At 41.8% G+C, this 288,358-nt stretch overlaps 2 protein-coding genes and 2 long non-coding RNA genes across 7 annotated transcripts; 1 reads left to right on the top strand and 3 right to left on the bottom strand.

The window, feature by feature from the left end:
* Positions 1-18,207: 18,207 nt before the first annotated feature.
* LOC130593609 (zinc finger protein 184-like) lies at positions 18,208-19,948 on the bottom strand. The gene has a single exon (XM_057398889.1). The coding sequence runs from the start codon at positions 19,930-19,932 to the stop codon at positions 18,247-18,249; it is 1,686 nt and encodes a 561-aa protein (XP_057254872.1). The 5' UTR covers positions 19,933-19,948; the 3' UTR covers positions 18,208-18,246.
* A 261-nt stretch (positions 19,949-20,209) lies between these two features.
* Positions 20,210-22,322, bottom strand: LOC130593611 (uncharacterized). Its single transcript, XR_008970836.1, has 2 exons — positions 22,254-22,322; positions 20,210-20,417 (listed from the first exon to the last, which is right to left on the bottom strand). It is a non-coding gene; the product is annotated as an uncharacterized LOC130593611 (long non-coding RNA).
* A 49,714-nt stretch (positions 22,323-72,036) lies between these two features.
* Positions 72,037-224,512, bottom strand: CRHR2 (corticotropin releasing hormone receptor 2). 3 transcript variants are annotated; one of them, XM_057398949.1, is made up of 13 exons: positions 224,305-224,512; positions 210,119-210,212; positions 175,489-175,608; positions 137,007-137,092; positions 130,669-130,775; positions 113,796-113,913; positions 109,286-109,439; positions 106,898-106,958; positions 99,507-99,579; positions 89,660-89,745; positions 86,422-86,557; positions 84,610-84,651; positions 72,037-73,216 (listed from the first exon to the last, which is right to left on the bottom strand). In XM_057398949.1, exons 1-13 carry the CDS (start codon positions 224,368-224,370, stop codon positions 73,076-73,078), a joined length of 1,284 nt encoding a protein of 427 aa, XP_057254932.1. In that variant the 5' UTR covers positions 224,371-224,512; the 3' UTR covers positions 72,037-73,075. The 3 variants fall into 3 exon arrangements, with proteins under 3 accessions (XP_057254932.1, XP_057254933.1, XP_057254934.1); XM_057398950.1 differs by lacking the exons at positions 210,119-210,212; positions 224,305-224,512 and adding an exon at positions 175,747-176,223; XM_057398951.1 differs by lacking the exons at positions 130,669-130,775; positions 175,489-175,608; positions 210,119-210,212; positions 224,305-224,512.
* Positions 224,513-243,898: 19,386 nt separating this feature from the next.
* Positions 243,899-261,071, top strand: LOC130593635 (uncharacterized). 2 transcript variants are annotated; one of them, XR_008970840.1, is made up of 4 exons: positions 243,899-244,085; positions 248,051-248,147; positions 258,892-259,047; positions 260,810-261,071. It is a non-coding gene; the product is annotated as an uncharacterized LOC130593635 (long non-coding RNA). The 2 variants fall into 2 exon arrangements; XR_008970839.1 differs by having other exon boundaries at positions 243,902-244,085; positions 260,813-261,071.
* Positions 261,072-288,358: the final 27,287 nt, after the last annotated feature.

Genomic DNA, 288,358 nt, shown 5'->3' with positions numbered 1-288,358 from the left:
TCCAGTGTTAGGCAACAATAGCAATGTAAAAAAGCTGACTATACATGTGGATATTTGTTGCCCTGCCACCAACTGCAGCTGGTCCTGGCTGAGGTCCCACACCAGTTTGTGCTCATCCAGCAGGTAATTCCCAATTGCATCATTCTCCGAAGACATAAGAAATGGGTACTGTGCCCCATACCTCTGATCAGGGGCTCCTCAGTAAATTTTTACCATCAGCTAGTAGCTACTGAATAATTGGGTGCTGTGACTTTGATTAGCACTTATCATTCAAGGAGCAATCTTCAAACTCCTTTAAGGGGGTTCCTTAAAGGGGAAAAAAACAGCTCGGAAGAGACTGCCTAATGCCATTCTGCTTAAATGCACTCTGAGAGGGCTCTGCCCTTTTTGGTTGCTGATGCTCAGACAAGGACCTGAGCAGAGTGGCGGTGGTGAGACACTGGCAGAGGTTGACCCAGGGAAGCTGTGACTGCCCCATCCCTGGCAGTGTTCAAGGCCAGGTTGGAGCAGCCTGGTCTAGTGGAAGGTGTTCCTGCCTGTGGCAGGGTGTTGGAACTGGATGCGCTTTAAGGTCCTTTCCAACTCAGACCGTTCTGTGACTGCATGATTTAGCGAGCAGCATCCAGAAGAGGGTGCTGTCAGGCAGGAAATACCAGGCGTAAGGAAGCTATTCACTGAAACCGTATGTATTACTTTTAAGCCTTGCGGCTATTTCAGTTGTTCTGCAGCCCTGGACCTCTAGCGCTGCAGTGCTCTAATGCTCTTTGTTAATTCGCTGGCTGAAAGATGCTGTTGCAGCCTAGATTTTAATGCAAGTGAGGCAACAATCCTAAGAAAGTCTTCAAAATGTAGTTCACAGTAATTCATCTTTAGGGGAGTGCACAGCTGGCATGTAAGAGTGGAGTCTGGATTCCCTTGACAAGAGCTTATGGAGTTATGGTGACCCACCTATTAAATGCAATTATATACAGCATGGATGGTTGCACCCTCTGGGTAGCCTCTGTGACTGGTGGAGTCTGGGGTATGATTTGTCTCACTCATAAATGGGCATTGCAAACAGACATTAGGAGAACACTGGGGTTTGCTCCGCTGATGGAGGGGATGTTGGGAAAGGTAGGACAGCCAACGCCTGAAGGTAGTGGCATGAACCTTACCTAGTCTGTCCATTGCAAAAAATCCCCCTGATAACAAAAAACCCTGAAGGTGACAGGCTTGGCCTAGCGAAGACAGCTCCAACAGATGTACTTTGGAAATTCAGCTTAAAGCTTTTTAATTCCTATCTTTTCTGTGACCTGCAATTCACCTTCTGAGCCAGATAGGCAGAGTTTAGTATTTATAAGCGGGGGCTGCTGAACCTCCTTCTAACTGCATATCCCTCTGCCACACTCATTTCCATGTTCCTATCTGAGCTGATCATGTAACTCTTTGCTTTGTGCTGTAATCTGCAGCTATCTCCTCTGCAAGGGGATGGGAAAACATTGCCCTTTCATTTCATAAAGCTACAAAAAATGAAAAGCACTGGCAAAGCTCATGGGTCTTTTTAAAGTAATATCTCAGCTTGCATCGTTGGGGCTCTAGCTGTGGGTTCAGGCACTATTTAGGATCAACCCCACTTTAAGGAAGTGTGTGAAGATTTTCTTCTCTAGTACAAGAACTGGTGAATAATTGATAAAATTAGCAGGTGACGGCTTTGAAATAGGTCCTCAGAGGAAAGATCACTGTGTGTTTGTGCTGTTCTTCCTCTCTTTGCTTTGCATCTCCTGGTTGCTGTTGGCTGGTCTGTGAGGACTTGGAGGTATGCGAAGAGCCAGAGTCAGAATCACTTATATTCCTAACAGTCAGCACACAAATCAACCCACACAAGCTAAATCCATCTATGCCAGCCTTTAACGGGGGGAGTGCTAAGGGCAGCATTTAAACCGATTGATCTGTAACAGTGTTATACAGCTGCTGCTTCAGACCAGACCTCTACACCTTCATGTATAAATTGATGAGAAATGCAGCTGCTTTGCAGCAAGATAAGTGAGAAACCCTCAGCACCTATCCCCAAAAGCCGAAGCAAAGAAAGCTTATCAGGACTTTCCTTTGGGAGCCAAGCAAAGCTATTCTCTTTCTTCAAAGGGCTTATAGTAGTGAAAGGGGTATTTCTATGAGACACACTGTTACAGTAACTGGACAGGAGTATAAGAATAAGGATTCCTGGTCTCCCAGGTAAATAATTCCATATTTTTGAGCTGTGGTTTCCTCCAGTGTTAGGCAGCAATAGCAGTATTGAAAGTGCCTTTAGGGCTGGTTATACTGATGGATATTTGCTGCCCTCCCACCAACCCCAGCAGGCCCTGGCTGATGTCCCACACCAGTTTGCACTCATCCATCGAGCAATTTCCAATCGCCTCATTCTCAGAAGACTAAGAAATGGGCACAGGTCTCATTCCTCCCATTGCTAACACTCCCCCCTCTCATCAGGAGCCCCTCAGTAATTTTCCAAATCCCACAACCCTCTTTGCAAAAATGTAATGATGAAGAGAAAAGGCCAGGATTGAATTTTCTGCCTCTTAGGGGAAACCAGATATGAAATAATAAATATATATTATATTTTCCAGTCAAAACCCTGCTGGTCACTAATACCTGCAGATTAATTGTACTAATCCAGTGTGATCAAGGGGAGATGGTTGGCTACTTGGCACTATTTTGGTCCCTTGCTTATGAAACTCCATCTCCGTGTTTGAAAGAGAAGTCTTTACATAACCGCAATCACTCAGACGCTCAGATAAGAAAAGGACTAAACTGTCCCAAAACATTTTATCTTCTGCACAGATGCTGCCTATGAATTTTGTCTTGATTAAATAACACGGCAGCATCATATTTTGTTCTGAATAACAGATGTCCCTCTGTACGAGGGAAGGAGGAAGTCTGCTCTCTTGACTGGTTGTTTGGTGCAAACAGAAACGGGGATTGTTGGAGGTTGGAGGATACGGAAACTCACCTGGTCAATGAGAGCTCCTTGGAAAATAGCTAAGGGACACTGGGAAGGAACATTTCGTTATGTCAACGAATGGCCTGTGACACATGTTGGCTCAGAGAGGTCTCCAAATGTGTAGCGTTGGTGCCATCACAAACCACAGAGCAAGATTAAGGTCTGGGTCAAACGGTGGGAAGGGAGCGGGAGCACAGGAGCAGCGTCTTAGCTGAGCACACCAGGGGATCTGTTAAATGAAAGTGGTTTGTACCTCTTGCACCATGTCTGCTTCCTGCCTCTTAAAAAAGGGTGTTCTCCTGCCCCAGGACGCATGGCAGGGCTGGCATGAAGAGTGGTTTTGGGATGCTCATGATGCAAAGTGTGAACGCTAATGAAAGAAGTCTCATTCTCGCTTCCCGCCCTGCTGCTCTTTCCCCATTGATGAGCTCCTGTCTGCAAAACTACGATCACCAGCAAACAGCAATGATCTGAGCAGAAAACCAGGATCCACTGAATGCTTGGAGACAGGATTTCTCACCAGTATTTTGCTTCTGTTTATCACTGATTTTTGCAGACTGATTTACACCAAGATGAGTGAGGAGCTGCATATACTTTCCCAAATGTTGCTAGAGAGACATGGAAAGTTAAGTTCCTTCTCAGGTATTCCTACAGCAAAATCTGGGTCTCACACAACCCCCCTTCAGACCTGCCATGGGATGAAGGGTTGAATCGAGATGAGGATGCTAATGTCCTGGAGCAAGGTGGATGTTTCCATCCCAGGTTCTCACCTCCCCCACCTCCATTTCTCTTGGGGTGATTTGAATACAACAGGAATAAAGAGCAGCTTTTTTTAGTACAGGTTTTTATTAGAAAATAGAGGCAAACTATCAAAGGAAATACAGAAAAAATCCAGGGAAAAGAGATGAACCTCATGGCTGAAGGATCCTACACGACAGAAATATGTTGGGACATGGTACTAAGAAAAAGGACAATTGCAAAACGTAATTCATTTTGCTTTGTAAAAAGAAATGTAGGGAAGAGCAGCAGATAACGTTGGATTGTATGTTAGTATTTCACTGGGTGTTCATGACTCCTGCTAGCTCTCCCATCTCTTGCATGACTAGCTTCTGCCTACCAATAAATAAAAAGTCATGAAAAATAGCTGGAAAATAACCATCTCCTTCTGTGTGGATTATGGCAGCCTTTCCACATCCCTGTCTGCACCAGCTCACTCACTTGGGTGTCTGCACACAGCCAGGACTGTTTGAAGGCAGAGTTTCATCAGTGCAGCCCAGCAGGCAAATTGTTAAGGGCTGGAATGTTTCTGCCTCAGAGGCATCTGCAGTGCTGCCTCTGTGTGCCAATGATGTCTAATAGCTGCTGGCTGTTGCAGCCTGTGTTCCTACAGCTCCTGCTCTTTTCCTGAAGAGGCTGGCTTCTATGAGGTAAAACCACGATGAACTAATAGGGATGTCTCACCTGGAGCCCAGCTCCCCCTTGCAGCCGAGAAGATGAAGCCAGTAGGAGTCCTGGAGTCTCACCCTAGAGCGGACATCTAAATAGGGCAGAAAAATCACTTTCTCCATCTCCCTCTTTCTTTCTTCTGATTTTAAATAGTGGATGACCAGCTCAGATGGTGCAGAGACATGAATTCAGGTGAGATAAAGCCAGCCCCAGAGCATGGTAGACCTGCAACCACTGAGAGACAAATAGATACATTCCTGTTATTACTATTATTATTGTTGTTGTTATTATTTATTATTATTACTATTCTTATTAGACTTTGGGAAGATTTGCAGGTGAGAAACTCTGTTAGACTAAGAATTCACCTTCCTTTACCCCACAGAAGCCAAACTTTTCTAGACAGCCAATGGAAAACTGCTCAACCACATCTTGTAAGTGCAAAGCTTTTCCTGTTCACCAAAGGACGGTCCAACTGGGCTGCACTCATGCTCTACTGTTTGTCTTGGGTCTTACTAGAAAGACGCTTAGGCAAAGCCTTTTCTCCTTGTATCCATGCTCCAGTAACACAGTCTGCGACTCATCTCTCACAATCACCTTGGTTGGAAAAGCAGTCACTTTATCAGTGCAGAAGTCTTGGCATGTCACGTACGTAGCTGCCTTCCGACCACCCCCAACTCAACTTTGTTTCTGTGAGCGGGTCATCATGTGAGTTAAAGAAAACATTCCCAGTTAGAAAAGAGGACCTGGATAATTTATTCCTCACTGTCTTTTAATTCCTGAGAGAAAATCCGCAAACAAGGGACAAGGCTGGGGCAACTGGTGAGGCTGAGCCTGCACACCAGCTCACTGTCTCTTTCGCTTGCAGAAATAGGGCAGAGCTGAGCAAAGATTACTGGAGCAGTAACATCTTGTAGAAAAAAAGCAAGCTTAAAAGGATACAAAGCTTGCAGAAAGCAGCCGTCTTCCACCATGGCCTGTTTTCCAGTGAATGGTTTAATTCCCTGCTTTTCATGTAATAGTTTAGTCTACTATTATCACAGTCTGTTATCAGTCTACATATTTAGGGCTGATGAATTTCATGCTAGCAAAAAAAAAAAAAAAAATGCAGGGAAAAAAGCCCTATGAAAATAATAGAAACGCTGAAGCAAATCTTCAAAATCAAACAGATCTACTGGGGGTAAAAAAAGACTAAAATGAAAATGGCCCTTAACTTTGTGTAAGTATCCATTTGGCTTGTCTGGTGACCACATGGGGTTTGAAGACAAGCTGTCTTAGTTTTTGCAAGCTACCACTGGTTTATTGATTCTTCCTTCGGCTCCTGTCATTTCTTTGTGGCATTAGATGGAGTTCTTTGCCATTGTTAATAGCAGGATAGTAATGTAATGGCCAGGACATAGAGCAGCAGCAGCTGGGGAATGGAGCACAGGGCACATGCTGAATCCATCAATGGTGAGCGCTGCTAAAAGCACAGAGGGAGGAGGATCATTTCGCAGTGGGTAGTTTTGATGAAGCGGCTGGTTGAGCTCCAAAGGCATGGCCAAGTATTGAAAGTCATCATTGTATGGATGCAGTCTCACGTCTCGCCACATTTGTGCAACCTCAAAGGCAAAACCTGGTGGCTAAGGAGGGAGCAGGAGGATAGAGTGCTGCTCTGGGCAAGGAGAGCACCCAGCTCTGGGGAGGGAGTCATGAACCTCCTTTTTGCTGTCACTGAAGCTCTCTTAGTAATGCCCAGGATGCAAAAGCAACTGAACCCCCTGGGCAAGTCTGAAGTGGCACTTTCAGTCAATTGCCCAGCAAAGCCCTTCCTTCTTCTGCCCCCAAATCACTCGAAACAGCAAATTGGCTTGGCCCAGTAGCTTTGGAGGTGCGCCTTGAAGGTAGCCTCCACATTACTAAGCTGGGTCAGAGGGGTCTTATGGGACAACACAGCTCATAGGCCAGAGCCTCCATGTCAGATGTGGGGAGGCTCAATCCATGCTTGTGGTGGAAACGGCCTCTGCAAACTCCCAACTCCACCTGAGCTGGTGAAGCACTGGGATCAACCTAATGCCTCCTTTTCTTGGTAGAACAGTTAAACACACCGTTTGTGTCCCCATCCCCTAGTCCTTTGGCCTTGGCATCTGCAATGGTTGCGAGCCTAGCTGAGAGTTGATTCCCTCTCAAGACTGAGACATAACAAAGGATGTTTTTTGTCCAAGTGTATTCAGTAGAGCATATATGTTTTTGTTCATTGTGACTGTTGGAAGGAGGAGGAAAACATAGGTGTGCAAGTGTTCTATGACCTTCATACTTGGCCATGCTAGGGCACCTGGCCAATGCTCTCAGCATGGACAACAGTGAGATCATAAGAAACAGCCCCAAGAGTAAACAATTACAGATCTGGCATAAACCCAGTTGTTTTTCTAAGGGTATAAGAGCAGGACCCTCTTGGAGCCGAATCTGAATCCTCACCTATGGGTGGATGCACCATGCAGGAATTTTCCCAATTACCTGAGACTCCTGGCATCGGCTGCAGTGGGGCTTCCAAGCTGGAAATGTGGGCCTGGATGGTGATTCAACAGTAATTGGAGATGTATTTCTTCTTAATCTCTGTTCTCTCTATGCAGTAATGATTTGATGCATTGCTAATTTTCCTCTGTACTTTATCTATATAGATCTCTAATTTGCTTCACTGTACTTATTTACTATATATAAATATATACATACCAGTTTCAGGTTAGCATGCTTGTTTGCTTTCATGTGCTTATTTACTCTAGTGTGCTTGTTTAATAAATTGTGCATATTATACAGCTAGTCTGTGGTCACTTTGTTGTGTACCCTGCCTGTCAGCAGAACAGCATCCTCCCTTACCTCTGACTGCAATTTGTCCATGGTAGCAGACCCCTCACTGCCTCACATGACTGCAGGACAGCCAGTGCTGGCATCAGCTGCTGGAAGGCTAGGGACCAACAACTATGGCTTGCTCCTACTCCTGCCAGGAAGTTGACGATGAAAAGCCTTACTATGTTTGGTGAGATTTTTGGTACTTTTCTTTTTTCTTAAAGCTCCAGCTCTTGGAATCACATGAATATATCTGAAATCACAGATTTCATTTACTTATTTTAAAAAACATCTCATCCCTCTTGTCAGCAAAAAAACCCCAACCCAACCCTGTTGAAATGAGGACTCTTATATAAGATATAAAGAAGAAGCCAAAATAAGTATTTATATCTGTCCCTCATCTCCAAGTCTCCCATTGTGTCAGCCAGTTTTGACTGAGGTTTAAGTTCGCTCTGTGCCAAAGTCCAGATCCTCCCAGGTTTTCCACTCCAGGCTCCCACCAGATACTGTGAGATGTTCCCAGGAGAGCAGCTCCACCAGGACCGTGGACTTTGGGGGCAGACACAACATTGCCAAGTGAGCAGGCATCAGTCCTTCTCTTGTTGAGTGCTTAATCCTTTCTATCATGGGACCTGTAGGAGCTCATGATCATCTCACCTGTGTGGATCTCGTGGTGTACAATGAGCTGCAAATTCTGGGTGAGGTTCTTCCCACAGTCCAGGCACTTGTACTTCTGCTGACCCATGTGGATCCTCTGGTGCTCCTTGATTTGGCAATGAACCTTTTGCAGTCAGTGCAGGAGAACGATCTCCCCACGTGTGATTCCAGAGGTGCTTGGTGAGGTCCACCCTCACCTTGAAGCTCTTCCTGCACTCACCACAGGCATGGGGCTTCTTCCTTTTCTCAGGATAACTCTGTGTTGCTGTGCTTGGTAGGGTCTTCCCCACTGGCCTCCCCTCCAGCTCTGATGCCGTCTCAGTCATGCAGCTCTGGAGGCTAGTCATCATCATTCTCGTTCTCACAGCCTTCAGCCTCTATCTCCTTCTTATGGTATCTCTGGTGGGTTGCCAGGGTGCCCTTGTGGTTAAAACTGTCCCCACAACTCATGCAAGTGTACAACTTCTCGCGAGTGCAGCTGAGAAAATCCTCTGCCTCCAAGAGCTCAGCATCATCATGGCTGGGTGTTCCACCACCTACTTCTTCAGGGGTGGGTCCTGGGTGGTGTTCACTAGGACAGGCATTGCTGGGAGTCCTCCTGGCTGTTGCTACCAGCTTTTCCTGCCTGCCAGGGCTGCTGGGAGGTAGCAAACATGGATGGGAAAGCTTCTGCGCTGGTTTGAGTTACTCTTCTTTAGATGAAAGCTTATGTTTTCCTTCATGGAGGCTGAACCTGAGAAGAAACTGAGGCAGGTGTTATTGTCAAGGCCAAGAGGAGAAAAAAACCAACAAACCAACTGCTTTTAGTATAGCAAGCAGACATGGTGAAAAAGAAAATTGTAAATAAAAGCCCAGCCAAGCTTAGTTAATTCTAGTAAAACCAAAGGCCAAGAGACTGTAAAATCTAAGAAGGGATTGAAGGTCATTGCTGGAACTGCCTGGCACAGGGTGGAGGTTCTCCATGTCTCCAAGTACTCACAAGAAGATATTGGTGGTATGGTGGCTCCTCGTGCTGAGCTGATCTCTGAGCAGGAACAAACACCTAAGTCTGTTTCCTTCAGAGAGGTGTTAATGGCTGGTGGTCACAACCATCAGGGACCAGCTCATAGTCATCAGCACTTCCAGAAGTACATCCCCCTTGGTAGCAGGCACACACAGACCCATTTCTGGAGCATTCCTGGAGTCATAAGTCAGGATGACCAGACCAGGACCAGGGGCCAGGGCCAGGAACCCATGCAAAGAGTAGTCACTGAGATCATCTGCTCCTCTTTCAGTGCACTGGTAGAGAGGGACCTTCTGGGATCACAAGGGTAAGCGTTAAGGATGAGCTAACAGCTGCTTGCCTCTGGGATGTCTCATGTTGCACTCCCAGCACTGAAATATCACATCTGTGGAACAGAACTGTCCGAACATTGTCTAAGGCTCATCTGGCTGTGCAAACCCCACGGGGCTCACATCCTCAGCAGGTGCACCTCTATTTCTATAGGGACTTTGTGTCACATCCAACACGGTGATGGGACAATGACATCTGGGTCATGGCTGCAGCCAGGCAGGCTGGAGGCAGAAATGAATCTCACACCAATGTCCTCATTTCTCTGTGCAGCGCCAGGGCAGACACCAGAGGCTGTGCAAGGCTGCTAGGGCTGGTGGCCAGGAAAACAACTGAATGGACACAGATGTCATCCTGGTATCCAGGGCAGCAAGGAATCAACTCCTTCTACTGCCCTCTTTTCTGCAGTTGAGCTGCCAAAGGTCCAGCTTTGCCTTGATGCCAGATTCAATTTGCAGGCTGTCGCATGTGACCCATGAAGGGTGCAGCCACAACACCATCACCAGCATTATTAACCCAATTGCATTAGAAGTCCAGGCTGAAGAAGAACCTATTTGCCATAGACTTTCTTCATAGGAGAAACAGTACCAAGCTGTCCAAGGAACTTACCTGGGGCAGCTCCTGGCTGGGTGGAGTAGCCAACTAAAACTCTTTCCTCCCTTGCTCCTTTTCCCAAGTGCCCCAAGGTGCCTGAGAAGCCTCTGCCCAGCCCCTCACCTGGGCAAAGGGAGCCCTGATCCAGCAGGCTTCCATCCAAGGGCATTTGCAGCACATCTGCTCCTATCTCACCAACAGAAAGGACAGGTATTGGGTGAGATGTTCTTTGTGGACCTTTCAGTTAGGCTGAGAAATGGAGGTTGCTTTTACTCTCTGTGTTCACCAACTTCTCAGGGCCCAGAGATGATTCCAGGCAAACTGTTCTCTCTTGCTGTTCCATGTGCTGGGACATTTTTCCCAGTGATGGCTGCATGTCAGCACAGCTGCTTGAGTTATGCTCGTAAAACACATGAACAGGAGCAGCTCCTCTACTGTTGCTCTGCTCCTTTTACTGGGAATAACACCCCCTCTGCCCAACAGCACACACACAGGCACAGGCAGGCTGTGTATTAACTCATTCCCACCTGTGCCTCCATCACTCCTGAAAGCACTTGTTGCACAGATGTCCCAGAAGCATCAATTTTAGGCAGATTTTAAAGGATGGATGGCCCTTCCCATGTCGTGCTGGTGTTCCTGCTCCCTGTGTTTAGCCAAGCTGCCTGCTCCCGGACTAACCATACCTCCGAGCTCACCGGTCACCTCCATCCAGGGGAACAAGCTAGGTCTCTCAGGCAGGATTCAGGCTGAGAAACACAAGGGAAGCAATTTATCCCACCTGGGGCAGTTTACTCCACCACAGACAACCTTGACAAACACTCTGGCTTTGCAGCAGTGACCCCAACTCCCAGAGGTATCCTACTGCTGCCCTGGGATGCTGTGGGACGCATGCAGACACCGCAAAGGGGTTCAGCCCTCAGCATCCCATCCTGGCCCAGACATCCCAGCTCAGCTATTTACTGACCTGTCTTCCATCTCCCTCAGCAGTATGTAGGTCTGGAAGTATCCAAGTGTCATTGGCCAGATTTTCTTATTTCTACCCACTTTGAGCTCTTCTTCACCTTCAGCTACTTCATTCACATCTGCGGGTGCTGACTCACAGGAAGTCTGTGTCAGCGATGTGAAAACTACCGAGGGGGAGGAGAGACAGAGGAACTGGGTCAGTGAGAGAAGGGGCTTGGGGGTAGGAAACAGCAGCCCTAAAACACCTCAGTTTATGGTTGGGGGGATCCCCAGCCAATGCTGCCTCCCTGCCTGTACTCCTGCCTGGCTGCCCAGCGCCTGGTCCCTCCACAGGCACTGCCTGGGCTGCAGGCTCCTGGGAGCTGTAGTCCTCTGCAGGGATGCTGCTTGCTAGGTTGCTTTGGAGGATTCCTACATTTGGTAGCTCTGGGTTGTTACAGGGAAACACAGTGCCCATGCAGCAGCAGACTGGAAATAGCTTTTGATTTGCACTAGTTCTCTTTTTTAATTGCTATTTTTAGGCAGCTGAACTGCTTTGCATTAGAAGTCCCCCCATAGTTCCAAGCTGTCCATGTGGATGCTTTCACTCTCTGTTTGCGTGGATGACCTCCTTGGAGTTGTGCAAGCAAGTAAAGCCACCCTATTCTCCTCTTCCCTCACCTTTTAGTCTGTGGATCTCGAAACACTTTGCAAATAGGAAATGCAGGGATGTGACTTGAAAGAGAACGTCTGGTGAGGCAGTGGCAGAGCCCAGGTCTGCATCCTCTACTAGACATGGTGGAGGAGTCTCAACCAGTGAGACCAAGAAAACAGTTTTGTCTGTGCGGCTGTGTGTCCCCTTTTAAGTCTCCATCTCCCAGGGGAGGTTGGACTGCCTGTTCCTGGGTGCTTTGTAGCAGGTAGCAAGCTGGAACCAGTTGCCCAGAGAAGCTGTGGCTGCCCCATCGCTGCCAGTGTTCCAGGCCAGGTTTGACGGGACTTGGAACAACCTGGTCTAGTGGAAGGTGTCCCTGCCCATGGCTGGGGGGTGGAATTGGATGAGTTTTAAGGTCCCTTCCAGCCCAAGCCACTCTGTGAGTCTGTGACTATTCAGCTTTGTTGAGAATCTTTGGGTTTTTTTTTTGCTGGGGAAGCTCTCACTTCTCCCTCCTCATTCATATTGGCAAAGCTACACACTGAAGCATGTGGGTAGGGAGGGCATATTCAGGCTGCACAGATGTATAATGATACAATTACATGCCTGCTTTTCAAAATTCCCCTGCAGACTGGGACTAAACCCTAGGAATTGTCTTGCTAAGGGCAGCAGGATGCCTTCTGTCCTCCAACCCAGCATCTGGCTGACCATGCTGGGATGCAACATTAGCCACAGACCTTCACAGCCCTGTGCCACTTTCCATGCTGGGTGCTTGGCAATCAGTTTGTGAAAAGCAAGCAGAGTGGAGTTAAGCAATGTTAGGCTGTGCATTAGTGGCTGAGCTGCTCTGAGCCCCTGGCATCTGAAAGCGATTTCGTGAGTAGAAAGAGGCTCCCTTAATGCTGTGCTAAAGATGGATCAGGCTCATTTTTTGCATGGAGATGTTAAGAAGAAAAGTAGACTTATTTTCTCTGCTACATACTTTGTCCAGTATTTAACAAGAATGTCTTTAGGAGATAAAAGAAATTCTGTTATGACAGACAACTAATGACAGCACATCCTTGTTAATTCAGTCCTGTGAAACACATCTGTGCACAGCATAAAAAGCAAACCGAGTAGTACACTCAAGGAGCATTTGATGCAGGCGGGGAAATACCCCATGGAAATTGCTGGGAATATGCTCTCCTATTGATGAGAAATATTTCCAGGCATCAAAGAATCTCTCCCTCCCCTTTCCCCTCTGCTGAATCCCTGCATCAGTGTAGCAAAGGACAGCCAGTCAGTGAATGTCCCAGCTGTAGGGACAACCTCCCTCCAGCCCCATTTACCTTACATTCACCAAGATTTAGCTGTCTGTTCCTCAGGCAGGCAAGGTCTTGTTAGTGAAGGTAATCCAGGCCTATCTTCCCCAAGAGTGCAGACATCCAGGATTGCCTCTTCCTCAGCTTTATCCTCTATCCTCTGTGGGACTGAAGTGCTGAGACACAGGAAGCCTATATCAAAGGTCTGTAAAAACTATCCTGAAAAAGAGGATAGAAAGTGGCTCAAAGGGAGTCATATACTGCTGCAGGAATTGGGCTCCCAGACAGGCTAGGTGTGACTGTCACCTCTCAGAGCATCCCTCTTCCCCTTGGCCAGAAGACAGAGAAGGGGCTGGGGAAGCAAAGGCTGAACCTCTGCAGGTCCTGCTTGGAACAGGAGCTCCTCATGCTCTATCCCTCTGTAAAGGCAAGCAGTAAGGAACACCTACAGGGTCTGGTGTAATTTCTACCGTACACCACTTTATTGAAATAAGTCTGAGAGAGACTACATGCGCTCAAACTGTGCAGCTAAGATGCTGCTCCCTGCAGAGTGAGCAAAGGGGTGCTGATCTGTGACCTGTTTTCCTGTCTTTCCAGTTCAGTTACATTCATAGGGCTGGGGTAGGGGTGTGCGTTTATGTGTGTATATAAGCTACTCGATTTGGGCTGGTCCATCCCAGGAAATTAGTCACAAGCTCCTTAGTTTCTGATCACACCTGACCCCTTAGCTGGTGACAGAGGGAGGCATGCAGGCCTGGTTGGACGGTTTTGCAACATAAAGATCACCTTGCAGCAATGACTTCATGTGGGCTTGTGCTCAGGAAATGAGCTCTCGTGATTTATCTTTCCTTCTTGCACTTCAGCCCTTGCGCACAAGGATATTCAGCCTAGGAAAACAACAGCAGGTGATGCTTCGAAAAGAGGAGCAAGAACCCACGAAGATGCAGGAACATCCATAAGCTCATTTCTCATTCACCCTACAATGAGCTGCAAATGGAGTCATCCATGGCATCAGCTAACATGGGGCTTTAATGTAGCCTGAAGTCACCGATAGTAAGTCAATACAAACAGGCAAAGCTGTAAGTGAGATCTGATCTGGATCTAACACCTTCCCCCAGGGAAGCCCAGATTTTCATGGTGTTTCCTAGGCTTCACAGCATTTCATCATGTTGTTAGATCTGATCCACAACTCATTTCTGCCATCTGGTCAGAGGCTTTACAGTCTCCTTTTCCATGCTTCACATTTCCCCCTCTTCTCTCTGCTCTTCAACCTACCACAAGCTGGTTAAAGCTATAATAAATTAACTTGATCAAAGTAAGACATTCTTTGTCACAAGAGCTTTTCTGCTTCTTTGCCCATCCACTCTGATGGGGAAGTTTTGGGCCCAGCAATACTGGCTAAATAAGCATGTGCCCTGACTATGCACAATGAGCTGCAGCTCAGTGGTGCAGCAAAAGGGTATTAGCAATCTCTGCCTGCATCCTAAGCCAACACTCTGAGCTGTGACTAGGAATAACCAGTTTTCAGGGTTGCTTAGCTTCTAGCTCACAAGATTTAGTTTCCTAAGTCCTTTTTCCCCTAAGTGAGCTCACAGCAGTGCTGTTCCAAGCTCTCCTGCAGGGACTGGTTTTCTGCTCTGCAGGCATTTCTAATGGAAAGTGAACTTCAGCACAGTATAATGATGGCTTACTCTTGCATGACTTCAAAACCCTGTTACTCTCCTAGCAGAAGTTGTCTTCTACATTCAGACACTCACTGTTCATTCTATTTTGTTTCTCGGAGGCCAGTGCACATGTAGAAATGAGTACAGTTTGTACCTTACTCTATTTTCAAAGCATCTTATCCTGTTTTTCAGATGATGAAAAAGGAGAAAATCTTGTGACTTGGTAGAGTAGGATTTCCAGATCTCTGCTTTTTACTTCTGCCTTTGGTTTACAGTGACTTGGAGGAGGTTGGTGCCCTTTGAAACAGCAGCTCCCCAGGGAAGAGGCCAGACAGAAGCAGAAGAGGCAGAAGTCAGCTTGGGGTGGGAAAAAAGAGTGAGCAGTAGGGCTCTGCAGTGTCCCCCATGGGACAGCAGCCTTTTTACAAAGGATAGCAACCGGCTGTAATCAACTCCTGCAATTAGCGGAGAGCCACTGGCGAGCACTGCCCAACTCATCTACCCCACTGCAGGGGCTGCTCCTGCTTCCAGGCTAACCCTGATCCTAGAAAAGAGATCACAGATTTTATTGACCTTGTTCAGAGTATCTGCAGCTGTGGACTAGTCAGAAGCTTTGGTCCTTTCATGGAGATCTCTCACCTTGGCTTTGTTCCAGCACAAGAAATCACTTTCAAGGGAGAAACTGCTTTTGGTCAGGAGATGGAGGCAATGACTCTAAGCGTGCCTTGGCTACAGGAGGTTCAGCTTGATAACCTGGCCCCGTGTGGTGCTACCTGGTTGCAACACTTTGGCTCGGGATGGGATGAGAGGTAGCTAAGGTGCTGGCGGTAAGTAAGTACTCATAGCCCACAGAGTCTGCCAGTCACAAGTGAACAGATAAAGCCTGTGTAGAAGTATGTGATACTGAGTGTTCTGTTGCTCACCCAGTTTTCATCCTGGTGTTTTTCCTTTTCTCACTCCCCATCTGTAGGGACACTAGGCTCCCTGCAGCCTGGGATTCGTGAAGAAGTTCTCATGGGAACTATCATATTCTCAAAAGGCAAGTAAACATCCCAGGGTGCTTATGCTGGAGCAGATGTTAGTTCTGGCCCCAGAGACCCTCTTGTTCCCACCATACCAGAACATGCTGAGCACCAATCAGCTCCATGCATCCAATCGAAGCATAAAATAAGCACTCTTGCATAAGAGCTCCCATCACAGCCTGTCTCCATCTTTCCTCCAGACAAGCCAGAGACAGAACTGGCGCTGAGATTATGCACACAGATAGTCAATGAGGCAATAAGGTGATCAAAAATAATCCCACAGCCAAATTCCTCCTGAAATCCACAGAAATTATGTGCATGGCTAGAAATAGGACAGCAATTGTCTCAAGACAAGCCTTACCTGACCCACTGTGCAAGATGAGATTTCTTCTTAAAAGTCTAAAACCAGAGAAGAGGCTTGTTTCTTTTTTTTCTTTAAATGTTTTCTTTATTGAGCAGATATTACAAACTACCAGCCCCAATTGTCCCCAGTAGCTAGGACACCCACACTGGCTATGGTCAACAGTGGAAGACCCAGGGACATCCAGGAAAGCTATTGACATTGTCCTGTCTGTGTGCATGGACACAGTAATACAACTGGCAAACCCCTCATACCAGTTCCTCTTCCTGGTAAAAGCCTCTAGAGTCCTACACTATGCTAATGAAAATGAAATAAATGCCATCCATCTGGTGATTAATTTCTCCCCACTGAAGGGCTCTGCTGTACCTCTGCCCCTCAGCAAGCCTAACAGAGGCTGTTTTGCTTCATTAGTTTGGCTCAGCCCAAGGAACATAGTTTCCCAGCCCTGCTATGAAGTATTTACCCACCACATGGCCCAGACCCATTTTTTAACAAGGATGCTCCTTAGTCTCCTCTAGAACATCCTAAACTTGTTTTCTCCCCTATGCATCTGCCTTTTCTGTCCCAGAAATGAATCTACACCAGGTCACAGGGATTTGAAGGGGAGATTTGTATCAATCAGTTTGGCTACACTTTGCAGGTGAGGGGACTGAGGTTGCCTTCTTCAGAGGCTGTCAGAGCTTGCTCTGCTGTTCAAAATCATGTTCTGGGCCTGACTGTATCAAAGGATGAGAGAATCTAAACACAAAAATTACTCTGTGCATTTGGGGCTTGGCAGCTGTTCTCAGCTTTGTGCTTGAGCTTTGGCAGCTGTTCTCAGCTTTGTGCCACAATAAAGTGCCTCAATGCAACACCAGTGTCCAAGTAGCTGGTAAAGGCAAAGCTCAAGAACAGTTTGTCCTGTTCCTTTCCTTCTCTTCATGCCTCAGTTTCCCTGCCTAGAGAGGCAAGCTGCTCCAGAGTGGGCAGTGAGGACATAGACATAACAAGCAGCTTGGGTCTGAAGCATCACAGCAGGTAGTTGCCCAAAGTCATGATGGATGACTTTCAGGGGCCTCTAAGAGGATGCTATCTGCAGCATGTCCTGTGAGAATGAAGTGGTGTGTGCCTTAGGAGTAGGAAGGGGGCTTCTTTTCTTGCACAAAACCAGAGAGGCAGAGCTACTATTTCACCATGGAACAGTCTTCCACTTGCCTCTTGGACTGTACCTATTACAGCAACACAACAAACCTCAGTATGTGTCTTTGCTTGGCAGTGCCCAGCTGGCTATGCAACAGTGCTGCAGAGAAACCCTGGGGAGTTGCTCAGGGTATTGTGGATTCCCTCCACATCTCTGCTCCACCAGGGATTTTCAAGACACAAAGATTCATCTGACTAGGGAACACTCACACGAAATCATCATAAGTGAGCAATGAAGACTGCTGAACTGTACATGCTTTTGAGCAGCTGCACATTCCCCTTTACACCAGGGACAGGAAAGGAAAACACCCTGACAGGGAAGTATTTTCTAGCTCTCTAGTCCTTAAAGACTGAAGGCACTCCCAGCTATTTCTGCTGCTTGAATTCCCTAAATCATGCCCAATAAAGTCAATATCCTACCAAGAGCTTCACAGTAACAGGTAGGGAAGCAGGTGGCTGAGAACCAGCCCTGGTGTTGCTCCAGCTGGTGAAGTCACTGATGCCTCTGAGACTTGGGGTGACAAAGCCACCTGCTCATCAGAGATGAGCACTCAGTGCTAAGAAAAGCCATTCCCATTTACATCCATGCAGTGGGACTGTGGGGGCACAAATCACAATACAATCTGTTGGTCTCTGGGCTAGGTTTGGGAAAACAGTCATTAATTTTGCATTACTTAATTTTATGGACCTGGTTTAAGCCAATCTGGGAGCCTGGTTTGTGGGATTCAGGGCTTAAAACCCCACTCTGGCTGGGAATAGTTTACTCCAGATATGTACACCTGGTTTACTAGGGTCCATCAGCCCAGTAGGATCAAGGTGTGGATCAGAGCTACATGAGAACTGGCCCTTGCTTTAAACCCTTGAGTAGATGGGAGAGATTCCTTCAGCTTCTGAGAAACACAGTATTCTAACAAATATGAATCCTGCCTGGTCCCCCTGGCCAAACATTGCCCACACAAGACAATTCTGACATCCACAACTTTGACACTCTTTAGAAGCACAACCATACCATTACAAAGGATGCCAAGCTTTTATTCCTCCATCTCTTAAGTGTTCTGAGGAAACCTGGCTCTCCAGCCCCATCACTCCCCTGTAAGCAAATGATGCTCTGGGGGTGTCCTCAGAAAAGCTGCAGAGGACTGGTTTCCAGCAGTGCTCTGCCCCGCTGTCCCCACTGGACCCTCAAGTTGACCTCCCAGTGCCCAGATACTGCACACATAAGGCGAGCAGAGTTTGTCTCCATCCCTCCCCTTTCCCAAAGGCCAAGCACCACATCCCCTCAGCTCTCCTCTTTGCTATTCATGGGGTACAACGCTCTGTTTGTTGTGGTGGGGTCCACTGCCGGTCCCTGTGGCCTCCCCCTGTTTTAAGCAGGGAGCAGCTCCTTCCCGTTCATGAATCTTCTGGTGCCTCCTCAGGTACTTCTTCAGCCGATAACGCTTCGCACAGACCCCACAATTGTAGGCCCCACCTCGGGAGTGGAGCAGCTGGTGTTTGATCAGGTGGTGCTTATGGGGGAAGCATTTCCCACACCTGGTGCACTTGCACGGCCCCATGCGGACATGGATGGTTTGGTGACGGAAAAGGTTGGCCTTCTGGTTGAAGGTCTTCTCGCACTCGGGGCACTGGTAGGGCTCCTCCTTGGTGTGAATCCTCTGATGCCGGACCAGATTTGACCGCTGGGTGAAGCTCTTCCCGCACTCGCTGCATTTGAAGGGCTCGCTCATGTGGACTCGCTGGTGGCAGATCAGCTTGCGGTTCATGCGGAAGCTCTCCCCACACTCACTGCACTTGTATGGTCCCTCACTCGTGTGGATCTTCCTGTGTCTGGTCAGGTTTGATTTCTGGTTGAAACTCTTCCCACACTCAGGACAGGGGAAAACCCGTTCACCCCTGGGAGCTCCTTTCACTGAGGGGTCTTTGGACATGGATTTCTCCCGGTTCTCCAGCATCCTCTCTTTGGTGGACAAACAGCTTTTCTTCTGCTTCCTCTCTGGGCTCTGGCTCTCCTGGTGATTGGCCTCCACATGAGGTTCCTCTTTAATTTGGATCCTCTGGATAGCATTGAGGTTTGGCTTCTGCCCATAATGCATCCCAAACTCAATGCTTTCCTGTGGTTCTTCCTTCACATGAAGCACTAGGTTACTGGCTGTGGGGACTTCCGGCTCATGCTGGCCATCAGCATCTTCTTCCTTTTTAAGCAGTCTCTCCTGTAAAGCCATCAGTGGGATCTTTCCATAGTCCAGATTTTCTGGTGGCTCTTCCTTGATGTAAAGTTTCTGGCAGGCTATTGCAGAAATGTTTGCTGTGTCATCAGTGGGTGGTCCTGGATCCTCCTTCACCTGGATTTTCCAAGGAGGACTTTTCGGATTAAATGGGATTCTAGGTATGCTACATCCCTGGGCATCTCCTTCATGGGACATATTTTCCGACACAGTCTCCTCTGACCTGAGGGAAAGATCAGGCTCCTCTTTAATCTGCATGACCTGGAGAGACACACCATTAATATGTCCCTCCAGTGGCTTTTGCTTTTGCTTAGCATGGTTCTTCTGGTGGACACTGAAATATCTCTTGGTGCTCAAGCTCTTCCCACACTCAGTACAAATGAAAGGTCCCCCATGGAGGTGTATCTTCTGGTGGGCCATCAGTGTGGCACTTTGCCCAAAGCGCCTACTGCAGTCGGGGCATTTGAAGGGCTTCTGCCTCTTGTGGATCTCTCTGTGGGTGGTGAGGGTGCCCTTCTTCACAAAGCTCTTCCCACACTTGGTGCAGGCGAACGGCCTCTTCTCCATGTGGGTCCGCATGTGGATACTGAAGTAGCTCTTTGTGCTCAGGCTCTTGCTGCAATAGCTGCAGAGGTACGGACCACCTTTGGTGTGTGTCTTCTGGTGGGCACCCAGGCATATCTCCAGATGGAAGCATCGCCCGTACTCTCCACAGCAGGAAGGTCTCTCTCCTGTGTGGATGCTCTGGTGGGTCATGAGGTGCCCTTGGGTGGTGAAGTGAAGAGCTCCTCTGCTGTGTGGATCTGCTGGTGTCTCTTCAGGTTCCCCTTCTTGCTGACGGATTTGCCGCACTCCTGACACACGTGGGTCTTCAGTGACACACGCTTAACCAAGTCCTTCATGGCAGCAGTGCCATGCACCCAGTGGTGCATGATGGAGCTGCCAAGCAGATGCCAGGTACAAAAAGGCACAGCATTATGGGGATGGACTGCCTGGGAGGCCTACAAAAACGATCAGGACACACACATCAAAGTGTACTTTAATGGATGCACTTTATTCCCTGTAGGGGAAAGGGTGCTGCTGCTGAATGCCAGCTCTGGGGCAACAAGGAGAATGTGGTCTTCCTTTCTCAGCCTCCTTCCAACTCAGCTTGAAGAAGCAATGTTTGTAACTCCATTTCCTGGCTATTCTGATCCCCTGGAGAGGCCTCCCTGTCATTTCTGGAGACTTGGACTAGTGGACTGAAAATATAAAGTGAAAATAGTTAGGTCGTTATTTCTTCTCCACCTCCTGTGTTCCCTATGTAAACACCACAAGCTGCACCTTCATGGTTCCATGGGAGGCTGAACTTGAGACCTTTGAAGCCATGGGCTTGGCTGGACTAGGAAGAGGCTTATTTTCCCTGGCACTGGGGGGGGGGGGGGGGATCTGTGATGAACTTGCTGCTGCAATGAGGTTTTGACTCTCCTATTGGTGCACTAGTGATTTACTCTCAGAATAGTCCTCTGTCCTTTGTCCAAGAAGATTTATAAGTGAATATTTAATTAATGCACATTTTTGATAAGTGACTGTTCACCAAACAAACCCCCCCCAAACCTAAAAGAAAACCAAACTTGGCACCACTTGCAAACCTGAAGTGTTCTGCTTTTTCCTGGCAAACCTCCATGTACAGTGGAAGACAGGTCAGTGGTGTCCTCGGGGGACAGCTGGAGAAGTGAAACATGGAAAGATAAAGTGACTTTGTCCTCCTCAGTAAGGTTCAGTTGACATCAGGGTCTGGGTTCTATGTATTTACATTTACCATGCGGAATAAATAAGTGCCAACAGAGATAGTTTTTATCAAGACTGTGAATTGCAGTAGGGAAAGAGCCAGAAAGACTGAGGGGAGACAGCGGTGCTGAAAATGACTGTCAGCAAGTGTAGGCTTTTACTGATCGTACTGATAGGTGAAGGTGAGGCTGCCAAAATCACCAGTTCTGGGGCTGGCTGCCAGCAAGGACACAAGCTCTCAATGAAACTTGTCCCTGGAGGTCTGGGTGGCTGAGAAGGCTGTGGCTGAGAAGATGAGTCCCTGGGGAGCCTGCCACTGATGTGTAAGGGAAGTGGGGAAGGAGGATGCCATGGGTCAGGGGACAAGCAATGGGAGATGTGGAGTATAAACATTCAAGCACAACTTGCAGAGTGTTACATGCTCCTCAGAGGAGAGAGGTCAGAGTGGTAAATGAAGTGGTCAGCTGATTCAGGAAACAGTTATAATGGGGAAATTTACTTCAGATTTAGTCGTGATGCTTCAGCTAAGCCATCTGTATCCCCACTGATGCAGGGAAGAGCTACCACTGAAGCACAAGAGTGCTAAACTCCCTGTGCTAGTACAGAGGTACCACAGGAAAACAAAACCAACTATTAAAAAGCGCCCCAAAACAAGTACCTGCAAAGTTATACTGAGCCAGGAAGACCAATACACACCCACTTGGAGCACCAACAAGGTTTAATGTTTGCTAGTGCAAGGGGGGACTGTGAGGGGGGGGCAGGACTTCTCCCTGGGTGGGAGAGCAGCTACGTGACATCTACAGCAGGTTTTAATTCAGCAGGCAAAGCCTCAGCTGCAGCCAGGCTGGAAAGAGGACTCAGTAAAGTTCAACAGTGTATTTTTATTGACAGAGGTCAAAACTCCCTTACTGGGGAGTATATTCAGGTGCAGCTGCAGGTGAAGGGGTAGTGGGCTTGCTGCCCTGTCCACAGCCTCTCTCCTCACCACAGATGCTCACACCAGTCCCTTAGAGAAAACATCTCACCAGCAGCAGCATTTCAGTTGCCTCTGGATTTTGGCAATAAGCCACAAATCTCTAAATTCAGGTCAGAGTAAAAGGAGAAATTCCTGCTTACATTATTCCTTTTATTTTATTTTTAAAAAGTATCCAGACCCCACAGATCCAAATCCCGCCTTTATTTCCAGCTCCGCAATCCCCATGGGCTCAGCGATTGAATCCAGGGCAGAACCAGATCCCAGGGGGTTGCTTCGTCTTTTCTTTGGGCTACACAGACCAATGAAGGGCAGTTGGCCGAAAGCATCTTACCTGAGCAGGCCATCAACCTCTGTCTGGCATTGCTCTCCTCCGGGGCAGTCTCAGTGGCACAGCAGTGTTCCTGACTCGGCTGCAAGTCGCGTTGCAGCCCCATCTAGTCTGACCTAAAGGAAGTCTGTGGCCAGCGCAGTGAGAGCTACCGGAGGAAGGGTGAAGCGAAACAAAGACAAAGAGCAAAGGTTGAAGGGGCAGGGGAGATGCTCTCAGCATCTCGTGCCAGCTGGAAGGATTTTCACGCCACTGCCAAGGTGTTAGCGGGAGCGCAGGAAAGAAGAGGAAGAGAATCTCTCCCTGATGTGCCTCTCTTCTGCAGCGCTATATTGGTGGGAAGCTGGAAGGGTCCCCGGCTCGCACTGCCTGCTGGGAATTGTAGTTCTCCCCAGCAGTTCTGGTCCCCCACCCTGCTCTCTCTGCGCTGGCAGACGGTAGGTCAGGACCAGCCCATTTCTGCCTGTGCCAGCTGAGATCGTTTTCTTTTTATTGTTGTGGGCAGGAAAACATCCCACAGTGTTGCAAGCATCCTTCTTCCCTCCCAGGCCGATTGTCTGGGACTTGCTCCAGGAGCAGTCATAAGAGGAAAGATGCATTTCAGGGAATATTTCTGTGTCTGCAGCAGCTTGCAATCCCCCTGAGGGGAGGTAGCAACCAAGGCTGGTGCCTAGATACCGGGAAAGGATCCCTTTTACTGCTCAGTGAAAGCACAAAATTGGTATGCAGATTTGACAAGGGTGGACACTGAGGCATATGGACTTGATTTAGCAGTGATTGAGCACCACCTGGGAGAGGCTGTGTCCCAGCAGGACCTCATAGAGTACAGCAAGAACTTCCTGGATCTGCCCTGTGCAATGAGGCTTAGAGACTCAGCATGAAGCTCTAGCCCAGGATGCTTCTCTGAGGGAGTTTTAGGAGCATGTGCATGGTGGAAAGCTGCTTCTGCATACCTCTTTCCTGGAGCAGGGGTTAGGGCTGTCCCATGCCTCTGAGGTTGGATAATAACACTCATTCCTGCATAAGCCAGAACCTCCTATTGTGTCCTAAATATGGCACAAGGCTGCAAACATAATGTTTTCCTCCACTTTGATTTAGGGAAACTGAGGCAGGAGGTGGTGAGGTACCTGGCTCAAATCATGCAAGGAAGTTCAAGGTTACAGGGTTGCTGGAGTTCAGAGCTAGTTTACACACTGTATCTGCCTTGGATAAAGTCTGCTGATGTATTTCCAGTACAAGCCAGCAGTATGGGGCAGCAGCACCAGCACTGGGGTGCACCTACAGTCCAGCGTGTGTCCCAGCCCAGTGAAAGAAAAAGCCACACAAATCTAACCACTTTTATAGCAGTACATGCACAGCAGAAGATACCCAAGCCTTATTCAGTTTGCCTTACTGAAGGTCTTCTGCTCTGATGCATGAAGATGCCACAGCCCCAGACAGACAGCAGGGACCACAGTGTTAAGCAACAGTAGACCCCAAGCATGCTGAGGGGAGATTCCTCATGTGCAGGATGCCTTTAGGGAACACGTCTCCGCTTTTCCATCCTTCCTATTTCCATAATACCAACACTGCGGTTGGTGCCAGTCAGCAGTTCCATCAGTCAGCCCCATCTTGGTGTGTGGCACCATGGAGGGAGTGGGATTGAGACAGTCATGGATGAAGGACACACACAGAGAAACTGGTGGGGACCATTTGTCTGACTCCTTTTCTGCCAGAGTGATCTGCTGTAAGGTGGCAGGATCATGCCATTTCAGCTGTGTCAGTGTCCGTTTGTCCACTGGGACACAATTTAGCTTATTCTAAAGTGGATGCTTCTAGTAGGGCAGATGACATGTGTTCTCAGAGATCCTGTTTCCCTCCACTGACATCTGCATTTTCGCAGGTGAGTGCCTCCATAGCTCACCCTCTTCTTCAAACAGATCAGATCTGCCTGTTGTCTCTCAGACTCTTATAGAGCCCCAAAGTCCAAGAAAATAAGAGATCAAATATGCCTTGGTATGACCTCAAGGTTTTGCCTGTGCAGTCAAATATAGACTCAGAGTACATTATGCTCATGCCCAAATGGACTTCTTAGACCGAGCTGTCAGGGCAGGGTTAGGCTATGTACAGAAATAGCCTGGCCTCTTCTAAGCCCAGTTTGGAAGTGGTGACCTGCCAGTCTGAACAGCTTCTGCTGTCCCGGGGAAACCCACTTTGGAATTGAAGCTGTGCCATCAGCTGCAGTGACTCTGCAACATACCACTAGATGCCAGTGAAAGCTCTTTCCAGCCTGCTCCTGCTTTGAAAATCTCACACTTTCGGCAATTTAATTTGTTTTATTGTATTTTTTAAAAGGTAATCCTTCACTTTTGATCTAATAAGGCCTCCTTGCCTTGTATAGTATGTGTTTAAACGTTTTGCATACCTCCTCTCTCTCTCTCAGTTTCTCTCTGTTTCTCAAATACAGATGTATTTGCCTTTGATTGCTAGTATTTAGATGAGAACTTTTTCCCAACATCTCCCCAGACCAGAATTTACCCCTAAGCTCCTTTTCTCATCCCACTTCCTATCAAACACTCTAATTCCCCAGGACCTTCACCTCCCAAATCCTCTAGACGTTGCATTGTGACTAGAACTTCTGACATGGACAGTTGGGCCAAGAAACACAGGTGCTGGCATGGAATGTTCAAGACCTGTCCTGCTCTGGGAGATGATTCCTCATATCAGGTCACCAAGAGGCAAGACATAAGTCCAGCTTGTCCAGCTATGGGAATAACAGCCTGCTGGAACAGACCTGCATGGGCAAGGGCAGGGGATTACCGAGTAGAAGCAGGCTAGTGCAGGGGTGCTGAGAATCAGTTTGCATATGTTTGGTATTTAGTGGAAAGGTGAAACGGATGAAACTTGTAGATGCTGCAGTACTAGGAAAGAAACCCTACATGGGAGATGGGTAAAATAGCAAATAAAGCTCACAGTCCTGTACAGCAGCAAGCTCTATGCTGCACTTCCCTGGTGTAGAGATCAGTACAGGACTGAAATGATCTCACATTTTATCTTCTAGCGCCTGGAGCACTGCATGTTGCAGAACAGAATCTGTCCCATGTTACCCACTGATGTTTTCACAAGCTCCAAGTCCTTGAGCAGCCTCCAGGCTTTGCACACACCATTTTTTCCCACGTGTTTGGTCAAAATCCAAGTAGACTGGACTATCTCACAAGCACTCCGAGTGGACACAAAGCCCAGCAGCTACCCAGGCTGCAGGAGGGATGTGTGTCTGTGTGTGTGTCCTTCATGTGCCTGGTGCAGCCACCCTCTCATGGCAGAGGACCACTAGGCTTAGGAACATCTTGCCCTTTGGTGTAGCATTCTCCTCCAGTGCCTGGTGCACCTCTTGCTCTCCTGATGCCGGTTGCCGTTGGAGACAAGATGTTGGACTAGATGGAGTAAAGGTCTGATCCAGGTTGACAATTTCTATGTTGCTTTTTCAGATGAATCTAACTTTATGTTTAAACAGCCAACTGACAAGGCTGCATAGGAGAAGTGAGAACTAAATTTAAGCTGAGCTGTCATATGCTCCAGTGCCTGATTAATTATACAATGAAATAAAAATGGAATTTGGCAAAATAAAGGAGGAGGGGTAAATGAAATTTTCACTGTGCTTTAGAAGGAAATATTGCCACAGGTTTTATTAAAGATGCCACAGTTAATCATATCAGGAGGCTTGAGGGCACGACGTAGCTTGTTGTGCTGGGTGCAGACAATGCTGGAAAGCTGAACAACGTGACATAGAGAGATAAGGGAGCAAGAAGCCCAGTTATTTGTTCAGGTGAGTCTGTGATTGTTTCTGAGGTTTGCAAACATGATAGGTGCCAGCCGAGCCTGAGAGAACCCCTAGCTGCCTTGCTACACTATAGATTGTTTTTATTAATTTAAGAAATAACTTTTACAGTAAGGCAAAGTGATAAAGGAGAATAAAATGTTTAAATGACAACTAACTTTCTATGCTCTTCCAATCCCCCTGATTTTCTTTAATTGCTTTTGTGCATCTGATTAGCAAAGAAAGCTTTCCTTTTTTTCAGCCCATATCTCCTACAGCTTCATTGTGTAGCCCAAGCCTATGGTTTCCTGTCCTGCTGCCATGAACATAATTGCGGTGTCTGTGGCTGTTTCCATATCCACCACACTCATCTGATAAGAGCTTGAAATTAATAGCTGGTTTACACACAAATGGGCCTGTCACTGATTTCCAGCCTTGCCAGATAACAACGATGTGTTTGCTTTTCTGCCCTACAAGCAGCAGGCTTCTCATTCTTGAAGACTCAGTTGTTGTTTGATTTTGTTTTCCTGGGGAGAGCTGCAGTCAGGACTGGTGGCTGCAGGGCTTCTATCAGGAGTGAGAAGGAAGGTTTATGGCTGTAATGTACCCAAATTGGAAACGCCTCCTTGCCCTGCTCTGCCCCAAGGACTGTCAGCATTTTGGGATGGCTCAAACATCACCAGGTCTTCTATTTGGTGAGCAGGGAACCGGAGTGCTACAAGGACCTTGTGACCTAGCCCTGCACTAGTCACCCTTTCATCCCCAGAGTCCCACTCTCTTCACCCTTGGTTGCAACTTTCTTTCCCAAAACGACAACCCCATCATAAGATAACTTAAAGAACCTAGTAAGGTCCAAACGACATGCCCGAGGTTGAACAGCACACCAGCAGTAGAGCAGAGAAGCATCTCAGAAGCTGATGTAAGGCATCACAGCTCTGCTGCTTAATAGAGCACCCTTCCCAGTCCCTTTCTAATACAACAGCTGCTACCCAATGCTCTTACTCTCCTGACCTCATCCCTTCTCCACAGAAAAACACCGTACGTCCTCCCTGCTGTAATCAGTAGACTTGAGTAGTGAGTGCTACTTGCCTTCTAATGTCTTTCATTCCTCACATTCTGCTGAGAGGGAATCCAGACTGTTAGGTGTTTTCCAGGCCCACATGATAAAAGTAAAGTCTGGGCATGAATCTGGCCTCTGCTGGTGCCTCAGTTTCTTTGCTGGAGGGCAGTGTGGTTAAACCGAGCTGTAGGCATTACTGAGAAGGTGAAGTCTTTGCTTTCAAACACCTGCAGCAGAGCTAGGCTCCCTGATAGTGAGCAGAGTTTATATTTAGTGGAGGAATTTCAAGGGCATGATTCATCTGCTCTAATTTAGATACCTGCCTTAGGCTGAGGTGAATCACTCCTGGGCCTCCCTGACTTGGTTTCTTCATGCTACCTAGGAAGCCTGGCTCAAGCACAGATGTGCACATACTGCTGTGTAAATCCTGTTGTCAGTGGCCTGCCAGAGGGACAAAACCTGATATGTTGGCTCCCCTCTCCTCCTGATTCTTGCTCACACTCCTCCTCTCTAGGCTTTGTCAACAGAGACTAAAGGAAAGAGGCAGGTGTGAATTTACACATCAGGAAGCCAAGGAGACGTTATGCCTCCTCTGATGCTGCCCATGTCACAAGATGCAGGGCACAGGGGAACCCCCTGAGCCACATACAGCCCTGAAAGCTGTGAACAGCTGTGGAAGAGCTGCTAATAAATGTAAGATTAAATCCCCTAGGCTGCCCTGCTGCACTGATCTTTCTCTTTCTTTGCCTTTTAGTGTAGAGGATGTTTCCTTCCTCCTTGCATTGCTTCCTAGATACTGAAATGCTCAGTTATTTCTTCTCTCTGCTGCAGTTTGATTTAATCTCCCTGATCCTCTATATCACCCTTCTCAGACTCATTCTCTGTCCTTCACTTGAGAAAGGAGAGTCAGGATTTCTATATGTAAAGTCTACAAGACTTAATAAGGACAGCGAAGTCAGTTTTAGAGGGTAGAAATACAAGTTCAATGTAGTTTTATCTACTGAGGACCAATTATCTGGTGAAGAGAAAAATCCAAGCAAGACCTTCCATCAGCTTTAGTGACTTCCTCAAAGGCCTGGAAAGCCTAGTTCACAAATGTATCTCTTTTAAATGATGTGAAAGGCCAGTGGAATTAAAGTCTTTGTATTCATCCTTCAAATCCTATCCACTCTCATGTTTAGTGTGCTTTTAGCCAACACAGCCAGAAACCCCTTTGAATTAAAACCAAACAGCTCTAAAAGCCAAACTGACAGATGAAGAAACAGGGTCTTGTGGAGTTACAGCAGGATGCGGAAGCCAATATTTTAAGAATACTCTCTGAGAGTCCTCCTGCTCAAGGATGTTTAGGACCAGTAACACTCATGCTCGTAGTGATTCAGTCACCACTCAGAGCATTATTCGTACTTCAGTGTCCCCAGGGCTTCCCAGCATTTTTAGCCATTGTCAGAGACATAGAAAGGAAGGCTCTTGACAGCTGTTTATAAATATTTAGTGTCTTGCCCAGGTGAATAGCCATAGTAAAGATCCCATGTTTGCAGTGTGCAGGAGTTTGCAGCACAAGCTAACAGTAGTCATGAGGATTTGTTGGGTGCCGGCTCAGAAAAGATTTTTGCCATTTAAGGGTTTGTCATTTTGTTTTCTTACACTTCTTTTAGAGGTGGAGAAAATGAGTGGCATCCTGATGCTTGTATTTTATATGCTACTTCAAAGAGAGGATGCTTTTAAAGGTCAGAAAACAAAGCTGGGAATGAAAAAAAGCACTGTTTCCTTGTTAGCCACTCAGCCAGCGTGGGCTATGACATGCTGTCAGGCAGCTGCAGCTCTGCATAGCATTAAATACACCTTCACTCATCTCATGCTCTCCCCATTTTCTTTAGAACAAGCCAAATCCTTTGTTTGAAGGAAAATCCTTGAGCAAGCACTGGCTTTCAAATTAACAAAATGCTGACACTCAGCACTGATTCTTTGTAGGAGCAGAATGGACATGAAAACAACCTGAGTAGCATTGCTCTTTGAATGTGTGATTTTATTCTCTATGCAATTAGTTTGAAGCTCTTGGAATCATCTTGTTTGTAAGCATCAGAGTAGGGCAGGAGGCTTGTTATCAACCTGCACCAGCAAGATAAAAAAATGATTTTTTAGTACTAATCTGCACTGAGATGTCATACATCATAAGCCAAGGGTATGGATGGCTTGGTGTCCAAACAGCAGGTACTGATAATAAGCTACTGATAAGTGCACCAAGGTTCTCCACTAAGTCCTGTATTGTCCAACATGTTCATGGTCTTCAGTTAAGAGGAGGAACAGGCTGTCCTATGAGGTAGTGCAGTGTCTCTCCATGCAGTTTTCAAGATCCAGCTGGATAAAGCCCTGAGCAACCTGCTCTGCCCTCATAGATGAGCTTGCTGTGAGCAGGAGGTTGGGCTATACACCTCCTGAGATGCCTTCCAACCTGAGCTATCTTGTGATCCTAAGATCCCATGACCTAGGTAATGTTGGAGTTACTCTTAGAAAATCATCAGGTAGCATGTAAGTGCCTGGTAGAACTGCAATTTCGAGGGACCTTGGGAAGCCTGCAGAGAAACTGAGGGATCTGAGCTAACCTAGCCAGGTGAAGTGAAGCTGCAACTAACATCTATCTGCAACTGTTCGCAGGGGAGTGACAAAGATGCTGGAGCCGCTCTTCTCAGCAATGGTAGATGTTATAACCAGTGGTGGTGACCACAAACTACAGCTTGTGAAATGTAGGTGAGGTGTTAGGAAAAACCTTTCCTTTAGGGAGGTGATGCACAAGACCTGTTTCCCTGTGCTTGGATCTGCTCTTCTGGATGTTAGAACACAGCAGTGTGATTCTGCAGCTGTGAGTGGTCATTGCTCACTGATAGCAAGCACCGAGGTTATTTCTTCCCTTTCATTTGAAGAGAAGCTTGTAAAGCAGTGCTGCACCTGAGCATATCTCACTTCCCTGGGAGTCTGGTATTGCTCTGGGCTGAGATGGGAATTTGGAGCAAGATTTGTTTTTCTCTCTGTTTAATTTCTTTCATAGGTCATATGTAGGTTTGGTTTGTGTGTCTATATATAAAACCCTGGGGTGTCCATGGTGATATCAGATTTGTTCTCCAGTAAAATCTGAAGTTCAACAGATAGTTTATTCCTGTACTTAAAGGGATTTCACAGAACCACAGGATGGTTGAGATTGGAAGGGAGGTTGGTCTAATTGGTTGGGAGGTTGTGGTTGGTATCTGGTCCAAGCCCCATGACAAGCAGGGCCATCTAAAAGTGATTGCCCAGGACCATGTCCAGATGACTTTTGAATACATAGAATCATAGAATAGTTAGGGTTGGAAAGGACCTTAAGATCATCTAGTTCCAACCCTCCTGCCATGGGCAGGGACACCTCACACTAAACCATCTCACCCAAGGACTTGTCCAACCTGGTTTTGAACACCGCCAGGGATGGAGCATTCACAGCTTCCCTGGGCAACCCATTCCAGTGCCTCACCACCCTAACAGGAAAGAATTTCCTCCTTATATCCAATTTAAACTTCCCCTATTTAAGTTTTAATCCATTACCCCTTGTCCTATCACTACAGTCCCTAATGAAGAGTCCCTCCCCAGCATCCCCTTCAGACACTGGAAGGCTGCTATGAGGTCTCCATGCAGCCTTCTCCTCTCCAGGCTGAACAGCCCCAACTTTCTCAGCCTGTCTTCATACAGGAGGTGCTCCAGTCCCCTGATCATCCTCCTGGCCCTTCTCTGGACTTGTTCCAACAGTTCCATGTCCTTTTTATGTTGAGGACACCAGAACTGCACACAATACTCCAGGTGAGGTCTCACAAGAGCAGAGTAAAGGGGCAGGATCACCGCCTTTGACCTGCTGGTCACACTCCTTTTGATGCAGCCCAGGATACGGTTGGCTTTCTGGGCTGCGAGCGCACACTTCTGGCTCATGTACATTTTCTCATCAACCATCACCCCCAAGTCCTTCTCTGCAGGGCTGCTCTGAATCTCTTCTTTGCCCATACCTTTCAGTTTCAACAGTTATAAGTAAAAAAAATTAATGTTGCAATCTAAGATTTTGTCTCAGCTTTAAAAATCTTGAGAATGAATGCTCTTCAGCTACTCTATTCTGGGGTCCACAGAGGACTTCTCTAACTCCCTAACTGATACATACTAATTGTGTGATACTAAGTCTCATTGAATGTGAAACCAAGCACTTATCTCCTGCTCTGGGGACTGGGCTGAGTTAGCAATCAGTTTTGTGTTTGTGTTGCAGAGCTGAAATTGCGAGGGCTTTCGGCACAAGCACAACGCCTTTGTTGGAAACTAAATCCTTGTTTCTCAGGAGCTCCTTCTGTGAAGTGGGAAGCTGTCAGTCCCTTCCTTCATAGGAGATCCATGATTATATAAAGATGGGCTATGTCCTTGGAGAGCAAAGTGCTGTTAACAAATCAGTGGATGGCTCCCGTGTTGAAAGGAATAGATGGTGCTTATTAGCAGGATAAAGCATCATAAAAAGAAACCTTTGAAGTGCCAGAGCTTTGTTGTTCTACTGTTGAAGTCAATGAGAACTTTAATACTGGCTTCTGCTGGAGTGGATCTAGGCTGTCTCCACTGATTTTGAAGCATATAGTTAGGCAGAAGATCTCTGATCTTCCAGTCTCCCAGGTGTGCTTAGGTCAGAGCTCTTCTGTCATGGTAATTTGTGTGGGTGTCTGTGCTGTGATTCAGGTAGCCTCCAATTGCACAAGTGTCTGCAAAGTGCCAGCCCCATGCTGAGTCCTCCACCGAGCATGGTGTCAGAGGCTGAAGAGGGTTACAGGACATCCACCTTGGGTAGGAGCCTGTTCAGCCTCCAGATCCAGAGATACCTGACCCAAGGACCAACCCCTGGAGTCAGCACAGCACTGGCTGAGTGCTTGTGCCATCCTTGCAACAGGAGTCGGTTCAGTACCCATGTCTGGTCTGCTTGTACAGGACAGTGGCCCAGGAGGGTGAGATCTTGCTGTCACATAAGCCAGAGCTGCTGCATATAGAGGAGCCCTCAGGCATCCCAGCACTGCAGATCAATGGAGTCTGAGAAAACATCCCTGTGGGCTTGCCCTCTTCTCAGTCTTCCTTAGGTAGCCTTAAAGGAGATACTAAAGTGGTGGTACTTCAAACCACTGCAGTCCTCAGTCAGCTTTGAATCCTCTATGAGGCCCTTCCATGGATGTCCCACTCTTGCTGCTCTCTGGCAAAGGATTGGAAAGTTAAGGTCAGTGCCAGTATCTCCAGTTTCACCACTAGGGAAACCAAGGCCCAGATCAATTTTTCTCTGTGTTACTCTGTTATAAAGCACTAATATACCCCTGGAAATTAAGCCCAAGTTTCCATTCACTTTCCTAGGTGAGTGTAGGACATGCAGGCTTTAATTCACTTCAGGAACGATTTTAAAGCACTTTTATGTGTTGACAGTGACCAGTTCTTTCTGAAAGGCTAAATAGAAATCAGTGACTCATCTTGGCCAGGAGCATTCCTCTCTTTTACTTTACCTTGGCATAATCCTACACAGGAAGCACTGACACTACATTTCTTTTGCCTCCAGTTTTTTTTCCCTGAAGATAGCTTTATACAAATGAGCCTATCATCTTTAAATATTTCTTGCATTAAAGGGTCACATTGTTCTGGGTTGTCTAACACTTTCTTAAAAACCTCCAGTGGTGGAGAAGATGCTTCTTTTGTAATTAATCCTGTCCTTCTGATCCTATGGTGTGGTTAGCCACCCAGTGCAGCCCTTTTTCTGTTGCTGCCCCTGATGAAAACAACCTCACGAGCCTCTACAGCATCTCACAGTGTGTGACTTTATTTGTGAGAGTGGCTGGTGTAATCCCACTGAGCAGTGCTCTTCAGACTTTAATGATGTATCAGGGGCTGGGTAATCAATCCCGAAGCAAAGAGGCTGGCAATCACATGCCAGAGACTTTGCTTGGTAATGAGCTCCTAAAGTTTCTCTTTCTGAGGGATGTTGTTATGTCTATTTAGTAGAGTGTGTTTCAGTGTGCTTTTGCGAAGAAGAAACATGGTGTTTCTGAAACAAATGGGGTTGTTTATCCAACAGCAATCCACAGAGGTGGCACAATCCCAGCCATGTGCTTGTAGACTTTTTCCAAGTTTCGCCTCCATGTTTCTCCTTCTTGCTGCCTTGGCTTCTCCTTTCAGCTCTTCTGTGTCTTGCTACAGAGCAGATCCTGCTAACTTTGCTTATGCTGAGCAGCACATTGGGATACAGATCATCTGACCTAACTTCAGACTTCTGAGGCATGCTCGCTTTAATTAATTATCAGGGTTCCTCTGTTGTCTATAGAATCAGAATCATGGAATGGTTTGGGTTAGAAGGGATCTTTAAGATCATCTAGTTCCATCCCCCCTGCCATGGCCAGGGACACCTTCTGCTAGACCAGGTTGCTCAAAGCCCCATCCAACATGGCCAATTTTACAGATGTATTTATTTATTTATTGTTGTCAATAAAAGATATAATGACTTATCGCACCCCAAGATAATGTTTTGAAATAAGCCAGCTGAGAGGACCCTGGACATCTCGCTTAGGTTAGACACCTAGTTCACCAAAGGGAGGTGAAATGAAATCCTAGCTTTGGTCTGCAAAGGGTATCATTGATGTCTGTGAGGCTGGTGTGGAAATGTAGTGTGGCCTTGGCTCAGTGAGTTAAACATAAATATCTAATGACTTTTGAAATGCAGCTTCCAACTTTTGCTCTAGGGAAACACAAGTCTCTAAAGGCTCTGTCTCACCTCTGTGGGAATCCTGAATAACTCAAGGCTGCACAAAAGGTGATAAACACCTACATTGAGACAGCTAATTTGAATCTTCTTTCATATGAGTGAAAGTGTACATGTTGACCTGGTATGCATATACAAAATTTAGGACAATTACTTCCGTGTCATCCAAACGCTCTGACAGTTGGCTGCTTTCACAGGGTCACTCAGGAGGCGTCTCTGCTGACTGATAGAAGAGAACACTTTCGTGGGAAATTGCTGGATGACCCAAGTGAGGACATTGGTTCTGCAGAGAGCCTGACAACCTGGTTCTGTCAGTAGCTTGTAGACTTTGGCCTCTTTATAAAAAAAAAATCAGTCAGGAATGAACATGCTTGTCAGGATTTAGAATTTTTCAGTATATTTTTATCAGTAGGTGGCAACCTTCTTTTTTTCCAAAGCAAAGATAACAGGACCTGTGAAATCAATCAGCTCATGTCAGCTACTCTAGAGATGCTGGTTGATCATGCCAAAGTTTAAAAGCTCAAGTTAAACTTTCTCCTAAAATCATGAAATATGTTACAATAGATTAAAAAGAAAAGAAATTTGAGATCCCCATAATAATGGTTTCTAGTGGGGTAGCAGTGAGTGGAGCGGAATAACCAAGGTTCTCAGGAACATCAGAAGTGTTTAGTCATACTTCATGGAGGAACCAAGTAGTCAAGATAGTGATAAAAATCAAGACTCTAGTGAAATAAAAGCAATATATAAGAAGCAATTGTTCATCCAAATAAAGCCTCCAGCTGAGTTAATCACTGTAGACTCCCTTGTCATCAAAAGAGAATATAGTCACTTTCACATCATGATTCATCTGGCCTATTTTGGCTCATGCCTGAACTGTGCCTCAGGACCCCCTGACCAAATTGACTAGATCTCTGCTGACTCCAGAAGGTCTGAAGGTGGCTAATTCAGATGGAGACAGCTGCTTGCCAGATATATAATTTCAAATGAATATTCCTCCCTCCAGCTGTCCCAGACTTCGTGCATTGGACATTTTGCACAGAAGCCCTGCATGTCTGTTTCTGCATTTGCAAGCCACATTTAACCATGTTTGCAACTGCTTCCTATTTCTTTATCTGACCCACAGTAATTGCAGGAGTGTGGGAGGGGAGCATGATCTTGCCAAGTCTTGGATGGCATTCATGTGCTAACACCGTGCAACAAAATCCATGTCCCATGGTAATGAATGTTCTTCTGAGTTGACAGGGAGAAAAATGTTGTTAATTAGTAGGCTGAAAATACAGTTGGGGGGGTGGGGGTGGGGGTGGGGGTGGGGGGGGTGGTGGTGGTGTTGTGCAGTGCTAATCTTCCCAGAGGAGCTATTCTGGTTATCTGCATTTGTTTGGTGATGAGCAAGAAATGTAACGGTTTTCCCCACTATTTTTGCTGTCTGCTTGGAGGACGTGTGATCAACAAGGAGAACTTAGTAGAAAAGACCTTGCTAAACCATGATCTTTAATTTCCATGATACTAAAAAATTCCTTTAAGAAGCTCCCAAGTATATGACAGCTCAGATCTTCTGTGTTTTAACATTCCACCTGGCCTCCTTTATATACCTAATGTGCTCTCGGAAAGAGAGCTCTATTCAGCTCTGTCCTCACTTCAAATGGCATGTGCCAGCCAGTTTGTATAAGAAAAGGGTGTTTGTTAAAGTTTGTGGGTTCATTGTCTGCCCTCCAAAAAGGTGATGATCACAGCTGACACGCTTAACATAGCATTAGGAGTAAATACTTCCTAATTAGTGCTATACAACACACACACTGACGTTTCCCCTGATGCCAGTCGGGAGCAGCATGTTGTTTTTTTCCCCATCAGCTGACAAGACATCTGATCCTGGAGCAATCTGTCTTCTGGAAAGGTGGCACATCACAGAGCTGGCCCACCCAGAGCCACCAGACGGAGCAAGGTGATGCCACATGCTGCTCTGCCCTGGTGAATCAAGCCTGGACAGTGAGCTAATGGTGCAGACATTACAGTTTATAGGCTCCCCGAGCTCACAGCCAACAAGTCTTCAGAGGTTCTCCCAGAAACTTCCGAGGAAATTCCTCAGCACTAGTGACATAATGTCTGTGGAGAGAGGTCTTTTTAGGGAAAATGTGCTGAACTCTTGCCTCCTCCTTTCTTAAAGTCCAGACAGTGTGAGAGCTAAGGACTGTTCATGACAAGCTTTGCCCATAGTAACTCCAGTGGAGGAGGGTAGCTTCTGGAGGACTCAGTGTGTGCCCTTGCATTGTGTACTGGATATTGAGTATTGGAGTCTCCTGCCAGTGTCCGGCTTTAGGGGCTGTTGAGGGCCTCTGGATCCACTCCTGAAACATTCCACCAGTGCCAGCTCTGCATGACCGATTCCAAGTAGGTAATGGTGTTGTGGTTCCCTTCTCAGAAGAGTCCTACCATTGCCTGCCCCAAAGGCAGCTAGTATTGCTTACTTGGAGCTTTGCCTTTCTGTCCTTCAGAGGGGATGAAGAAGAACCATGAAACAGCTGAATACTTGTTCCTTAGTCCAGTAGAGAGAAGTTCTGCTGTGCCAGAGACATCCTCCTGGAAGGTATTTGGATGTGATTGTCTGTGAGTGTCTAATGGGAGTCTGAGACTTACTAAAAACAGCAATAGCTTTGTTCAAGTTAAAATCTGAAGTCCACCAACCCAGGAGATAACAATGTCATAGCCAGCTCTATGTTACATGCTGCAGGAAGAAGGTAATGCCAAGGTATTTTTCCAGTGGCGATCAGTGATGTGGGAAGACTGAAGTGTTGGGTCCTAATTGCCAGAGGGTGAGCAAGCAGCGGGACCAGGTATGCACAGTAAAAACAAATAGGATGCTCCAAATTTGGCAGCCTTGTCTCTGAATTATGCTCTGACACTTCACTCTTTGCTTTATGCAGCAGTGCAGAGAGAAAAGGGATTTGATCTGTGTAGACAGCACAGTGTAGCCAGCAGGAATCCATTATTTTCTTTGCTGCTCATTGGAGATTAGCATTAATTGACAGTCATTAGCTGAGAAGTGCCTTTAATCGGTCATTTTTTTATCAAGTTTTACACCCATCCATTCTAGAAATCAGTCATCTGCCTTGCCATAGCCCATGGCAGTTACATAAACCAGAGGAAGACATAATCTTCAACTCCTCTTCCCAAGCAATCAAGCCCACATTATTAGCTATCCTTTTTTAGCTAGGTATCTATTGTACTGCATAGGGTCAGTCTCAAGATTTTATGTAAGGTCTTGATAAAATCCTGCTTCAGAATTGTCCCCTTTGAATGCCTAAGAGTGATGCTCAAATTTAAAATTTAATCTGCAAATTTAAGAGATTCAAATTTAACAGATAATTAGCATCAGAAAATCACAGTATGATTTCCGTATAAATGCCTGAAAAATTCCACGTCCCAACCATCCTCTGGCAACAGCAGCTGAAGCACCATGGCCTTGACATCAGCCAAGATATGTGGCCCATAATAGCAGGCACACAATTTACTAGATTTTTACCATTACCAAAGCTCAGGAATCTGGAGCTGAGTTCCCAAGACATGAAGTAGTTATACCGTGTAATAGAGGGGGGTGAAAGCATGGAAGGCAAACCTTGTGGAATCTTGGCATTATGATAAGACAGAATGCTGTTCAGTTTAGCAGGTTTTGTCTGCAAGATCCTCAGGCAGCGAACACAACAGGACCCAATTGACAACTGCAGTTGGTTGCCAGGTTTTGTCTCTCCTGGCAGGAGATATTTGTAGAAAGAATCAATCTTTCCAGCTCAGAAACATAATGAAAGAGTTCAAAGAGTGAATGTATCTGAATGATGGGTATATTTACTGTTGTACGCAGGGTGTAAGAGTCTCCAGTTAAAAGCATCTGTGCTGTTCTCAGGAAAACACCCAATTTATAATTAATATTAGAAGATATTATTTATTGTGGGGATTTGTTAGGGATCTACATCATTTGGGAAACAATTTTCTCTGACTCAGAAAAAAAGATGCTAGTGAGTATAATTTTAGAACTAGCTGCTTAAAGGGAAAGTTAACATGCACTTAGGAGAACAGCAAAACATTAACCAGCTGCTTTCAGAGAAAATTCTCATATTTTGCCTTAAAAGATCGTTCCCATTTCAAGGGATGGATCACTGAGGAAATTTCATCATGACTTATGTGCTTACTTTGGAACAAAGGAGCAGTGTTTTAAGCATGCTTTGCCTGTGATTCCTGGTGAACAGCGACTCCCAGACCAGCAGCACATGGAGTCTTGAGGGGCCCTTTCCTATCTCATGTTTGTCCCCGGTGTTTCCTTATGCATGGACTCTATTCCTTTACTCCCTCGGTATTACTGAAATGCCTCTACGTAGCCAGCAATGACCTTATTTATGTCTCTGACACTCTCTGTTGCTAGAGACCTCTCTAAGTAGAGAAGAACCCTAAGCGCTTCATGGTATGTTCCCAGCTCACCTGCCTCGGCCAGGATTTGTTGTGTGAGGATAGAGATGCTTATGGTAGGTGCCTAAATGACATGTCAGGATGGGAATGAAACATCTACAGAGCACATGTGTGAATACCCTTATAGTGACTGCCCTCAAATATTTCTAGGGCACAATTCCTCTCACCTGAAGGTAGATCTCAAAAAACAGAACACATGCTGTACAAATGCCCATTTATCTCCGTACTATTGTAAAGGTGAGAATAGACAAGTCACTTAATGCTCAGACAAGTACCACAGATGTCCCAAGTTAGTTGAGATGACTTTCTATTTGTGTCTGACTGAAAAGCCTGTTCTTGTGCTGGCCAGCTGCTCTTCTACAGCAGGGGAAACCTGCTGTGGTGTTCCACTAAATCCTTTAAATTAGTGCTTCATCACTATGTGAGAAACCACTGTGTCTGCAGCAGTTTTGGGGGAAGGGAAAACTTCAAGTTTTTGGTTTTGGCAGGCAGTTTCACAGGCTTTCTCCCATTTATCAGCACTTCTTATTCTTACATTAAACAACTGTGACAATAATAGCTGCCTGACAGTAGGAGGAAAAAATTGCTGGGGTGAAAACAGCAAGCTTCTTTAAAAACAATGGTACATCACTTAATATATTTTTACATACAAATGAGATCCACTGCTATAGAATTAATTAAGATGTGAGAGCTGTGGTTTTAGGCAAATGGAAAGTTTTGCTGAAAAACTGAGATATTAAGAAGTGATAGAGAAGAAGGCAGTGGGTGGAATTACTTGGGGAAGGTTTCTGCATTATCCTTTGAGGAGTCTGTGTGCTCAGATAATATGTCAATCTTCTGTGACTTTTTAGCATGCTTTTGTTATTTTTAGTGGCATAAAATGTATAGGCTCCAGCTGAGAGCTAGGACTACCACAGCAAGGGATGCAGACCTCAGTGAGAGAAAACCACTCTCCTCTCAGGAAACACAGCTTGTCTGGGAAGGAAGGGAAGCAAATTAACAGAGAAGGACCCAACAATATAATACTGAAGGCAAGCAAAACCCAGAAGGGCAGCTCCAGTCCCTGGCTCACGTGTTCTCCTTCCCTTACACCTCCAGTTTATGGTGGGGAGCTTAGAGTGCTTTCTAAAGCATCATGTTGAATCCCTTTTTTCACTACCTTGACCTGGTGTTGCCATTCAGCTTACCTCTGAGGCACCTCCTGCATGCAGAAAGAAGCAAGTATGAGTTGGGGGAAACCCTGGCTTGTGACTTACAGGTCTTCTGAGTTAAGAAATACCAAGCCCTGGATAAAAGGTACAAATGAACCCTTCCATTAGAGAAAGAAATCTCAGAAAGGTCTGCCTAAATCATTCATGACAGCTGGAAAAGGGAAGAGAATGTGCAGTTTTCATATAGCTAGAGGCAATGACTCACAAGCTTTTATTTTCTGGATTAGACATTCAGAAGATCTCTCTCATCCAAAACCAGGCTAAATAATTCATGCTCTAGAAGAGCTTATTTTTTTCTGATGACTACAAATGGGAACTGGAGGTGTCTGACTCAGCTGAAGCTGTCTGCGCTTGTGGGAGAGATCAAGAGATTTCAAAGGCCAAATGCAGTTTATTCATTAGTTTAGTGTCAAAGAGCCTGTTATAGCCTCTGGAGCCTGGGGGCTTGATTCAGTCATCTTAATGAAGGAATAAGGTGATGATAAATATTAATAAAGGTGTCTGAAACATTTGTATGAGACTGGCATTCATGACATCTGCCCCTGGGAGACATACGACCTTCTGGATCAGAAGTCAGGCAGGATGCTATAACATCTCAAATAGCACCCTAAACCTATCTTCAGAGAGATGATCCCTAAGCCTCTATGGATAGGAAGGTGAGCCATGGACACTTGGTCCACTGCACTCAGGTGAGGTGAATCCATTTCTAAGGCAATGTTGGTTATGAACCATTCTGTAGACTGTAGACAGTCACAGTCTTGAACTTAAGTCTCACAGAGAATGTGCCATAAATGCTCCAGTGTGCCGAAGGTCTTCAGTCCAGTCATGGCTGTGCTGTTGAAATAATGGTCACTAAAAGTAATCAATAAAGGCTTACCAGTTTCACCAGTTTTCATACACACTTCTGCAGGGAACAAAGGCTGAACATCTCCCAGCATACAATGTCATTGAAACAAATAGCACCTGAATGCTTTTTCTTTGCTCTCTCCTTGGCAATGGCACCTTTGAAATCACACTCTGTCTTGCCAACCTGCTCCTCTCCTGGGCTTCCAAGCAGCTGGTCATGTCAGAAGAGGAAAGCTTAATTGCTTTGACCTTGACAAAAGTATAAATGCACAGGAAGAAAGGGGACAAAAAAGGAGCCATGCTCTTCAGTTGTTAATATCAATTCATAATAGTTCAAATGAACTGAGTAATATGATTACATTTAAAAAGAGATTCTTTTTCGTAATCTCTCTCAATACCTAAATGGTATATATCTTTCTTTTTTCTTCTTTCTTTTCACGTAGATTTCATTGTGACAGCAGGAGGGCAATCTCAGAGCTGGCATATCTTCTGTTCCCATCAAACCTAGGTAATTTTATCCTAAATAGTGACATTGTTAGATTCATCCCTGTTTTCAGCATGGACAGCCTATGAAAAGCATTTCAAAGAATAAGATGTGTGCCATTAGCTAATATTCTATAAGATGACTCAGGTGCATGGCTTAGCACTGAGCTGGAAACTGCTGTTGCCAAGCTAGGTGCCTGCCACCTCTGCCAATGCCAGTAGTGATACTCATTGGTCCTTGGATTAGAGTTTTTTTGGGCTGTCCTGATATTTAGGTGTTCTGAGTGCATATAATAAAAAACAAAAAGAAAAATGAAAAAAACCCTCAAACCAACAGAATAACAAACCAAACATAAAATATATAATGTTGTATGTTCTGGGCATATGTAATAAACTATGTATAGGCATATGTGGTATATAAGAACTAGAGCCAAATTGTCACCACCAATCCATACAACAGTATTTCATCATATTCCTCATCTTGGGTAAGATGTGCCACAGGTGCATGTGTGATCTGCTGTTTTCTCCTCTGAATCACCTGCCCTTTGGCATCAGAGTTTGAACCAGGTGGCTTCCCAGCAGCTCCAGTGCCCTGATCTCTATGCTCGTGAGAGAAGAGAATTTGTGCAAGGTGCATCCCCCACCTGCTCTGTTCTCCTTTTGAGCATGTCCTCCCAGTACAGAGAGGTGGATACCAGGCAAACTCCCTTCCACAGGAGCCTAGAAGTTTCCCTGAATAAGAGTGACATTCTCTTCAGTTCTCTAAAGCAGCTCTGGAAACATGGGAATTTCAGTTCTGCAGGGAGTCTACCAGAAACTTCCCTAAAAGATAATGATCCCAGATCCAAAGCCCTGATGATGTGGTGACTGGAGAGGCAGAGGTTACATTGCTGACCTCCTGAAATATTTTCCTTTCCCCCCTGGAGAAGTTTATACTCAAGTGCTGTATCCTTATTATTTTCCCATCCCGCCTCGTTTATCCACCTACTGCACCTTATCATATCCTGCCTTGTGAGCTCTCTGCCTCTGGGCTCTCCTTGTTCTGCTTTCCTGCATGATGCATAGCACAACACAGTTCTGATCCCAGCACCCTCTGAAGGTGCAATAGAAATAAACAGATCTGGCATTGTCTAGAGCTCTCTCTAGTCCTGCAGGGCTGTGGTCATGTGCATTGCTTTCACATGCTTTCACATCAGAGATAAATACAATGTAAATGTGCAGATAGAAGAGCTTCGTGCACAACCACAGCTCTAAAAAATCATCGTGTAAACTAACAAACACCCTAGATTGTATTGGGTTCACTGGAATTGAGTCACTTGAAGCAATAAGCTTGTGAGAGGAAGTACAAAGGCATTTTTAATGCAGATATCACTAATTACCATACAGAAATGAGTCCCCTTCACTAGAGACTAACCCTTATCACTTGCTGTATCTGATTAAGATGAAGCCTGGTAGATGGAAGCGGAACTGGGAGGTCTGACCCAGATAGCTGATAGGTCTGCTTTAGCCTAATTGCAGATAAAGTGATTAATTGAAAAATTACATTAGGGATTATATTTTACCTTTGGACTTCTGCTTGCCTGCCAGGAGATGTCTCCAGGCCTTGTACGAGCAGGTGAACATGGATTTCTTTTTCCCTGGGGCCTCCTCTAAGGGGAAATCTTTGCAGTCTATAACACAGCAGAACAGCCTGGAAAACACTGTATATCCAGAGGAGAAAAGAGAGAGGCCAGCCAGGTCTGAGTAAGCAAGCTCAGGTCCCAGCAGCAATATGGACTCAGCACTTCCCAGGCTGATTTATCTTTCTTCATGGTTGGGTCTTTCTTGCTCTGGAGCTGGCGTACACAGACATGTCAGAGCAAAGCACTGTGTCAGTTTGCATGGAACTAAAGGTAATGAATCAAGGTCTTCTCAGGGCTCTATGTGTGGTCTCCCAAGGGATAGATTTTGGGCCCAACACTGCATAGTATCTTCTTAAATGGGATCAATGGTACCCTGATGAAGTTGGTTGATGACACCAAACCGAGTGGGGAAGTGGACACTTTGGAAGGGAGAGCCACCCTTCAGGAAGAGCTGGATGGGTTGGAAAAGTGGGCCAACAAGAACCTTATGAAGTTCAATAAGGACAAGTTTAAGGCCTTGCACCTGGAAAAACAAAATCCAGGAGTGCAGCACAGGCTGAGAGACCTGGCTGGGCAGCAGCTCTGTGGAAAGGGACCTGGCATCCTGGTAGGCAGAAGCTCAGTATGAGTGAATAGAGTGTGCTGCTGTGGCAAAGAAAGCCAACAGGAGGCTGGGTTACATCAACAAAGGCATCACCACCAGTCGTAAAGGATTTATCATTCCACTCTACTCAGTGCTTGTCAGGCCATACCTGGAATACTGTGTTCAGTTTTAATTCCAAATATACAAAAAAAAATGTGGATGGCCTGGAGAGGGTCCAGATAAGGGTCACAAGGATGATGCAAGGACTGGGAAGCCATATGAGGAAAGGCCAAGAGAACTAGGTCTGTTCAGCCCTGAGAAAAGAAGGCTCAGGGGAGACCTTCTCACCATGTTCCAGTATTTAAAGTGTGGCTACAAAGAAAATGGAGACTCCCTTTTTACAAGGAGTCACACGGAAAAGATGAGGGGTCATGGGCACAAGTTGCTCCCAGAGAGATTCTGACTGGACACAAGTGAAAAATTTTTCCCAATGAGAACAATCTGTCATTGGAATAATCTCCCCAGGGAAGTGGTGGGTTCCCCAGCACTGGACACTTAAGATTTGGCTGGACAGGGTACCAGGCTATCTAGTGTAGTTCATGCTTTGCCTATAAAGGTTGGACCAGATGATCCTTGAAGTCTCTTCCAACCTGGTATTCCATGATTCTATGATATGTAGGCTGGGATAAGCTGCCCAGTTGTGGGCTTTCTTGTTTTTTCATCATTGGTCTGGGTATGTCTAAGCAGTTCAGCCTTGTGCAGAACCATATGGACATTGCTTTAAACGCCCTGTAGGGGGCTTTTTATCTGCCTTTTCTCTTTTGGTGGCTTCAAAGGAAGATTCTTTAATGCAGCTATTAAAGCTAAGAACTTGTGGGAAAATTTACAATGAAACAAAGTTCAGTCTAAAAATGTCTTCAGTCTAAGTATTTCACCTATGTTTCAATGAACTTTCCCTAGGGCCTTAACTCCAAGCCTTAGGTACTGGAAGCTCTGACTTTCCCAGCCCCATGCTGGTTGGCAGATAGTAGGCCAAGGGCACTGGGCCCTCACAACCTTTAGATGATGAATGAGACCAATGAGCATGCCAGCTTCCTTCAACACCTACAGACACAGGCAATTCCAGGCCACCAGAAAAGCTGATTATGTTTTTGTTTGTTTGCCTAAGTTTCTATTGACTTCCTTCTGAGTCAACACTGACCCCACATAAAAATAAACATGAAACATTTTGCTTTCTCCCTGTCACTCCAACACATCACACTCACAGACATATATACTCCCTTCTCTGGCAAGCATCCTGAATTTCATATGAACTTGGGAAAACAAGGAAACCCTATTTTTCTGCCAGATTTAGCAATTGGTTACAATCTGTGCGATTGCTCAAAGTCATGTTCAGTTTTGAAGGCTGAATAGCAGGTTGAAGGCATCTGCTTAAAGAACAAGCAGCCTGCATACCCAACAGCCTGTCTACTTTCTCTATACACACCAGTTTAATAAAAGATACTGTTTCTACTTACAGCTCCTCTGAACTATGAACTTTATTCATGAGAGTCAGTCTGTGGTTCCAAGTGTTAATATTAGACAATGTTTGTCTATGAAGTATGGGCTGTCCTAACAGAGGTTCAGCCTAGTTCAGGGACCTCTTTGCAGTATCTGAAGGCCAGTCTAGGGTTAGTAGGAAGCTTATTACCTGTACTAACAGGGGATACAAAGCCACAGCTTACAGCCCAGGCAATGTGACTTGCATGCACTTATTACCTCAGGATATGTTTGAAAGCTTTTTTTCGCCAGGGAAATTTGTTTCTTTATATTTTGACTGGCTAAAGAGCACCTATAGCTCCTGGCTTTTCACTGGGGATAAAAAAGAAGGATGGGGTGCACAGGCCCTTAGCTTCATGTCATGAATTTTGCTTAGGCTTTGTGCATTCATCACAAGAACCAGCTCCAAAGCTGTTGCTGTAGCAGGTTTGTGTAATGTAATGGGTACAGGGGAAAGAAAAGCAGACAAAGGGAAATGAAAGAGGGAGGACTTCTGTATTGTTTATTCCTGATAGGATGAGCAAGGTGGAAATGGCTTCAGGAAGGCACTTATTTGTGGTCTTGTGAAGGGAAAACACTTGGGGTTTCTTACAGACTCCAGGATATTTGACAATACACATAAGATGCTAAGACGCTGCTTAGAAGCGTGGACGGTGTGCATGAATAACAGAAGCAGAGGGGCAATAAAGCAGATGCTGGCACCAAGCTGTGGAGCACAAGTGAGGGAAAGCAAAGCTACTGCCCTAAGAGATTAGGATACAGGCTGCACAGCTAGTGATAAAGAAATTCTCCTGTGAAGCCATAGCAGGTGCACCAACTTCAGCCTCATCATAAGTAATCAGGGGTGGGATTACCTCATTGAAAGGTCTATGAGTCTCTCCTGTGCAGCTGTATAACATGGGATTCCTCCAGACATGGAATTCTGAGGACAGCTTTTATCATCACAAGAGAGTGGGGTTTTGACTTTCCCCAGGACATCTGACATTTGGAAGAGACTGGGGGCATGGGTGACAGACCAGCCATTTTGCAACATCCTATCTCAAGTCTGAGTTAAGTTTTTCCAGAATGAAAATACAGGGGAACAGATGTTCTGTATGAGGCATCCTGTTGTGCTGGTGTTTTGCTAAAATTTGAGGTATGTTTGGACAATAGAGGAATGAATACAAAGACACTGCTGAGATTTCTGAGAATTGTATTTGAGAGGCTGCAGGATTTTTCAGTGGGTTGCTCTATTATCAGAGCAACTCCAAGCTGCATGCCTCCTTTGAGTGCACTTCTTGAGGACATTTTATTGCTGTCTGCGGCGTCAGCACGGATGTCACATACAACCAAGAGCTACCAGCGCAAGGATGTGCCCTCTAGGTCTTCCTCAGAAATGTGACAACAGAGAGCATCTTGAATAAGAACCAGGTCTGCTAATGAGTCAGAAACGTGCTGGCAGCCATGGAGGTGAGGCATATCGTCCCCCTTTCCTCCTTGTCTTCTCTAGTGTCAAATGTCTTCCCTATGTGTTACAAAAGACACACTGCAATTACAATGTCAGAGGTGGACTTTTTACCAGCCTCCCTTCCACTGCTGTTGCTACCTTTTTGTTCAGGTCAACCCATGCTGAAAAGTCCAGGGAAGGACATATACAGTTCTCAGTGTCATTTATTTTGGGATGGAGTTACTCAGTAGTATTGCTGCTGAAACAGTGCACTGGGAGAGAAAGCAATAGCCCAGCAGGAAATTATTAGTTGACTTCAGCTGTGTGGGTGTGAGGTATCACTTTGCTACCAACAGCTATCAGGCCCTAGAGACTGGGAAGATAAGTTTAGAGATGATGCTTTATTGCTGCTGACTACTTAGCTGATGGCTTAGTTTTATAGGGCAAGCTGAACTGCCAATATGCTGAAACAATCTAAAAAAACTTGCTGAAAAGAGTTATGAACAACATAAGATTCTATAAAGCAATGAGATATTTTTGAGCATCCTTTTCTGAGATCGTGGGTGAAAGCTACTGCAGGGTTGCGATAACACATTGCACAGCTTGTCAAATTCCCTGTTGATGTCTACTTTGAGTCAGGATGGGGGAGAACAGGGGGCTTAATGTTTGGCTGGGCTTGTTTGCAAACACCTACTTGCGCACTCTGTAATGCAATGAGAAAGAATTGAAAGAATTTTAGGGGGCTGAGAATCCACTGAGCAGCTTTGTGTCTCTTAAACAGAGCAGTGGGAAATTAGTCAGAGGGACATGGTGGCGCCTGTGTGATCATTCTTGGGAAAGCTGCAGATAACTGATTTATGAGTGTGTTTTGACATTGCAAACTCCTTGGAGAGCTTCTCAGGAGACCTTAGAGACATGAAGAAGGAAATAGTTCACTAGAAAGGGAAAAAACTGGAGCCAGCTTGACCTGCAGAGGGTCTGAAGTTAAGAGGAGGGCTTGAAAATGCAGTGGGAGATGCCAGGGTTCATGGTTCCGGGAGCAGGGGCAGAGGCAGCAGAGACATTGTAAACATTCTGGAAGTAGATCAGGGATACCACTTGGAGCTAGGGGACAGACAGGCCCTCGCTCTCTATAAACAGCAGTAGCAGTTAATAAATGGCACAGCAAATGTCCCAGCGCTGGTGCATGGGTAACAACAGTCCCTTAGGAGAGCAGCAGGTGGCTCAAGGAGGTATTTGGTCTGCAAGACGATGTCTGTCCCAAGAGCTGTGCAATATTCCCCTTGGTGCTTTCTTAGTGATCTGGACTCTCCGGTCCCTTCAAGGGCTTTTCAAGGTGTTTTGAGCAAATGCCAAGGATTATCCTTAAGGAGGTCTTACAGCTGTCCTTTTGGACAGGCTAAAAGGGGAGATGTGGAATGGGCCAAGAACAGGAAGACCAGTGCCTGCTTGAACTATTTTGCAGAACTTTGGCTTCCATGCCCTCAAGCAAATAGGGAGACAACAAAAGACTCCAGTCCCCACTGGTCCAATGAAGCTGATGGCTCCTTGAGCACAGATCTTGCAGTATGTTAAATTCTGCAAATCGTACAAGGATTTCAGACTCAGTAATAGAATGAGAGTGGTTTCTCTAAGCTTTCATGGTGTAAACCTCCCCTAGGTAAGATGGATCTTTTCTCAGCTTTGCATTTCCTAGCTTCTTATACCAGGCTACTGTCTCCCAGAAGATATAAGTGGAGTATCAGAAGGAGACAAAGCTGTGGCATTCTGGATGAAACCAGACTGACTGTGGAATCTATGACAGTCCTGCTTTGTTCTGGGGCCTTTGCAATGGTAATTAACAGCTCTTGGATGGCAAGGAGTGAAAAGTGTGACAAATCAAGCTTGGGAAAGTTATGTTTATAGGGGACGTCTTACTGTTTCTGAGGCATTTCTGATGGAACAGAAAAGTGTAGAGAAATGTCTGGTTTTTGTATGTATCTGTAATTTGTGTTTAGCATTTTGCAGTTTTCACTTGGTGCTTAGCAGTTTAATGCATTAATTTTTGTCCTTTAACCTTGATTCCTTTTAGAGACTCGCCAGACTAATTTATGCTCCATTCTGATGTTTTGGTACTTGCTCCAGACAGCTAAATGGGTGATATTTGTCAGCTGTAAAAAACAGAGGAGCCAGTAAGCCTTTCCCTCTTTATTCCCTTCCTATTGTCTCTTAGTAGCTAAGCATCAAGAAAAACTCAGTCCTTAACTTTAATGGATGACTTCATCATATCCCTGATTTCTGTGTGCCTTCCTTGGCACTGACTCCTGGAGACTTCTGAGTAAGCCAGTGTGAATATTCCTGCCAGGGGAATCTTGACCCATCCTTCACTTGTAGTTTCCAGGGAACATCCACGTTCCTGCTGTGGCTTCACAGTCAGGCTAGCTGGTGTCCCAGCTGAGGTTGTTCTAAGAACCTGAAGATAGCACAATTCCTCCATAAACTCCTTGCACAATCTCTCTTTCCTATACTGTTCACATACATGGAATGATAACATAGTTACATGATGTATTTTTATACATCAGAAGAAGGTGTTGGAATAAGCAGGTTTTTTCTGTGCTGTGTTTGAGGTAGTTGCAAGCTACTCAAATGTTACTTTACTACAAAAATGCACTCACATCTTGGACCACTGTGAGTAGGGAGTGAGTTTGCTGATTTTGTTGAGTTGCTTGTTGAAACCAAAATGTTTCTGCTGGGATTGCCAAGGTTTTGCCCTGCAAGCTGTACTGCTGTTTTGTCTTAGGACTGGTGTGCATGTGAGAGTATTGAGTTACATTTATGAAATACTTCCACAAATCTAATTTGGGGCTTCTAATTCCTCCTCCACAGGTAAAATGTCATGGAAAATGCAAACATCAGACATTGTAATGCTGCTGGTGTCAGAAGGTACAATGCTGTCACTACACTGTAGACCTCCCTGTACTGGATGCTGGTGTCAAATAGCTTATTTCAGACAAGTTGGCTCTGGCTTCATCAGCTACCTGATAAACAACTCCTTCTGTTGTGTTGAAGAGCATTGTCAAAGCTATTTATCTCTTATTTTCAAAAAGTGAGTCAGGGAACTGACTCACTAAAGGATGGGGAGCTTGTATTGTGGGTTTACTTTTCTTCCTGAAACATAAAGATTAAGCCAGTGTCTATTGCAGAGCATGGGAACATTGATCCAAGTATAGATTGTAGCATGACTGTCCCCGTTTCTCTTTCTGTAGACGGCTAGCAGGCAGAAACATTGTTAAATGGTGGAGTTAGGGAAATTTCTCTTGCTTTGACTCTGCTAGCGATTTCATATTAAATTCAGAATAGCAATTTGAACATGGATCAAAGTATTATGACAGCTGCCAGCCTTTAGTTTAAAATTTCTGTTTGAAAAAGTAGTGGAAGAAGCACATCTTATACATTGGTGGGTAATGGATTTTAAATTGCACAACCTGTCACACCCAAAGAGACTAGGATTTTTGCTGAGAACTCTTGCTCCCTTTCTTTACACCACACTATGCTGATGCTCCAGGGGAAATGTATTGGGTTTTTTTAGGACCAGTTTCCTGGCTGCATTGAGGGTTTGTTGAACTGAGAGTATTTAATAAGACCTTGAACTGACAAAAAAAAAAGTCTTCAAGACTATTTTTCTTCCTTTACTGCATCCTGAAACCAGCAAAGCATTTCAATGCAAGCAAATTGCTGTTACGTACAGTTTTTTGGCATGCAGTACTTGCATGTTACAGCTATGCAGTTTTAGATTAGGCTATGTCCTACTGGTGTTTGCTGCTGTTATCACAGATTGGTTCTCAGTAAGTGTCTTGGATCCTCAGCGATGTGTGGAGCAGCTCTCATGCAGGCTGCACACAACCACATCAAAAAGACAGATCAGGCATGATTTATCTGACAACCTCAGATGTCTAAAGCTGGAACAGTCTCCTTAAGCTACATTTGTTGCCAACAGAGAGAGCCACTTACAGAGGCCTAAAAAGCTGTTTTGATGCCTCATTTAAAATGAGATAAGTCATGCTCTGGACTCTTGATGTTAACTAGCTCTTTGTTGACCACTGAAGGGGCATAGGTCTATTAACTATAAGAGACTTTTCTACCAAAGGTAAGTGTCAGAAGCTGGATGCTGTGGATGGTTGTGCAGTATTTCATGGCAAAGATAACTTGTCTCTGGAGTGGCAGAAATGACTGACTTTTACCAGAAGCTGGGTTTCCACTTAAAGCCTTCAAGCAACCTTTAGTAATAAATAAAGTCTTGCTGCCAGTTATTCAGTCATCTATAGCTGTTCCACGTGCCACTGCAGAACATAGCTGTCTGTTGGCTATGACTGCAGGGCTGAAAGTGATCACCCAGTAGTAAGGTTCAACTGATGAATAGTCACCTCATGTTCTTACTCTTAACCAACCTGACCTGCAAATGAAAAGCTGTGTTTGACCAGGATAACACTTCATGGGAAAGAGTTGAGGCCAGCAGTGATGTGCTGCTGATTTGTGAGTGACCACAATGCAGGAAAGCTGTGATCACATCCTTTGCTCACCATGGTTTGATCTGTCTTGTCTTCAGCACTGTGTTATTAGTGCTTTCTGATTGTGGGGGTTCCAAGCATTTTTGCATCGGTGCAGATGAAGACAATGCATAGGATGGGATCTAGGCTGCAACCCATCCTAAAGCAGATGTCTAAAATAGCAGATCACACGTGTCAACTTTCTCTTCCATGACCTCTGTTTCGGTAGAAATCACTCCAAGATTAATCTGTCCAAAACATAGACTATTGAGACAATTTATTTCTGCATTTTTAAATATTTTTTAACAGCCTTGAGCACTGTCTATTTATAGACAGAATAGTACCTTTAAACACAAAGTACAGTCTTTAGTGGTGTTATTTAACAATAACCTTTATTAATTAGAGATGAAATACAGGGTCACCTCTTTGTTCTGATTAACTTTATTTAATTTACCTTCACTCCACACACTATTGCTTCTTTATTGAGAAAAAATAACATAAACCTGCTTGAATTGCTACGGTGCTCACTTCAAGCCCAGAAGAAGGTATCGTGCAGACAGGAATTTCTGCAGTGGGACCATTGCGTGTTTAGTTTCAACAGTATTGATGCAATGTTCAGAGCATGGTTACACGGCGGTAATATTGTGTGACTTGAATACCTCGGTCATGCTTTATGCTGACAAAGCTGAGACCACCATCTCCATAGCTTCCCTGTATCCACACACAAGTGGATGAATGCAGAGGCTGACAACCTTTGCATTCGCAGGTTGCCAATGGGTCAGACAACCAGGAAAATCTGCATTTTCTTATGACATCTCTCTGTCCATCCCCTACAGAGGATGCCTATGTGCACTACATTTCTTTGGTGCCTCCGGCAAATTGATACCAAAAAAAAAAAAGCATACAAAAATAAGAGTACAGTATTGCTTTGTATTACTGAAGCATGGGGTTGAAGCAGAAAAAAAGGGCAGAGTGAGCATTATTTGTGCTAGATTTTATTCTGGTCCCATGTTTTCTTTAAATTGGAGCTAATTCCAGAACCAAATTCACCTGTGATTCACACCAGCATGATTTGGAAATAATCCCATGGATTTTCAGATAACATTTTGGGTGTACACTGATAATAAATCAGAGTAGGATGATTCATCAGGATTATAATGGAGTAAAGCTGTATAAAAGACTAGAATATGAGAGTGACAGTTGCCTCCAGTGGGGACTTCCAAATCCCATTGTCACCTGTACAGATCTATTTCACACTGTGAATGGTGCCAAGAACTGTTCAAATGGAAGGACTTCATTTGCTTACCAGCACAAAGGCATCTCCTGCCATTTAAGACCTCCTAAGGTACTCCTCGTGGCCTCTGGCTGCTTCCACTGAAAGTCTACATGCAAGTCCCATGTCATTTCAGTCAGCCAGCCAGGAGTATGTCTCTGATGCTCTGGGGTGTCTCTTATGACAATAGACACCCCTGTTTTGGCAGAAAAAGACAGAAGGAACTGTGTATTTACAGGAATGAACAATGCTTCCTGCTGTAAGCTTTTGTAAAAATGGAATGAAAAAGGACAGTAAATAGTGAGATTTTTTTGAGTATCTTGGATTTTGTTTTCTTTTCACCTAGAGGTTGTTTTACCCCTACTCTTTCATTTAAGGGTAGGATTTCTTTTTCTGTATACTTTTGCCTGTGTGAAATATTTTTATTTCTGTATTACTGAAATTTTAATGTTCAGCTTTGCAAAATCAATTTGTAGTGACAGTCTGATTCAGGAGATGTTTTCCTCTAGAAGGCTAATGATATCATCAGTAGTTTTCTCCTCCCATTTATGCCACTCTGGATCAAAAGGAGCTCCATATAAAACAATAGATGTGATTCACCATTACATTATACTAATATAAAAGCAAAGTGATACATCAGTGAATCAATCCTGGTGGATTTAAGCAGGTTCAGAATATTGGTCATTTCAGTGCATAAAAGATAAATTCACCTTGCTAGTCACTAAGGTTCTCTTTACAGTAAGCAGAGAAGTTGATGGTAGAGTAAGTAGAATAGACTGTGCCTAGGGAAGAGGTCTGTAAGGGGACAGGTGGGTCATAGCCTCAGGGTTCCCATTCCTCTCCACATCCTTGAATGAGCAGCTCAAAGATAGGTTTCTACATTATGGACATCCCACATGAGCTGAGATAAAGCCTTCTATCCAGCATCTTTGTCTACAGTACCTGTAGGATACTTGTTCTCATTGTACCTGCAGTAATTGTTGGAGTTTGTCATCCACAGGGCACAAACACATCCTAAACCAGCACAAAATTGGGCTAAAGTTACTGATTTTAGTTTATCCTATCCTTAAGGGGTGAAAAAGAAAGAGGAAATTGAGGCAATGGGACTTTGGAGGGAACCAAGACTTTTTGCATGAAGGCTGTATGATGTGCAGCACTGGTTCAAGGTTTATCCCCAACTTCCTGGGCTCTGGAAAGATGTCACCATGCTTTGTTTAATTGTTGTGCATTTACCTGGAATCTGCTACTCATCCTCAGAAAGCACAAGATATTTTCCGCCTGCCAAATCTTTAGGAAAGTTTTGTGAGACATCAGGAATGGCTAGAGAAATATTTGAGCTTTGATGAAGGTGCAGCCTTTGCTTTAGCTGAGATAGAAGGATGCATTCCTCCCTGCTTGGATACCCACATCAAGGCACATACCCCTGGAACAGGTCCTTTTGCTGAAAACCAATCAACCAGTAAACTAAATTTTCTAAAAGAAAATAAATATTCACACCCAGAAAACCCAAGATGAAGTGGGAGCATTGGCTAATAAAATCTTAAGAAGCCCACCAATTTGCTGGCAACATAACTTAGAGATTTAAGTGAATTTGAGGTTAGAGAGAGTCTGCTTTTTACATGATTTGAGCCCTGATATTAGTGTGCATTAATTGCCATTTCTTATCCCAGAACAGTAAGAGCTGAATATTTAAGGCATCTGATGTGCATAGAGAAAGGATTACAACAAATACGTGTCTTGGGTTGAGTGAGTAAAACAAACTTATTTAGGGTTTTATTTCAGCATTAACCAGATTCTTCTGGCAAAAGCTTAAATTAAGAAAGGTCCAAATAACAGAGTAACTATGGATTAAAAAGAAGACTTTGAATTTTCTGATCAAACTATTGGTCTCTAGAAAATAACAAGCCATCGAGAAAAAGAGGTGATGTTGGAAGTCATTAGTTTTGAAGATTCTCAAGAGATAAAAGCAATTAATGGCAAAAGATAATTTGTTATGAGATTCCTGACATTGACCATTTTTGCATGATTTTTTCCTCTTGAAAATCTTAGCTCAGAAGTCTGAATTAATATCCATTAAAACAATAGTTTTAGAAGGCTGACATCAAAATTAATTTCTTTTTCCAGCAAGTTCATGACATTTTACAAAATTCTTTTTTCTTTTTTTTTCCTTCCACTTTTTTTATTTCCTTTGAGATGGTCCTAGTCAAGTTCATTTGCATTATGAAGAAATGAGAGAGATCCTGTGAAGTCTTGATAGGTAGATCTGGAATGAAAATCCACCCTATGTAGTAGCATAAATGATGCTGCCATCAACATGGTGAAGGCCTACAGCTTCCCTAGAGCCATAGCAGAAAATAGCCAATGCCACCTTTGTGTTCGATAAATATTTCTCTTAGGCTGGGTTTTCATGGGTTTTATTGTAGAGCTCAGAGAATTATGAAATCAAATTATACCCATATGTCTCTTTAATCTTAGAGGAGGTCAGGTTGTTTGTCTATGGGGGGGTGCGATCGTTGCCAGCCTTTAACTTAAAACCAAACATAAAAGTTGCCCTGGCTTGGTTTGGCTTGCTGCTATTAAAGAGTATGGTTAGGAAAATTAGTGGAATAAGCATATAATAATTGAAAGCAGCAAAGACTTTCCTAAGGGTTGTTTCATATTTGTTATTTGTTCAAGATGCAGCTTACAACAAATCTTCTGTTTGATGTTCAAATATTGAAACTTGACAGCTCGGTTATAAGTTTTTCATGTACTAAGTGCAAAAGGCAGCAAAAAAGAGCTGTTAAAAGAAAAAAAAAAAAGCTTTCCATAAACACAGTCCAGATACCCCCTTCAGATTCTCTGCATGTTTCAAATGTTTATCAATTATTTTCCTTCTCTTTTTCACACCAGCATCCTTTTCTCCAAAGGTAGGACAGAGGATGTGGGCAAACGGGAGACATGCCTATTCAGGGTCTGGATCAGGATATTTCTTAGATCTGAAAGGACTTAGAACAGCATCTACTTTGTCTCTAAATATTATGACCCACCTGTAGATCTGCTGATAGTGCCTTAAACAATTATTTTCTTATTCTTACTGGCCTCCAGACAATTTTACTCTGAGATTTGTGGAGAAATCTGGGTTGGACTCCACAGGGACAAAGACCCTTTGGACCTAAATGAAGTTTCTATCAGCTATTCAGGTCAGAGATGAAATCTCCAGAAAAACTGCAGGTATATTGTTACCTGGCATGCATCTTCCATTGTAAAATAAACAGAGGAAGCCACAGAAAACTATGTCAGTGTAAAGACCTACCAGCTGCATCTGAAATAGATTTAGAAAGAGGTAAGGAAAGACTAAAGGAATGTGTGAGATTTTGGTCAAATAATGCAGCAGGTGCGTCACATTAATTAAAACTAACTTTCAGTTCTTGCTGCAGTTGCTTCAACACTTGAGATGCTCTATACCATCAGACAGATGGATTTGGAACAGCATATGTGATGGGTGTGTTTAGCAACATAAAATGCCTGGACTGCCCTTGACCAGCAGCAGAAAAACCCCAGGTGCCTACACTATGAATGTCCATGCAAGAGGTCTACGTGACCATTACAGGGAATGAAGAGTAACCCAACATAATAAATTCAAGGAACGCTGTCATTGTAAAACACACAACCACAGCTGCTCAGAGGAATGCCAGCTGGATGTTCAATCTGCTTAGTCAGAGGAAGAGGATAAAGGAAGAGCTGTTCATGACCTAGAGAAAAATTTTCAAAACAAAAAACCTCTGATAGTACAGGACTCTCCAGCAAAGTAGACACAAGCAAAGGCAGATCTGCAGCCTGGGAACTGAAGCTAAGTCAGTTCAAACTCCAAAACCAGCATAAAAGCAAGATCATTGTTATTAGTACCAATGCCACTATTTGCGGTAAGTGGAAACAATGCGTCAAGTTTTGATTGTAAGGATTTGGTCTAGTTCAACAACAAAGTGGGGCCTGACCAGGTAAAGGCCTGAAAAAAGCTGTCTTGGAAGGTTAGTAGTCTTTGCCTGGGCCCTGAAGCATCCACATTTCTGATCTCTCAGACCTCGCGCTACAGTTAACTTTTGGCAAAGGAGAACTTTCCATAATAAGAGTAAAGTTTTCTGGAAAAGTAAACACTGGGGGCAGCTAGTTTGAAGCTCTGGGATGAACTTTCTGCAAGAACTAATTGCCTTCACAAGCCTCACCACCTTCTGCCCAGGCTGCTTTCAATCTCAAAGATATGGTGTCGTGGTTTAAACCCAGTCAGGCAACTCGTTCACTCACTTCCCCCCTTTCTTTTCCTCCCCCCTACTCCTGGAGGGACGGAGAGGAGAATCAAAAGAATGCAACTCCCACAGGCTGAGATAAGAACAGTTTAGTAACTAAGGTTTAACACAAATCACTACTGCTACCACCAATAATAATAATGATAAAGGAAATAACAAAGGAAGAGAATACAACACCTCAGCACCAGCCGACCGATAACTCACCTCCCCAGCCTGACCAAGCACCGACCGATACCTCCTCCAACCCTGCAGTCTCCCATCCTTTCCGGGTAACTCTCAGTTACCTCCTGGGCATGACGTGTTGTGGTATGGAATACCTCTTTGGTCAGTTTGGGTCAGGTGTCCTGTCTCTGCTTCCTCCTGGCTTCCCCTCCTCCCTGGCAGAGCATGAGGCTCACAAAGTCCTTGGCCAAACCAAAACATCATTGTTATCAGCTCTGTTCCCAGGCCAAAAGTCAAAACACAGCACTGCACCAGGTACCAAGGAGGGGAAAAATGACTGCTACTGCTGAACCCAGGACATACGGAAGTGCTTACAGTTTACTTAAAAATAACCCACTGTTACCTGCATGCATACACACACCCCCTCTGCCAGGAGCACACACATGAAAGACATTAGTCTGATTAATGCCTGTTTCATTACTAGTTATTATAGTCATGGTCAAGAATGAAATTGAAAAGATATAATGAAATCAAAGTAAACATCATTGTGTCCTTGGACTCTGGTAGTCATGTGCCACACCAAAAATCCATGTCCTTTACTAGGTCCAATCTCATAATCTCATACATATTTTCATTTTTTTAATTTTTTTTTTTTTTTGTCCTGACTTTTGGACATTCAAATCTTTCTATGTTATGGTGAGATTTATGTTTTCAGATTATGGACAGCTGAGGCATGGAGTCTCTGTATCCCTTGCTCTGGTCCACTTCACCAAAGCAAAAACATGTTTTAGCTCTCAGCTGCTGGAGCAATGAATAGACAAATAGACAAAAACAATTAAAGTGGTGGAAAAGTGCACTTCCTGCCACTTGTCACTACCTGCAAAACCTTGTGATGGATCAGTTATATATAGATACATAATAATATATTCTTGATCAGGGAGAAGGGAAAAACATCTGGAAAAGCTGTAGTACTGAGCTGTGAGGATCCTGTATCTTTTCCATCTCATAGCTGGGCACTCACTGATGGCTCCTGACTATGTTATTATTATATTAGACAAGTGGTTTCCAGCAAGATAGTATGGCTGGAGATGGTTAAACAAACTGATTTCTCCAGAGAGCTACAGGTTAAATATGGATGTGTGAAAAAGAGTTTTTTTTTTTTCACTTTCCTGTGTCTGACTCTATAATGGCACTGTCTGTGCATCATATCAAACCTTAAATAACTCCCTTCCAATTTTCTGCTGAGTATTAATATGACTGACTTAATTTTCTTTACTCACAGTGAATTTGTGCTTGAACACCGTGAGCCCGCTGTGTTTAGCTAATACATTCATAAGAGGGGACTGCAGCTAAATCCCATGTTAGGCATAATGTGAATGAAGGCTTTGTGCACCTTCTCGTACATGAAAGAAGCAGAGAAATTCACTGAAGTCAGATGGAGATTGTCATGGCCACTGTCTAGAAACATCTGGATTCTGTGCTGTAATGGGACAAGAGCATCTCAGAGGCTGGCAGTGTAAGGAGAGGCAGTAGTGGCTAAACAGAATGCAAAATAATGAAGGGATGGACAAATGGCAGTTTGCTGTCCTCATCTGAGACCTGATTTTTAAGCTTTCTGCACAAGCAGAGCCTGTTAGTTACTTACTTTTGGAGCCTGGGCTCCACAGACCGTACAAACCAGCATCTACATTCAGGTGAATCCCCCAGTCTATTTAGGAAGAAACTGTAACTTAGACGAGACATAAGCCATTGTACTTTTTCACTAACAGGGCTAAGCATTGAAATATATTACCTGAGCACAAGGGAGATTCTAGCTGTATCCAAAAACATAGTTAGGTGCAGAGGTAGCCCCAGAATGGAAGCCCCAAAGGAGGCTTTGTGCAAACGCTGCTGGTTTCCTGGGCTGGGCAGATGGAGCCATGTCCGAGCTGCATATTGCTTGAACCCACAGGGGGACCACTGCCTTCTCTTGTCTCCATTTTCACAAGGGATACTGTCTTCTAACTTGCCTACCAGGCATATGTCTGATCCAGAGATTGATGCATACAGCCCAAAACCTGAGTTAGATAAAGGCTCAGAGTTGCTTTTAATGCAGTTTTTGCATCAGGTCTCCAGCTGTGGTTTTACAATGGAAAACTGCTCTGTAACTTTAGAACATTTTCCTTGGCCTTGTGTATGAATTATAACTATTTCATAACTTTCATTCTCTTTCTTAAAAAGAATCATACTTACTTTTTCTTAAAAAAATCATACAGCTTAATCATACTGTAAAAGCAGAGGGCACTGAAAGCAAACAGCAAAAAATCCCCACACTCAAGTGGTCACCACTTTCTTTGGCTCTTTCCAAAGAAATATACATATTATTTTTCATTCCTGAGAAATAATTTGATGACAGTGAACCCCAGACAGTGCTATTTTATGTTGCCTGTAGGAGTGCTGAGGGTTGAGGACTGATATCTCAGCTTGTGACTCCTGCTTGTACTACAGAATATGTAACAGCAAGCTCCTCTTTGTCCATCCCTTTGTTACCTCACAGTCATTGTTTTTTGCTGCTGCCTCCTCTCCTTACACTGCCAGTCTCTGAAATGAAGTTCAAGCCAGCTTGTCTTGTTCCAGCACCAAACCTTCATCTATCTTGGTCTGCAAGTGTGCTGGTCTCTGCTGACTGCACTGTGCTGATTCAGTCATCACAGCAGAAAGGGACATTACAACATGGGCTTTCTCTCTTTTTAACTAGTGCTGTCCAATGCTGAGATAAAAGAATAAAATAAATAAAAGTCTTAATTTAGGAAACGGCAAAGAGAAGAAAACTGGGTGACTAATGCACAATAGTCAGAGCGTTTCAACTTCAAATGAAGAGAAGGAGGTACAGGAGAGGTTAAGTAAATGCAAATCAGTTTTCTTTGGCTTGATATAAAATGATAATCATAGAATCATAGAATAGTTAGGGTTGGAAAGGACCTTAAGATCATCTAGTTCCAACCCTCCTGTTATGGGCAGGGACACCTCACACTAGACCATGTCACCCAAGTCTCTGTCCAACCTGGCCTTGAACACTGCCAGGGATGGAGCATTCACAGCTTCCTTGGGAAACCCATTCTAGTGCCTCATCACCCTCACAGTAAAGAGCTTCTTCCTTATATCTGACCTGAACTTCCCCTGTTTAAGTCTGAACATATTTCCCCTTGTCCTGTCACTACAGACCCTAATGAAGAGTCCCTCCCCTGCATCCTTATAGGCACTGATTTTGGTAGGAGAAAGTAGTAGAGAGCTAACAATAATATTCATGCATATGAGCTGCAGGAGGAGAGTCTGTGTAGAATTTATTGACAAACACAAAAGTAATCTGCAATCTGACCATGGTGATGACATTTTTCACTTCAGTACATACATTTCGGACTTCAGCTTCTGGCTTTTGCTTTGCTGGTGCTCTTTCAGTATCACAAAGAAAAGATGCAAGCATGCCCTTGTTTACCTCGTCAAAGCAGTGTGATGTCTTGCTCTGTGTAAGTCTGGAAAGGGCAGTTGTTCTTAGAACAATGAAACTATTAATGTATTGTTGTCAAAGGCACTAAATAGCCTGAGTAGGAGCGGGTTTTCCTCCAACATTTGAGAGGTAATTGATCTGTAATACTGAATGCAGCTTCTTCCAGTGGAAGGAATTTTTCATATTGACATTTTGTTGTAGAGCAGGATAGTTTAGTGACAGAATCCTCAGGTGGAACTATCAAAGGTAAGCACATAAAGTTCATTACAACTTTCCTTTTAAAAACTAAAATATCTGACAGATAAAAAAGTCACTAATCCTAAAATGGTTTCTGCAACAGAACAATTCAGATCCAACACAAATGAAGCTGGTCAACTTTAGTGGGTAAATTAGTCAGTGCTCTAACCAGTATATTAAATCTCTCAGAAAGACATTGTGGTGAATGAGAAGGTAGATAGAAGTAAGTTACAAGCTTAGCTTGGTAGCTTTTTAATAATATGTTCTCATTTAAACAGCAATGTGATGTGGTACTTGTGATACAGAAGATCCCCACACAAGTGATTCACCTGCTGGTGTCTAGCACCTTCAGGACCCAGCCTCATTTGGTTTCTTACCCTGCCACCCCATGTAGGTGTCTCAGGCATCCCAGGCCATTTCAGGTGATACTTGGCAGGTATGTTTAGACAAGTCAGTCAACCAAGTTCTGAGGTTTAGCTCAGGAGATACCTCTTTTTAACCCACAGGAGTCTGTACCAGCCTCCAACCCCTCTCATAGCCTCTGGGAATATTGTTAATACAGCCTGTGGGAGCTATTCGGGTCACCCAAAAGCAAGCACCTACATGTGCACAGGATAAACAACCCTCTGGGCTGTGCTTGCTCCATGGATGAGACTTCTACTACTTCCCACGAGGATAAAGGCACCAGCTGCTTGGACATACCTACATACTGACACCTAAGCCTAGGTGTCTTTCTCGGGGAGGTGAATCCCAGTGGAGAGCTGTGAGCTTGATCTGCCCCCAGAGACAGGAAGGAACCAGGGTGCTTGGTATGCTGCTCCTGCTGTGGACTTGAGGTGTCTCTGTAGGTTGGGACACAGGTGAGCCAGGAAGCTTGCTGCGTTGTCATACAGCAAAAAGATACTTGGGAAATGGCAACCCTTTTGAAAGCCCGTTTTGAATCCCATGTAGTGAATACCCTCTGTATGACAGCAGCTACAGACATTCAGCATGATAAGGTGAGTTGTTCATGTGATTCTGGATATAGATGTTACTCTGGCCCTGGCAAACCAAAGATTGTCATTTCAGTATGGGCCCAGACGGGATATATATAGCATACTCGAGGGGTATACAGACACTCTCATGGCAACAAATTATGTGTAGAGAGTGAAACAACTGTGCTGAGATAGTTTGATTGTTTGGATTGTTGATTCAGATAGGAACAACTAATAAATAACACCATTCAAATTTATGCTGATGAGTAATTGACAGGGAAAAGCATGTAAGTCTTCCTTGCTGAAACAGGGGCCTGGAGGTCTGATGTATTTGTTTTTTAATTGTCTTTGACTGCACAGTTTTTTGGTTTTATGCTGCAGATGGGAGTGCTTGCAATCATTTCACAAGAAGCCCGTCCCATATGAATCATAAATGTCTTGTGGCTAGAAGCTAATATCATTTCAGAAAGTGTGGGAAGGGATGATTTATTGGTGGAGTCACATGATGAGTTTTAGATCTGCACAAGCCTGAGGCTTTCCTTTCAATCCTTAGGAGCACAGAGAGTTGGAGGGGGTGGTAGATTGGATCTGGATATCTGCCTTTATGAGTTCAGCAGGAGAGGGAACTACATGCTTCCTAGAAGAATTATGATGTTGGCAACTTTGAGAAAACATTTTTCTGCAACATTTTATTGCTTTGCAAGCAACTTCCCAATACTTGTCAGTGCTGACCAAAGCAAAAGTGATTTTAAAGCCTGTGCACACCAAGTGGGGGAAAGAAGGGAGCCTGCCAGATATTGTTAACAGGGTGAAGGTTAACCTGAAGAACAGCACAAATGGGAAGACATATTGCTAGTCACAGAACTTTATCAGTGAGCGTGTAGAACATGCAAAGGGAGTAGCTCGAAATGAGAAAATGCAAAGCAGCAAAGCTGAAATAAAACCTTCAAGCAACCTTACTGATTACAACATTGGATATTTGTGTCGTTGTCATGTGCTGCTTATTCAGGCAATGACTTGTGCACAGCATGTCTCACTTTCCTACTCGAACCCCAGGATTGATGGTTTTCCCTGCAGAGTCCTATGCCTTCAAAACATTTAGTCATTGCAGCATGTACCTACTGAGGGTAGCAGGTGATCTATATAGTTTCTGCATCCAGCCCTTGTTTTTTTCTTAACAAGCCTTTCCTCAGATCAACCATCTCTCCCCTCCTCTAGGCAGGTTGTTCACTAGGTTGTCTTACCCAGTAGGTTGGTCCTTGTTGTTCTAACCTCTGAATTGCCGTAGCCCAGAAAGCCAACAACATGCTGGGCTGCATCAAAAGAAACGTGGCCAGCAGGCTGAGGGAGGGGATTCTCTCCCTCTACTCTGCTCTGCTGAGACCCCCCCCTGCAGTCCTGCTTCCAGCTCTGGGGCTCACAACATACAAAGGACATGGAGTTGTTGGAGGGAGTCCAGAGGAGGCCACAAAGATGATCAGGTGGCTGGAGCACCTCTGCTATGAAGGCAGGCTGAGAGAGCTGGGCTTGTGCAACCTGGAGTAGAGAAGTCTCTGGGGAGACCTCAGAGCAGCTTCCAGTGCCTAAAGGGGCCGACAAGAAATCTGGAGAGGAGCTCTCAACAAGGGCAGGTAGCGGTAGGACAAGGGGGAATGGCTTTAAACTGACAGAGGGGAGATTTAGATTAGATATTAGGAAAAAGTTCTTTCCTGTGAGGGTGGTGTGGCCCTGGAAGAGGTTGCCCAGAGAAGCTGCTTCATCCTTGAAGTGTTCAAGACCAGCCTGGAGGTGGCTTTGAGTAACCTGGTCTAGTGGAATATGTCCCTGCCTGTGGCAGGGGGTTGGAAACATACGGTCTTTAAGGTCCCTTCCAACCCAAACCATTCCATGAGTCTAAGATATGAATAACCCATTTTTACAAGCCCATCTTTGCAAGGTGTTCATGGTAGGACTAGAGTCTGTAGACATTTGCAGAAGTACTCTCAGCCTCTTCTGCTGACCCACAAATGCTAGAGAAATTAGGAAAAACAGAAGGAAGCACCATGCAAAGAGCTTCCTGTGATTTGACATAGGAGTTGTTTTGGGGTTTGGATTTTACTTTATTTTATGAAGAATTTGGTCAAAATAAAAATGACAATTTTAAAATATGGGAAATACAGTTCTTAGTCACCAGTAACAGCATTTTGAGCAACCTGTTTTCCTTCAACAAAAATTATTGCCTCATTTAACCCAGTTTTGCAAATATCTTCAGTTCCTGTGAAATTCCCTTTTGGGCTAGAGACATGAATTTGCTATCTATTGGAAAAAACATCATGTTTTGGTTCAGTGACCTAAACTGAGTTGGTGATGTTGCTGAATATAGAAATGATACCACTTGCACGTATTTATCTGCGCAAAATGGAAACGCTCCCTACAAAAAAAAATCTGAGGAGAAAAAAAAGAAGCCCACTCACCTAAATTAAAAAGAGCAAGTGAAAAATAACAGAGGTTTTTCCTCTTTGTATGTTCATCTATACCACCAGAAAAGAAATCTAAAACAGCTTCAAGAAAAGGAGCAGTGCTGTTCCTCCCACTTGTTCTTTTCCCAAGGTATGTGATACTGGGTTCAAAAGCTTGATCTTTTTCTTCTGAGTTCTAAGTAGATCAGATTTAAATCATCAAAACAAAAGAAACCAACTGGTGACTGTAATTAACGTTTTTGCAGTGATGAAACAATGGAGATTTCTGAGTGAATGGGGGACTCATCCCCAGTGGTTGCACTCAGCAGCTGGGCACTGTGTTATCACGGCTGGTTTTGTTCATTGGGATACAGGTGTATCTAGCCAAAGCCTGCTGAGGTCCAGGAGAGCCCACCCATCCAGTTCAAAGGATATTTTCAGAAGACCTGTCAGATGTGTTTCAAAAGAGCACTTATACACTGAAAAATAGATGAGCACCTACAAGGATATTTACTGCAAGTCAATTCACTCTGATATGCATTCAACTCCACCAGAAGTCAATGGGAATTAAGTACTCAATCTATACTAGAATGCCTGAAAATCCCTTTAGGTGTCTATCTGCATGCTTAGAGCCCACTACACATTTGGCCAATAGCATGGAAAATGTACATTGCTACTGGATGACTGTGTTTGTTACCATACCATCTCTAATAGGAGCTTGCTATTCGCACAACAGCTTACAATTCTGATGCCCATGCTACATCGCACACAGATGCACAATATCGACCCATTGTTGAATGGTATGTTTCACACGTGGATTGAGCTGTAAACCTCTATTATTATGGGTTGTTTTTTTTTTGTATTTTAGTGTTGCACATTGAAAAAAAGCCCACACTGTGCTAGATGCTATATGGACAGCCACTAAGAAAAGTCTGTACCCCAGTGGGATTCCAGTCTAAGTGCTCAAGCTAGACAAGAGCAGAGAGAAATTAATACAAGCAGATATGGAAAGAAACTTTCTTGAAGCCACTTGGGAAGTCTACAACAGAAGTGGGAAGAGTGCATAAGGGTCCTACTCCCAATCCAACACTTGATTGGTTGCTGAGTGTTGCTTGGTCTGGGAGTCATGTTTTAGCCATGAGACATCTTCTTAAGTAAACAGAAGGATCGAAAAACCTTGTGTGCTCATATACATGCATGCAAACAAAGAGAAGGCTATTAAAAGCCATCACTAGATATTCAAAGTGAACTTCAGCTTTCACTCGAGTTGTTACTGTGGCAAAACAGCATAGGGTGACTAGATTTGTGGTTGGTTGGCTGGGTTGTTTTTTTTTCCCCAAAAGCTTATACGATACTTTTGTTAAAGAAAGGCTGCCCTACACCTGATGACTTATCTGAAATACTTGCACGCAGGTACCTGCTCACAACTCTGAGCAACCTGATCTAGCTGAAGATGTCCCTATTCATTGTGGGGTGGTTGGACTAGATGACCTTTAAAGGTCCTTTCCAATTCAAACTCTTCTATAATTCTATGATTTACAGAATTGAGGCCAATCTCCATCTGGTTGCTGGGCAAGGAGACTTGCAGAAATCCCTGGGAGATATAAAACCATGGCAATCACCAGATCTCACAAACAAGCAGTTGTGTTGACCTTGTGGCTTGCATTACTTTGATTGCATACTGCTCCTGAGTACAAGGGTGAGGCTTAGATGTTGCTTCACCCTTGTACTAGGGGAAGAAGCAATTTCTGTTTCGGACATCAAAGTGATCAGTCAGGACCCACGAGTTGACCTGGCAGCTGATCAGTTGGCCTCTGGCTGAACTGCTGAGCTGTAAAACAGCTATCAGTAAGCATCCCCAAGGTCAAAATGAGTCAACTGCTACATCATGGACAAGCCAACTGAAGGACATTCAGAATTTCTACTTTCTAAACGTGCTTTCAGGCTGGATGTGACTGGTGAGGGTTGGGATGACCCAGGTTAACCACTATTCCCTGCTCAGTCTGCATTGGGCAGCTCACCGTGCCAATAAACACAATAATGTTGGACCCTGAGGAAAGCATCCCTGCAGGGTCCTGATGCTGTTTCTTATGACTTTGCCAGCAGCTTTATAATTTGTCATTTTTCCACCCCAGAATACTGAATCACTCATTTGACATATGCCAATATCCAGAGTGCAATTAATTGGTTCAGCCTTTGACATGACCCCTTGCAGCCTGGAAGCACAGAGGAAAGATGTGTCAAAAGGGTCAGAGGGTTCATTCCATAGCCTTTGGAGACTGCAGAGCTCACATCGCCTTCTTGGAAGCTGTCTCATTTGTTAGCATCTAGGAAACTCATTAAAGTTTTATGAGTCCTTTTTAAAAACTTTGGCTTCTCATAGCTTAAGGTCACTGTAATGCTGCTCTATGGTAATTAAACTTAGCAGAAATGCTTTCTTTCTATGACACTTATTAGCAAGTGGAGAAACTTAAGAAACCAATGTAGAATCCAACAGGACTACCCAGATGATGCATGTTTTTAACTACATATTTTGCCATCAGTCCACAACTTCAAGATATGGTCTATTTCTTTTACAAAAGTTTCTTCTGAGATGCTTGTTATCTTCCAGCTTGTCGTGGTTTAAACCCAGTCAGGTAATTCGTTCGCTCACTTCCCCCCCTTTCTTTCCCTCCCCCTGCTCTCGGAGGGACGGAGAGGAGAATCGAAAAGAATGCAACTCCCACGGGTTGAGATAAGAACAGTTTAGTAACTAAGGTATAACACAAATCACTTCTGCTACCACCAATGATAATAATGGTAAAGGAAATAACAAGGGAAGAGAATACAACACCTCACCACCAGCCGACCGATAACTCGCCCCCCCCCCCAGCCCGACCAAGCTCCGACCGATACCTCCTCCAACCCTGCAGTCTCCCAGCCCTTCCGGCTAACTCCCAATTACATCCTGGGCATGATGTGCTGTGGTATGGAATAGCTCTTTGGTCAGTTTGGGTCAGGTGTCCTGTCTCTGCTTCCTCCTGGCTTCCCCTCCTCCCTGGCAGAGCATGAGGCTCACAAAGTCCTTGGCCAAACCAAAACATCATTGTTATCAGCTCTGTTCCCGAGCTGAAAGTCAAAACACTGCACTGCACCAGCTACCAAGGAGGAGAAACATGACTGCTACTGCTGAACCCAGGACACAGCTCTATGGCATTAAATGAGAAAGGGAATAAAGTGAACTACTCTATGAACATTTGAAGGATCTATGTGAAACCTTCACACTCATGAACCTACAATATCCTTTCCAAAGAGGGAAATACCATTTTCTGGGCAGCGAACTCAGAGGGTTGTAATCCCAAAAGTGCTTTGTTTCTCCCATGTACTAAAAGGAAAGCCTTGTCACGGCTGTCTGCCGCAGAAGTAGGTACCAACACTGCAGAAAAAGTGAGGCTGACCCAAGACCAGGGTGATCGGAAGCTGTCTACATTCCTTTGCAACTCCTCTCTGCCCATCCTCCTGCCCCACACTTTTCTGAGTGGCTCAGCCCCAGCACCAAAACACGTTTCCAACCCAAGACCCATTTATATGTGTGCACCACCTTACATGGCAGAGCACATTATCAGTGGTGTGATATGTAGCCAAGGTGATGAACACTGCTGGCAGTTGGAGCTCTGTACTACACGCCATATTGTTCAGGGCTGTGCCGTTCCTGTCCTCCAGCCAGCTCTGAGCTCATGTCAGGCAGACTCCTTCAAGGTGCCATGAAGATAGCCATCTTTGTGCACTCTCCTTGGACTCCCTTGAGCTTTTGCCCACACTGGGAAGAGTTTTCCAGTCAACATTGACTATTCGCTGTGTTCCTTCTAGTGACTCTCACCTGAAATTAGACTTTCAGCTGGCCATAAAGTCAGGTTCCATTTTTCTCTCTGGCCCTTAAGCCATACTCTCCTCCAAGCCCTGGAGGCACATCCTCCCTTCTTCCAGTGCATGGGTGCTCTAGGTCTTGTGTCTAGGTCTCATGTCTAGGTCTCTTGCCTCCCTTGTCCAGACCATTGATCAAGACATTAATAGAACTGGTCCCAGTACTGAGCCCTGAGAAACACCACTAACAGGATTTAAATCCAGTCACCACCACCCTTTGGGTTTGGCCATCCAGCCAGTTTTTCACCCAGCAAAGCATAAGCCCACCCAAGCTATGAGCAGCCAGTTTCTCTAGGAGAATGCATTGGGAAACGGTGTCAAAAGCTCTGCTTAAATTGAGGTAAAGACAACATCCACGGCCTCATCCCCTGAGCAGGTCACCTTGTCATAGAAGGAGATCAGGTTAGTCAAGCAGGACCTGCCTTTCATAATCCCCTGATGACTGGGCCTGATCAACTGGTGGTACATGTCATGTGATGGCACCCAAAAATCCCTGAGCTGATATCCCCATATCCAAAGAAATGAAGTTCAGCATCACTGACTCCCACAGGGAGTAGTCAGGATGAGGCAACATGTTGTCTCTGCTGCAAGCTGGGACTGGGGATTTATTGCAAAGGAGGAGTGAGAAAAGATTTTAATTGTGTCAGAAGGAAGCAATTAGTCCAGATCCACAACAAGCTTATACTTGCTCTCAGATGTCAGTTGGCACATGCATTATCTGCAACACTCAGCACTACATTTTCCTGGAAGACCTTTTATGAGTTCTATTTCAAGTACTTAAGTGTTCATAGTTGTTCATTTCCATAATGATTCACTGAACACATGAAGTCTTGTTTTCTTCCTACATAATATGCTACAAATCAGAATGAACTTGACCAGTTTTCTTCACACACAGAGACATACATTCACACATACATAGACAGTTGGATGTGTATGTACATGTGCATACACTGGTACATAAACACACATGCACACAGAGAGAGAGGCTGTCAGTCCATCATACCCACAACCATTTTCCTGGCATAGCTGAGACTTTTCCTGCTGATCCAAAAACTTTTGTTGAAAGGGACATAAGGCTTTAAAAGGTATTAAAATGTAAAGGAGATAGTTTTGTGCAAAGAAATGTGACTTCATCTTTGCATCCCTCCCAGGAGAAACCACATGAAGAAGCCTTTTTTGAAGGTAGGAGGCATGATCATATTTCCATATCATATGCTATGACTGCACACCAAGTTGCTCAGGACTTTATCCAGCTGGGTCTTGCAAAATCTCTGGAGATGAAGATTGAACACCCTCCCTGGAAAACCTGTCCCATTGCTTAACTGTTCTTCTGAGGAAAAACTTTCTCATTACACCTGATTTGGTCCTTTCTTGTTTCAGTCTAAGTCTGTTATCTCTTGTCCTCCTGCCATGCATCATTGTGAAAAGCCTTGGTCTGTCACCTCAGTGATCTCCTTGTAGGTACTGCCAGGCTGTTGTTGGGTCTCCTCCTCCCTGTGCTTAAGCAGTTGCTCTGGCTTTATGTGCACAAGGCAAGTGCTCTAGACCTGAGCCTCTTTGTGGCCTGGGGCTGACACTGCTTTAGTTTATTAATGTCTTCTTGTACTGGGTGACCCAAACTGGGCACAGCATCTAGATATGGCCTAATGAGTGCAAAGCAAGGGGAGTAATCACTTCCCTCAAAACAGCCCAGACTGCTGTTATCCATCTTCGTTGTCAGGCCAGCGGCTGGCTTGCCTTCATTTCAGGATCCACCAAGGTCCCTGGGTTCTCTTCCAGATGACTGCTCCTCAGCCAGTTGGTCCTCACCTGCACCTACCTGGACTTCTGCAAAGCATTTGGCATTGTTCCTCATGACATCCTCATCTCTAAGCTGGAGAGACATGGATTTGATGGATGGCCTTGGTAGATAAGGATTTGGCTGGATAGTCACACTCAAAGAGCTTTGGTCAATGGCTCAATGTCTCTCAATGTCTAGGTGGAGAGCAGTGGCATTCCACAGGGCTTGGTATTAGGACTACTGCTGGAGAGATGTGACTAAGATGACCCCTTCCCTACAGTATTAGCAAAGTGTCATCTGACAAAGGGCAGGCTGAATAGCACAAAGATAATAGTGGGTCACTCTGGCTATGCACTCCAAGGGCAGATGCAGCTTGTGCCCACAAAGTTGTGTTTTGTGTCTCCTGAGAAAAAAAACCAAACTCCACCGCAGGGGAAAGGAACCAGTCCAGTGGAAGTGTTGCTGTACTGCACTTGTACTTCAGGGCTGGGTGCATGCCCACAGCAGTGAGGAAAACTGAGGATGGATCTTAGCTTTTCAGCCCTGAAATGTGAAGGGCAGGTTGTTCTCATTGCTAACGTGAGCTATATTAACTCATAGTTATGGTACTGAGTAGGATCTTACTGCACCTAATAAAACCAAACGAAGGATACAGGCAGACAAGTAAATTTAAGGAAGCAATAAGGTAATATTGGTCACTTGATAGATTGGGGGAAACAGTGTTCAAAGCACTATTTCCTTGGAGACTACTTTCCACTCCGTTTCTATGGCAGCTTTCATCAGAACTTGATTGCTGTAAGGTCTGCGTGGTCCTTGTTGTGGAAGACAGAAAGATAGGAATTGCCTTTTTATCTGGAATGAGAAAGGGACACTGAGAGGGCAAGTGTGAGCCTGACATCTATTTTACTCATACCAGTAAGAGTCTTTCTCAGGACTTCAAAGGTAAGGAATCCTTCCAGGGACTAGAAAACAGGCTGATGGTGACCAACCTGCAAATGAAGAGAGCTCACTGACACGTGCCGCAGCTTGTGACTCCAGAGGGATCAGAACATGAGCTCCAGAACACACATATTTCATTTCTTGTTCTGACCAGAGGGTAGGGTGCCCACTGGTTAGGCAGCCTACAAGCCAGTCCTAGGTTGTCTACAGGGCAGCCATGTGCAGAAAAGCTAGAGTTCTCTCTATATAATATGTCAAGCCTCATGTGTCCAATCTCAGATAGGAAACCCTCAGCTTTTTTTCTTAAATCCTGGCTTTTATGACCCCCCAAGATATGCTGCGTTCAGAATTACACCTGTCTATATCTCTATCATCCACCTATCTGCTCTGCACTCTCTGACAAAAAAGTAAAGCTGCCCTTAAAATAATTTTTTATTGCTTTTTTGGGGATGGTCTGAAATCTTGCTTTTATAAAGCTGATAGTAGAAATTCAAACTTGATTTCTATCACAGTGCCCTAGGAAAAATATGCTGTGGCTGCCAGTACCTCAGGCCTGACAGACTTCAGAAAACTTCCATGGCAAAACAAACAGGGGTAGTGCATGTGTTAGAATGGCAATCACTTCAGCATTAACATAAGCAGTATTTCATTAATGCTCTATGCCCACCATAATGGCTTGAAACAGGGTCCAATCCTGGAAGGACTGCAAATCTCTGCTTTGGACAAATACCAATAGGAAAAAGGACTTTATTTTTTGTGAAATTACACTGCTGGTAGCAACAATAATCTGCAACTTCTGCTGTATTGCAAATCCCTTTTTCATTTCAGACTGACCTAGAGACGGAGCAAATGCAGAGGTACTCAATCCACACATTTCTAACCTGTATATATGCATATCTGCCCCTTCAAACACAAATGCCACGAGACTGTGCATCCCTATGGTGATGCATACAAAATGAATAAAAGCACTGACACAGTCCTCTCTCATCAGGCACTTTTGTTTCCCAGCTGAAGGTTTGCATCACTTTGCAGAACTAAGGGCATTGACAGCAGTGAATGGCATAGGCAGGCACAATTCCAGTCTTAGTTGTTATCTCCGCCACACTGGGATCTATCATGCTAGTTGGCGTGCCACATGCACGCCATTCACTTCTATGTGAAGACTTTTCCCTGCTCCTCCTTGGCAGAGATGATAGGTCTAACTAGACAGAATCTCCAATCTCTTCTCCCTCAGTTACCTCACTGAGGCACATAAATCCAAATGAGAGTTAGGAGGGGCAAACATTACAAAATTTTAATTTGTTTAGGAAGAATGGCTTAGATTGGATTTTTTGAGCTTTGAGCAACGTGGTCTAGTGGAAGGTGTCCCTGCCCATGGCAGGGGGTTGGAACTGGATGAGCTTTAAGGTCCCTTCTAACACAAACCATTCTAGGATCTTATCATTCTATGAAGTTTGCTGTGCATTGTCAATCAGCTCAAAGCTGAATGTGATTGAGCTATTAGGACAGGATGCCTCCAAAATCAGGGCATTAACATCAGTGTTTTCCAAGATATTTTCCAGCCTTACATACTCCTTCTAAAAGCTAGTGAGAAATCAGTTTAGATCTGAAAGTTTAAATCCACCTTGTGCTGCAAAGTCCTCTAAAACATGTGAATAAAATTCAGAATAAGCATGCTAAAGGGGAAAGAGCAAATTACTCCATCACTTGTAAGATACAGGTGATGGAGAGTATATTACACAACTTGGTTTTTTTTTCTGCTGTTGCAAAACCCAATGGAGAGAAGTGGAGCACAGAGGGACAGAGACTCAGTGTAACACCATGAGATGAGAAAGGAGGCATCCCCTCTTGCTCAGATTTTATCATCAAATTGTTCTTGGCTCACTATCACACAGGATTTCTTTCCCTCATCTTAGAAACAAAACCATTCTCAAGATAGGTCTCCTCTTCCTTTCTAGAGTAAAGAAAATGATACCTTATTTTATTGAAACCAACCCAGAGTAGTGTTTATTACTGAAAATATACAGTATTTTTGAACATCACATAAAAAGCCTAGTAGATACATCTGCTCTACTTCAAAATGCTCAATAGATAATCTTGGTGCAGCATGTAGCACTATCCTCATAATGCAAACTTCCTCTCCTCATTATTTTTACAGCGCTTCCCTTTTATATTTTTAAAACCCAGAAAACATGTTCTGTTGTCCTTCCCCACCCCAATCCCCTTAGCTGAAAAAACACAAAGACTATCCAAAGACTGCTTACATTGTGTTGAAAGCACATGGCTAAGAGGAAAAAAATATTTTATAGAGCTAACTAGAGATATTGCTGTCCTTTTTGAAATTCTCTGTATGAATAGAGCATGGTTCTTGCAAGGCAAAGTGCCCTGTGTTAAACAATCCAGTGATGCCCTGGACAACTCCCTGTCTTTCAAAGGGAGAAATGAGGAAGGTAGATAAACTTGGGTTTTTCACACTGCCTTGCAGATGCTCTTTTTCTTGCTGCCACATGTTCTTAAATGACAGTTTTGCAGAGAAGTAATTTTTACAAAGGAACAAGAAAGGCATGGGCTATCTATACACAAAACTGTTGAAATCATTTGGAATACAATGTAGAGGGTGAGATGGGCAGTATTTTAAAAACAGTTCTTGTTCACCACAATACAGAAGGGAAAAACAAACAAACAAACAAACAAAAGGTGAAAAAGAAAGTGTTGTTCCAGCCAGTGTGCTGTTTTAGACTTTGTACTGCAAACTTCCACAAGGTGCAGTCAGTGTTGAATCTCTTTCTTCTTTGAAACTGCTTCGCCACCACTTACTTCAGGAGGCCTTTGCCTGGTTGCCTTAGAGCAGCATCATAAATACAGGAGACGAGAGTCCACAGAAATATGATGGGCACCTCATTGCAAAAGAGATCAGTGAAGAATAAAGGAAGAAAGTTTGAAGAAAGGGGCTTCGGAAGAGTGAAGAAAGAAGAACCCTGAAGGCCACCAGGTGCACGCGTATGTGAGGGCTTATCACACGGCTGCGGTCTGTTTGATGCTATGGAAGCTGATTCGTGTTGGAGAGGTGGGGATAGACATGGCACGTGCCACACGCACTCGGAGGGAGTGATGGTCTTGCCAGCGGTGCCATCTTTTCCTGGCAGCAGAACGGACCTGGTGAAAAAACAAAAGAAAAGAACATGACCACTTAGAATACACAGGGGTTCTCTGTAAAGGGCACTAGACAGCATTGAGACAAATGGTGGTATGTGTAAACACTGAAACATGCAGGGCTTGATTCAGCTGCCTAAAAAAGGGCATTCACTTGATATTCTCTTGGGTACTGCACTCTGGGAACAGCATGGGTTTCCCATATCTCATATGTCTCATATCTCACCTCTTAAATAGTCCAGGGCATTTCAAATGGCAATAAATGTCTAAGCTCATGCAACTGGATCAAGCCCTCAAGATGGATGTACCTGATGGAGGTCTTAGAGTGACCTATCACAGGGACTATAGTTGCCTCTGTGTCCCTTGTATATGAATAATCACATATCATTTAACTAAACATTTGAGTCTACAACACAGACAGACCTGACCTAATCCCTGTGAGCATTTTCTACAGGCAGTGGAGAGCTACTTCTACAGTCAACAGGTTATCCTCAAGCACATGGCTACAAATAGGCCAGATAAATCTTGAAATGCCTTTTTTCTTTTTTTTTTTTTTTCATGGACCATAGAGTGAGGCCAGGAACCCTGGCTCAAATATATATGTATATAAGCAAAAGAAAGGCAAGTGACAGGAATCCTAGCCTACACACAATGCGAGGGAAGGCTTGATATACTCCTAACACAGGCTGTAACCAATTCCTGCCAAATCACTGGCAGAGAAGATTCAAAGTCAGAATCTGGAATGAAACATTTAGAACAATCTCTGGATACCTTTCTTTTTTTTTTTTTTTTTTTGGCAAGATCAATTGAGACCCCTAACCTAGGCAACGAGGTAAGCTTACAAAATCAGTTGAGATGAATCTGGGTCCAGCTTCCTGGACAGCCAATGGGTAATTATACTTATCGCACTTGGAAAGGATGTTGGCATTCTGCTGCCAACCTGGAATCCAATGCACTTTTAAAAAAAAGAGTATTTTTACATGTAACCTGTATATCTAGCCAGATCTCCTTTTCTAAAACCACATTAGAAGGTGGGGTTATAAATAATACAAAATAGACATGATACCTCAGCTACTGACCCACAGCTTCCTGACTTCCTGACCAACAGAGCACCAACCAATATGATTGAAGAGCATGATTCATCTCTTCCTAAAGTAGATGTCCCAGGTAGGCCAGATACTGTGGTCAGATGAAAAATAGCTATTCCCTTTCATTAGTTTTAAAGTGAGTCTAGACAACTAGCTCTGTTTTAGATGTCTGAATTATAAATTTAGCTAAATTTAAACAATATTGATATCTTATCCTGAATGTTTTTCAGTCTTTAATGTACTTATCTTCAGAGCATCCCTCAAAAGTAAAGGAGTGCTCTTATTCCCATTTTACCACCAGCAGGCTAATGCTTGGGTATTAATAGCAGTGATGTTGTTGTAGAGTAGACCTTGATGTGGTTCAGCTACCGTAGCAACTGTACAAGGCCTGGGATGAGCTTACACAGCCTGTGTGAAACATGCTAACACAGCTTCTCAGCTACCAGCACCTGACCGAAGTAGAGCAAAGCCATCCTGGGTGTATATGCAATCACCACCAGGACTGCAGGGAAGATGCTGTTAAATCGAATTGTCTGAAGCTCTACAGCCACTGCTTTTCTCCATTTCTTGTAAAACCTGGTTCTTGTCTTCAGGTGCAGTGTGAGGGCTACTCAAAACATAAGGAACACCCAACCCCACTTCAGAACAGCTCCAACATGCTGTTTAATGGATGCTCAAATGAGTTGATGAGCTCTAGTACAGAGGTATTTCCCACCAAACCACACACACTCAGTATTAGGCGTCCTAGGTGAACAGGAAAATACCCTGATGGTTAAACCACACAACAGTTCACAAGGAGGTCATGGGAAGGGGGGATCTGCACTCCTCTCAGATGGTTTCTATCATCTCAGGTCTTGGTGGGCCTTCAGGGACTTAGACCCATAGTCTGCAGCATAACTACTTAAAACCTCTGAAGTGCTGTGATCTGGCACCAAACAGTGCCCTCTGATTACCAGCTTTGTCCATGAAATACACTCCATACACTGGAAAACAGTTTTGCAATTGCCCTCTTTGGTGCCTTCTCAGGGGAGTCCTAAATGTGGAAATGTGGCTTTTCTATCAATCAGAGCCCTTCTAGAAGGCACAGACTGGGCAAATTGGACCTGAGGATTTCTTTCTTTGATTATTTTCTCAACTACGTGTGATCTGTGCTGCTTGATCTGACATTCAAGACAAGTAGATGCAGATGTTTATAGTAAGGTGAGAAGAGTGCCACATACACTTTCTTTTGATTTTGAATCAATTGTTTCAATATAAAATAGTGATTTTTACATTTCACAGGGGTGAGGCAGACCCTGGTAAAATAAAGTTTATGAGGGAATAGGACTGCTTGCATGGAGAAGGGGAAGAGTGAATATCCAGTGAAAGAGGAATTAAAATTAAAATACAGCACTTCCAGGAGCATAAATGAATTTGAGATAAGGATAAGAATAATTGTAAACAATAGTGCACGGGATTTCTGGAAGAGCTTCTCATTATGAAGTACTAGGTACAAGATGACTCAGTTTATAAAATGAGTTAAATGAGATAGCCACAGTCAGGATGGGCTGACACAGTCATATATGACTACAGTAGAAGCCAGCCTGGAATGTTGACTTTCACTGTCTAATCCAATGACCTCACTGGCTCATTGAACCCTCTTCTTGAAACGTGAGAAACAGTGTAAAGATGTGTCATGGTGTTGCACTTTCCTGGTTGCCCACTATTTTCAAACCCATTATGGTTCTACCTTCAGTGGCAAAGGGATACTTATCATAGAATCACAGAATGGTTAGAGTTGGAAGGGACCTTAAAGATCATCTAGTCCCAACCCCCCTGCCATGGGCAGGGACACCTTCCACCAGATCAGGTTGCTCAAATGGGGCCCCCACAGCTTCTCTGGGCAACCTGTGCCAGTGCCTCATCGCCCTTATAGGAAAGATTTTCTGAGCAACTGGTGTGAACAGATACTTATTCAGCCAGTGAAGCCAGATTAGATTTACCATTTGTGCTTCAAACCAATCAAGTCAGAAACAGTCATCTGGAGATAAAGACGCCAGCCTAAATAAGCAGTTGTCTGAATGGCTTTCATGATATGGTTTGCTTACAAGCTTTGAGAAAGGATAAAAAGTAGTAACAAAAATGCTTGTACTGCTGGAGCCATTCCTAATGTACTGGGAACATGGAAACAGACTGCACTTAAGACAAGGGTGAGTGCAAAGCATTCCTTAATGACAGAATAATTCACTGCAATTAGGATGTGACCAGAGGGCAAGCAGAAAAGGTTAAGCTCAAATTTATCTCTTACAATTGAACTCAGAAATGTTAGCTTAACTAGGTCTATCCATTAAGCATCTGTAGAGTCAGTACTATATCCTAGAGTCAGCATCAGCACGCCTATCACCTGAAATTAACAGCATTTGCCTGTAATAGCCCAAAGATGGTACAGGCTATTGTCAGTGGTAAAAGCTTAACAAAGAGCCTCAGGAATACAAATTATAACCTTCATCTCCATGTAACTTTGGTTGTTGATATGGCAAAGTGCTACTGAGCACAGCACTCAGCTCTCTGCGTTGACCCTTGGCCTGTCTTTTTCTTGCAAAGTTAGCCTCTCAGAATAATTCTTTTTAGCTCTTTGAACTTTGCATACTGTGAATAATCAGTTTCTGAACATGTGGTCAAATCAGATTTACTACAGGCATAGGTCTGCTTTTGATAAAATAGACATCAACTTTGTATTGCTACTACTTATGCTAGGCGCTGGCTGATGGCTAATTTCTTGCAGCCATCAATTAGAAATTAGCTGAAGAAAGAGCCTTTAGCAACATTAAAAAGCAGGTTTTGAAAGAAATGTCATGTCTTATTAGCAGAGAGGAAGAGAGCTTGATTCATTTACACTGTGCTTAGAACAAAGGGGCCCATTCACTTGGGGCTTTTTGACTTAATGCTGAAATATAATACTAGTAATGTAGGTAGAAAGGAAGGGTCTGATAAAAAGAGTAGGATTAAATGAGCTGTCATGGTAATAGAAGCTGGAAGTAGACTACTGGGGCCCTGCCATACTCTGTCCCCAGAGAATCCCTCACAAGAAAATGTTAACAAGTGAGGGGCAAGAGGACAACAGGTACTCTCTGACTACAGAATAATCACAGTGTTCAGTAGACTGTGACTACATAACCCAAATTAAGTTCTTGCTTTGGTCATATGCAACATTTTAGTCCCAGAAAACCTGATCCAAAGGTAAATGAAATAAATGAAAAAGGTTTATATAGATGTCAATGGTCTTTTAAAAGGACTGATTTTTCTGCTATGAAAAGAGGTTTCAGTGATAAATTCATCAGGTTCCAACTACACTTAAGCGCCTTTGTGCTATGTTTCAGATCCTTGGGCTGCAGTTTGCAGGTAAGTGGAAAATAACTTTAAACATCAAGCATCTTTGCTTCTGAACAGCAGTGCAAACTGTAGAAAAGTTGATGAAGATTTATTCTGTCTTATTGTAAGCTACAGATGAGTAAGAGGGACTTTCAAGGAATGTCCAGATCAGCAAAAGGGAACTGGCTATGTGGACTTCAAATATCAAGACACTGTGTCTGACTCTACAGCATAAAACACTTCCATGAAGTTTCTGAAGACCGGATCTCTCTGTATCAGATACATAGGAAAGGCTGTAAGGCATTGGCAGCAGTTCATCAAAAAGAGACAACTAAAATAGGTCATTTGAAATCTACCCATATTTGAGTGAATCACTGCCTATAAATGAAGATGATGAGCTGAACTGTGCATGTGCATGTATTAGATATATAATCCTAGGGAGATAAATCCCATCCATTACATAAAAGAACTTACACCAACATAAGGTGATGCCTTACATGATACCTTGAAAGCTTTCCAAAGGGTTAGGGAGGAACACTAAATGCTCAAGGGAGGAGGAACACTAAATGCTCTGAAGAAGTCCATAGGTCAAGATCCTTGGAAGGCTTAATTGCAGTCCTGAATGGAAGCAAAGAAACAAAACAGCCTAAATACAGAGACCCCTGGACTGACAGACCTGGGGATAGGCAGATTAAAATGCTAATACTCTCAGAGAGACAGGAGTGAATCTTTATTTCTTGTAAACAAAGTACATTGCTGAGCAACTATACATATATCCTACATGACTTCTCACCCTATTGGTATGGATTTACAAGGATCCCAGTAGAGTTAACCTCTCAGGTCAAAGATGGTCATGTTACCATTAGAATAAAAATTGAACCAAGCAATCCCAGGCACAGCTACAGGTTGGGCAGAGAAGAGATTCAGAGCAGCCCTGCAGAGAAGGACTTGGGGGTGCTGGTCGATGAGAAAATGAACATGAGCCAGAAGTGTGCGCTTGCAGCCCAGGAAGCCAACTGTGTCCTGGGCTGCATCAAAAGGAGCGTGACCAGCAGGTCAAAGGAGGTGATCCTGCCCCTCTACTCTGCTCTCATGAGACCTCACCTGGAGTACTGTGTGCAGTTCTGGTGTCCTCAACATAAAAAGGACATGGAACTGTTGGAACAAATCCAGAGAAGGGCCACGAGGATGATCAGGGGACTGGAGCACCTCCTGTATGAAGACAGGCTGAGAAAGTTGGGGCTGTTCAGCCTGGAGAGGAGAAGGCTGCGTGGAGACCTCATAGCAGCCTTCCAGTATCTGAAGGGGATGCTGGGGAGGGACTCTTCATTAGGGACTGTAGTGATAGGACAAGGGGCAAAACTTAAACAGGGGAAGTTTAGATTGGATATAAGGAGGAAATTCTTTCCTGTTAGGGTGGTGAGGCACTGGAATGGGTTGCCCAGGGAAGCTGTGAATGCTCCATCCCTGGCGGTGTTCAAAACCAGGTTGGACAAGTCCTTGGGTGAGATGGTTTAGTGTGAGGTGTCCCTGCCCATGGCAGGGGGGTTGGAACTAGATGATCTTAAGGTCCTTTCCAACCCTAACTATTCTATGATTCTCTATAAAGATGCCAATATCATTGTCTAATCCTCCTAAGGTAGGGAAGGGATGTACTCAAAACAATCTGCAAGGCTCAAGGGAAACAAAAATGAAGCTTGGGTGGATTTTTCCTTTTCCTTATATAGCCTACATTACACCACTATTTTATGTAACATTATTTTCTTTTTCTGCTGGTCTGCAATTAGCCTGCTTAGGGGGTCTGTAATCAATCTGTTTGTTGAAGTCTTTGGCAGCAGTTCCATACCACCTGATAACAGGTTTGCACCACCTGCCAGACTAGGATGTTGAGGTTTGATTTCTGAAATCACGACAGTACAATTCTGTCATCATACACAACTGCTCGAGAGGCTAGAACCAGTTCTGACTGGTTACAAAAATTTGTCACATATCTGCAGTACAAGCAAATGCTGTTGTTTTCCTCTGGGCCACAAATGACCATAACTAACCACTAGAGGAGTTGTGAATGAAATCAGACCACCTCTAACCTCTGTGATTTTGTTGTGGAGTGCTGTGCAGTCACCTCGCAAGAGCAGTGTTTTAGCGAAAAGGAAGATGGGGTAGGGAAGGACTGCCTGACCAGTTGCTGCCTTTCACCATGCCTGGACTTTTCAATTTTCACTCTCCAGCAGGACCCTGGTCTGATGACCTACTGTAGTCACGGCAATGAAGGTAACCTTCTACAGAACACAGGGTGTAGGAGATGGTTACCGAGAGGGGACTCAGTCCTGGAATTAACTGCTGCCTGGTGGTCCCGAAGGGAAGGTTTGACTCTTTCAGTTGACTCTATATTGTCCAGGCATCCTCAGTAGTACTCATACTTCAACTGTTGGGCACCTTTACTCAGAAAGCAATCACTGTGGGAGGTGGAATTCGATTTTAGGCCTCTAGTCCACCCCCATACTCATATTTATTCAGTGATTTGAAGGAGCTCTTAATGGACATCCTTTGGGTTCAGAATGATTAATATGAAATCTGCTTAGATGGATGGTGGATGACCATTTCGGTGATGATTCATAGCCACTTTGAGCTTAATAGATTTTGAGAGACAGTGCCTAGGATCCAAGCAGAAAAAATTAAACACATTTATCCTTGCCTTGCACCTTGTTGTGAGAATAATTTACAGTGCCATCTAACAAAGTAACCTGTTCCATTGCACTCTGTTTATGATTTCTTTCTAAGTCAGCTAATTGGTTTCCATTTTAAATGTTAATTCATACCCAATTATCAATATTGACCAGATAATACTAGAATCTGAGGTCTTCTTGAGGTAGGAATTCATGCTTTGTGGGATGATTTCAGACAGAGTATTATATGAAATTAAATTCAGTCTTGTGATCTGTGAGTTGATATAAAAGATTTTGAGGAGCATCTGTGTTTTTGCAGTCATTGAAAAATAAATTCACAACTTAACATTCATTCTTTTCAAGTGGCATTTAACATAAACACATACTTTTTTTTTATTATACCATTTTTCATAATATCTTAAATTCTCAGAAAACTCTTGTCATCAATTTTCTTGGAAGTCCAGAGATGCTCTTTATCACTCAGATTAAATGAAATTTGCATTAAAACATTTGCAGAAAAACATTAAAAACTGTCAACTTTGTATCTAAACTGCCTCTTCTTATTAGGTTCACTGGAAGAATTTCTGTATAATGTGGTGGCTACTCAAAATCTGAAGCATCCGTATCTCCAGCAGAGAGGCTCAAAATTATATACCTTCTCTCAAGACCTGGCCATCAGCTTAATTCTCCCTGCAGCTGACAAAGCTGGTCCAAGATCAGTGGAAAACATTGTGTGTTGTGGAAATGAGGGAAAGGGATGTGTTTGTATCAAAGAATCAAAGTCATAAGGACACATTTGTCTAAATCAAAAGAGGCTACAAGATGTCACAGAGAAAAAACCTCCTCTCTGTTTCATTTGCCAAACTTCACAGATAGAACACTGACAAAAAGAAACTTTGATTACTTTTATCTGTGATCATAGACTTGAATCACAGAATCATAGAATATCTTGAGTTGGGACCCATATGGATCACTGAGACCAACTCCCTGCTCTCTTATGTAGGCAAACTCTTCTTAGGAACACATTCTGAGCGCTTTTTTTTAAGAAGTTGATTTTGCTCTTTAAACCTAATTTTAGTTGCATAGATGTTTTGAAGTTATACAGACTGAGATGCTCAGACATTGTAGCAACTGGACTGACTGGTATAATATATAGCTATCAAGCTAGTAGAATTTTCTTTATTTTCAGTTCATACAGGTTTGTCATGACACGTGGCTCTGTTTTCTTTGACTCTGTCACCATGCAGCCTTGTGTTATCTTTCTGCCATTTGCTCAAATTCTGGTAACTGCCATTAATGCTACTCTTGTATCCAAATCAAGTAATTCTCACATCAAATTGATTGAGAAATACTCTCGTCACATTTACTAAGTTTCACTGCAATGTATACATGCAATACAGGCACCAAATTAATTTCAACTTTTTCTTTCCCCAAAAATGACTGGGGTTAATTGTAGCTTCTCCTTATTCTGAGAACATTAAAATCTGGCATGCCTATGCAAAGGCTGCATCGAATTACCTTCATCACCACCTCTCTAAGAGCAACTGATGTCAGAATACATATGACATTCTGGTACTTCCATACATCTCATGTGATGCCATTCACATGCACAAAGAAATACAGGCCTTTTAATAGCAGACAATTGAGGAAGACAATGTACTGCAAATCTAACTGAGCAGTAAATGACTTTACTGCTTAGATATGGAAGTTTGCAGTAAGAAAACACACTTTCGCTATGCTAACAAGCAAGGTCTTCATATATGCCTCAGTTGGCAGTGTAGCCTGTACAGACCTCTCACTTCACAAAAAGGAAAAATACAGCATTATTGCCAGCTTTTGCAATGTGATGTGGCCTTCAGGATGCAATCTGGGAAACATAAGCTCTTTTTAGAATGATTTATGAGTATGTGGAGATCTAGGGAGGATAGGCACTAACACAAGGGAGAGCTTTTATAATAGTATAATATAAAATGCATTTTTTTCTTGAAAAATATGATTGCAAACCCAGAAAGCACTGAAAATTCACTGAATCTTGTACTTGCTTCTGAGCTGTGCAAAGCTGAAGCTAAAACAGAGCAGGAAATTTCACCCTTTAAACCTTTATGATACTTCAAAAACATTCCCACAGCAGATTAAGATGAATCCAAAGTCCTTTCACTGTTTTGAAATAGTCAATGCTGCAATATTTGGGGAGTTTAGAATTATATTATACCTCAAAGAAGTATTTAGGGAGTTGCCATGGTTTAGGTACCCAAGTGGAAGTTGCATGTTAGATGTAAACGTATGGCTACGGGGAAGATTTAGCTCACAAATTCAGCTATTTGTAGGTGTCTACAGGTGAGCAGAGTGCCTAGGCATGCATAGCAGTTAATGGAGAGACAGTCCGCACTTTCAGTGAAGTCTAGAGTTGTTCATGTGTGTAAATGGAAGTTTCTATTGTAGGCTAAGCTGACAAGATGATCGTATCCACTGGCTTGAATTAGTAACATAGCCAATTTAGAAGCCACTTGTATCCCTCTTGGCTTCTCACTTCCCAGTCAGAAGGTATGAATCTTCTATAGATCCTATATCATAACTGGTAGAACCATGTGGATGCCTCAGATACTCTATAGCCTCTCAAGTGGTAGCAGATATCTGTGTTCAGGGAAATTAATCAAGATCACCTACATCACCCAAGCTGGGTGTCTTAACCTTGAACTGACTCCCACAGAAGTGCCTATTCCAAGTGTAACAGTAGTGTGGTATCCGGGAAAATCAGTTATGGACATCATTCCAGACCTGCTAGTAGTTTGTTATCAAGGCATAGAAGTACATGGCATGAATCATCCTGCATTTCAACAAACCTGATTATGTCTGAACTCATTTAAGTTGGAAATTGCAAGTTGGCTCATGGCTTTGGACTGAGAACCTTGGAGCGGGGTAGTGAAGGGAGTATTTCTCCCAGTACAAGGCAGCTGAAAGAATCCCAGAACAGCCAAAAGAGTGGAAGCCTGGTATGAACAGCCAACTGGCCCTAGCCCAAGCGCACAAAATGGAAGTGAACTAGGACGATACAAAGTCCTGACTTAGTAAGAAATCATATGGCTTGGGTTCCAGTCCCTGATGAATATGAGAAGTAATACTGAAGGGACATGACAGACTTTTGGTGCCTTCAACCTCATCAGACTGTGCAGCACAGCAGCTCACAAAAATAAAGCATGGTCATGAGCAACTCAGCTATATGGTAAGGTAGTCCCTCAGTTAAGGTGCCTGTACTTCTTGGGGAAGATTTCACCTTGCTATTTATTAAGAGGCAAACAGAGTGGTCAGAATTATTGAAGGCAAGCTGGAAAGAGAACTTAGAACACTCTCCTGCCAGTATGAAAAAGTAGCATGTGCCTAACCTGAGAAAGCATTGTTGCTTCTTGTTAACATCACCTCAGAATTAATGAGGAAGAGGGAAAATGAAGAAGAAAAAAAGCCACCACTAATTTTGGTTCTTCATTGGCTGAAGTGTAGAAAATGCTGCAGAGCAACTGTGTGAGAAGACATGCCCTTCCTTTCTCATAGCCCACAATGAAGTTAAGAAGCAGCACAAATCAAGTACATACCAAATGAAGCAGGAATAACTGAGACATAGCATTAATTTCTGCAGAGACACAAATTTTGACTGGACAAGATGACACAGTTAAATGCAAGTAAATGGGACACTGACAGTGTAAATAGGGAAAACATATAAATCTCTCACACTTTGGGGTGTAAGTAAAACACTGAGGGATATTACTGAAACCTTTCTTGTCTGAGTAGCAGTACTTGAATTCTTAGGAACACCAGTGACCCTGTCCCCAACCCTCTTTTCTGAATGCAATGGGCACTCATCATTCAGAGATAGATATGCTCACAGAAAAACTCACTCAGCTCAGCATGGCCATAATGAAATAAAAATGGATCACCTGCAGAATATCTTTAACAAGAGCCCAGATCAGAAGAAATGCCCAAGTATGCCCAGAAATCATATTTATAATTAATGAGAAACTTCAAAAAAAGCCTTAAAATGAACAACAAAAATCTGAGAAAACTCCTTTTCCTCTGCCAAGTAATAACCTGATTTTGATAAACCTTTGTGAACAAAGGACACCTACAAAAAGAATTGGGAAATTCAGATGCACATTAACAGAAACTTCTGCAAGAGCAACAGACTGAAGAGACTATGACCCCATGTAAAAAACATCTCATGTCTCTACAATCAGGCATCCGAGTAAGTTTCACCTCCCAAGAATTAATTACACTGACAAAAGGGGACTCTACTTACCTCACCATTCAAAAAGCAGTAAAATACTGACACAAAGAAACCCTGTAAAGGATAGAAAACAGTCAGTTATTAAACATGAATTTCAACACACAGAATCAGCGACTGAGCTGGGATCATCCTGAGCAAAAACATAATCTCGTTGAGATCATCCACCTTTAAATAGATGAAATTGGTACTTGTACACCTTGAAGAGAAAATAGTGTCTTTCAGCTCACAGGTGAGACATGAAAGCTAGAATCTAGGCAGCTCTTCTACTAACAGAGGGCATTGCCTCTTCAGCTGTGCTAAGGCATATCTACAGCTTCCAGCTGCCCCCTAAAACAGCACAAACCTCTCACAGGTACTATGGTATGCCTGCCAGATCTATATGGATGTCTCAGACACTTTCAGGGTGGTGCCAAATGACCTGTGATGGTCTTGTGTGGGCAAGCATATCATCAGGTTGCTTAAGTTCATCTGAGCTGAACTGCTCTGTGGAATCTACTGACAGCAGTGACTAGACCCCTGTAATGACTGCAAAGATTGTAATGACTATAACGGAAGCTCAGATGACAACGTGATGATTTCCTCTCTAAACCTGTGAACAGAATCCTACCCATTTTGCTTTCAGAAATTGACTGTAATTATTGTAATCATAAAGGAGAGATTTCCTGTTTTCTTTCTTACATGTTTCTTTATAACACAATAAAATAACAAGTGTAGCATTTTTTAAGACATTGAGTATCAGCAGATAAACAGTACAATTAATTTTAGGGAATGAAAAATGTGGATCAATTAATTAATAAAAAATAAGGTTCCTTTGTTCATAGATAAAAAGGGACATTTCCCATTTTGGATATTCAGTTGTGATTTCTGGTGGGATGTTCTCTTTCAAAACTAAACATGCAATCAGTAAAAACAGTAACCCAAACCTCATAACTTTTGTAATCCATAACCCTAGATTTGGCTTGACAGTGTGTGTGCTGTATATTTGTATTGATATTCTGGGTATCAGAGTGCTTGTTCTTGCCCATATGAGAGAGAAAACATTAATGTCAAACATAATTCCACCCTAGTTCAGTAAGGTCTTTAAGCGGAGGTAAAGCTGTAGGACACATCTACAAATCCAGAAGGCAGATACAATTACTCATGTTCCACTGCCTTTTATCCTGGCAGAATGATTAAATATTATTAAATATTATTAATATTTAATTAAATATTATTAAATATTATTATTTTTGTTAAAATTTAATTTGAATTAATATTATTAAATATTATTAAAATTATTAAATAAGGGGAGGGAGCAGATAGGTATGAGTTCTTAGTTGGTACAGTCTTGATAGCTGAGTTCATGTACCACTGCAGCAGAGCTGGAGTGAGAGACTGAGCGATACAGGTAATGTCTTAACCAAGTTAGCCCAACTGGTAGGAGTTGTTTCCCTTTCCTTTAGCAACACCTACTCTAAGTCTCTGATCACTGTGCGCTTTGCGAAGAGAGAGGTTCCTTGGGAGGCTGATTTCAGGGGCAGTTTAGGATAGAGGCAACATCATCTCTCTCTCTCCATTGGCTTTAGATGGAGCCCAGGTGAAAATCTGTAGCTACAGACTGAATATAGCACTGATATTAAGGGAGATGAATGCCTCCAGGACACACCTGAGAGATGTCCACTCCACATGGCATGCTTATATATCTATTATGTAAGCATGAACAAAGCTGACCTATTTTCAACTAATATTTCTATCCTGGACTTAATTGCCATAAATTTCACAGCTGAAATGCACTGGGGATCCTTTCAGCCGTAACTGATAGCAGCTGTAAACATACTCTCTTACCTGAAAAGATTGCAGGAAGGAATTGAAATAGATGAAAACAATCTGGGAAATGTCATCTTCACCAGGGTTGACAAAGAAAAGCATGTAGGTGATGCCTAGCAGAGGCAGAAGAACTAATGTTGCCTTGACTGCCTTCCTGTGGGCAGGAAACAGAAAACACAAGTGAACACAAGAAAAAACAACTGTGTTACCTGAACCACTGTAGGTTAACCCAATCCAAATAAATCACTCCTTAATGGAGAGAGGGGATGAGTCTCAGAGCAATTCAGAGGAAAGTGAAGTACCTACATTCGCTAGAGAGGGAACTGAGGTGTCTCCTTGAGACAGTTCAGCGCCTGCACATGTCAAACAGGGTGAGAAGAAAACAAAAGGATGGCCTAAGACATGTCAGGGCTATCTGAAATTTATAGTCACAGGAGGAAAGAAGCATTTTAAGAGAGAAATTCATGTCAACTTCTGTCCAGAGTCTGTCACTAGTGAAGAGTTAGGGAACCCAAGTTCTCCCTGTGGGTACCTCCATCTCATGAGGCTTGCTGCTAGAGCGTTTGTTGAGGATGGCAGTGGAAGCCTATATTTGCATAATGGCCGAAAACTTTTGAGTTTTTTTCCCAGGAGGACATCCAATTTTAGACACTTCTTAGTCTGTCTGCACAGGAACAGTTTCAAGATTTGTCACCAGATTATTGTGTAACCCAAAATGAAGGCTTCTTGGGTCCTCAGACAATGAAGAACACCAGCTTCTTAGGGCTTGGGAGAGGATATTTAAGAGGGATGATATGGGATACCATATCTGAAAGGCTGGATAGAGTTTAGAAGAGGACCATGGAAAGAGTGACAGCCTCCACCTTGGGTTGTGAAGATACAGGTGAGTTTGCTAGTTAACACTTTCTGACCAGTGCCTGACCCCTTGGAGAAACATGTTCTGAGAAAGTCTTTGCCTTTAAATCCTGCTGTTTGTCCCCAGACTCTGAACTCCAAGGGACAAATGGGAACCATTTTGTATCCCTCCCTCCCTTTCTTTCTCTTCTTCCTCTAGACAGTTTCTTCTCCATCAATGAGGCTTTAATTTTGCCAAAGCCCTAAGATTCTCTGCAGGTTTGCTGAGCTATTTGTTATACCTCAGGGTGATGTGATAAATGCACAACAAGGCAGGAATGCAGTGCTCATGAGACCTGTTCTATGCCCATCTTTTGATTCTGTCTGGAGTGTAAATGTTTTCTCTCTTTCTGCAACACCTGCACACCCAACTCAATTGCTTAGGGCTGTCTTATAAATAAGCAACAAGCAGGCTGTACACAGTGAAGCACAGTGATTATTAACAGAATTATGAAGGGCTAATCTTTATTGTTGGTGCTATAATAGTGTCTTGGGATATCAGTTGCAGAACAGCACCTCATTGTGCTAGGTGCTGTACACACACAGAAGACTGCAATTTTGCTAAGTCTGTAAAAATCTCTGTATAATGCTGTAACAGGTAGATAAAGACAGGCAGGTAGGAAAGCAGGGGAGCACAGAAACATCACCAGTGTCATGACAGTGAGAGTCTGAACAATATAGCTGCCACACCATTTAATACCTGCTTAACAAATGTTTGTACTACTCAGCTTTAGAGCAGCAAGGCCTGCCCCAGCCTTTCCTGGAACTGTAAGGATTTCTATTTAGGCTGTGAAAAAGAAGTTTCCCTCACAGAGACTGTAGCAAGGATAAGATCACCATCATCTGCTCAAGGATGAAGGAAGTTGCTTTAGATTGCCTCAGAATCTAATATTTCTAATGCTCCTTGCAAACTGTGGAGGGATAAAAAGGTACTGAAATTTGAATAAGGGCTTTTCCATGCTAGTTTTAGTGTAATGGCATAAAGTTTGAGCAAGAAAAATGGGTATTTTCTCCTCTCATTTCTCAGGAAGCGTGCAGAGAAATGTTTGAACAAGAAAATCAGACTTCTGCATTAACTTCACATTTGACTTCAAACCACAGACAGGAGTGAAAAGAAGGAATCAGGTAAAACAACAAAACCCCATTATTGCAGCAGAATTGCCTCCAAAGTCAAGAGCAGGCTAAATTGAGGACACCAGGATTCAAGCATCTGCTTGATACACTGAAATTTTATCTCGAAGTGTTTTAGAGGATAGAGACCAATCTTACTGTGCTATTTCCCAGAGTAAGGACCTGTCTGTCCATAAATGCTCCAAACCTTGCAAGATACTGCAAATGCTAACAGACTGTTTAGACTGATCTAAGCCTACACTGCTGCTGGAAGGCGCCAGGCCACCTTCCTCCTGTTGCCCCGGGCTAAACATTCCTGTCTTCTCCTTTCTGCTATAGTGGTGCTTGTCAGGTTGCACAGCCAGCCAGCTCGGGGAACTGATCTACCTGACAGGCCACCCCATCTGAAGGTAATGATTTGCTGAGGATTAGTTCTGTGATGCAACCCACTGAGTGGTTACACTAATGCTGGCACCAGCTTAGCAGGGGCACAGTTGCCCTTCATTCCCATACCTTACACTTAAAAAGAACATTAAACCCTACTATAAATACCTGGATGCACACAGTAATCATCAGTAATGGTACTGCTATTGATTACAGATATGAGTGTTTTAGCTCAGGCTCTGATCTTCTTTTACTTCTTGCTCTGCTAGGATATTAGTATGAACAAGGATCTTAATATGCATATGCACATGATTTATTGGGCAGTCTTCATATTGTATTGTTCTGCACCTACAAAGCTAGAGAGTGGGACAGAGAAGCAACCAACCCACTAGTGACCACACAGTTTTTCACTGACTTAGCTGCATGAATGGCCTAGTCATCAGTGAAAGAAGTTGTGATATATGCTTGTGTACATACAGAAATTGATAAAGTTCCTTTCCCCACTTGAAATCAAATCCTTCTGATTTCACTGGAAGTGGGAAATTTCATGTGTGCGTTGGCATGTGCACGCCTGATGGAGGTGAAGAGGCTGCTGATGGTGGCGGGGCACATGCCTGTACCTGTAAGCCCAGGCTGTTTGCTTTGCTTGGACATTGGAATGGTGTGGACAGACAAAATGCAGGTACACTTTTATAGGTAGCCTGCAAAAATAAATACTGTGTACTTAACTGTATGAGCTCAAAGGGCAAGAAAGACACCCTCTGAGATCAAGAGTGGCATCTGGAAAGACAAAGATGGGACAAGGGCAAGACAGGCAAGGCAGGTCTTTCTTAACACCAGAAAGAGCAAGAAGCACCAGCTGACTTACCTGTACTGTATTGTCTCTGAAGTGGTTGAAGCTCTCAGCTTTGTCATTAAAATCCTAACTATATTAAATAGAAATACAAAATTTATCTGGAAAAGAAGGAAAAGAGAGGAGAAAATAAGACTGCTGAATCAAGTAATGGCTTAAAGGATGTGATACTCCTTAAAAGGCACATTTTGCAGTTCCAATCTGAAAACAGCCTTTTGGTTTTACCACTGATTTCAACAGACTTGGAAGTTTACTGGCAATATCAGACTATGCAGCAAATATCCAAAGGCTATTAATGTTTTCAAAACAGCAATGAAAATGGAGCCCAAAATTCAAGGTCCCAGCAAGGTACTTATTTTTATTCTCTATTACTCCCTTCCTGGGTGCCACAAAGAACTAAAGGTGGGATTTGTTTGCCTACTCACCTTTGTTTCTGATTGAGCACATCCAAGGCTCCCTGCACAGACCATTTGGCAGCATTGTGCTGCGTTGTTATGACAGGCATTTGAAACCATCTTTCCATTCCACAGGAGGCTGTAATGGTTAGGTAGGGCTTCACAGGCGTGCAGTACAAGGCTGCAGGGATCTGAATGTGAGATAGCCACACCAGACTCCCTTTCTATTCAGTGAAAGCTACACCTTACACTTGCAAGAGACGTTTAAAACAGAGCAGATAAACCATGCCTGAAAAACCCTTATTTATTTTTTTGCAGTCTTTAAAGGTGAGATGATTGTATTTACCACTACCCTTTTTAATCTGCTGAGCTAGGTAATTAGTATTTCTGTTACCATATCACCACTGAGAATTGAGTTTTGCTCTGATTACTGTTGTTGTAGCATTGCTAGCAACCTTGTTACATAAATTTCCTCTCAGTGTAAACACAAAAGAAAGAAACAACAAACAAACAAGCAAGTTTTGGGTTGCTTTCAACACATGAAGTAGGGTAGCTTACAACATACTGATCTGTCTCAAAATTGTTGACAATGTACACTGTCAGAACTACAGAACTGTTATCTCAAGACTGCCGAAGTCACAGCCTACTCTTTTGAGAAGACATTTATCTCACACGCGTTTCCAGAGTGCCAGGATTCCTGGCATTTTGCAGTCTATGAATGGAATGATTCTGTGATTGACCTCCAAGCCTTTATGAAAGCTGTAGCAGAGCTGCAAATTTAAAGGTGTTCTCAAAATAGGCTGCTATTATTTCATGCAGGGTGGCATATTTCAATGATTGCAGTACCTTCGCATCCATCAGATCATCCCCTGCAGTTGCTTTAACACTATTTATAAGAAATGGTACAGTAAGCACCTGAATAGACACTGGGAGAGTGGCAGTGTTGGTAAACATGAACATTAAACACTTATTATGTGAGATAGATACAAAAATGCTGCTCTAGGAGTTAACATGTGACATATTTGAAATTATTTTCTTATCAGAGCAGGGCTTTAGGCAGTATAAGAAATAAATAAAACAGTGCAGTTTGTATTTTTTTGTTAGAATTGTCTTTGTCATACTTAAGAGCTTGAAGTTAAATGGTTCTCTATGTATCAGAGACTAAATCAGCTTCATATCACTGGTTTGACTTGAAACTTTAACTCCTCACATTGATGACTTACACCATTCCTCAATTCAGAAAATGTTCAGGCAGCCTCTACTGACAGGGAGGTGGATGGGGGTGTTTATCCCACAGAAAGAAAACTTCTGCCTCTGAAATTCTGCTAGTAAATCTGGAGGTTCTTTGTCAGCTCAGAGCTAGGTTTGGGTTATTTCTATCAAGGATGCAAAAAGGGCACTGATACAGAGCTTGCCACTTTTGCAATCATAATGGAAGGTGCCAGGTGGAATTACACACTCTTAGGGAAGCGCAAGTTCCAAATATAAGTAGGACTAATCACATGGGGTTAACATGATGAACTGGACAAGAGAAAGCATTTCGAGTTTCATGGGTCCTACTTTGACATGGCAGGAGGGAACTGGAAATTCAAATTGCTGCAGGCTGCATCAGAAAAATTAAGAATTTTGATCTTCTATGAAATTAAATTGCAGAAGTGTGATTCATCAGTCCAGAAGGAGAATTGTTAGCTGAAATGTTTGGGAGTTTCTTCACTAGAAATAGCTCTTTATTCTGTATAAATCAATTTTTCATTCTCCCACTCTTTCCCCTAAGATTCCCCTATTCGAGGGTTGCAGAAAGAAAACACTGATGATATACAGAAAGGACGTATTAATACTTCTCACCTAAATTTTTGTGTATGTTTGTGTTGATCCCTGTGACAGCTGGCTAGCTCATCTTTTTGGCAGCAGTAATACTGACTCTCAGATGAAGCTTGCTTGTGCTGGGTACCACCAAAATCTGAGCATCCCAATGGAGGCCACATTCAGAGAGACAATTCAGCTACCCAAGCACAGACCACAGCAGCATTTGAGGAACTTTTACACAGTGAAGGCCTATGGGTGGCACTGGTCCATGTGACACAGGGCTGGTAAGAGACCACAACCGTCTACAACAGCAACAGGAAGGCAGACAGATCAGTGTTTACTTTTAAGAAGCTGTCCAGTGTCAGGGGAAAGCCTGCTAGGGACATTATTTCTTTAACATTTCCTAGGAGAGAGGCCACTCACCGCAAGTCCTCTTCCTAGTTCATGCATTCAATATTCTTAGTCACCTGGGCAGTGCTCAAGCCTGTGAGACCAAAGGCAGACCACTAAAATCCAGCTGAGGATGTACTGAGCAATCCCAAGTCTTCATTTCAGAGTGACTGTCACCCTGCCTCTTCCATTAATGTTTATAATCATGTACTTGTCAACGAGGTGGATGGTCTTGCAAACATCTTACTATTATACTGTTTTCCTTCTATCTTTGTCCCAAAGTTCTCCTTTGCTGTGCAATCCTTCAAATGCCAAACAGGATGCTATAGGTCTCATGCCCACAATAAAACTCCGTAGCCTTGTAGACAGCCCCAGGGTAGATATCTATCCCTGAGCTAGTTATCACTACCTCTTTTAATAACCTATGAAGAAAAAGAAGTAGTTTTACAATATAATTCCTCCTGTCTATCTGAGATGTTTACTTCAGCATGAGATGGCTCTCCCCACTTTGAAGTGTCTGCTTATGTGATTTGCATAGACGGACCTGTTGGGAAGGCATAAATTAAAGGCCTGTATTACCAGGTTGTGTTTAGTTGCCTAAACACCGTCACTGAGAGCCATTTTTGGTACCATGGTGTATCTTGCTACATTAGCTACCTAGGAGTGAAGTGACTTGGCCTCGCATGTAAAGTGATTCTATCACACAGTAAAAGCGCAAATAGCTGAGTTGGATTGGCATAATTTCATTTTAGATTACTTCTAGGCAGCTGCTTATCCCAGGTTCTACTCACATTCAGTGGAAAGAAACAGGTACCTCTCAACAGTGGTTCACTTGACATATTTTAAATGGGAGTTTTTGGTTAAATAGTGCTTGGACTTGAACCAGTTGCCCAAAGAAATCATCCAGTGATCTTCAGCTTGTCCAGGGGTATCCCATGGGAACTTCAACTGAATGAGTGTGGCTGTATCTACTGAAGATCTGCGACATTATATTATATGGAACCTAGTTCAGGTGACTACCAGATTGATTCTGTTTAACAAGCAAAGAAGATGAAGCCTCTGGTGTTTATTGCTTATGTATGTATGTACAGCAGTGTTTCAAAGTAAGAAAGATCTTACTATTGCAAAGTGAGTGCTCCTAGGAAAGAGATTCTGTACTGTATCTAGCACACAATTATTTGTCAAGGACTTTCTTGTTATTATTGGAGCTCTGTGTCAACAAATTAATTTGTCTCAGAACTAGACAGCTCTAACAAACCCACACATTAGTTCCATAAATGGAAGCTGATGAATGGACATTTAAGAGAAGTAATGATGACAGGCAGTGCATCCTTTTTATTTACCTTTAATCTCATTTGATGTTTTTATTTATTTTTGTTTATACATGTTTTCTGCTTCATAATACAAAATAGAACTCATGATTTTTCCCTTTATATTCATTGATAGGTAAAATGAATCTAAAGGTGAGGTCTTGATGACAAAATAGACCAGCTTATTTCTTATTCTCTTACTTTTATTTACGGTGTGCTAAGAATATCCTTACTGCTGGAATAAAACTGTCTCCAACTACAGATGAGAAAGAAGCAGTTTTCCTGTCTTCCCAGGGCTTTGGAATTTTAGTGTTTCCATTTCTAAATTGAGATTAAAATTCAGAGCGCCAAAATGGAGCTGTAAGCCAGTGATCCAAAAAGCATTTGAACCATCTGTTTTGGCACTCATCAATTATAATCTGAACATACAAACCCAGAAGCTCTTTTGAACCAAAAGAAACTTTTCAGTGAAAGATTTAGGTCATAAAAATTTTCTGTCATAAAATCCAAACTCCAGTTGGGAGGAAATATATCTCTCTTAGAGAGATGAAATAGCCAAAGTATTCAAAGATGTGTAAAAGAGGGAACGATGAATGTGAAGGCTTCTTTAGGGTTTTCCTTAAGCTCAGGAATTTAAATGGGAAGTAATTAAGCTCTTCTTCATCTCTTTTGAGAGTTTAATGAGCAATTAGCATTTATTTTGCTCATTTCTGCTGGGCTTTCTGTTCTATGCTTCACAGAAAGCTTGTACTTCTGTGTTTCCGAGAATGTTTGCTCCTCTTTACTCCCAGGAAATGTAAATATTATTCTGTTTAGACTTCTCATTTTTATGCAACATGATAAAATCCACCCCAGGATCAAGTAACTCAAATTGGCATCAGAGCAGTCATTTTAGCTGGAGCATTATATACCATCACCCTGACCTCAAATGAATAGTCAGACAGTTTATCAACGCCTCGTTTTAATTTTTCTATCATACTGTCCTGACATACACTCAAACAGGGCCTTTTATCATAAAATTTTTCCTTTCAAGAATTACAGGCACCGCAGTGACTCATTTTGGCATATAGCAAAGTGGTGGAAAATACGATCTGATCAGGAATAACAAGTTACGATTAAGAAGAGCGAGGCATAATGTGGCGGATGGTCATGATTAAGGAGACTATGGAAGAGTCTAATGCTTCAGGCAAGCACAGCAGGACTATACCCATCCTGAAGATTGCATGGGATGGTGTGTTTTGGTGAGGAAGGGAGGAAGTGGTAAATGAACACACGTCCTCCTTACCTAATGTGTGTGTTACACATCAGCACACAGGCCCTTCTTTGCCCACACTGTCACCTAAACTCAAGTCCAAACACAACTCCAGTCCTAGCTGGGATCGCACCATTTCCTCACTAGAACCCTGTATCATGCATGAGCATGTCCTCAGCCTCTTTTCCAGTCTTATACCCCCCCTCTTACCACTGTGCTGGTCCTTCTGTCTCTCCTGAAACACCTTGTATTCAAAAAACTTTGTTAAAGAAACACACTGCAGGTAACTCCCCAGTAAAATCAACTACCACATGTGACTCAATAGGGCTTCTCTCCAATTATTTCACCTGAAGCCAGGAACACATTGAATGTTGCAACACCAGAAAAACTACCCCTTGCAAAAATAGCATGCAGAGAGTTCTTGCCTGGAGAGAGAAATAGTCCCTCAATAACCAAGTCATCCACCACTCAACCAGCACATTGAAAATTACCAAGATGACATGAGACCCCAAAACATGGGCAGGCTTCTGTGGACAGTCCACCTGGCAGTTTCACAGGCAGGGCAGGTTCAAGTCATGAGGAAATGAGATGATCCAAGAAAGGAAACAAAAATATTTGGATTTGCTGAGAAAGTGAAAGAAAATAAAACAGAGAACAGGATGCTGCTATAAAAATTGATTTGTGTGGTCACACCTTGAGTACTGGGGCAAGCTTTGATCTTGACACCACAAAAATGGTATGTTGTTAATGATTAGCACGTCATAAAGACTTCAGTACACGTCAGTTGTCTCCTGAGAAAAATTCCACAAGGGAACAAGGAAGAGCCCAACTCATAAGAACACTTAACTCTTCTACAGCACTTACCATCCAGAGATCTCAAAGCGTTTTACAAAGGAAGATAAGTATCATTAAGCTTGCTTTATAGCTGGGGAAACTAAGACCTAGAGCAGCAATCTACCTTGTTCAAAAGTAAACAGCTGATGAAGGAAAGAGATAGAAGTGATCTCCAGGTCTTCCTATCAGCTCATATACCCACTTACACCAGTAGTTAATTGATTGTGGCGAATTATTTTCAATAGGACTCAAAAAGCAGAAGTTATAAAATTATTCAGTTCTCAAGCACAAGGGAAAAAATCTATTAAAAATGAAAGGTTTGAAAAAAAAACCCAAATATTTGACCTGCCTGTTTGAATAACAGAAATTTTAATTTGGTTTTAGCTCTGTGAAATATTGCAGAGCAGTCTACTTCACAACAGTAGCTACTGAGAAAAAAAGTAGCTGCTTCTGGTGTCTATTGGTGCCCCTGTTTGTCCTCTGATCTTGCTGTTTTAATGGTCCACCAGTTCTTTGACAGAGATTGTATTTAGAATTGCACATAAGAAGTTAATTTTTCTTAATAAAATCAGGCTGAAGTTCAGTTCTCTGACATGTATTTCCAACCCTCTGTTCCTTCTTTAAGTTCCGAGAGGGATGTATGATTAAAACTTGGTTATGCCACTCTGAGGAAAGACACCAGAATTAAAAAAACCCACTAATTTCAAGAGAAGATATCTAGCAGAGTGTATCTTTATAGTGTTATTGAACTGCAAAGCATCGAATGTACTGAATGGTTAGATCTCTCCTGGAATACGTTCAAGCCAAAATCCATTCAGAAATGAAGGAAAGAAGGATGGTTACCTACATTTTCTTCCTCACAGTTTTTTGTCAATATACAAGTTTCTTACTCACTGCTTAGGATCAGCATATCAGCGTTTATGCCCAGCTTCCTTTGCCTCTGAAATTGTCTCAGAAATTGTTTCTTGTATTCAGCCTATGTCAGCATTCAGGTTTATTCTAAAGACAAGTAGGAAAGCAATCAAAGAAATCTCTCTACTGCATTGTTCAAAGTTTTTGTTCCCTTAGATATAACAGAAATAATATGATTTAAAGATAGACTTGAGGACTACTGTCATGATCAAAAGGCTTATTTTGGGGCAACCTTTTTTTCCCAGTGAGGCTTAGAACTCCTGCATGACCTTAGAACTCCTGGTGTTATGCTGTCTTCTGCTGCAGCTGTTCAATGCATAGAGGCAATAAAATGAGAAATCAAAACGAGTGGAAATAATTTTTGACAGAATCCTCATATCTTTTAAAGAGACTTGGCATCTTTAGAAGCAGGTTTCATCCTTCTGGAACTAAGAATTTTACCAACAAGAAGACTCAAATCATATTGCCACTGGCTGGTACAATGATGCTCTCAAACACATAATGACGCTACCTTTGTCAAACAAGTAAACAAAACTCAGCTGAGCTGTATGCTAGAAACTTGGCTCTTAGTTAAGTAAAGTGGATGAGACCTATTTTAACTGCCATGGGTTAAGTGGTCACATGTGGATAGGGACTGTAATTTGATGGAGTTTTTAGTGTGAGCTCCCAGTACAGAGGGATAATTCTCTCTTAGAATTGCTATGTTTTTTCTTTCATAAAACATAAACTTCAATTAAAAATTTTTATCTTCATCTGTTCAAATCCAACTCAATAGCTGTGACTGAAAGAGGTCACAGACTTGTATGATTTGTGAAATCTTTGTGTGTTCCATTTCTGGTGACCATTGTTCACTGGAGGGAAGAGGAAAGCAGCATTTTGTCCCCATCTGTGTGAGGCAGAGGAATTGACTGTGTTTGACTGTGTTGCCTGGAGTACATGTCAGAATCAAACTTCAGTGCTCTTAATCCAGCATTTCTCATGGCACCCTTGAAAGGGTCAGTAACTCCTTTAATAATATGTGATGCTTGAGTCATTACATACGATTTGATTTCATTTGCATAAGGATCAAAAAATGACCTTGTCAAGTTGCTTTAACACAGTGTGGAATTATATATGTTAATTATAAACACAAGACTCAACTTCTAGTTTGAAAAGAAAAGGGGGGGGGGGGAGGGCACATTGAAGCAATCAGGAGTGTATTGTAAGAGGAATTTTCAGATTTGCCTTTTAGACTATATTTCCAGAAACCTCCTTTCCTCTCCCAGCAGTGCTTTTTCATGCGAGTAACCATAAGGAGAGGGAAGGAAGGGCTCGTCCTTATGTTACTTTTCAAAATTGTATCAGCTGCTTTCCAACCCACAATGCAATTACTGTTGACATCTCATTAGTGTTTTAATTAGGGCTCAAGCGCAGGCCAGTGTAGAAAGGTTCAATACAGAATGTCAGTTCAGGCCAACAAAGTTACTGGCTCAGCCTAGAGGGGTCTCAAGGCTGCTGTAAATTAGATGTAGACCTGTATATAAAGAGGCAGCCTCCAACCATATCTCTATTTTCTGTGCCTCTTTGGGGTCTATAAAGTGCAGTTCTTGGGAGAATAAAGCTATTTTCAGGTCTCTAAGGTGCCTGTGGTATCTGCCAGAGATGCTACCCAAGGCCTTTACAGATCTTGTTGACTAAAGGCGTTACGATAGATTCACAGACTTCGAGGGAATGATTTGAAATCTAAATGCTGCAGGCATCGCAAGCCTTCTACCTTGTGTTGTCTAAATAGGATTCCTTTGTGAGTTAGTCTCTGTATCTGAGACAATTTACTGTGAGGCTGTTTGTGGGTTTGGGATGTCTCCCTCGGTGACACACAATTATATTGTGCACACCAATTGTATTTCTCTCCTTAGAAAATAAGAGTTTTTAGACAAAACCAGACTCCTACTACATTTTTTCTCTTTTCAGCTACTCACAATATTGCCTGTTTGCTGCATCTTAATGATTACAGAAATTAACTCACGATTTCAGGTTAGGAAACATTCAGATTAGTAGCTAGCTTCCTAGGCAACAGAGGTTTTTTTCATGTTGAATCACATGAAAGGCACAGCATTGACAAGGTGAGAGCACAAGGCTTTGAAAAAGCTGGCAGTGGCTGCCTATTCTGGAGCATTTGAGTGCTGGAGTGGCACTGGTTCCCTGAAAGGCGACCCCAGTGAGCCCTGTGAATTCTCTGTTAAGATATTTGCCTTCTTTCTAGGCGGCTTTTATGGCAAAGGAGTGGAAGAATAGAATAAGCTTTTTCAGCATTGTCCTTTCTAATAGCACTGATCTTTTCCATCCACACCGAGTATTTTCTGAGAAAGCATCACTGTGCTTTAGTTGATGGTCCAAAATTGTTTACGAAGGAGCTTCCTTCTTCCTCTGCCTACTCTTTGCTGGCACAGGAGACAGTGTTGGGTAAACAGATAAACAGCCTGTTAACTGTAGGCGGCACTGAAAGTGAAACTTAACAACAGGAAAGCTAACAAGCAAATATGCAGCAATGATGGGGATGTAGAAGATGGAAACACCTGTACAAGGAGATGCAATTCCTTACCATAATGACTACATTTTCCTAATCTGTGCGTGATGGAATTGCCCTAGTTCTCAAGAGCCTCAAGTGGATGAGCGGATATTGTATGTACCTTCTGGTTTTGAACATTTTTCCTTGCCACATCTCAGAACATTGTACGAAGGCAAAGAGCATTACAGATGGAGAAGGAAAGAATGCCCTGAGGTCAAGGAAACAGTCAAAACTAGATGACTGTAATTCTGACTTGCAACGTTAGCTGCAGTGGCAACTTCAGAGAACAGCTGAAGACGTTTGACCTTGTTTGTATCTTATTTTACATAAAAGTAGACGTGGAACATAACAGATGCCTATCAAATTTCCCCTCAATGGAAGATGGCAGCATGCTTCCACCCACATACATGCTTACCAGAAGAACAAGAATCACTGGCCCTTGATATATGTAGTCGATATATTTCCCTGGTTCTTTTCCAAACCAGCATCTGGAAGGAAAAAAAAACACAAACCAAAAACAAGCAAGTAAGAAAATAATTTATAAAGGGGAATGCACTTCTTTTAGATTGTAATCTCAAGGGCATTGTAGAGAAATGTTCCCTTATTTCCCAAGTTATTTAGTCATATACACAATCAGCAAGTGACTGAGTTTTTTGCTACAAAGCCACGTTTAGTTTGGACACAGACCTGGCCCTGATTTTCCCCTCCCATTAGACCATTCATGTTCCTTCTATGTTTTTTTGCTACTGCCCATGTAAATATTTCCAAGAAATGTGAGAACCTGCTGAAAAAAAGATGCAGAAGATGTGTCCTGCTGGGTCTGAAAAAGGGATGAAAGAAATATTCTTTGTAAAGAAAAAAGAAATCTGTTATTTATTGCAGTGGCCAGAGACATTTCAATTCCACAAATTAAGGGCTGTTACCTAAAGCAAATATGTCTCAAGTTGCATGGAAATGCTGTCTAAATAAGGTACTGGCTTGGCTTTGAACCAAGCTGGTGACTACCAAATCCAGCATATAGTACAGAGACATCATCTGAAGCTAGCAAAAACCAGATCCAACATCACCAAAGGGAAATCAACTAAGGTGAAGTGAAACCACAGGTAACTGAAAGCCCTCAAACTATCAGAGCCTGCATGTGTCATAAGTGACTGAGTGCTGGCTTGGCTTTCACTTCCACTAATGACAGGTGTTTTTCTCCCAGCTGTGTAATACAACAGACTAAACTTATGATATTGCAGCAACCCATTCTGTTGTTCCCTTCATTCTCTTAACTGAGAGTAATAAGTCATACTTAGAACCATAGAATAGTTAGGGCTGGAAAGGACCTTAAGGTCATCTAATTCCAACCCCCCTGCCATGGGCAGGGACACCTCACACTAAACCATCTCACCCAAGGCTCTGTCCAACCTGGGTTTGAACACTGCCAGGGATGGAGCATTCACAACCTCCGTGGGTAACCCCTTCCAGTGCCTCACCACCCTAACAGGAAAGAATTTTCTCCTTATATCCAATCTAAACTTCCCCTGTTTAAGTTTTGCCCCTTGTCCTATCACTACAGTCCCTAATGAAGAGTCCCTCCCCAGCATCCCTATAGGCCCCCTTCAGATACTGGAAGGCTGCTATGAGGTCTCCATGCAGCCTTCTCTTCTCCAGGCTGAACAGCCCCAGCTTTCTTATGTCAGTATACTTATGTCAGTAAATGAATCAGAAACTGGCCTCAGGTCTGAACTCAATCATTCAAACTACTATATTTTTCCTTGGTGCATTTTTGGCCCAGGCCAAGCAATAGCCAACTCTAAAACTATTCCTGGAGAACGAATCTGGAGCTAGCATGAGCCAGAGGACATTCCCAATGGTCCACATACTGCAGCTACCCTGATTTGGAGGCCAAGAGGGTTTAATAATATGTATGGAACTACTCCATGCTATTTGGACTCCAGCCTCAGTAACAATTCCAGGCACAGCTAATTGAATATAAGAGTCATAGCCACATGGCCTGGATCCTGGTTCCACCAAGCAGATACAATTTTGCTATCATAATGCCTTAAGGTTTATGTAGCTGAGCTGCAGATCCTGTAGGAAGTGGAATTTGGAGTTCAAGGATCTGAGAGTTTTTTTCCCTTGTGTGGATACCACATAACAAGTCTACATAGGAAAAGTTATGCTTTCCCTGTGTTCACCTTGTGACAAAAGACAAGCTTAGTGGCATTGGAGACATGAAACCAAGGGTAATTCCTGCACCAAGGAGACCATGGAGACAGGTGCAGATTTACAGTTTTACAAGCATGCAAGAAATAATACTTATTGCCTCAAAGAGATTGCAGTCTGTAAGACATGACCACATGAGTTCAAGGCAAATAAACTGAGATAAGGAAAGCTATGGTTCATGTGGAATTCTTTTGAACCACATAATGCCTTCCTCCAAGGTTGCTTGCTAAAACCAAAAAGAAGCTGTTTGCCCATTGCAAAATGCTCTTACTGCACTGACTATATGGAAATGTCGAGATATGCAGCAAGCATTTAGGAACACAACTCAGTACCACACAGTTGTTTGCCTTTTCTTGGTTCAATTTCTACATCTTTTAAATTCCAAATGAATGAGAGAGCTTTGAATATTTTATGAATATAGACATGTCTGTATTCCCTGGTGCACTGACAGCAAATTAGTGTAAATTGGCAGTTTTGCAACTAATCTTCCAAAATTTCATGATGAGGGCAAGATGGAATAAAGTACTTCCTCCAGCCAAGTTATCATCGAAGAAGAACCCTGAGGGCAGCCTTAAATGAATGAAACTGATTTTTTGTTTTTTTTTTTTTTGTTATGCAGATGGAAAGATATGAAGATGAATGAGTTACAGGATGTGCCAAAGCAGGAAACACAGCTCTCCAGAACTTGCAGGATGTACATTTGAGAGAGGCTTTTGAAGGGCATTTTGGGAGAACTGTTATATAGTGCCTGAAATGCAGAGAACCAAGAGCTATTAGAAGTTTCTGGGAAGCTGGCTGTTCTAGCAGAGGAATCTATCAGAGGGACTAATAAGAAGCAGACCGAGGCATGTGTCAGAATTAGTGGCCTAGAAAATGTCAGCACAGAATTTGGAACTGAGCTGGGAGAGCACACATGATGTTCCAAGGCAAAGGCTACTCACTGCTCTTTGGAATTCAAATATTGTTTAACTGTAAGACAATACTGGAGAGCAAAATGCTGGCATTTATTATCTGATGCTCCGTATTAGACCAAGGTTGCATTGAGTGAAGCATCGTGTATAAACACACAATCTGAAACAACAAGGTTGTGGCCAAAGGCAGACTTCTACAAGTTACCTACTGAGGACCTGGATGCTCCAGATTCCTTTTGTAGTTAGTGGAGAAAAAAGGGCAGCTTTTCTAGGACAGTGTTCAGCTCATTAGGCTATAAAACAGATCTGTTACATTGTAATCTAAATGTTTCTAATAGACCCCTTAAATCAGGTGAGTAAGGGTGGGAGGACCAATATTTGCCACTGACATTACAGACGCCTGCATTTGATTAGCTGTAGTCCATATTTACAATCTAGCTGATCAGCCTGGGACTTTAGTTGAGACACTGCAAAATCTTCTGCCTGTCGTTTTAACTCATACTTTAAATCCAACAGAAGACATTATTTCTGCAATGGAATCAGCCCTGTGTATTTCTCTAAAACCAAAATCCACTGAAAATTACTTAGTGTATCAGAATTTTAATTCAACCTGTGCAAAATAAACACCTTTTTTTTTTCCTTTTTTTTTTACCTCTGAAAGAATAAACAAACACGCCATGAATATTGAAGAGGACAATTAGGAAGACAGTTCTGATTAGATTAAGATACGTAAACACTCCTACTGAAAAGCATTAATTAATATTCTTCATGGTTCTCGGATACTTCTTTATATACAAAAGCCATCACTGGTTTTATCATTAGTGTTAATTAGATCTTACTAATGTTCTTCCCCTTACCAACTGTCCATCAATGAAATTACTACAATAATTTTTAACAATTGAGACGTTACAGTACTGCTTTTTCAGAGTTGTCAGATTTTGTGAAAGAGCTGCAAAACCCAGGGAGGATATTTGCCACAGTACTGATTGTATTTTGCCTCACTATGCAGAACATGGTCTCTAGTAAGGACAAAAATGAAAAATACTAAGAATCTGGTTGAAGCATTTTCTAAACATTCTTCCTGTATACTATTTTGAGTTTTTAAATGACTGCCACTTACATAACTAGAACCCCAGTTCAACCTCCAAACAACTTAAGTTACACTTGAAATGCATACTCAGATGAAGGAGTTTCCCATTTTGTCCCGATTTTTGGGCTGTCCACTAGGATATCCAAACAGTCCTGGAAGGTGCAGGAGAGGGTATGTTTTCTGCATGTGTCCAGTTTGCTAGGTCTAACCTCATGGGGGAATACACGATTTCCACAGTGGCCAAGATAAGTGGAGCTTTAAGATAGGCTGCCTGGGGAGAGCAGCATGTTTTCATGGAACAGCTGAGGTTGGCAGGACCTCTGGAGATTGCCTAGTCAGAGTCACCTGAAGCAGGCTGCTCAGAGCTGTGCCCAGCTGGCTTTGGAGCAGTTCCAAGGATAGAGACCCCAAGAGTTCTCCCAACAACTTCTTCCATCATTCTACCACCCTCACAGTAAAAGGGTCTTTCTTGATGTTCAGATGGAATTTCAAGTATTCCAGTTTGTGCCACCACCTCTTGTCCTGTCACTGGGCACCACTGAGAAGAGTCTGGCTCCACCCTCTTCATATCCTCCTGTAAGCTATTTATAAAATTCATAAGAATATTCTGAGCCTTCTCCTCTCCAGGCTGAACACTCACAACCCTCTCAGCTTCTCCTCAGATGAGAGGTTCTCTAGTATCCTAAGCTATTGCTTCTCAAAGCCAGGGCTCAGTTTTCTCTCATTTGTCTATATTTGCACACTCTTGAAGAATTCAAATTAAAAGCATGATTTCTATATCATCCCAGCACAGAGAAAGTGTTCTGTAAATGCCCCCAAATTTAGTGTAAACTGTCTCAATGGCTGATGGACTTCAGAGGAGAACAGACTGTTAAGTAAATTAAATACACACAGGTGAACATCTCACACACATGTACCAGAAATGTATTCCTACATGTGCTTCAGTTTGAATGTTTAACAGAATCCTCTCCTTTCCTCAGGCCAGGAGTCAGTGAGCAGGGGCTCTCTGATTTATTACATGCTTTAACGCTCAAGAAGATGACTGAATATTTATGACAACTGACAGGCCCTCAACAAATTATTAATTTCTTGTTTTGCTTTGGTTCATTTATTTTACCGAGTCTCCCTTGCATAAAGTATTACTACAAATATGAAAAGCAGAATTCATTTTATAGCCTTTGCCTTACAGCTTAATGCCCCTATTAGCTCTTCTTTTAAAAGAGCTCTGCCTATCTGTCTAGATGCATGTGCTAGATCAAAGGAATTGCACTCCTGAAGCTGTAAGGACTTTCTCAATGCACAATACGTTTAGAGCAGCTATGATATGCAGCGAGGATGCGTGTGAAGATTTCACTCCAAGGCAAACGTCAGCATTAAAGACAGAAAGGTGAAAACACCCCAAGACATCAGGTCTAATTGTCTGATTTTATCAAGAGTAACCTGGCACTTCCTTTATCAGTAAGCATATTAGGCAAATTTTGTGTATGAATTAAGAGTGCATGAGTTTGTCCATGACACGGATTTAAAAGCACAAGCTCCATTTGATAATCCACCCAAGGACGAGAGCTGAGCCTAGAAATTCAACATGAACAGCCTAGATATTCTGCATATGAAATAGGATAATTTTGTCTTTCTTGCCCTGATGACTGTATTTTGTACCCTTCTTTTGTTGTGAAGGGGCTGGGCCAGCTACACCTTTGCTGGTGAGAGGTAGCACATGTACCTACATAAACATATCATGTTTTTCTTCTATGATACATCAAGGTGAGATCCCTTCACATTCACTCTGCAGGTGTACAAAGGTGGTGAAAGAACGCACAGGTACAGATGCTGTAGTGATTTCTCCATCTGGCCATCTTGTGTGCAGTGTGATCACAGAGCGCGTGGTGTCTCTGCCTGTGGCAGGGATGGTTGGAACTTAAGATGATCTTAAGGTCCTTTCCAACCTTAAGTATTCTATGATTTTATGTTGTGGCATGTTTCTGTCAGGGGTCCTAGTTTCCATTATTTCTTCTAGGATTGATGAACAGTCTTCCAAAATCAGGTGTTCAAACCTTGGTGTTGAACACATTCACAACAGGAATGTTTAATGTGCATTGCCATTATTAAAGCATGTGGTGTTTTGCCTCTCCAGTGTTCAAAACACAGGTTTTAGTTATTTTGGTTTGTGCTGCTTAAGCTAATTCCTTCAGCTCTGTTTCTTGAGGTCTAAAGTCCTTCTTCAGCAGAATGAGACAGGTGCCATGCTGCCCTGGCTTGTGCAAGGTAAAAACTACATGGAACCTGACCATGAAGCAGACCCAGAATGCTGTGATTCTTTACCCATCCAGAAACAAGAAGGTCTGTGAGCTCACAAATCAGTAAAATCTGGTGATCTGAGGTCATGTTTCAGGCCTGATTGACTTGGACACCCTTGAAACAAGTTCCAACTGAAGTTTTCCTGGTCATTTTGAAACTATGGTATGAATTCTCCTGCATGATTACTGTAGTGAGGGATGGAATCACGGAAAACTTTTCCTTCAGTGAAGGGAAGCCTCTTTGATTGCCAATATGTATAACTCCTGGGAATTAGATTATCACCTTCAAAGTACCATTAAAACGAGAGAAGAGAGATTGGTCAAGTGTTCAAAAGTTTGTGGGGGTCAGAGAGGAGGAACTTCATAGTGCAGAGTAAAATTCCTCTCATGCCTATACTACAGATGCTCAAAGCTCAGCCTGTCATCCTATCCATCTCCCTTGTAGACAGGAGAAATAGTGCATGTAAGCCTAATCCATCCAACCTACTTTGGACACCTCCTTCCAGATGAGACGAAATGCACCCAGACTGCATTTACTGTTTTCACTGACCATCATTGATTATAAGACACAGCAGACTAGTAGAGATGCAGACACCTACAAGGTAGATGCTTACATTTAATCAGATGTGATACAGACAGACAAACAGTGTGGTCATTTGAAAAACAGGTTCATGGAGAAAAGATATTTTTTTTAATATTAGGGGAGGGAGCTGTAACAGACAACAGGCATTGATCCAGACACTAACTAGCTGAAAAGTAGAAGCTAAGCTTATACTTGGAAAGTACATCTGACCAGTATTGATGTTTGAGGGAAACATTCCCAAAACACAGATGCCTGTTTATCTCCCATATTTTTCAATGTCATGCACTAACTGCTTCTAATTGGAAAAGCCAGAAACAGAAACGTGAAAATTCCAGCCATAAGATTATTCCTGGCAGACTGTCAACTGAATTCTATATACCCAGAAGGCTAAATCCTTAAGCGCTCAACTGTAGTTTTTATCAAGGTCTTATTCAAGCAAAATTCCCATTGAAGGATATTACTATGACTGTTAATCATCTATAGCAGTATGAAATGATAGCTTCAGGGCTTAGATAAGGATATTTGGGGAAGGTATTTTCAGGAGTTGACTCAAGTAGTACTCTGAAATTTGACATGTTCTGGGCTTGAATGGAGGTGATTTGACCTTTCCTCTTGCCTATCAATCAGCCTCATTTCTAAATTACCAGTTCAGCCTGTAGGCATTTCTTAATCCATTTAGAGAGGTACATAAACACAAATGTTAACATCACTTACTGTTCATTTTCATAATATAGCTTGCCAATGGCCCAGGCAATGATGATTGGGCAAGGAATACCTGCAGAAGCAAAAAATCAGGAGTTAATCACATGTATATGGATGGACGGATGGATGGTACCAAAGTAGTTTCAGATTTGTGTGAGGAAATCTTGGTTAAGGCACGTGAAGACTCTAAATACAAGTGATCTTATCTTGGTATCCTTGAGACAACACAATTGCTAAGGCCTCTTAAAAATAAAAAAAGATCATCTCAACATCTGGTAGAGTAAGAACAGTTAATAAAAATATTAAGAAACACACATGTATACCTCTGTAAGAGATCAGAACAATTCTGGTTGACTTTAAGGCAACTGTGGTTCCTTTGGTTTTCTTGCAGTTGCTATAGCAAAACATTAAAGACTACTTGGAGGTTAGATATTTATGTCCCAGGCTGCAAGAAGCTTGTAAACTCATTTGGATCTTTGGAAGAAGCACATTTTCAAAATTTTCAACATTTTTTTTGAGTTGAGTCTTCCCTATGAAACAGGATTTGAGAATGATGATGATTAAAGGATTGTGTACGGGAAGGCAAAAGCAGAGACAGAAAGCACCCAAAAAGGTGAGAGGAAACATATATTCAGCTCACACCACTCCTAAAATTAGCCATCAGAAACCCAGAGGGTTCTGAGAGAGGTATGGAGGGAAAATACTAGGGACCAAACCAGTCAGGGGGTCTCTGAGTACTGTGTGAACAACATTTTCGAGTTTGGTGAGAGAATTGAAAAATATTGGGAAAAAAATTTGATCAATTCCCCACATAAACATTTTCTTTCTTCTACAACTCCTCTTTCATCCTATATGATTCTGGATTAAATGACATACATTGTTTTAAAATAATTTCTGCCTTCAGAACTGCGATTCAATTACTTCTGCTCAGCTCTGAGAGGAGGGGGCATTTCTGAACAAAATAGCATTCTGCTTTTAGAAAAGAAAATATTTGTGACTTTTTTCCATGTTTCTCCGTTCAACAGAAAAGAACTGCCAAATTCACTGGTATTGTTTGACCTCAGATTCAAGCAAAAAAGCTGCCCGCCCAGGGCTTTTCTTGCAAAACCTCTCCTGGCCAAGTTCAAAACACGGACATGTCTGGAAAGACCTCTGAATGTATCCATTCCAATCTCCTGCTCAAAGGAGAACTATCAACACCAGCCCACCTCAGCCAGGGCTTAGTCTTGCTGAATTTTCAACACCTCCAGGGTCAGAGATTCCACAGCTCATAAGTCATCTGTTCCAGTGTTGTACTAGCTTTTGATAAATCTTCTGTTTTCTTAATATTCAATTGGAACCTCCCAACCGGCAATTTGTGGTATTACCAAGAAGAATTTGGCTCCATCATCTTGTAGTTATCTTTCAAATCATTATTGCTACTAACAGATCCCTCCCGAACTTAATCTTTGTGTGACTAAACAAGCTCAGCTCCTTCAGCCTCATTTCACAGGTCATGTCCTCTAGATCCTTGATCATACTGACAGACTTCTACTGGATAATCTCATCCCTTTTGATTTAACAGACCCAAACCTGGCCACACTATTCAAAAGGCAGCCTCAGCAAACCTCAGTAGGAAGTACTAGTAATTTCTCTCAATCTTCTGGCCAGAGTTCTAAGGCAGCCCAGTATGTGTTTTACTGCATTCATGATGAGAAGGCACTGATGATTTATATTCAGCCTGCATCCACTGCAAGCCCTACGTCCTTTTCAGCAGGATAGCAGGGTGGTGCAGGTTATGTTGATGCAGCTAGGGAAAAGGAGCAGCCTTTGCTCTGGCTCAGGCCAACACAGTAGAACTGGTTACAGGGCATGGAATGAGCTATTTTTCTGTCTTTGAGTAGCCACAAGGATTGTACAAAGATTACGCGTGACTTTGTTAAAGGCTGTTTTCTAGGAACAAATTGCTCAGCAGTCCAAAAGACAGCTGTGAAGTTTGACTGGAAGATAATTAGGCTTCTCTTCTAGTCAGCTCCTCACTTAGAAGTGTCTCTTGAGACTGAGTGGTCCACAGGGCACAGACAGTATTTTTCTGTCTCATGCTGTGCTATGATCACTGCTTTGCTGACCAAAATGAAAGGGACATGGTATGAACTATTTCATTCACAAAATGCTGAGCCCTCAGAGCTCTCTTTCTTTAACACCAGGTGCCTGAGGACCTAAATGAAGAAGATAAATCCAGCAATAACCTATTAGCTTAGTGAAGAACTAACTCTGATCTCATGTTGTTCTGGGAAAGTTAGGTCTGAATGTCAGATTTCACCCCAGTTGGATTTTTAAAGTTTATTCTTGCTGCTCTTCTCTTTATTACTTCAATGCCAGGTACCACGTAACACCATTTCAAACACACAAGTCACTTACACCATCCTATGAAGAGAAAGACCCATTTCCGTAGCTTGTCTGTGGAGTAAGTCATCACTATAGCAGTGTGTAAGTAGCAGCCTTCCACAAACATCCAGAAAAAGTTGGTCACCACAAAATAATTGTAGACAGTGGTAATACATCGACACCAGGGCTGGAAAGGAAACACAATATAATATTTTAAAATCATGGTGAGAACATACAGAAGATTCTATACATTGCTATTCCCTTAAAAAAATCAATGGTGGAATTCATTCATGGGATGCAGATTTATACCTGTGACTTGGAATCACAATATCTTAGGTGCTGTCAGAAACTCACAGCTATGTCTGTGACTCTGCTGAGGCTTGTCTTTGACCACAACATGCAGGATCTCCTATACCTAAGCATGTCTGTAAAGACAATGTGCCTTATGGCACTTCCACACCAGAAGTCTGCAAGAAGTTTAAGAAGCAGCTTTTTAGAAAGGAGGAGGCAGGCCATTTGACTACAGATAATCTCTCAGAGAGGTGAAGCCATAACCTAGGGCTGTATCTTGAGATGATGGAAGAGTCTAAGCGTATCTTGGGCAACATAACCCACCTGCTGAGCAATTCAAAGAAACTAGAAGATAGCAGTTAATGTCGGAGTCTTCCTTCATTTCCACTGAAGGGAAGGAGCACCAATGACAATTAGAAAAAAGATATTTTAAATTAAAGATATGCTTTTATCAGCTGCTTTATCCCCTCTATTCCTGTCATTAGTGCTTCAGTCTGTGAGTCACATCACTACACACACCACCTCTGAATTTTGCTGTAACTTCAGAAAGAATTTTTGGTGAGGCTCAATATATCAGTAAAGGCATTTTCTCCTAATGTCTGTGTGCAGTGAGAGCACAGCTGTGGAATACACAAATAGCTGTACAGAAGCAGATGGTAACATCACATCAATAAATCACAAGTAACTGCTGGTGGTAATTTCCATACTGCTACACACAGAAGTCTGGGGAAATTTATTTCTGACCAAGCAGGCATTCAGCATATTCCCTAAAGCATGACATTAATTACCTATGTTAGCTGGTATCATTGATGCCATTTTGGTTTCACCATTCTCCAGCCTTTTAATTAACTCTATTAAAGTATTTGAAACTTTTGACCCTCAGTTAATTTATTTCAGACTTCAATTGCATGAGGTATTGATGATCTCTAGGCAGTCAACAGAGCAGCAGATGCACTATCAAACCCAGGACAATTCTGTGGACTAAGAATTTACTGGACAACAAACACAGTTACAAATTGATAGCCCATTCACAAGTTCTCATCATTTCTGTTTGTGGAGCTGAAATAAACAGAATAAGTCTTTCGGATGTATTAAAGCTTTCATTTCTGTATTATTTCATTAGGATTTGAAATTTAGCTTGGCTTCATCTTTAAGATAGGATTAAAACAAACAAAAAAAGAAGAAGATGAAACATTTTTTTTTCAAAATTTTGTTTAGACCAACTTAATTTATTTTTTTTCTCTTTTCAGCTTTGAGCAAAGGGAAGTAAAGCCACAATCAAAAAAAAAACCACCTCTAGTTTTGGCTAACACTTAACAAATATTTTGGCTCCATTCCTGACTGACTCCCAAACTAGCAAGACTAGGCTTTTCAAAGACTCTAAGTCTCAATTTTTTGAAGGTATAAGCATGAATTAAATCTTTCCCTGCAGCCTCAATCTAGTGTAAATTCTCTGTTATAATGTCTAGACTCTTGTTCCCCTCTCTCCCTCATTTGCAACACTTACTTACACGGTTTTTGTCCTCTCCACAGTGCCCGTTTTCACAAGAATTGTAAAAACTAATTATATCTGAGACTGTTGTTCCTGTGTCAGAACTGAGTGGAACTGGACACTGGATTGGGAAGATACTGGGACAAATACAGGAAGGTACACATAATGGTGGTGAGATTTCCCTCTGCATCGTTTCCGTAGGAAACCAGAACAAAATGAATTTTGAGCAATTCCATTTGGAATTGTGGATTTATTATTATTGAATAATAAACTAAATTAGTAGAACTCATTAATTTATACCTTTTCATTTATTTCACAAAGGATTCTTGATCCCCACATGTATCCACCATTACTCCAGACATATTCAGCAATTCCCCTTCTTGATTTATTATTATAAGCACTATAACTTCATGCAAAATGTTTCTACATTAAGTCCTTGATGCTTCTGTAGCTGTATTATTTAATCTCTGCTGATCAGCACAGAAGAGTTCACATCATTAGCTAGCATAAATGATGTTTCTCCCACTGATTTTGGTGGTGTTACTTTTTTTCTGACGTGAACCACAAGAAGAACATAACAAATTTATCACAAATCTTTTATAAAGCACTTTCCCAAAATGACTGCAGTCTTCTGCAGAGAAAAAATGTGTTAACGAAAATTGAAGCATGTGAGGATCTTTCCTTATACTTCCAGGTTTATATTTTTCTTGGCACTTTGTGACGGTCACGTTTTAAAAGGCATTTGAATGCCTGACTCTAACTGTGGGATTTTTCTTAAATAACTGTAAAAAATTGTATTAAGATTTGCAGTATTGTCATGAGAGTTAATCACACAGCATAAAACTGTCAACAATAAAGCTCATATGCCACCATCTTCTGTGGTCTGAAAATGTCAGAAAGACAAAGTGAACAATGAATTAATAGAAGCTACATCTTCTCAAAGGAGCATCTGATTGAATCATAATACAGAGTTATGCATAGACTTCTTCCTTGTCTGGATACTAATGACTTTTCTATTTGTTTTCCTGAAGTGTGGGATTAAAGTTCAGATGTCAAAATTGAAAAATTAACCAAGGATGACAAGTGCCCAGCCAACATTAAAATGAATGAATATCCTGGCTCCTGGGGTGGTTTTCAATTTCTGCAGGACCAGCTCCTACATGAGTGGAGCCACGACTGATATCAGCTACAGACCCAGCTCATAATCTCTAGGCACTTTAATTGACCTGCTTTCCAAAGACAGCATGAAGGGGGTGCGTGTGTGTATGGATGTGCATGTATGCTTGTAGTGCACTTTCTTCTTGATCATGAAGGTTATTATCAGGAGGTAGCCCTAAAAGGAGAATACTGTGCTATAAGAACATTACAAGGGAAAAAGAACAGAAAAAAACCTTGCCAATGGACTATCAAAAAAGATGACTTGCCAAGGAAATGTGGGTTTATTCACCATGAAAATAAAGAAGAAAAAAGCTTTAAATCCACACCAAAACCCTTGTATTATTGGGGCTGCTGGGAAACAGGGAAAGGCATTAGAGTACTTGCACAGGGACTGATTCAATGTCCTTCCTTAGACAATCATTTGCAATTGGGAGTTACTTGAGTGAACAAGAAATAACACGGAGAGTAAGAGAAATGGGAGTATGGTGACATGCTCACTTTCCCTAGAATACTCAATGCCATGCAAAGAAGACATGCCACTTCTTGCCCCCTTCAGACTTCTATTTTTTTATTGAGCATATCTGTCTGGTCCCTTGAACTGTCTCTCTCAATCAAGCAGCAGAAAGCTGACTTATATAGCTATGCAAGCAGAAAGGTCCTCCTTGCTTTTTTTGTCAGCTAGGTTAGCACTCCATCAGTGTTGTGAATTCAGTCTCTGAGAATTCAGTCCTCCCCAAGGGATGAGCAAAAGGAACAGAGCTAATGCAAAAGAAGCAGCAGGAGCTGGAATGAAGCATTTGGATCTCTGGAGGAATGAGCACTCCCTTTCAGTGACAAGGATTGCTGCTGGATGCAGTCCATAGCACAGAACTTCATCCTCAAGACCAGCACAAAAGTGAAGAAGGGAAATGGAATTTTGTGAAAAAAACCAAACCTTTAAAGATATCAACAAGCAAAAATTGGACTGTTTCAGGCTCTATTTCTTATTTTCTTAGAAGTCCCACTGACTCTAGGCAGTAGGGTGCCCACTGTCATCAAAGTAGCTGACTCAGAGCCAGATCAATTATTTCTGCTCACGGAGATGTTGCCCTCTGGCATTAATGCTTTAACTACACAGGTGTACATCACTGCAAGATGATCTGACAAGAATGTTCAAGAAACACCAAATTTAGTGTCTTGAACAATATTGTGTCTTACAGTACATAAATTTGGAAAGTATCTATGGACAATGAAAATAAGAGTTCCCACTTTGGGGCAGGATTTTTATTAAAAAAAAAACCCAAATCAAACAACCTTTGATATTAATGTAATGATACATATATATAAAATATATATACACACATATATATTAATGTAATGATATATATATTCTATATATGTACACATATATATTAACGTATGAGACAATGTAATGAGGAGATAAATAAAAATTTAGCAAATCTAAGCCTAATTTTCTTCCCTTTTTCTAATTTTTGAAATTACATGAAAGCCAGTCTGAGGATATTCATGTGTGTCCTTTGTAATATTTCTATCAGTTTAATAAATTCAGCATCCCTGCCAGTTCCTAAACTACATGCCAGACATACTACTCCAAGCACTTACTTCATTGCTTTCATGTATGTTGTGATCTATCATTTGAAGCAGAAACCACATCACATTCCTCAAGATGAATGTGGTGATCAAGTTCCAGTGGATAATATTCCGCAGGCATCTGATACTCCTAAACAGGGAAATACATTTAAATCAACATATATAGTCAATATATACACATACACATTAATGACTATATAAAATGAACAAGCTAATTCTGTTCATTTGCAAAATTCCTCATGGTTTATCCCCTTCCACAACTTCCCTTATGCTATGAGACAGGAGGTTCATGGGTCCAATGGGTCATCAGTAACAGTGTTTGAGGTTGTCTGCAGTTATGTCTTTACTAGGCAAGCATATCTGGGTCTGATCCCATTCTCTGGCTCTCAGGATAAATTGCACAGCCAGTGCCAAAGCCAAAGCTTGGATTTTGCAGTGTACTCACAACACAAATAAATGACATAAATATAAAGCAGCAACAGAAGAATGCCCAAATCTGTGCCACTTCTCCTCGCTACATATCTTTCTTACAGAAATCACAGCATAAGTTTTGCAAAAAACCTGCATAAAACAGTTTTTCTTGATAACATGAGGAGCTCCCATTGAAAATACTTAATCAAGTGAAACAGAATGTACTGTAAAGACTCAAATATTCAAATGGTCATTTCATCCTTGGTTATTATTTTTTCTCCTCTCTGCTTCATCCCTAGAACAACTAAAACTGGTAAGACCTTAAACAATCAGACTGGAGTATAGTCTGTTGCATTGCTCACAAAGGAGATTTGGCGATAAATATCCGCACTGGAGTGCTAAAACTGAATTTACATTTGATCAGCCTCTTGAACAGGTTCGCCTGTTTGGACTTCAAAGTTTTCAGACCCGTTAATGCAATAGGAGAGCATGGACTGCCTCGTTTTCAGTCCAGGGCTCAGTTGGTTGTACCAAGCTTTCTTAAATAAGGTAGAGCTGCATATTCTCCTTCACCAGAAAATATCCGTGTCCGGTTTTGATCCCTTCCCAGCCTCCATTCAGATGCAATGTAAAATAAGAACACAATGTAAAATATGACCTACAGTAAGTTGGGACATGCTGCTTTAAAACAAAAGATGGGATATCTTACATAGCACTTGCTGCTGAAAAAAGTTCCAGGAGGCAGCCAGTGCATGGTGCTGATGCCAGCAACCAAAGTCTCAGTGAAGCCAGACAGAGAGTTACTCATTGCAGATCCAGTCATTTAAAGCAAAAACATTTGTCTTCTCATTCTTTGGGAAATGGTAAAAGAAGGCAAACGCCAAGCTGCAGTTTTGCAGTTACAGAGTCTTCAACTAAATGATCTTTTCTCAGCTAAAACATTCCAGCTATTAAAATCACTTCCACAGGGGTTCACGCAGCCAGTGCGTTTTCTGGGATCATCAAGTTAGCATTCTGCATTTTCCATATCAGTCTGTCTCCTTGCAAATTGAGCTGTCAAATAAAATGGGGCAAACATAGAAAATGGTGTTCTCAAACCTGCTCAGCTGTAACTGACTGTAGCTTGTCCCAGTGGCAGCAAAAAGGGAAAGTACAACCCAGCAACCGACTTCACTGTTGCCTCAGGCGTTCTTCATGCCCATCAAACCAGCCTTCTTAATAATAAACACTATTTTGCTATGATGAAACACTTATTTCCCTTTTCCTAGGACTTGATTAGTCAATCTTAGGGACAGAAGCAATTCTGTTATGTCCTTCAGCCTCACAAATCTCTCAAACACTTCACAGCAACTCAGAAAAAAAAACCCAACAAACAAGTAGAAGACCTCCCACATATGAGATACTGCAACTTACAGAAAGATTCTCAGAGATATAACCCTACTAAGTCAATGTTAAATAGCCTCTGTGTTTAACAACCCCAGTTCAAGGTATGAAACTGGCATTTCGTTTTCAGAACCACAGTGACTCATGACTGGAATCAATTTGGAAAACAAATCTTCGACTGCTCAGATCCATTCCCTTTTATTTAAGCCACAAAGACCAAAAGCATTGCTCTCGGTGTGACCTTTGTAACCAGGGAACATGTCAGAGACATGTCTCACTTTCAAAATTTCACTGGTAACAAAAGGCAAAGGTTCACGATTAGTCTGTCAAAGAAACAAGGCAACCGACACCTACAGCCTTTCCTGCTGAACTCCAGGAACCAAGCTGGCTCTAGACAGACTTTGAAACAGGCTATTAAAGTCCGTTCTCTGCTGATCGACTGCGCATAAATGTCCTGTGGCTGCTCTTCATCTACATGTTTTATTCACTCCTTTTAGGTTACGGATTAGCAGATTAAGAAAGGAGTTTGAAACACTGCTTCTACTGGGACAGGGAGGCAAGGGACTAGAAACTGAGGAAATTCAGGTCAAAGTCTAGTTACTGACATGAAATTAATTGCTTCTGAGAGCTCTAACAACAAAACGGATCCAGCACATTTGCTACCTGAATGTATTTCTTAACAGTGAGAAGATAAAAGGGTGGGGAAAAAAAAATCCTTGTTTCATGCCTCCATTTAGACGTAGTTTAATCACCCCGTATGAACATCACTAAATCTGGCTTGAGGAAACCTTGTTCCCTCAAGATTTACAGCAGAACATTGAACTGGCTACAGAGGCAAATAGGATCAAACAAACATGTTTTGGGTTCAGTTCATAAAAAGAGTTTTTCCTTCCAGTAAGATCCTAGTCATCCTGTGCTTGGAATATTGTCCTGGGTTCAGCTCACAAAGTCCTTGGCCAAACCAAAACATCTCTATCAGCTCTGTTCTTATCTCAACCCCTCGTGCCCCACGTTGGGCTCCAGCAGCAGGGTGGGACGGACGTGGCCGTGGACTTGTACCTGGCCGTCCGGCTGCTCTTCACCGTCCTGGCCCTCACCCTACTCTCCATCTTCGTGAGGCTGCGGGGAACTGAGGGGGAGCGGCCCCGGGAGCCGGCGGCAGCCGAACCGGCCCGGGAGAGCGGCCCCGGGCACCAAGCGGCGGCGGGAGCGGGGCCGGAGGCCGCGAGGGGTCGGCTGCCGGTGGAGGAGTTCGGGGCGGTCGAGGAGAGGAAGGAGGCGGCTGCCGAGCAGCGGGAGAAGGAGGCGGAGGAGCCGAGCCCCGCGGAAGAGCCGAGCCCCGCGGAGGAGCCGAGCCCCGCGGAGGAGCCGAGCCCCGCGGAGGAGCCCAGCCCCGCGACGGCCGAGAGCATTTCCCGGAAGCCGCCCGCCGAGCCCCAGGAGGGTGCAGGAGACCATGCAGCACTTCCCAGCAAGGCAGAGGAGGAAGAGCTGGACTCAGGAAAAGAGAAGCCGGTGGTGGGAGAGCCGGCAAGCACAGCAGCTACACCAGCCCCAGTGACAAGTACAGCAGCATCGTTTGAGAGTTCTGAAGGTTTTGAATGGCCTTTGGGTATCCTTGGGACCTGCCTGCTGATTGTGATGGGGATCAGCATGTTGGCACACACACAGACTGTGTGCTACCCACAACCATTTTGTCTGATCTCAAAAGTTAAGCAGAGTCAGGTTTGGGTCTTGTCTGGGGTTAGACGACAATATAGGGGGACCAAGAGGTTTTCTCCAAGGCTGGACAGTCATGAGTGGCAGGGTGTGTGGGACAGTATAGACAAGTATCTAGTCCACTGGGCCCCTCCAGTGCTTTGGAAGCATTGGAGATGGAAGGCAGCTGTATGGAGTCCCCAGCAACAAGCTGCAGAAACTGCTGAAGGGGACAGTGAATTATTTTAAGCCTGGTGGGCCCATGGCACTTCAGGCCATCAGAGCAGAGATGCAACACAGAGATGGACTCATGATCGAGGGGTGGACTTAACAATGGACACTATTGCCCAGGTTATTCACAAGTGTGAACACTGCACACAGTCTCTCCTGCTGAGATGGAGCCTGACATGGACCAGATGGACGCAGCAGCTTTATAGGGACTGGTCCATGCACTAAGATAAGAGTGCACCGAGATAAGAGTGATGGTATATTGAAAATGTGGGATCTGAGCATGACGTGAATGGTATGGAATAAGGGGTGGATAATGTCCTGGGTTCAGCAGTAGCAGTCATGTTTCTCCTCCTTGGTAGCTGGTGCAGTGCAGTGTTTTGACTTTCGGCTCGGGAACAGAGCTGATAGAGATGTTTTGGTTTGGCCAAGGACTTTGTGAGCCTCATGCTCTGCCAGGGGGGAGGCGAAGACAGGAGGAAGCAGAGACAGGACACCTGATCCAAACTGACCAAAGAGCTATTCCATACCACAGCACGTCATGCCCAGGATGTAACTGGGAGTTAGCTGGAAGGGCTGGGAGACTGCAGGGTTGGAGGAGGTATCGGTCGGAGCTTGGTCGGGCTTGGGGAGCGAGTTATCGGTCAGCGGGTGGTGAGGTGTTGTATTCTGTTCCCTTGTTATAAACCACGACAAATATAAAGACAAACTCAGCATCTACTAGCTACATGATCTTTGCCCTCCATACTACTACTTCATTCATACTATTTTGTCTTCTTTGCCCACCAATCTGCATCTAGCCACTGGCTTTTATTTGGATTGCAAAAAGCTTGAGACAGAGACAAACTTTTAGTGATGTTTGTTCAGGACCCAGAGCAAGAAGGTTTGATCTGCGTTGGGAACTCCCAGGCTACACGGATAATTATGATCAAAATTCTCCCTGCTGATGGAAGATGTGTTTCTGGTATAAAAGTAACTAAAGCATAAATGTGATCAGCAGCTGGAATTTACTAAAATGAAGCCTGAAGCCTTGTCAAATGATGCTTTGAGCACGAAACAGGGACGGATGGCTCCCATGTTCCACTACCTTTAGCAAAAGCCATACTTTGACTACCAGCAACCTTGTACCATGGCCTCATTCTCTTTCTGAGACACTCTGTGTGTGGCATGGAGGGTAAGTAGATGCTTTCACCTGCTAAAAAAGCTTCACATCTTTGGGGCTAATAGAGTTGTAGAGCAAGCATTTGCTTTCCTGGCTGCAGTCTCTTCCTAGCCACATTCCCCAAAAAACTGCTGCCCTGGCAAAGCAGCACAAACAGGTGAGGGGCAGGATTTGTTTTTGTGATGGTTGGGCTGCTACTCGGCTGGTGTTAATAGCAGTTAGGGTTTTAATGGAAACATGAGTATAGTCAGGCTGAGAAACACGTCTGAAAGCGCTGTAGAGTTTCTCAATGGCTCAGGCAGTGATGTGACACCAGGCACAGAATGGTTTTAACTTTTGGAGGGGGGAAGGGGTTGGTGGATTGCTTTTTGTCTTTGTTTTCCCTTTCCTTTTCTTTTAGTAAGAGTCCAAACTGGAGACTCTGAGCTTGGTTTTGTTTGTAGAGAGCCCAAAGCACATGGTTTCTGTTTGTTTCTGTCTCCTAAGTGCTACTAGCACAGAAATCACTGTGGCAGTAATGCAATTCATAGCCAAGGGCAGGAAAAGCTTGAGAAATAACTGTGTCAGGTTCATAGCGGAGAGGGAGAAACAGCAGGATTAATATTGTGTGGAGGCTGCAGGGCACAGCAGCGGAGGACTGCAGCTAAGTCAGTTGATGTAACAAGGGAAAGATCTCTTGCCAGTCACCCGAGAAAGCTGTTCTTATCTACAGGCATTGCTGGTGACTGTTATTACCGTTATTTAGCAAGGGCAAAGCATCTAGAGGGGTACTGACTGAGATGAGGGTCCCTTCATTTCAGGCATTATTCACATGAGACTGTTCTGCTGGGCTCAGAACTTACCCTGGGCATCAAGTCTATCTGCGTAGCCAGCCTGAAGTCTGAGGTTGACAGTGGATGAAGGACATGTCCCAGACTGGGTGACAAAGCTAGTGAGTAACAGGAGACCTGCAGCACAGATAATGTCTGGTGAAAGGACAAAGCCAACCTTGTTATACTCACTCATCTCTAGGTGGAAGCTAGGTTAAATTGATCAGCCTTAATTTAGATTTCAGTACTCCCGTTATTTGTGAAAATGACCTGTCCCTTTTTGAAAACTTATAACAGTTTTCTATGACAATGAACTCCACAGTTCCTTTCTCCTTGATGAATAATTGCCTTCACTCTATGGAGTGAAGAAATAAGCAATTCTATGTTTTAGAAACAGCAATAACAGCACTGAAAAGGAATTCGCATCACATTGCAACTGGCAGGAGGTAGAATTTGAAACACATTGAGCTGTATTTTAAGTTAGCGAGTTGAGCTTTCCTACAGTCACAGTGATTGGCATGAGTGCATTCCCTCACAACTCAGAAGCTAAGAAATGAGCTACTCTTACTTTGGTAGGGAGATAATAGCATAATTTGGACAGTGTGGCAGTGACAACATCAGGAAAATGAGAGAGCAGTCAGCAGGGACCTATCTTCTCAAGAGGGCAAAGAGTCGTGAGAGAAGGCAAAAATGGGAGATGAGGGGACTGGGTGGTGAAATGCTACTTCAGACATGATTGCAGCATCGCTAGGAAGACATTGTGAGTTCCAGAGCCATATGAAGCCCCTTAGACTGAAAGATCAGATGATAGAAGGTTTCATATTCTTCTTCTTGTAAGGTAACATTTCTACTTGTTTTATACCCCTTGATGTGAATGAAATGTTGCAAGTGTAGCCCAGCTTCCAAGAACAGCAACACAAGTCACCATCCCAGAGAGCCTGAAGGCTTGCACATCACGAGACACCATGGAATGCAGCTCTGGGCTTCCTTTGAGAAGCCTTTTCCTGTATTTGCTTCCTGCACTGATCTTTTTCAGATTAAAGTGTTGGTCAAGGGCCTGGCTGGACTCTTCTACTAACTCCTCCCTGGTGCATGGGTCCAAGGACGGAAGGAATAATAAAAGAGGCTGTAGCAGTTCAGCCAGAACAGACTTAAAGATTGAGGCCACAACATAAAGACGTAAGAACTTCCATATTCTGTCAGACCAATGAGCCATGTAGGCTGTGACCCAGTCCCCAGTGGTGGTCAGTAAAAGACAGTCTGTAAAACAGTATTGGCAACAGGGGATGTAGACTTTTAGTTGTTTCTTGCCTTTACCTCTTTTCTTCTGGCAGTCAGGGGATTTAAAATATTCCTGATGCATATATTTATGATGCACATAAAATCATATTAAATCACTCCATTGGTGGGCCCAACTTCTCACAGGAGTCACTGAACTCCTTTTGTGGTTTAGGGTCATGGGGGTCAGGCCATGGTGTATTCTACTAAAATGATGGAATGAAGAGCTCATAAGCTGTTAGTCAGGGCAAAATACATTTGTCGATGTTGGTTCTTCTTCTCTGCTTGCCTGTCTCTTCCCAAGGGCTGGATGAGGACACAATTTCCAACAACTACATTCCCTCCTGTCCCTTGGGAATTAAAGGGAGGAGGGACAGAAAGAGCCAAGAACTGGATGGCAGGAAACTGCTAGTCCCATGGGCTGCGGGAGCAAACTGGGAGGAGTGATTGGTAGTGTATCCTTAAGTAGCACAGTTCATTCAGCAATTTCACTTCTGGATGTGCCTGACAGAAGGTCAGGGCCTGAAATAGCCCCCTGAAATACAGCAAGTAGTGTCAGACAGGCACATGCAAGCTGCGCATCTTACACTGAGTATAGGAATGGGCAGAAGGAAAATTATTTCCTTGAAAAGGTGAGAAAAGAAGGACTTTCAATTTCTGACTTGGAGGGAGAAAAGATACTTCCACTGGGAGCATCTGTAAGTGAAAGGGTTTATCGGCTCTTCATGATTTAAGTACCCGTGCTTTGCCTGCTACTGAGTAATCTCCAGACAACTACTTCTAACAAGACAAGAGTTTCGACTGACAGACTGTTGCACAAGAGATCTGCTGCAGTGCCACTCTGCCTAGTTTGGCAGAGGTGTCCTCATGTCCCTGACAACTGGGTAAGGGATCAGGAGCACAAGTAGTGTTCTCCCTGATCCTTTCAGTTGCAGGGAATGATGAGGGAAGAAACAGGAATAACCAGAAGATCAATACCTGGCTCCCAGCCTGGTGCCACCAGCAGAATCTTGTGGGTTTTGATCATGGGGTCACTTTACATGTCACCAGGACTTTTGGTAACAGACAGGGTCTCAAAGGGGTCTTTGCACAGGAGTTCATTGTGAACAGTAAGCACAAAGCTAACTGAAAGAGCTTTAAACTAGATTTCAAGGGGAAAGGGATAAAACAAGGCTCACCAGAGAGAAGTCTGGAGGCAGCATGCCAGTGTTTGAGTGACGATGTGCTAGCAGTCCTTCAGCCTGCTATCCCAGTGGGGGTAGGGGATGGAGATCCATGCAGCAGCAAAGACACAAGTATTAGTACAGTGACTTGCTTCAAGGCTAATGATGTGAGGCTTTGGAAAGAAGAGTGCAGCAAAAGACAGAATATTTTCAGAGACTATGTTATGAAATACCATGTTTTATATATACAGAAATTTGGGGACAATGGTACAGGAAAATGTGTGTGTTCCAGTGAGTTGAGAGTCCCAGAGTATGTCTCTGTGCTGGACAAAACCAGATAAGATGATCTGGGAGCACTCACAGTACACAGAGTGCTCCACAAAAGCACTAGCTTCAGCTCTCTGCAGCAGGTTAGACACAAACAAGTAATTAAGGTGAAAGCAAACATACTTCTCGTCAGCCTTCCTAATTATTAAATCAAAAGCCAGGTGTATGGTGGGAAATTACACATAATGACCTCTTTATTTGATTTGAGAACAGACCATGTTTCAAGCCCAAATGTCATTCCCTGACTCAAAATCACACCACTGACATCCTGAACTGCTTCGTGTGCAGGGTGTCATAACCCAGCTTCCACAGGAACAGTAGCAGCAAATGGAAAAAAACCAACCAACAGAACCCTGCAGCTGGTGACTGCAGCCTGTGTTAGAAGAGGGTAGAAAGAGCTTCTGACTGCTGGTAGAGAAAAGACACTCTGCTAATTATTTTTATCAAATGACCTAAATTGTGTGGTTGGATGCAGAAAGCAGAGAATTAGAAAATCCATTCTTTTGACTTGGGAAATGATGAGATCTGAAAATGCAGAAAATCTTATCAATTATTTCTGTACAGGTGGCCTCACTGATTCAGACATGGAGATTTATAAAAGGGTTTCTAAAATAGCATTGGTAAAACTTTAAGTATCCTTTCTGTTTGGGTTTTTTTTTTTTTCCTTGCTCTATCCATACAGTGGTATTTTTCCAATTTTTCCTCTGGGATATGCAGAGCTATCATTTTCTGATTCAAAGCATGACACAAACAATTAACATTAGCAATCCCAAGAATGTGCAAGTATGGTTGAAAGCTAGATGAATTAGTTGAATCGTTTGCGTGGAAATAACTGCAAAACATATCTTTAATAAAAAAGTTTAGAAACCTTCTATTAGTTCATGTAGTATTCCACCAATAATGATGTTCAATTAAGACTGCTGTCCCAAACTCTGCCTGAAAACAGGTGGCAGGAGAAATCTGAGCACACTTTGCTGGAGTCCTTCCCATTCCATGACTGTTGAAAAAAGCAGGAAGAAGAATCATGGACAATACTTAAAAATGTCTTTTAAAGGGCAGGCAAAGTCCATATACAAGCCATAAATGGCACAGAGTGGGAAGAACACCTAACAACAAGTTGTTTCCCAGGCTTTGTGCCTGTCGAGGCCTATTTGCTTCATTTACATAGAGGCGTCCCCTGAGGTCCTCATGGTTTCCCCTCCATGCTCATGTTCAACCAGTGCACATATTTCGGTATTCCTAATGCTTACAGATGGGAAAACCAGCTGGAGAGGTTGGCAGGGAAAATGAGCCTCTTGGTGGCAGTTGCCTAAGGGAATATAAATATTCTCACAGGAAATGGAAGGGACAGTTGCAGGGTAAGAATGAAAGCCTGGAAAAGAATAACAGCTTTATTACAAGGACAGGTGAAATACCCAGGTGAAGAAGAGAAGCAGCAGCTTCCATTAGAGTTAGGATGTGCATAGACCCTAAAAATAAAACCACTGTGGAAACATCTGTGCCTTTTCAAAAGCTTCTTTCTGCTGCCTTCAAGCCAATCTTTAATCCAGGACACAGGGCATTCTGCCTGCTTTAGACACAAAGGCGCGAAGCGCTGATGCTTCTAGGACTGGAAGCATGCAGCCAGCACAGCACAGAGCAAGACCAGCAGCAGGACAGCCCCAGGGCAGGACCAGACTGAGTGTGCTCACTCTCTGTGCCCAGCACTGCCTGGCTGCGTAGCACAGTGAATAGGGGTCAAAAACGGCTCTCTGCAAACCACCCATGAACAGTGTGAATAACTATAAGGCACTGATCCATCCTGTGCTTCATTCGTAGTCAGTGTACAAAGATAAATATTGCCTCTGAGAAGTACGGGGTTAAATATGGGCTAATTGAAAAGTAGTCACTAGATACTCCAGTCTGAGAACATGGCTCCAACCTTGAGGGTGCAATCAGCTCTTCCATCGGAGAAAATTCCTCTGTTCTTTTCACAGGGACAGCAAAGTCGGATGCAGATTATTTAGTACAGAATGAGATCATGGTTTAGCTGGTTGAAAAAAGATTTAGGAATCTGCTCTAATTTGCTTTACTAAGTAGAGGTCAGCTGTCAGCTATTTCTGAACCAATCAGAACACAGGGCTGTGAAGTTATCTTTTTAGCAGAAGCTACTTTGCATCTCAGGTTTAGTACCACATAACCAACTAACTTCAGAGTAGCAGGGGCATGGTACATGGCTACAGCCCTCTGGGGTTTATCTAAAACATTGCCCTGTTGACAAAGGTTGTAGTTATCAGTCTGGACTGTGGAAGCTGAATGTTTTCTATGAAGTGGTTACTGCAGCTGGATTGTACAAATTAGAGTTAGAACTTCAGAAGCCAGAGACTGAGAGCTGATCTTGGTTGATCTGGGTTGCAGCTACTGTTTGGGAAATGTAAGGATGCACAGCATGTCCTCATTCATAATCCCCTTGAGAAATTATAGGGGATTTTTTGTATCTGAAAGAAAATTAATTTAAATTACCAGCTAGGCAATTCAGAGGTTATGGTTCGCTGTTCTTTTTTTTTTCTCTTAATACAATCATACAATTAGCAATGTTTATTAAATTATCTACATTTACAGATACTGTGTAGATAAACCAAGGAGGAAAGTCTGGGGCACTGATGTCGCTGTTCACACTCTTCTTGGCCTCATTTCCACAAAAACATAGTATGAAATGTTTCATTATTTTTGAGTATTTGACCAGGAATTCAGGAAACGCTATATAGGATCAGTGGATTTGTCATGGGCAACTCTAAACATCTCGGCTTGAAAACATCTTCTCTGATTCTCCTTCCCAGAGATTACACGGGACAAGTTCTATTTTCAAGTAAATTGCACACCTATGCAAGATTCATATATAAACTGTAAAGACCAAACTTTGCTTTCTTCCTTCATCTGAAATGTTGGAAAAATTGCAAGGCTTGCTCCACTGTCCCCAAAGACATTCCATCATAATCAATAGGAGGAAACAGCACAGACAAGTTTTAGCTAGCCAGCCAACATAGATCTAATCTTGCACAGGACAGTTCTATTACCCAAATTAAAACAAGAGAACGTCCATCTCCAAAAACACTGCCTCATGGCTAAAATCTTGGCAATAAAAGAAATTTATATAGGAAAATATTTCAAGCACAGGATAGGAAATGGCCTCCTGATTCTCCAAAACTCAGGTCAAGAAAATAATTGAGTCAAAGCCCTTCATAAATTCCTGAAACTCTAGATTAACTCCAGGTTGAATTTTTTCTCTGTTACATTGCTCCTGGATGCCTCTGCTTTGTGGGTTGGAAATCATCCACTAATATCCACTCACAAGTATATCCGTAGAGCACTTACTTATACCCATTTCCTCCTGCACCGACATTGTCCTTACTGTAAGTAGCTCTTCAGTTTCTAATATTTATCCAACAGTGATGTATTTATAGGTAGCACTAATACTCCTTTTCAGCCTTCATATTGCTAGGCTACAATAGCACTATTTCAGATGAAGCTTATGAGACTTCCCACATTTTAAGAATATAGCTCTTTGGGCACACTTATTACTGATGTCATTTCAGGACTTCATGTGGGCTCTGTTCTTCTCTGCGAGTTTTGCACTGAGATGTGAGATGAGAGGGTAAAGTCAGTGGGAAGCAAAGACATTGGCCTAAGGTTTATCAATAGAAAATGTGTTTCTGTCCTTTATCAGAGTTGGTGAGATGAGACACTTCACATGCTTTCAGGCACTTCAGATGTTTTGTATTCAAAGATAACCATCTCCTTGCATAGGTGCTTCTTTACAGAGCTCCGGTGTTTCCATTCCTGCCTTGCCTTGAGAACTTTACTATGGACTATTTCAGGGTGGGACAGAGTGCTATGTCTAAGCCTGCAGCCATTGCATCCACAAAAAATACGCACTGCAGTTACTGGCGTTTATGATGAAGTTTAAAACATGCCACGTGCCTGAATTATTACCTAACACTGCTATTCCAAGTGGTAGATGGAATAGACTAGGTGGAAAGCCAGAAGATGATGGGAAAAAGGGGAGCACTGACATGAACTGATGAATTTATTTGATGCCGTGGCCTGGGACTTACTCCTTTTACTCTTGCTCCACTACAGGAATTCACATACGGGGAGACTGTGCTTTAGATCTGGACTCTGCTCTGCTTTAATTGCACCAGATACCACATGACCTTTAAGTGCAAACTAGTACTAATTTTGCAAATCACCTACCCAATTGATACATCCTCAGTAGCTAGGTGCTGACAGGCATCAGATCACTTTGCTCTATGAAACCTGCTCTGTATGGATGCTCTACATCTCTTCTGAAAGGATTCTTAAAATCATTTACTCAAACTCTTCAATTCTTACTAACAGAGGCCCTGCAGCAACAGTCTCACCAACTGCATGCCAGACTGAAGATTAAGAGGCAGTTCAAAGGAGTTTGGAACAGGGGAGGAAAAAGGAAAGTAGATCTTCCTCTCTTAAACACTTGGAGATGGTTGGGAGGCTGGGGGAGGGGTGGAGGATAAATTTTAAAGTGCCTATGTTGTTTCAAGAAAAAAACGTTTCAGTCTTTTGGGAGAAAAAAAAATGTGTGATATTCAGGAAATCTGGCTGTAATAACAATAAAGGGGACACTGCCTCAGACCTATGCGGTGGGGAAGAAAGAGGTAAATTTAGATGTTACCAGGAAAGCAAAATTTCCCTTGAAACCTGAATTTGCTTTTGTTACCACCACACAAGTGACAAAAGATGTTATGCAGTGTTTGTGGATTTGTTTCTTTATGAGCTTCCCTTATCCAGCAACCTGCAGAAGGACAAATTATTTTTAATCTTCAGCCTATCTTCCTTTCAGCACCATCCCTTATTGGATACAAAACTCAGCAGGGACTTAAATATTTCTCAGAACAAATACCTGTCTTCCCATACTACTTCTCCAGTCACTACTGCCCCAATAAAACATCTTCTGATTGAATCCAGTCAGGTCACTGCTGTCTATTGCCAGCACATCGTTTAATCACAAGTCAGGAGTTTTATAAAGGACTCTTATTCCACCTCAGAGGCTGGTATAATGGCACACTAACAAAGGAAAACACAGGACAAAGCAATTTGGATTTCTGCATTATCAGCAACAGTAATGGAAAAATATGAGTCAAAAGAAGTTTTTGAATCTTTTTTCTTGGTTTTTTTTTTTCCTCCTTCAGCTTGATTGGCATTACTGATAGGAGGATTCCTCCTCTGGAAAATTTCTTCTTTACTAGTGTGAGAATGTGATTATGTGGGACAATGAGAGCCCTGCCAGCGGGAACCACCTCTGTGCACCTGAGGGATGGCTCAAACCTTTACTAATGAGAACATATAAACTGAGATTCACAGTAGTGTAGATGCATTTAACAATGCCACGTGAAGTCTCTCTAGATCCTGCGTTGGAGATCAACGCAGCTCTACAGCACATTTGGTTTATACACAAATTCTCATTTTTCCTTCTCAACATATTTCTTTCTGTATGCTTGTTTTGTTTCGCATTGTAAAGACAGCATGGCTCTCCCACTTTTAAGACCACCTACATTTTAATCTTGGGGAACTATCCTTGACTTAGATCTTCAGGAGCTATCTCAATGACTCACTGCCATTCAGTCAGCATGCCAACAAAAATCAAGCCCACTCCTGTAAGTCTGGCTTCACTTCTTATTATTCAGGTGCTAAATAAAATGTTTACTGGCTTATTTTTCATTGCACAGCTAAGAAAGAAGGATTGGTTCATATGTGACAGATCTGAAGAAAACAGGTGTGGAACAGGTCTTCACAATAAAAGAAAGTCCCTGGCTGAGCTCTTCTCACTTCCCAGTTATGATGGGGTCTCCTGGCAACACAAGTACAGATGGCAAACGATTTCATTACTTGCTGCTACATCTGAGATTTCTGACCCTCAATTATCTTTTGTTGTATGGCTCCTTAGAGTTTAAGACAGTAAGAACATTTCTAGTGGTGTGGAGGGTGGGTTGTGAATGCAGGACAGAGGTCTGTATAAGGAACTGAGGAAGACAAGAACTGGGGACAAGATAACACAGGATAGATTTGAAAGAACAGGGACTAGATACAGTACTTTCCCCTTCCTACTTCAGCACAGCTGATGTCTAAGCTTCCCACCAACACAGCAGCTATCTGGACTGGGGCAGCTTCCTTCAGACAGGACTGCCTTTGGGACTCCATCTGCACTGACAGAGCAAAGGAAAATCAAGCAGGTGATGAGAGAACCATAAAAATATAGAGAACTTGAGCCTTCCCAGGGGTCTCTTCCATCTTCACCTTCAGCAGGCACTCATGGAATGAGGTAGATGGATGGAGTGGAGCAAGGATAAGGAACTGGATCATTGAATCCTAGATTTTGATAGAGCTGAATCACAGAAACTAGCAGATTTCAAATTTGGGCCAAGACGTGGGACTATCAGGTCTAGCCTTCAGACTCTTCTATTGATTTTTTTAGCCAGAAATTATCTAGGTTCTCATTTCACCCAAATATTAGATGCCTTCTTCCATCCAAACTAAACCAGTTAAAATATCCCAAATAATAGGACTCAATTATCAAAACTGATTTGCTCTTGAGACGCTTAGAAGAAGTAAGTGTGACAAAGATGTGCATAACCTAGAAATTTACACAGTATAAATCTGTAATGCAACATGAATCTGGACTGCCTTAACCGGAGCATCTTTAGATCTTTTGAAAACAGACGTAACACTACAGACACTGAGGTAGCTCATGCTGGTTAAAGCTGGCTGGACACTAGAGGTTTTTTACATGATAGAGTGGGAATTTGAAAAGATGGATTATCTTGCTTCACAGCATGCATAGGGAAGTACTTATTTGCTGCAGTCATTTCTAATGCTTAAGCTGACTGCAAAATTTCTTAAAAGTCAAAGTTGAAATATCAGAACAATTTAAGAGATAACTAGGTTCCTTCCCTGTTAGAAGGTGGATACATTTATATCATAATATCTAATTGCTTTTGTATTATTTATTCAAACATTTATAAAAGATTCAGCCACATAGCAGGGAATAGAGTTACAATGAATAATTTGCATTTTTTTATTCAGGGTAAATTAATTCAGGTCTCCAATCACTATGGGAATTAGCATTATACATACAGTAAAAAGGCTGAAATGCAAGGTTAAAACAATGAACCATAAATGTTCCCACTGAACATGTTAAACTTTTTTTCATTCCTCTTAACATAGATTATTCTGTTTATGGATGCTGGGGTGAAAGAAGATTCCTGTTTCTAATAAGAAAGACCCTCTTGTTCAGAAGGCTCATGAGGAAGACAGCAAAGCAATAGACTTTGTAGGGATGCTTCACACTAGGAAAACTTTGATTCTCTCATTTAGGCCACTGTCAATCATCATGTTGTAATCTGGCGGCGGGGGTGGTGGTGAATAATCCACCTGTTTCTTCTCTGCTACTATATAAACTACTACATACAAGATTTTTTCCCAAGGATTATCCCTGCATAGCACTTAGTGCAGTGGGTTCTAAACTCAAGTTGAAAGCTCCTAGACAAGACAGCACAAATAGCACAGAAATATCAAACAGGTAATCCAACAAATAACACAGAAATATCCAACCAGGCCACTCCTATTAAAATACATTTCCATGACTCGGGCTGTGCACATACAATACATATGATGACTGACGCACATCTACCTATTACATTCCCCTAAGTTTCCTTCCCTCCCACGCTTTCTCTTCTACCTGTAGCCCTAATACTTCTCCAAAGATTTTCTTTCACCGACATATCCATTTGACCTGACAAACTCCCTTCTGTACCACTGAACCAGAGAAGCAAAGTACGTCTTGTGCAGTTTCACTGATTTGCATCCATCATTTCATGGGCACTGCTGGGGATAAAGCTCCTCCAAATATGTTTCTCTTGTTATTTAAGAAAATTTCCAAGTTCTTTCATGGAAGAAAAATTGAAATTAACCCAAAGCTAAATGGAAAGATTTAATTGCATTTCCTTTGGTCTAGATCTGGGCATCATCTGTCAGGGAATGCAAAATGACTTATGCCATCACACACTGCCTTATAAGAAAATGGAACTTACCTCCAAAACTTGCAACTTGACACACACAAATCCCAGCTGCCCTTAACAAAGCACTGTGTGCTTACTGAACTCTTTGCTGAGTCAATAAATCACATACAGTTCTCTTCCTGAATACAAATAGGCATGTCCTATGCACAGAAGCCACCATTACAGCTTATCCAATGTATCAGTCCATGAATCCATGTACATGCTCATGAGTATGAAAGCCAGGATCATTTTTCAAGACCATACATGACCTGGACAGTGTTATTAGAGGGGTTGAGTAACCCAATAAGTGTCACACACCCAACCAAGTTAGAAGCATGCAAAGAGATTACTCACCTCAAGCACAAGAAAAGCATAAAGGCAACTATAAGGGCCCCTACTGATATACAGTGCCCCAGGTAGTTTATGATGAGAGCAATCTTGTAATGGAGCGCATACTTCCTCTGGAGGTAAAGAGATAACATGATTAAATCAGCATGACTCTCTAAGCACTGACATTAAGGAACAGTTAATCAGTTTAGGAAACAGTAATTACTTTTCTTGACTTTAAAATTATATAATAGCTCCAGGGCTGATGCCTATGTATAAGCCAAACATGCTGCCCAGGCACAGAAGTGTAGGCTTGGTTTCATTTCAGTTTGGGATTTGTTCACATTTTGTTACAAATCTCAGCAAAAAAGGGTGTTGTCCCCCCCTTTTTAATCCAATTTCCTCAGGATTTCTTATTTTTATTATTACATTATTTTAAAACTTTATAATTTTAAGGTGACAAAGACATCAAAGACACATCTTCTCACTTTCAAAAGTTATAATAGATTATTTTCTTAGGAAAGTGCATGGTTTTAATGAGCCAAGTAATGCTACTCTCCTACTCAAATGGCTTGGTTTTCAGACAAAAATGAAACAGTTGTCAGTAAGAATAAATACTAAGTGCTTTCCATACTCTGAAGTACATTCCTTGCAAGCTATGATTCTTATCTTTCAAATTGAGGGCAGAATCAATGCAGACTGAAAGACCTGGAATAATCTTGTGGTGTTCTTTCAGTTTTGAGAGAGCCTGACAAACCAGAGATCCTGTTGGTTTTAGCAGCGACCCAAGTATGTGGTGATACTTAATGTATTAGTATCTATTTCCTAGGATGCTCTGGAAATTATTGGTAGGTTCTTGATCCTGTAAACAAAAGATTAAGTACAAAAATGCTCCCACCTAAATCAGTGAATTTAAGTGATGTGACCAAAATTTGACCTTGAAGTAACTGGAACATTCTTTATTGGTGGGCTGCTGCTGGCTTCAGAGAAAAGAGAAGCATCTCCTCTCTTTGCCTGATGGATAGGAAGAAGTAGAAAAACACTATTCAGATAAGTACTGAAGCTGGTCAAAAATTGACAGAGGTTTGCTACTTGAAGAACAAATCCCCCTGAAAAAAAGTTTTTTTTATTTTTAATTAGTTTTAGCATTTCTTTCTTTTCAGGTTAAGCAGATCTTTCCCCACTTTGGGATGTTGTCCTCCTTTAGAAGAATGAGACCTTTGAAAACTAACCACATAAAATTGTGGTTTCTTTTTTTTTCTTTTCCTAATAATTTCCCTTAACATTTTATTCCAGTCAATGGAATTTATCAGTGAATGAATATTTGGATGAAACTACCACCAGCAGCTGTAGTTAATTTGTTCCATTGTTCTGTGAAGATAGCATCTTCCAGCACTTTGCCAGAGAGCAAGCAAGTGCTCTTGGAATAATTTCTGTGATGAAACCCGCCTATATCTTCAGCACATGTGGTAATGGGCTGTTTCTGGACAGAACTCAACTACGCAAGGTATTTTTAAGTCTATTATAAAACCCCCTAAAATAAACTTTCCATGCACAGGCCTATTTTCTGAAGGAAAGAAAACAACCAAAAACCCCAAACAAAACAACAACTAAACCTACAAGATCTGAATTCCCCACTCAGTTCTGTTAAACCTTAAGTCACAGACACATCTAAAGAGGAAGTAAATATGCTTGACCTGATGTGCCTACGTGAAACACAATGTTGTAATGTTCAGCTAGTGCCCTGGCAACCTGCTTTACTTCTTTATTTTCCCATCCAGGTCATAGAATCATAGAACGTCTCAGGTTGGAAGGGACCTACATAAGGAACATCGAGTCGAGTTCCCTGCTTCTCACAGGACTACTAAAACTAAACCATATGACTAAGAGTGTCATCCAGAATTGCTCACATAGTGCCAGAAATCTTCTGGAGGATGACAATGTTTCTCCCAGGCTAAAGAGCCTGCTCTTTGAATCTGACCCTTGAGCTCCCTCCTTTGGCTCCTAACCACTATTTCAACTTCACTCAAATTTTAAGAAGGTATGGTTCACAACACAAGAAAATGAATGGGAAAATAATATAATCAAGCTCCCCTTTGACACACTGATGCTGAAGGAAAAACAGACACAACTTTCATTTTTTCCTTTGCTGGCACTAACAAGGTTTCCTGAAGGCAGACTCAAATACCACAGAAACAAGAACTGCCTCAATGCCTCTGAAAAACTAAGCTGTCAGGGCGGCAAGATCACTTTCCACCAGCCTACGTGCAATCTGCATCTCTGGTAGAACTGGAGACAACACCTTCAGGGCTGAAAAACACATGCCCAGAATCAGTCATGTGGTGGCCAAAGCCCAGTTCATGTAAACTACTTGCATAACTCTGTCTCACCCTCTTGAAGACCAATACATTTGAAATGATAACAAGCTTCTACTGTCACACAATATTACTTTGCTTTCAGGAAGGTGTATCACTTCACTAAAATGTAGGTTTAAATCCTATTCAAGCTTAGGAGGAGGGTCATTACATTAGAAAGCAGATAGAAAAGCAGTAATAACCTTACTCTTGGACCACGGCAGGACACATCACTGAAGTCCTCCTCCATGCATGACAATCGTGTAGTATCAGACAGCACAGAGTTATCTTCCAGCCAGCTTCTACCAGGTAAACTGAGGAAGCCCAGCCTTATGTTTTTACCTGCACCAGCTTTGAAAATCTAAAGCACACTGGGCTCCCTACAGCCAGATTTCAGGCTAATGATGGAGTCAACCTGCCTAGAGGACTTCTTCCCTTTGCTTTGGCTAGGACATGACTGTTCACCTGTCTAAACCTAATCAGCCAGTTATTTGAGCTAATAACCACATAATGACAGCACTCTTAGCTCTCCAGATGACATGGATCTTCCTCCTTTTAACAGAACTTCCTGACAGGTCCTGCCAGTGTTTACAGGTCATGCCTTCCTGTGAGGCTCTGCACTCCATTTCCAGATCAGTCACTTCAGATTAGATTTCTTCCTGTTGTCAGAATGATCTCACCACCAGAAGAGTTTAAAAGCACCATATCTCTCTCCAAAGATTTTCAGAAGCAACTGGGAACTATCTTTGTCACCCAGGATTCCTCTGAGTTCACTGCTTTCCTGCTCCTTGCCAGCTGGAAGCTGGCTATCTGTGGCTAATGTGACTGTGCTCCTAAGTAGGATACATTAACTTAAGCCCAGCGTGGTGCTAACTCAGCTACACAGCTTGAAGCCACCTCAGAGCATTAGGAGAACCAAATTCATATACAGATGCCACAGACCACATAGACAAGACCAAAAAACCTAATTTATAGCTCTTTTTGGAGGCTAAGATACATTTGTTACTGCCTGAGACTTCTCCTTCTAAAAAGAATGCAGATTTGTGCCAGATGCAGTAAAGGCTCCTTTGACACGGGAGCTTGCAGGCTGCATAGAAGCCTTCCATTTGTCATACATTATGCAATCAAACAGCAAGTTGGATTAAAATGATTTCTGTAACTGATTCCAGTACCTGGAGAAGAAGCTAACTGGCTGTTCAGAGGATGGGATTCAGCCTGGCATTAGGACACCTACATTTGGGTATCTACCCAATATCTGAACTAATAGGTGAAGCAAAGGCTAGAAATAGTTACATACACAGAGGCACCTATTGCCCTTTGAAGTGCACTCAGGAGACTGTGCTTCTTAGTTGGTCCTTGTGACTGACCTCCAGTCGCTGCTGCTGCTGAAGGACACAGGTATTCCAGAAGGCCTGTGTCATACCTGCCAGATGCACAGAGACATACACTAGGGCATTTTAAACCACGCTGTCTAGCTACATTCCTAGCCAAAGTCGGAATCTAGGGCGAAAGCAGTCCCAGAGCATGGCTTTATCAGCTACTGCCACAGGTCTTCACCACAAGAAAAGCAATGATGTGCTAATGTAACACAGTGAATGCATGTTACAGGACCTTATGTCCCCCAAGACTGACCCACCACTGAAAACTGAAATTTCCCTTGCTATATTACGTATGCTATGTGATAAACCATGTAGCCTTGGACATGGGGCTGGTCTTGAGAAGTCCTGTTCCTGTCCCAGGTATCAATCACTGCGTTTGAAGTCAAACCATGTAGTTTTTTAGCACTCTGCCTGTGAGTGCTAAAGAACTAAAAGCAGTGCTGTTTTCTGTTAAAAATAAACACAAAACACAGGGCATACCTCCTGGCTGATGCTTAGCATCTGCTAGGAACAGTCAATATATAACAATGGACCCACATGTGTGCTTGCATCTCACCTTTAATCAAAATGAAAGATTAGGAAATCTGGGAGGATTTTTCTTTTTCTGTCTCTTTTTTTTGGATCACAAAACAAGCCAAGTATTCATCCGTAACACCGAGCATTATGTAGAGATTTAAAAAATATTCACAAATATTAATATTTGCAAAGCTTGTTGCAAATCTTTAAACATGTAAGAAATTAGATTTTAAGCTTTTGCAAACAAGGGTGGGGGAACATCTGTACTTTTTACCTGCTTAAGGAACATGATATTTAAAGAGTTTTAAGCTATCACCATAGCTGCAAAGTTTTTAAAAGGAAAACAGAGTAAAGGAACTAATCCTGTCCTCTAGTCACAACGCTTCTCCAGCCTCTTCAAATAAAACTCGTCTGTATTTGCTTGTGCAGAGATAGCAACTGTTCGGGTCGTGCAGACAAACACATAGAGACTGTCATTAAAACACAGTAGCATTTTCCTGAGCTGGTACAGCAGACTGCTACCATCAGGCTCAGGCTTCCCATACCAGTTAAAGCACATGAAAGATTTTCACCCATCTCTGGTCCCCATTCTCTAAATCAGCACTAGCTGCTATGCACACCCCATCTTGCTCATTCTTAAGAGGGTGGTTTCAGAAATGCACACCCATTTCAGTCAGAGATGGTCGGATACTATGGTCTGCTGTTTTGCTCAACCGCAACCATGTTTTCACTCCCCTTGCTTGTGCTGGCGCCAGCACTGCTGCAATAATTCATTAAGATAGCTTAGGGAATGGATACATCTGAAAAATGACCCATCAAAAAGTTTTTAATTCTATGTGGGAAAGAAATGTAAGGAGGGGCTGCACTGGGGTGGTCTCAACTTAGATCAGCTTAAATTGCCATGGGAGCCTCTCCACTATGCTATACCACCTTGAACATGTATCAGCCCCTCTGGATGGCAGTCACGTACTGGTACATTTTTTCTTACTTTCTAGAAGCCTCTAGTAATAGAGGGTGGGAGGTGGCCTACCACCAAATTACCTAGCCAGTGGGCATGAATAGGCCCTCCTCGGCAGCTGGTGTGTAGTTATCTGGTTTTCGATTCGCTTGTCAAAGCCCACATTCAGCAACAACATGGATCTTACAGGATGGATGCTGGGCCACAGCCAAAGCGCATCATTACTGCTTTGAGTACAGAACTAGTTCAGATAGTTCCCAAGTACTAAATCTGGATTAGCTCTGCAAGCAGCCTTCAGCAGGTAAGTCTTCCTCCTCTCCATTTGCAACTGGCATGGTACAACCCCAATGATAGAGTGAGTGTAATGAACCCCACAGCATAAACATGCCTGAGCTGCTGGGCTCCACCCTGGTTCTTAGAGGGGAAAGTCACTCCTGGCAGGGAGGTAGCACAGAGCCCATGTGTGCTTATGTCCCACCACAGCACTCTAAACCGGAGAAAGAGACCATGGCATGAGGGCTTGAAGGGAAGACTAACGTTCATGATGCCTCCAAGAAAAGCTAAGACATTTGACAAGAAAGGGACTTTGCATAATTGTTTCCAGCCTTTCTGAAGTAGCTTAAGCCTATATGCTAATTTAATTCTATAAAAGCCTATATAATGCAAGACTAGCTCAATCTTTTAACAGACATCTAGGACCTGAGCCTGTTTTTTATGTATTTTTCTGCTGCTGTGCTGTTACATATTTGCTGAAGGAAAAATGCTATTGAGATCTGGAGAGGCCAGTTGTTGATGAGACCTCAGAACTGGTACAGAGTGGAATCAGCTTTCAGTGCCAAAGAAGCTTTTGGTCTTATTATTACTAGCATTTACTGTAGCAGCTGTAGGCTTTGAACAAAGATAGGAGGTATCTGCATAAGCACACATCATCAGGGATAGAGTGTAATAAGGCACCATTTTTAAAAAAACATGTGAGTAGCTGATATGGAAAGAGGATAAGTGTTTTGCCTGAATTCACAGGGAGGATTTCTTTGCACAGATAGATAGAAATGGAATCAGCCTCAGAAATCCCAAATTAGTAGGTTAACCTTAAACTTAGCTTTGCATTCATGTATGCTGTGAAATGTCAATAAGAAGAATGAAGAGAAAAATACAGACCTTGTCATCCAGAATAGGCTCGCACTGAGAGTAGTTTATCTTGGAAGCCCATGTCCCATTGCCCAAGCATTCTCTGTAGGCATTTCCTGGTACAGACCAAAATAAAAGAGAGATGAACACTCTGTGCTGATCTTCAAACAGCCTAGCAATTTCATGGATTTAAGAAAATGTTAACAGAACAGATTATTCATGAGGCAAATCAACTTATCCCACCTCTGTGAGGATTAGAATAGCCTTCTGAGGAGAGCAGAAATAAAAGATGTAAACACATCTAGATACAACAAGTATTTAAGATACTTACTGATAATGTTTTCTTACAGCATATGGGTTCAGAAGACAGCAAAGCTGTGAGAATAATTTTGCAAGAGAAAGCTCAATGTGATAGGTTTTAAAAAGCAGTTAAATTTTGTATTAAAAATGAGCAGACATATTTAGGTCTTTAGTGCTCCATGTAGGTGAATGGTATGTGTATGGTAAAGTTACTGCTCTACTCCCCTCTCATTTATAAACTGTAACTATAAGAAACTCTCCTGGAAATACTGATTTTCTAGAGTCTTAATAGGCAACAACATTATGGGTAAAACTTCTGTGAAGAACCTGAAGGAGCAAGATAACCACACTGTCCAGCCCTGGGCAGGCAGGTGGGGAAGGCCACACAAGAATGTCTCTGGAAAGATTTCAGGAACTGATACACCTAGGTTAGGATGTGTTCACCTATTGTCTGTGAAAAACAAATCTCTTCCGATATTCTTCCTATGCGCCAGTTCTCCCAGAATATAAGTTACTTTACAAACTACTGTACTGAAGCAGAGGGATTTCACATCCAATTGCAATGTCATGCTGAGGAACTCTGGGAGCGGCATGTAGAAATACTTGGGGAGAGTATCCCAAGGAACTCAGAGAGAAAACCATGCAGCATTGCTGTACAAACTACCTTCCTGCACTCATCAAAAGTACATCTAATCCCAAGCAATAGGGTTACTTCCATGCTTATTTTGAACTGTATCTTAGAAACAAGAGAATTAAAACAGGAAATTCAGAAAGATCCCCAAAGGACACATACAGGCAACTTCCTAGTGAACTCTTCCTGATGTTCTTGCTGCCCTTTACCCAACTTCTTCTTGGGCCTTTGCCATGGTCATTCAGTGCTAGTTCAGCACCAATCATCAGGAAAATAGGATCCCAAATAAAAGCATCATATTGAATGTTTCTTAAAGTGCTGTTGACAACAACCTTTGAAAAAGGTAAAAGCAGTTTTGAAAAGGTGCTTTGTCTTGGGACACATGAAGGAAAGTCCACATGGAAAGTAACAAGTAACAGTTCACCTAGATGTTCCAGATTATACCATATCCATACAGATTGATGAATTTTATGTTGCTGTTGTCCATTTGCATTTTTTCGTTCTTTCTTTTTGGAGTGACAAGGCCAATATAATAAAATAAAATGACTGGTAACATATCAACTACAGAAACTCATGCTAGATGTTAAGGACTTCAGTCTCCATTTCTGTCACTAGTTTACAAATTCACACATTTCCCTCTCTTTATTACTGGAAAATCAGGTATAAACTGCCATTTCCATGCTATTTTTCTCATGCAATTTTGCCCTGAAGGGTAAGCAGATGACTAGATTTCTTCCCTCATTGTTGTGTTAATTATTATTATTCAATATTTCAAGCTAAATATATGTCAGGACATCTTTTACTCTCTTTCTCTGAGAACAGGTCTGAATGGGATTCAGGTGGTTGGATATGAGCTCCATCCCCAAAAGCCCTTGTATTTGGCCCCTGCTTCTGGCCAGCACTGAAGATCTCTGTGCCAAATGGTTGCTGATTTTGGTCTCTGTAGCATATGTCTGACTCTCCAGACAGAGTGGGAAACTTTGGTGCTTAGTCATATGTTGAATGCCACTTCCAGAATAGTGATTATATGAAACTCTTATTTTATTCATTCTGACTCTTCCTTTCCCTCCCCATATCTTTCCAGCTCGGGTGTGGAGACTATAAACACAGTCAACACTTAAAATGTACAACTGGGACTACACCAGTACCTGAGAGGGAGAGGCGCATTAAATCAAGCACTTAGTTACCCATGTAAAAGGAAAATCACTCTTCTTTTTCTGATTTCTCTCTAGATGAGAAATCGACAGAAAGTAAAAATAGCTTGAAGTTGGGTGAAAGAGAGGGGGAGTGTCAAAACTAGGGAAACAAGACCCATTTGATACCAAAGCTCTCTTCAAAGAATTCTCGTAGTTGAGAAAGAAAGTAAATTTTAGGAGTGCTCCCCCTATCCACACTAACATTTTCCTCTGCTCTTTTCATTATTATGTCTATTTAGTACAGAAATGGAAGCATAACGTGTCCATGACTTCTGGAAAATCACCTGGCAGGACCATGGCAGAGCTGTGAACCATCACAAACCATGTATTTTACCTTATGATGTCCTGGTGCCTCTGTCATCTGCACCACATCTTCCTTGATCATTATAGCCTTCTTTTAAGAAAAAGATGTGCCTCGTGTTTATTACCCAGAACAAGTATTAGACAACAGATCATGATCAAAAAAGCAAGACCAAATTTCACTAATGCTATTCCTTTGCACCTCTATTTTGATATGTAACCTTTCCACTTAGGATACCAAAAGCCATAAAATGTGCCTCTGAGCTCTCCTTCAGGAATCCTATACAATGTGCACATCAAAGCAGTTACTTGAGAAACAGTGATCTGGGTTTACGAGCTGTCCCATCAGATCTCTTACATGGTGAACATGTGAACAAGAGGAGGATAAAAATTAAATTCTAAGTTTCTCTAGTCTAGAGTCTCCTCCAGTATCAGCCACTTCTTGGAAACAAAAGCAGCAAGTAGATCTGAGTTCTGGGAATGTCTCATTCCAAACATTAGTAATCACAAGTAATTTATAACCTAAAGCAAAGGTCTTCTTTCTTCCAAATGCCTCACAGAATTAGTTCTAGCAGCCACTTGGAACCAAGCTTCTGGTCATACTGAATATATTTTCACATATCTATTTTAACATAATACAGATATTTTACACAGTGCTTTAAAGAAGAATAATAGAATCATGATTTAGTGAGAGGGGTAATATCAGAGGGTAAGAGAGTCACTGCAGGCACTTGCAAGAACAGCTCTTGTTCATCCACAGATGAACCCCAAGGCATAGAGTAAGTTTAGCATTTCTTGAGCACATTGGGCCAATCACATATGCACTGGACAGAGGCTCGCTGCATTCAGAGACAGTCACAGAATCACAGAATACCAGGTTGGAAGGGACGTCAAGACACCTGGTCCAACCTTTCTAGGCAAAGCATGACCTAAACTAGATGTCCCTGCACCCTGTCCAGCTGCATCTTAAAAGTGTCCAGTGTTGGGGAACCTACCACTTCCAATGACAGATTGTTCTCAAAGTGAAAAATTTTAGTCTTGAGAAGGACAAGTCGCATCTGATATGTGCTGAACATCCTGTGTGTGGTTGTATATCTCTGCACAGAAGACCCCAGATAAATTAATGGCAACTTCAAATAATTTCCATATCCTTTTTCATAGCAGTGAACAGCTGCTTCATAGCATCCCTACTTACTGTTAAAGCAACACAGAGAAGATGAAGAAATAACAGACTGGACTCAGTGACAGGCTGAGTCATTGGAACATGCAGAGTTGTAGCAGTGATCAAAGCAGCAGAGGGATGCCAAAAAGATGACAGAGACATTGGTTTTATGAAAGACAGCAATAGAAGGTATATGTCCCCCCAGCTTCAGGGTATGTAAAGGAAGAGAAGAGGGAAACCAACAGCTGGTGATCTCACTAAGAGAATTCTATGATCTCTTTTGTGATTGAACATGCTGAAGAATATTCTTTCTCACATGGTTTTCCAATGAGAACAGGGCTTATTGTACTTTGTGTTAGAAGGATTCTTGCCCTTTGCTTTAAAGCACTGTGTGCAGAAAGAAACTGGATCAAGTTCAGCTTTTATTAACGACTGTCATGAAAAACAGAAAATGGAAGAGTCATGATGGAGAACTCCACTGTAGAAACAATGATCACCCAGGAAGAAAAGAACACTTACATGATCTTTCTAGGGCAACAATAGCTAGTAAGAGCTCCTAGCAGTATTTCTTTTCTTCCTAGATAAACAATAAAGAAAAAAAAGGTGACAATTTTCATTTTCTTAGACAAATGGCATACTGAAGAATTTAGTATACTTTCTATTCTTACACTTTCTCCTTCCTTACTGACTTTATTCTAAAGAACAAATATACAAATAGAGATTTTTGGTGGTTGTAACTTGTGGTTGTGCTGTGTGTGCACCTGCACTTGTATAATACAACTGTACCAGCAGATTTAATCTTGATGCAAGTGAACAGTAAGAAGTAGATGACTCATGATGATACAGGCAACACACAGCCATTATATACATAGATTTTGACACATCATCCACACTTCTATGCTTCAGTCTATGGCCTCTTCTTCGACTTTGAAAATGTTGATTCTCTTTTGTTGTAGATTGTTAGCAACATTTATGGCCCTTGACTGCTGCTTAACCATCAGCTCAGGGGACAGGCAAAGAGGTAATAGGGAACTCCCTGAATAGAAAGCAATATGCAGTAGGGCTCAGACTGTCACTCAGGTTGCTAGCTTCCAGAAAATGTATTTCATCCCCTCCAGGCCAGCCAGCATAACATATGCATTTTCGTATTTCCTCTAAGGGCTGATTCAGTCATGCTAATCACAGTCATATGCTATCAATAAAGCAAATGACAGCAATGGCAGTATTCCCAGAGTCAAATGCAGCAATTAAGATCCTCTCAGACAGTGTACTGCACTGCTTTCCACTGCTGTCCCTGCTTCGTAGTGGCAGCTGCTGTGCCAGGTCTTAATTCTACAGCCAACATTTCAGCTCCATACACACAATATAGATGCACGTATACAGAAGTACCAACATTTGCAGTTCTCATGGGCTCTAAAATTATGAAAAAGGGATCTCCCTTTCTAAAAAAAACTTTGTATCACATCACAAAAAGGTAGGTAAAAGATCTGAGCATAACTCTAACAAAGGACTGGCAGGAACAGAACTGTGAAACCCTGTTCCTTACAACCAGCCACCCACAGCAAGAACAGGGACTCTTCGATGTATTAAGCTATTTTAAAAGCAATGCTTCCTGCAAAGCCCTAGTGAACAAGAGCGGTCCAACCCACTTCATAAAGTCTTTGTTATAAATCACTGTTCACTCTTAGCTTAAACAGTCCTTCAGAGTCCCTGCAGTGAGCAGAGAACTTACATCCCTGCAGATTTCACAGGGTCTTCAGAAATGACCTCCTGCTGGTAAGCGTTCAGGAATGAGTGGTGTGGTGAGGATACTGCAGGTAGCAAAACGGTGCCAAATCTCCTCAACTCCAGACTTTGGGAAAGGTGTGCCCAGCTCAGTCCATTTTCTTATGTCTCTTCTCTGAATAAAGCCAGAGAAACAATCAAATAACTATAGAAATGTTTCGCTCATATGTGCTTGTTTATATATACCCACATACATATATATACTACTATATCAAACTTGATCTTTTCTTAGTGGAGTATAATCATTTAAGAACAACTGAGAAAATCCAAGGTGGAGATCAAAAGTTCCTTGAACGGAGAAGAAAAATAGTGTTGCATTTATCTGAAAACTGAGCATGATATCAAAGCTCTGTCTGCTTGTCAGCAAACAAGATTATTAAGAAACCTCAGCATATCTGTTGTTCAGCATATCTGTTGTTTAAAGAAAGAGAAGCTTTATTTAAAAATAAATATTTTAATTATTTAAAAATAAAAAATTAATCTGGGATCGACCCAGATTTAGAATTGTATCCCCAAACACCTCATAAACCAATAATAATGGGTAACAATTTTGATCTGACATGGAAGGACATGAGAGAAGCTTGCAGAGGTTTTTTTGGTTCTTTTTGAAGGACTCTGCACGTTCAGGACAGCCGGTGTTTTATAAAGGGGGAGACATCCAAACTTTGTTTATAGCTTTGTCCATAACCCTCTTGAGCACCCCTGCCACTCAATACTGGTATCACAACACTAGCTCTAGGAAAACTTGCATAGACACAAGCAGTTTTTCACCAATAAGCTCAAGGACCTTTATCCCAGAACAGTAGTATGACTTTTGGCCATCTAAACTCACGCAATATTAATTCCTCCCCAACAAGAGGAGACTCGAGACTCATCTAAAAAGACCTCAGTGTTGTATCTAACCAGCAAATGAAGCAGCAACAGTCAATATTTGTGGTCCCAACTGATTTTTCTGCAACTTAGAACCCACTGAATTTAGATGACTGTGGTAAGCCTTAGTATTAGGTATAATTGACTGCTTCAAAACTGCAAGTGTTTTCATGAAAATTATACTTAAGGTACCAGTAACACCAGACAACAAAAGTACACACTAACACAGAGCAGTTACAAAAGCTGTACTAATAGGTGTACTGAAAACTGGCCAAATGGCAAGGTCCAGAGGGCCTGATGAGGCCACCTCTGAGAACTGTCTCCAGTTCTGGGATCCCCAGTAAAAGAGACACATGGACATACTGGAAAGAGCTTTGACAGATGGCCACATGGTGACTAAGGGACTGAAGCACCTCACATATGGGGAAAGGCTAAGATAGCTGGAAATGTTCAGCCTAGAGAACGAAAGGTTTAGGAGGTAATCTTATTAATGTATATAAATACCTGAAGGGAAAGTGCAAAAAGGATGTATCCACGCTCTTTTCAGTGGTGCCCAGTGACCAGAGGCCACAGGCACAAACTGAAACACAGGAGGTTCCATCTGGACCTCAGGAAACACATTTTTACTATGAAGGTGACAGCACTGGAACAGGTTGTTGAGGTAGGCTGTGGAGTCTCCATCCTTGGAGATATTTAAAAACCATCTGTACAGAATCCTGGGCAAGTGGCTCTAGGTGGCCCTTTCGCAGCAGGAGGCTTGGACTAGATGAACTCCAGCTCTCCCTTCCGACCTCAACCAACCTGCGATCTGTTATTAACAGGACACTATTATCCTCTGGAACAATTTTAAAACACATCTTAGATTCAGTGCTTTACATCAGTATGAGAGGTGAAACCTTGACCTTAATTTCATTTCTAATAGCAGATGATGTTGCATTTCCGAATAGAATATGCGAAGAAGAGTATTTGATGAGTGGTTTTCTTTTTTTTTAGTTTTTTTTAATTTTATTTTATTGACACTGTTGAAGAACATAAAGCCTTCCAGGTAGCGGTAACTCAATCTGTATAGATTGACCTGGTGGCAGGCTTGTGTTTAGTCAGTAAAAGTTCATTAAAAGCATGAAACAAACAAGAGACTGGAGCACAGGGTCAAGGTAAGCGGATGTAATTCTCAGCAGGAAGTTAACCACATCCTTCCAGTCATTAGGGGGTGAAAGATAACTCCAGACACTGCACAGATCTTGTCCTTGACAACTGGAACTAAGCTAGCTTTGAAAAGGATTTTAGTCATCTTGACATGTCTCATGTAGATGATTTTCTGACGAGGTTTACATTTCCAGTTGTCATTAAAATGGAAATCTGCCTTCTCTAACTATACATGCCTTCATCCTGGATCCCACACATAGAATGGCCTATAATCCTGAGACAAGTTCATCTGCTACTGGAGTGAATGGAATAAATAGGCAAACGGAAAATAAATAAAACAGCCTGTTAAGTTCTGAGCTGTGCACAGCTAAGGGTATCTGACTCTTCTGAAAACTTGCTGATCCATGTTAGATGTCAGCCAAGCTGAAAGGAAGGGTCCATCAGTCAGAAAACCAGAACCCCCACTGAACAAACTCCCTAGAAAGCACAGAGTTTTGAAAAGTGCAGTTTGCTGTGACTATGCCAATCTCAGATAATCACAGATGCAGCAAATAACTGAAAGAGCACAGTGGGTCACTGTTGTCCATCTCCCTACCAACCGGATTTGTTCAGTGTAGATTAAAAAGTGTAAGCCCCAGGAATTTCTAGTAATTGCTTTGCAAAACCATTTCAGACAGCCTGTTAAATCTCTCCACTGGGAATGTTTTTGTTGATGTCCTAAATAACTTTTCCTCCCTTTGAAGACATCTATTAAACTCTTTTTGCCTCTGTATTGCCCTCTGACCAAGCTGAATGACTTGTCTTCTTTTCTGGGGTAGGTTAGGCCTGCATATTTACCACAGGAAGAGTTCAACCTTGTAATTTTAAAGTACCAGCCTGTAACAACTCTTGTTCAGCACATCTAACCAAGTCCCTACACTGGCTTCAGGGCACAGCAAAGTGGCTGTGGAGCAGCCAGGAAATGATGCCCAAATCATGGAGGTATTTATGCTAACAGTGGAAAATTTTAGAATAATTCCAAGAACACAGGAGTAAGCCAAAACAAAACAATATATTCCAGCACTGAACACTGTAGCCCATAAGTTAGTCAAGTTCCACCGCTGGACTTCAGGAGGAGCTTGAAACCAGTTCAATGGATTCCTTTCTTTCAGAGTGTCCTAATCACTGCGATATTGTGAGATTCTCCCAGTGGCTCCTCCAAATAATTTTTATTTATTTAATGTTCAAAATAAGACACTTTGCTTCATATTAAACAAAATTTTTTTCTCTTGAGTACTTATCCACCACGATCCCCAGTAAATCCAACAGGAACTTCATGATATGAATTCCTTAGATTGGCTGCTTAGATTTCACCGAATCATAGAATAGTTAGGGTTGGAAAGGACCTTAAGATCATCTCGTTCCAACCCCCCTGCCATGGGCAAGGACATCACACACTAAGCCATGTCAGATCAAATGAGACAGAAAAAAACTGTGTTGCATAAAGGATACATCATTTTACGTGTATGCTATTCTTAGCCATTTTTCAAAGGCTCAGAAAACAGCAAGTCTCTCAAAATAGGGGCTGAATCATGGGGCTATAAATTATTCATGTGCCATCCTTCCCATTTGGTGGGTTTCTTCTGATGTTGCAATGACAAGCTAGAGTTGGGTAGGATTCACAATGCACCAGCACACTGGTTACTATTTCTAGAAACCGTGACAGTGGTATAATTGTAACAGCAGTCAGACATCCATGAGATTGAAACGAAAAGTCTCTCTTCACAAACTTTATTTGTGAATGAGGGGTATTCAGGGAAAAAAAAAAAATAGAGGAAAGAATAGTTATCCAATCAACGCTTATTACTTTGTACATTAAACAACATCATCCTGAAAGCCAAGCTTTCGGCAAAGAGTGATTTTCTTAGATGTCATGGTTGTTTTTTTTCTTGGTTTTGGTGTTTTTTTTCTGCTTTGTAGAATTATAATGCACTTACAGGAGAGTCTTGGAAGGCAGATAAATAATACTTTAGGCAAGAAATACTATCTTAGGAAAAAAAATTCTGACCTCTGCTCTGTCTAGCTCACCAACCTGATGCTTTTTCAGGCTTTCACACACATTAAAAAAAGTTTTTCTCAGCTTTCTATTGTTTTCCTTTGCCAAGAAGTCCTAAAAGGCTTTATAAGAAGCTCAAGCAGTCTCATTATACTCACTTCATGAATTGATTTCCTACCTGCTAAAAACCTCAAGTGATTCACCCAGGTCATATAAGATGTCAAAAACAAAGGCAGGAACAGAACCTTTTAGAAGTTTCTAAGTCCTCTAGACTTCTTCAGTTTAGAAAAACATACCTGGATTTCTATCCAAAGGCATACTCCATTAGGCATACCTATAATCTTGCTCACACCTTTGTGTCCTGTCTTACACAGATCCACTTCTGAACACAACTTTCCTTAGACAAGCTGAGGAGGTTTAATGCTTGCTAGACTTTAGGAGAATAAAAAGGCACCCCAGGTATATAGCTGTGTTTGTCTGTACCTCTTTCTCCCTCTTTCTCCTGTTTTTCACCTAAGTAAGTGATGAGGTTCAGAATCAACCTTTATTAAGTCTTTTCCAGGCAACCCCTGGCTGCCTCCTAAAGGGACTGGATAGGAATCTACCTGATGTGTTGCCCAGTTCACCGCAACCCCTACTGAGACCTGGATGTCACATGCACCTCCTACCTGGGCCAGCCAGCGGTTCCTTTGTTCTCATTTCTGATACGTGCCTCACTGATGAGCTGTCGCTAGACGTTGAGCTGTGCTTTCACCTTCTTACCAATGGCTGATTCCAGGTCTCACAGCCTGGCCTCTGTGCCCCTACCTCTCTTCTCCACACTGCCATGACTAACCTCAGTAATGAGAAGTTTCTGACCCTGATGTATCTCCACTGCACTCAGCAGGTCACTCTTGCCCTAGGCTGGTCTGCCTGGCAGCAAGCATTGCCATTTTAGCACCTTAAGAAAGATCCCATAGACTGTGCAAAGCTGTCAGAAAAGCAGCTCTTTTTCACTTTGTTCAATGAAATATCTGCCAACGTAAAACTATACACAAAAGAAAGTACACATCCTTTCTGAATTTCCAATCCCTTGCAAGTCAAGCCCACACAGTTCACTTCAGGAAATACAAATACCACTCTTCATTGCTCACGGGTTAACAAAAACTGCTCCGTAAAATACGCCTCTTTGATAGTGCATATTCTGTTTCTTTACAGCTTCATTTTGAATTGTGTCAGGACTCAGGTGTGGACTGTGGCAGGCAATCCCCAAAGAGTTTCGTTTTCCCAAAACAATCACTCCTCAGAAGGATGACTGGGAATTATCCTGGAAGCTGCTCTCTTTGTCACACCTCCTTATAGCTCCTGTTGTAACCCTGCTATTAATCATTCAATAAAAGAGGATTATTATTAATTTCTATAATTATTATCCTTTATGCCATTAATTTCCCTGGGAAACTACTTCATAGCTTGCGATTAAGGAGAATCTTGCTCTGAAATTCCAGGCTCATGTTGTTGCTGAAACAACTGAGGGAACACCAAGAAGATGGGGAGAGAGAGACAAGTGAACAGCTCATCTGCATTTGATAACTTCTCACTTAATCCTGCTTTCATAAACATGCAAGTGCACAATTTTCCCTCATACTGATTGACATGACAGAGTTTGGGCCACATTTGTCAAAAGCACTAAGAAAGGGTAAAAAGGAAAATAATCTCTCCTTTTCAGTGTCTATCAAAAAGTGCTGCAGTGCCTGAAATTAAAAGTATATCCTGTCACAGCATGCAAAGTTCATAATTTGGAAAACAAATGGAGGTTACTTTCTTCTGTATGGTGTTACTGTGCTGAACCTGAGATGTGAAGATGCAGGGCTCGCCTGCAACCTCCCAAGGCTGTTTGCACTTTGCAGCTAATTCCTTGAGACAGCACAGATGCAAATGTGAATGCACATAGAACGCAACGGTTTTCAACTCAGACCTGCATGTATTTTTAAGCAGAAAGATACAAGAGGGAGATTAGGAAGCAATCTGTATTGAATTATTCCTCAGATTACCACCTTTTCCCTTCACTTGGTTTTCAGCGCATGAATGAAACAAGCAAACAAAAAAACCCCATTTTCATTCTAGCTGAACAGAAACCAGAGTTCGACTCCCAAAAAGCCTGTTGCAAAGGGCTTAACATTTCCACATATACCTACTCAAATTAATCTTTGTTGAAAGGCCATGTATCACACTAATTTGTCACATTTAACATGCACAGATATCACTTTTAGTTCAGCAAGTCACAGAAACCTGGATTGCTAGAAACCAAAACAGCACCCAAGAGCAGTCTTTCTTCACGCTTACCCTATTCTCATACTCCTTTCTACTGATAAAACTGAGCTCAAGACAAATTCTAGTGTCAAGATGCAGACGCTCATACGTAAGTGAAGGTTATAACGTACGTGCTGCTAAAGACATCTGCTAATATTTGAGATGACCTTTGGTGTCCACTGCATCCACTCAATCCAGGCCACCCAAACATTACTAGATTCCCAAGTTTAAGCAAGTGAATTGACCCCTAGTTATTGTGGCCAGCACAGTCCAGACAGATTCAGCTAATCAGTGGCCATTTACTTTACGGTGCTGAATTGTTCTTCCATTGACTACATCTCTATTGACAACAGGGAGAACTTAACCATCTGGAGCACATAAGCACCTTTGTACAGACAACTACATTTAAGTGTCAGGGTTAAACAAAATACTTGCCTGGATGGGCCAGTATGTGGAACACTCGCTCCTATATGTATTTTAAAGACTTTCCTCACTTGAGTCTGAATGATGCGATTGCTTTAAGAACACAGGCTGCCAACCATAGTGTTCATATGGATCATGGGCAAATTACTAGGGAAAATTCTATGGCCCAGAATTTCCACCTACATAGATACCTAAAAAACACGTGAGTGAGAAAGGCGTAACCTAAGAAAGGGCTCTCACTGCTGGTTAGTCCAACAAGTCACTAATTCTCCCAGTGTTCTGTAGTAGTGAATTTCTGTGAAACACTAAGACTGGAAGATGGAAGTCATTACCCAGGCCTGAAGCACAATTTGATACACTAGGAGGTACACTACACAGAGCTATGAAACTCCCTGGCTAATCCCCTTCTGTCATGGCATAGGCTGATAATGATGTTTGATCTTTATAGTAATTGCCTCTTATTTGAAATTCAGATTTCAATTAGTCACTTGCCATAATTACTGAACATGCAGAGAGATGGCAGTGACAATGAGAGGTGTAACTGTACTTTATTACCTGTAGTAAAGCACAGTGGAATTAAGAAACACTATGATCTGATTAACTGAGTAGTAGGAGACAGAGGAAAGAAGCCCAAGGCTAAAGTTCTAGGACAAATGACTTGAGAAGACAATTTGTGCAACCTGCTGAGGTACATAAGTCCCAGTGTGCATCCTCCCTTTAATTTCTGCTGAGGTAAGTGGGAATGTGGGGAGGCAATGCTCTTCTCACAGAGACTGCACTGCCTGAAATTTATTCAGGAATTTGGTGACCTTATGAAATGTCAGCTGCAATCACATAAGCAAAGCTGCATGAATGGTTCATAACGGAGCACACAGTCAATGTTCACTGAGAATCTTGACCTGGCCCCAAAGCTCTGCAAAAATAATGAGAAAGGTGGTTGAGAAAATAAGGAGGTGGTGGCTAGGGATGGGACTGTATTCCAAAATGCACCTATTCATGTGATATTTGCCTGGTAAGGTTCAAATACCTTTTAACATGGAGTTTGGATGAAACTTCAGCCCAACAGCAGAGGCTGTAAGAGAAAACCAAGAGACAAGGGCCCACAGAAGATAAGAGCAAGCCAGAAACATAAAACATTGCACATGACATAACTCCATTAGGAACCAGAACAGTTGTTTCGATTTACAGTGATTTCTTTTTATTTTCCTCATGTCAAACTCCTGTCCAGATCATAGATCCAGCATTTTCACTGCCTTTTAGAAAACTACAGTCTTACAGGATGATTCAGACAGATCCTGTCACACACACTTGCAGGTCTTAGGATGTCTGGACAAAACCACGACATACGCTATAGTCAGCTATATGCTGTGTTTGGTTGCCAGAAAGCACCGTGTCTTCCTTAAGTCTAAATATACAGCAGGGGAGTGCAGGGAAGAAACAGACTGTCTACAAGACAGAGAAAATAAAAAAAAGGCTGGAAGCACAAGACATGTGACCACATGCCAAAGTCACGCCTGCCAACTAAACCTGGTATAACGGCGTAAAAATTCCAGAAGTTTCCTGGCAGGTATGAGCCCATTTTGCTGAGCCACAATTTTCCTTCTAAAAATGTAACTTCAAAAAGGGAATAAAAATGGGCAAGTTCTACCAATTTATGTGAAGTCAACTTGATTCTTCTTAACACAAAATCCCCCCTAATCATACTGTTTTACAGGATGAGCAAAATATTCTGCCACATCAAGAGCCTGAATTTTGATTGTGGAGATGACTGCTGATGTGACAGGTTATAACTAACTTCTTTAGGCCATCATAGATCAGGTTTGTTTACATGAGAAAGTAAGGTCCCTGCAGATATCGAGAAATACAACAGGAGTTCCAAGTCTTACAGTCGTATTACAGCTAATAGCAACACTACACTTTCTGTTGATTGTCTCTCCCTATAAGTACCCTCCTTCTCCCACTGGGGAGCAGAATAAGTTTAAAAAGAACTTCAGGAAAACACTTGGCAGGAGAAAAGCAACACCCAGCTTGTCTTTCTTACATGGTCGCAATGAGAAAACAGGAAAATTTCGTTAAAGAAATTAAAGAACACTGGGCTTGGGCTCCAGTTTTGCCTCCCTCTCTATCAGTTTTCCCAGCCTTGAAACTAGTGCCAAAAGCTTTACTGAATAAATAACATAAACCACACACAGCAATTCTATGAAGAACACTGTGTCCAAAGATGTTTTATCTGGTCAAAAGGGCAGCAGGCATTAGCTGACTTCACAGGTACGCTGTGTGCTATGTTGATAATGTACCTGCTTGTGAGAGCTTGAATTTGAAATTCCATCAACTGCTTAAGCCACTCAGGGCTCCCCTTCCTATGGTTCTATATAACTACCTCCCTTGCTGTAAACACTGACACACTTGCATGCTTTCCCAAAATGTAACATGAAACATAATTCATATGTAAATCCTTTCCTCTAGGACAGCATGTGTCAAAACGTTAAGCTAGATCAGAAACCTAAGAGAAATAATATTTCATCTAATATATGCTAGCACTGGACAGGTACCAGGAAATCTGGTTTGCAAATGGTATCAAAAAAGGAAGTGAGAAAGTATGAGATTAATGTTGAGAGGGAACTGTGAGGGACCACATTGTTCTGTATGGGTTATTTTCCTGCACACACCACCTTATGAATCAAAAAGGCAGATCAGAGATGTGCATTTGGCACTCTGAGTGCAAGATGGGACTGTCTGCACTGCTTCTTGGTCTCCGTTTCAGTCCAGCTTCCCAGGACGTCTTCCAGCCCACACACAAGTGATCTTTCTCTTCACAAAAAATCCCCTCTGTGCTCAAGGAGTTGAATGATCACTTATTGTCCAGGAAAACCATTAATAATCTGCAAAAACTCAGGCAGGTGGAAAAAAGGAAAAAAGGCTGTTCCCCTGACATAACCTTATTAATACAATGCATCACTCATTTGGAAAACCTGCTGTTATGTGGGAAGGTGCCTTCTTATCACCTGGTAATTATTGTCTCTTGGGGGTTTGAAATGGCACAGAAGGGAGAAAGGGGATTTTAAAATCTCTTCTAATTTTATAGTGTATAATGGGTGCTGTCAGCACATGCTGTGACAGTCTAAGAAAAGCGTTTCATCAGCTTAATTTCTTGGCTAAGCTCTCTGATAAATTTCAAGAGCCTGAGCTCAGTTAAACTAGGAGTGACTAGTAGGCCATCTCTGAACCATTCCACATAGTTTTGGGTTCACTACAGCCTAGCAAACATTGTGCAGCAGCTTCAACATCACTGCATACATCTTTTTAAGACCCATATACATGCGACTTCATTGCTGTCTGTGATGTTCTTCATAAAGCCCTACCCTTAAAAGGATCAGGATTTCAAATCGGGCCAAGAGCTGTCCTTATATAGTTACAGTGCATTCAATCCCCTGAATGCAAACTACCTTCTGGTGGAAGCCTGCCTCAGGGAAAGGCCATGACTACTGTTCAGAGATGTCCTTGTATTTCTCTCCCAGCACTAGTCAAGGTAATAAAGAAGCATCTGGGCAGACTTTTAGTGTCAAAAAGCCACAGAGATTCCATGGCAATGGAAAAATTGCAAACTATTGCAGTAAACAGGGGTATGGATTTGTGTACAGTGAGAACAGAAATCGTGCTCCCAAAACCTGTACTGGAAGAGAAAATGCTCTTTAAAGAAGTGCTGCAGTGGGTCCTTGATCACCACTGGAATTAGCTCAATCCAGCAGAAGAGAACTATGTAATAGGCACAGAAACTTCCCAGAGTCTGCAGGTACTGAAGTGTTTGAAACAGGAAGGCTGGTGATGCTCTAAGTATCACCAAAACTAATGTCCAAACCAAGTTCTAACAACACTGGCAAAGAAGAGTATCCCCTTGATTAATTCACCGCACAGTTCTATGACCATGAGGAAGTGGATGGAAAGCTAAGTCATTTCATGCTGGCACAAAACATTGCACACCATGCAAATGCTGCACACCCAGTTCTCTACAGTTACATGCATGATTTTACATACAGGACATTAATCTTATGTTAATTCTTTAATTTCTCCAGTCCTGCAAGTCTGGAGGATGTATACGAAAAGGGAATATTATAGCCCAGGCTTGTTTGAGCTGTTTTCCAAACAAGAAGTCCCTTCCCCTGGAAGGCTAAAACTCTCCTTCCACTTCTGTGATTATTACAAAGGAGCTTGTTCTAACTAAGGAAGGAAGGTGACTACGTTAATGAGAAAGAAAACCTTCTTTTCCTATATTTCATTTTTTGTTTTTCGTTTTTCTTTTTCTGGAGCTGACTCTGAAGGCTTTCTCTTTAGTTCTAGAACTGAGGCTTTCCAAACCAAAATTGCTTGGTTTCATCAGCCACAGGGTTTAGGTACTAGTTTCCTAGGGAAAATGCTGGCTTCAGGGATTCTGAAGAAGCACTATAAGTTGGCTCCAGATTGAAAATAAACAATAAAAATAGGGCATACGTAGGCTTCGAGGTATTAAGCTTCTTTTTTTCTTTTTGTCTGTTTGCTTTTGCTTTTCTAATCCAGATCAGTCTTCAGAACCTAGTGTGGTTTCCAAAGGAAACATGAATAAGCATGAATGAAGCACCAGGGAAACAAAAGATGGAAAGAAAGAAGCAAGAGGAAAGCGAGGCAGCGTGAGGAACCGTAAGCAAGGATACTGTAGAAAGTTCTCATCATTCAATAGCCGAATTTGCTTGCTCTGTAAATAGTTGCAGATTTCCTGTCAGGCTGACATGGAAGGCAGACACCAAGACTGTTCACAGTGAGAATGCGAGAAGAGTTTTAGAAAATAGAAGAAAAAAAGTGGTTTTAAAAAGATTTACCATTTTCATTCAACAAAGAGAGCAATAAGATCAGGTAAAATATGTTTGAAAGTGCTTATTCACCTAGAAGAAGTGTTCAGTGCTCAGCATTCACTTCCATTTAGATGAGACTCCCATTCAAATACCTACTACCTTCTTTGGCAATAGACTTTCTCATATGAAAAGAAGAACATTACTGAGAACTCACACATTCTTTTCTTACATTGAAGCATTTATACACAGTGCCACTTCCCTTTCAACCACAAAATTAACTCCTTGAGAGCAAATTGAGGGTGCCTTATTTAACCATTGGGTATTCAAGGAATCCATTGAGGACTGCTTAATTCATGTTCTGCTTGGTACCAAACTGTAAAATCTTGAATCCCAAATTTGCCATGAGCAACTGTGCTGTAGAAGAACAAGAAAAAATAAAAAATATAAAAAAAATACATAAAAGTAAAACAAAGACATTAAAAATATATTAAAAAAAAAGTTAGAATAACAAACTTCATTGGACTTCAAATAACCCAAAGTGCATGAAAAGGTGTCTTAAATTTATAATGCTTTTGAAAGCAACACAGATTTGACTTCATCTGCAAAAATAGCAATGAGGTACTGGCTCATATGTGGAATGTAGAAATGGTGAAATGAAGCTTGTTTTCTTTGATAGATTAATTAAAAGGTGGCTTCTGGTTTTTGGTTTTGTTTTGTTTTTTAAGATAGGGAGAAACTTTGAATGCCTTTACAGAGCAGTGAGTTACATTTCATAGCAATACAACCTTCATGTGCACGTACAGAAAAGCTACAGAACATTATTGAAAAGTATGTTAGCTTGACAGTTTGGACCTACTTTTAATTTAATGCAAACATGAAAAAAAATCTGCAGTGCAACATAAAACCTCTGCAGCTGCACAAATGAGCATCCAAATCCTGAAGCCTCTTCAGTAAGGAAAAATAAGAAGTCACTTACAGTTTCCACTGGAAATGTTCATTTTGGACCAGAGCCTCAAGAGACTAAGTAAGTGCTGTTCTGTTGAGCTGTAACACAGTTGGTTTCTATTTTTACTCTATAAATTTTATTTTTAAATACTACAATGGAGAGACCCAGTCCTTCTCCAGCTGCTCTATCGTCTCCCTTTCAGAGTAATTCAAAATGGTAAAGACCTTCTGTTAAGACCTGCAGTTTTTTATTCACTAATGCATTTGCCACCCCTGAAGGCATATAACTTCATGTCTGGGTCAGACATTCTCTCTGGAGAAGGCAGAAAGACACGATTAAAGAAAAGGAACAAAGATTTTAAAAAAGTAACAAAACGTGGTACAAAGATCCACAGTGATAAGTTCTAATTAGCTACTCTCAGCCGGTCTGGCAAGGCTGTCTAACTAGCCATCACAAACTATGCCTAAAGAATTCCACAAGGTTCCTCTTTTGCTTCCATCGCAATGATGGCTCCCAAAGCCCATCTGAGCAGCCTATCACTCTTAAAGCCAAGGTAAAACAGGCTTTCCCCACTAAATTACTTTTAATCATAGAAGCCTAGAATGGTTTGTGTTGGAAGGGACCTTAAAGATCACCCGGTTCCACCCCCACCCGCCACGGGCAGGGACACCTTCCACCATACCAGGTTGCTCCAATCCCTGTCCAATCTGGCCTTGAACACTGCCAGGGATGGGGCAGCCATGGTTTCTCTGGGCAACCTGTGCCAGGGCCTCATCATCCTCACAGGGAAGAACTTCTTCCTAATATCTAATCTAATTCTCCCCTCTGTCAGTTTAAAGCCTTTACCCCTTGTCCTATCCCTGCATCCATTTCCAGCTTTCTTGTTGACCCCGTTAGGCACTGGAAGCTGATCTAAACTCTTCCCAGTCTTCTCTTCTCCAGGCTGAAAAACCCCAACTCTCAGATGTGGAACCTTCTTGAGTTATTACTAAAGAGGGGCATGACCAGAGGGTGATTTAGCTATGCATCTCTTTTTCTGTCAACTAGAAATGGAACTGAGAAGACAGGCTTAGATTAGTCATCATTCAGAGATGGCTAAAATTCATTGAGATAAACCCCACCTTATGCATACAGTCCAAACAAGAATTTATTTTGGGTCTTGAGGTTCAGCAAGTACAATGCTGCAGATTTCTAGCATTGAACCTAGACGAATTCTACAGTAATGAAATATAAACGGAATCGTACATTATTTCAGGAAGGGTGTGATGTGGCAGGGTCACCTTGGGTGCATAGAGACCATGCAGCAAGCCATAGCTACAGGAGATAAATTAATAATTCCTGAATCTGGACTTTGATCCCTCTGTGGTTTTAGCAGGAGTAGTAAAAAATTAATACCCACAAAAGAACAAATTTGAGTCTTCCAAATTAGATTCTTTCTACTGAAGTGGCATCTGGAGGTTTTGTACAGCATAGACTTCAGTTATAGTAGCAGAAGCCTCAGCCAAAGACCCAGGCTCTCACTGTGCTGTAAGATGTACTCATGAAATAGAAAACAGCACCTTTCCTAAGTTTCTACAAGCAAAGGTTATGAAGGAACACTCTAAGAAGAAGAAACTAGGGTGCAGGATCCAAACCAGACAGTGAGAAGACTGCAAATAGCATAACAAAAAACCCAGTCACAGATCACAGGAAATAACACAGTTGTTTGGGACAGACTTGCCATCAGCCTCCATCAAAGCCACACAGCATGGGCCAAATTTGCCATCCCAAAGAACCAATGATCACAGCAAGCACTCCAAGGGAAGGATGGCTTTTATGTAAGTGCTCCTGACACTCATATAAAAGCCAGGCTCAACCCATCCATCACAAAAATGCAGATTTGAGAGTCTGAAGCTGAACCTTAGTTTCACCTGCTGCAACTTGCGGAGACAGATTTGCTGTGTAATGCTTCCCGAATGAAACATTAGTGAGTAAAAGCCAACTTTGCTGTCACTTAGGCAGTTACAACATCCTGGAGTAGTTACCATTAAAGACTTTTCTTTAAAGAAAATCATTATCAAGAATTGTGGTTTGTTTCTTTCTTTTTCTTTTTTTTTTTAAATTCTTATCTATCTGATCTTAATTATGTCATGTAAAATAAGATTATTCAATGCACTACCCTTTAACTGTTCTCCTCTTAAGATAGAATCGAAATCTTTATATAGATAGAAGATTCTTTTTTTTGTAATTACACGAGTGTTTAAGATAAAATGTCTTTTGCTTTCCTGTGAACAGGGGTTTATCTTTGGATCAATCAATAGAAGAAGCTTAGCAGGCTTTCCAATAAGAGTAGAGTGTTAACTATTATTTGTTCTCATTATTTTTAAAACATGAAGGAACTACAATACACATCATGTAACAGTTTCTTCTGGTCATCATCTCTGAAACTCAGTTAATCACTATAATTAGCTGTTACATGATTGTACATCCAGAATATAATAGGAAGAAACATTTAGCTTCAGAGAATTACTCAGGATTTAGTTCTAAGAGAAGGATATAGCTCATTAGCTCTGTTTAAATAGATTTACAGTGCAGTATGCGTATACCAATTATTTCAAGGGCTTCTGTTAACTTAGTATTGAAAATCATTTATGAAAACTATTCACAGGATGCTTCAGACTGCAGTGACTGATAATTGATTGCCTGTGATCAAAGCTAGTTTACAAATCCTCCTTTAAAGCTGTCTACCCTCTTTTACCACTCACTTTCCACTTCCACATTTTTCCATCCTGAAAAACTGTTGTTCATGATCTGTTAAAATAACTGATCTCAGAAATTCAACACTGATAATAAGTGATATCACCAGTAATAATAATATATAACTGATATATATCTATATTACATATAAACATAATTCTATATATTCTATAGCTAATAATACTTTTGTAGAAGGAAGATAGGCTGAGAAAGTTGGGGCTGTCCAGCCTGGAGAAGAGAAGGCTGCGTGGAGACTTCATAGCAGCCTTCCAGTATTTGAAAGGGGCCTATAAGGATGCTGGGGAAAGACTCTTCATTAGAGACTGTAGTGACAGGACAAGGGGTAACGGGTTAAAACTTAGGGGAAATTTAGACTGGATATAAGGAAGAAATTCTTTCCTGTAAGGGTTGTGAGTCACTGGAATGGGTTGCCCAAGGAAGTTGTGAATGCTCCATCCCTGGCGGTGTTCAAGCCAGGTTGACAGAGCCTTGGGTGATATGGTTTAGTGTGAGGTGACCCTGCCCATGGCAGGGGGGTTGGAACTAGATAATCTTAAGGTCCTTTCCAACCCTAACTATTCTGTGATTCTATGATTTTGTGAGCCATGTAGTAGCACTAACACATCCTTAACTGTTGCCGCTTTCTAAACATTTCTTCATTCTGTAATCAGATGAAAAATCTGGCTCAACAGAAGCAAGCAGTTCATGCAATGATATGTCAGTGCTAATTCCCATAGTGACACTCAGAGTGCCTTTACTAGAGCCCAAGTTAAAGAAAAACAAATGCTGAAGACCAAGGGCTTCACCACTTGCCCTTTCCAATATCCTGTGAAATAGCAGTGCGAAAGACAACTTCCCCTGTGGTAACTGTGAGGGAAATGGGTTCAAAAAGCTGATGAAACTGTGGAAACTGAAGTTCCTCGAGATGTGTTGAATAGAGAGCAGTTAGTGAAGGAAAGCTTGGAGGTGTCATGGTAGAGTTCCTTTACAATCAGGTCATGGCACCAGACTGAAAACTGAGCACCTCAACTTTGAGCTATGTTACAGAAGGTATAAAAAGACATTCACTTTTCACAGCCCTGTGAAATTTTAAGGAACATGTTAGACAGGACATGGTATGAAAAACCCAGGAAAGCTTAAAAATATGTGTAGGGAATTAAAATAATTACTACAGATCAATGAGCTTGTTTCAACAAAAGATCAATTTTGGGACTCTTTGAAGGAAGACAACCAACCTAGAATTTCAGGTAAAAATAAGTCAATTTAGTCTGTTGTCTCTATTTTGGGAAAGGACATGTGCTGCAGGCAGAGAGAATTTCTCCGTATGACTTCATTAAGCTATTAAGAGAGAAAAATGTCTTTGAGTCAGAACACTGAATCTTGATTGTTTTCTGAGAATGAAATCCAGTTAGTGTATTTAGCTATAGAACATGTGTTGAATTTAAAACACTTATGCGTGGCTTAAAATACAGCCAGAATTCACTACTGAAACAGCTATATGAGAATCATGACCGCAGGGAGTATTTAGACAAGTAATGGGAACATAACCAAGCCAAACTGGCCCATGAGACTGCAGTAGCATACCCAAGTATTGACATCTCTGCCTTTTAGTCCTAGCTGGGCTAGAGCATCACAAATTGATGGTTGTGCTGTTAGAGCTTTGATGCTAATAATACTAAGTCAAGCTACACAAGGTGCATCTGTAAGTCAGAACTTAAATTGCACCACTGACTGCATAGCAGACCTATCCCTTTGCATGTTTTTTTGAAGAAATAACTGATCTCCTTCCAGATTCAAGGTAGGATATGCCGCTAAAAATTAAGTTACCTGGGGTACACGGGATAGAAATTTCAATCTGCAAATTCCATAAAAATGATCCAGGTTATCTTTCTGGAAGCCCTTCCCTAGGACAGAGCCTGTGCTCTGTAGTGTTCAGTTGCCATAAGCATATGACAAGCTTTTTGACAAGACTAATAATCTGTCAGAATGAATTTTGCTGTATTTGTTTCATATTCTCCTGTGGTGTGTTGACCTTGACTGGCTGCCAGCTGCTCACCAGAACTCCTCTCATTCTCTGCCTCTCTTCATCAGGATGGGGGAATAAAATAAGATGAAAAACTTGTGGGTCAAGATAATGCCAGTTTAATTAAAAAGGAGCTGAAACTAGCTTTGTTCAACATGGGGGCAGCCTCCGTCCTCTTCACACAGAAGCCAGTCTGGCAGCCCTCCTGTTATAGAAACCTTGCTGTGTAAACAGGTACACTTCCTCTCTTCCCTCTCATACTTTCTGGCCTTCTAGAGCCTCCTACTATTTGCCTTGGGCAGCACAGATTTTCCAGAGTTTGTTTAGAGCCCACCAAAACCCAGTCTGGTCCACAGCCACCACAACAATGGAAGTAAAACGAAGGTAACTCTATCAATTATCCTGTCCATACAGTAAGAAGCAAACAAGAAAACACTTCAAGAAACACCACCACCACAACAAACCACAAAATCACAACAAAGAAACAAAAAATATCTTGCCTGATCTTGCAAAAAAAATGAAATCAGTTCTTCTAAAATTGCAAAGCATCATTTACATTTGCGTGCATTCATGAGATTAAACATTCAGGATATCGCTAATACTGGAGCTGAAACCTACTTATTAAAAACCTTTTTTTGTGGGTATATTAGCACTTACAAATGAACAGAAAAATGTCTCGGGATCTTTTTCCCTATCAGTGATCTGACTTTTACTTAAATCTTATATGCAAAGTTTGCCTTGCAAAGCTTCCTGCCAGATTCTTGCAGTCAAAGGCAGCTTTATGTGAGTTGTTATTACATAGCACTACTGCTTCATTACAAAATTACATATATTATGTACAGCAAAATTGCCTAATCTGTGTAATTAGCTCATCTCAGTTACTGCTGGCAATGGAAATAGCTGTGAAGGTTGAACAGAGAGGAAAATTAATGGCATTCATTCTCAAACAAGGATTCCAACTGTAGGACTGACTGGCTCTAGTTGTCCGTCTTACCCCAGAGCACAGAAAGCTGAGATGACCATTAACTAGAGGCACTCAGAAGATACTGATTTATAGCAAATACATGCTGAAAACTGCAGCAAACCAGAGGCAGACACAGAGTTATATTCATATCTGTGAGCTGGGGCATGGGAGGAACACCTAGAGACATTATTCTTAGCTTCTGTATTAGGCTATGTCAGACACACTGATGCATCAAAGCCCTACAATGCACAGTAAAAACTAATCCTCCTCAATTCCTAGTTTTCTTTACTTTTCTCTCCCACCACCACCCAGTCCTGACAATAACTGTTTCACTTTTTACTACTTCCTGAAGTATAAGCCCTGATTCTGATCTTTCTTTAACCTAGGGTTAAGCAACTTGTTTCACTGCCACTCCATTTCTTATGCCTGTGAGCTACCCAGATGCTAATGACACTGTCACACACCTGCACTGTTCACAGACAAATTGCAACTGTATTCATGGGGCTGATCAAATGGGCAATAAGCCTTCCAAAAATCAATACACCGTTACTTCAGTTTTAGCATGAAAAGGCAATGCAGAACCTGTTTTCTTCTAACATACCATATTTCTCACATAAATACCTGAAAGTTTGAATTCCTAATCTTATTTTGTGCTACAATTTTGCATGATGTATTTGAAGTATATTTTCAGAAAAAAAAAAAGTGTGAATAACTAAAGTCAGCTGATGGAAAATGGAGACAATCTCCACTGATAAAGCAGGATAGTTCAATAATTTATCTTCATTGGATCAAGGAATGATGCAAAATCAACTGGGTGGGATACCTGACAACAGAATATGCATTATACTAGCAAATGTAGCCTAGGAAACAACTCTGCATTGCAGATAGGAGCACCGAATAGCTGAATAAACATGATTTTGATAACTAAGCATTTCCTTTGGCACACAGAAAAATTGCAGGTGCTACAGACCAGCAGATCTGCACATAGACAATAAGATGAGAATAAAGATACAGATGAGTTGCGAAAACATCAAGTTAAACACAAAAATACATTGGTAAATGTAGCGTCACTTACACAGATTAAATATCCAAGCTCATGGATATTTTCATAACTCTGAAGATGTTAATTACAATAACGTCAATTTTTCCAGAACATACAAATGGATATTTCCATTTAGCTCATGGGTTTGCACTGAGAATAGAAGATTTTTATTGCTGAAAGAGAGTCCTGGAGACAACAGTATTAATACACTGAAATCCAACTGCCTGCTAAGCACTTTGTAAATCTGAAAGTCTTTGTATGAGAATTCTTAAAGGACTTCAAAACACAGATTCTGTCTTCAAAACTGTCCCTGCTCAGGGACACTTGCTAATGACACTAAGGGACAAAGGTGCTGTATTACCAGAGAACTTCTCACACTCTGAACTAAAAACGGAGAACAGTTTTTATAGAGTTGGAAGGCTTCAGAGCTCCTGATTTGTTTGAGTTACTTTACAAAGGGCAATATCGAAGGACACCAGACTGAAGCAGCTTGCCTGAGGTCAGTTGCAGGGCATGAAATAGGTCTCATTTACTGTCTGTTAGGATAGTTACCAGCTTGATTTGGTGTGAAATTACCTTAGTCCTATCCCTTTCAAACTGGCACAACCACAAACACTGACCCTAGACTGCAGCAGGTTACCAGAACAACCCCACACATTAGTGATGCCCCAGATGGATCAATGCAAGCTGTGGTCAGGCAAGTCTTTGCCTTCACATTGGAAGCTGCTCTTTCAAGGCAACATAGTGAGAACCAAAGTGGTTTCAGTGTGAGGTGATGTTCCTGTCACATGCCTGCCCACCAACTCAGGGGACAAGAAAGCCAAAGGAGAGACAGCAAGAAAAGAACATGAAGGTAACTAGTCTATGGACATCTCTTCCCATAGGAGCATGGAAAGAAAGAAAGCACTTAGACCAAACATGCTAAAAATTAAGCTGCACATCACTTTTTCATTTACAAGCTAGATACGCAGGCTCTGACATTCTCTTCTGTCGAGTTTTAATCAGCTCAAAGACTCTGGTGGCACTGCTGTTGGTAACTGCGTCTGTTATTCTATGCTGCCTGCCTTGGATGCTGTACAGCACATATCACACTTATTCTTTATATCTGGTATTTAACCAACAATTTCCTCCTCTCACCTGCTGTTCTTTGGATTGGCACCTCAGACTTTTTGCTTGTTGTCTCAGAGCTGACAGCCAGCTCGCATGACACTCAAATTCTTCCCCACAAATGCTTTCTGCATGTCTCCTAATGTCTGCCCATCCCTCTATCAGGGTTCATGCACTGCATTCTTTGACAGCACTAATGCCTGAGCCATTCCTCACCTACATTCTGTTATGACATCTTTCCACACAACTTCACAACATTTTGTCCCTAATTGTCTAGGAGCTTCTCTGCACGACCCACCATGCTACACTGCCAGCTCTTACTCCTCCTGCACAATAGCATTTCTGCATTGTAAATCACTTAACCTGTCACTAAAGCCTTTTGCAGAAACTCCACCCTCACCCATTCCCACAGGGACTTTTAACTCCTTCTCCTGCAGGCACAAGGTCTCTTATCTCTCTGTTCACTTCAACCCGTAATCTCCTTTTCCATTCCTAGTCTGTTTGGTTGTTGCTCTGCTCTTCCTCAATCATTTTTAACTCGTACTTCCCCTCTTCCTGCAACCTTCTGTAACTGCAAAAGAGAACTAAATTAGGAGTGGAAACCAGCCAGTCCCAGAGAGATGAAAAATTTTCTAATCCTGAGAACTGTTCTACATATTGCCCAGATGCTCTCAAAGTGTCATCTTTCAGGTGTGGTAGGACTCCTGAGCCAGACATTTAGCTCACTTCTCAGACGCAAACTCCAGGCTTCTCAGAGGGACATCTGAACCAAGTCACTGGTGCTCTCTTTCTTCTGAGATTTAAACAGTAGACTTATTCCTCTTATCTTGAGGTAGAAGAGGATGTGTATGCCAAAGTCAGAGTTCAAGCTTCCAGCAAGCAGTACGCAACACCCAAGACCTAGACATTTGAAACTTCCAGCACTTAAGCTGCTTAACTTCACCTCAAGGAAGCTATTTTTACCCTTCCTTCTACCTTGAGCAGATAGCTCTTCTGAATGAGCCATCAATGAGTCATTGACATTTCAGGATTAAATCAAAGCAATTAGCCCTGCCTTTTCCAGCTGATTTTCATTAAGGTAACATGGCAACTAGACAAAGATCAGTGCCCTGTGAGTTTCACTTCATTCCCCTGTAAGTAAGCAAAGGATGAATGCGTAAAATGGTGAAGAAAAATTACATGCTGTGCATCAATAGGTATTTGGAATCAAAACAACAGACTGAGATAACTATCGCTCTGTTGCATGCCATGTAATACAAATTCTTCATATTCTGATTATAGCTCAAGTGTCCTAGAAATGAAAACACACAACACCACTAAGTGCCATGTCACAGGTGCCCATGGAGAACAGAAGATTTATGACAGAGATCACTGAAGGACCCACTTGAAATCTCTAGAAATGCCACAAAACTCTAGAAATGCCGATTAGAAGGAGTGGTAAGAGTTAATCTGGTGCAACTCAAAGTATGTGATGTTGCCACACCATGTTTATTTTCACCTAGCAAAGCCAGGACTTCTTCAGCTCAATGTTCAAAACCACTAAAAATGCTTCATTTCCAGAAGGTACTGATAAAATCAAAATAAAGCTTTCAAAGCTACCCATGAACCTAATGACTTGAACACATAACCAACCTACCAGAGTGAAATCAATTTGTTTCCCTGAGATTTCTGAAGCTGAATTTTAGCTCAAGTTTACCAGAAGCTGAGCACAGACAGTCAATTTCCTTACACTCCCAGGGCATCAGTAGCTCATTCATGTTTCTTCCCATTCTGGGTACTTTCTGTGACTAGTCAGGTTACGGTGGGGAATGGGGAAACAGGACTGGGGTTTTCATAGAGAGCTTAGAAGAGGTAGTACATTGAAGGCAGACAAGAGGTATGCAGTCAAAGAAGTGATGAGAAAATAACAACACAAATTCTCTTGAGACCCTGTAATTGGAATGAGTGTGGTCTGGTAGGTGTTCCACCTCTGCTTGTCCATGTGCTGATATAATCACAGTAATTCAGTCATGGATCTGCAGCTCAGATCTAACAGAGAATTCATAAAATATGACTCTCTAGGAAATACTTCACGCCCATTTGCTGAAAAATCCAACTATTATTTGTTGTATTTCTAGTTACAGGAGAGCATTTTACATACTCCCATGACATTATAAACTGAAACATGCTACTGTGATGCCTGTGCTCTTTTCACATACTTGCCTCTCCTTATATTCCCCACAGCATTCACTGAAGGAATAAAGCAAAATACTTATGTGAGAATAAAACTTCTATTATTATTTTTGCCAGAATTTATTTTACAGGAGCATACACTGAATACAGTGAGAGATGAAAGGGTACAGTGAATATAGTAGGGATGAAGGGGTTAAGAACAAATTAGGATGAAAAAGACAAAGCCTCTCTCAAAGGCTGAGAATGGGTTTACAGGTGGGTAAGGATGACTTAACTACAAGATAACACCTTTGTGGTGATCTTTTAGCTCTCCCCCAAGAAAGAATAAGAACAGCAGCAAAACTCAGTATTTGTAGTGCTGCAACCTTTCTCCCTGTGACTGGACAATGCACTGCACCACCATTTGGATTCATCCCTGTCCTTTTTTTATTAAGACTTAGGCTTTGAAGCAGAAAGCAGATCCAAACAGAACTTTGTTCCCTCACTTCTCAAACAAAATAATCTGAAAGCCTTATTTTAGTGCTGCAAAGGTTTCCTAAGTCACTCAGCTTTGGCACAGGGCTGCCAGCTGACAGGTGGAAATGTTCATTTTTAGAGACCTAAAGAGAAGGAGACGTTAAATATTGGCAAAGCAATGGGGCAAGTGGGTGAGTTTATACATGAGGTTTATGTGAAGTGGGAAATTCAGAAGATGAGATTAGATAGCCAAAATGAACTTAAAGTTGATCTATGGGATCCTGGCTTTCTTCAGTGGAAAGTGTTAGCAAGAAAGAATGAAGAGATCTCTGCACAGGTCTTGCGAGCTGGTGCAGTCTTACCTGGCTCCCACACAGTCCTACAGCACTCAGAGGACAGGTGCCTTGACTCTGCAAATCCCTGCAACTTCCTACCCAAGATGTCACAATTGATACCTTGAGGAGAGGAGCTCTCAGAACAGGAATATAAGCTCTTGAAGAAAAAGGCTTCTCAAGCCTAGGGGTCTCTCCCTTCCTGTAGCTTCTGGGACAGAAGAAGCTCCTACAATGCAGCAATATACTAGGTGCTTTCTCTGTGGAAGACTAACAATGGGAGGTGGCTCCGAAGTGCACCTCCTTTTCATCATCCCTATCATCCTCTGCCTTTTACTTTATTTTCTTGAACAGTAATAGGGTGTCCATAGATTATGATACCTACAAATCCATTTCCAGCAACTAAACAACTGATTTCCAAGTGAGCTCAAGCATTCAGTGGATCAAGTGTATTAAGATCAGCACAGAAACTAGGATCCTGGAAAATACCTTCCACTTCCAAACTCTGCATTAGCTGCTTTAGTTGAAAAGCAGCAATCACTGTGGCAAGCCTGGAGATTCTGCAAAAAGTTAATGACTGACCATCATGTACTTTGAAATACATACAACAATTAAGTTAAACTAAAATTCTTAGCAGTGAGGAACAGAATCACTAGGAGTTCACATCTAAGTTTAGTTAAAATGGTGATGATGCACTAGCAAAGTAATTTCTTACTTTTTTGTCTAGCTTCCATAACACATTTTCTGGTTTCCAAATCTCTATTTGCTCCCGTGTCTGACTCAGGAGGATAACAAACTCCATTAATTCTCATGTCACTGTATGGTCAGTGCTTTCTGACCACCTGGGGCTTGGGACAATGCAACCACATTGGGAAAGGCTCTTTCTTCTTCCGTTTTCCCAGGGAAAACTCTTCATACGATCTGGGATTTTTAAAAAAAACAGAGTTTCTACTCCTATAATTTGCTTCAATGTATTGTTTCTATCTGCACAAGTCTCATATGGAGCAGGATCTGCCCCTCTGTTAATCCCAGCACTACAGAGAAAGAAGTCAGCATAAAGCAATCTGAGTTTTACTGATTTTGTGAATTTTTTCCCAAGAGCTATCAATTACAAACTCCATGAATATCATCTGAGGGGAATGAAACTGCACTGAAAAAGGAAATTATTTACTAAAAATCCATTCCCCTCAAATTTCCATGGGAAACTATATTTCTCATTGCCTTCTCAAGCAGTAGGTTATTCTAACCTGGATGTCAAGTCAAGCAATGCTGGGGAAACTGAGTAAGTTTCCCTTTCACAGAACAGCAGAGCACAAGCAAAGTCTTGCATGACTTTCGGTCTGAGAACTTTACTCGGACCAGGACACAGCTTACAGTGACATTCTTCCAAGCCACAGAAATTGCAAAGATTCACCATTACATGAATAGCAGAGATAACTCTGTGCCACTGAATAACATAGAGGAAAATACAAAGAATCTAAACCTGGTCAATGAACTTATTGATCTATCTGCAGAGCACTCTTCCCAAGAGGAAAAGGCAAGTTCAGTGGTGGCAGCTGAGAAATGTATTGTCACACTGTTAATGTACGTATTTGTTGGTCTTGATAAGTGGAAGCACCTACAGCATCTGTCAAGTACCTAAAGGTCCACAGGGAGATTCTAACAGTTCCTGCTCTCAGGCAGGAGAAATCAGATTGGTGCAATAGGAAGCAGCACAGCAATGAACGTAGTGTATACAGCAAGGAGGAATCCATGTATCATCTAAATTCAAGTCCTTGCGGACTGCTTAAGCTGCTTTTATAGAGTTGCTTCACACCTTAATGGCTACTTTATGTTTTGCATAGCTCCACATCTTCTCACATAACACACACCTACTTAGGCACAAAGCTTAGCACTTCTCTACCTTTAGACTTTCAGAGCAGCCCTGGTGAAACCACCAGTAGCCACCTACCCTCAGCCAGTGATCTGCTTCCAAGCAAGCGCTCCATAAAAGGCAGGGACAGCAGGGTTCCTGCCAGAACATCCTCCACCTCCTGTGTCCTTGTCCCCACTTCACTTCGGTGTCTTTTCTACCACCCAGCAGGATGGGGAAGCTGCAGAGGCAGCACGGTGCATAATTAGAGGACAAAGTGCAGGACTACTATTCACACCAGTTTTCTTTTACCCCATCCATCTTTTCCACCCCCAAGTGACTCAGTGCATATGCTTGCGGACACTTTACCTGCACTTTAAGTGACACCCTGTGGCTAAGAAGAGGAATTACGGGTGACCATTCCTTCAGGGACGCTCTCTCTAAGGTTTTGTGACATTAAACACTGAGGCTGAAACCTAGTGAGTCGCAGACAGGCGTTAGGTGTTCAGCGACTGGAAAGAACAATCTGATTCCACCTTCTCCAGCAGGGTTTCAGACCTCATCCTCCTGCAGCTTGGCTGGCCCAAAAATGGGTTTTAAGGAAGAATAAAACAAGAAAACCCATTTCCATGAGAAAGTAGCCACACTAGATGAAGCTGGGTGAGATTTTTCCTCTCATTTTGGCACTGTGATATGAGGATTTCCTGCTTGGTCTCCCTTTGTAATGTATTTAATTCTTTCCCTTCCCTGTATATTCTTGAGCCATTCCCTCTTCCACTCCTCCCCTGGCCTCAGAAGCACACGATTTTGCTAGTGTCTAATCCTAACTTGTGGGAAGAAACTGAACCTCAGTCCATCTGTTTGCCAGCTGGTACTTGCTGTCAGCTTAAACAACAACTCACTATCTCATGCATGTTACAGAGAGGTGGATGGGGCAGCTTCCTCAGAGAGAGAGTCACAGAAGCCTCCAAAACAATGTGGGTAACCCTATGTTTGCTGACCCTCCTTGAAGGCCACAGGTTACGAGCCCTCTCCAAGACCCATCATTATTCTCTTGCTTTGACAAGTCACTTTCCCTAGCAATTCTGGGTGATGATTCCTCCGCCAGGAGTTCAGGGTCACCACCCTGGAGGGGTAAAGCCTGGGACTGAGCCTCCTGGTACTGCTGTGAGGTCTGATTAACTTCAGCAGAGGATCAGATAGGCTTGGTGCAGAACGTCAGCAGCAATTCCTGGCTCTGGAAGTCTGCCTCAAAAGTCAAGCCTAAACTTAAGAGAAGCCCAATCAGCTACAATAGGATCATAGCAAACCCATCTCGTAACTTATTAGTGAAGAACAAAAATACTAATCAATGTTTAATTGCCTGGAGAAAAGGTCCCTGAATGTGACTGACGTAACATTAATCATCTTATTTTACTACATGGAATTAACTTGTATTCTGTGCTCAATGAAGAAATCACACATTTCACAGCATGACAGCAGCAGCAGCAAGAAAAATGAGCTCTCTCCATTTCTCCTTTTAAAGATTGTTTTCAACACTCTTCTTCCACACTGCAAAATTAGAGCAATCTCTTACTGCAAATTATGCTTCACAATAGAGAGAAAAAATATAAGAAAAACTTGAGGAAAAAAAATTAAATAAAGCCTCTACCATCTGTGCATACACTGAAATCAAGAGCCTCCCAGTGCTGTATTTGTGGAAGGATTCAGTCTAAACTGGCAAGAGAAAATGAACAAAGATGGTTGAAATCTTAATCGGGATACTACTGGAGTCAAGCTGGCCTAATCAACTGCAGATTTGGTCTCCTCCAAGAGAAGATTTACGAGCTTAAAAATCATATTTTATTTCCTCTCCCAGAATTCCATTTCTGGCCGCCTTTTTCTTGTGCTGTGTTTGTCTGGTTTCTCATCTGACTCCTTAGCTGAAAATGATGTGTTGGTCACCCCAGGATGGCTAAAGCATGGCTTTTTCAAGACTACAGATACTGTTTGAGGTTTTTATTTGTGATTGTTTGCTTATTTCTGTTTCTTCTTGTTTGTTTTTTGTGGCCTTTTTTTTTAAGAAAAAATCTTTTTCCAATGAGTCCATAAATAAAATTGGCTACAAAACATTTCTACTTATCCCGAATCTCCTTCTATCATTAAACAGTTCAGTGGAATAAAATCCTTCTGGACATCTAACAAAGTTACTGAAAAGATATGAGGTGGCAGTAGTTCTAAAGCCTCACAGTACTTTTCTGAGTCTGAAAACACCCATGCATTGCATAGCAAAAAGAGGAAGTTCTGTATTTGATCTTTGAAACTCTTCTTTCAGAAATGTGTTTTAAATATATAAAGAGCCCTTCCATCCAAATGGCAGTGCACCAGAACTGCTTAGCATCTGTTGTGTTTCAGGCTAAGATGCTTCCTCTTACCTTGTCCTTTCTCCAGCCCACACCTTAGCTGCATCTCCTCAAGGCATCCAGCCGCACCTTCACTCATGCCTACAAGGCTGTGTTGATGGGCAATTTCATTTTTCTCTCTCCAATAAAGACGAAAGGCCACCAGAGCATAAAGGGTCTCTTTCTTTTACAAAGGGACTTAGTTTCAGAAAGGCACCCTTTAGAAATCAAACCAGAACAACCTCTGAGGAAAAAGTAATGCGAATGTGATCAACAGAAGTGCTCAAGACACTAAAATACACAAGATAAAACACAAGTGAAAATGTTAATTGAGCCTCTAGGCTAGCTGCTTATAAAAGTGCACATTTTTGTAATTATCAGGACACGTCTTACCCATATAGTTTGAATAAGACTCGGTGAGCAATGATTTCCAAGCAAGGCTGATGTTCTATATGCAAGCTGAAGCCACCACTCCAGAGAACTTTGAACAATAATTAGTCAGAAAGAAAAGCAGCAGAGTTTAGATCTTGATAAAAGAACGGCTGTTTAACCTATGAAAAATAGCTCTTTTGCTCTTTTAAAAATTAAATAATCTCTTTAACCCCTTTCAAAAGGGGGGGTGGGGGGGTGGGGTGGATGCCAAACAGGAAAGCTACTAAGTTTCTTCTTCACCCTTCCCCCAAGCACACAAAATATTATTTGCCTCTGTTCAAGACAAGACATCAAATAACTGCAGGAATTTTTCTCTCAGTGTGGAGTAAACTAAGTCAACAGGTACAACTGTGATACTTGTGCCAATGGCTCTTTCTCTGATGTTTGTCTGTGAGAACAACAGCCCAGCTGCTAAGTCACCAGCCCTCTCCAAATCATTCTCAAAAAGGCAGTTGGCTAGAGGGCCACCAAGGAAAAGATAGTGTACACCCCCTCAGAACAAGGAGTAGGGAAGGAAGGACCAAATCCCCGTCAGTGCAAGGTTAGCAGTGCTTATGTGCCTGGTTTTGGCAGCATAGTCCCTGGAGAAGATGAGGATGCTTTTTGCAATACCCAAAACACTTATCTGAAGTGGCTACCTCAACCTGAGGTAGTTGAGGTACAAGAGCTACAAGAGCTTTCCTGTACTAAGAGGGGGTGACAGGATTTGCAGAGAGGGAGTTAGAGCTAGAGAGACCTTTTCTTCCTGTTGATCACAAAAGCAATCTTACCTCAATCCCCAGGTGTGCATTCCGTTCAGCTCAACAGACGACACCCAGGGATGAATTCAGCTGCCTAAATACAGGCATTATATCATTTGTCTTAGTGTATCTGAAACACCTTTGTGGCTTGGAAGATAAAGCACAAACCTTCACAAGGCCTTGGCCCTCTGGGACAGGAACTAGATACCAGGCAAAATACCCCTAGACATATCAGCTGGCACTAGCACTTCTGCATGGACTACTGAACTGATCTGTACATTTAGACTAAGCTGAGTAACTCCCTAGGGCTTCGTCCCCGGTATAAATTAGAGCTCCATTAACTTGTATTAAAGATTAGGTACCTAAATTAGCTGTTGATACCTACTTAGAATTACCTGCATTTGTGTGTCTTAACCTGTATGACCACTTCTTTGCAAGCAGCAGAAAGTCTCATTACTGCACATTTGCTGAATTAATCAAGCTTCAGGATATCCTAATAAGTGAATTAATCTGTTTCCTAAAATAAGAATAAAAGCTTCACACTGTCAAAGCATAAACACATCTAGAGGGCAGCAATGATATTGTCATCTTTAGCTAAATATAGAACCTGAGCAGAGACAAGTGCACAGCCACACACTGCACCAACACATACATTTCCCTCCCCCCCGCCTTCTTTTTTTCTCTTTTGAGAATAATACATAAGCTTTGCTGCAAAATTGCAAAGTTGTATGTGTGTGGCATCATTTTCAGATCCTTGGTCAAAGAACATTTTGCCTGTATTCACAAATCATATTGCAGGATCATGAGATCTTGATTTGTCAGCATAACTTTATTTCCCTAAGAGGGAGAAAAAAACTCACCAAAACAACAAAGTGTCAGAGATGAAAAATACTCAGAGACTGACAGATTTTGTTTTACAAATCCAGCTGAAACTTATCTGAATCATTCAGCAGTTCCCAAGAGACACACAGAAACACAGACACAGGCACAAAATCACCACGGGAATTTTTTGCAGTTAGTCTGGAAATATTTTACGCAAACAGTTTATTCTACAGTAGCAAACAAGAGAGGATTTTTTTTATGCATCAGTTCTTACTCTTAATTTTTTTTACTCAAATACTCTTTCATTAAATTTTGCTGGCATACTGCAGGGTTTGATAGCATTCCGCATCTGAGCACTCAGGGGTTCTGAGTTAGACAGAGCTAACATGCATGCAAGAGCATGTAGCCAGGGTAGGTCCATCCAGAGCTGATATGTAAAGCAACCTATTTATTGCATTTTGTCTTGAATTACAGATACTGTGTGTACAGAGACCACAATAAGGTGCAGAAATAGCCCGGTGAGTACCAGAACTTGGGCAGCCTGGTTTGCCGTGGATCAACACCTTGTACCTGACTGAGTCTGGTGTAAATTTTTCATATAGCTCAGGCACTTCCCAATCTGGATATCTGGATTTTCTAGTGTCTAAAATGCAAAAGCTTTTGCTTACAGGAAATTCTACTGGGTTCATTCCCTCAAGCTGATGAGCTGCTTTTAGGAAACTGGTAGGAACCTGGAATCTTTGAGAGCTTCGTTTCTAAAACCAAACAAAAATAATCAGAGAAATTGACCCACATTAGAATGACAAATGTACCCACACCCACACAAAACCAAACTAAAGATACGCTACAGTTCCTAAAAGGTGTCAGCTTGCAAACACGGGATGCGTGACAGTATAATAAATAGCTATGACCTAGAATTGGATAAGCCCTTAGTAGATAAAAGGCATCACACGGTGCTTTTTCTAAATTTGTCTGAATTCACTCTCAAAAATATTACACACCATCATTTCTCCCTTTGCCTTATCAAAATGCAGAACAAACCAGGACAAAACAACACAACATGTCCTAGGCAGTAATTTCATATTGACCCAAGCCACTTCCTTATCAAACTTTCATTTTGCAGCTGTATTATACACCTCTGAAATTTGCAAGATCGATTTTCCATTTTTTTATAAGTTGGTTGTGCTTATTTTATTATCTGCATGGTGTACACAGTCTAGGTTTCAAACATATGAAGTCCCATTACAAATGGCACTCTAGTCAGCCCACAAACTAATGTGGTGAAATCATGCAAGTAGGAGTAAGGTCATGTCAGTATTTGGCCATCTCAAACTATAGATGTGATCTGAATGTACTAATTGCTGTGTCTTCTAAATCAAAAAAGAGCTCACACCTCTGTATTCGAATCTTAACCTGCTGTCCTACTGCTTTCCCAAGCTTTAATCACCAACTGCTAACTCCCATAAGGTACTGATTTTACAAGTTGACACAAATCTTAGTATGGTCCTTCCCTTCCTTTTCTGCACCACAGCTCGGAGCAGTTACATAGATGGAAGGGTATAAGATCAACTGAAAGCCATACATGCAGTGGCTTCAATGTACTTCATTTCTCTATTGCAACCTACATATGCTACTACATCTGGGCACTAGTATGCACTACAAATCAGTCCTGCAAACACACATTTTCTCAATGTGACTACTCACATTTTATGTTGAAAGGAGCAAAATGTCCATTTCCCCAGACTATGATAAAATAACGCATGAGGATTGTGAAAATATATGTTCATCAGTCTTTCGTTAACATGCCATTCTTTTAAAAGCAATGGATTTAAGAAAATTTGTTAGCACTATGCAAGCATTAGCCACCATTGAGAAGGAGAGGAGCAGGGAAGAACTTTAAATGGTGACACTGATAACTACTAAAAGCATTAACAAAGTTAATAAAAATAAAACAGGGTATTCAAGACTTTTTTTCCTTCAGTGCATGGGAAAAACATTTAAATCCTCTCCACTGTGATTATGATATAAATAAGAAATCATCAAGAGGGCATTTCTTTTTTTTTTTTTTTTCCCCTCGTTCCTTTTGGAAAAACAAAAATAAGGCAATGTAAATACTGACATCCCCCACTAAAGAAAGGAAACGGAAAAAAACCCCACCATACTTCTTTGAGGTACTTTTTAGGGTCCATTCTGGTACACTTGCTCTTGTCTGGTCTGTCCTTAGTTCTCAGAAATTTTCTCCTGAGCTCAACTGAGACCATAAAGGTAGTAGACTACCTTCTATAATCAAAGACAGCATAACCCAGCCCTTTGCATGTTCCCATCTATTTTATTGCAAAGATGTCAGGTCAGAGAATACAGGGTTTGAGGATTATCTTGCAGTTCTCTGAAGTAACCTCCTTACACTGCTCAAAGTTAGGAATGACAGAAGCTGGTCCCTAAGAACAAATCTGGAAGAGGTTTGTTTTGCATAGCAAATACCCTGAACTTTCATCGGGTTTTCTTACCTTTAACACTTAAAGCTGGAGAAAAAATAAATTCAGTTAGTTAAAAACCAAGATCTAAGATGCCAGGGTCAATCTTTTACAGGACTTCCTGAGAATGCTAACCCCCAAAAAATTAATACTACCTGAAAATTAGACTACTAGCACCTGAGCAACAGTTCAGAGTGAAACACGGAATGAAAAGTCTCCACAGTCAAAAGCACACTGAGTACTGAGTGACAAACAAGTGGGTACACATATTTGGGACTAATATCTTAAAACCTCTCAAAAAAAAAAGTGCAACCAGTACTGACAGATAAGGAAAAGGAAATGAGTGCCTGGGTCCAACTGCCTGAATAATAAATTTTTAGTGAGTCATCACGATTGTTTACCTCTAAGGCTAAAGCACCTCTAAAGCAAGAGATTTCTAAGGAGCCTCCATGCTCCCTTGCTTTGAATATTATTTGCTTCATAACATCCTATACTGTTTCCCTTGCAGAACGACGCAGCCACTCCAACTCATAAGCCAACGCTGATGAAGTTACTTAACATATTCCAGATCTCAGCCTTCTGTTTGTTAGATACAACTTACAGCCCAGTTTGTCCCCCTGTTCACATAGCCAGCCTCTCAAAGGGAGAGTCCTTCCAAAACACAGCTTTCAGGTGTTTAGAGTAAGTACTTCACAAGTCAAAGGATCTTTAATTATCTTTTAATTATCCTATATGAAACACCGCTACAAATACATTCAGTTATGCATATCTACACGTGAGTAAACACACAAAGCACAGTATACCCTCTTTAGATTGCAAAGGGTATTTTTGCCCAGATGAACCTAAATACACTTAAAGAGGAATCAGTGTACAAAAGTCTGTGTTTTTGAGAAATCTGAATCATTCCAGGCAGGAATTTTAAATATACAGACTGGAATGTAGAAGAAATGTTGATTCCCAGGAAAACACTTTTTTTTTTTTTTTTTTTTTAAATGGGAAATATATTTTGGATCTCCCCAGGCACCTTCTGAACACCAATCTGTGGGAGAAGGAAAGGAGTTTGTACTTACTTGTGGTGTTATATTTGATCCCATTGAAGAACTCGGGGCAGGGTCTCTCTACTAGTTCCCCTGCAGAGGTTCTGGGCCAGCAGGTCCCGATCTGATCAGTGGTGGCATTGCAGTACAGACCTTTTGCATTAAAAAAAAGAGACAGAAAGGGGAAAAGAAGCAGTTTAGACAGCACAAAACCGACATGCATCACAAAGCAAACCGAACCTTTGCACCTAAAAAGCTTTCCCGAGCCCTCCTCTAGGTAATGTTTCCTACCATCAAAGCCCAGGAAAGGGACAGAGGAACTCTCTAAAAAAGTCTCTTGTAAATGATCCAGGAGGCTGCAGTTGACATCAAATTCTTCCAAGATGAACTGAGATATGGTTACATCCATTATTCACCCTGGGACTGCTGGACTGGATCAGGCTCCTTGCCCCTTTTCTGTTTGGTGGTGGACTTTTTTTTTTGTCCCCTCTCCTTTCCTCCTTTCTGGAAACAAATGAGTATCAAGCTGCGGACACCCTGCAATCTCGTGTGCGAGAGCCTCTCTTCTTCCCAGCGTGCTGACAACTTGGCTGAGAGTCTGCGTCTGGCTGTGCAGTTCAATCCTCCGAGCTCGTCTTAGCTTTAAACCAGCAGCTCAGGAACCAATGGGATCACACTGAGCCCAGAATAAGGGGCTTGCGTCTCTTAGCCAGCTCCCCTGGTCTAGCAGCTCTCCAATGCCGCCTCACATTGCCAGACTGTTGTATTGCTTTCTCTCCCTCCCTCTTCTCGCTCTCTTTTCTCTCTCTCACACACACGCACGCACACACACATGCAGAGACAGTTTTATTGTTAGCTTCGGGGATGAGCACTTTTGCAAAAATACAGGCTGCAAACTAGAGCCAGGGAGGAAAGGAAAAGCCATCAGATGAATGTTAACTCCTCTGGCTTTTTGTGAAGCAAAGCAATTCCTGCCTTTACTGTGTGGAACTGAGGATGAGCAGAGATGCTTGGACAGGGAGGGGGAAGAAGGGACCGAGTCCCGTAGCTGCAGCACTGGATCCTGAGCAAGGTTTGAGAAAAAAGAGAAATAATAAACGCTGGGATGAGGAAGGCATTAGAACAAAGGAATCTGGAGTAATGACCAGCAGAGTGGGGACAGTGAGAGAAGGGTTGTGAGCCCAGCCTGGGAGAAGCAAGGCACAGAGGCAGTTATCACATCTTTCAGCCACTCATGCTGATGGGATGGGATGTACAGTAGAGTAGGGGAAGGCACAGAGAGCAGAGGAGACCTTTGGAGTGAAGGATGAGCCACTGAGGGGACAAGGAAGAAAAGCATGGCCACCTTCGATTTTCCAGTGGTAGGAGGGAGCAAGCATTTCAGAAAGGATGGAGCATGAAGGCTGAGGAAGAGCTTCTAAGCAAGGAAACCACAGTGTGGGAACAGAAGAGCAAAGGCTTGACAAACTGGAGTTGTTATGGAAGAGGATAAAAAGGGTTTTGTGAAGGGGAAAGATGAGAAGTTTGGAGGGAGTCCCCCAGATGTTTGGTCATCTATTGGGAAATCAAAACTCAGTGCAATGGGAATTGGGTGAAGTTCTGCACTCTGGAACATGTTGGAGAACAGCTTAGACCTAACCAGCTTTTCTGAGTTGTTATATTAGGATATAAGGAAAGTTTTACAAGAAAGTGTCAAAAACTTGCCAAGGAGGATCATCTAGGATCACAGGTTCAGAAGGCTCTTAGGAAGTAAATAGAAAACTGACTTGTAAGGGAGAAAAGAAGACAAGTATATATGTTGCAGCAGAGATCAATGTAGAAACAGAAGGTAAGGACAATAAAGAAGTTTTGAAGAATGAATAAAGAAGAGAGAAGAAAGAAAGGGTTCCAGAAATGAACTCCTGTTCTACAGTCTGTGTTCACGGCTTTAGATAGGACATAAGTCTTACACTGAGTTCAAAGCAGTGGTATAGGGCTTCCTATAAAATCCATCTTCCCACCTGTAATGGCCTGGACTTTCTCTTTACTCATATGTAAGACTGAAGGGTTTCATTCTTTATTCTTACGGACCGAAAGAATTGTGTTATTCAAAGAAACAAAAAAGAAAAAAAAATCACTAGGTTAGAAAGGCAAATAAATTAACAACATGCACTGATGAGAGAACTGGCCAGGGTGCTATTTTGCCATCTTGGAATCTGGAGATTTTTAACATTTGCAGATTACAGTGGGGGAGAGGTGAGGAGAGCCTCTGTGGGTTTTTTTTGTTTCAAATATTCAAAACCCCACAAAAAATAACAAGTGCCTTAAATCTCTAGGCATTATGTTCTGAGGCAAATGTATACATGTCTCCACTTCTCTCTCTGGATCTACAATCTCATCCCCAAGTGAATATTCCCAAATTTCAACCTTCTTCAGAAATCTGCATTTCAATAAATTGACCCTTGTCATTACCACCAGATGTCTTTGTCCAGTGCATCTCTAATCTCAAAAAACAGCAGAGAATATTTATATAGCATCATTCACACACAACCACCACCAATATACTGCTTGTCTTTAAAACAGGGCTTTGCAAAGAAAACCCTATTTCTTGAGCTTTCAAGTGAGGGTGACAAAGGGTGCTCTAAAACTCTAAGTAATTCACAGACATCTGTCCCTCAAAGTACCTTTAATTCTGCACGTTTAAGTTTCTTTGCTTCTTCCTGACAGAGTAGTTCAGTTCAGAAAATTTATTTTTGTTCCTCAAGCAGAGCTTCTCAGTGATGGCTGTGAGATCTTCTCAGAAGAGAGCATTTGCAAGTGCCCAATGGCATCACTGACCCCAACAGCCATTTCTATTGAGGCAAATCGGTGAGCAGGGCACTTGTCCAGGATGCTGATAAGACACCTTTTTTCTTCATCTGCAGGCAAAAAATCACATAACCTGACCAAAAGTCTTCATTTCTCACTTACTGTCTGCCTTGCCCATTTTCTCACACTATTTGTGCAGCACTGGAATCAAAAACTTGGCTGGAGGCTTTGGGCACTAGAATTTTCTGCATCTTTGGAGGAATGCATCATTTAATAGCTTACAAAAAGAAAGACAGATAAAAATCATTAATTTTAAGTTGATAAATGTTTCATGCTCTTAAACACTGCCTTGTATTTTCCAGTGTAAACTCTTGCAGATTTTTCAAACGGTTTAAATATTAGAGTTGAACACTAAGCTGGATTTCACTTCAAAACTGTTCTTTATAGTGGTTAACACCCAAAAGTAATGCCCCAAATTAAACTTTGTTTTGTTTTGTTTTGTTTTCAGAATTAGAAGAATGATTTCTTCATTTAAGTGAGAAAAGCAAGAAAATCTTCAATCTAAAGTGATTATTCTCTCCATCTTTCCAGTTCAGGCAATTTTAGAAACTCAGAAGCAGTACATATTGCACAGATAATACTACTGAATTACATATAGAAACATAAAAACATAGAATTATAGAATAGTTAGGGTTGGAAAGGACCTTAAGATAATCTAGTTCCACCCCCCCCGCCATGGACAGGGACACCTCACAATAAACCATCTCACCCAAGGCTCTGTCCAACCTGGCCTTGAACACCGCCAGGGATGGAGCATTCACAACCTCCCTGGGAAACCCATTCCAGTGCCTCACCACCCTAACAGGAAAGAGTTTCCTCCTTATATCCAGTCTAAACATCTCCTGTTTAAGTTTTAACCCGTTACCCCTTGTCCTATCACTACAGCCCCTAATGAAAAGTCCCTCCCCAGCATCCCTATAGGCCCCCTTCAGACACTGGAAGGCTGCTATGAGGTCTCCATGCAGCCTTCTCTTCTCCAGGCTGAACAGCCCCAACTTTCTCAGACTATCTTCATACAGGAGGTGCTCCAGTCCCCTGATCATCCTCGTGGCCCTCCTCTGGACTTGTTCCAACAGTTCCATGTCCTTTTTATGTTGAGGACACCAGAACTGCACACAATACTCCAGGTGAGGTCTCACAAGAGCAGAGTAGAGGGGCAGGATCACCTCCTTCGACCTGCTGGTCACGCTCCTTTTGATGCAGCCCAGGATACGGTTGGCTTTCTGGGCTGCAAGCGCACACTTCTGGCTCATGTTAAGTTTCTCATCGACCATCACCCCCAAGTCCTTCTCCGCAGGGCTGCTCTGAATCTCTTGTTTGTTCTGCTCTGCTCTGAATCTCTATTTAACAACCAAAAAAAATGCCCCAGAAATAAATACAGAGGAGACAAACAAATTGTCCAGGAGTAAGTCTGAAGGAAGAGAATAATTTATTGTTCCTCAGTCCACAAATTAGAACCATTCTTTAACAGTCCCTTTCCAGTTCTACTGTAGCCTCTTGCTGAAAAGCTACTTTTGCAACTTTCCCTGGGTGCAATTAACTACTTAGTGAAAGTTTCCCTCTGTCTGGGTCTAATAAAATCCTGACCATGTCAATTTGATTCATTTGATATGAAAATGTTTCTCTTTATAAAAGAAGCAAATGCAATTAAATGAAAGATTGACAGAAATACTGTAGCTGGTGACACTGCTGATTGATTGATTGCTGATGCAGTACCCTTTCATGATGCATTTGATACACATAACTACTAGATCTTGCCAGGCAGTAGGTAGAAAATATCTGCCTTAAAAATTACTGAGCAACCCAAGAAAACTAGTAATTGCACTTGGCAGGCAGAAAAACTTTGTCAACTTAAAAGTGGGCTTATTCTTATGTGGTAGTACTCATTGGTTTGTCTGGGTATGTATGCAAGACATATGCAAAACTGATTTGTATAAGAACATCTGAATATGTAAGGTTATGGAAGTGAACAAAACAGACAAATAAATACGTAAACACACACACAGCTCAGCAAGCCTCTTTTACAGAAGAGATATTGGAAAGCAACCTACAGCTCTTCCAGTAAAGGAATGAGCTTTGCTCATAAATGGAATACAATATTCCCTGGTAATGGAAATCTTTGTATGCCAGCCTTTGCACCACTGTTACACAGCTGGTTTCTCAATCTGTCTCCAACCCAACCCAGCTGGTAGAATTAGCCAGAGGATAGATTTTAGTTTGCCTCACTAACAGTGACTAACAAGGATGACATACTGTTTAACCAGCAACACCAAAACCCAGCCTCTATGCAGATGCAGGCAGTGTTAGTGTGAGGTGACAGTACTACTAGAACTAGCTGATTGCTCCTTGGCTGTGTCTGCTAGAGGCACCTCTCCTCCCCAGACACTCATCCTCCATAAAATCAAGGGACCACTATATATTTCAATACCCAAGATGGGAACTGGGGGGAGGGAAAAAAAAAAAAACCAAAGAAAAAAGAGAAAAAAGAAGAAAAAAAACCAAAACCCAAAAGCCAAGCACCAGTTCTCTTCTTATTTCCCTTCCTCAGAGAAACAAAAGCCCACTGTACCACATTCAGCCTTCTTTTCTCACTGCAGTGACTGTTTCATCACCCAGGTTCCCTATCCATTAATGTGAGGAGTTCACACTTTCCAGGCGCAATAGTCACCCATCTCTTCTGTTATGAAACACAAAGTTGAGGACAAGAAGTGCACATCATTCATCAAACATCCTGGTTACACTAATAATTTTCTTACTTCAGTTTTGCTGGCTTTCAGGAATTTACCTTACCAATATGAAAGTATCACATGGAGTCATGGTCTCTTTACATCTCTTTCTTTTAATCCAAGTAGGTCCACATCCATACATATCATCTGATTTTGTAAACTGGTCTGTTAACACAGCCATGGACCTGTGTCTGGAGCGTGAGATACGCAAGATGGCTGCATCCCAAAATAACTGAGTCGAAAGGGTACTATGGTGTGTAGCCCGAGGACAATGCCATGTGGTTGAACCTCACTTCTGTCCGGTCCTGATGGAGTTGATGCAGGTTCATGAGAAATGCCATGAACACTTTGTGATGTTTATCACATCCTCAGTGAGGGGTCCTATAGGGATGCTGGGGAGGGACTCTTCATTAGGGACTGTAGTGATAGGACAAGGGGTAATGGGTTAAAACTTAAACAGGGGAAGTTTAGATTGGATATAAGGAAGAAATTCTTCACTGTGAGGGTGGTGAGGCTCCGGAATGGGTTGCCCAGGGAAGTTGTGAATGCTCCATCCTCGGTGGTGTTCAAGTCCAGGCTGGACAGAGCCTTGGGTGAGATGGTTTAGTGTGAGGTGCCCCTGCCCATGGCAGGGGGCTTGGTACTAGATGATCTTAAGTTCCTTTCCAACCCTAACTATTCTGTGATTCTATGATTCTATGAAGGAGGGACTCAGATCAATTTCAAAGAAAAGATTATCTGCCCTGGTTTTGATGGAAACACAGCAGAGAGAAAGATGAAGAAGGAAGAGGAGGGGAAAGAAACATCTTTCTTATTTGTAGAAATGACATCTTTAAATCCCTAGAGGACAATCAATAGGCACATTTAAGCTTGATGACAGAAATACAGAGTCATCAAGTAATTGTCCATACAGCCTAGCTGCTCTCATTTGGACTTAGCATCTACTTCTGCATTTTACCTTTAAGTATGAGGCAGTAGAGTTTTAAATGGCACAATAAGTTTTTTCTCATCTCCTTTTTCTGTTTGAAAATATGTACCCCAGTAATCCTTAAGTATTGCAATGACCTTTCAGCATCTGACTTTAAAGTTAGTGTGACTATTCTGCTATGTAAAGAACACAAGACCGAATACTTTCAGGAAGGTGCTAATTTAGCAGAGTGGCTTCTGAACCATAAACTCCAAAGCCTTCCCTCTCAACATACATTGCAAAACTGATCTGACTACACTTGCAAATACAGTGACATCATGACCATTACCTGGTAAAATATTTCTCTTTCCTTCTCATTCCAGATATGCTGGCAACGAATATAAACCCAATTTTTCAGAGTGGGAATAGGACAGCCTCATACCATATGGAGCAAGACAAGTCAAGCAGTAAGAGATGGATGACAGCATGATCGACAGTAGACCTCTTAACTGCCATCGGAATGTCTATATGGCTATCTTCTCTGCCACACACACCACAGCTTCTCACAATGAATTATACTCTGACACATGAATAAACTAAAGAAAACCACTTCTCAAGCTGAGTATTGCACTTCTAACCAAAATCTGGTCCTTAGTGCATGTGCTAGAGATTTACGCAGTTGCAAATTGTTGTATGTGGAGAGGAATATCAGACATAGATAAAAACAGATCTGTGTTTCACATGATCAACTCATTTGTTAGAAAGAGGAGACATCCTGTATTACTAGAAGTGAAGTATGACTGTAGTGAGCAAAGATAAAATTAAAAAATGCAGGTCTGTGGTGATAAATCTTTGCCGCTTCATAGATATTAAAAAATATTTACTGTGGGTGTAAAAAGATGCAACAGCATAAATAATAAATGGCTTATAGTTACACATTCATATATTTCTTTCAGCACATTAATACATTTGTCATTCTCTACAGCTATAAAATCTGTACAAATGAATCATGTCACATGCTACAAATGATGAGACACTGCAAGGAAACATTAAAACACAAAAAAGAACCAACCTTGACACACTTAAAAACTGACAATGTTATCTTTTTTTAAAGTGAGGTGTTTTGGATGAATGTGCAGAACACCATCTACCATGTCAGAGCAGAGAAACACTCATTCCAGAATAACTCTGGTTTTATACACGGTCAAATTCAGGGTCAGTGCTTCACAGACATACAAGAACACAAAGGACCTATTTTATATATTTATTTATGCCTGGCAATGGCCCAGTCCTCTGTTTACAGCATAAACAAATACAAAAAAATAATGGAGGTTAGGTCACATCTTAACAAATGATGACTGTGATGGTGTGCCTCATTTGGCCCACTTTCTTTCTGTTCAACAGGACCACTGACAAGATGTATAGAAAATCAGGGTATTGCACTGCTTTCCTCTTTATAACACATCAGGCAACAAGATTTATTGCATCTCACTTCAGGACACACCAGTCAAACTCTTGCTGTCCCTACATCTCGCTCTCCTTCGTTGTACTGACTTTCAGTGCACGCTGGGAAGATCTGAGTAGTCATCCCATGTGGCCTTAGGGTGGGAGGAAACACAGAAAGAAAAGGTAGAGGTCAATAAGATCTTCAGAAGCCAGTCCCCCATTTCCTCTGAAAACACACAGACACTCTGCATGATAACAGACTTTGACATAGAGCTCAGAAAGCAGAGAACAAGACAGAAATAACATATGGTCATATTGTCCAGCATCCCATCTCTGACAGTGACCAAAATCAGATGCTTCAGAGAATGATTTAACCCACCAACAAAACCAGCCTGTTCCAAATAATTGCCATGATCTAATTACCAGGGCACCCTAAGCAACATTAACATACGCAGTAAGAGAATGAATTCTTTGGGTTATGGGTCTTGCCTTCATTCCCCAGCATACAGCACTGTAGCTACAGTATTGCAATTCATAGTTTTAAATAATCCAACTTGCACTTAATTGGGTATTTTTGAGAGGCATCAGCATTCTGGCTTTCAGAACCTAGGCTAGTAGCTTGTGTACTCCTTTGGGCATGTCAGCCCAAAACAGATGCAAAATCCAGGACTCATAACAAATTTAAACACTTCAGAGTTGCCAGCTCGCAGATTCAGGTTGCTCTGAATCTGAATTTTATGAGGTACATAAATTGCCATTATAGCCAAGGAGGATCTAAATTTTGATTCAGCTGTCTAAAAGTATACGTCCAACACCATCTGAGATACTCTACCATATCCAAGATAGCCACAGGAGGCAGATAAACACAGGACCTAGGAAAGACCCACCCCTACTGGAGCAGCCGCTGGAGGCCAGGCAGTTTGTCCTCAAGCATCTCACATGTTCTGGAATACCAGTAGCTAAGCAACCAAATAGAACCTCAGACGTCCACTCATTGCAAGGGCTGATCAGGTCTCCCTCAAAAATTTGTATGCATGGGCACATAATCTCGAAGACATAATCAGAATTCCAGCTAGCAGTACAATATCAGTGCACACTGCACCTCTAAATGCCCACAAGTGCCTCACTCAAACTGAACAAGGAGCAATAGCAAATTTTCTTCTAAGTACTCGGTCTTCTAGTATGTACCTCCTCTCAGCTACTGGATAATAGACTGAGCAAAACCTTTTCACAGAAGGGAAGAAGCCCATCATCAGGATGTCACTAGGAAGACTCTTTTAATATTATTACTTAGGCTCTACTCTATGTAACAGATTTTTATTCTATATAATATAATAGATTTTAATTTATCTGCTAGCCAGCAGGACAGTCAGCAACCACCACAGAAAATGCCTAGAAATTAAGTGGAAGAAATCATGATCAGTCATGTCAACTTCAAGAAGTGAGACAGTAGTTCTCAAGAGCATCATTCTGTAACAGACAGTGAGGTAGGGTCCATGCACATTAGAAAGAAGCTAAAATGATTAGGCATGATAATGGATTACCCCTATATTATTTAGGGCCATGATAACCAAGGGAAAAGAACCTGATGACACCCTGATTTGTGATTTGCAAAGTGCTTTTGAACTGCTACCATATGAGATGGCAGACCCAGAAGAACAGATGGATCAAAGGACATTATCTCTGTAGTGTTAGTTTGTGCGGGTGTCTGGATTCAGTGACCCTTGCTGTCTACATAATTTTGGATACCTCCTGGTATGCCTTCAGATCTCTCCCCTATCTTGACTCACTACCTTTTGTTTGACATTTTTATTGCCAGGATCAATATTTCTGATTCTGTAGCACAGGGTACCTCAGAGCTTACATAGGTACGGGCTGGATATTTGAGAGGTCCATAACAGCAAAGGGATTCATCTCATCCAATTTAATCCATCTAATACTAGGGTGTCTAGGCTAAGCCAGGTATCTAGGCTCTCTAACAGCCTCCAAGGAAATGGCCATTTTCAGAGAATGATGATTCATCTAATTTGGAGACAAATGCTTTCTTCAAAGTCGTAATTCTTATGATATTCTGCTTAGTAGGATGTAATTCAGCCCAAGAGATGGTTAGATACCGTTGTATTTTAGATAGAGCTCTGCCAACACATCAGGTATCTGAGACAGATATTGGTACTGTAGATACATGTTAAATTAGATAAATTGAAGACGACAAATCATGCAGTGCAGCACAGTTTCAAAGCAGAAAAAAGCGCCTACATTGAGCTATCTTTACAAGATAAATGATATTAACTACTGTTCATAGAGATGGTTTGATGGGGAAGAATTCCACTAAAAGCAGAGAAACGCTTCCATTTCACTGATCCTTGTGTGCTATGAATTGCGTTGGGGAACTCTACTGTACACACAAGCACTCATACTCACATACAGCAGTTTCTGAAAACAGTAGTTAGTGTGACCATAGTCACTTGTTGTGCACTGTAAAACAGAAAAAATATTTTCACATCATTCAAGTCACAGCTTAAAATTTTGTGTAATAAAAATGCCCTGCTCACATTATAGTGACACACTGTAGAATACTGAAAAATATGCATTAGGCTTATAATTAGTTTTGTTAGGTTTTTTCTAAACATGTCTATTGTTGGGGACATGTTCTTCAGTAAAGGCTGTTTCCTTCTTCAAAGTCAGTTTCACTGAAGTGCTCTCTGGTGCTTAAACATTGCCTAACTTTAAACCCACATTCACATTTCACTGACTTCAGGAACTCAGGAGGAGTTTGAGTGACTTGGTAAATAGAGGTAATTTGTTGAACTAGGACTTAAATGCTGGTTTGGTTGAAATGCATACATATTTGTTCAAATATTATGTTCTCCCTTAAATTTTATTGGCCTTGTATAAAGCTTACAGGATCTTGTTATTCTGAAACATGTGCTTTGAGCCACCTGTAAACTGACTGCATCCATTTTATTGGTAAGAACTTTCACCGTAAGAATAAACCTTGGAAAACAGTTTAAACCCTCAAAACCAATGTTTTTCTGTTCTTATCAAGTGTTTAGATAAGGAGAGCTCAATCTATAACTGGTTACATCTGCATTGGTTACAGTGGATTTTTATAAAAGCCAAGGATCAGAACCCAAGAATTCAATGCAAAACAGCTGAAGACTGAAATAAGCACCAACATTAAAATAAATTTATTTCAGTAAAATACATGTAACTGTCATTAAGTAAAATAGAATAGCTGATACTGTGATAGATATTTTAATAACAGTTGCAGCAAAATATTAATCCTGGTAAGTGTGGAACTTCCGATCTACTTGACAGCACAGCTGGGTCTCTTTTCCCATGATGTGTTAATTTGTTTTGTATTTGGTAAACTGCACGTCTCACTGCAATGAATATTAAAGAAAGAGTTCTGGAAAAACATGTAACGCTCTAATTAAACATTCTGTCATTCATATTCTCTCACACTCAATAGCAAAGAGAAGATAACTTCTCATTGCTAAGCAAGTGCTGCTTCATTTATGGACTTATCAAATCTTATTAACCTTTCAAAAAATCTCTAACCTCCCAGTCAGAGGAGCCATTCACAGTGTTGCTAACTGGCAGTGATCCTAAGTAGATGTCAAACTCTGCAGACTGATGCCTGGAAAAGATACCATTTTTCAGCACTTCTTCTCTTTCCCAATCTAATAAAATCTTCAGAATCATCATTTATTTATACAATACTGCACACAGCAAGCACCTGATAATCACAACTTTGCCTTTGGGGACTATTTAATGAATAAATAATTATTTTTGCAGAGACTTTTTTCTGCAGTTATTGTGGTCTGAATACTAAGAATTACTTCAGTAAGGACGAAGTTCTCTTCATTTTCAATTCCTGTAAAGTTATTAAATACAAAACCTATACTTTATCCCAAAAATATTTTCCTCTTTATGCAAACAGCCCTTCCTAGACAGAAATGATGAATGAATAACTATTTCACTCAGGGATAAAGCATTTGTCAAGTGCTGTGGAATTCTTCTGGATCAAAGGACTGATGTAAGTAGGATATAAGTCATCCCTAACAGGACTGTAAGTTACTACCTTTGACATATGTAGCACATATTTCTCTGCCTGGTTTCTAGACTTGTTTGGCTCACTGCCAGAGCATTGTTGACTTCTTTCACTTGGCCACTGGAGGGCTCTCCTAATTTTCCACTACTGCAATAGAAACATTTGATTGAGTTTAAAAACATTATAAAAGAAAACCTGTTTGTGGTTAGCTGAATACAAACCAGCAACAACCAAAACAGGAGAGTTCACTAGTTCATATAAAGACCTTCATGTGGACAAAATGCATTTTATTGTCCCTTCTTCTTTAACAGCAAAAATGTCACTATAGTAAGAATTTCACTAAACAGAAGATACCCTTCTACGCACAAGAGTATCAACTGCACAAGAGATTATGGGTTTGAGATGGACAGCAAAGTCTGCCCTCATCACCCATTCTGCCCCATACCACATCATTTCACTCCAAACTGCACCAGAACTGCAGTTCTGGTGTCCTCAACATGGAAAGGACATGGAAGTGTTGGAACAAGTCCAGAGAAGGGCCACGAGGATGATCAGGGGACTGGAGCACCTCCCGTATGAAGACAGGCTGAGGAAGTTGGGGCTGTTCAGCCTGGAGAAGAGAAGGCTGCATGGAGACCTCATAGCAGCCTTCCAGCATGGGAAGGGGGCCTATGAGGATGCTGGAGAGGGACTCTTCATTAGAGACTGTAGTGATAGGACAAGGGGTAACGGGTTAAAAATTAAACAGGGGAAGTTTAGATTGGATATAAGGAGGAAATTCTTTCCTGTTAGGGTGGTAAGGCACTGGAATGGGTTGCCCAGGGAGGTTGTGAATGCTCTATCCCTGGCAGTGGTCAAGAACAGGTTGGACGAGGCCTTGGGTGAGATGGTTTAGTGTGAGGTGTCCCTGTCCATGGCAGGGGGGTTGGAACTAAATGATCTTAAGGTCCTTTCCAACCCTAACTATTCTATGATTCTATGATTCTATGACAACTCAATTCATTTTTCCACTAAGCATGCATTCAGACCTCTGTCACCTGATTTCCAATTTATTTCGCCACCTCAAGACCAATTTCCATGGCTAGTTCAATTTGCTTTTGAGGGAAACACTGATGGGTCAGTCATCTCATCTTTTTCATATTAATGCTGCTTCTTCAGAAAGAGGAGATCATATAAGGTTTTCCATTCTCCTGTGGGAAGAAGCATGCTGTGTCTACACTGCTGTGAGTACTCGCCGACTACTGCCAATTGAGAATTACTGACAAATCGTTTCTTTTTTTTGTTTGGTTTGGTTTTAATCAAAAGGATTGATTTAGTTAAAGATAAATTTTCTGGTGGAAGCAGAACAGTTCATTTTATCTTTTCTTGGGACAGTATTTCCAGTGCCAAAATAAGAGACAAGTAGCTTAGACCATCCCAGAATAATCATTTGAGATGAGCTTTCCATTGTGATGAGGGAAAACCAACTGTAGAGCCCTGTTGCATTGTTTTGCCCCATACCTTTGTTACTCACGGCTCAACCAAACTCTTAGGTATATCCTGAATTAAAATCTCTTTTCTCTTTTTCCTGATGCCACAAAAGTTAACGTGCAGAAAGTCCAGCAAGCCTCACGGGAAAATGTCCACCTCCAGAAGGACACCAGCTTGGTGATTACTCACTTCTATGAGTAGTGGGAGATGAATCTGCTATAATGAGCCAGATGACAAGATATAACCTCTCAGATGAGTTTCATACTGTTCACCCAAATACACCATATGTGGGTTGAGTAAAAAAGACCAAAATCATAAAGAGTGGAGTGCAGGCGCAGAGAGTTCAAAAGAGGATCAAACACCCTTCAGTCACCTCCTACAATTTTGTCACAAGCAGCTGGGGAAGGATGTGGATTTTAACATTATCCTGGTATTGCTCCTCTGAGTTATTTTGAATGCATTTAAATGTGAGATATAAGCCAGCCAGCCTATGACATGTGGCAGAAAACATTTTTTTTCCTCAACTTAGACATAATTTTGATTAAAGAGTCCTGGCTATGATCACTTTATCCCAGATCCTTTGAGATACTCTAACACAGAAAAAAACTACCTGTGATAACGGGCAAATGGATTTTCTTGGCATCTGTGACTCTGTTTCTGTCTTGGAATATAAGATTAGCTAGAGTTAGGAGGGAACATTCCGGGGGTCATTTAAATTATACTTTAATTACTTAGTCTGAATTGCATGAGAATGTTAGCCTGCCAGGTGACAGAAAATGTCAACAGAAGAACAAACATGTAAAATCTGGAGAGGGAGTTTATATCATTTCCTAGACTTTTTTTAAATTTTCAGATTCCTGAGTGAAATAAACAGTTAGGATCCTTAAATTTTAGGTGTTGATCAGCTTATCCTAAAGGCTTTTATGATATAATTAGTGTATTACAGTTAATGATAATATTTCTGTGCTTGGAGCTGCAGTAGGTCACCCGCAAATACCGACTGGAAGCTCTGGGTGAGAACACTCTGACCATGTGGATGTGCAGCAGTCTCTGCCTGAGAGCTAACCACCTGGACTCCCCTTAACAGCCAGGGGATGAAACACGCACATCTCGTTATAAAGTGCACATTTAAATCAGATGAATGCATAAATGCCACAACACTAGTAGCTGCCTATAAGAAGAGACTGAAGCATCTGGCTTAATTGCAGATGCCTACATTATGTATCTCTAACTGTAGGTGGGCTGAATTTTTTTTTCACTTCTGATTATGAGCAAAGATTTTTTGGTTATTCCCCCATACAGTCCTGTGCGTTTAACATTAAAATTACAGTCTCCACTGAAACAATTAGCTAAATGTTTCTCCACACCAAGAAAGCCATGGTTTAATTTGAAATAGTTGATTATAGGGATGAAAGAACAGCCCATTTTACCATCTTCAGATAAAAACTCGTAACGCACTTAAAAGAAAATTCTGAAAATAAGCGATTTGTACTTTTTAGGAGAAAACACCACTCCTCTTCAGACGAACTGTACTAGCTTTTATGGTTTATGTTCTCTAAAAGTCTTTGCTTTTGGCAAAATCTGTAGAAAATATAAACCAGGAGCTCACAAAAGAATTGTCTTATGAGCATGGCTCAGGCCAGTTCTCCTCTGAGTTGCAAATGATGTAGATGGTTTTCTCAGTTTAATAGAGTAGCTGTCAGTGGCAGAGAAATCTCTAGGCTCCCTTAAAAGTCAAGAGGGACCTAGTCAGTGCAGTCAATGGATTCTATGGGATGATTTCTGTTACCATAAAGATAAATAAATTGGGTCAGGTAAATTGTCTTCTAAAAGTCTCTCTTAACATCAGCTATAAAGGCAACCTGGACTGACTTGCTCACTTGGATGTCTGTACTATGAATGTCTAAACTTAGGGACAGGAATCCCATCTGTAGGGAAAATAAAAGAAAAAAATCACGCCTAGAAAATCTTTCATGTAAAAATAGCCTCAATCAAAACTTCCACTGGAGCTTTTCTTTTGCTTTCAATTTTGTGCAATTTTCCATTATGATCTTTACTATGGATACATAGGAATCCTGTTCCTAACCACAGTGTGTTTATTTAATGACTGGTTTTCACCAACCAATAGTCCCAACTAAGAGAAAAGTGAAAATCGAATTAGAAATAACTTCCATGGGTTTACTTACACAAAATTCAAACAGCATGAGTTTGGCTTTTTATTCTCTGAAAGTAGCCACCATAAAATTTGGGGTCTCCTGATGGATAGGCCCTGACAAACCAGACAATAGAGCCAGCATTGCTCCAAAAGATCAAGTGCAATTTTTCATTTTACTGATATATGTACCTGTGTCCTCCCTCAAATAACTACCAGGGTCTCTGAAGTAAGAAATAACTCAGGCAGGTAATTATTTATGCTGCAGAAGAATTAGTATTCTTCATAAGAATTTTCTGACAGCAAACTCTTTAATTTAACCCAACTGACAACAGTTCATGCCAGCTCTGAGCACAGGCAGAATGAAAAGGTGTCTTAAATGCACCGTTGATGTGTTCAGTACCTGTGATGCTGAGTTAGAGTGGGTTCTCCACTTTTCCTGTGAGACTGACTTTTCTGTGGTTTGCTTTAAGCCTAAGATTAGTTGAATTTGGAAATAAAGCTCCCTCATGCTACAACCCAGCCTAGTAAGACACAACATGTGACAGCTGAAGCAATAGCTCTCTTCTTGAAATGCAGGCTAAACCTGAGGCAGCTGGACCTATACCGTATGTTTCTGCAGTAGGAGTTAAATAGCCACAACAGCACTTAATGACTTCACAAATTCATGGTCTATGATCAAGCATGCAGGAGACTGTAATAAGCTAACCAACCAGCTGAACAACTGCACCAAAACAAGCCATTTTGCCCTATTTTCTGGACCCAGTAGGAGTCAAACTGCTCAGTACTAAGACCCTGACGTTGCTGAAGAAAATGCCAGATTCATACACAGCACTCAAAAAATACCCAGCTACCGCAAAGTGCTGAGTTTGGGGATTTTCTGCTGAATAGATTCCATTTACATAGAAAACAGGTTTTTATTTTTCATAGTTTACACTTCTACTGTTACAACAGCCCCTCAGCTGAGTACTGATTCAATTTTAAGAGCATTGTTTAAGAGTAGAAAATCTCATTGAAGCCCATGCTTTCCAGAATAAACATAAAGGGAAGAAAGGAGGACCACAAGCAACTATACTTTTACTGTTTTTAGCATAAAAAACTTCCTTTCTGAGCATGCTGAGACCTGCAAGTATTTATCCCAAGAGACATGCTGATCTGATTTAGCTTCTAGATACTATCATAATAGGAAAATGAATAATAGCAATAACAATATGATTTATAACCACAACACAGACTTTGACTTTTCATTTCTGAGATTAGAAGTGCCCCAGAAAATGAGAACTCATTGATTTCCTAAAAGCTTTCACTAACAGGCTGAAACAGCAAAAAGAAAGGAAAACCTGTTATTCTAGAAAAAAGCTTGGGAATCTACATATACTGACTACTTGGATTTGAAGAGAGTGAGGCAAAAAAAATTAACATTTCCGATACAGAACCTTCCATTTATGTCCAGCAGAGGAATACAAATTCCTCCACGGATTAATTAATTTTATCATATGATTTGCTCCTAATAGCAACTATCCCTCTGGAGGTGTTTCTGTACACTGACTGTACCACTGGTCTGTAAAGCCTAGTGACTAGTTCAGAGGCAGACACACACTTGAGTGAACTGTTCATCTCCAGGAAGATGAAGCGTTTCGAGCAAGGGCCCAACAGGCCAGGAACAGATGCTGCATCTTCCCTGTCCTTTTTCAATTACATACAGGCTATTCTCTTGCCTTCAGGCATCACACGTCCTCCTCTCCCAGCTGCAGCAACATAACCAGCCCTCCTCACACTTATAATGTGACTCAAATTGTCCTTTTCACTATTGATAAAAGAGGGATTTTGTAAAGTTTTCAAAGAAGCCTATCTGCACTTCAACAACCATTTCAGTTCTCAGAAGCCAGAAGTATAAATAGCCACAATCTTCATGACCCCAAGAGGAAATAAATGTTTCTGAACTACATAAACCACACTACAGTGTGCTGACAGTAAAAAAATGGTATCTTTTCAGCATTGGATTCCTTCATTATGAATCACTGGAAATAATCTTCAGTGGTACACAAAGTGTGAAAGCAGGACAGAAACCCATATCACTGGAAAAGAAATGCTACAGACCGAGAAGCAAGCCATTGGACAAGAAAATGGCCTCAGGTTTTGCCAGGAGAGGTTTAGATTGGATATTTGGAAAAAGTCTTCTCCAAAAAGGTTGTCAAACACGGGAACAGGCTGCCTAGGGAAGTGGTGGAGTCACCATCCTTTGAGATGCTTAAAAGACTTATAGATGTGGCATATTGGGACATGTTTTAGTGGTGGACTTGGTAGTGTTAGCTTAATGGTTGGACTCAATGATATTAAGGGTCTCTTCCAATCTAAATGATTCTATGATGATTCTTAGAAATGCATTTGCCTCTTTCCCTAATTGAACCCAGTAGTTCTTCAGAACAGCATCTGCACTGGATAATTACTATTCAGTTTATGACAGGAACACAAAAAAATGCAGGCCAAAGGCTATAAAAAGACAACCGTTTATGATGCCTTTACAGCACCAAAATCAATGTAAGCAGAGAAAAGGCCTGATTATACAAATAACTGGAGTAGAGTTAATCTCACCTAATTTCAGGCATCCACAGAGGAGGGTGAGTTCTATCCTAATTGTTTTAAAGCGTGCAAATGTCTGAATTTAATCAGAGAAGCTTCTCCCTTCATTTTCTGATTAGTCACAGCTTAAGGAAATTCATTTGAAGGAGGCTTGTTTAATTTATTGATCTAATTTTATTTTTTTTAATACATGGATTTTCCAAACATGTCAAAAATTTTACTTTCTCAAAAGAAAACATTTACATTTATGTAAATCCAGTTGTAGTATTTTTCCTCTGGCAGTAATTGTTTAAAATTAAATACATTCTTAAAGTCAAAGTCTGTAGGATTTGGAGTTAAAATTAATATTGCAGGAAAACATTCATCCTGTTCTAAATAGTACTGGGCGTCAGCAAATTTCTCATCTGGAATGGGTCCTAGAATAGAAAAGGTAAGCTTTGGAGGGTGTTCCACCACCTATCAATGCCTGATGATTGCTTTGAAATGAATAGCCCATCAGATTAGTATTGATCCCCCTGAGAGTTACTTGGTCTTCACTCTGTATATTTTATACTCTCACTGGACTCAGCTGTCAACAGATGAATCAACTTCTGAAAAATATATGTGGTCAATCACAATAAGATTAGGACAGAATGGGAAATTTCAGTCTCTTCTGAGACCTAGTAAAGAACCATCCGCTAGAATGAAAAGCAAATTGTCTTTGCCTAAATCAGTTCCAGTGTGTAAGAAAGGAGGAGAGGGAAGAAATGCCTTCTTAAAATTGGGTTGTGATAACAAGTATTTAACTGACAGTACCCTAAGTAAACATCCTGCTGGGTTGGTTTTTTTTTTTTAGGCTGATGTTCTTTCTTTTTTTTCTTTTTATAATAAAACGACTTTTTTTTTTTTTATATTTTCTGAAGGTTTTAATACAATTGAAAGTAGTTTCCAAAATATTTCCAAAAATCTTATAAAGTAAAAATCTTCCTAAAGGTAAAATTTGTTTTAGTCTCACTTAAACATCTTATAGCAATCAGAAGTATTAAAATCTTAAGTAGATTATTTTTCTTTTAAGTTTGCTTTTGTTATGGGAAATTTTATATTATCATTGCCTTAAGAATTTGTGTTAGAAATTCTTAAACAGGTGGGAAGAGCAAACACTCTGAATGTAATTACACTTAGTGTTTGGGAGCCTTAGCATATTAGGGGAACTGAAAGAAAAGGCACTCAACCTAGGTGCATACTTATACTAACAGCTTTATACTGCTTTTCTCCTAATATGTGTTGCATTTTTAATCTAGATCAGATTTAGAAATTAATTTACTTACAAGATCATGTTAATCCCATAGCAATTGCTTCTCCATTAAGTCTTAAACCAATAAGCTTGTGCAGAAATGGCAGCAGGAGAGAAAACTTTAGTATACCCATCCCAGCCCTTATCTTAAGAGCAAAGCCCAGCTCTAGACCCTGCTGTACCTCAAGTCCATCACCCCCAGCAGGCTCAGTTAGCTGAATAAGGTGGTGATTTCTAAATACCTGCAACAAAGGATATGTAGAGGGGCATCTGTGGGTACAAAGAAGAGAACGGAGTGATACAGGATGTCCTGCGTATCAGGAGTCTGTGAAAGAGCAGGAACAAAGAGGAGACAAAGTAAAGGAGAAGCCTGGAGAAAAGGGCAAAAATACATAGTCTGTCCCCTTCCTGTGCAGTGAAATTTCCAAATTAGCACTGACTCTTTACCCACTCTGCTCTCTATGAGAAACCAGCTCACCCAAATCTCTTCATTTGCAAGGAACAGCAAATTTATTTCACCACAGCAATCACAGTCTCACAATCACACAATCTAGAGTAATAAAGTGGCTGCAGAGTTGTGAGGGACAAAGACTCCTATCTACAAGCAGACACAACTACTCATGATTTCATGGAGGGAAGGAATGCCATCCAGAGGAACCTTGACACGCCTGTGAGGTGAGCTGATGCCAACCTCATGAAGTTTAACTATGACAAGTGCAAGGTCCTACACCTGGGTCGGAGCAATCCCAGGCACAGCTACAGGTTGGGCAAAGAAGAGATTCAGAGCAGTCCTGCGGAGAAGGACTTGGGGGGTGCTGGTTGACGAGAAAATGAATATGAACTGGCTTCAGTGTGCGCTTGCAGCCCAGAAAGCCAACCGTGTCCTGGGCTGCATCAAAAGGAGCGTGACCAGCAGGTCGAAGGAGGTGATCCTGCCCCTCTACTCTGCTTTCGTGAGACCTCACTTGGAGTACTGTGTGCAGTTCTGGTGTCCTCAACATGAAAAGGACATGGAACTGTTGGAACAAGTCCAGAGGAGATCCATGAGGATGATCAGGGGACTGGAGCACCTCCCGTATGAACACAGGCTGAGAAAGTTGGGGCTGTTCAGCCTGGGGAAGAGAAGGCTGCATGGAGACCTCATAGCAGCCTTCCAGTATCTGAAGGGGGCTTATAGGGATGCTGGGGAGGGACTTTTCATTAGGGACTGCAGTGACAGAACAAGGGGTAACGGGTTAAATATTAAACAGGGGAAGTTTAGATTGGATATAAGGCAGAAGTTCTTTACTGTGAGGGTGGTGAGGCACTGGAATGGGTTGCCCAAGGAAGCTGCGAATGCTCCATCCCTGGCAGTGTTCAAGGCCAGGTTGGACTTGGGTGAGATGGTTTATTGTGAGGTGTCCCTGCTCATGGCAGGGGGGGGTTGGAAGTAGATGATCTTAAGGTCCTTTCCAACTCTAACTATTCTATGATTCTGTGATTTCAAAAAATAAAGTGGAAAGCACTGGGAAGAAGGAATCAAAACAACACTGACTTGAAAACACCCATCGTGATGATATAACCTGGGAAAGAAAATCATTGCTTCCACACAGTCTTTGGTAGCATTTCGCTGATAGGGCTACATCTCTTCCATCCCCAGGCAACTCAGCTGGGCAAATGGTAGTAATTACAAAGCAGAACTGCTATTCACAATGTGTAATCCAATCATGGGCCAAAGGTCAAAGAAAAAATAGTAACTGAAAACAGAAAATGTGTTAAAATTGGCCTGGAAAATAATAAAGAAAGCATAAGAGAAAAAAACAAACATATGGAGAGGCCATATGTGTTTGGCCACATATGTCTCTAAGGTAAATCCCACAGCTGAGCCCCTCTTAGGCTTTGAGCCATAACAACCTGCAAGAGCTCTCTGGGGTCCTCAAGGATAGGAGTGACTTGACAGCTTTCTTTAACTCAGGTCATGTGGATTGTGTTTTATTTTTCTCCTGTCAGGGTTTTTTCACCTGTTCAAAGTGTTTCCATTGTTCAAAGACAATTTTGTAGATCAGGTGAAGGCTAGACATGATCAGGTAAAACTTCTGTAGTTGTTGGCTTACCCACATAATTATTCTTTTCCATGACAGTTTTGTCTACATTGGCCACTATTTAACTAAGCTTATATATTTATGCAATAAACACTCGAGAACCAAGACAATTCAGAGCATCTATCAGTATCATTTACATATCAGTCATGAGGTGTATACATGGAACAGATAAAGAAGAGAGGCATTTTTGTTACGGTGATCACCTTACCCTTGCTACATACAAATGCAAACCTTTCAAATATCATCAGGTCTTTTGCCGCCTAGTATGGCATAAAGGTGTTTCTACAGCATAAAAGATGCCAGCCACTGCCAATGTCACGCTACCATGTATATATCCTGTTTTCTCTACATCAAAATATGCAAGTGCCACATTTCGTATGGGAAAAGAGTAGTTACTGGAGAATAGGGCAGAGAGAGAGCAATTTCAAACCTACTTCAAACTAATGCTATGATCTCTCTTGCCCACCCTTGTGTTTCCTAATAGGCACTGAATAATTATTCATTATGAACATCTCAGCACTCACTCCCCCAGAATCATTATTTCTCTTCCCTTGAACTTCACACCAGCCACCGAAATCCAAGTTTAATCCCTTACTTTGCCCTGGAGTTCTAACTGTGAGTTTCACCTTTGGGCCTCCAAGATTTCTGGTGATTAAATGAAAATATCAACACATAAGAACTCCAGCTAAAAGCAACAGCAGTTACATCAATCAGTTAGAAAGTCCTCATGTTTCGTGTGGGCTTGCAAGGCTACTGTGGAATATTCAAAACTTTTGAAATGCAAAAATGTCAGCTGCTTCCTTTTAATTGCTATGTTTTTAGTGTCAACCAAGTACTGCAGGCAGGCTGCAGAGTGAGAACATCTCAAATTCTAATATTCCTCCAGTAATTGGCTTTCAATTCTTGGCAAATCATTTAACTTTACACCACATATAAAACATAGATAAAAATATCTACTCCTCAATATCCATGGATTCTATAAGAATCTTTTTGCTATTATTTTTATTTAAACTACGGAAAGCTAACCAAGACAAAATATTCCTATTTGTTGCAACACTGGAAACAAGAAGGAACTGAAAATGGTGGACTTAAGATAAAATAAGTCCTAATAGTCAAGCCTCTTGCGACAAGATGAAAAGTTAAAAAGTGCTCTGAAGTCTGCAATGCAGATCAAAAACCAAGTATTCTGTGGCTGTTTCATCCACGGACTAAGGGACTGCAGAAAAACAAAGTAATACTGTTGTCGTGGTTTAAACCCAGTCAGGTAACTTGTTCACTCACTCCCAGTGAGTGGTGCCGAGCTGACAACAATCAAGGTCCGTGTTCGTCTCCCCCCCTCCCTGCACCGTCTCCCCTTCCCCGCTCCCGGAGGAACGGGGAGGAGGATCGAGTGCAACTCCTACGGGTTGAGACAAGAACAGTCCAGCAACAAATCACCACCACTACTATCAGCTAAAACAATGATAAGGGAAAATAACAAGGGAAGAGAATACGATACCACCGGCCAAGAAAGCGAGTTCCACCCGGAAGCCCCTGTCCTCCCGGGTAACTCCCAGTTACCCCCCACCCTGGGCATGACGTGCTGTGGTATGGAATACCTCCCCGGCTAGCCCGGGTCAGGCGCCCCGTCTCTGCTTCCTCACAGCTTCCCCTCTTCCCTGGCAGAGCATGAGCCTCACAGAGTCCTTGGTCAGGGTAAACATCACTTAGCAACAACCGACAACATCGGCTTCACCAATGCTGTTCTCAAAACTAGAAGTCAAAACACAGCACTGCACCAGTTAACACAAAGGAAAAAACATGACTGCTACTGCTGAACCCAGGACAACTGTGTAATACTGCATATATTTTTCCTCAATTAATTTGTTTTCTCAAATAAAATGGACGCATTTATTTCATTTTCTCGTGGATGTTGATGATTATAATACAAAAATAATCATTTCTATTGTGCGTGTTTCCACTGATGCCCCTGAGCTCTGTCTCGCTGTTGAAAATGGTCACATAATGATACCCTCCAGGTTAGAGAAATAGTAGTCAAAAGTTTAATAATGTATATAGCTATATTAATTCTCATCTTTTAAAAAAATAATTGTTTCTTTAAAAGTACATATACTGGGTGAAATTCTGTATCACTTATCTCAGAGATTTCCATCCTAACTAGCATAACAAGCTATTTTATAGCAACCCAGAAAACTGTATCTTTTTTGCTAGTAAGAGTTTCACATTAGGATCTGAGAATGCTTCATAAGAAATTAAGTAAAAGCATAGCAACCAATCAAAACAACATGAGACAACACCATCCTGGGCTGAGTGAACCGGGCAGTCTCTCCCAAGCAGAAATGACAAGATTTACGTGGCAACTGTGGCATTTTAAAAACCATTTCCCTCCCTGAAACTCAAGACTTTTAAAACCTCTAGGAGAAAAGGGAAGGGAGGAAAGGGGAGGGGAATTGGTAAGCATCCTGCATAAATCATCAAGTTTATTTATCCATGAAGAAAATGGAGATTTGTGCCAAGTTTTAAATTAACTCAAACGAGAAAAGGATTTATTTTTCTGGAGACATGACAGTAAAAAACACCCATCATATTCAAAAGTCCTAGAACTCAGAGGTTTCAAAATTCACCCAGTGGCTACTGGAAGGATTTTAGAGTCACAGAATCATAGAATAGTTAGGGTTGGAAAGGACCTTAAGATCATCTAGTTCCAACCCCCCTGCCATGGACAGGGACACCTCACACTAAACCATATCACCCAAATCCAACCTGGCCTTACACACTGCCAGGGATGGAGCATTCACAACTTCCCTGGGCAACCCATTCCAGTGCCTCACCACCCTCACAGTAAAGAACTTCTGCCTTATATCCAATCTAAACTTCCCCTGTTTAAGTTTTAACCCATTACCCCTTGTCCTATCACTACAGTCCCTAATGAAGAGTCCCTCTCCAGCATCCCTATAGGCCCCCTTCAGATACTGGAAGGCTGCTATGAGCTCTCCACGCAGCCTTCTCTTATCCAGGCTGAACAGCCCCAACTTTCTCAGCCTGTCTTCATCCGGGAGGTGCTCCAATCTCCTGATCATCCCTGTGGCCCTCCTCTGGACTTGTTCCAACAGTTCCATGTCCTTAGCATAATGACACTTTTTATTCTTTAAGTAATCAGATATTTATATATATTTACACATATATATGTATATATATTTATACATATACATATATGTTTATTTTAAAATAAAAACCAGAACAAATTTATCACATAAGAAGCTGCCCATCTGAGCCAGAAATCTTGGTTTTAGGCTCATTAATACGAATTTCAAAGACCTGATGCCCACTGAAGTGTGGCTACACAATGAGGATTCACCTAAAGATTTCATACCCACTTTCAGTGATGAACTCACAAGCATGTCCTCAAGCAGGTTAATAATGAAATTGCAGCTGTATCTCCCTTCTGATATTAACTCTTCCCCCTTTATTTAGGGCAGAAAGTAATAGCCGTATACATGCTGCTAAATTACATCAGGGATGCTTTCACAGAAAGGGAAGGTTCTTAGGAGTATGATTAATTTCCTGTAACTCTAGATACTGCAAAGTAGATATCTGCAGCTGAATGGGCCTTGTCAGCCCCTATACCCTTCAAAAAAAAAACCAGGCTTGTTTAAAGATACCAGAACAGCCCTATTGGTTCTGAATAAAGCTCCACCTACTACATCATCCTGTCTACAAGAGTAGCCACAAGTGGCTGCTTAGGGAAGAACACAGGGACTGGAGACACATAAGCACTCTCTCATCCTTCTATATTCATGTCAGGTTGCCGGAAGAAGTGGTATATGCTCCATCCCTGGCAGTGTTCAAGGTCAGGTTGGATAGAGCCTTGGGCAACATGGTCTAGTGTGAGGCCATGGCAGGAGGGTTGGAACTAAATGATCTTAAGGTCCTTTCCAACCCTGACTATTCTATGATTCAATGATTTCCTGAACCAAACAAGGTTTCTCTGGTATGGTAAACCTCTGTGCATTAAACAGCGTTAGCAGTCAAAAGATCAGCTTCTGAATGCTTAGCCTTATGTATCTGAGACATCTGCACAAGATGCATTTTCAAAACGATGAAGACAGAGCATTGCAATGGTACAGTTCCTTATGGTATTCTTTACAGGGTTTTAGGGATGTCAAATAAATCCACAGACAAGCTAGCGGGTTTTTTACTGCAGTGCTTTTTAGAATAATGAAACCCAGTTCCTGTAGCACATTAATGGAGTTGAGATACCACATAGCATTTAGAATCATAGAATGGTTTGGGTTGGAAGGGACCTTAAAGACCATCTAATTCCAACCCCATGTCACGGGCAGTGACAGCTTCCACTAGACCAGGTTGCTCTAAGTCCAATCCAGCCTGGCCTTGAACACTGCCAGGGACGGAGCAACCACAGCTTCTACGGGCAACTCTGCCAGCTCCTCACCACCCTTTAGGAATCTGTTTCTCATTTGTCTCTTTTAGCTATGGGTATGTGCACTCAAAATATCCTCATCCATAAACAATCTTTTTTGTCTATCATGTTTATGCAAATGAGTAACATTGCTCAGTGGAGTGTATTGCTGCAGTGAATGAGTCTTCTCATACAAGTAAAGATATACACAAGGTGAAGTGGTTGAACAGTTCAGTTCTTAGTGGCTTACATAAACTGTGCTAACGTTTTCCATTATCTTTTTCTTATACAGCCAACTTTCACACTTTGACAGTTTAATGAGTAAGTTGAATGCCTGAAGGAAAAAAAAAATCACATAGTTCTTACTTTGTAATGGAATAAGAAAGTTGAACAATACAGAGCTGGAGCTTTACAGGTCAGCTTTGCATCTGACTAGCTTTAGTGCTTAACTATTTTTTCATACATGGCACTGCACAATAAGATGCCCCCACCTTAGGGCGGGAGGCCAAGGCAAATCAATTCCATGCATAACAGAGTTTATTCAGAAAAGTTCAATCAAGTGATGCTGTTGAGAGCTAAACAAGGACAGATGAGCTGCCAGTTACAACTTTAAAATAGGTGATTTATGCAAGCTGAACCTCTGATTCATTGATTGTGTTCACACTCTAGTCCACGGTAGGCCATGACAGCATCTGTAAGAACAAACTTTCTCTTCCTCAGACCATCCACTGAGTTCTCAAACAGCTTTGAGCACATCTTGTAACATATTAATAGCAGATGGTAGAAAGTCACCCTCTTTTTTTTACTTTCACTAGATGTCAGTGAAGTAAGGGAGTGCTGGCAGGTATAAATTTGTACACAGGGGTCTAAGACACATAGTGTTTACAATTACACGTTCACAAAGAAACAGATGGAGCCCAGTCTCACCTTAACCTGTCTATATCGTGGATCTGGCTCCACATGTGACTCAGGGACACTCCTCCAAAAGAAGCATGGAAACATACACTTTGACAGATAACAGGGAGACGAAGACAAGACAACTACTTGTCAACAAGAGCACATCTAGAGGCTCATTCCAAAACTGGAGAGCTAACTCAGTTCTGGGGTCATAAGGTCATAAGCATTTTATTGAAATCAGAAACAACATCAAAAATGTTCCCCATTCTCATCCATCTCTCCTGTTTCCTAGTAATAATTATCCTCCAGTATTACATATTTTAGACATCCTCTTGAACCAGCCATCTTTCCAAATAATGCAGTTTGTAGTACAGCTATTGTTATTTGGGTGTATTCACTAGATTGACCACAGCATTATTTCACTGTTTGAAGGACTCATCAACCCACAAACCCAGAAAGAAATGTTGATTTAAAAGACAGAAGGTGTTTTCATTTAAGACCAGATTCGCTGACGTGATTCCATGTGAACAGAAAAGGCACTCCATCTGTTTAGTAGAACTTGACAAAATGAGAGGTTCTACAGAGTATATTTTTATCTGTCAAGTATATAAAAAAATATATCTAATTTAGAAACTGCATTCAGCAAATGGGATTTATTGTACCAACTGTATAAATTCTAAGATTTAAGTATATTTGATGAAGTGTGGCATTGTAACAGTAATTACCAAGAATTTGCTGAGAACATGTCATGCAGAAGTGACAGATCCAGGACTGAGGTGTGCCACTCTCCTGAAATATGAAAAAAACTCAATGGCATGTTCCCAGTACATGTTTCCATTTCATGTTTTTGTTTATGAGCTATGATTGTATTATTTGCATTCCTCTAAAATTCACTTTTCCCTTTTCTTAGTCTTCACAGCATCCCAGGCAGGCAGCATGGAACCCCCATGGCAATGCCATCAAGTTGATCACTGTAAATGCTTTTAGTACCTAACAGGAGCATGGGATCTCCCTCAGACCCACACACCAAACACCTTAGAGACTCCAGACAAAGATGCTACAGATTTTCAGTCAGCTCAGAGCTGATGCCATTGAGAGACAGTTTTAAGATGTTCAGAGGGTAGTTACCTTCCTGTAAAGTCCAAGGAAAGGGATTATTGATGTCAGGGGAGTTAATATTTCATCCTAAATCACTAGCACAGCTTCTGGTTAATTGGTCCCTCTTCTAAGCCAAGATTACTTCATTTTGTAGTTTCCTAAAGTTCTATAAAAACAACTCTTCATGGGATCAAGGCACTGGAGCAACTTCTTACTGTAACATTTCACATGCAGAAAAACAGCACAAGGTCAGACTAGAAGCAACAGCTACTTATGTGAAAAAAAAAAAAAACCATCGCCCCCCCCCCCCCCAAGAAAAAACAAACTGTGTGGCTTTCATTGCTATAATACCTGGGCACTTTAAAGCCCCATTTACACAGCTTAGAAGGTTTTTGCTGTATATTTTACAAGAATTTGTCACCCTCTGGACACCTAGGGTAAATGTGGGAACCTTCAGATATGTTTCTATGCCCCATCTACAAACCATTTACTGGGAAAAACAAACAAACATACAAACATACAGAATCCAAAAGCATCGTAGGTATTTTCTCTGCACAGCAAATGTACAAAGTAGATGTGTTGCTTAAGGACATGGTTTAGTGGTGGACTTGGAAGCATTAGGTTAATGGTTGGACTTGATGATCTTAAGAGTCTTTTCTAACCTAACTGATTTTATGATTCTAAATAATAGTCTCTAGTGGACCACAGAACTTGTTGGTCTGTCTACATAGTTTTTTAATACGTGAGAGTTTTTCCATATCCTCGCTTGGAACTGCACCAGAAATGCAGCTTAAGAAATGCAACTTTTTAAATTATAAGGACCAGTGACAGTCATACAAATTGTGCAACAATATATAACACAGTCAGATTTATTTTGGGAAGTATAAGAAAGCATTGCTAGACTGCCTGGTAGGTCATTTGAGGCAGTGGGAAAGTAAACCAACATCATCACCTCTATTTAAATAATGTTATTGCAACATCTGAAAATAGGAAACACAAGGAAGATCGCTTGTGTCTAGCTTGAGCTTCGATCATGCAAACATGGTGCTAGGTTAACTTTACGCCTGTGAGCTGTAACTCAGTCGTGTGGAGATGATGAAAGCACATTCCTTAGTGCCCCAAAGTCAGTGTCAGGATCAGTGTACATAGCTTCAGCCAGCTGGAGCCAAAAGAGTGCAAAGCATATGTTAAAATGAATAGCTTGTCCAAGTATCATTACAAATGGAAGTGTTCATTGATGTGACCTGCTGAGAAAATCAGAAGGGAAACTGAAAATTGCTGCCATGCCACTACTGTGGAGGAATAGTCTGAGATGTAATGAGGCCAAAAATTTTGTTTCCAAGAAACAGAATAGAGCAATGTACAGAAATAAATAACCCCTGGAGTAATGAGTGCCTCACCTTTGCAGTGCAAGTTATCAAATATGCGTGTCTGTCATGAAGCTTTCATCTACTAAAAGAATGATTGATTGAAATTGACTACTGAGAATTAACAACAGTCAGCCAAACAAAATCTACAGCCTGTGTGCACAGAGCAGTATGGGCAGCAAGGTAAAACACTTTTTTTTGGTGCTGAAGTGTCTGTGGTTATGTCACTTGTCAGAGAAGAATCCATGTATTCATTTGAGCTATAAATGTGGATTTAACTCTCATCTTGCAGACTACATGCTATATGGTGTTAAATTTGCAGATATCTAGTAATCTCCTCTGTGGAAATGCCTATACAAGGATATCTAGATTGAGTTTGACATCTAGTTCATCTTAACTAGTTCATCTAGTGCAGCCATTAAGAGATCTAAGGAAGGATTCAGATGGCCACACATAGGCACCTGATGCTACAACTGCCATGAGATATCCTTCTAGCCAGCATCAGCTATTCTAGAGGGCACAATTCTCTTGTAGATTCTGTGTCATGTCTATCAGCCCTGCAGGTCTTGGTTACCCTATAGCATATTAAAGGGCACTGGGCACTGATGTAAGGGCAACTAAATCCCATTCCACTAACAATAATGGGAGCTCAGATTTAAATGTAATTTAAATGTTCATTCATTAAGCAGAAATGACCCAATCAAGCCTGCATTAACAGCAAATCAGGACAGTGGTATTATGACACGCACACAAAGCCATACAGATACATCTGCAAGCCCAAGATGGTCATACCTCTCTGATTTGCAGAGATTCATGATCAGTAGAAGGCTCAATCAGGTATAAGGAGTGAGTCAAGGAAAAAAACGAAGCAGGTAGTCAAGTTAACTTCTGTTTACCAAGTTTTGCTAGGAAACTGAACAGCTTAACACTGAATGTCTTTCCCACAGACAGACAGGTCATACACAGGATCATGACCCTTACAGTAGGGATGGAGACTGCCTTGAGAAAAAGCCTGTGCTGCTTCTGGGTTAGAAAAATGAACACAGTAAAAATAATCTGAAATTAAAAGAAAGTCTTCTAGTCACAGATGACGCAACCCTTTCCAGTAAAGTAGCATAGAGATACCCTCCAAAAACAAACACAGAAATCTCATATTTTGTTCTAATAAAGCTCCAAGAAGACAGGAATAATTTAAAAAAGAAATTGCTCACAGAGTCTGCAAGATCCATTATCTCACAATTGCTCTAAAACCTTGTTCGGAGACACTTGCACTTTGTTCACAAAGGCAAATCTGTTGGGGACAATATAAAAAAAAAATATGGAAATAAAAGCATTGTAATAAATGGTCAACTTGAAAGTGGCAGAAACACTGCACAAACATAGCATCAAGCCTTCAAACTCTTCCTTATCAAAATGATGGGAATAATTTTCTGAAAAATGAACTTGTCAGTTTTTAACATTTGAAAGGAAGCTTTACAATCTTTTACTTTTTTTCATGCATGAATATTTCAAATTAAAGATAACTGTAACCTATAAAATAGTGATAAAATTATGTATTTGGTTCTCCAAAGACATTTTTCAAATTTTTATTTCAACAGGAAATTCACATTCTTGGATGCTAGTTTTCCCCAATTTATGTGGGTTTTGTCACCACTATACAGAAACACAGTCACACCCATACACTCCCCTGAAGACGCACACATATACGTATTCACTTTGTACAAATGTACTTTTCATAGGTGGAAACAGAACCAGATCTATGATATTGGAGCAGTGTTCCAAGGTCTGAAATAACCCTGACATATGTGGTTTTGGTTTGGTTTGGTTTGCTTTGGTTTGCTTTCATGAACGGAGCACTTTTGCGTTGATTGAAAGGATTAGCTCTTAATTTTAATATAGTATCAAATTCTGAAGTTTTCTTCCTTGAATGAAGAGGAATGGTTAGACTTGATCTTAAACTTCTTTTCCATCCTGGCTGATTCTATGATTCCACAATCATGCAACAGACACACAGCTATCAGCTACTATCTTTCAATATAGACTTTAAAAGTAACCTGCAAGGACATGAGTACTCAGGTTCTCCCACCCCCTCCTAAATTGCTTTTACTGTTGTCTAGCACACTTGTGAACAGTTCCTCTGGAAAGTGATAGCATAGGGCTGTCTGTATTTGGTTTGCATGAGGCCTCAAGGCAAGATGTCTTTGGAAGCCCCACACTGATAGCCATATTAAGAAGTTATCTGAAGTGTGACGATGACCGGAGAGAAAGCTTGCATGAGATTTCATAAATCCTTCTCTTGAAGGAACCTTGTTTTGGCCACTTGTGACTTACCAATAAACCCCTACGACGGAACAAAGCTCAGAGGAGATGGGCACGGGTGATGTGCATGTGAAGCTCAGAGAATAATGCACGGTTGTGACTGACCACAGCTGTTGCAAAAATGACTTTATTTCAATGCAAAGGGGACAGATGGAGGCCTTTGTTTTAGATAAGTACCTACCAACAGTTAAGTGGATCAACTGGTAAGGTAAATATTTCCCCCTGAGTTCTTTAGAAGAGTGTGTCTCCCTGAGTTAGCCAGACAGCATAGGGCCAGAGTATACATGGCTCAGCACAAAAGAGATTATAAAACCTTAACAGCTAATGAAAGAATTGTGAAGAATGCAGCTAGCTTCAACCTACATATTCTTCCCCAATGACTGGGGATACATCAAGATGGTAACAGCCAGGACAGCTGACCCCAACTGACCCAAGGGATATTCCACACTATATGATGACATGCTCAGCATATAAAGCTGGAGAAGAAAGAGGAAGTGGGGGATGTTCACAGTGATGGCACCCTGCCTTCCTGGAGATGATTGAAAACCCGCCTGCTGATGGGAAGGGGTAATTGAATTCCTTATTTTGCTTCGCTTCTGTGTGTGGCTTTTGCTTTACCTATTGAAATGTCTTTATATCAACCAACACGTTTTCTTACTTTTACCCTTCTGATTCCCTTCCCCATCTTACCAGGGGAGAGTGAGTGGCTGTGTGGTGCTGAGCAGACTAACAGGGTTCTACCATGACAAAAAGGTTCAACAAAGAATAAGAAGAACTTTTCAACAAGGAACTTTTCATGCCTTCCCGTTTATGTGCTATTGTGAGTGCTGGAGAAGCCTCTAGTATAAGAAAATGTCCCAGTAATGGGAAATTATGGTAATCTCCAAATGATGTCAGATTAGTTGGAGACTTGAAAAGCATCTTTGAGGAGCTGTATGTTGGAATCCATCCCTGGATACATTCCTCCCATACCCACCAATATGTTCCTTAAATCAGAGCTTCTTCAGAGACTTGAGTAAACAACATCGGAGTAGTATAAGCCAGAATTTGTCCAGGTTGAATTCTGTACCACACAGAATCAGGTTTACATCATTTCTGTGAGACAACAGTCTTTCACCATAGCACAAAGTGACCAGAATGAGGGCAAGGAATCAACCCACACCTCAAGAGGATCCAGTCACCAGAGGGAACAAGTAACTTTTCTTACAGTGCATCCCAGGACTTCATGAAAGGAAATGCATGACATCTGATCTACTATCTCTCCTTTATGGGGTTTTCTGAATAGCCTTAAATGCCATAAATGCAAATTATAACCTTCAAAGTGATGGAAGGGTAATAAATAGAATAATAGAATCATAGAATGGTTAGGGTTGGAAAGGACCTTTAGATCATCTAGTTCCAATCCTCCTGCCATGGGCAGGGGCACCTCACGCTAAATCATGTCACCCAAGGCCTTGTCCAACCTGGTCTTGAACACTGATACAATCAGCACAGTAGCACTGGCCATCCAACTTTGGGGGAGAGGGGGGAGAAACAAGTGTAGCATTGACAAAATTCCTGTTTTCAGATGCAACATCTGTTAACGAGGTCTTAAAATTGTGTGACCAAACATGTCAATGGACCAAACAGTGTGATCAAAAGGTTTCCATGGAGATCAAAAGTGAGTAGGATCAGATGTAATACAGGACTTACAGTCACTAAAGGAAACATACAAAATGGGAAGGTCAAAGGATGTGAAAGGAAGCATGACGAAATCCATGGAACGTCATTGTGAACTGTGGACCCACTTCCTCAAAGTTCCTATAAATATACAAGCTATAACTCAGTGCATGTATAACACATGTATAGAATTACGGTAACCCTGGATATTATTGTAATTCTAGCCAAACCATATCAGGAGATTAAAACATCACAAACATCTCAAGCTGAGTCACTGTAGAAAAATCCTGCCATTTCAACCCATTCTTTTTGTATATGAAACCAAAGTAATAATTAAATAAAATTCTTCTTTAGGTCCACAAATACAAGCACACAATCCTATTAAGTTCAAAAGATGCACTCAAACAATCATGAAGGCATCATCCAAGGATTTTTCAAGGAAACAATGCCCAAAGGAGAGAGCGAGTTATATTGCCTTCCAGCTCTGAAAAAGTATTGCTTGGTTTAAATCACTTCAGACTGAATTTACAATGTAATTCACTCAGCAATTCATTGAAATTACACACACATGAAATTCTCAAAAGCATTTTATGCCATCTGTTTAGGACACTTAATGTGAACATATTTGGGGGGTGAAGCTGGTTATTACAGGGGGAGGAAATTAACATATTGGACTAATTAACAGCATCTTCTGGAAAAGAGACAGGGAAGATAACCAATTACAAAACTTGAATGTTTACTGTTCTCCCAGCTAGAAATAAAGATTGTTCAATATGGCTCTCCTTGGAGAAAGAAAAATGCAAGAAAAGGCACGTGGGTTAAGATAAGGAGAGGGAGAAATCACTCACCAATGGCCAAAACAGTCTTGACTTGAGCAAATTCATTTATCGCCAATCAAATCAAAGCAGCATAATGAGCACCCCAGTTTCAACAGTGTGTTCTACACAATGACTGGATTTTACTAGCACATCCACATGTCTGCCTACCCTGCCTCAATGACCCAGGCTGAACTCAGTGAAATGCAAACAGCCTCTGGTAATGAGTTTGGACCGGTCTGGATAAAGACCCTTAAACTGTAATAACCTAATAACCTTCCAACTATCATATCATTTAGAATATAGTCAGTTTAACAGATTAAAATATGAAAAATGGCTGTCATTAATGGTTCACCTGAAGCTCCTTCCAGGTGGGCAAAATTCAAAGTGTTCTTTCCATGTCATTCCACTGTATATCGTTGCAAATGAAAACCCAAGACTGGAAGCACTATGTTTATCTCAGCAGGAAAAGATGTTCCTAGAGCAAGGACACTTTGAAAACAGATCCTACAGTAACAAGAAGCCAACAAGAAATGGAGAAATAAATACCTGTGACATTGGTGCGGGCTGACAAAGCTTCACAGTACTTTTCCAGCAGAACAGACAAGGGCAGGTTCACAGAAGATTCACAGTGGAGAACTATCTGAGTGAACAGACAGAAAACAAAACAAACTGTAAAGCACCAGCATAGAATAGATTTTCTCTTTCATGAGTACAATAATCCCCAGCACTTTCACTGTAGTTCTCATTCAAAACTGGTTCAGGAACAGACCTCCCCTCATGACAGAGAAAATTCAGTTATACTTGCTTAGCTCCATGACATCAGGTGGCATTCCTCTGACTAAATGTAGGCATCTACAAATTAGCCGCCTATTCTGGACCTCTTCTTGTGGGAGCTAGTCAATAGCATTAACAGAGCTTAATAGCATTAACATTATCTCACCTAAAAGTAGATGCCTAAAAGAGAGAAGATAAATCATTTTCCACTAAAGGTCCTTACATGTTCAAGAGAGACAGCAATTGCAAAGGACAATTCAGAATGCTTGAAGAAATGCTTCCACTGACTGTAAAGGTAAAATAGACAGCCCTCTAAGGTGATCCTTGGCTCTTTTTAGCCAGTTTTAGTCTCTTTCCTAGACACAAATTTATGACTCTCAGAACTCAGAGTGCTGAACTCTCCACTGAATGCAAATGCTAGTGAGAAAGAGCACTAATGTCAACACAGGCACTTCAAGAAAGCTGCAGGATCAGAACAGGATAATAGTATAGCCCAAGTAAATTTTAAGAAGTGTATATTTAGTGATGAATCCAAAGAACATGTTACTATTTTCACACTAAAAAATGAAATTACTCTAGTGGCCATTGCACGCAGTGGAGAGAAGCTCACAGAACTGTACATCTCAATGAACACCTGAGTTGGGATACTGCTTGGAGCAATAGAATCTCTTGAAAAGCCCTTTAAGAAAGGCAGAACTGTGGTGAGAAAATTCAGAAATGACACATCAATGATAGAAACTTCCATTTTCAAACTATGAAACAAAATTTTCTGGACTATTTCTGAGGGGGTATAAAGCTGTGGTAACACACAAAAAAAGGGTCTTTGCTTTTCTATTTATGCAGAATGACTCTAACATAACACAGGCAGCTTTTACTTAGGGAAACGACCATAATCCTTGAATGTTGACATTGCATTCAGTGCTTTATGATGTGTTGAGTGATTGCAGACCCTCTTTATGTCACTGAATCCCTTGTCACTTAATAAGAAGGGGAGTAAATGATCATGACAATAGAATTCATCAGCAGTGTTGGTCTCTAAAGAACAACTGTTCTTTGTACAAGACCATTTCTACCTGTTTTTCACTTTGCTGTTATTTTACAAAATAGGATGTCTTGAAATACAAAAGAAAAGAAAGAAAAAAGCCTGTCCCAGACTTTACTCTTTTCAAATAAACACCATGAAGCTGCTGTTTCTCCCCAGGGAGACTTGAACTCCCACTTCCAATAGCAAAGCCTTCCAGGGTACTGACCATCCATGGTCATGTCAAGGAGACAGAGAAAGGTAATGGCTCTGTTCTGCAGGCAGGGCAGGTGCCATCTTGCAAGGCACAGAGCTCCATCCAGCCTGCCAGAAAGCAGTCTTTGTAGTGGTCATGTCTTACATCAGACTCAGCCACATGAGTTGACACAGAAGAGACATTTCTTCCCTTCTATCCTTCCACCCCTCTGCTACCTCACAGGCCAAAGCACTGTCTCACTTCAAAGAAGAAACTTGAGCCATCTCCATGTACTGTAAATACACTGCATGTTCAGCTGTCCGCTTCGTAAGATGATGGGAAAGAACAGGCAGAGGTCAAGCGTAGCACAGCATGTGTAGGAACAAGAAAGGTTAAATGTCGCGTTTGCTTTAGGGTCAGCTTAGGGTCATTTGGCTGGAGGGAAAAGCACCTTCCGCATGTTATGTTACTTTTGCTTTCATTTTCTCTCCACTATCCACAGTGAACAGCTTTCTTGCGCATGATACTTTAAAAAAAATTGTATGTAAAGCAGATGTCCTGGTTTCAACAAATCCCAAAAGCCTATAAAGCCCTTTTAAAATAAAAAAGAGAAGAAAAAAAAAAAAAGAAACCAAAACTCCAAACATGTAAGTAGTGCAGAATTTTCAGGATAAATAATTGGGCCTGTAACTGTGTATCTATTTTGAAATAGTAGTTGCTTTGAGTAGCTAATGCACTCCTTTACTCAAACTGTGTTTCTCTTAAGATAGCTTAAGATGCCCAGTCCTCACCAAATCAGTTTTACGTTTTCTTGCACATTTACCTGAAACATGCACAGAAATGTCTATCTTAATTTCTCTGAGCCACTGCGGACATTTATGAACAAATGAAAAAAATGCTCTGAGCCAGAGATTAAGGTGTTATTTTTTTTCTTTGTTCTCCAACATCAGGCCAGACATAAGGAAGAAATTTCTCATGACAAGGGTCATGAAACACTGGCACAGGTTGCCCAGAGAAGCTGTGGCTGCCCCATCCATGGCAGTGTTCAAGGCAAGGTTGAACGGGGTTTTGAGCAACCTGGTCTAGTGGAAAGGTGTCCCTTCTCATGGCAGGGGGTTGGAACTGGATGAGGTTTGAGGTCCCTTCCAACCTAAACCATTCTGTGATTCTGTGAAAAGAGAGTCCTTTACTCTCTAAAGCAGGGGTACCAACTAATAGTCTGCAGGCCAGTTCTGTGCAGTTCAGAACAATATATGGAGACTTTGGTCCACTTCCTGATCACGTCTGAGAGGACATTCAGAAAAGTAATTGGTTAGTTGTGCTAGTGTGTCACTGTCTGCATCTCTCATGGTCATTTTGTTAGACTTTTCCCCTTGGCCATGGTAACTGCTCTTCACTGATCTATGAAAGGTCCTCATGTGTGTCAGAGGGCATGCAACTGTAAGACACAGAGGAATTTACCATGAGATTGGCTCTAGACATGGGGAGGGCAGATGAAAAGGGCAGGAACTTGAGAGAGTAACATACTTTTATGTTACACTGTTAGAAGTTACAAGACACCAATCTTAGTGCGTGTTCCCCTGTAAACGGAAGTGTGCCAATGTGCAAACATATTTATATAGAATTTGTTCTTTGTCACACAGGCACTCTCATAAATTCCTAACATGAGGTCATAAAAATACATATGCAACATTATATGATACATGTAGCATGCCTCAACGTATCCATATGGAGAGACCTGGACATAGACGAGTATCTGACCCATCATAGTGTTTCCTCCTCTCAGTTCCTACCAGAATTTGCGGTTATTTAATATAGATTAGAGATGAACTGTAACTTAACTTTAAAAAGAATTAACACAGATTCCTGGTTTGGAAGATTACTGTGTTCCACTGCATGGTGAGATAGAGAGACAGAGATAAAACGCATAAAGCAAACACTGGCACTGTGTTCATCTACATTGGAGAGGTTGTTATCTTCTTTCAAACATGTAATAAATGGCTACAGTAATATCAACAAGCCCCCAACAGGATCCAAACCTGTCAATATAGGCATGGGGTTATCACAGAGATACGGTGCAAAAAATCTTGCAAGTTTAAATATCTGGCAACAAGGAGCATCAGAGAGGAAGAGGTCACTGATGGGAAGAGTGGAAGTAGAAAACTGATGGGAAAGAGTGGAAGTAGAAAAAGATGACATATGACAGTGAAAGAAGTGTTGCCAAGATAGGGGAGGTAAGCTTGGAGACAGCGAATGCTGCCAAACATGGACAGAGGCATACGCTCCACTTTCCCATTCTTACATAACAATTCCCAGACACAATATTTTAGTTGCCTAATAAAAGCCATCTTTTTAGAAAAAGTTGTTATGCCTCCCTGTAAAACACCTGCTGGTGGTATGCTGAACAAAAGGAGAGGCACTGACACCTGAGCAAAGTAACAGAGCAAAACTTCTCCCTTTTAAAAGTATGCAGTATCCAGTACTTATGAGGTCCTGCAGAAATCTATCTCATGGACCTATGTCCTGGGTTCAGCATGGGTTCAACCTATAACAGCGTCTCATCAGAAAGCCACTCACAGAAGAGCTGTGGCATTTATCTCAAGAGTTCAGACTTCAAAAAGAGAGATCACTTGGGGATTCCTTTGCAATTCAAGAAGAGAAGTAGAAATTTTTTCAGAGGCAGTTCATCTGCCGTATTTTGAATCTCTGAGCTGAAATGAATCAGTCCCTGACCTCCTCTGACCGCATTAGCTGGGTCTCACTCACCCACTATAAGGACAATGTAACTTAGATGAATCCTTCCTGAATTTTCTTTACATACCATATATCACAAAAGGAGAGGTAAAAATATTTTTAGAGGCGATGGCCTCAGAAGACAGGAAAACATCACGTATCATACAATTATCTGGAGGACTTTCCAAATAATTTTGTAGTTATCAACAACAACACTTGCTCAGTCCATAGTGACAGGAGGATTCATCTCATGTCTCCACTGCCACGTAAAAATGGAGTTTCAGTCTACACTAGCCACCTGTGCTCCTCACAAAGTCAAAGCACTTTCCCCTACTGAGTGGACAGTTATGGTAATGGCATAGGTCGTGAGAAGAGGATGCTTATTCCTGCCCTTCATTTCCATGAAGCAGCACTACTTTTAAGACTCCAGCTGCACCACCTCTCAGTGGTTTCTGTAAAACATCTGTGAGTGCTGAGGCCTTCAGTTCTACCTCATTTCAATATCAACAGTACAGTGAAATTGCCTTCAGCACATAGAGCGCTGCTACTTTGTAGTTTTGCCCCAGAACCAAAAACAAAACAAAACAAAACAAAATTAAAAAAAACAAAGAAAAAATAAGGAGAGAAAGGAAAACCTGTACTTAATTTTTGGTTCTTCAAGTAGACAATGCAAATAAAATGAATTTTGATAAATACTCAGATTAAATTAAGCTGTCCAAATGCACCATTTCTACAATGAGATCAAATGTTCTCCTGATCCTTTGGGAAGGATTGTCTCAAAGCAGTGATGAATTAAATGCGAAAACTATAAGTTTGTGTCCAAGAACCTCATTTTAGAGAAACACGTCTAACTTAACCATGAATATATAATTAGTGAAGGAGCTTGAGAGAGAAAAATCAAAGTAAATCCCACAATTCCTTGACTAAACCCATACTTTGTTTGAATACAGGTAGGGAGTTTCCAGGGTGGGTGGGCATCTGGGAAGTCTTTCAGGGGGTTCCTTCCATCACCAGTGCTGGCATGTGAAAACAGATTCTTTGGGACAAAACCAGGTATTCAATGGAATGCACTCATAACAAATGCCAACATTCATTAGAGCAGCTTTTCCTGTCTAAGAGATGCTAATACATGGGAAAGAATGAGGAGAACCAGAATATTTGCTGACTACTGATCACCCGAAGGAATATGCACAACCAGGAAGGTAAAGAATGCTACTTAAGAGTGAAAACAGAGAACAGGCTAGGAGAAGAGGGGAAGGTAGTCTTCTCTGTGGCCAGGATAAATTTATATTCAACTGTCGCATGGTTACTTCACACACATAGGCAAATGAGATGCTTATTAAAGGACAGAGCTAAGAGGACCAGCACAGTGGAAATATTTTGTTTGTTGAAGAACCAAAAAGGTCAGTTCTCTGTTTCAGGATATTTTCAGCCTTTCTCAACTCAGTAACTTCACTTTGCTAGCACCGCAGCATTTGGCAGTATACAATCACTTGGCTCTGCTTCACCAGAAAAATAATTTCCATTTGTAATAGAAGGTTTAAACACAAGTTTTCACAGGAACTTGCAACCTGAAACCTGAGTCAGCTAAGGTTATAGTAAAAGGAAAAGACTGCTAGCACAGTTCAAGAAAACAGTTTCCTTTTCGAGTCACCCTTTAGCTCTTTCAACTCCTTGACATTACTTGTCCCTAAGCTAATCCAAGCGGCTAGATAAAACAGTGCTACTAGCTAGTGAACCACAAATGATCCAGGAGACACTGCTCTACAATCTTAGCAGCCAGCATGCATTCTTCAGCTCTTCCAGGAAGTGTGGAGAAAGAGAATAAAGTCTGCAAGAATGGAAATAGGACCTCAGTTTAACAAAGCAACTAAACACATGCTCAAGTCTAAGCATGAAATAAAATACATCTTTCTTCAGAAATAAATTAAAAGAACTCAAGCATCTGCTACAGTAAGCCCACCACTGAACTTCACTGTTGTCTTTGAAACCTGGAGATCTGTTTTCATTAAGCATCTGCTTATGTGTCCTGCTGAATAAGGGTGTAGATAGAATGTTCTTCATCAACTGAAAACCATGCATGTGCTAAGTGACTTTCTGAGTCACAGTATACAAAGCAAAACTGTTTAAGGCCACCCATGAGCTGGACTTGTCCAACCAAGTCTCCACGCCCTTCCAAAACAACATCAGATACTAAAAAGGAACAAAAATAGCATTTGAATCACAGGCTACAGCTGTTTTCAAATAAAATAGTTTAATGGAAAGACTTTTCAATTTAACATCCTTGACAAGTTTTGGTTTTCATGCCCCATATATGTGGATAATACATATTATATTCAGAATCTGGAAGGGGAGCAAGCCCTTCACAGCACTCTCACCTTCATGTCTGCCCTTTGCCTAGGTCTTCAGACCAAACCTTTGACTAATTCTTCTCCAATCTTTTCAATCAATTCACATTACTGTGGATCCCCTCAGCAGCTCAGATGTGACTCATCTTTCTCCCTTATTTCAGAAGACATTGCTTTAGGCTCCCTCATACTCCATGGAAGAAAAAAAGTACTATCACGGAACAAACCAGCATCTCTGCTTTACACATGTACTCTAGGACAAGATTATTTATGCACTGGAGACAAAATACACAGGGAATACAGAGTAGCTCAAGTTTAAAAGTCACATTTACCCAAATGAACGCTGGCATCTCATCTACCTCTCCTGGGCAAATTTTTATCTACCTGAATGGCCTCTGCAAATACTATCACCCATCCAATGTCATGACAATGCCCCTACACTTCAAGGCCTCCCTTTGCAGGCTCTCCTAAGTCTACCTCACTAAACGTGAGCTCCTAACCTTTGTTTTTCAGGTCTCTGGCAGTATGCTGCCACCTAAAAATATGGTAAAACAATCGGCTAGTGATATCTGCTCTCACTGTCCACTGGATGAAGCCCTGAGCAACATGATCTGGTTTGGGAATTATCCCTGTTTGAGAAGGAGAAGGGACAAGAGATCTCTAGCAGTTCCTTCCACCATAAATTGTTTTTTCATTCCTGGATTCTAGAGCATCCCACCCTTATGGTAAAAAGAACAACAGATAACAGTTACTTCCAAAGCCCTTCTATTGGCAATGCTGAAATTAATAGATTACAGACTGCATCTTGAACAATAATCAGCAGTCTAGAGGCTTTGAAGGGGCTTTTTTTCACTCATGTTTCTAGTATTTCAGAGTCCTTTTGCATAATCACAATTAAAATATTATGTGAAATACTACAAAAAAGTTTTTTTTTATATTTAAAGACAATTTGCCTCATTCTTCAATGGCAAATGCTCCAGCAACACCACCCAAATCGCAGAAGGCAAAGGCAAGGACTGGAAGAGTGAAGAACAGCCAATTGTAGGAGAAGATCAGCTTCAAGAACATATAAAGAGCCTGAAGATGCGCAAGTCCATGGGACTGATGAGATTCATCCACAGGTCCTGAGGGAACCGGTGAGTGAAGTGATTAAGCCACTATCCATCATATTTGAGAAGTCATGGTCTACAAGAAAGCTGGAGAGGGACATTTTACAAGGCATATAGGGATAGGACAAGGGGGAATGGGTTTAAACTGAAAGAGGGGAGATTTAGATTAGATCTGAGGAAGAAGTTCTTTCTTGTGAGGGTCGTGAGGCCCTGGCACAGATTACCCAGAGAACCTGTGGCTGCCCCATCCCTGTCAGTGTTCAAGGCCAGGTTGGACGGGGCTTGGAGCAACCTGGTCTAGTGGAAGGTGCCCCTGCCCATGGCAGGGAGGTTGTAACTAGATGAACTATAAGGTCTCTTCCAACCCAAACTATTTTGTGATTCTGGGGTGGAATTTTCTTTTAATTTTTTATTTCAATCGAAAGAAATACTTAAAGTCTGACAATATTTGAAAATATTCATGAAAAAGACACTTGTTTTGAGAAAGTAGGGATTTGTTATACCTGGGAAGGTCTCTCAAGTTCAAAAGGGACTGAATAGCTGATCTCCCAGCAGTTAGGATGTGAGGCAGGATGAGGAAAGATCCTCACTCCATCTGATGTGGAGCTTGCCTTGTCAAAATGTGCTCTAAGACATCATTCTTGCCAGCCAGAGAAATAACCCTGTCCTTCCTCTCCACTTTGATAGAGTCAATCAACAACAGAAGGAGCAAACTGGTTCCTGGACATCCTCACCCCCAAAACAGGGAAACAGCAGGAGCACAGCATTCCTCTAAGTACCCCTGAGGACTGGAACTAAGAAAGCAGAAAGGTTGCAGCTGCGATAGCTACATACAAAGTACAGACACTGGTGCTGGCTCACAGGCCATCTCTCTGCTTTTGCTGGCATAAGCCTCCTGAAACTCAAGCTGTCTGGGCCATGGGAGTCTGCTACTGCCACTCAAAGGGAATCGATACTTTAGTCCATGTACTGAGATGCCAGCTCACAGAGCCTGGCTGGCAGCCCCATTGGAACTCATCAGCACACTTCCTTTTATTCACTTCTACCTGCTTTCCTCCTTCCTCTCCACTGGAAAAGCCACCCCAGTAAAGGACAACACTCCCAAGGCTAAGGTGGCACAGAGATAACAGCACTCAGAAAGTCTTCCACGTCCCAAGAACCTGGGTAACAGCAAAAGAGATTATCCCATAGCCCACAGAGGCAGGTGGCTCATTTCCAGTTCTCTGGCACTTCAGCTACTATTACTAGGGCAAGGGTTTAGCATTGCAGTGAGGACAGCTAATGTATTTTAATCTCCATCTGCATTGCTCACTATTTACTTTCCCACATACACAACCCAGAGTAGATAAGTTATTCAGCCAGGATTACGCAAGAGTTTATAGAGCTTTAATTAGTTTCACTTTCTTACAGCTCTGTTGAAGAAGTATTTTTCAGCTCTTGAAATAGCCAATGGATTTTCTTTTTTTATTTGGTAAAAACAAGCCACACTTCTGTGCAAACACGTGCCATTTAACTGATCATTCCTGGAGAAGGACAGCTTCCAAGTTCTCCACCCATTTAGCTCCACAATAAAGCTGTCATTCTGGGGAACAAGACGTGTGCCAGCAGGAGCAGCACACTCCCAGCACCTGACTCTCAAACGTGGGCTCACTTGCACAGCAATGAGGTCAGGACAGGATGTTAAAACCCAGCTCGCTGAACAGGCTTTCTCAGAACACCACTGTCCCTTCCGCAGCACTTCCCAAATGGCACAGCCTTTGTCAAGATCATGTAGAGCTGGCAGAACGTCTGCCTAGGAGAGCCCACCCAAACAATTCCAGACCCAAAGAACTGATCAGTAGTTATGAAAGCGTGATGTGCTACACATCAAAGAGCACTGTAGGAAGCATCAAACAATTATCCCCACACTGGCACCAGAAACTGGAAATTAAATTTTCATGCATTTGGACATGAGTAATTAAATTCAAGCAGCCATTCATCCGAAGGACAGTGTTTGTTAGCTGATTAATTGCAATGGTAAACGACTAGTTTCTATTTGTCTTCTCTTGTAATAAGGGCCAAAGTAGAATTTATCCAACTTTTCAGAGGAAAAAAAAAACCAAAACCAAAACCAAAACCAAAACCAAAAGAAACCCAAAAAAGCCCACATAAAGCTCTCTATCTGACACTCACCAGCTCAAATCAAATACAGCTATTTTCAAAGCTATTAAGACACACACAAAAAAATTTAAAATCTTAGATTCTGCATAAAGAAATAATTTGATAGAGAAAACTAGCAGGAGGCATTTAGTTGTCCAGGCTGGTTGTTACAAACAGAAAAGTAAGAAGGCAAAGACAATGTTTATGCAGTGCGTTATTCAGATACATATCACTACATATCTACAGGAGGCCAGGAGGTGCCATGTGGCTCGCTGGACAGCTCCAGCTTTACATCTAAGAATCAATGTTTGCGCTTTAATTGAGAGCAGACTACTTTTGGGATTAAAACTGGTGTAGGTTAAAAGAAAGAAGGACATGTGCATGATCAAGATTTGATCTATCTGTTTCAATTTACAGACAGAGTCAAAAAGTAAACTCCTGCAAAAATGTCATTTAGGGTTTAAAATTTTAATCTAAAACCAGCTTTTCCCCAAAGCCTCCAAACCTGAAAATGACATAAACTAAAAAGGATCAAATTCAGCAGTGTGTGTGCAGCCTGTTTTTACCACCCACCACATTTCCTCACCTCCCTCCCCCCAAAAAATAAAATCTGTGAACTATTTTAAAAATCTAAAAATGTGCCAATGTTTGTTCTATTTTTTTTTTTTTTTTTTTTAAGGCTTGGTTTACTAATGTATAGGGTAAAATAAAAAGAAAACAGAAACACACTTCCTTAAAAATTTTATATAATCCACTACCTTGTTTTTCTCATCTCAGATCATCACCTCACCGGCAGGATCCCACAGCAATCTCTAACACAAAGAAAGCTGACTGCTGAATTTGAAGCAATGTAGAGTTTGCCTTAGAGGAAAATGCCTTCCCCAGGCAGTCATGAGAGCCCTGAGCACGGGTAGTAGGACATACTCCACCTAAGCTAATAAATCCAACAGTGCAAAGGTCTGTTTTAAGTACTTAATCGTTTATACTGTTAAATTTTTAGAATGGTTCCTGGCCACATTTTTGCCCCAGGCAATGTAGCGGCATCTCAGACAGTTCCCAGAACGATCTGGGAGTTAGGCTGCACCATAGACCATTCTTAATCGGCAACTTGCACAACATCTCCCCATTTTAGAAGTTGAAGGAGCTTAACAGTATGGGCACAAGCCACACTGTGATATTTGGCCTGAAGGCTGAAGAGCTGTCCTGGCAATTTTAATGTACTAGTGGAGCTACAAGCAATGAGACTGAAATTGAACTAGACCTGATAGAGCACACTCTGTGATGAGATACCTGCACCATCCTGCTCCACCAGCTTCAGCAGAGGCATGCAAGAAGCATGGCAGGCACAACTGCACTCTGGTTTGCAACACAAAGGCCAAAGCATTCAGAGGACTTAATCATTATTTCTCCTCCAGTCTTGACAGAATAATAATATGTTAAGAAGACGCCTTATAGGAACAAAAGCTAAAGGCTGCTTTCTTTCCAGCTAACGGCAGCTATGAATACCACTGAAATGTTTCACGTCTAAACCACCAGTCAGCTAACATCAGCTGTTCGTCCGTGCATGCAACTACCTCCTTCAAACATCCAGGAACTACCAGAAGATGGCTACAGTTTAAACCCTGCCAAAATATTACATCAGGAAAGGCTTCTCCTGAAGAGATGTTTATGTTGCATTAATTCCCAGTAGGACAGAATTTTGACAGTCTCAGACCAGCAATATTATTCAACTTGTCACCACTGGATGATGTACTCAAAATGCTCTGGCTGTGTTAACAACTTCAGGAAAGCATAGGAATTATAGCAAGCTTTGCTTTTGGTTTTGGTGAATAATCCCCCCTCCAAATTACATTAATTCAGCAAGGCCTGTTTATCAAAATGCCAAAAGATTAATTTGCCTTTGTTTATGGTTTGTTTTCCCATTTAAGTAAATGCATTTTCCAGTGTATTCTATGTACAGAAACCCTTTAAAGAGAACATAAATCTCAGATCCTGCTCTGCAAGTCTTCACCCTTTGGCTGACCAGTCCTGTGAAATCTGACAGGTCATTTGCACCAGTGTTTTCATGCGGCTGATCCAGTTCTGTACTAGAAAGTTGCCTCATTTCATAGGTGTTGCAAACCTGCAGTTCCCGTCAAACACAACTGCTCAGCTGCTGTGAAAAATTAAGCTTCCTTAATTACATAAGGGCCAGCCCCCATAAGCAGCTATGCCTTTTCTCAAACCCACAAATGCAAGTAAAGCCATTGACTTCGAGTCAACTTTCAAGTGTTTTCAAGTTAAACAGGAATCTAAGAGCATTGGACTTTACCCAAAGATTTAAAAACATTGCTCTTAAGCTTCTTAGTGCAGTTTTGCCCAGCTATAAAGCAGAGATAAAGATTTACCAACAACATTTTGGAATGAAAACACACCCCCAATAAAACAGGAAAAGCTCTGGTTTTGTTTGCTACAACTGGAGCAACAAGAGCTGTTCTATACAAGAGGCTGAAGATCAGCTTCCAACATATTATTTCCATGCACTGCATAGGCGTACACACAAGTCTCTATCAGACACAAGTATGCTACATCCAAACAAGCTCCTCTCTAAGCACACTCAGAATCATAGAATCATAGAATAGTTAGGGTTGGAAAGGACCTTAAGATCACCTAGCTCCACCCCCCCTGCCATGGGCAAGGACAAATACACTCAAAGTACACAGTTTGCTCAGACCAAATGCATTTTATGGAAACTTGACATTTTGATTCTTAATCTGCACCACTTTTTTCTTTTCTTTCCTTCAAAGCAGCTGTTTTCTTTTTAAAGCAGCAACATAACTACCGAAATGTACAGAAATAAGTCAAATGCAAAGTTACAGAGGAACTGGAAAACTGTCCGTGGATTACATCTACAGAGGAAGCACATTTTTTGATTCATTGATAAACAACTAGTCTGGCAGCTCTTGGTACCTGGGTACTTTTGGTCGCTTCACGGATAGGAAGTCCCCCTCTCTGAACATAAACGGAAATATTTTTATGGACCAAAAGGAATCAATACGGGAAAACAGAGGCTGGAGGAGACGTGGAACTAAGAAACAAAGATTAGGAAGAACTTCTTTGGGTTTGAAAACAGCAAGTGTGTAGACCTTGCCACTCTGATCCCATATGTGCTGATCTCTGGGGAAAAAAGTCATTGGCAGAGCTGAGAAAATATTCTCTGTCTTCTGAGAAACTGCAATGCTTCTATGATTAAATTGCTGCTTGCTTTTGGAGCCTTTTCCTGACCTAGCTTCCCTCTATCTTTCTTTGTAAATTAGAGAGGAAAACAAAACAAAACAAAACAAACAAACAAAAAAAGAACATAAGGCAATAGAACAGATTTTTTTTTTTTTCATCTAAGGAAATGTTACAGATGGCTCAGTGACACCACAGTCCCGAAGGATCACTGCCACTTTTTAATGCTGTGAGAACAGCCTTTACGAATTCTGTGCAAGATCAATGTACCTCCTCCTCAATCTCACGTTTGTTTCTCAGGTATGATTTACCACACTTGAAACTACCACTTAAAACAAACAAGCCACCAAAGAAGTTAGTCTGACTTAGGAGTACGGCTGGGAAAGCTGCCTGATGTCCAGTCTGACACAGGCCAATCTTATCTCCAGCATCACCCAGGGGGAAGTTTTTGAGGAAAAAGCACCAGGAGGAAAAGCCTCCCTTAGATTTCACTCAGAAGAAACTGGGAGCAAATACTTGGATGGATGCGTGGGCTGAGCCCTGCCCTTCACCGCTGCTGTTGGCTGATCCCTGCGGTGAAGAAGCGACCGATGTTGAGCACATGCTGCAAGAAGCCGGGAACAACGGGCGCTAGCCATGGCCACGCAGTACTCGGCTGAACTGTGGCAGGAAAACTCCCTTCCTCTGGGGCAGGGAGCTGGAGCACCAGTGGGGACCCCGTGCTGGACCTCTTCTGGCAAGGAAAGGGGACAAGAAGGAGTCTGTATCACAGTGAAGGGGACACCAAGAAGGACCACGGTTGAGCCCAAGGGCTCTGAGGGGACCCATAGGGGAGCGGCCACAGGGAGAGGGTGTTTCTGCGCCTGGAGACGGATGGGACCTGTAAGGGAGCAGGCAACGGTCACCTGGACGGATTCCTCAGCACCCGGGGCGGGCGGGACCCGTGCGGGAGCGGTAACGATCTCCGTCCCGCAGCGCCCGGGGACGGACAGCATCTGTCAGGGAGCGGGTATCGGCCGCCAGGACGGGGTCTCAGAACCCGGAACGAGAGGGACCTGAGGGCGCGGGTGACGGCCACCGAGACGGATCTCTCCGCACAGACAGAGTGGATTCCCCGCGGTCTTGCGGCGGCGTCCCCCCCCCCCCCCCTTCCCTGCCCTCCCTGCCCCGCACCAGCCCTTCGCGGCCTCGGCACTTACGGGCAGGAGCAGGAGCGCGGCGGCCGCCGCCGCCGGGAGGCTGCGCTGCGGCGACCGCCCCGCCATGGGGCCGCCGGGGCTGGGGGGGGTTCCTCCCGGGGGCCGGCGCTGCCCGCTCAGCCGGAGTCTCCGCGCTGGCCCGGCGCTGGCATCTCCCCCCTGCTGCTGCCCTTGACCCCTGCCCGCCGCCGAGGAGCCAGCCCCAGCGCCGCCGGCGCGTCCCAGGGCAAACCCCCGTGAGGGAGGGAGGGAGCCAAGCCCGCCCACCGCCCAGGATGCCTCGGGGATGGAGGCGGCTGGGGAAAGCGACCCTCAAAGCTTCCAGAAGCAAGGAAGACCTTCCTCTCCACCTACACTGAACGCAAGAGGGATTCCCGCCTTCGCCAGACACTGAGTGCAATAGGGACTTCGCTGCCCGCGGTCTTCTACAATCAATGGGGTAACGCCCTCCTCAAACACCAAGTGCAATGGAGATCCCTTTTCACAAGCACTGGGTGCAATGAGAACACCTTCCACACAAGCCTCCAGAAATGACGGGGATCCTCCTCTTCCACCACCCTCCATATATTGAGGACTCTATTGCCTCAAAGTTTCCGGGAATAAGAGGATTCCCCTTGCCCAGTTACTAGGTGCAGTGGATACTCCCTTCCAAAATCAGGTGCAATGCAGATACCGCACAACCCTCCAAAAGCAATACGAATTCATTCACCACCCCCTCTTCCTGCCAGGCATTAGGTGCAATGTTAACTCCACTGTCCATAAACTTTCAGGAGCAACAAGTTTCCCCCACTTCCCCAGGCACAAGGTGCCTTGTGGACTTTCTATAAGCCTTGAGAACGCATGGGGAACCCTCCCTGACACTGTGCGCAATGTGAACCACCTACCAATCCTCCAGGAGCAAGGGAACACACACACCCACCCCACATCCCCCCCAGCCCTGGATGCAATGTTACTAGGAGCAGTGAGGACCTTCGCCTCTGAGATAATGAGCAAGTCTCTAGGCTTCCTGAATAGCCAGCTAAAGGGTTCCAGTGTGTTGGTCACTGAACTCATCAGCACACCTTCCCTAAAATCTCCAAGCCTGTGGGGCATCCCTTTTGCTGCTCTCCGGCTGGAATGGGAAGCTCTGTCTTCCTCAGCACCAAGCCTTGTAAGACAACACAACATGTACACCCTCCTAGCCAGGCAAAACAAAAGCAGCCTCTGTGACAGTTCCTTGTGCATTTGGTCTCTGAACAGGAGACATTTGTCCTGCTCTTCTCATCTATGGATACTTGAAAGGCTAGACCCCTATGCAAGCAAAGGCAAAACAAGGTCACCCTGTATCTTCATGCCATATTCACACTGACACTCTTGCCCAAGGGGCTTCTGGTTCTCTGCTCTATTGCCCTAGGTGTTGGTGGTGGTAAGGGAATTGGAGTCTTACAGATTTGGACTTCCAACCCTCCTGAGGCCCATAAATTTCTGGGTTTAACAGAGTCTAACTACTCCCTGCCTTCTGCATCCAGCCAGGCCTCTCCATACAATGGGTGCAGCTGTGGTATTGTTGTGACTGATTGTGACTGCTGGCACCAGGCCAGGCCCTGTTCCTCCCAGTGCCAGCAATGAGCCTAATAATATTCTTTTTTTAACTCTGCTCCATGCCGTCTATCCAGAGGACAACTAGCTGTGCTTCAGATCACACTCTGTACCTGTCCACAGCTGGGACTGTCCCCTCCAGTTGTGTCCTGTGGCACACAAGCCTCAGTCACAGTTCTTGAGCGGAAGCAGACGTGACATGTGCCTTCCCATCCCAGCTGCTGGATTTCCACAGGGAGCAGTGTCATACACTGCCCATGAGAAGTGATGGCCAAAGCCTGCCCTAGTCACCTGCTGCCAGCAATTGCCTTTCAGGGAGGTGGTGCCTTTTCCTCCCTGAGACACTGCCTTTCCACCACCTTCTTTGTTTGTTTTTTAAATCAAAATCGATTGGCATAAAGGTTGTGGTGGCAGGGAAGAAAGAGTTCCAATGAATTCTCAGTGTTTGTAGAAGCTTAGCAAGCCTTACTTAGAAGCAAAAGTACTTGGACATCTTTCTTTAGTGCCCTGCTGAATTATTTAAGTTTTTGTCATTTGCTCAGAAAGTCACAAAACCAGCAGTTTCTTATCCTGTCTAAAGCATCTACAAGGAGGCTTACATCCCTAATTCCGTGCAGGAATCCTACTTAATACAGGGTGAGTATTACAGCAAGGAGAAGGGCGCTTGTAAGCACTGGAGGACCTGGGATCCTCCTAACACACTGATAAAGTTTTCAAAAAGCAGCATTATTTTCTTTTTTCTACTGGTTATTCAACTTCTGAATTCATTTAAATATTTGAGCTTGCCTAGTGTTTTCCTCCCCTGTCAGTTGCACACCACCATTTGTTTCCTTTCATTATTAAAAGAAAACAAAACCATAACCCAAAGTTGCATGCTTGCAATTAATATGAATGCTTTCATGAAAATGCAAAAGGAGGAATAAATACAGCACAATTTTTTATTGCATTTAAACATCAACCTCCAGGACTGGAAACTCACACGCAACAGGATTACATGAATTCATGCGCATTGGTAAAGGAAGCCTGAAGCTGCATGTGCACAGACATAGGTCAACTGCCCTGAAACCAGAAAGGTTTTCCAGCATGCTGCTCCATGACTTTCTGTTATGATTTATCTGTGTTTATTGCGCTGTCCAGAACCAGAGCCTCATGTTAAAAGCTGTATTGAAGCAGAACAAAACAACCCCCAATTGTGACTATCTAAGGATTAAACAAATCATTCCCTCAGTCTCATTTTCAGTGCTTTTCCCCTTATAGCTGATTGCAAAGTCTAACCAAAGCTTTTCATTGACTGCTTTGCTTATAAGTTCCCTCCCTTTCAGATCCCCTTATGTTCTTTAGGGACTGAGCTCATGTTGCAGCTTTCCCTTCAGTCATGGTGTGCCTGGGGACTCTTTTCCCAGTCATCTCCTTTTATAAAACTTGTAGGATCATTCATCAAACTGTCTGGCTTTATGGGTGAAATTGGTCAAAGACTTAAAATAGAGAGATATATATAGACACAGATATCCACACACACTCGTGCATGTGGATATGGCATATGAAACATAAGCCTTGTTCTTTTAGGGAACAGACTAAGACCGATGAGATCAATACACAGAGATTCAGTAATGCAGGAGAAGAGCATGACAATTTTTATCAGTTGGATAGAGTGAGTCTCCATATGGAATCATGGCATGGATCCAACTGCTCATTGCTTGTCTTGCCCAAATGAATTCCAGATATTGCTTGCAACCATGCCCATACAAGGACGATTCACCCTTGCTTTTTTTGGTGCTGTGTTTTTTTCTTTTTTAAGCTCCTTAAAGGACTTACCAACTCTAAGCCTGCAAGTATACCCACTGCTCTCAGTGGAGAAACTGTACAGAAAGTATCCTCACTGGAGGAAGGATATGGCCAGCTCTTGGTGTAACATCAAATGCAATAAAGCCCTTGCTGTGTCTGTAACCTTGAGGAGTTTCTACAATACAACTAAGTAACATGATAAACAGTTTTAATAATAACCAGAAATACCACACTAGGTGTAAGTACCCAAAGGTTAAAATCAGACTGAATCAGGTGCCAAATTTGTATCTCTGAAATATTGGATGACCTCTCAGAGGGATGTCTTTCAGTTAACAGGAATCAATAGAAAATATCAACTATGTCCCTCTAAGTGAGATCCAGAGTCCTATGGATGTGTTAACAGCAGGGCAATGACAGAGATAACATGGAGAGGGACTTTTTGCAAGGACATGTAGAGACAGGACAGGGGCTAATGGCTTCAGACTGACAAAGGGTGGATTTAAATTAGCTCTAAGGAAGAAGCTCTTCCCTGTGAGGCTGGTGAGCCACTGGCACAGGTTGCCTAGAGAAGCTGCGGCTGCCCCATCCCTGGCAGTGTTCAAGGCCAGGTTGGACAGGGGGCTTTGAGCAACCTGGCCTAGTGGAAGGTGTCTCTGCCTGTGGCAGGTGGGGTGAAACTAGATGGGCTTTAAGGTCCCTTCCACCCCAAACCATTCTATGATATGATTTTGTGACATAATTGGACTGCTCATCTGCAAAGGGGGGTACCATGAGTCTTAAGCAATACGTCAGTCTCTTGGGGCTGAGCTCCAGCTGCTTCATCTGTCCTATGAGCATCTTGAATGAGCACACTCTGTACCTCCTCTGGAAGTTAAACCTGGACTTTAAAAGCTCTGGCATAAGGAAGAGATGAGTATGTGTCTGATCACAGACATATGGTTCGATGAAGAGAGGAGCTTGGAATTTTTTGCTAGACCTTCAGGGGATCGAAACATCCAAAGAGCATGGGTTCAGTCTGAAGAGCCTGGGTTCAGTTTCTGACCCTAGTCTCAACCTCTACTTAGGTTCTCTCGATACTCAGTGTAAAATGCAGGGTTTACTCCTATTGTGGGCAATCAAATGATGCAGGTTTTTGGGGAAGGTGGACAGTCTGGGTCCCCATTTGGGACCTTGGAAAGGTTTTAGCTCTGTCATGCAGGATCTAAGTGGATTCATTTTTAAGTATGTATCAGATGTTTTATTCATCCCTTAAGCTAATAAACTACTTCCAGAGATGTGACAGCAGAAAACTACAAACCTCTGAAAGTGCTGTACTGCTCTGTCCCCTTTTGACTGCATCAGTTTCAGCTCTGTTTCAAAGAGGCAGGTGAATTGATATAGGTGTACTAGAACTGAAAAAGGTCAGGCTGGGCAAAGGAATGGGAGAAGTCCCACACGCTCTTTGCAGAGTGAGCAAATGCCACAATAACATTTGAAATGAGAATAACGTCTGCAAGGGAGCAAAGTTAGCTGGAGGGTTCTTATTAATAATGAATGTAATGGCTTCTGAAGCAATGGTGGGTCAGAGTTGGTAACGAGCACTGCACAGGATAACAGAAATCACTTTGAGAAAGTAAAGGCACATAGTTTCTTCCTCTTCATTTAGTACTCACAACTGAATGAAGAATACAAGTAGGATGGAGGAGAAAATGGTGATATTTAAAGAAAGTTCCATTGTTTGAAATGGTTTCTAATAGTGAAATCTCTGGGGCATAGAATAAACCTTGAGACTAGGGGAGACGAGGAAAATGAGGTGGAAGTATTACCCCTTAGGCATAAAATAGGTTTTCTGGCTTTCTTTACCGTGGAACTCATGTGGACACTGTATTCTCATGGAATAACACAGGGCTTTTCCTTGTGACAGTATGCCCAGTTTAGTGTTTTGCACATCCTATTGCCAAGGCACAGCAATCATCTTATCGCTTCCCCAGAGCCCCACAAACTTAAGCTACCATCAAGCCCACGTGGGCTGGGCAAAGTGTTCGGGTGGCTGCATAAAGAAAGAAGCTCCTCTTTCCTTAGCTGGCTGGGGGACAGCAAAGCTGCCACATCAGGTGATGCCAATATGGGCACCTTGCAGCCAGACATTCAGGTGCCTTGCTCCAGCTGACAGGCAGATTGAGAAGAGCAACTGGCAGCCTGGACATCATTGCTCTGAGGGTATCCCCAAGATCTCTGGCAAAGGAGTTTCAAAGACAAATTCCTTGTCCAGAGGATCAGGCATGGAGCCTTCTCTCAGCCCAGGACCTTCCCCAGAGGGAAAACAAAGGCTATACATCCCAGCAAGATTTTAAGATCAGGTGTCCCACCTGAAGCAAGGGAGAGAAAGAAGATCCTATCACAGACCACAACTGTCATTAAATCATCACTCTTACTAGGGGTGTTCTGTCGTTATCTTGTGGAAGGGACTGTAGGCATCAGCACCTGTCAGATCTCTCATCCAAATATCTGTGAGTATTGACTGCAGGACAACACTTTTTCCTTCACTTTTCTCTAGGTGAAAAAGTACCTGTGTCAATATACTCCCAGCTAGTTCATATCATATGTGATGGTAGGCTAGTTGGACTTGGCAGGAAGAGGCTAAAAAAAGATAGCCAAACCAGGATCTGCTACAGAGAGATGATTACCAGAACAAAGGAACGTTGAACAATCTGTGCCATGTACTTATTGATGCAGCTATCTCTGTATTTCATCTTTCAAGGTGTCTTCTTTCCATGGATTCTTTGGTTATCCAAGAAATTATTCCTGTGCCTCACTGGAAGTATAAGTTACTCCTTTTTTCATGGATCACATGAAGAAGGAGGAGGAACTACTGATTACACAAATGATGACACAGATCCCCATTCAGGAATTCTTTAGTTGCAATTGCTTTGTCCTATCCATACTTAGCCAAGCAGTGAAACCTCTATAAACATGTGCCATGGTTGAAATTGCTTCAGTATTACTTTCAAATATGGTTAAGTGTATTATCAGAAAATATTTCCTTTTACAAATGGAGGAGGAGGAAAATGTATCATGAGAGCATCTGCCTAATTTGGTTTCATATATTCAAGCCACACTGATTCCCTCTAAGTAGATCTGACATTTTGACGGTTCCTCAATATGACTTTATTATTTTCAGAAGATTTTCAAGTTACTTCTGTGGAACTAAATTTTAGATTTTCAAATAGCAGAAGAAAAATGTCTTATTTAGTATCTCTCTTCCACCCTTTTATTAGAAATATATTCTTTGTTTTGAATTTAGATTACAGTGTCAACCTGTACTTTACCACACTGATGCTCCAAGTGTTCTGGCAATAGACACTCAAATGAAGATTGAGGGCCCACACTTTCTGCATCCTCCTTTAATCCACTGATGACACTTAAACCTGGCTCATATTTTTTCTGTTACAGTGTTTTCTGCAGAATGTAGTTTTCAGTGTTGTTTCTTAAACTTTATGTTTGTTTCCCCACTTCACAGGCAGTGTCTTCCAACAATGCTTACTCTCCAAGGAGCGATTTTTTTTTTTTTATATCAGCAGTCATAAAGAAAAATAAATAACACAGCTTGAGGGTCAAACCCCTGATCTTTTTAACTTGAAATAATTATATAGGTTACCGTAAAGGCCACAATAAGAACTCTTATTACAATACTTTGGGAACATACAGCATACAAATGAGAGACTTACTGGTTTGCAGAGAAATTCATATTCCTGGAAGTGTTCAAGGCTAGGTTGGAAGGGTCATTGCCCATGGCAGGGGGAAATTGGAACCAGGTGATCTTTAAGGTCCCTTCCAACCCAAACCACTCCGTGATTCTATGGTTCACAGTTTGAGTATTCTCAGCCCATCACGTCTCAGAGAAACAGACAAGTTAAGGTGCTAAGCTTCTATTTGCTGAGGATTGAGTGTATGCACATGGCAGGTGACTGCAACCAGAACACGGTAATGTAATTAGGTCTTCAGTGATTTCCCTAAATTTCAGTCTGCCATTTTTGACATGCTTCATCATTGCCTTTGAAAGCTTCCTTGCTGAAGCGCAGTTTCACCAGATGAAGTTTTGAGAGGATCCTTCCCTTGAGCAGGCTGCTCTGAATTCTTTGAGGTCTCAATTATTTTAGTAGCTGTGTTGTCAGCAATTTACGACCCCAGAACTGCCAAGTCACTTTAGGATTTCCTTGTGGGGGATTATCACAGCATCACACTCAGCACGTCAGAAATTTCCTTGCAAAAACTTTTTGCCAATGCAATGTTTGTTTTATTTCTTGCCATCATTTGACAACACTGCTCATTTAGCTTTTGTAATGAAATATTTGAAAATCACTTCGTTTTTTTTTCTTTTCCCCCAGGAACTGTTTGCAAGCTCTCTGGAAGCTCGCAGCAGAGCAAACAAACAAGCAAAAATTGATCATGATATTTCTTCACATAGTTGCCTGACACTGTCAGCTTTAGTGGAGAGGCCTCTAAATTTTGATTTAGCAGGTAAATGAGTCAGAAGCAGTTTTACAAATATTCTTTTGCCCATCACAGCAATAATACTCCAATTCTATACTTTGTAGCCATGTGGATTTCAGTGAAGTAATACTGGAAAACTCACAGAAGAACCAGGCTCAGAAAGTCAGAAGAATTCAACTGTCATCATATTTTATCTCTTTTAATCTCTAGACTAATATTACTATGTCATCCTGAAGAAAAGCATCACTCTTTTCCCAGGAATAACTGCCTTCTAATTTGGATTGCGCTTGCTGTGTTTTTTCCATTCTGGGTGCCTAAAGTTAGCCAATTGAAGCCATATTGGGAATGTAAACATATGCATTTGTGTGTAAGTATCAGCCTTACTTCAGCAGGCTAAGTATATACATAAAATGTGCTAGAATTAGACAGAGAAGTCCAGCTTTACTTTACAGCACCTTAAACTCAATGTCTACAGTCAGTCTGTTGACTCAAATCCCAGTTCTGTTTCTTCCCTTGACTATGAAAGGAGCTGAGAGCAGTGAGTTCAGATGGGAACAGCTGCCTTGTAGATAGCTGAAGTTAGATGAGATTAATTCCAGCCAATCTTTCATGAGAGAAGAAATTACACTGCAAGTTTTATTAGTTTCCGTATACTTAGCTGTTCATTGCCACAGCATTACGACAGTTTTATAAAGACTGAAGATCTGGTCCAACACACTTAAATCCTTACTGAGAGGTATCATCTTTAGGCATGACAGAATTTGATTGCTGATGCCCATCTTGTTCACTGCAATTAATTAGTGACACCTTTGGCAATACTTCCCAATAATGAACATCTGTCTCCCAGAATCTGAGTCAAAGCTGCATGTGTTGCCTTATTGTATATGAAAGCTTTTACAGGCAGAAGAGCTGTAGGACTTTTTAGTTATTTATGTTAATTTGCTCCTAAATATTGCAACAATCAGCTACAGCAGTTTCAAACTTCATAGCTTTGGGTATGAAATTTTACAGAGTAATGCTTTGTGCACTCAGTCAGTATCTAATTAAAATACATGCTGGCGGGCTTACTGTGGCTCAGCCGAGATCGCTTGTGTTCATTTCCTTCAGTCCTTCTGATGATCAGTCATAGTCCCTTTCTACAGGAGTTCTTTGCATCAGATGTCTTTAGCTACAGATGTCTTTATTTTCACTACGAGTCATTTTAGGGGGCTCACAACATACTTTATAACAAAATTATGGCCTTGCGTATGCTACCTTCAATTAGGATGGTTCAGCCTTTTCCAGGCTATATATCAGTATTGAATCCTCACACCTGAAGGGTTAGATGAAGTTAGCAGTGGGTCCTCCAAAGGGTAAGGCTGTGCTCATTATCAGTTAAAAATATTTGGCTTTTGGGGTCCACATACTTTGTTACTAGTTGCACCCTGATGTTTCCACGGACACTGCAGAAAAGGTGGGGAAGTGGGTGGACCCAGCCTGTGGATTACCAAGGAAAAAATCTCATAAAAATATAAAGTAATTCCTGTAAAATTCCAACACTTTATTCATTTTAGCAGAGATGAAGCTATCCAAGCATTTACAGAAATTTCCTTCCAGCTCTCTAAGGAAGATAGAATATTTTTATGCTGGCTTTTAATTTAAAATCATGCTGAAGTATCTGTGAATGTAGCTAATTCTAGTACTAAGATATAAAAGAATACATTATGATAGCAGAAAAAGGATGCACCATTTCATGCTTATTTATCAGAGAACTGGTAGTAAAGAATTTCTTTTTTTGCTCAGAAATTCAGTGCTCTAGGTACTGGCTGTCAATAAATGCCGTATTACACACTGAGGTATGAAAAGGAAGGAGAAGATTATTGTTAGGGCTAATGCAATTTACGCTTGAATGAAAACAGAGGCAGAGAAATTGAGCTAAAGGCACCTGCAGTTCCAATGCTTAAGGGTATGTAATTTCTGTTGTGTTTGTCTTTTTTTTTTTTTTTTTTTTTCAGGTGGAGAGGGAGCAAGAAACTTTTTCCAGGTAAGTTGATGAGAGCAATTGACTGAATATTGAGACTTTTTCCAGAAAAAAAACTAGTTCTAGTCTGTGAAAGACTAAAATTAAATGTATAATATGGTTCAATTTCTCTTCAACTCCAAGAACAGATACAGAAGGTGTTTGACAGACTTAACAAAAGCTTTATTCATTCTCATTTGAAATCTTTGAAACATCTGGGTAGAGCATTTAGGGATGGACAGAATAATATTCCCTGAGTACCTGCAGCTGCAATGCTGGCTGAATGGCAGGCTCCACAGACCTGTCTTTCAATCCCCATGAAAATATTCAGGATGCTGGTAAAGCAATGCAGATACAAACGTGACCTGAAAACAGTGGCTCCTCCATACCAGCCTGTGAATCAGCAATAGGTATGACAATAAAACACAGCTGGGTTGCAAAATCACATCATCCTTATCAGGCTTGAATTAAAATTTAGATATCAGTGCAGATGCTGTACAAGAATTCTAAGTTATATAACATTTCATATATGCTAAAAATCTAGACATTTCCTTATATGGAGGCAGAAAACAAGCAGCAGTAATAAAAGCAACAACATTTCCATGTACCATGTTAGCACATCTCTTCCGAGATTGCAAAGAACGCCAATGTGTTTTACATTATTTAAGGAAAAGAGATTCAAAGAGTTCTTAGGAGTGTCACAGGTAAATAATCTATTTAAAAAGTAAGCTTGGGGATTTTCTGTACCTCACTGGACAAGTCCCTGGGCCTGACTTTGAAGTCAGCCCTGCTTTGCACAGAAGTTACAATAGGCATCTCCAGAGGTTTCTTCCAATCCAAATTTTTCTATGATTCTGTATTCCATAGCTATTTATTTTACATATAGAGGCAGCATTTCTCCTTTGGGAAAAATCTTTGTAGAACTCCTGAAGAGGCAAAAGGTGAAGTTCATTTATTATCAGTACCTATGTGGTGTGGGCTAGGAGCCAGACATTGAACAGACGTGCTTCACATCCTGCTTCCTCAAATACCTGGACTTGTTTTCAACATCCCTCCCTGCCAAGGGTGGCATGAAGCAAATGGAATCAGCAGAAAGCTGAGCGAGTGAACAGTCTGGTCTGGCTCATGTGTAAAATTGTGGAGAAGATAAACAGAAATCACAGGGACACAGAATGAAACAGACAAAAATACTTTTAAAGAGAGAAAAAGCATTTATGGCACAGGGAGTTTCACACAGCTGAGTGAGTCTTCACAAAGCACTGCCTACTTCAGAGGTTTCACCCCTTTTCTGGCAGGGGACCATACCTGCCATCTAAATAACTTCTGCAGCAGAGGGAAACAAAAAATAACTGATCCCTTGATCACTCTACCCAGAGAAATCATGTTCATCTACTTTAAGCAGCAATCGGGATTAAAACAAAGACAGCAGGCTTTAGTCTAATGAGCCAAGTGGGGAAATCCTTTACAGAATAATACTCTAAGTTACAGAAGTAAAACTTAAAAAGAGGAAAAATCAACCTTAAACATGCCTGACATCTGCTTCTTGTTAATCTGCCACTGAGGTAGCGAGTGCAGCTGATGACCCATCTCAGCAGTACCTTTCCCCTGTGGTGCTGTCTTCAACAAGGGCTCGTTTTTGACAGCATCTCTCTTCAGTGATATCCAAGGGGACTCAGAGCAATATCTGGGAATGTCCATTTCTCCTTCCTCTGTTCAGTAAAGGGGCTCACCATGCTAAGCTGTCAGAATGCAAATGGTAGATTATCTGAAATTTGCGAAGCATTAGGATATAATTCTCATACTCTGCCAGTCTTTCTGTGTAGGAAGCCCATTGATTTGCAGCCTCTTCTAACCTCTCTCTCCATCCAGCAAGACTTAACACTATGAGGCTTTCCAGGATGCGTGGTTCCCACAATAAGCAGAAACTAAACAAGCATCAGATATCTTGATTCTTGGAGTCAGAAAAAAAAAACAAAAAACAAAAACAAAAACCCAAACCATAAAATGTTTTACTGGCCACTAAATGTTTTAATGGTATGCTGGCTTGGACAAGGGCATGAGAGCCAGGAATTAAGGTCTCACATGTTCCACTGTTGATGTGTTTTAAGTTAAGTCTTCTCTTCTTTGCTTTCTCTACCCGTAAATTTGGAAAAACCCAAAATGTTTTAACCATAAAATGCAGAATTAGTATGCAAAGCGTGAAGCATATGGTGTTTATATCAACAATAAATATTTTTGTGCTTGGATGACAGGCAGAAAGCTCCTCTCCACCGCATGGTGGGTGCGTTGATTACTGACTTTATAGGAGGCAAACTAAAAGCAACTGTTTCTGTGTCTCAACTGTGTAACAATTTGATGCTGAAAGCACAGCTGACCTGCGGACAACACTATGAAACAAAAAGGAGCTGTGGGGACAGCTTCTTGCTTTTCTTTCAGCCTTGGTTCTGAATTTTTCATTTCCTGTATTCTTATGTCCAATATGTTACAATAACCAGTATGACTGAGGAGCACTGGCATAAGGCCACATGGATTAATATAACCAGGTAATCCAATCTTAATGAGGTTTTAAAAGGAGCTTGACAGTAGTTCACAAGCACTTATTAGATGTATGGCTTGTCTGTGATTACCGAAGCATGCAAAGAATGTTATTAATAGGTCTGCAGTCAGGTGAATAGGTCTGCAGTCTTTGGATTAATTTCATGTAGCAACAGGCAGTGTTTTAAGTAAGTGGAAACTTCAATGACAAACATGTTGATAAACTTTCCAAGAACTTGGAAACACAGCAGTGGAAAATGGATAAGGATAAATGTGTTGGGTAAACATTCGTATCTCAGCTTCATCCTTCAAGCACATCTGCTCCAATCACCTCAAGTTCACAAACCACCACAGATAAACACACACCATCTTTCTATAACCAAAGTCTGAAATTCTATACCTGAATCACCAACCATGAGAAAGCATAAATGATTACGAAAAAACCTCCCAAAACAACTGCAGTGAATAGAAAATGCAGATGCCATGGCCTGCTGGACAGGTCTGTGTGAGCACAGCAGTGACCCCCAGGTTAAAAAAGGAGTAACCTCCCTGGAATTACAGTGTTGAAAAAGTACCATAGGCTTTATAATGGCATAACGATGGCTGTGCCTAGTCAAAACAAAGCACTACCCAGCTCCATTTCATGGGCTGGGACTGCATAACTAGCAGTAAATGCGACAGGCAGATAGTACTGTCCTGAAGTATTTACTCAGCCTCTGGTAATTTCTGTTCCAGCAATTTCCTAGGTCAGGAGGTATATCTTTGCATTTAAAGCTATTATTACCTTTTTTAAAAGAATAAAAACCTATGAATTTATCTAGTCCACATACATTCCATACTCCATATTTATTTCTATATATGCCCTTTATTTTTCATCCATGTAAACTCTTCCCCTTCACAACAAGCTGTGTCAAGGAGTTTAACAGTTCATGCAATGTGAGGAATCATTTTCTGCTATTGGTTTTGAAACTGAATTTTGGTGGTTTTGTTTTACAACTCTTAGTTCTCAAATTGAAAGAAATAGTGAACAAATGTTCTCTGACCGTCTTCTGCAGGCTCCAACTCTTTCAGACACCACGGTGTTTGCAATATAGTCCATTGCAAATTCACAGAATACTGTTATGAAATGAAAACAGGATAACATAGCAACCACTTTTTTTTTTGCATTTGCCATGCATATTTGTAGTCCACTGACTAACAATCTCTTTGTCTTTCTCTGATAGTTAAGGTCTAAGTTCAATAATTCTAAAAGTCTCATAATTGAGGACATAATGATTTTCGGGGTTCATGCGTTTAAGTAAAAATTTCAATGTCTAAAGGCAGGTTGTCAGTACAAGCAACAGCGCAAACAAACATCATTTTATAGAGGACAAAAAAATACATGTTTGTTGTTTTGGTTTGGTTTTAATAAAGAAAATATACAAACCTTTGCGAGAACATCATCAGAAGCAGAAAAGAGACAATGTGCTATTGCTGGAGCAAGTCAGCTTTGCCAAAATTATTCTGGTTTCATACTAGTACCAGTGACAATACAGGTTCGTAGCTTTAAAATGGTCTAACTACTGAGCCAGATCTTGCCATTGTTCATGCAGAAGGCAGTAATTCTTATCAGTCTCAGTAGGGATAGCAGCTTAAAAGCTGAGTCCCAGTCTTGCTCATTTGTTTCATGAAATAAATGCCTTTCAGTAAAAGCAGTTTTCACTAATAGTAAATTCAGTCTGCTGAGATTCTGAGCAGCTATTTAAATCTGGAGACTTAACAGATTAGTAGGGGAATGCTTATTAAGAATCAAAATGTGAACTCTCACATTAAGGATTTTCTACAGCCTCCGTGTTCTCATGATAAAGAGACATCAGGTCACCTGCTCCATTAAGCCCTAGTGTTTATGCAATTCATTAAGGCAGAACAGGAAATGCTGTCTGCTTCCAAAATCCCCTACGGAATTATTATAACTCTTTTCAGCATCCCACAAGTTGTGCCTTTACTTTAAGAACTTCAGATCGTCTGAAACAACCCATCAGAAATATTCCTAAGGAATGTTTTCCCACTGGGAAATGTCAACCTGTCAAAAGAAAAATGTATCACGGAAATAAGTCAAGTTTGATAAAACACTGTTTCGAAAAAAATCGGAATAGAACACATCCATAGAAATGTTCTCTTGTCAGTCTTTCAGGAGCAGCAGGGCTTGTTTTCTATTTTAAAATAGCTTTTTGGTTTACTTTATTTCCCATGAAACAAAAGGAGAAGAAATCATAATGAAAAAATTTTAGTGCCCCCCAAACAAACAACATTTGATATTATTAATTTTGTTTCATGAGGATTTTTTCTATTATCCATTTAAAATTAATTTTTTTTTGTACTTGCCAGAATTTCAAGTGAAAAAGAAAATCTCTTTCTTTCTCCAGTTTTAATTAAGCCATGCATTTCCCACAGATTTATTCAGAAGAGGAAAATGTAGAAAACACACAAATACACAGAATTAATAAGCAATATTGGAATGCATATTGAAATAGAGGAGGCAAATTCATAGAAGAAAAACTTATTGAGGTTTTTTAAATAAAAAGACATGCCATCTGACCTTGGAAATCTGGCTGACTGCACACAAATCTTCATGGACATGAAAACTTTAATCTTAGGAGGTAAATACTGTTATCAGGGCTCACTCCAGTGCAATAATCAGCATAAATTTAGGTTGATTCTAGCAATGAAGCAAGAAGCCATGACTAATCTCTGATTAATTTGGCATATTTTACTTCTTCTGAAACTAGTTTGTTTTACCCATGGGTCTGCCATTGTTGTCTCCTAAAGTAATGTGTGCTCTCCTTTCTGTGGGAAGCTCTGGATGACAGTCATGGAAACTCATTGTTTCACAGGCCATATCTCTCTAAAAATGGAGCTATGATGGGTCAACTAGAAAGGCTAATTTATCTGAGTGGAACATCCTACTAACACAACTATATTGTTTCCATGTCCAGAATTAGCTTAGTTGAGACTAGACGAGTATCTCAGCCTTGGCAGCACATTGCAGAACGTAGATATTTCCCAGGAGACATATCCATAATCTATCTGCTTTGGAGACAGATGCTGTCAGCTGTCACAATAATATGTTATTGCTTTCCATATACAATCAAGAGCAACAGCAGTACTGTACAGATTTTCTGGCATTTCTCCTTCTTAGATTCAGAATGTATTTAAGGCTACAGTGTTGGTTTGGCTCAGTTGTTTTGTGGTGATGAGAGAAACTGTGGGATAATTTCAAAATGGGAGAGATTTCCAAAACTGAGGTGTTGAAATTTTTCCCGAAGAAAAACAGGAAATGAAGCTGTGTGCACTTCTCAAGCAGATTGTCCCATAGACAGATACCAGTGGCACACAGAAGTTTGTCCTAGGCTTTTACATGTCTTGTTTCGAGAACCACTGAATTGGCAGAGCCATGAGGATACAAATAGTCCTGTCCTGTAGTTGCTGGTGTCCAGTCAATGAGTTAGTCACTGTAGCATAGCGTGAAGGTGATAGATGCGCAGATTATAGAGGTTTACCAAGAGAAAAAGACTACGGTCATCAGTAAGAATGAACTACCACAATGAATTCTGTGTTATCCAAGACTGAGGAGTCAAATTATGCTGGAAGGCTTCATACCACCTTCATAATTAAGGCCTGTTAGGCTTTTCAGGGAGACAGTTTCTTGTTTGACTCTTTGGTTGTAGCATTTCAGCAGCATCCAGTTGGATTTCTGGGGACTCAACTTGCTTCCAGCCCTTCAGGCAAGAGCGATCTGACCTTAAGGAGGCATTATCCTCATTTGGTTACGCTGTTCTGCTTATATTCTTCCTATGGAAACTAAGAAGTACTCAATAACCTACATGCCAGTTTTCAAAAGTGCCCTGATTCTAACTGGGATGAAAAGTTTCCTGTGAAGCAGGGCTTCATTTTATGCTCTGCTACATCAGAAATCAAGACAGACTCAGGGAAACAGATATGTCATACCTGTGTTTGGACATGGGTGCCATAGATAAAGACTGACACCCAGGCTGACTTCCCAGCTTCACCTTGGGCTGACTGTCATCATGGACCTGTGTGGCAATCACAGGACTATGTCTGACTCTGGTTATTATTGCTAGACCTGATCTTAACATTGTCTTCCTGGCCTAACCTTGGACTTGAATCATCAGCATCAATTTGCCTGACTATTTGGACTTTTGACTGAACCTTGGTGCCATGTCTGGATTTGCCTTGCTTTGGGCTGCTGTGAGGCAGGATCTTGGCCAGTGGGGTGGTAGCCCTGCTGACTGGTTTATCACTCTTGGTTATCATAGAACCACAGAATGGTTTGGGTTGGAAGGGACCTTAAAACTCATCTAGTTCCAGCCACGTACCACAGACAGGGACACCTTCCACTAGACCAGGTTGCTCAAAACCCCATCCAGCCTGATCTTGAACACTGCCAGGGATGGGGCAGCCACAGCTTCTCTGGGCAACCTGTGCCAGGGCCTCATCACCCTCACAGAGAAGAGCTTCTTCCTAATATCTCATCTAAATCCACCCTCTTTTACTTTAAAGCCATTCCCCCTTATCCTATCTTTACAAGCCCTTGTCAAAAGCCCCTCTCCATCTTTTTTGTCCCCTTTAGGCACTGGAAGCTGCTCTATGTTCTCCCTAGAGCCTTCTCTTCTCCACGCTTAATAAGCCCAGCTCTCTCAGCCTGTCTCCATGGCAGAGAGACTCCAGCCACCTGATCATCTTTGTGCCCCCTCTGGATTCACTCTAACAGGTCTATGTCCTTCTTATTTTGTGGGCCCCGAGCTGAATGCAGGACTGCAGGGTGGGCCTCACCAGAGCAGAGCAGGAGAGTATCCCTTCCTTCAACCTGCTGTTCATGCTGCTGGTGCGGCAGCCCAGGTTACGGCTGTCATTCTGGACTCTGTATTTGCTCTAACAGGTCATGTCCTTCCTATGTTGGGGGCCCCAGAGTTGGACATAGTTTCTGTATTTCTGCACCTCAGGGAGCAGCTGGCCATCACTCCCTGACAAAGGCATTTTATAGCTCGTGCTGTTGCACGAGCTGTTGCTTGACAGCTGCTTACTAAAACCTGGAACAGCACCAACTCTTTGCAAAGAATGCCAAACCCCCACAAGGTGGTGAGCAATTTTTCATTACTTGAGAAGTGGCTTGATCAGCAGCCATCATAAACAGCTCATAGCACCAAAGCCCTAAGGTGACCAACCCCACCACAGACAAAACCTCATCCGTGGGGAGAGAGAGATATCTTTATAAATGAAGGAAATAAAAATTGTGGCACTGGATAGCAGTGAGGACAAAATTGTGGAACAGTTTGAAGAAAAGCACGTATTCAGATGAGTAATTAGAACTTCCCCTATGAAGTACTTTTACCTATATACTTTAAAGTGATACTAATAAGCTTTTAAAGTTTAAGCCAAGCATTACTCTACCAGTAGATTAAAATAGAAGTTTAGTATATAGTATTCATTAGCAGTTACTTTTTTTCCCCCTTTTTCTTCAGCCAGTAGACATTAACTAAATGAACCCAGTCTGATTAGGTTTGGGTATCCTTTTATATCCAGCAAATGAAAGAAGTGAGCTTGACAGGGGACTGTAATCCCTTTATTCCAATAAGCAGCTGTTTAGTTCTGTAACAAGATGAATGAAGCTTGAACTGCTTAACACTTGCTGGAAGAACAGTTTATGGTCTCTAACTTCATGGGTTTTTCCCTTCAAAGGCTGAGCTGATGATGGAGCTGAAGAATGTTTGCCAAATCATCTTGAATGACAGCAATAGAATTTTCCAGATTAAATCCCAAAACATTTCGAGTTTATAGTCAAAAGAGACATATCATCCTCCTGAAAGACAGTGAACCTGAGGAGCTTTTAGGTGTCATTTTTGAAAGTGCAAAGTAATAGAAGTAGTCAGTGAAAGAGTTTACCTGTGTTTAGTGCTTTTTTTCTCACCCCAATTGATTTAATGATCTGGCTAGCAGCTTGGCTCAAGAAGAATTATAACAGCTCACTAAGGGAGCAAAAAGATAGAAGTGAAAAGTGAGTGAGCATGAAGCATCGTTGCTGCTGCTGCTGTATGGAATAGTGATTTCTGCTTATATATATATAACTATTACACTTCTGAAATACTGGTCACAGTGGAGGTTACTAAATACCCAGCAGGTAACGAATCAGCTCCAAGAAAAGAAAAGATAGGCTGGGTTTTTTCCTTCTTCTTCCATTGTGCAGCATAAATCAGGGTTTACATTCATTGCTGAAGAGCTTTGGGAAGACCTTTTTTTAAACAAACAAACCCCATTGCTAAGCCTTAATTATTAGGATTAGCTAATCTTGTCTGTAATTACTAAGATCTGAAGAAAAGTTATCCAAGAACTATTACTGTTAGAAAGAGCAAGCTAAGCCATCACTGTGCTTTAGCACATTCCCATCTGACTTGCTTCTGGGCATTTTCTGGTGAGTATTCAGATCAGAAGTGATTTTTAAAATCGGTGTTGCCAATGATAAACTTTTAGAAATCATAAGAAGTCTTCCAAAAGGGAGGTTATGAAGATAGATACTTATTTACAAGTTTTTTCCTATATTCACTGGGATTATCTGGCTCCTTTGCATCAAGTATTCAGGACTCTTCATAATTAGTCAGGGCAGAAAAAATCTGGGGGGCTCACTGGGTTTTCTTTGTGAAGTGCCTTTCCAATGGCTCCACTGTGGAAGCTGGAGAAATAAGTGCAGTATGAACTTCTAGGATAATTATAAGATATATAGGATATAGGAACTTAAGTGAAGGGTGTGAGTTGGAAGCACTGAATTGTGGAGTGTCATGAAATTAATGTGCTCTTCCATATTGGTAGGTAGCACAGAGTTATCAAAGAATTTATGTAACAAATCACTGACGGCTTTCTATAGTGTGCCAGCCAAGGAGAGTCAGAAAGCTTATTTGATCAGGTTTTTGGAGTTTGTAATGGAAATATAATAGCCATGAAAATTTAAGGAGACTTAGGGGCATTTTTCCATCCAGGATATTCATGCATTAACTTAATGCTGCTATTCTAGCCCCACAACCTTTTGTAGCCTGATGTACTCTTGTCCACTGCACCATCTCTCCATTTGAGACATTCACAAATACAGTAATTAAGGTAGTCTCTCTGCTTACCCAGCTAACAGAACACGCATGCATACTTCCTATTTAAAACAGCAGCACTAAGTCATACGCTTCATAAGACAACTCCTTTAAAAATAGCAGTGTGTGTTTGGGAACACTGCCTGCCTGTTCCTGCCATAGGATACTCACTTAACGTTGCATTTCCCTATTGTGTCAGCTTGAGGCTTTTGACCCTGAAGGTGGAGCCAGACTTTCAAATTCTTCACTGAAATCCCAGCTGCTGCAGGACCCTCATGGTGAGGGCTTTGGTCAATTTATTTTTAGAAAGACTGCTTTAAAGAGCCTAAGTTTGTCCTCCTTTGCCTGGGAGTAACTCAAGGTAAGTTCTAAGTAGGGGAAGCTGAAGATAATAAACCAGTCTGTGCAACAGCAGAACCAGGCATCATAATTACTTTCCAATACGAGCCAAATTCAGATTTTACCATTCCTGTTGATTTTAAACAGAGGGTGTTTCACAACTGTGGTGAAGAACCGCAGCATAAAATAAAACTATGAAGAAAATGGAGGTCACTTGGACAGAAAACCTGTGGAAAAGAGAAGGATTAAATATGCATGACTCCTGTAATCATGCGGGTGCTCAAAAGCAGTTTGTCTAACACATTATCAATAAATCAATGATTGTGTGCAATGACCTCCAGGGAGTGCTAAACAATGTTTTTGGTTAATTGTGTGTGACGTGGCAGGTAAGCAAGCAGCTCTCTGCCACTTATCTGATGCCTTTTGTTTTGGGATACCTGTGGTCATGGTTTCAAAACTGCATTGCATCAGTACGATGGAGTCTAAGCAGGCATTTGTACCCATAAGTTAAATGCATTCCCTGGCCGTGGGGGGCAACCAACTTAGGTCATTCCATGTCTATTGTATTGAACAAGGGGCCTGTAACCAGAAAGCCTGTTGGAAACAGATGCTGACCTGTTAATTCCTGACCTGTACAGGAGATGCTGGTTGGCTTAGTCCTCAGCTGTGCCCAGCAGCAAATTGTTCACTGACAAGAGAGAACATTATACTCCAGAAACTGTTCCTGGCATGCATTGATTTCTCAGTGTAGGAGAAAATAAAGCAGATAAGGATGCAGCACTTAAGGTCAGACTTTTGCATTGGCTTCACCAGGAGCAAAGTCAGGATGTTTTCATCTGAACATCAGGAAAGAGCTCAGAGACAAGTGATGAGTTCTCTGAGAAAATGAAGGAAAACAGGGAGCTGTCAGGATGGTTCAGGCTTGCAGCTCTGCCCCAGATGCTGCTTAAATTACCTTACAAGCAAACCACTGTGCAGTGCTTGGGGTGGAAATCTTGAGGGACCTTGAAGTCAATGGATTTTTTTTCCCCTCAACTAAACGCAAATCCTAGAAACAATCCAAGGAAATACTCCCCTGCCTTCCCTTGCCATAGTAGATTCGGACATCTGTCCCCAGGGATCCTCTGTGTTCTGAACCCAAGTGCTTAACTCAAGAGTTTCTGATGTATTTACTCCTACATTCTTTTAGCATTTTCTACTGGTCAGCAACTGGTACTTCCGGCTGTGGGAAGTTTGAATAATCTCAATGTCCCTGCACTTGTCCCAACCTTGCATCTATCCCGTTGTCACTAAATTTCGCTGTGTATCAGTAGACTGATCTTTGTAACTAAATAATCTTCCAAATTCTATGTATTATAACCCATGTGATACCTCTCTAGTTTCTTTCACAATTTCATAAAAATTCTTTGGCTCTAGATTAAAGCAGATTAAATCTGCATATTTATTTATACTTGTTGAACCACAAATCTTACTATCATTTTGGAATGATCAGTTTAAAAATCTAATCAAGCCTGATGTTTTCACAAGTCACTTCATGAAGATTCCTGGAAAGGTGCTTCTCAATCCAGTGGATTATTGAATTAATTGCCAGTAGTAATGCCATTGCTGTGTATAGTGGGAAAAGGAAAGAAAAACAGCTCACCAACTTGGAATCGAGACATTCCCCTGAGGATATTAATGTCACCAAGTCCATAAAGAGATTATATAGTTCAATAAAAATAGAAACAAAGTCAATGCCTTGTTTAAAAAGATAAAGAAGGTCAACCATAACCTGATCAGGGCAATTCAGGGAAAGAGAACACAAAGGGAATTATAACACATGTATCAAGAATGAACAAATACCCTTAAATGAGTAATTTATTCTCCTTTTCTGTTTGTAAATTGCCCTGGTCCAACAGTTATTCCTTTCCCTTCCTCCCTCTCCCCCCTCCCTGAAATTGCTATCAAAACACTTCAGGAAGTAACCCATGCTCTGTAGCCTGCTCACAGGCTTTTCACTGCCAGAATACAATACATGACATTGAAGAATGAGCTTGTTTGAACAGGTTGTGTTAGGTTTCTATGTCCTCCTTGAAAGCGTGCAACTCTTCAGATGAGTTATCTTTGTACTGGGAAGAACCATGTTTACAAATCTGAAAGGAGCAATTATCAGTAAATGGTTTCTTCAGGGCAATGAGCCTTTATGCTCCTAAGAGCTAGGCTTAATTGAAGAACAAGCAGTTGTTTTGTCCTCCAAGCTACTGAAGCCTGCCAAAGTGGGAGAGGTTTTATTCTGTGATGTTCTGTGTCAGTTCTTGTGTGTCAGCTCTGTTTACTTGGCTAACACTAATCATGTGGAGCTTCTTTTGTCAGGATTGTTTTGCAATATTCATTGAAAATAAACTGTTCCAACCCTTCTTACAGTTAGTAACAATGCTATGGACATCAGCAGGGGGAAAATATATACCTGTTCTGGCAGCTGTGGGTAATTCCTCTCTCCACGACAGTACTGGGTTACAAAGACCCCAGAGATTGTGAGTAGAGTGATGTTTTATTGGTGGCCTCCACACTTGCTGTAGCATCCATAGGATAACTAGCAACTACTGAAAGGAATCCCATGAGTGCTGAGCTGTTCTGGGTGAAGGATTTGAAATAGCAGTGGCTACAAGCTCTTGACAACAGACATGGGATTTTGCTCTGGTGTAGCAAATCCTTCTCCTGCCCTGCAAGCTTTTGTGGACAGTAGATGCTTGCTCACTGCACAGCTCCCATGAGCAGATACAGGTTCCCTCCTGATGTGGTTTTCCTCGCATTCATAAAGGCAGAAATGCTACTCAGTTTACAGGGCTGACAATTCTTGGCCTTGCTGGAACCTCCAGAGTGACTGGTAATGAAACCTGACCATTATTCATGCAGTATTATTGCAGCATGTCTTCTGACAAATTTCTCCCTTGGGTACTGACAGGGTCCTAGAGTGATAATGTTGACAAAGGCAGCTAGTTCATACGCAGCTGCCTGTGGCAGTCTGATTCTGCTTCGTCCCAGAGAGCTTTCTTACAGTGGGAATCTGTGTATGTAACTAGGATGTTGTTTTCTGTGTATTGAGTCTTCATATTTTTAAGAACTGTGACTGACTGGGAGAAGACTTGTCATTTCTCTAGTACTACAAGCCTGTTCAGGCACACACATCCCCACACAAATGCTCTCTCCTGGGCAATGGTACAGGTGTTCGTTTATTTCTGATAATTGTTTTATTATTGTATTCAGCTAACATGAAAACTGGGTGGTTGAAAACAAACAGGAAGCTGAAGCAGAGAGTGTCTAGAGGACAGTGAATGGATTGGAGAAAACCATTTGTATTAAAGAGCTCTTAGGTGGTACTGACTCACTAAAGACTAAATCTCACGCTCGGCATCAGCACCTCACAGTAAGACAGGAGTCTGAGTGCAAGTCTTTGGTCTAAATCTGTTAGGAGACAGATCTGAATTGCAGTCCCAAAACTTCTGGAATAAACAGTGAACTACTGCTCCTTTAGTCATACCCTTCCTTGACCAGACATGACATCTCTGTTGAAATGCTATGCTCATTTCCATTAAAAGCTGACAGCTTTGAAAGGCGGAGGGGGGAGGGAGGGAATTGCCAGGAATTTCTTGATCGAACCTTCTTAGGATCCCATTAGCCTTATCATTATAGTCTCTTCTGTAGGTCCTTTCTCAATCTAATTTATTTGCTGGTGTTAGTTAACAAATGAGAAGGGCTCTGATAAGATTTGGTCCCATATGTAAGCATTAGCAAAGCTGCAGCACAAACCAGAGTTCTGCAAATAGATATGTAAATGTATCAAAAATTGCTTGTTTCCTGCAGTCAAGAGGTAATTTACATACACAATCCATCACTGTCTCCTCACTGAACTTTCTATTGACAGGTTAACAAAACTTCTGGGACACCGTGATATCCAGGATGAAGACAGTAATATGTGTTCAGGAGGGTGACGGTATTTGGGATGGCACTAGTGCAGAGAGGTATGTGGTGTTATGCCAGGGTACAAGGATCTACCAAAGAACCCAAAAGGATTTACTCAGCCATAACAAACACACACAAGAGCACATATGAAAAAAATCTAATCAAAGAGAAGTTAGAGTTCCTGGTCATCTAACTACTGTGTGAGCACCCAGTGGCCTATAATGTGAAAGGATATAATCTAGTGTTTAAATCTGGGGGATTTTATGTTTATCAAATTGCAGTGTTTCTGTCAGTGCTCAAAGATAAGAAAACTTATAACTATCTTCCATAACCCAGTACTGACAGCTGACAACAAGGCTTACAATGAGGCCCCCATATCAATGCAGCTCAGCACCCTGTGTACTCATTCACCAGGTGCAGAGCTGCAGAGACAGTCCGCCTCACATGCTCCAACTCACGCTGAGCGGGAGTGATTGTACAGATCTGTAGGCTCTCCATCCCTCTCAGGGTTGTTTTCTTCCCTGTTCATCATCTTAAAAAGTGGGTGTGGGAGACAGCTGGTTCAAATTCCACACCCACCCACAACAGTAGTATCTTTCTGCCTGAGTATCAATAGTTGACAAGCCTAAATTGTGAAGTGCTGCAGGAATAGTGAAAAAGTTGAGACTGCTATGCTGAGAAAACCTTTATTCCCTTGTAGGAATGATGCATTAGCCAAAGGTTAGAGCTGCTTTATTTCAGGGTGCATACAGCTATGGATGTGACTGTCTTTAATGTAGATCAGGCTATTTTAAGGCATACCAAAAACACATAGAATGAATTATAGAATGGTTTGAATTGGAAGGGACCTTAAAGATCATCTAGGTCCATCCCCTACCATGGGCCGTAGATAGATACATTAGATAGACACAGTAGATTTGTTAACACGAAGAATCTCTAAACAGCAAAACAAGACTGAACATGAATCCTTTTTCTTTTCAGTCATTTAAACTATGAATATTCAAGAGATGTTCAGCAGATATTTGCTCCTGGTTTTAAATAAGCCTTTTCTTATCCTGATATTCCTACCATGTTTGCTTTTCGCAACAGTCCAGAGGAAGAATATATTTGTCAAATCACATCTGTGAGTGATTCTTGGTCTGTAATTTCTTTACAAGCATTTGTTACATAGGATTGAACATAAGGATTCAAACTTCAGGATGTGTTGTGTAGCTGCTGTGCATTTGGGTTCCTCTCATAGGGAACAGAGCTATGAGAATTGCATTTCCTCAGGGAATAATTCTGTTTACAAATTTCAAATATACTCTCTGCAAATACACTTCACTACTAACCTAAATTGTTTTGTTCCCACAAGCACAGCAAATGATTTAATCTTTCTCTTTGACATTGGACTGTCCAATTAGCCCCTCCTTTTTCACAGCTACAATGCATTATTTCACCACTTTCTTGTAGGGTCTAGTTACAGGAGCAAGAAATAATTTATTACCTGGCATCTTCCCTAAGAGACAGACTATAGGAAATATTTCAGGTCAGGAACTCAGATTGTTCAGGTTAAGGTCAATCAAATTCCAATTTATCTCGCAAGGAAAACTTGCCACAGACTTAGTGAAAGCTAGGTTTCCCACTCCCAGGCACTCCATGCTTCAAACAAGGCCTCACCACAGCTTATTTTTCCCTATGTACACAACTGTCACTATGGCCAGTATTTAAATCAGTTCCACTTGGCAAAAATAACTAGATCTGGACTGAAAACAAACCCATTGCCTGCTAAAAGGCATTGAGAGATTTCTCTGCTCACTGGCAGAATGATCAGCAAGATCCTTTTCAAGATTTCAATTTGCTAATGGTACTAGGGCAGGCACAGGACCTCAACTTTTTCCAAAGTTTGTGGACAGCAGGCAAGAGAATGGACTAAGGAAGAGGGTCCCTCAACTAGATGCTAGAGAGAAGACAATATATTTTGGGTGTTAAAATTTAACTGTCAACATTTGTTACCAAAGAAACAGTTTAATGGGATACTGAATTGACAATGATCTTTCCTGGAGCAGAAGACTGGAGAAGAAAACCCAAAATACATTTTCTGCCCATGACATGAAATTGTTTCTTGTTACAACCCTGCCAAGAAACCAGGACTACTAGACCAGGTACTGGCTGTTCCCATCCGGGAAGACAGCCTGCACTCCATTCTCCACTAGAAAGGGTCGTTCTTTGCTTGGACTACATTCATGGGATACACTTCTGAAAGGCTGAAGGAACTGAGCTAAATATCCTCTCCATGTCCCCACCTCAGATGGATAGAGCTGTGGTACATGTCTGATGTGCCTGAGATTTGGTTCTAGAGTGGAAGCTTGGGGATGGAAAAGAAGATGATTTTCTGTAAGACGCATCAAAAGGACAAGTCTGGGCACTGTTGTCTTGTCTTCACCTTTCTTTATTGTCTGACATTGATTTATCTATACCCAGAATAAAGTAGGAAATATTCATCAGCATCAGGACCAACATGAATTCCTGAAAAACTCTACAAATATCCTGTAAATAATAGTGATTCTTTACTGACAGACAATTCTAAGTTCTGACATTTAACTTGTTCTTCATTTGTGAGATGTGTCCTATGAGTACTGCACAGTGCCATTCAATCAGAATGTCATGTTGTACCAACTCAGCACCCTGAAATATTTGTTGATTATACAATAAATAAAACTTGGAATGGTGACTTGATAATTGAACCATTCAGACTGTCTACCCAGCCCTTCCTGGGGCACTAACTTTCAGCACAAGCAGCGTGCAGTAGGTGTGCTACTTCTTTTTCTCCTCCTTCTTCCCAGGCTTAGATGTCAGACACACAATAGAGCTGACTTAAAAAGTGACAGTGAGTGGGATTCACAAGGCCAGATACCAAATGATGACCACAGTGCCACATTTGAGCTTTTGCCTATATTCTCTGTGTAGATAATGGGAAGGAATAGGTGCTTTCTGGGTATTTTTCATCTTACCCTAACCAGACTTTTAAAACATAAAAGGTGACTTGTGCCCTAAAATTTCCTATTTCTTTGCCTTGACAAATAAAGCACCAGGTAATGTGCTTATCTGTAGATATCTACAACCTTTCCCGTTTTAGCTGTGTGGTAATGGTGCATGCTTAGAGCCCACAGAAAGTAGGAAGTAATTTATTTAGGTGCACAGCTGTCAATGGAGGGAATCTGGAATAATTTATATATTGCCTGCTGTTTGCCCTGGGAGAAGAACAAATGCACAAACAACTCACCAGTTTTGATAACATATTAGGCCTTGGAAACTTGAATGCATTTTTAAGTCTTTAGGGTAGTTATCAGAAAGGAATATGAACAAAGATGATGTGTTATGTATTCTCTTCAACAAGACTCACACCTCTATACAAGCTGTGTGGAGGGAAAGACAACAGAAGTGCTAGCCAGCAAGATAAATGAACACATTTGCAGCTGATTTTTCTTGTCCAAAATCACACCAACTGAAGAACACATATAGCCTTTCTCCAGAAAAAAAATAACATCCCTCCCCAATAATTAATGACTAAGGGTGTACTGAAGATAAAAAAAAATAGTCATAGCAACAGCTATGTGGGCTGTTATCTTAGTGTCAGAAGAAGGACTTGGGGGTGTTGCTTGATGAGAAGCTCATCATGACACAGCAGTGTGTGCTCCTGGGCTGCATCACCAGCAGCATGACCAGCAGGATGAGGGAGGGCATTCTCCACATCTTCTCTGCTCTCATGAGACCCCCACCTGAAGTTCTGCATCCAGCTCTGGGCCCCCAACATAAGAAGGGCATGGAGCTGTTGAAGCAAGTTGAGAGGAGGCTACAGAGATGCTTTGAGGTCTGAAGAACCTCTGCTATGGAGACAGGCTGAGAGAGCTGGGTTTATTAAGCCTGGAGAAGAGAAGGCTCTGGGGAGAACATAGAGCAGCCTTCTAATACCTAAACTGGACTACAAGAAAGCTGGAGAAGGACTTTTTACAAGGGCAGATAGTGATAGGGGATAGATTTAAACTGGCAGGAGATTTAGATTAGGTTTTAGGAAGAAGTTCTTTCCTGTGAGGGTGATGAGGCCCTGGCACAGGCTGCCCAGAGAAGCTGTGGCTGCCCCATCCCTGGCAGTGTTCAAGACCAGGTTGGATGGGCCTTTGAGTAACCTGGTCTAGTGGAAGGTGTCCCTGCCTGTGGCAGGAGGTTGGAACTGGTTGAGTTTTAAGGTCCCTTCCAACCCACACCATTCTGTGATTTATGATTCTCTGATTTTATAATTGTAGAGTGAAGACGTAACTATGGTCAGAGAGAATTGTAACATTTCATGATTATCTGTTGCCTTAAGTCTCTCCTTGGTTTCAAGAAGCCTCCACTGCCTCCAGTCTAACCTCGTGCTTGAAGCAGGATTATTAAAAAACACTAGATCAACTCAGATGTGATTTTGTCTAGACGAGTCTTGGGTGATGAGTCAAGGGTGGATATCTCACAACTTCTTCGGGCAACCTATTCCACCGCTACCCTTCCCTGATAATGGAAATGTCATACTCAGTATCCAGCCCAGAATGCTCAAGATGCAGTCTGTGGTTGTTGCCCTTTGTTATCTCCATTGCCAGTGCTGAGATGAGTTTGACTCCCATATCTCCACGTCTCAATTTCAGTGAGATCTCTCCTATTTTTTATATTTTTTTTTTTGCTGCAAGCCACAGTGTTACAGTATTTCAAGTTCATTTCATACTCCTCCATCAAGGATATCTGGCAGACTGTGATGTTGCTGAAGGGGGTGATCCTGTGCTGACAGCAAGGCTGCAGATGGGGATGAAGCTAATGAATCTCATCACACCCCACACTCCATCTCTAGTACTGGTGTTTAGCGAACTGCTGCATGTGAAAGGAAGAAAAGAGACATTCCTTAACAACCTTCTGAATGCTGGCATCCTTGCTGCAGTGTTAGGTTTCCTTCAAGTCTGACTTTTCTGCTTGGCACAGAGAATATGTTAAACAGAAAGAACTTATACATAAGTTTTAATGTACATTAGCATGATCTTCTCTTTCTGATCAACCAAGTTTCATCTGCATTTGGCATTGCTGTTCTAATAAAAGGACCCATTTTTACTGGCAGACCACCTCACCTGGAATGACCACAGATTTCCAGTGCATACTTCCCAGGCCTGGTCTCACATCTGTTGAACGAGCATGACTGGTAAGACAGTTTGAACTGAAACCCATAGCACTATTTAATCTGGCTCTTTTGATCAGCAAGAATGACTCCATGATCCAGGTGTTCCTACTCCTTCCTTCCCAGGAGTCACTGAGCAGGACCAGACCTTCTGCAAATGTTGCTGCAGTGGTTTGTTTTACTCTACCAGTTACAGCTGCCATCTCACTCCAGCATCAAGATTAGAGGCTTGTTTCCCAGGTTAAACAGCAACAATGACATTCAGTTTCCTTGACCGACTTTGGCCTTGCTGTTAATAAGTTGTCTGTACTCCTGCCACAGTTCCATGTAAAGGTCCTTAATATGATTAGTTTGTATGTGTTGAGGCCTTTCTGCTTGAGGACCCAAGTGTCACTGTGGCTGCAAGCCAAGCTGCAGGATCTGCAGGTTTCCAGAGCAGTTGGGGACTGAAATAACTCTCACTGGTCAGGTGCTGTCACGTCCTGTGCTGGTCCTGTGCTGGTCCTGAAAAACCTTTGTCAGCTTGGCTGAACCATTCCCAAAGAGTCATAGCACAATCGACCTGACAGTCACTGGGCTCTAATCGCTGATGCCTTTTAGCTGCTCTCATTGTCATGGCTTTAGATGGAACAAAACGCCTTTCTGCTGCTTCCCATCAGTCACAGTTTGGACAGCACTGTTGACAATGTGCCACCAGACAAACATGGTCAGAATGAAGCAGATCTTTCAATCTGACTGTTTGGACCCATTTGGAGGTTTTAATTCCTATCATGTCTTTATACACCCCCTTTGGTGAAATCAGTATTTCAAAGGTCTACCCCAGCCTACACCAGCAAATGGCATCATGTTTCTCTCTTTCTCCACGTGTGATTTAAAAGCCTCCACTGATGGGAGCTTGTTCTGGAGTGACTTGTTCTCAAAACTCAGGGTTCCAGGTTTTTCTCTGCTTTGAAGAGGTGCTGTTAATGAACAAACACATCTTTTCCTGCCTGCCTGCTAAGTGAGGACTAAGTTTTTCTGAGTGAGTTCTGGTGCCATGCCAATGATAATTCTGTTTCTTTTGAGAGGTGACCTCTCGATGGAAGTTAGAAAGGATGTCAATTCCTTCCATATACTGTGTGTACAGAATTTCTGTGCAAGCTTTAAAGCAATTTTTAATACTGGATGTATTTCTGAAGTGAACATGTATTTTTAAATGCTGGCGTCTCCACATGGCTGAGTTTATGGAGTATGTAACATTACACTCAAAATGGAATAGATTTAATTGAATTATCCACACTCTTATAAAGCCACTTATCACTACAAGCTGCATGACATGCAAACACAGGTGCATGAATCCTCACAATTCCTCCTGCAACATGGAAAATTATTATCGTCTCTAGCTGCAGATGAAGGGATAGAAGATGGCATTTTCTGAAGTCTCTGAGTGATTTTTAGGATCTACTTAGAAAAATTCCTGTAATTTATCCAGGATATTAAAGCGAAAGATCTGAAAGCCACTGGCTAAGCCAACAGCTTAACTCAGATCTTCTGTGTCCAAAAGCAAGTGCAGAGGTAAGCCTTATCTAAAGGGAAGGCTGCTAGACAGCATAAGGCAGTGTTAGGGTATGAACTGCTACACGTAGGTCTCAAGATCACCAGTAAATACATACCCAAATCCCTTGAAACTTCTGGTATTTTTATGCAAATTGCAGAAAAGATCACCAGCTGTTTAGGAAAAAAAAAAAAAATCAAAACAACCAAAAAAACCCCACAAACAAACAAACAAAAAACCCCAAAACCCAAAAGCAAAACCAATAAGATATTATGCAAAAATCATAGAAAAAATTATGTTGGAAGACACATCCAAATGTCAGAACTGGATGCTCAGAACAGGAACAATTTTGGAGTTATGCATGGCAGCTTGCCCATGGCATTGTCCAGTTAAGCTCTGAAACCTTGCAAGAAAGGTCCAATATCTGGACACATCACTGTGAAAAAATGTTTTCTGTTCCCATAATGATTTTTACTTGTGATAGTCAAAATCTTTTTATGGGTAATTCTTGGAGCTATTCTAGGTAGAACACGAAGTTTTAAACACATGCATCGTTCCAGTACATATGGACAAGGACTCCTTCCGAAGTCTCAAAAAAGGTAAACATGACCATCAATTCACTCACCCTCCATTATGAAGCCTTCCTCCCCCCTCCACACACCATCCTTCTGAACATGTACCTAGGAAATAAAGAGATTTGTGGTTACATTATTATTTCAACCCAGGATAAATCCGCTTTGTCTTTCCTGTTTATTTTTGCTAATTCTCTGCCCATCAGCTTGTGGATCATTTTCATTATTCCCACTGTATTTCATTCAGATCAGGAAATCAACCCCAGATTTCCTGTCCTAGGCTGTTAGGTATGACAGAATCTCTGACAACAGCCCTTCATCCCTGCCATCCCTCCTCTGAAAACTGAGTTTGCCCTGATATATAATGTAACTGCCACTCAAATGTCAACAATTCTCACAAAGCACAACGTCTTCAGAAATGTATTTAGACAGATATGTCTGGCTTCAGACTTTGCTTAATCCTTAGTTCTCTTTCAGACTTTTGGTGGCTGTTCTCCCCTTTGTGTCTTGTGTGGAAGCCACTCTACTACGCCTGGTGTAATTGCTGCTCTCCAAGAGTCAAGATCCCTGTACACACTACCGTGGCAGTGCCCTGGTGTGCTCCACAAAGGGTTTGTTCTTGACTGAGAACCAGCTCTGCTCCAGACATAATCTGGTACCCTTATGGTGTCTGCAGTATACATACAACCTTGCTTCAAATTGTCTGGGAGATTTCATAGCCTATTTGTTCCTCCCCTTGCCAAATAAAAAAAAGGCTAAATAAACAGTAGGGAATTCACATATGCTTCACCTCCGGCCACTGAAATCTGTATTAACAGCTCCTCCAAAAGTTCAGCCTCTGCTTAGATGAGACCAGACAGGACAATCTTCATGTATCTTACATATAGCAGAAAAAAAAATTGAAAATAAATGAATAATGAAGAAAACTGGTCTGCAAAAAAGGAGACAAACCCTAACCATTCCTTACCATTATAGAAATTTACACAGATAGATAGGCAGTGACGAGCAAACTGCTAAAGGTAAAACAAAAATGAAATGAATAAACCAAGATTCTCTAAACTTGGACTCGAGCAGTTATTGCTTATTTCTGTGCAGCTCTCTGGGCCAGGCCAATTTTCCTGGACGAGAGACTGCTCAGTCCTGGAGAACAACAAAACATTCCCAGGTAGTTGTTAGAGGATTAATTAGAGTGGACAGAAACAGTGAGAGCCCGGGAAGCCTGTTGCCTGCAGCTGGACCATGGCTGTGAAGAGCTGTGAGCAGACACACAGCCAGGTCTTGGAAATCTCAGGACTTTTTGTTGCAATCCGTAAATGCTGACAGAAAAAAACATCAATGACAGATAGCACTCCAAAGCATACAATGGAACAAGAAACACTATTTTATTCAACACTTTATTTTAATGTCTCGTTCCAGTCATCTCTTTTCTCTGACTTTGTTCAAAAGTTTTTTTTTCCAGTTTCTGGCTTATTATATAAATATAAAAAAAAGAAGAATTCAAAATGCTTTGAGTGTTTGAATTGTGGCATCTTTACAGGAAAAGTACAGGCAGAACTACCTCAAAATACAATGAAAATGCATCTAAGAGAAAATAACCTCTTTTTTTTTAAATGCTCTTGGTTATATGGGATGACAAAGTGAAGCCCATTCTTTTTCTATACTACTTTCCTGATAATATTAGTAAATTAAAAAAGCGTAGAAATTTTTTTTAATATTTAATTATTTGCTTTCTCATGATTACCTTAGGTTATATTTGTAATGGTGTCAGGGCTGCCTGAATTAACTTAAAACATATTAATTCAGGTCCTAGAAAGAGTCTTTCTGCAGTCATTTGAAGTCTTGGGTTGCTGTTTGTATCTGTTTCTCAGCAGGTACAAATGCAAACAGATATTCCTCAAGTTTGAGCAGCATATGCCCATTCCACGCCTCAGTTTTCTTTCTGTCTCAAGTTCTGAGTAACAGATTTACAAACAGTTAAAAATAATAAAGTTGGCATTCAGTTTAATAAAACCCTGTTGTCTGAGAAACTTTGCATTGTGAAGGTGACTTGAACATGGATCAAGTTCTAAATTGAGGTTATGGGAAGAAACCCATTCCCACTGGACTAATTTAAATACCAGACCTTTTAAAAACCTATGCTGGTGCTGTTGTCTCTGTAGTTTTGCAATTGTAAATAGCCTTTACTGAAAGACATGTCAGGTGTGAGTTAATAATAACCCAGTCTCCAGATTCTACCCTTTTCTTGCAGGAATATTGCAATTAAGACCATTTTCTTGTACCGTACATTCCAGCAACAAAAATTTTCTCTGTTTGCATGTCTTGGGCTCAGTTTCTGTCTCAGATAAGAGGACCCCTACTATGTTTTTCAATATTCTGATGGAATCTCTACTCTTGTACATTCTCTTTTCCAGTTTTACCCTATTGAAAATAAGCCTAATAGTTCTGAAGATAATTGGATTCCATGTACTGATCACATCCACCTAGCTGAAGTCCCTGCTGTTCTACTTTGCAGGATTTATGTTCCTCTCTGATTCTTATCACTTAATGTCTTTTTAAGACAGGGACATTTGCCAGGAACAAGGAGGTGATACGCCATTAGATTCCCCAAATGGTCTCTGCTGATAAAATAGGTTACTCAGTAATTACCCTAGCTGAAATTTCCACAACGAAAGCCACATGGACACTTGATAGTGTCTCTGTGCTACTCTACCAACATGAACTCATGGAAAGTTTCCTGACAAATCAGATTTTTCAACTCAGCAGCTACTAAGTTTTCACACCATGCCCAGGAGTGGAAAATAAAACCCACTCACAAAAAATTCTGCCTGCAGACTTTCACAGTGACATTTCTGTGCTCTGTCTCAGGAAAAAGCTAGGAAGGGCAACTTTCATGCTCATGAATAATATGTGTTTTTTCTAAGACCTATAGGTGGGAAAAGGTGATCAGAGACAGCTGTTGGCTTTGGCATAGTTGTCTTGGAGCTATTTGCATTACACTCACCTGAGCCCTGCAGCCAACAATTTACTTGACTCCAGCTTGTGTATTCAGCTCAGGGTCTGAGGCTGGTACAGACTGAACAGCATATTGAGATCTGCTCCTGATTAACCATCTTCAGGGACAGGAATGTTCAATGAAAGCTGGCAGAGAAAATCAAGCACTTACTCTAAGCAAGCAAAAAGAAGCAGTCTATTTATTTTTCCTCAAATTTCCTGTACCAAAGCCTCTACTTCAAAGATTTTTCATTCTCTGATAGACTCTACCCTCTGCTGCAGGAGTGAAAGGCATCAGTCTCTCTGAGACCACACAGCTTTGCTCTCCATGAGCATAGTTTCTCAATGAAGAATTTTGACAATTCCTATTCCCTGACACACTGTACTGCTTTTCTCTGGATTTCCACACGCTGTAAAAACCATCTGGTCAGTCACCTCTGATGCACAAGAGAGCATTTCAAAGAATATCTCCATTTAATCTCCAAAGTCATGGCTACCTGGTAACATAACACATTGGTTTGATGCAGGGCTAGAGAGGAACTGTCTGCCCTCAATGCACACCCCTGTAATGTCCAAGAGGCACAACGTATTCTCTGGAGCTGAGCCATAAACAGAGGCTGCTGAAGACAAGAGTCAGCTGGAAGATTATGGTGATAGAATACTTTCTCTGTAAGCAAAGACAGGTAGGTCTGTGTGCGTAAGTCTCTTCTGCCCCTCTCTCTATGAGAACAGGAAGTTACTGAATGCTGAACACTTGCGATCTCACACACACAATTTCATGCTGATAGGCAGAGGGATGCTGCTCATTTGGAAACACAGTCCTTTTCATTGGAGGTGAGATCACTGCTTGCTGTATGGTGACTACTAGGGACATAAAGCACTTTTCTCATTAAAGTTCAATTTGCAGGTATATATATCAGCTAGCTGCTGACTCCAGAGTTACTCCTCTGAAGCACTGACACTGTCACATAGACAAATTAAGAAGCCAGAATCTTTTTGCTCTTAGTTTTACTACCTAATGAGACCATCTGCAAAATGCACTTAACATTGAACTTCAGTGAAAGAAGAATAGCCCTTTAAAACCTCAGATCTTTACTCATGACTGAGAAACACACTAATACCAATTAATGGAGTAGTACGAAAGAAGGAAAAAACCCACCTATTGTCAGTTTTTTGCATCTGCACCTTGACTGGCTTTCACAGGCTTTGTGGGTGTTTTCTTCTAGCAAGTAAGACCACGAAACCTGGTCCCTTTTTTACTATCCTCTGTATTTAAAAAAGCATCACTAACATACACAACAGTAACCTCTACTACTGTCATGAAGCAGCCCAGAACTCACCAATTCCAACAGTTTGCTTGAATATTACCTGGCTCAAGCCCTTAAATGCCTATCTGTAGTCTTTAAACAAAATCCTCTCAAACCTTTAAACCCACAGCAGATTCTTCCACAGCATTAGAAACAAAACCAGAGGATCTAAAGCTCATTATAGTGGAGACTTGCTTCCTGGAGTCTGGCATTCCTTACCTCATTGCTATTTGTACGCCTGTGATGAGACATGAGCCTTTCTTGAGAGCACTGTATGAATTTTAAGAAAAAGCCAGCATGTGCCTACAGTTCTGACACAAGACAGGCAAAGCATATAGCAAAGTAGTTGTGCAAAGGGTAAGGAAACATTGATAGTGAATAAAATATTTTCTTCAGCTCCTGCACTTAGGGCTGGAGTGTCTGGGTCTATTCACTTTCTACAGGAGTTTTCCTTCAGCATCGCTATTTCACATGGACCTATGGCCCTCTTCTTCATTCCTATTGTTTCTCAGGTTTACAAAAGAAAATGAAAAGCAAATAAATTGTTCCTGGACAATTGTATACTTTCTCTCAAACTTTTGCAGCTCAGTGTGCACAAATTTTAACAGTACATTTCATTACAAGACTTGAGAAAAATATCAAAAATGTTAAAAAATGTAATAAAATATGAAAGATATATTGAACAGAGACTCAAAATAATTTAGAATAGTCTAAGTTGGAAAGGACCTCTGAAGGCCCTAGTGCAACCTCCCACTGAAAACAGGGTTAAGTTCAAAGTTAGGTCAGGTTGCCCAGAATGTTATCTAGCTGAGTTTTGAGTATGTTTCAGGCCAGGTTAGTCATCATTTCGAGTTGGCAGCCTTTCTTCCTAGCAGATACCTGATACTTCTGACTTCCAAGCCTGGAATTTGTCAACGTCTTGTTTGAACTAGGCAATAGAAACATTGGGTACTCAGGTGCAGATGAACCTTTGTCTCAGCAAAAGTTCACATCCCCTGAACCCTGAATTTTTTCTACATTTTCTTCGCTAAAGATCTCCAAACACTCAACTTACATGTAGACTATAAATGTCAATAGCAGTCTATCCAACCATGACTTTCCTTGGAAAGCAGTTCAGTATTCTTCCCTGTTTCCATAGCAGGAATCAGAAGAAAGGAAGACAGAAGTCATATACAGCAATTTACCAGAAGTTGCCCTGAACCTTAGATGACCCTTCTAGCAGTTTTGACTCTCATATTGCTGTCCCAGTCTCCAGAAACCATTAACCGAAAGATACATCGCCATCATAAATCCAAGTACTTAAGTACTAAGAACCTTTGTTGAATCCAAAATAATACCCCGAAACTACATATACAATAGTCTGCCTACACTGTAATAAAGAAATGGATCCTGCCTCATTATATTGAATTTGGACTTGCCCACCAGTCAGTTAAGCTTAATTTATGATAAGAAACTGAAAAATATGACAGAAAAGCTCAGTAATGCACTGTGAAATAATAACTGGTTTGGCTTCATTTAAAAAAAAAAAAGGAAAAAAGAACAAACCATAGTGATATTAAATTTCTCATTTAAAAGACCCATATTCAGTCAACAGTGAGCATTAGTTTTCAGCAGTGAAATTAGACAGACAGGAGATAAATATCTGCCTAACTCCTTCTAAAACTGTGCCTTCCTCCAATCTCAAAATGATCCTTAAAAATTGCAAATGGAGAGTTCAGAAACAGTAATTTTACTTTTAGATGGATGGCTGTGGGGAGTTATTTCATGTTTGTTTGTAACTCTATTTGGATCAAACAAGTTGTGACAAAGTTTTTGGAGGATCAGGATAAGAAAACAACTAGGAAATAATCCAGTGATACGTGGTGTCACTGGTGTGATATTTCTGAACAGGCTCTCACTACACGGTGGGGGACACGAGCAGAAGACAGGGCATTAATTATTAAGATAGTTTTAGAAAATTGAAGGATGATTGGTTTTAATCTGAAAGGAGATCATCGAGTGACGGCAATCAGAGAATGTGATACCAGAGAAAGAAAATCAGGAAAAGAGCAGTCATTCTGGTGCATGAAACTGATTTCCAAGAGCGAGATGACTCCTATAGCTATACGTACAATATGGATACCTCCGTTAACTGGCCTCAGACACTGCACTGCTAGTAGCTGGCCCTTGGATTTTCTCATCTCCAGTTGCCTCATGCATATAAGTGCTTAAGCAGGTCTCTCAGCAGACTCCCAGACCTCATTGTCTCTCCAGTAGCTGGCTTGGACCCCTTTGTCCCTCCAGCAGCCAACTCAGCCGTCTCATGTCTCTCCCATATCTGGCCCAGACTTGTGACCACCCCAGTATGGCACCTCCCACCAGCTAGTCTGTCCTGTATTCATTAGTGATCACACACTAACATACACACTCAGACAACATGTACACTCTGGTCTCTCTAGCTGCTGGCACCACAGACACACATGGCCTCCAACCCACAGTGTGACTCCAGTGATTCCAGACCCTCATACACATACGCACACAGAAGAGGGAGCCCCCTCACCCAGGGCAGTAGTTTGAAATGGAGTTTAGTGAGAAGACAGGACAGTCTGCACTGATTTGGAGCAGGGTATGGCCAGACAAGCATGGCCAGGCCAGCAAAATATTTATATGTATCCCACTGTTTTACCATGCTTTTCCTCGCCGGACCAGTGAGATTGCTCCTTTTCTCCTCCTTTAATTCCTCCCCTAAACATCCAATAAGAAGCTTTTTGTCCTCATCAGCTCATGAGGTGGGTGTCATCCCTGACCCATGGGGTTGAGGGTCTCCTGGGGCAGCCCTGGGACCAGCAGGGTCTGGGCATTGTTTCTCTGCCAGCATAGGCTATTGGGGTCTGTCCCTCCCCAGTGTTTCTCCTTTGAGTGCAGCATAAGAGCCATTAATCACACAACCTAATGAGGTTCCTTGAAATCAATGGTCTTATCTGCCCTCAAGTATTTAAAACGACAGTCCTCGCTCTTCAGCTTTGTGAGGTTTTTCAACATCACAGTTTCTCTGCACCTCTCCCTAACATTTTATTGACTGCCAGAGCAACACATTAAATTCGATTCAATTTCACATAAAAACTTACATTCTTGAGATATCCGTATTGCAGACTTCTCTGAATGAATTTCCTGAAAGCTGCTTCAAAACCCAAAACCAAATCCCCAAACCCCACAACTACGAAAGACCTCAGGCCTTCTGCTCTCAGAAACAATATTATTTTCCATGTATTCTGCTTGGCCTGCAGATAAGCACCACAAAGGTATTAAATTCCTTCATGTTGTCCTCTATGTTTACAGACAGCTTCATTTCTGATGAGGCTTTAAATTAATTTATTCCTCAGCGCTTTCATATTTGTTGGCTTGTCTTTTTCATGCATATGAAATGCCCCCAGTAACTCCCTGGAGAAACATATCTTCTGGTTGTCATCATTGATATTCCTTCTTTGGTTACAACAGCCCCAGACTCACAGCCCCCTTGGCCCTAAATAACCACTTGTTCTTGCACATGCTGTTGCCAGTGGGAAGAGGCTGGGAAACATATAATTAATGCAGCTATCTCACTTCCCACATAGAAAGACAAGATGATGTTGCTGCTTCCTACAATCCATTCTGGTAGAGTCTGGGACTGCGGGAATAAACAAATAAAGTGTATGGCCAAGGCCATGTGCAGAAGAGGCTGGGAGTGACTGTGGCAGTGTACCTAAGCTGTGAGGGTCAGGCACAATCAAGGCCAAATTTCCAAGGAAACCCTTGACCCATTTTTCCTGAAAGAAGACAGGCCTGGAAATTATCTTGGAAATAAAGACAGAGCCTCTACAGCTTGCAGGAATTGGGACTGAGTATAAGCTTTGGGTAAAATAACTTCTGACCAAGCTTTAAGCACTGCTATATGTTCTGGGTATATTTTAACTCTTTACTCACTCACTAGCAGCCTGGTGACATGTTTTTAAAAGTTCAGCCAGTGTAGGATAACTTATGGCATTTCAAGATTGAAGAGACACAACCAGATAAGCATCCGTTTAGCTAAATCCTCATTAGGTGCTTTCTGCCTCTGAGCCTCAAAGCAATTTTAAGACAATCCAAGAAGGAATCAGTGAATCAGGGAACAGAAAACAATTTTATTTTTAAATCTATAATTGAAATAAGACACCTCAGGTGGTTTGAAGTGGTTTGACAGGGTTTGATATAAAACCCTTTCTCATGCTGCTTACCCTCAGCTCCAGGGTCCTGCCAGCTACCAAAGTGATAAACCTGGGGCAACACAGTGTGATCCCCAAGCTGTCTTTGTATCCAACAGCTGGACTGTTAAGGGGAGACATAAATTGACTGCCAGGACTTACAGTGATTCTGCTCAAGTTTTTGAACCTTTTCTCGCCTGGTTCCTGCTAAACTCTTGTTAAAAATTGGGACTCAGCACCTGCCATCAAAGACAAGTCCTTGTCATAGCTGCAGGGAGTCTAAAGTAGAGTGAGGAAAGTGAAGAGGAGGAGGATGCATTTCCCCTCTCTGTTAGGGTGCTTGCTGGCCAACAATAACTGTGTCTGTTTTAAACTGGAATGGCCCGACAGAGATCCAACAGCACTACCAAGGCTAATCGAGGGACAGAGCTGCCTGCCCCTGCACAGTCACCCACCCTACCAGCATTTGCAGCAGGACAAAATGCTGACACAGTGTTCTGGTCCTGCTCTGGAGTAAAAATAGCTTCTTACTGCCCATCAAATGCAACCCAAAAATTCAAATATCTCTGATTCCAGAGAATGCAAATAACCAAGATTTACTGTGTTCGCATTATGTAGCCGGCAGATCCCCACTGCCTTTGATTTGCCCTCCTTTCCAGACTCCTCTCCTTGTGCACTCTGCTGTTGACCCTGTGCCAGGATAATGCAAATGTGATTTGAATTTACTGCTTCTAAAAAGTACCATACCAGTCTGACCCAGCACTGAAACTCATCTGGGATCAGCTCCTGGTTCTGCTCCTGACTTGCTGATCTCAGTTTTCCTCTGACACTTTCCCTTTATCAGCTCAGTTGGCTACTATTATAAGCCCTGCAAGACAAGTACAGTCTCTCACTCCATTTCAGCAGCTCATGGGACCACAAGCCTTGAGAATAAACTTGACCAATACCTGTAGTGCACAAAATAAAATTTCTACACCAGTAAGAGCTGGTGGCTCGTAGCCTAAGTGTGGATTTCCTTTGACAGAGAGAAGGATTTGGAAAGGGTTATTGGGGCTTTTTCCTGATACTTTCTCAGAAGGAAGTATGAGGGCTGTCCGTTTTCCCCAAGACCATAGATGCCCTAAGATTTGGATTATCTAGACAGTCTATAGGAGTTATGCACTCACTGAATTTTCAGTATTAGCTCTTTTGATGGTAGGGAAGAGACTCACATGGATTTGAAGACGCTGCTTTGGAAGTAAATACTGACAGCACTGACAATGGAGGATGTTGCCCCCCCCCCCCTCCCCCCCCCAACTGAACTCTTCTTGTTGGCTAGAACACTGAGTTTAACTAAAATCTGATTTCAGGTTCCATAATTTATGAGGTTTGTCTGTTTCAACACGAAACCTGAGGCTGAAAACTGGGCAAAGTCATGAAGCAGAAAAGAGTACAATGGAGGAAACAGCAGTGCTTTTACTGAAGATGTAACAAAGCCAAAGATAAATCACAAAGTACAAATAATAAGCCAACACAATATTGCAGGTCTTGGCACATACACATGTTTTTTACAGCTTCATTTTGCTGGAGATGGACACCAGCCTAAGGTGAGTTGCTCTTCTCCATTAAAATACCAATCCTGTACCTTACATTCCTTTATTGTGCTCTCCTCTCTTTGTTACAAAGTCAAATTAGCATTTTCTTTACCATTCCATGTTACATTCACCGCTGCACATTCAAGATCTATGGGATCACTATGCATTGAAGACGTGTCTATGCATACAAATATACATTATTATGATAGATTTGTATTTTTCAGCAATATTATTTTGCAAGCATTAAAATTAGATGTACATTCCTCATTCCTTAATTTGTATGATTACTTGCAGTCTTACATTTTAGTTGAAATTTACTTGCAGATCATAGAGCATTAGCTAAGCACCAAACTACTTCTAGTTTATAAATCACCTCAACCTGTAACTGAAGGCATGGCTTTTAAAGTGGGCTTTAGCCTTAATACTAAAGTTTGCCTAATTAGCTAAACTCCTGTGTTTATTAAGAGGAACAGAATGGTGAGGGATTGAGTTTGCACCCATCCCAACCAAGGGAAATTTTCCAACACTCAAGATATCCCGTCTGCCTGCACATAGGAGGAGGTGTCCCTCATCAGGACCACCCAGACAAGCTCCATATAGGATGCTCTGAAAAACAATGCTCAAAGAAAGTCAGGGTCAGGCACATCTGACCATATTTATACTGCTTTTCAGGGGTGGCCCTGGGATCATTGAGATCACCAAAGACAAACCCTTTCCCCTTCACATGGGTGCATATGAGGCCTGTTCCTACATACAGATAAGCTGTTTGCTGTGATTCTGGCAGGATAAGTAAATATTTTTTCAGGAATCAGTAAATGTCCTTCTGTAGAGAGCTGCTGGAGATTAATAGGTTTACTGTAAATCTTCCCTGCCTTCTTCTCCAACAGCTATTAATCCTCTTTTACTATGGATGGAAGCTTGAGATCAGTGGGCTATAAAGGATCAATTTTAATTTTTAAGACTAATCCACCTCTGATCTGGTTTGAGGCTGGAACTCACACTCTTGCTGCAGAAATTCCCATTCATACCGCTACCCTGAAAATCCCTCATATTTAGGTGCTCTTGCACCTCCTTTGTTTAACTTGCCTGCTCTCTTGTCTTTCAGGACACATGTCAACCTACAAAGACAATGAAAGCAAGAAAAGAGTCTTTTAAGAGAATACCATATTCCAGAGCTTACGAGAAAGGGCACCCCTAGTGCAGAAATAATTTTATGTTAAGCAGATGCAGTTTGGGAATATGGCCTTATAATAAGGGATCACAGCTATTGCTTGCAAAGTTTAACAGCCACATTTGTCTTAACCCTATATTTTGCATTTAATCCACACAGTGATGGGAATTCACAAAAACAGGGAGAGAGGGAGAGAAATCCCTGTACATGTTCACAGTTCATTATACATTCAAACTTCCTCTGAAAGTCTCTTTCACTGAATTATAAGTTGCCACACTTTCCCAGTGCTCTCTGTCTCTGAGGCCATAGTACAAATAGTTTCTCAGTATTATGGAAAATAAAAGAGAAATTAATTATACCAAATCAAAAACTCCAGAATGACCTTGAAAAAAAGTCAGAAGTTATTCAGTGTTGTGTCCTTGTTGTCCTAGACTACATCCCACCCTTGTTATTCCGAACAGGAATACCCCAGTCTCTTCCTGGCTATTTCCTATGTAGATGAACCTAAAGCACACTAGTTATTTGGATTCAGCATGTACTAAACTGAATTTACTGGCTGTAATGTGAGCATCAGTTCTGATTAGCTCCTTTAGTGTTCATCATATCTGAATGTCAGACAGAAATGTAGACACCTGTTCTTCAGGGACACAGTGACACACACATGAAAAAGAAAGGTTAGTTAGAGTTATTTGTTACACATCACTTTTGTTAGGATATTCATTACACATCACTTGACAATTTTTATTTCCTGGTGGCAAGGCTTTTGTCATTTGGTCAAAAAGCAGCTGCAGTGTGGTAAAGTTAAGGAACAGGTTTCTATCTGACTTTTTGATGGTGCTTGCTGAATTTTAGCAGACCACATGCACCTGCTGTTACAGAGAACTTGCTCACAGAGATGAGATGTCAACACAATTCTGGCATCTTCAGTTTACTTAGGGTGAACCTGGCTCTTGCATCGCTCTGAGAAAGGGGTCTGCTCGGATGAGCCCCATCTCTGTCCTGACCTGCAAACTTTCATCTACTCATTGCTGTCTTCACAGCAATGTCATGTACCCAGTGCTGGCAGAATAAAAATGCCTCAGTTGCTTTCTAGACATATATATATCATGCCACAGTGTCAGATGAGAGTGGCAAACAGCTGTCTCAGACTACACCTAGCTGGCCTGCATGAGAAATATGCATCCGAAGAGCTGGTTTTTGTGATTTGCAGTTGCCCATTCAGGCAGAGCAGTAGGATCCTCCTTTGGTTCAGGGTCTCTGCAACAGAGAAGGGATTGAATTCTGCTATGATCACCCAAATAATTGTTCACTTAGTTTTAAGAAAGAAGTTTTACTTTGTTTATTTGGTGTTATTCAAGGCTGGAAAATTCTGCTCCAGACCCCAGAAATGGACACTGGTGTTTTCACACAAAAAGGGCCATCTTCTTATTGCATCTCTAGTGATTTCACTAGATCTTCATTGCCAGCCATGAACTGTTGATGTAAAATATGAATACTGGACAGCATAAAACTGTGTTTACCCAGAAAGAAAGGAAAATATCTCAGATATGTCATTTCTCTCTTGATGTGTAAGACTGAAGAAGACCTGTACAAAAAGGCAAAATACCAAATTCAGAAGTGGGAGAAAGGAACAATTTTTCATTGATGAAGATGTAGGTGCAGCAAACCAGTTGCAACAAGATGCATGCAGGCCAGGTATAAAGAAACATACAAGGAGGTACAAAGATAATATGGATATCCTGCAGTATTATAGCTATCGCAGTCAAGCCAATAAAACAACTTTTAGGTGAGGGGTAATAAGAACATGGGCAGATTATTACCCACTCATAAAACAACTGGTGATAATTTTTTTAGAGAGGCTTCTGGAGTTGGGAATAACAGCTCACAGCTCAGGCTTCTGAGTTTCCCCATTTTCTCTTACCCATAAGCATGGCGTATCCTACGCAGACCTTGCTCCCCCTCTTCTATGCTCAACATCATGGTGCCAAGGGCATTTGCATAGCTGTGTAGAGGCAGAAAGCCTTCACACATGCCTGATATTTGAGAGGGCTCTTTGAATCCCATAGCAATTCTGGGGTTCATCTGATAGGGCTGCAGTATTGTTTAACTGAATCTTAAGGATTCACTCAGATGCTGCTCAGAGACATTTAGCTTGCAAGATTGTATCTCAGCAAGAACCTGAAATTGCTCATTTAGGCTCAGATTTAAACTATTAGTCACAGAAGGCAATTCAAAGGGAGGAAAATGCTAACCTGCAAACCTTATCTTCCAGGTTGCCAGGTCCCAACATGTAAGAGCAAGAGATTCTGAGACAGCATAGAGGGAAAGGCAGGGAATCTATTGTGGCAGTAGGTACCGAGTCTGACAGTATCAGAACAGAAACTCCTACACTAGCCTTGATTTCATCAAGGCTGGTGTTCTGTGCTCCTTCTGCCCGTCATGTCCATTGTCACATGGTGGTAGAACGTGAAACTCCAAGCAGTGGTTGTGTCAAACCAGGAGCTAACTGACAGCAAAGAGAACATCCAACATGCGGCAAGGTGCAGCAGTGTGACTCAGTACCCTCCTGTTTTTCCAAGTACTTCGCACATCTAATATTCCACCTTCTCTGTTTCCCCCACCATCTAATTTTGAGCTTTTATGTATGACATCCTTTCTGATGATTGATTTGAGTTATTCTTATTTTATCAGATTAAAGAAGACAGAAAATACAACAAGAATTAACCATCACTCCTTGCAGAAGGCTAAAAGAAACTTCCTCTAAAAACCTGTGAAAAATAAGTGTATTAAGTCACTAAAATGGGGCATCCAGGCATAAGACGTGCTGATTGACAAAAGGCTTTAGTTCTCTTTAGTACAACAAAGCATTTCATTTTCTGAGCATAGAATAGGCAAAATCTCACAAACATTAGCAATGCTAAATTAATCTTTCATTGTTTCCTTTCTATTTGTAACTCTTGCCTTTTCAGGTAATCCTGGACATTTATTTTCACGTATCCAGAGATACCATTCTGTCAGGAACTAGAGAACAGGGATGTTACAATGCTTCCAAAATCAGTCAGAGATTGCATGGACAACTAACAAACCCTCCACTAAAAAAAAAAATAAAAAAATAAAATCTGGATGACCCACTGTCATGGTTTAAGCCCAGCCTGTCACTCAGAAACCATGCTGCTGTTCGCTCACTCCCGTCCCCCCCCTTCCTCTCCCCACTCCCAGAGGGATGGGGAGGAGAATCGAAAGAATGTGACTCCCACGGGTTCAAATCAGAAAAGCCCAGTAACTAAGGTATAACACAAATCACTGCTGATACCACCAATAATAATAATGATAAGGGGAATGACAAGGGAAGAGAATACAACCGCTCACCACCCACTGACTGATACCCAGCCCAACTGAGCAGTGATCTAACACAACATGCTGTGTTATGAAATACCTCTTTGGCTAGTTTGGGTCAGGTGTCCTGTCTCTGCCTCCTCCCAGCTTCCCCTCCTCCCTGGCAGAGCATGAGACTCACAAAGTCCTTGGTCAGAATAAACATTATTGAACAACAACTAAAAACATCGGTGTTATCAGCGCTGTTCCCAGGCTGAAAGTCAAAAACACAGCACCGCGCCAGCTACTAAGAAGGAGAAAAATGACTGCTACTGCTGAACCTAAGACACCCATAACCCGTAAAATCAAAGAGGTTATGGGGTATTTGGTGAAGAGGTAGAAGTTGCTCTGTCATGACCCACTAAATACATCATGGTAGAGCAACACATCCAAAAATGTAGATTAAAGAATTAGGCAAACAAAAACACAATTATCATCTATTGAGAAAGGCCCTCAGGCAGAGAAGGATGAACTAGATGTGTGTGTGTGTTCAATATGAGCCAGACAGCAATTTATAAAAGCCAGCACCACAAGCCCAAAGTATGGATGATACATGTAGGAAGTAAGATCTTCCTCCTTTCCTAATCGCAGGATGATAACGGAGCTTTTACAGAGAACAGATTAAGAATCAATATGGATGAGTTTACCACATTTTGGAGAGAAGGGGCAAGACAAAGTTTGGTTTAAAGATGAAAGCCATGACATACCATTTGTCTTCAAGGAGACAGAGAAGTCCTTGGCTCTGTTTATCTTACTAATAAGACACAGTCTTAAAAGATACAAGATGCAGTTTGGCTGGGCACCCCAGTTTCAGTCAGATGGGAAATGGTCCTTACAGCCTCCCATGACCAAGCTCACGGTAGCATCTGGTGATGATTTTCTCTAAAGACTGCAAGGAAACCCATATTTCTCATTTTGACAGTCAATTTTCAATCCTTGTGACACCTTTCAAGCACCTAAAGTTTTGAACTTTTCAACATTTTTTACATCAGGATTGGGAGGTGGACTATATGTTGCTATGTGGCAGGAGAACAACTCACAACCTTCATGCTCATATGACAGCACCAATTATTCTTTTTCCCTTTAGAATGGTCCTATATTATACAGCAAATTGTTTTGGAATACCTGGACAATATGTATTTTCTGGTAATCTTGTAAATTTTATTTTTTAAATGTCTGACAGGAATTTAAGAACCTGTGTTCCACTGAATATAAGAAAGATATGAGACTCTGAACCACTTCAGCATACTTTCATACTTAGGCTTAAAGCCATACTTTACAATTTTAATTGTACCACTTACATTTTTGGAGTGATGTCTTTATCTGGGAGCATTCACAACAAGACCCAGTTCTTACAGAGGCAGCAAAGAATTGTTCTGTATGGATGAATGCTGCAGAATGGGGCTGCATGTGTTCAGATTCATGTGCTTTTAAAAAAACAGGAGTCGATCACTGACATCAAAGTATTACAACAATGATCAAGCATCATAGGAAACACAAAAATGACAGCCTGAGTAAAAAGAAGCCATAAACAGCAAACTATGTACAAATACAAGTATGACATTATTTAAACGTAATACCAGAGTGAAAAATTATAGCAATTGTGTTTTGACCTTCATCATTGTCATGGTGTAAGTCATGTACTGCTCAATTCAAAAGGAAATGTTTCAGCAAGTATTTACGTGTTGAATTTCACTTCTCCCTGGTGAGGAAAATCAAAATGTCAGCCAATAACTCAATAAAGTGTACTTCCAGAGAGATGTTTAATAGAATAAATCATTAATTTTTCAAAGTAAAAGGAACTTCAGCTGTAAGAAAACCATCTGTATTACTTCTTATTTACTGATGAGCAAGCTGCTTGCTTTGCTATTACATCACATCTCCAAGGCACTGAGTGCCAATCAACAGTACTTAATGCTTAAGTTATCTGCATTTTTGTCTGCATTTGGCCCAGTAAAAACAAATCAGATATGTAGATAATGACAAGCTGACAGGTGAGACCTGAGCAGAGCTAACAATATTTCTGTAAAGACCTACATGTTCTAAGTTTACGATTCAGGGAGTTAGTTCACTGAGGCTGTGGGCAAAACCCATAAAGGATGGGCTCCCCTCTCTGCAGCCATCTTACCTATGTGAGGACTAAGCCATGTGAGATGCCTTAAAGGAGGTGCATTTGTCATTCTCTAGTTGGTCACAGAGAGCCTAGACAGGCTAATCAGACCACAGTCCTAGAATTACAGGATATTAGGCCAGTTTATCCACAATATCCTATTTCAAAATCATAATTGTTTCTACTGCTGCAATTTGTCAATCTTTTCCATTGATGCTATGGGCCAGATCTTGTAGTGCTGTTCATACCATCCCAGGGCAACCTATGTGATTACATGTGGAATACTGTAACGCAGAGGGGTTTATGCAGAACTATCAGTCAGAACTGTGGATGTTTCAGCACAGGGGCTGAGACAGGATTTTTTGTTTTTTCAACAAGCTGAAATAAGAGGAATTGCACAGGAAGAAATAATCATTTGAGCTCATTTTGAATAAGTTTATTTGAACTGAAATTAAATGTTCCATGAATTTAAGGAGTTTAAAACAATTATTTTTAAGGCAAATTTTCAAAACTGTTCTCTAAATAAGATAGTAGAAGTCTGAGTGCAGCACTATGCTATTTGCATTTTTTTCCCACATTTTTCAAGCCAATTACCAAGAGTCAGACATAGCTTTAGTCTCTAAACTTTATTTTCTGATAAATTTACTGCAAAATTTACTGAAATATTTGCAAGACCTAAAACCACAAGTCTCTTTCCTGATGCTTGCAACAATTACAGTTTGTAAAGAGCATGTACAAAAGCGCTAAAAAAAAAGTTTATGAAGACATACATCAGCTGTAACTTCACTGAAGCCGATGCCTTGACATAAGTGAAAGAGAAAACCAAAACAGCTCAATGTAAATGCTCAGCATCCACTGAATGTTAACTTACAAAGCAATATGCTGTATCTCAGTGTTTCTTCAGGCAGAAAGTGTGAGCAGACCTTTTTGCTCCTACACTTCATTTTCTCAAGGGCTCTAAAACTGAAATTTATCTCCAGAATAAACCTAACCTCTGAAAAAAGAAAAAGATTTCTTATTCACTTCTTTATATACAAGGTATTAATACTTCTTACTAGCTGTCATCTTGAGGCTGCTGAGCAATCAATAATTACAGCTCTCAACACATTCAACAATAACTATCTATAATGAATGGCAGTAGCAAAGGTTGCTATCATTTAAGAACTCCCCTTAGAATTGGCTTTAAATGTCATAATTCCATCTGCTCTCTCTCTTTCTTATGCATTGCAGAGGAGTGTTACTGTGGCTCACAGTGATGTCCTGGAATCCAAGCTATGTCTGTCTTGTTATTTATGAGAACAATCATGGAGAGGCAAAATACATTTCAATTCCAGTCTGAAATACTTTAAACAATACCAGCGGAGGCAACAGGAAGAGGCTGCCCCAGTGTTTTCATATAGGCATGAAAGGAAATAGAAATGGTGTCTAAATTAGACAATTGCCCATGGTGGTTTTCCTAATTATCAGTGATTTGTTCCAAATCAACTAACACAGTAATTGCTGCCAAGTCTGTAAATCCAAAGGGATTACTGATGGCTGAACAATATATAGGTGATTTTAAAACCTCAGTAAGTTTTGAGTAATTCCTCCTCTCACTGAAGTCAAGCCTTTCCACAGGAAGATGATCAGCCATTTGAAGTTCAGGGGCTGCAGAAGAAACTGGGATGCCTGGATTAAAGACCTCCATCCCTTCAGCTTACCAGAGAGGACTGACTGCATGGACTTGCTCTGAAGAGGATATCTGACACTGAATGGCATTTTTTACCATCGCAGATCTCCTGATGCAAGCAAGTGAAAACAGACAAGTTCAATTATTAAATATAAAAGCAGTTCACATCTATAGGGTAATTAATAGTGCTGCCTGAAGCCACATCATAATGGTTTTCATAACTGGGAAATGTGTTTTCAAAATCATTGTTCTCAGTCACATTTGCACTGGTTATTTTTCAGGAAAAAATGAAATAAAATAAATTTCTACTTTGTTTAATACCATTTGTTTCATTCTTTTGTCCAAGAAAGACCTTCAAACACCTATCTCACACTGCCTTGTATGGAGTTTGACCAAACAAAAGCATACAGGGCTTCCTCCAAACCATATAGAAAAGGTTTGTGCATTTGTCTTAGAAGCATCCATATATCCCTATTTTTCATGTCAGATGGAGCTGATTCTAAATTAAACTTACGAAGATTTCTATTCTGAGGGAGGGGAGGAAGAAAGCTTGCCTGTGTCATCAGAGTACACTGCAGACAGATATAGCTGGTTTGGTCTCAGAAATGGTGAAGCTGTATTGAAATTCACCTATTGAAATGCTAACTGGGTTGAAATCATGCCTACCTGCAGAGAGACCCTGGTCTTGGGAGAGATGTAATGAAAGAAGCTTCATGCTTTGCAGACAAGCCTTAAGTAAAACAGTAAAAACATTTCTTTAAAAAAACATTTTGCAAATGACATAATGGTGAAAATGGGTATTTTCTTTCTGAACAATGCAACTTTTCTATGGAAACAAAGATAATAACTTTCTGATACATTTTAAGCATGTGTGTAGAATGATGAACCCTACAGATAAGGGCCTTGTTACTACCTACTGAGGTAATACATCAGGATAATAAAATGCATCAAAGAGCAACAGGATGAGGATCAAAATAAGAACTCTCCCAAAGACCTCTTCCACCTGAGTGACTGGCATGTAACTTGGCATTTCAAACACCGTCATTGCTACAGAGTCAATAGTATTGACTATAAAGTAACACCAGTATAGAAACGGGGTGGTGGGGACAGAACATTTGACTGGCATGGGTTGACTACATGGGGTCCTGTGGGTCACTAAATTTCAGCCAAAATGATTTCGTAAGAGCTGAAACCCTCAGCATTGTCTGCATTGTAATATTGTATTGTAACAACTAAAAGCCCTACATTCGGAAGTACATACAACTTTTAACTGTGTCTGAAATAAAATAAAACAGGGTAAGAAATTGAAAAGACATATTTTGCTCACACAGTTGAAGATGAATACATTTACACTTTCAGAATTAAACACTTCTCATTTCTCGCCTCAGTTTTAGCATGTTTTCTGTAGTGAATTTATGGCTGTGAAATTGCCTTAGCTAAGAATTACTGGGAGTGAAAAGTAAAGCTCTCTATCCAGCTAGTGCCATGAATAATGTGTGCATGTACTCTCACATATACCCATGTGTGCTGTTGTCATTTTTGGACATTTCTAGATTTATGAAATGTAAAATGCAATCCCCAAATGCTGGCAATTCTTACTAAGAATAAAAATCAAAAGTGAAAAATGTATGTGAATGTCAAAGAACAGAAAGATCTGTATCAGAAACACGTTCAGGAAGCTTAAGTCATTCACCTCAGTTCATTTTAAGAACCTAGTATCTTTACTTATCTAGCATCCTTATAAATTGCCTCTTTTTCTCCTGATAAGAATGCTTGTTTTCTTCAACGCTCTATTTATCTCATACATATCCCGTGGATGACACCAGGTATTAGGCTGAACTTCAGGCCGAATGTTCAATATTTGGGTTCCTAAAGTTAAGTGGATTAAGGAAAAACTAAATATTTGAGGAGCCACATAAGCTCATAAGTGATTGAGGCACCCAATCTTTCATATTTATCAGCAACTGGAGCATGGCAGGTTTTACAAGTGGGAGAAAGTTAAAAATCAAAATGAAACCAAGTGATGCTCCTCCATCCGTTTTCTATCTCTCAGCCCTGCATTCTGAGTACAATCTCAAATCCTCCAGCACTGGCGTTTTCTCTCCTCCTCCTTAAATCCCTAATCCTACAATACCACAGAATCATAGAATTGACTAGGTTGGAAAAGACCTTTAAGATCAGCAATGCAATCGTTACCCCGGGACAGGACCGCCAAGTCCTGACAAGTCCACCACTAAACCAGGTCACTAAAAGCCTCATCTACAGGTTTTTGAATACTTCCAGGGATGGTGATTCCACCACAACCCTGGGAAGCCTGTTCCAATGCCTGACTAACCCTTTCAGCGAAGAACTTTTTCCTAACATCCAACCTAAACTTCCCCTGCCACAGCTTGAGGCCGTTCAGATGGATGGATCTATTCAACATCTTTAATCAGCCCTCTGAAATTATCACAAAGACTTCTTCTAAAATAAGTTGTTAAATGCTAATAGCCAATACTAGATATCTTATTCCCAGTAGGTCAAGGCTTCCTGAAATAGATGCACCCTCCAAGGAAAGAAAGCAGTTGGCCAGACAGTCATAAACAGAATTTTACACTGCCTCATCCACTCCTGGCCTATGAGCTTTCTAAATCAATGATGTTTACTAATATGGCTATATAAATGTTTCATATTCCTAGTAAAACCTGTCACCCTTTAAGCTTCAAAATAGCTTGACCTAATTAAGCGGAACAATTCTGAATAGTATTTCAATGTTTCTTTAAATTTTCTGGTTTTTTTTTCCTTTAACTGTTCCAGTATTTTATGGGAGAGGAGCAAAACACTTATTAGCAAGTGGATTTCCATGTTAGTTTCTTTTTGTGAATAAAGGATCTCTCCATGGAGCTATTCGTATCTCGTATTTGCCCAGACATACTTTCCACTGTTCTGAACAAAACGTTTGAGAAGCATGTATTTTTTAAAAGTGATTTCAAAAGTATATTAAGGGAAGCCTTACTCTGCAGATTTCTTTGTGCTATGTGCATTTAAGTTGTACTTTTCGTAGTAGACTGGAACCTCTAGTGGCAGATAAATAGTGAGCTGCTTCATCCTTTATGTTTACTGATTTGAAGCACTACTATTTTAGGCAAGCATTGGGGTTGCTCTGAAAGAAGAAAAGTTTACTTTTCTCTTACTATCTCTTAGAAAATGAGATAAAAGAGTACTCTGGGACTGTGTGGGTCTCAGTCATGTAATACTTGTCAAAAAGAGAGGGGCATGCTGTAAAGCTGAGCTCAGCTCAGCAGCATCTTTTGCACCAGTATAATGAAGGGGGAGGAGAATGAAAAACCCATGGGGCTTTTTTAAGTATGGTCCAAAAGTAATGTTGCTTTGCCAGCAAAATTTCCAACCAGCCTTAGGCAGGGTATAGTGAAAGATTTAGAGCCTTTTAAATTTAGCAGAGATGTAATCTTTAATCATATGAGTGGTGGTGTTGGGGAACACTGGTAAGAAAGGGAGCACAATGGTAACTAGGCTGGTGCTTGCTCAAAAAAGCAGCAGTTTCACGCTGATCTTTGTGAACAAATCTACATGTCCAACTAATTTAGCACCAGTCCTGCCTGAATGCACAGTTCAGAATTTTTACTTGAAATTGAAACAAATGATTCCACACTCCTTATTTAACACTAACGTTCAATTTCTTTTGCTGCCAGTGGACTCAATTTATAAGAACACAAGGTCAAAATGAAGTGTGTTTGTGTATTGCTCCAGGACAGTGTCAAACACACTAACCTCCAGAGCATAGAAATGAGAAGACTTGACAAAAGAGATTGAAATAGAAGGAGCAGACTGCAGATAAATTCTGGTCTACCTCTACAAATGCAAAAAAAAAAAAAAACAACTCACTACTTTTCGTATAAAACAAAGAAAATAATATTCAAGTGATGATCTACATATTTCCTACTTAACAGACGTTTTTTCACTCTTAATAGTCACCTTATGCCTGACCTTAATTAACATAAAGTACTATGCAGGCAGACATAGGTGGCCAGTGAAAAGAGCCTGCGTTCAGTTCTCAGGTGTCACTAACAAATACTATCTTCAGCCATCTGGATGCTGGTTGAGGTGCAATTCCTGCTTGCAAACAGTTAATCAGTTGGCTGAACAAAACTGCTTTATTGAGGGAATAAAATGACAACAGGAAGACAATGACAAATCATTTTCTGGAGTACAATGGTACTTCTTTAAAGCCCTTCTCTCATTTTTAAGTAAGAAAGACAACTGCTAGCCCACTGGGCACTGCCCTCCTCCTGTAGCAACACAGCATTCCCACTTGGCAAGTCCCCATCTCTGATCCAATCAATTATGCTGCATATGAGCTGACATAATAGCATGAGGTGGCCAAGGTCGATACCACCTCCACTGGCTCATTCCACTGTTTCCTGGCTTCTATGCTAAAAAGACCACATAGAGAGAAGACAGCCCATGCTATCCAGTGAGGACAATGTTTTTCAACCCTGTTTAACATGAGGCAGCAAACTACAGCCTTAGCTAGGCTGCCCACAGTCTGGTCTAACTTCTGCATAGACATTTCTTCAAAGTTTTACATTGCTTTACTACATTTGTCTTTTATGATTTGGCTTGTCTCGTTTTTAAGAAGGAACACTTCCCAAATATGATAAAAGATAACCTAAAAACTGAGTATGTATTGGGCTCTTCCCCTCATGTTTTTCTCTCTGACAAGTCAAAATTCTCCAGCTCAGGATTCCCATCTAATTCAAAACTTTTTTAAGGTCTGATCTCATCACTCAGGAAGACATTGGACCACTGTACTCTGCTTCATGGATGCTGCACGGTGTGCTTTAAAAGCTTCCCTTACCTTCTCTTGCAGCTACAGTTTCTCATCTATAGCATTGCAGAACTGACTTCTAACTACTGATTTAAATGCTATTCATAATTTGATGACCTGTGCCAGCTCCTCCCTTAAAAAAATTCCTTGAAATCATTGTTTTCTGTGCCCTGAGAGCTGTTTTCATGGTACCTAACATGAACCATCTTCCAGTTAGACCACATGGACTCTTTGTTTCTTGTCAGAACCACTAAAGAGACTGAACCTGAAACCTTGTCCATTTTAATAAAAAAAAAAAAAAATCCAGTAAAAAAATCACCCCCTTCCCTTGCTTACCTCAGACTATCTGCCCAAACATTGACATGCATAATTGAGGCAGTGCTGTGGCTCCAAGGTCACTTGGAGATGGCTGTCTGGGCAGAGAAACATTTATAGGGTCCTTTTTAGTCTCCAAGGCAAGCCAGGATGGCTGGAGTAGACAGACAGTTTCATTACCCTGCTCCACCCATGAGGCTCTCCCACAGACCTTTAGAATACACTCCAGTTGACTTTTGTCTCTTGGGGTAGTATTAAGGCATACTAGTCAATGATTTAGAAATGCACTCATTTCTTTCCAAGATAACCCCCAAAATGACCTTTACTTTAAATGTTTCGGTTTGTCATGTGCATTAGCAGCAAATTATTTCCTCTCACTGCACAACAGCCCTTCACTCTTTTATCTAGCCTTATTCTTTCTTTTACCTCACTCTGGCAATGCAGAGGGAAGTGCTGATACAAGACAGCCTGACAAGCTGTCAGATTTTAAATTCATGCTTAAATGTGGTAAGTGGAGGCTGGAAGCATTATTTCCACTAATAAGGCTAAAAGAACAGAACTGAAAGAAATCCATGCTGATAAATCCTCCACCAAAAAGAATCTGAGAAGGTATTATTTTCATCCAAATATAAATCTTGACCTTCAGCTTGGCAAACTGTATTCGCCATTCCCCTTGAGCATCAGTTTCTCTGTATCACTTGCCCAAAGACATGCATTTCGCTTCACTGCTGGGGGAGCCTTCCAAACCTCTGCCCACTATCTTCTCAGAAACATGAGTAGTCCTAGGGTGTGAAGGAGCTGTTTCTGACTCCTGAAATCAGCAGAATTATTTCCAAACATTGCCACACTCTTCTTCTGCTATTCAACGCAGATTTGTTCCCCCGGCAGCCACATGCTTCTCTGACTGACAGATGTCCTGAGAATGAAAATCAAGGAGTGGTATTTGTGAAGCCCAAGTTCCTCCAGATTTGCAGCCTGTTTCTCTTACACCATCCCACCACAACCCACCACGATTAAGCCAGCTGCCCTAGTCCTCCCTACCAGCCCCAAGACTGCAAATACGCTGGTTAATCTGGAGTTACACACATGCCAACTGAAAAGCCATAGGCACTCAAAAATAAAGCTGTAGACTTCCTGCTTTTTTCTTAGTGACAAATAATTTGGGTTTCTCACTCTCAGACAGGTGCTGATTTTTACAATAATTGAAAGAAATACTCTGTTAAACTTCAAAATGTTCTCTCAAATTTAGTTTATTTATATTCAAAAATTTTGGAAGACACAGATGGACACACAACTTTAAGAGGCTGACTTTGCTTAGGGACTCAGCTGAAAAACCACTTTCACTCTGGACCCCCAAAATCTGTTGAATTTACCAGGGTTTAGATACTGACAAAATCTGAAATTTCAACATATTTGAACCCAACCCTTTCAAATGCATTTTGGCTTGCTTGTTTGGCATTTTCCTGACCCATATGTCAATGTGAAACCCTTTGCTACAGTGGGAATATAAATTCACTGAACTAAGAAAATGGAGGGGAAATGCTATGTGAACATTTAGATTGGACTCAGAAGTAAGCTTTCAAGTGACAAATAGCACTGAGGAGGCCAGGAGTTCCTTCACAGTTGGGCAAACGTATCAGGGATTTCTTGATGGTTTTGGTCTTGCCTTTTTATGCAGGGGTGGATGACAGGATGGAGAGTGGTCACTGCCATCCCTATATTTCACTGATTCCAGGTTTCAAATGCTGCTGCTAAGCTTGTCTTTCCTCAGCCCTGTGCTTCTATCAGCTCTTCTATTAGGTTTTTCTCTGCTGCTGTATCGATGTAATTTTTGGATATCAAAATGCATGTTCTGTCCTCATTTTTATGCTTCTCTACTGCATATTCTTAATCTGTTATTACTGTTTTCTGCTGCACTCTGATACTGGAAACATCTGCTCTTCTTCCCAATAAGACATAGGTTCTCTCTTGGTGTTTTTTTCTCCATGCTTATCATCTAAAGATTACTCACCTGGTGGGATAACCTGAGCCTGTCATTGAATCCCTTCTCTTCAGTCCTGGCTGTACTGAAGTCTTTCCTTTTATTATATACTACACAAATAATGTCTGTCTCCTGGGGACCAAAATGTTTCAGTTTTATCCTTGGTGCTGAGCTTAGAGGACGCAGAACATGACATTCATCAGATCAGTCTGTACAACCTAGTGCATCCTTTCTTAGCACTCAGGGAAATTAGAAGCATTAACATTTTAATGTAGAGACTAAAGTAAGTACTTTGCCATAAGTACTGTGGATAGCCAGTTTTAAGTTTACGCCCCAAGCGAGAATCTGCTTCTTGAAATATAACATCTCTGATGTAATTAAGGTGATCATAGTGTGAACAAAACCACAGATTTATCTCAATGAAGGAAAACTGGAAAGTGTCTTCTGCTTCAGCAGAGGCAGGGTCGAACTCTACCTGTACAGCACTCTGCTCAGAAGAAAATGTTAGCTTATGTCCTGAAAAAAAAGACTCACTACTAAGTTTTCTGTCACTTTAATTTATGGACCACTGGAGTATCAATATGAGGAGAATAGGTGAAATCCAAGAGAAAAGAAGCCATGCTGTAAAATGGTCTCTGAACTTACTAAGCACCAGAAATGGGTGCATACAAATGCACAGCAAAGCCGAGATTGTCATGTTACAGTGAGATGGATTAATTCATTCTTGCACTGGGAAAATTAAATCTGTACTCACTATCGTTGCCTTCAAACATCAATTAAAAAAACACCCTTCCAAAGACAGACAAAGTCATAAAGTATGTGCTATTTTGCTTCAACCATGGGTTTCCTCTGCTTGGATCAAATGAAAAAGATTGGGGATTGTTCTTATTCATATTTTGATTTGGGTTTTGTTCTTCCCATTACAGCTTTGTTAAGCACAGTCAGCTGGGAAGAGTTTATGCTGCTACAGAAGTGATGAACACCTCGGAGTGCCTGAGCTGCAACAGCAATTACTTCTTCTGGCATTGTTGTCTTGAATAAGGCTTTTCTTTCTTAATTTTTTTTTTTTTTGTTCTCCTGGTCGTTTATTGTATTCTGCACAGTGCTGCAATTACAGAGCATTCAGCCTTGAATGGTAGGCTATTAGATTCAATCCTACTTACAGCAGATTTAAATCACAGGGTTTTAAACTTGCAGGTTTTTCTCATGATTGTCATCATAACTTGCAAGTCAGTTTGGTTTTGAGTTTATGCATTTTGGTAAAAGTAGCAGTGAGGGCAGGCTGCCTGCCTTTGTATCAGAAGTAGTAGTTATCAGTGTTAACTTAGATCCCTTTAACTCTGGTGGGCAGAATATGCTATAGGAAAAGACCCTGTGATTTACTGGGATTGGTCTGGAAGAATGAGAAGGGAACTAGGTCTAACCATCCCTCATGCACAGAGTAACACTGCAAGGCAAGTAAGTATCACAGGGATGGACGGAAGAAAGCGGGAAAGGAAAGAGTTATCTAAACAAAAATATAATAAGCAAACAAAAAGCTGTTATACAGAGACCAGACTGTATGGGCAGTTTTTGGTAAGGCATGTGTTCCTGTGCCGATTGCTGGGAGCTTCCAAGTCCAGTAGCCTGGGAGAGGGTGATGTTGCTGCAGCTTCATGTCCCCAGGTCCAGCCAGTAGTGAGACTGAGTACCTTTTCCTCACAGTCACACACACAAATGCATATATATGTACACACGGCTGGTCACAAAATTCAATGCAGAAAGAAAACGTTGCAGTCACAGAAGCACTGTAAACACCAGTGTTCTCACCTTGTTACTCCTCTTGCTAATCAGGATGGTAGCGTTCAGGTGCAACATGTGTACACATATATATGCACAAAAATAGTGGAATATATATATTCATATATATATTTAGTTAGTGGATCCCTCCAGTAACTGAGTTCAGACACAAAGTCTATCCAGCAGCTGGTTCTTGGATCCCAGTCTCTCCTGTTGCTGGCACCTGGACCTGTAAGACCCCAAATTCTGCAGCCCCAGTCCAGCTGCTGGTACTCAGACCTATGCAGACACCTATGCAAACAGCCTCTCCTGTAGCTGGCTCAGATCTACAGTCCCTCCAGTATTTGGCCCCTGTGCCATGATGTCTCCTACACCCAGCTCCTGGACTTCTTGTCTTATTCTTATTTTTATCTCTTATCTTTATCTCTTATCTTACTTATCTTATCTTACACCTAGTCTGGCTCCTTATCAGGCCTTTGAGTTTATGGTTATTAACTCTTGATCACATAACCTAAACACTAAAGCTCTGCTGTGGCACAACACAAAACGATTTAGCCGTATGGTTTCCAACCCACAGCCAGGAGAAATCTGGTTAACTCAGGTTCAACACCAAGGTCCTGACTATACATGCATGCTTTACTCCTGCTTGCAAAATGCTACTGAGACAACATCCCAGAAAATGCTTAGCTGCTCCTCAAGGAGATGCATATCCATTAGCCTCTTTGAAGAACAGCTCCTTCACTTTGTCTTTAAGCAGCACTGGGCAGTCTTGATCTGAACACAAATAACAAAGTGTTGTGGCCATGACCATAAGATCACACTGGTACCAAGTGCTGACAAAACAGAAAGCTTCTTCTTTCTCTAGTCCTAGGAACTCCTCCTCCTTTGAGAGACATTAATGGAAAAGTGTCCTGAGGCAGCAATTTACACAACATGGAAGCAGGAATTTTATCCCAAACCCTCCCCAAGATGGCTGTCAGCATGCATGACTTTTTCTTTGCAACCAGTGCATGCCTCAGCTTTAGCTGTGTCATGATGGGAGAATCAAAAAAGTTTTATTATATTTATCAAAAAGGTTCATCTCACCAAAACTTTAGTATGGGTGCAGGGTCTACTTAAGAAACTGCTGGTGGTTAGCTGTATGCGCTGCCATTCCTGAGGCGTGTAAAATTAGGTGGGGTTTTGGGTAGCCTGTTGGTGTGTTGAGCTCTGTTAGGGGGTAAGCAGCTGGGACCTAAGCCAGTAGAAGTATGGTGCTTCTTCTGCTCGAGGTGACAGGCTCAGCCTGGAAGAGGTGCTTTCACCTGCCCAACAGCTGGCTGCACAGCTGGTGATATCAGTGAAGATTGGCTTTGGAGGCAGTGAGGGACAGAGCTGCTCTTCCCTGGATCTTCCGAAGGGCCAAATATTTCTATACAACCTTGTGCGAGTCCTATCAGTAACTTCTGTGTTTTTCTGCTGTCTTGCAAATTAGGCAGTTATTAATCCCTAGAGATGTCTTGGGGTAAGTCTGTTATTGCCCTGAAAAGGTGAAAGTGAATGTTTGGCATTTATCTGGATGACACAATGTCACTGACACAGCAGACTCCCCAGGGGCACTGATTTTCTGGACATGAGTCTGAAAAGCTAGTGTGCAGACACCAGCTATGTCACCAATCTGCTGTCCATCCTAGACACACAAGAAGACCAAACTCCTTCCACTCCTCATGCTGGCAGGGCTGTCAGCTGTTTGCAGGATGGAGACCTTAAATTTTTAGTCCTGCCTATAATGCTGTGTAAGGGCTCTGCAGAACAGTGTTTATGCAACAAGACAGACTGTGTCATTTGCCCACCATTTGCTTCCATGAAAGGGAATAATTATCATAAGGGGAAGAAGAATTATCATAAGGGCCATCAGCAAGGTACTGTATATATTTTTCAGACATTTGCCAGTTGTCAGGTTGCCAGAAACACCTCCACTGCTCCATCTGTCACTAATGTTATTTTAAAAATGTGACTGTATCCCTTATCCCAAGAAAGATATCAGAGGGGAAAATGGCCTCTGAGATAGAAAGGTTTTAAAAGCTGTATTTTAAACAAACAAAGAAAGTACAGCAGTATTCTATGATTGGCTTTGTGCTTAAAAGCAGCCCACCCTGGTAGTGACTCTATTTCATACTTCTTATTCCTGATGTTTGACATTCAGCAGAGTTCTTCAAATCAGCCTGTGAACTAGGTTTTTATTAAGCCTTGATTTGCTTGCTGTGCCAAATGCCAACAGCTCATTACGAATAACTGGCCCATGGAGAGGACAGGGCATTTCAAGAAGTCATGAAGGTACCATGTATAATAAACCCGCAGCATGGGAGATGCAAATTTCTTGCCCAGACACCACGTGCTTGTATACCACCTATCACTGTGCTGTATCAGAGTTCCTCGACATCTTCTGCTTGTCTCTTCTTGCAACATAACTTGGGAATAGTGAAAAGTGCTTAAATTATGTGTCAGCAGTAACACAGATGGTCTCTGTCAGACCACAAGTTGCCCGCAGTGTTTCCCTCTCACCTGCTTTGTGGCAGCGAGACAGCCATGATAGAGCTGTAAGGAAGCTATTGCTTTTAATTCAGTGTAGCACTCAAGCTCAGCCTCCTCACTGAACATAGTAGAGATGGAAAAGCTTTACAGCATCCCTGCTAAAAAGGGCGTTTCCAGACTAAGGACAGCATCCTAACCACAAATAACCCGATACAAATTCCTTGTGAGAAATGAACAGATCTTGTAAAATCAACAAAGAAAAATAAATGGCATGCCAAGAAGAGTGGCCAGATCATGTAAAGCAATTCCACCAGAGAGCCTAGGATCCATCACTGTGGATGCAGTTTAGGTGCAAGCAGCAACAATATACACAGGTCTAAGCCAGAGACTGAGAGATAGCTAAATTTACAGCGCATAGTCAGAACATTGATCTGCTTGCTACTGTTCCTAGGCAGAAACCATCAATCATGGTTGTATCTACCCAGGTCATAACACCAGGCAGAATTGTTTTTCAATGTTTGCTTTTACAAGTTTTGCTCTTGCATGGTTTGCTGCTGGTTGCAGCAAATATTCTTCATCACTTGCCACTTCCAGACAGTCTATAGAGACAGAACAAACCCAGAATAGCCCAACTCAGGATACGCTGTGCATGGGTCAAGAGCCCAGGGCAGCACATTTCACTACAGCCCTACTGCTGTCACAGCTTGACCCTTTTCCCTCTACAAATATGTTTCTGAATATGGGAATCATTACCATAATTGCGCATCTTTCCGGCAATTCTTTTGTTTTTAGAGGACTTGAGTGTAAGTTCCAACACCTGTCTCCCTACGCCTTTTCTCCATGAGAATCTGTCAGGTGTGGAGCCTCTCTATTCTCTCCTTGTGCCAACTAATTTGTGATGAGCAATATATACATTATATACATGTGATGAACAACATACATGTTACATATACAATATACATTTGTGCAGACACCTGTACCAAAGCCCTCTCACAAAGATGCCAAGGTTTCTCATGCAAGCGGAACTGAACCAATCTAACTTCAGAACTAGCAGTCTGACCACTTTACAAGTTGAAGTTGGGGTCCTTTAACTATCAGATGTTTTTGTATCAATGTAGGAAAAAAAGCAAAACCTGATGAGTGCAGATGGGAACATGCAGAAGACAAAAGGGCTTATAAGCTGAAAGTCAAAGCATGAGCCATGGTATATCAGGAGGGAATCATGAGGCAGTGGTCAGAGCCCTAAACTCTGGGATTTGAGACCTTAGAGACCACATAGAGGTCTCATAGAGATCTTTCTATGTGGTCTTTCATAGACCACATAGACCTCATAAACCCAAGAGGGAAAGGAGCAAAGAACTCCCGAAGGAGTGAGCAAAGCAGGCAGGATTAGGAGGACACAGGATCTATCTGTTTTCTGTGCAAAATTAGTTGTTGAGTAAGGGATGACACACCAGCTGCTAACTTCAGGAAAGCACACAAATAGATCTGGGTCTGACTTTGGCATTTGCACCAGCTATACACAAATGAGCAATCTAAGCACACTGCTGAAAGCACAGCAGTCTATAGTGTTTCATCCCCTTCCTCTGCCAACAGCCAGTCTTGCCTTTGGCTATAAATGTGTAAGGTCCTAGGGACCAGGTGACATGCAAACTAAAATGTTACGTTACTGAAATAGAGATGTCAGTTATTGCTATTTTCACCACTCTTTGGATTTAGGTGGTCCCAAAGGCCTTCACACTTCTTGCAGGAATCCTTCTAGTCCCACTGGAACAGTCACCTCTTGAAAGGAACAGCAACAAGGATTTCACAGACTTCAGCTCACATGACACAGGGAATCAACAACATCCACTAGGAGCAGTATGTCACAAGAACAATGGTGTAATATCAGCCTTGACAGTCACTTCTCCACCAACATCGCTGGTGTGTGCCATTCCAGGCCCCACCTCAGCTTTAATCATGTGCGGAAAAGATTCATTCCTCTACCTTGGCACTGGTATGGGCAGAAGGAAAAAACTGTGAAGGAAGTGAGCATTCTGGATGTGAGCTGGGACAGCTCTATTGTGACATCAACACCCTGCTGCTCAGTGACAACACATTTTGCTGATGTAATTTTCCCCTTCCATGCAGGTGCACACAACATCCAAAGGCAGATCCTCACTCTAGTCTCTTTCAGAGCTGCTTGAATCTGCAGTTACAGTGAGCCTGAAAAGACATCGAGAAAACACCAGTGTCCTCAAGAATATAATTCACTCTAACCTATCCAAAGTGGTGCATCATGCTGTCTTCCTTCCTTAACTCTCAGGCATATGTGTGCTCTCATAATTTCACATTTATTACCTTTTCAAGAAAATAGGTGCCTGCTGAGAAGGCTGGACCTAAAATCAGCAGGATACAGGAAAAACACATTGCCCATGCTGGCAGCACCTAAAATAGTCTGGATTGGATTTTATGTAATGGCATCAAAAGATTAAAAATTTGTATGTCTAGTCACAAACAGCATATGCACAGTCACTACAGACAACATGGCATCTTGAGGATACATGTATATTTATAAAGTATTCAGAAAGTCTGTTCAGTTTTATTTTTTTCATGGTTCTTATGTGTAACTGGAGACATGGGAGGCTGTGTTCTTAAAGGCTAGAAGATGCATGTCAGCTCTAGATGTTGCTATAAATCTGCTATATAACCTGAATTAATAGGATACCCTGTGATACTGAAATAAGTAGTAGTGAATAGAGTTGCAATCTAGACACTGTATCATTTGGTCATGGGTTTAATGAAGTAGATCCACCTCAGTGGATAACATGCTAGGCAAGGACTCCCAGGCTCAGAGTCCTCTCCTAGCTCACCTGTGTGCTCTGCCCTGAACGCCTTGCTACAGTCCCAGATCCACACTGAAACCTGTGAACAAGAAATGTCTTATGAGTGGGGTTTTTTTGGACTGGCTTGGGAACCATCATGCCTGCTCCATCCTTTTTTTTTTTTTTTTTCAGATTTGCTAAGTGAAATTGCAAATTTCTCTCCAAAATGAAATGGTAATTCTAAAAATATGGGCCTTAATTACCACCAAAACAACTGCAACTGAAATTAACTTCATTGCAGCACATGGCTTATGCTGAATCCCTACTCTAGTCTGTGTTTGGTATTTGATGTGTAAGATCTAAGACTC

The sequence above is a fragment of the Pezoporus wallicus genome, unplaced genomic scaffold (genome assembly GCF_028554395.1).
Source record: "Pezoporus wallicus isolate ANWC-B61680 ecotype Strahan unplaced genomic scaffold, APGP_CSIRO_Pwel_v1 contig_3487, whole genome shotgun sequence".
Taxonomy (NCBI): Eukaryota; Metazoa; Chordata; class Aves; order Psittaciformes; family Psittacidae; genus Pezoporus; species Pezoporus wallicus.
This window is presented reverse-complemented; position numbering and strand designations above follow the sequence as displayed.

Bases quoted from the DNA above. Each gene is read 5' to 3' on its own strand.
- LOC130593609 (XM_057398889.1), bottom strand. From the start codon at position 19,932: ATGACCCACCAGAGCATCCACACAGGAGAGAGACCTTCCTGCTGTGGA.
- CRHR2 (XM_057398949.1), bottom strand. From the start codon at position 224,370: ATGGCGGGGCGGTCGCCGCAGCGCAGCCTCCCGGCGGCGGCGGCCGCC. The intron at 106,959-109,285 runs GTAAGTGACTTG...TTGCTTCTGCAG, and splicing joins CTTTCTCTTCATAGGATGGT to GTATTCCTTGCCCAATCATC. The intron at 99,580-106,897 runs GTAAGTGATGTT...TTTTCCTTCCAG, and splicing joins CTATATTATGAAAATGAACA to ATGCTGGTTTGGAAAAGAAC.